This window comes from Bufo gargarizans, chromosome 8 (assembly GCF_014858855.1).
Source record: "Bufo gargarizans isolate SCDJY-AF-19 chromosome 8, ASM1485885v1, whole genome shotgun sequence".
Taxonomy (NCBI): Eukaryota; Metazoa; Chordata; class Amphibia; order Anura; family Bufonidae; genus Bufo; species Bufo gargarizans.
This window is the reverse complement of record NC_058087.1, coordinates 34,987,680-35,219,825: the sequence shown is the minus strand read 5'-3', so window position 1 is coordinate 35,219,825 and position 232,146 is coordinate 34,987,680. Positions and strand designations below refer to the sequence as shown.

Sequence of the window (232,146 nt, the reverse complement as noted above, 5' to 3'; positions counted from 1 at the left end):
TCTTTTCGCCATGTCCCGCCTACACAAACCACTGTAACCCCAAACATAATGTACTCTAGTTTGCTCTATATAAGTACTAGTTAGCATTTTATCAGAGTTAGCACTCAAACAGGAAGAATTGGCAGTTCAAAGGGACGCACTCTTTAATGAATTAAATAAATACATAGGGAAATCTATTGGTATTTCCATAATATACTTTATGCAGCAAATTCTAAGTCTGGGGGACCGATTGTTTTGCGCAAGCACATTGGAGTATTTGACACTTTGTGCACGCCTCTAAAAAGCCGCCCTGGATGCCTGGTTAAAGTTTTCATTATACTCGGCATTAGTATGGCACTTCCTGTCTGCGCTGGCTGGAACGCAGGACTTCACTTCATGCGGTCCACAGCGGACCTTCCTGGCCTATGCGCAAATTAAATATTTCCGCCTCCGGATGCACCATTTGGAATGCGCCGGGTGGAACGCATGATTTCACTCCATGCGTTCCACAGCGGACCTCCCTGGCCCCTGCGCATGCGCTTTCGAAGTACTTCCGCTTCCGGACGCACCAGTTGGAACGCACGCCACAACATGCGGTAAGCTACTCACCGCTATATAATTAAGCTTAATGTCTAGGGTATTTAAGGGGACAGTCCTAGACACCTGTCCTGGACTGCATCTATCCAGTGGGTCTATCAAAAAAAAGCGATTGAGCCTAACTGTTATTAAGTCGTTACTTTATCAGATTATACACCCCCTGATGAAACGCGTCGGGATTTAAAAGAGAAAACGACATCTGGCTGCTGGTATTTGGAGGACTTTTTTCATAGGGTGAGAAAAATAGGGATAGCCACCGATAAGTGGGGTCGCTCCTTCTGGGGTGATTCTCCCGCAATTAGGCGGGAGACCTCTCCGCTTTCAGGCAGGGTCACACTAGCTGTGTAAGGATACTCCTCCTGTCTCAGTGTCCCAGGACCCAGAGAACAAGGTATTAAATAACCATTGACATTACCTTCCAGCACACCAAGCCACCTCTGGGGACCGCACAGAGCCATCCACATGCCTGGATATCCGGGAAAAAAGGACCGCCTATTTCTTATGCAACAAACCGTGAGTGGCAAATATAAGAAGTAATCCAACTGTATCCTCATCCAATATATAGTACCTCACATGCGTATCTGTTTATTATAGCCAGATGTATCATACGCAGTCTATTATTATTGCATATGTGGGACTTATTTTTAAATAAATATTATAAAAGCTAAGTTTTAGTAGGACAATCAATCAGTGTAACCCTTTAGGTGTTCCACAAGAATTAAAAGAAAATGTAGATTTAAGAAATTAACTTTTTGGGCAGATTTTCCATTTTAATCCATTTTTTCCACTAACAAAACAAGGGTTAACCGCCAAACAAAACTCAATATTTATTACCTTGATTCTGTAGTTTACAGAAACACCCCCATCTGTAGTCGTAAACTGCTGTACAGGCACACGGCAGGGCTCAAAAGGAAAGGAGCGCCATGTGGTTTTTGGAGGGCAGATTTCACTAAGATCATTTTAAGTTGACAAGTCACATTTGAAGACCCCCCTGTCACGGATGGTGTAACAGAAAACAAGAAGTTACAAATAAGGATCCGACTGGCTTGATCCGAAACTAAGGAACAAAAGGGTGACCCCTATTTAAGCCCTGAAACTCTTCTCAGCTTATGCAAAGATCTCTATGATAGAGACACCTGAACACCCTATAATAGTGAGGGGACACGACCACCACGACCACCCTACACTTAATACGGAGGGAGTCAGGGTCACCTAGGATCAAGCAAACAGGAAAACACAAATCAATGAACAGACTTATCTGTAGAAGGATCAGTTGTAGCATCCAGCATGTACACACTCCAGGAAGTTGTATAAACCGCAAAGTGATGCAGTATGGGAAGGGATTTAAAGGGATGCAATCAGTGCAACTACATGACAGCTGAGAGAGGCTAACGAGATGACAAAACGAAAGCAAAAACAAAAGAACCTCAAGCAGGAGGTTCTGAAGAACGTCTGTCAGAGCTTCTCAGATGTCTGGTGGTGACACCCCCTGATGCACCCCTAGAATAGAAACTCCAGAAAAGTTACCCCATTTTGGAAACTACAGAATAAGGTGGCAGTTTTGTTGGTACTATTTTAGTGTACATATGATTTTTGGTTGCTCTATATTACACTTTTTGTGAGGCAAGATAACAAAAAATAGCTGTTTTGGCACTGTTTTTATTTACAACGTTCATCTGACAGGTTAGATCATGTACTATTTTTATAGAGCAGGTTGTTACGGACGCAACACTACCAAATATGAAAATTTTTTTGGTTGTCCGTTTCAGTTTTAGTTTTAAATAATAAAGCATTTTTGAATATTTTTTTAGTGTCTCCATATTCTGAAAGCCATAGTTTTTTTTGGGGGGGGCAACTGTCTTATGTAGGGGCTCATTTTTTTCGGTATGAGATGACGGTTTAGGGTGCATAAGACTTTTTGATCACTTTTTGTGATGTAAGGTGACAAAAAAATGGCTTTTTTGACACTTTTTATATTTTTTTACGGTGTTCACCTAAAGGGTTAGGTCATGTGATATTTTTATAGAGCAGGTCGTTCCGGACGTGGCAATACCTAATATGTATACTTTTTTAAATTTATTTAAGTTTTACACAATAATTTAATTTTTGAAACAAAAAAAAAATTGATGTTTTAGTGTCTCCATAGTCTGAGAGCCATAGTTTTTTTTATTTTTTGGGCGATTGTCTTAGGTAGGGTATCATTTTTGCAGGATGAGATGACGGTTTGATTGGCACTTCATTTTGGGGTACACATGACTTTGATCGTTTGCTATTACACTTTTATGTTTTCACTGTGTTCACCTGAGGGGTTAGGTTATGTGGTATTTTTATAAAGCAGGTTGTTACGGACGCGGCGATACATAATATGTCTATTTTTTATTTATTTTTACATTTAACACAATAAAAGCATTTTTGAAACAAAAAAAATAAATCATGTTTTAGTGTCTCTATAGTCTGAGAGCCATATTTTTTTTATTTTTTGGGCAATTGTCTTAGGTAGGATATCATTTTTTGCGGAATGAGGTGAGGGTTAGATTGGTACTTATTGGGAGGGCATACTCCTTTTTGATCGCTTGGTGTTGCACTTTTAGTGATGCAAGGTGACAAAAAAACTTTCGCACAGTTTTTTTTTTTTTGGACTATGTTCACCTGAGGCGTTAGGTCATGTGATATTTTTATAGAGCCGGTTGATACAGACACGGCAATACCAAATTTGTCTACTTTTTTTTTTTACTTTATTTTAGAAAAAGGATGCTTTTTTACTTTTTTCACTTCATTTTTTGTCCCACTCTGGGACTTCAATTTTTGGGGGTATGATCCCCTTTACTAAGCATTACAATACTTCAGCCACGATGCCTAAGGAAAGCATTGGGCTGCCTTCCCTGCCATCGGGTTCCCGTCACAGCAACGCGCGGAGAGCTGCGCCCGCCCGATCAAAGTGCCGTACAAGTACAGAGCTGGGTTTTCGGACCCACTTTCCAGTGCCATACATGTACGGCGCTGGTATCCTACGGGTTAAAGGATAAGCAAACCAATCACAACAGCAACCCCTCATCAATATACAGCTGAGGTGATTCCTGCATGTAATTGCAGCTCTCACATTCTCTGATGAGCTGGGATAACCCATTTAAATCCTGGAAAACTAACCTTGATATCAGACTTCAAATATCCATTTAAATTGGACTCATTTTAGTAAATACTTGTGTTATTCATGAAATAAACCTGGCGTATCTTAGACCTCGCTCTACTTCATTCCTCTCCTCTGTTATTCCTCCTAATAAATGTATTAATATATCAACAATCGGACACTAAGGGCTGTTTCACACGAGCGAGTCCATTGCAGGAATCACGCTCAGTGTGAGTGTGATCCTCCGCTCTGGACTTGCAGGAGGGCACGGCATTATCATGATTTATAATGCTATGTGCCTCTGCTTGACCTTATCTCTACAGAATCATACTGACAGCTTTATGCCACTATGAATCTGTGGAAAAAAGGCCATGCAGAGGCACATAGCATTATAAATCATGATAATGCCGTGCGCTCCTGCAAGTCCAGAGCGGAGGATCACACTCACACATGGAGCGTGATTGCCGCAATGGATTCGCTCGTGTGAAACAGCCCTAAGGCCTCATGCCGTTCCATTTTTTGCTGTCCGCAAACCGCGGATCTGCAAAAAACAGATGTAGAAATGCCTATCCTTGTCCGCAAAATGGACAAGAATAAGGCATGCTATTTTTTTTTTTGCGGGGCCACAGAACGGAGCAACGGATGCAGACAGCACACGGAGTGCTGTCCGCATCTTTTGCAGCCCCATTGAAGTGAATGGGTCCGCACCCGAGCCGCAAAAAATGCGGCTCGGATGCGGACCACAACAACGGTGTGTGCATGAGGCCTAACACTCCCTTTGTTAACCAAGTGTTTCCCTACACCAGGAATCAGCAACCTCCGGCACTCCAGCTGTTCTTAAACTACAGCTCCCAGAATCCTCTATTCATTTCTATGGGAATTACAATAACAACCAATTAACTGTGCATGCTGGGAGCTGTAGTTTCATAACCAGGTTGCGGGTCCCTAATTTCATAGAAGAGACCGCGCAGCTCCTAGCCATACATAGGAAAGATGGTGATGAAAAAGGTATGCAGAGAAAGTTCCTTCAATATGGTCACGAATATGGTCATGAATTTGCTCTGGATGCGTCGCGTGTGCATTGCGGGAAAACCGCGCGAGTAGGCACGCAATTGCAGTCAGTTTTGACTGCAATTGCGTTCAGATGTTCAGTTTTTTCTGCGCGAGTGCAATGCGTTTAAAAAAAAAACCTGAATGTGGGTTCGGGTTTGGGTTAGGTGTTCTATTCATTTTATTATTTTCCATTATAACATGGTTATAAAGGAAAATAATAGCATTCTTAATACAGAATGCCTAGTAAAATGTGGCTTGAGGGGTTAAAAAAAAAAATTAAATTTGCTCACCTCATCCAATTGATCGTGCAGCCGGCATCGTCTTCTTGCTTCTTCTTTCAGGACCTGCAAAAGGACCTTTGATGATGTAATATTTGGTGACGTCAGCGCAGGTCCTGCTGAATGAAGACAGATTTTGACCCTCAAGAAATCTTCATTCAGCAGGACCTGCGCTGACGTCACCAAATATTACATCATCAAAGGTCCTTTTGCAGGTCCTGAAAGAAGAAGCAAGAAGACGATGCCGGCTGCGTGATCAATTGGATAAGGCGAGTTGTTATTTTTTTTAACCCCTCAATCCACATTTTACTAAGCATTCTGTATTAAGAATGCCATTTTCCTTTATAACCATGTTATAAGGGAAAATAAAGTGAATAGACTTTAATGGGGTCTGGGGTTGCTTTCATCCCTATCATCTCCTAGCAACAATGCGTGAAAATTGCACCGCACTAGCTTGCAGATGCTTGCGATTTTCACGCAGACCCATTCATTTCTATGGGGCCTGTGTTGCGTGAAAAACGCACAATATAGAGCATGCTGCGATTTTCACGCAACGCACAAGTGATGCGTGAAAGTCACCGCTCATCTGCACAGCCCCATTGAACTGAATGGGTCCGGATTCAGTGCGGGTGCAATGCGTTCACCTCACACATTGCACCCGCACAGAATTCTCGCCCGTGTGAAAGGGGGCTAACTGTAGGGACACCGCCTATTGATAATGGTAATGCTCAGTAATCAATCTCCACATATTTCTAGAAGGAATAACAGAGTAGTACAATGCAGAGTTCTAAGAAAACATTGTGGGTTGTGCCATCTCAGACATTGGTGGCATATCCTAGCAATATGCCTCCAATGTCAGATAGGTGTGGGACCTCTCCAATTTCCAAAAAGGGTCCCTCGAAGCAAAGGAGGGCAAAATGTGCATGAGCGGTGCACTATCCATTTACTTCTATGCGAGCTCCAATTATAGACGAGTGAGCGCACTTGACTATTTTCGGAAGTTCCATAGAAGTGAATGGAGAGCAGATTGCGTACGCATAGCCACTTCTCCATTCACCTTTACGGGACTACCGGAAATAACCAACCCAGCACTTGGCTATTATCGGAACTACCATAAAAGTGAATGGAGGGTGACCGCGCTTGCGTGCTCTGCTCTCCTTCACTTTTTGGGGGGGGGTCCATCCTGAAGACAGGCGTAGGACTCACCTCTTGGATCCGCTCCTATCTGGAGGCAAATCCTAGCAATCTGCCACCAATGTCTGAGAGGAGACAACCCTTTTAATAAAACAGACATGTCCTGTTTAATTCAGTACATTGTGTTCCATAGAGAAACAGAGAGAATCTGGGGAAAGCATCTGCAGCGCCACAAATAAGTTTTCTTGTACTTGCTGCACTTTAAGGAATAGTTTGCTAAATGTTGAAGCCCTCATGAATGCATCATATTTTTCATAAACTTTTCTGTTGAGCATTTTGTAAAGGCGATAATGAAATACAAATTTAGTGCCAGTGTGTGCAACTTAATAACACTTTCTTGTGTGCTGTTGTATGGATCCACAATTACATCAAATTGTGCACAAATAAACAGCTGGCGGTTTGTATTTAGAAGAAACATCTTGCGTATTATCCCTGCTGCATGAGGTTGTCTAATAAGGAGAGCCTAGCTATTTCTTCATTAAAGCAGAATACAATCTGATCACAATTTTATTGTCTCTAAATATAAACCTAAGAAGGTTCTCTGGGATTACTTACACATGCGGGGGGATATTAAGTATTCTTCCATTGTGTGACAGTAACCAGTAAATGACAAAATGGTGCCCTCTCTGCAGATATTCATTTCTTATTATATTTCTGCTGTGTTCTTACAACAAAAATAGCTGCACAGTTGTCACCTGTTATGAACCCTCCCAAAAAATTATCTAAAGTGTTTGCCACTAAAAAAAGGGGTTGTCTGGCGGTATAACATGTTCTAGATAAAAAGCTTTACTTGCGATACCGATCCACTCCGCTGCCATTCTGACACTTAACGGGTTTTCGCTAGTCTCTGCATCCTGGTCCCGGCTTGAGACACAGGAAATGGGCTAATTTAGACGGCCGTGTGCTGTCCGTAAAAATGCGGATGTTTTTTTGCGTACAGTTCAGCATGTTCGCAAAAAAAAACTGATTGCATTCCGTATTTTTTCAGACCCATAGACTTCAATGGGGCCACGTCCTGATTTTCACTGACAAGTATATGACATGTTTCATTTGTTTTGCGGAGCTGTGGAATGGAATAAAATGGCCCCATAGAAGTGAATGGGTCAGCATCTAATCCACAAAAAAACGGATCTGCATTTTTGCAGACAGCATACAGCCATCTGAATGAGCCATTGCCTGCTTAAGAGATGCCAGTGATAAGCTGAGCGGTAGAGATGAGTGAATTGTTCAAAATTAGCCTTCTGGAGCACCGAGGGTCTGGGCCCGCCAATCAAGAGGATACCCCCACCCATCCCCTTGACTGACAAGGCCAGACATTTTGCTAGCGCTACGAGTATTAGCCCACGCTAAGGGGATCTGCTGCTGCTACCTAAGCAGAGCAGATACCAAATGCACATGCCCGGTTGACATCTAGGTAATGGGCCTATGAGTCGTCCAAACACCGTCCAACAGTTACCTCTCCCAGTCCTCGCATATACAAGCATGCATGGGTAGTGAGTAGGAAAGGGAAGAAAGGTTCTGCCCGTTGGTTTATCTCCTCGACCCTCCTCTTCCCCAAAATCTGCTGATGGGCAAGACTCAGGAGGCCCTAATACACATTCAATAATCTCTCGAACGTGCCATGTGTCAGTAAGTCGCAGAAAAGTTGGTGCGACCAAAAAATATGTGCGACTTGTCTGCAACTAGCTATCACGTGACTTTTTCAGGGCTCGTTCACACGACTGTATAGCTTTTTCAGTGTTTCCCGGATCCGTTTTTCAGGTTATTTTTTTCAGTAATGTTTCCAGTCCGGTTCCGTTTTTCCATTCCGTTTTTCCGTATGGCATATACAGTAATTACATATAAAAAATTGGGCTGGGCATAAAATTTTCGATAGATGGTTCCGCAAAAACGGAACGGATACGGAAGACATTCCGTATGTGTTCAGTTTTTTTGCGGACCCATTGACTTGAATGGAGCCACGGAACGTGATTTGCAGGCAATAATAGGACATGTTCTATCTTCCAACGGAATGGAAAAACGGAAACAGAATGCATACGGAGTACATTCTGTTTTTTTTTTGCGCAACCATTGAAATAAATGGTTCTGTATATTCACATGTCCGTAGTGTATTGCAGATCCCCCATAGAAATGTCTATTCTTGTCCGCAATTGCGGACAAGAATAGGACATTTTCTATTTTTTTCCAGAGCTGCAGACCGGAAGATGTGCTGTCTGCATCCATTCCGTTCCCATAGAGAATGAATGGGTCCACACCCGTTCCGCACAATTGTGGACGTGTGAATGGAGCCTTAGAACTGTGATTTCACTGTAAAAAAAATAAAAAATAAAACATAATAGAAAGAAGTGCATCATATGTAGGACGTTATAGACATTAAAGGGGTTATCCAAGACTGAATACCCCCAGTGGCGTCTCTAGCTTTCAAATTTTGGGGGGGGGGCACACTGGGGGCCAGGACAAAAGTTGGGGGGGCAGCTATAACAACGATACATTTACACAATTATGCTTAGAAATGCGATACTTTACCCAATACCTAAAACCGCAATAGGGAAGAAAAACCCCAATCACTCAGATTTCAACATCTCCTAGCTGCCTGGGGATCTGTGGATGACACTTATGGAGGGGGATCTGTGAATGACACATACCGTTTATAGCATCTTATGCTATGTGTCATCCACAGATCCACCCCATATCAGTGTCATATCGGGATCCCTCTCCCTATAAGGCCCCATTCACACATCCGAAATTTGCGTAACGGAATTGCGGACCCATTCATTTCTATAGGGCAGCACGACGTGCTGCCGGATACGGAAATGCAGACCCGCACTTCCGAGTCCGCAATTCCGTTCCCGAAAAAAAATGCGGACCCGCACATTGCCGCTGTTACGGACGTCTGAATGGAGCCTAACAGTATCATCCACAGAGTGGCACAGATCCCCCCCCATAACCGTGTCATCTACAGATCCCCCTCCCTATAACAGTGTCATCTACAGATCCCCCCCCCCCCCCCCCCCCGGTAACAGTGTCATGACATCCAAAGACCCCCGATCCCCCTCCCTATAACACTATGAGTATCATCCACAGATCCCTCCCCCCCTATAACAGTGTAATGACTCATGACATCCACAGACCACAGATCACCCTCCCACCGCTCACATTTGAACATGATTTCTCTAAACGGTAAAGTAAACACTGTAATCATCCAGGCTGCACTGACAGTAACTTTAAAGGGGTTCTGCACTTTCATTTAACTGATGATCTATCCTCTGGATAGATCATGAGCTTCTGATCGGTGGGGGTCAGACACCCAGTTCCCCCGCCGATCAGCTGTTTGAAAAGGCACCGGCGCTCGAGCAGCACCGTGGCCTTCTCACTGTTTACCGCCGGCTAAGCTCTGTTCATTTGAATGGAGCTTAGCCACGCTCGCGCTAGTTGATACTAGTCGTGACGTAGGTGGGCTGGCGGTAAACAGTGAGAAGGCTGCGGCGCTACTGGAGCGCTGGTGCCTTCTCAAGCAGCTGATCGGCGGGGGTCCCGGGTGTCTGACCCCCGCCGATCAGAAGCTGATGATCTATCCAGAGTTTAGATCATCAATTAAATTAAAGTGCAGAACCCCTTTAACTTTTAAATCAGGAAGATTCTGGGGCAGCCGCCAGCCAGCTCTCCTCTCAGACTCAGTCAGAGTCAGATCTAATCTCTCTAGTTAGAATAGAAAGAGACTTAGTCAGTCCACTCAGTCACTACTTGTAAGTTGTACCTTATTATTATTAAGTTAACCTGCTACACACCGTCACCACTATGTCATGCTCAGTCCAGTCTGTTCGGTATCGGTAGGTTAGGGTAGGGCCACGCCACGCCACGCCCTGTCTGTTCTCTAGTCTGGGCCTGGCTGGCTTAAAGGGCTTCTGTCACCCCACTAAAGTCATATTTTTTTTTGCCAACTTAAATTCCTTATAATGCGATATATCAATAAATAATGCTCTTACTCATTTTGGTTGGGCAGTTTCTTAAAAAAACGGACTTTTATAATATGTAAATTACCTCTCTACCAGCAAGTAGGGCGTCTACTTGCTGGTAGCAGCCGCATCCTCCTTTCATAAAGACGCCCCCTCCTCATGTTGATTGACAGGGCCAGCGAACGCGCTCGTCCTCTGGCTGGCCCTGTCTGCGTTCAAAATCTGGCGCCTGCGCCGTACCGGTCTTCAGTCGGTGCAGGCGCACTGAGGAGGACGCTCGCTCGGCCGCTCCTTCCTCAGTGCACCTGCGCCGGGTGTAGATGTGATGTCATCGGCGCAGGCGCATTGAGGAAGGAGCGGCCGAGTGAGCGTCCTCCTCTCAGTGCACTTACAACACTGGTTTCCTCACAGATTGCTCCACAGAAGTCTTTGCATATTCCCTTCGCGATCCGGGAGGAAACAAGCGTCGCAGACCAGTTAAGTGTGCTCAGTGTCGCGAGGCCGGGCATTTTGGGGGAAGGGGGGGTTATTCAGTCTTGAATAACCCCTCTAAGATTGTGATGAACAGTAGCTGCTCACTGCTACACAACACCTGTCTGGGCTTTCAGTATACAGCCATAGGGGTTCACTGCTGCACCCCCTCTGGTCAGGTCTGGTTAACAGCCCGAGTTCAACAAGCTAAGTATGGATACAAAAGATGTGTTTCAGGAAGGAAACATCCCTTTCATCAGGTCAACTAACAAACGCTTTGTTCGTAGCTGCAACCAATAAAACCTCCTTTAAATATCTATTCCTGTTGGGCGATTTGCAGCACTGCATCTTGTTTTGGGTGCATACTAAAGCCGTCCGTGCTCAAATACGTGAGCAGGTGGTCAGTGATGCATCCGTGAAGCTGTCTGTGAAGGATCCGTGTTGGGTGCGGGGCATCAAAGTTTTTCGTGTAATTCAGATCTAAGCCAATTTGTTGGATTTCTATTCGCACACCACTAATTATATGCAATGTCGTGTGACTTTCTTGTCACATGACACTTGTAACCCTACCCTCAGATGGTGTTCCAGGGAGATAAGACCTGGGTGAATAAGGTCCAGCTTCAATCTGGTGGTGCCGTGACTTTGTGTGGAGTATATATACATACATCTAGTTTTTTTGGGTCTACAAATTGTTATATAAATCTGTGGACCTTTAAAAGCATCAATCTGTTAAATACATTTCACACCCCACCGAAGAATAATCCCACCATGTGTCCCATACATACAAATTGGGTCTTGTTGCTGGTAATGCTACCGGTGGGGCGCCTACTAATCTCCATGCGAGGAAGCAATCTGCATACCAATTCTGCTTGCAAATTGTCAGGCTGGGATAGAATAGGATTAGGACTGTACAGGTTACACATTGTCATTTAGCCGACATATCTACATAAGAAAGCAAAACGGTAAACAGGACATTTATTTCACATGAAATAATGGACACACTGCAACACAAAGCAACACTACAGGGGGGTGGACAAAGTATTGGTAGCACAAAGTATCACATATTTAAATAATATTTTAACAATTTAAGTAAGCAAGCCTGTGTAATGGAAAAAAAAAAAAAAAGCATTCCCTTTCTGTTAGAACAAATAAATGAATTATTTTTGTGCACACGCACTGCTTGTTACTAAAGCCTGGACTCCACACAATGCTGGACCACTTCACTGCCAGACACGGTCAGATTTTTATTTTATTATTTGCAATAATCTGGATCTACAGACTTCTCACTCACATCACATGACGGTAATCCACTGCTGTAGGGCTCATGCACACGAACGCGTGTGGCCTGTGCACATATTGTGACCTAGAAACAGCAAGACCCCAATATATGGGCACCGTCCGTGTGCTCTCCGTATCACGGATGAAGACCCATTCACTTGAATGGGTCTGCAATCCGCAAGATACAGAGCGGAAGCACTACGGAGTGTGCTTCTGTGGAATTTCGGTCTGTGCTTCTGAACAGCAAAAAAGTAGAATATGTTCTATTTTTTTGGCAGTGCAGACTGAATCTTGCAGATTAACTTGAATGGGCCTGCATCCGAAAAATGGCAGTCAAACGGCCGGTGACCGTGCATTGCTGACCGCTATTTGCAGTCCACAGCACGGTCAGCGCACATTCGTGTACATGTGCCCTTATTGCAACATACGTGTAACTAAATCTTGCTGTATTGCCCAGGCATAAATGTCTCTAGAGTCTTTTAACATGGGCAGGTAGTGTGGCTATAACTTTTTTTTGGGGGGTATAGGCCATGGAATTTATAATTTCCTTTATGGCGTAGAAAGGTCACAAATCCACCATATTTGTGACGTTTCAATGCATTTGCGACTTTCCTAGTCGCAATCTGCATTTCACACCATCCTCGCCAAGCCTACGAAAAGGGGGCATGGAGATCCTAAAGATCCTTTCCAAACTAATGGCTAACAGATTGGCTTGAGTTCTTCTGAGCATGATCAGCCCTATGCAAGTGGATTTTGTAAAAGAGAGATCGGCAGTCATAAATATACACAGAGTCCTGGCGGCTCTTGATATAGTGGGTCGGAGGGGAAAGGGGACTACGGTGCCCTCCCTGGTCACTTTGGACGCTTTAGAATAAGTATGGCAAAACTCATGGCTCTTAAAATAAAAGGAGGCATGAACATGCCTAATATAAGGATATATAATTTAGCATGTTTGTTAAGACATATTATAGAATGGGTGCGCCACACTAGTTTTTACTCAGATTATGTGCTGGAGGGGAACCTCTGCGCCCCTTGGGATCTTTGCACCCTGCTAAACACAAGTTTGAAAAACCTGCCCACACATCTAAGAAATTCAATATTGTTTCGGCACACATGGGCAGCTTGGAAAGCACTTAGAAAAAGTTTTTGCCTGTGACATATAGTGTCGAAGCACCTACCTTTATGGGGACACCCAGATTTTGAACAAGGCAGAAGTAGTGTTTTGTTCAAGGAATGAAGACGAAAGGGGATATTAACAGCCCAGCAGCTGATGCATGACACAGAGAATAGATGGCTAACATATCAGGAAGTTAGGGACAAATACTAGTTAAGCCCCTTCCAGAGAATACAATTTGCCAAAATCAAGAAATTTCTAACCGACAGGCTATCTGACATTACTAGGGAAGTAAATAAAAACAATTTTGATAAGATATTATTGAGGGGGACAGGCTCTCAGTCCATCTCTTTCCTATATTTTCTAATAAGAGAGGTGTTGTTGGGAGATGGGTTGCCCCAGCAGACCTTTAGGCCATGGCCTCAGATACTGGAGGATGGAGAGGCGGGGGATAAGATTTTGAAAGGATGGTGGGCCATGAGGACATCCATATTAAACGAAACATGGAGAGACACTCATATTAGGCTAATGCATAATGCCATTTACCCTTTTAATTTGCCACCGGCCCCCAGTAGACCCAATAGATTGACCAGCTCCCCAAAATGTCTCACACCGCGTACAGACCTTTATCACGGCTTCTGGACTTGCCCACAGATTTACTCCTTGTGGCAGCAAGTAGTGCTGACAGTTAAGGATGTCTGGAGCCTTAGGCACCTATCACACGGGCGAGTATTCCACGCGGATGCGATGCGCGAGTTGAACGCATTGCACCCGCACTGAATCCCGACCCATTCATTTCTATGGGGCTGTTCACATGAGCGGTGATTTTCATGCATTACTTATGCGTTGCGAGAAAATCGCAGCATGCTCTACATGCTGCGTTTTTCACGTAACGCAGGCCCCATAGAAATGAATGGGGTTGCGTAAAAATCACAAGCATCCGCAAGCAAGTGCGGATGCAGTGCGATTTTCACGCACGGTTGCTAGGAGACGATCGGGATGGAGACCCGATCATTATTATTTTCCCTTATAACATGGTTATAAGGGAAAATAATAGCATTCTGAATACAGAATGCATAGTACAATAGCGCTGGAGGGGTTAAAAATAAATAAATAAAAATATTTAACTCACCCTAATCCACTTGATCGCGCAGCCCGGCATCTCTTCTGTCTGTCTTCTGTGCTGTGTGAAGGAACAGGACCTGTGGTGACGTCACCACAGGTCCTGTTCCTCCACACAGCTAAGATGAAGACAGAAGGAGATGTCGGCTTCGCGATCAAGTGGACTAAGGTAAGTTAAATTATTATTTTAAAAAAATGTAACCCCTCCAGCGCAATTTTACTATGCATTCTGTATTCAGAATGCTATTATTTCCCCTTATAACCATGTTATAAGTGAAAATAATACAATCTACAGAACACCGATCCCACGAAACATGCGCGATTTCTCTCACGCGAGTGCAAAACGCATTACAATGTTTTGCACTCACGCGGAAAAATCGCGCGTGTTACCGCAACGCACCCGCACATTTTCCCGCATCGACCGTTCCACTAAACTATATTTATTTCAATATTGGGAAGAGACGGGAGTTGGGGGTCTTACAGAATGAAGACCGCCGGCCCTTTTTCATGCTATCTGCATGGTGACCAAAAGATGCTTACTACAACATTGGTTGCAACCCTCAATCTCCTCTAGAGAAAATATTCTACAAAATCTGAAAGTTTTACTGGCATTGGAATGTAAAGAGGCGGAGAGGTCTAAAGAAGGAAAAGTAGGAAAGTTTTTTTAAAAGATGGTGCTGTTTTCTGGTTCCATTTTATCTCACTCAGAAATAGAAAATATAGTAAGACCTTTCACACTTACACAATGGTACCTGAAAGAACAACTGAAAGGGACGTTAGGCCATTTGGCACAACAGTAGTAATATCACACCATTATTAGGTGGACAAATATATTATAAGAGCAACTCTCACTGAATCTGGATAGATCATGGAGGATGCTTATGGTTTTGGTTCTGGCAGGATGTCTTTTATGTTTTGGGTGTTAATATTTGTTTGGAGGGGGGGGTTAACAAAGTGGGAAACAGAAGGCAAAAGATCACTTGCACAAATTCAAGTACTAAGGAAGCTGTAACTACATTCTGAGATATGTGGAAAAGTGACAATAGTGTAATTTTCAACTATGTTGGTTAATGTGATCTTATTGTCAACATGTATGCCTGTACTTCCCCAAAATAAAATTAATAATAAAAAAACAAAGTAGACATATTTGAAATCATTGCATCCGTAACAACCTGCTCTATAAAAATAGCTCATGATCTAACCTGTCTGATGAATGTTGTAAAAAACAGCCAATATAGAGCAATTAAAAATCATATGTACCCCAAAATAGTACCAATAAAACTGGCATCTTATCCCCGAGTTTCCAAAATGGGGTAACTTTTTGGGAGTTTCTACTGTAAGGGTGCATCTGGGGGGCTTCGAATGGGACATGGTGTCTAAAAACCAGTCAAGCAAAATCTGCCTTTCAAAAACCATATGGCGGTCCTTTTCTTCTGCGCCCTGCCGTGTGCCCTTACATCAGTTTACGGTCACATGTGGGGCGTTTCTGTAAGGGTACTTTCACACTAGCGTTGTTAGAATCCGGGAGGCAGTTCCGTATGCAAACGGATATCTTTTTTTCCAGATCCGTTGAAATACCGTATCCATCTCATTCGTTATTTCAATTTTTCAAAGATCAAATTTCAGATGCAAATTGTACAGTGGCTATAAAAGACAACCGAAGGTCACATACCCCTCTGATGCTGCCTCAGAAGATAGCAAAGATGATGCCGGACCACATTCAGTTTGGATTTCAGGCTCTAATACTTGTTTCCCGCTGGAGAAGACGTCTTCGAGCCAGACGGCGCCGTCGCTATTGGGTGCATCTGATCACTTCTGCCAGAATAAGAAGGGGAGCATTCGAAGTTCTGTTCCCCGAACTGCGGAATTATCCGGACAAGTTTCTTGACTACCTACGGATGAGCGTCTCCAGTTTCGACGATCTGCTACAAAGGGTGTCTCATAGCATCGAAAGACAGGACACCATTTTCCGTCAAAGTATTTCACCTGCAGAACGGTTAATGCTTACCATAAGGAAATTATAAATTTTTTAAAATTTTTATATTTTGCTAGTAACTGTTATTTTTGTATAATTTTTTTTAATGTAGTTTTTCTGAGTTCAAAGCTGAACCCAGACATATTTCCTTATCCCATGGTATGAACATTTTCTGTATTTTATAGTTTACTCTACCTAGCGCAGCGCTTGATTGCACAGGCCAAGGGCTTAGGAGGCTCTGCATTAGCATTATTCACTGTGACTTCACCGGCTCTTATAATAGAGACATTGGGCCAGATTTATCACTACTCTGACAGCTCACTCCACTTTCACATATGGCTAAAGTCAGTTTTAGCCAAGTCAGATTTATGATCGGCCCTTTAAGACTGTAATAAACGTGGTTTGACGGTAGCAGTTTATCCGTCAGTAAGCAGCTTTACAAAAGTCGCACGTCTTTACGAAAAAGTCGCATGTTCTATTAAAAAGTCTCATAAGATAAGCATGGTCCTCACTGGAGTGAAATTGCACAATTTTTTGCGACTTTTTTGCGACTTTTTAAAGTCTCAATAGTAAATCTGTCTAGAGATTAATTTACATAAGAAAACACGCCCACTTTCAGAAAACTGGCGAGCATAGTGCAGAGCAGAAAAAAGTCGCAAATTTTTGTGCAGTTTTAGTGATTGCGCAAAAATTCGCGACTTTTTCACTCCATTATTCTGACTTGAGTTAATGATAAATCTGGCCCATTGACTTCACTGAGCAATGCTAGCATTTGAGCATTTAACAGTGGTATGGCCAGTTATGTCCCAAACACGGCCAACCAAATTATTTAGCTTGTATTCTTTTTTTTTAGGGGACTTTTTATTTTATTTTTTAACATTTGCTCATTTTGATTTACACTTTTTTTTATTTTCTTCTGATAAATTTCTGGCAACAGGAGAAAGTTTGACGTCCCTTCATTATCAGTTTCGTCTAGGAATATCCACAGTTTCCTTGATTGTGAAGGATATGGGCCATGCTTTGCAGGAGCAGTTGCATGCAGAATTTATACCACATCCAAGTAGGCAACAGTGGATCGAAATGTCAGAAAAATTTTGGGAGGTGTGCCAATTTCCTAACTGTCTTGGGGCAGTGGAAGGGGAAACATATACGTATTATATTTTTCAATTATATTAACGGCCATCGCTGATGCCCAGTAGCGTTTTGTGGCAATCAATGTTGGGGCTTATGGCTGAACCAATGATTCCATGGTCTTTAAAAATTCTGACGTGGGTCGAAGGCTATACAATAGACCAGGGATAGCCAACCCGAGGCTCTCCAGCTGTTGTAAAACTACAACTCCCACCATGCCCTGCTGTAGGCAGTGTGAGCATGAAGGGAGTTGTAGTTTTGCAACAGCTTGAGAGCCTCAGTTTGGCCATCTCTGCAATAGACAATTGATTTTCCACCACTTCAACCTCTACCAGGTACTGATGTTCCCCCCTATGCTCATTGCTGATGAAGCGTTTCAGATGTGTGGCAATCTAATTAACCTTATTGCAGCCACAGAATAAACCTGAGTAAACGCATATTAAACTACCGCCTGACTAGGGCCAGAAGAATGGTGGAATGCACATTCGGCATTCTGGTGGCTAAGTGGCAGATTTTCACCAAACCTATTCAACTAAAAATAGAAACTGTTGATGAGGTATTAAAGGCATTTGTGGTGTTGCACAACTACCTCCTCATAAAAGAACCGCTACATGTCGAGCTGATCCCTGAAGACAGCGATTTGGCCAGTATTGAAAGTTTTTGACCAAGGACCACTGTAGCAGATTCCAGGATGAGAGACTCTTTGCTCAATATTTCTGCTCCGCTACAGGAAGAGTGGACTGGCAGAACCAAAGCATTTCAATTATTTGTGGGTTTTTTCATGAAAAATTAATGTATGGCTGGTTTCACACTAGCGCCAAGGAACTCTGGCAGGCTGTTCCGGCGGGTGAACAGCCTGTCTGATCCGTGCTGTCGCTAGTGCACGCGTGCCCCCGGACTACCGCTCCGGCCCTATTGATTATAATGGGGGCAGACCGGAGTTCCGGTGGCAGCATGGCAAACATGCCGAGAGGCGGCCGGAATAAAACTAAGTCGTAGTTTTATTCCGGCCGCCTCTCGGCATGTTTGCCATGCTGCCACCGGAACTCCGGCCCACCCCCATTATAGTAAATGGGGCCGGAGCGGGAATCCAGGGGTACGCATATACTAGCGACAGCACGGATCCGACAGGCTGTTCACCCGCTGGAGTTGCTTGCCTCTAGTGTGAAAATACCCTAAAATTAAAATATTCTAGATGCAGTTTGGTTGCGTAGTTATGTGGGTGGGTGGATACAGTAGTTATTGATTTTCAAAACCTGTTTTGTAAAATTAGTTTCAATTTATTAAACTTTTTTTTTATACCATATACTGATTCTTTATATATGCATATAATCAACTCCCCACTCTGGAGGAGCGACAAATAATTGTGTCGCTTTGCCAGCATTGGCAGATTTTGTCCGGCCTCACTTCTCCACACTAGTCTTCTTGTCAACATACTCTCCCCACACTGGAGGAGCAACAAATAGTTGCGTCGCTCCGCCAGTGTTGGCAGATTATGTCAGATCCCTCATCTCTACACTAGTCCTCTTGTCAACATAATCTCCCCATGCTGACGGAGCCACAAATACTTGTGTCGCTCCACCAGTGTAAGCAGAATATGTGAGCACTAGAGCCCTCCATCTCCCTACGCTGGTGGAGCGACAAATATTTGTGTCGCCTGCCAGTGCAGGGAAAGTTTAAAGGGGTTATCCGAGTAAATTTAGAAAAAATAAAACCTCTTAAAATCCATCAGGATATACATATAATTTGGTGAAGCTAGATTTCATCAAGTTAAAACCCATATTTACACCTTTTCATGGTTCTGTTATTGCTGTGTTTACCTGCTGAAGTACAAAGCTGAGGGGGCGTGTAACAACAAAGCCTGATTTCTGCCTCATGAATATTTCTGGGCGTGAACAACCTGACCTTTCCCTCACCCTGCTCTGCACTTTGCAAAAAAAAAAAAAATGCATTGCAAGAACGGATCCGTCTATCTGCTTGTCATGCGGATTGACGGATCCCTCTGGCAGTCTTTTTCACAGTTTTCATGGTCTGTGCATGCGCAGACCGGAAGGACGGATCCGTCCTTCAGTTGTTTTGCAACGCCAGATCCGCAAAGCAGCTCCGTCGTCGGAGCTGCGTGCCTGCTGGATCCGCCGATCAGTGTTACAACTGAGGCTACTTTCACATTTGCGTTCGGGGCTCCGCTTGTGAGTTCCATTTGAAGGCTCTCACAAGCGGCCCGGAACGCATCTGTCTAGCCCTAATGCATTCTGAGTGGATGCGGATCCGCTCAGAATGCATCAGTCTGGCACCGTTTGGGATCCGCTCCGCTCAGCAGGCGGACACCTGAACGCTGCTTGCAGCGTTCGGGTGTCCGCCTGGCCGTGCGGAGGCAAACGGATCCGTCCAGACTTACAATGGAAGTCAATGGGGGCGGATCCGTTTGAAGGTGACACACTATGGCTCAATTTTCAAACGGATCCGTCCCCCATTGACTTTCAATGTAAAGTCTGGACGGATACGTCTGCGGCTACTTTCACACTTAGAATTTATTTTACAATATAATGCAGACGGATCCGTTCTGAACGGATCCATCGTCTGCATTATATGAGCGGATCTGTCTCAGACGGATCCGCTCTGAACGCAAGTGTGAAAGTAGCCTAGCAGCATTTGTAGACGGATCCATTGCATTGCAATAACGGATCCGTCCAGCGGCGCGGCCAAATAGCGGCAGGGCGGATCCGACAGGGTGAACAGCCTGTCGGATACGTCCTGCCGCTAGTGTGAAAATATCATTAGCATTATCTGTATCTAAGCAATATCTATATTATTCAAATATATATTCAATATGGATATTGCTTAGATAAATACATATATTGGTAGCAGATCGGGATTTTATATAGCTGAATAATGATGATGGTGGCCAATTATTTATTTATATTTCCCAGGGGGTGTTCAATGTGTACTAGTGAGGGAGGGGGGGACAGGGCTGTAATAACGATCCCCAGATGCAGAGGGGAACGTTTACAAACTGCCACCTCTAGCCCCAGTGAGTGCAGGAGGGAATAACATACCCTGCTGCCGGATAAGAGATCACCTCGGCTCTGGTATGTACTGAGTATGAGCGATCGCATACCAGAGCCGAGGCAGTGTGAGGAGAGCTGGAGGGGGGAGGGCACCAGAGGCTCTGACGTCTCGTTTACAGAGCCTGGCCCCTGCCTCAAGCAGGGAGAAGGCTGTAAACGAGACGTCATCAGCAGAGCAGGCTTACTGACGTCGGGGGTCACATGACCCAGAACTGGACTGGCCAAATAGTGATAGATAGGTTATGAAAGTAATTTTAATAAACTTTCACTGGACTACAATAAAAGCAATTAGAATAGATTTATTTAAGTCGGATAACCCCTTTAATGGCTCAAAAAGAACCCAATTTTTATCCCCAACTTAAAAAACCTATAAAAAAATAAAGACAAATAAATAGATTTTCAAAAACATAACATTTATTAATATATACAAATTATCAGAAAATATAAAAAAAAATACAAAACAAAATACAAAAAACATTTTTATAATTGCCTAAAAACAGGCCTGGGGGGACTAGAAGAGTGGGGGGTGGAGGGCAGTGCACGGGTTAGGACCCCTCTGTCCTGTTGCTGTTCTGCAACTGTGGACAAATAAGTGCACGTTGGGGCAAGTGCAACAGTGGGAGTATTTAAAGTGGAGGATGGGGCAGGAGATGGAGTTTGCTGAGCTAGGTTAGAGGGAGTGGTGAACGAGGTTGGAGGATAGTAATGAGGAGTAGAAGAAGGAGAAAAGTGGTGAGAAAATAGCTCATGGGTTTGGGACTGGGATGGGGGATAGGTGTGGGGTGGGAGATAGGATGTGGGGCGGTGTTGCACTTGCCACAAGGCGCAGTCCATTAGTTTTTTGGCCTCAAACAATTGGTCAGGCGTAAACTGTTCCATCACGGGGACTAACGAATTCAAATAAAGTTGCACCGGACTCATTTGCAACGTCAACACCGCCCCCTCCTGAAAACGACGCAAATTATCCTCCAATCTGGCAACTCTATTTGTGAATCCCATCAAGCACTCGTAAACGAGCCTTGTGAGATCCTCGTAGTCCGCCTGACGGCTCCTACCTGTCCCCTGGCGACGGATGATGGCCTCAAATAATGGGGCTAATTGGGCCATCGTTGCGTCGCCAGGGGGCGGAGGTAGGGGAACATCGGAGTCCTGACCAGTTGCTTGAGCAGGAAGAGAGGGACCCGCGGTGACCGGCTCATCAGGGACCGCCTCCTGAGGAACTTCGGGTGCCCGAGTACTGCTTGATGATCTGTAAAGCAAAGAAAAAAAAAAAAAAACACAATCTGAAGCACGCTTCGCTCATCTCTACTCCATAAAATACTATGTGGATGTCCAAGACAGAGTGCCAAATGACAGTCTGCCTGGCCATACACAGATTGGATAACATAATTCAGAATCTCTATAAACATAATCTCTTACTTTTGCAGCTCTATGGTTCTTCGTAGGAACCCCAAGGCGGAATGATAGCGATATTCTTGCCTTGAGTTTCCTCCCGAACCACTCGGGGTCCGAAGTTCCTTGTTATAATCCTTCTCGTAGCAGTCCCTGATGGACTGCCACTGAACCATGATTGTTGCCCCTGGAAAACAAAAAAATAAAAGGTTAGTCTTTAAAATACATGATTTTGTGACATCAAAAATGGTTTACTATTTAATTGATCTAGCCACAACGACAATGAAAATACATTTGTTGTTAAACTATCGGTGGCATTGACCCACATCGACTAGACGGTAAACCACTTCTGAGCAATAAAACATACGTGTACGCAATCTACAAATGAAATAATGTATACTTACGGCACTGCTCCTGCTGTCTGTCTCCGAGGTCCTCCCAATTCGGCACAATTGCCTCACCGATTTCGTGCCAGAGGAGCAGAGTAGCGTGATTGTCTGCGTGGCGGCGGTCAGTGTGGTCCCACAACGCTGGACGCACCTCCACCAGCTGAATAAGGAGCTCGTTATCTATAAAAAATCCGACCTCCTCCTCCTCCATTCTGGTGGAGACTCTGGAACCCTAAAAAACAAAGAAAAAATAAATACATTTAAAATACAGTTTGAAAGTTTTTAAATTTGAAATACTTTGATTGCAAATACTCACACGACCCCGACCGCCACACGCTCCCCGGCTTCCTCTGGCATAGGCTCGAGGACCTCTCTGAGAGGCAACGGGATGAGATGGCTGTAAAATAGAAAAAAATATATATAATTGTATAACATACAATAACATGTATTTTTTGGGGGAAAAAATATAAAAGTAAACACCTACCATTTGCTGTCCTCCACCCCCAATTATCCCCTCTGCAATTTCTTCTTGGCCAGGATGCAACTCCTCCTCAGACGATGACTGCGAGAACAAATAAAAAACATAATTAGAATAATGGCAAAATATTATTATAATCCAACTTGACATACCGTATCATGTCTGCGACGTCGGCGTGGAGGAGTCCTCCCGGCCTCACTTGAAGAAGATATGTCTATTAAAAAAAATAAAAAATAATATATATATATATATATATATATATATATAAAACTATATTTGAACTTTACACACGACAAGCAGACCCATAGAAATATTACTTACTCTCCATTTATGGAAATTTAGAATGGCCGGCAGGCAGGCGGGCGTAAAGGATGGCAGGCGGTAAGGCCGTCAAGCTGGCAGGCGGGATTTATTTATTTATTTTTTGTATCTAAAAAAATCAATACAAGGAATGTAAATTATATTCTTGTACCTATCCTTTTTCCAGTTGGCCCACGCTGCTCCAGAAGGCAGGAAAAACACCACTTTAGACTCTTTCCAATAATCCGTGGATATAGGGAAGCAAAAGGCCACAGAAAGCAGCAGAGTCTCCACTCATTCGCCTCTGTCAGACACCAAAGGATAGCCACAGTAGTGAAATACCATCACATAAACAGAATAACAGTATTTATTAGGGATCGACCGATATAGATTTTTTAGGGCCGATACTGATACCGATAATTTGTGAACTTTCAGGCCGATAGTTTATCCTACACAAATCTGCTGAAAATGAATATATTTATTGTTAATGTGTAGTTTTGTCTTTTTTTTAAAAAATCTTTCTTTTTCATTTATACTTAATATTTTGGTGTTTTTTTTTTAAACTAACTTTTAGCCCCCTTAGGGACTAGAACCCTTGTCCTATTCACCCTGATAGATCTCTATCAGGGTGAATAGGAGCTCACACTGTCCCTGTGCTTTGTGCACACAGCAGCATGGAGCTTACCATGGCATCAATAGCGTCCTGGCTGCCATGGCAACCGATCGGAGCCCCAGGCTTACATTGCTGGGGCTCCGATCGGAGAAGGAGGGGAGAGAGGACCCTGTGGCCACTGCCACCAATGATTAAAACTGGGGGGGGGGGACGCGCACTGCGCCACCAATGTTTCTAATACTGGGGTGGGGGGCGCAAGTTTTCTGCGTGGGTGCAACGCGTGACGTGAACACATAGCACCCGCACTGAATCCTGACCCATTCATTTACATGAGCGTTTTTTTCACGGATCAGTTCTGCATTGCATGAAAATCGCAGCATGTTCTATAGGCTACATGAACACGAACGTTGTTTGTTTCCGTGTCCGTTCTGTTTGCAGATAGGATGCAGACCCATTCATTTCAATGGGTCCGCAAAAAATGTCTGCATCAGTATGTCCGTTCCGTAGCCCTGCAAAAAAAAAAAAATAGAACATGTCCTATTCTAGCCCGTTTTAGGCATTGTTACAATGGATCCACAAATAAAAAACGGATGGCATACGGATGTCATCCGTTTTTATTTTATTTGTAGACCGCAAAACACAGTCGTGTGCATGTAGCCATATTCTGCGTTTTTCACGCAGCCCTGGCCCCATAAAAGTGAATGGGGCTTCAGTGAATAAGCAAGTGCGGATGCAAACCTGTGTTCTAAAGTTATTACCACATAACGTGACATGTCAGATTTTTTTTAAAAATGGCCTGGGCAGGAGGGTGAAAACTGGCCCGGGGTGGAAGGGGTTAAGGGCATCCAGCTAGTGACTGGCGCAGATTTCAGTCACTGGAGTAACTAATATCTGCTGGGGCATCCGATTCCTCGCACCATGGCCATTCACCAGAAAGTGTGATTGTGCTGTAAAAATCCATTTACATACAAAAAAGAAACGTTGTTTACAAGGACAAAAACCTATAGAGGAGATTTATCAAAACCATTGAAAATGCAAACTGGCTTAGTTGCCCATAGCAACCGATCAGGTCCCACTCTTCATTTTGTAAAGGCACTCTAAAAAAAAATTGAAGGTGTAATCTGATTGGTTGCTTGGTTGCTATGGGCAACTAAACCAATTTTCCTTTCCACCAGTCTTGATAAATCTCTCCCACATTTGCCAACTCTTCTGGGGGGTTGATAACCGACACCAATGGCGCACATAATTCGTATTCCTCGCAAGGAAACCCGATGACACATACATTATTACTTCTCTCCATAGAGATAAGACCCCTCAGGAAGGCTGCAGCGCTGCCTGTCCGGACACGGCGCCTCATGGAGTCTGCCCCTTCACACAATTGGCGCCAGCTCAGCCCTGACTTCTCGGTGACCTCCGGACATTCCCGCCCTTATCTCAGACACGCCCCCTTCTCGTCCACCTCAGTACGGCAGCAGACAGCCACGCCCCTTCTCGCGCCGCTCTTGATGTGAGAGAAAACCACGCCCCCACCACCCCTGACTACAAACTTTTTCGCGGGGAAACTTTCGCGGGAAATCAGACTAGTCCAGCGGTAGACACAGCTGTGCGCACTCCAGCTCTGCTTTCGGTCATCATGGATCCCTTTAAGCTGCAGGTGAGTGCGGGGCAGACGCGTCCAGTACCTGACGTTACGATGATGATACTGTAGTCGCCTCCACGTGTTTGCATCCTAGTTCCGTCAGACCCCTGTAGTGCAGCTTGGAGTCACCACACCATGCATTGAAGTCTGTGCAGTCACTACTAAACTCTCTGGTAGGGGGGGGACTATAATTCTGAGCTCGCAGGCTATATTGGGAGTTGTAGTTCTCCGCGCAGTCAGGGTGCTGCTCCTGCTTGTAACTCGTCGTGCTTTTTAACTTTTTGCAAAACAAGAGATTTATCTTCTGAAAATCGCGCGCTGTGACTGCATTTCTGGCTGATGAGGGAGAGCAGAACACGTGGATCTCCGGGCCGGAGGGGAAAGGGTGCATGGCACGTGATTCAGCTGAAAGCGCGCGAAATGCAGTGTGCGGGGCAGAGAGGGATATACCCTGCTGTATGCAATACATCCTAGGACCTAGGTGGATAAGTGCTACTACAACTCCCAGCATGCTGGAAAGCTACATGTCGGGGTCCAGCGCTGTGGAGCCACTGAAATGTGTTAAATGCAAACTATGGAGAAAATAAAAACTACATTTGTTGTGCGATGCCTGTTCTAAGGAGTGGGGGGAAAAAGTTGCAAACCATTTTTTCACTGAAGTGGCGAGGGCACCAGAAATAGGTAAAAAGTTGCAAGACATGCGACTTGCATTAAAAGGGTTGTCGGAGATGCACTGCGATCCCATGATGTAGTCACTTCTGAAATCTCCTTCCTGGGGTTAGAACTGCTGCAGGTTACGTTAAAACGCTGTATACACGTGCCACAGACCTCTATGGAACCAGCCTATGGATTAATTAGCCACTTCACGTACATTATACGGTTTTACTGTTAAAGCAGCAGTCTGACTGGTTGCCGCGGGCGACTACCCCACTTTTTGCTGTTTTGAGTAATCTTCACGCTTTTCTAAATGGACCAAAATGAGTCATGATTGTGGCATGGCCCTTTTCAGGACATTACACAGTGCCTCACAGGAATCACAGAGCACCTCCATGTCCAAGCCCTTAGACAAGGGCCAATATGTGCCGCTGGAGCATCAGTCCTGGTGGGCCATGCTTTATTAATAAATGGTACTGTCAGCCCTGGTTTATACGGAGCTCATGCAATATCATCCGGGCACGATGCCAGCTAATCCGTGTTGCGTCTCCTGTGCTGCTACAGCCTGGGGGCGTGCATTCTGTGCACCCAACTCATCCTTCAGTAAGCAAAGAGATATTCCAGCTGCTCCAGTGTCAGTCCGATGGATATTAGTCTACATTCACACTCGCGTTTGGTGCGGATCCGTCATGGATCTGTACAGACGGAGCCATTCAGCTAATAAACCCGTGTGCATCCCTCAGAACTGATCCGTTTGTATTATCTATAACATAGCCAAGACAGATCCGTCTTGAACACCATTGAAAGTAAATGGAGGACGGATCCGTTTTCTATTGTGCCATATTGTCATAGAGAACAGATCCGTCCTCCATTGACTTACATTGTATCCATTTGGCCATTTGGCTCAGTTTCGTCAGACAGACACCAAAACTCTGTAAGCGAAATGGAGGCAAACAGATGCATTCTGAGCGGATCCTTTTCCATTCAGAATGCATTAGGGCAAGCCGCAAAACTGATCCGTTTTGGACCGCTTATGAGAGCCCTGCACGGATCTCAAAAAACAAAGCCAAAACGCCAGTGTGACAGTAGCCTAAACTATGTAATGTCACCAGATGAGAGTTCTCAATTAAATTCCTTCCATCTGTACAGCTGAAAGTTCACGCTGGATATAATCAAAGCAGCGACATGGTGAGATACGCCATACGTTGTCTTAGCAAGGATTTATATGCGTACAGGAGCAGAAAATCAGATTGTGGGAAGTGAAGAATTGCGGTTTCTCTGCGTTAAACACGGTTATTGCAGCAGTAAGTGATCTGCTTCCTGTACTGGAGATTGCTGTTATCGGGAGAGGGCCAAGTGCTATAGTCGTCAGGATTATATTAAATGGCGTTGGCCGGGATCGGACAAAAACTGGCAGATCCCACTCACCTGTCAGAGCATCCCGAGACCAACGTCCTCCCTGGATCAGTCTGACATGCACGTGACCACTGGTGGTCAGTCGGTTATGTGGTGACCAGTATGTATGGCATGCTCCAGGCATGTAACAGAGATTAGGTGAGGGGGTCAGTGTCACTGTGAGGAGTAAGTCTACTTTCGCACTGGCGTTTTGGTTTCCGTGCTAGCACACAATGCAAGTCAATGGGGACGGATCCGTTTTCTCTGACACAATTGAAAATGGATCCGTCCTCCATTGACTTTCAATGGTGTTCAAGACGGATCCGTCTTGGCTAGAAACAGATCTGTTCTGTACGGATGCAGATGGTTTGTATTATCTGAACAGATCCGTCCATGACTGATCTGCACAAAAAGTGAGTGTGAAAGTAGCTTAAGGCGCTGTTCACACTACCATTGAGCCTTCTACACTGTCCAGTCCATTGTATAATGTATACCACCAAAACATGACAACCCTCATTCAGTTGTACTGGAATCTGTCATAGTTTTTTCTTTTTTTCTTTTTTTTTTTTTGGTGAGGATAGGCAAATTTGCTAATGCTGTCGATAGAGGCTGACTGTCATGTGAACAGTGTAGTGTGTCTAGTTACAGTAAGGGCTTTTTCACACAAGCAAATTTCCCGTCCGTTTTTCATGCATCGTCTCTGCGTTCAGGAAAGATTGCATATGTTCTATATTGTGCGTTTTCACACAGCTCTGGCTCCATAGAAGTGAATGGGAAAAAACTCACTGAAAAAAGTGGCCTAAACAGGTGAAAATGCTCCAAACCCAGACGGCGTGTCTATAACCGGGGTAGCAATTCCCCCGCATGTGGTCTGCAAACAACAGCAAAAAATGGGTACAATGGAGGATGCCAGTGCCGACCGCATGCACCACAAGAACATTTTACACAAAATGATACATTGTACAGATCAAAATACTAGCTAATTCCTCAGGTCGATGTTAAAAGCTGAAAACCTTGCCAATATCTTCCAGTCAGGAACATATCGGAGCCCCTCCTGCACCACGTCAGTGTCTCAGCACGCATGGGGTCCTACTCACAGCTTTATTTTACGTCTCACAGCTTTACTTTACGTCACAATGCATTTGTGATACCACTATGGAGGCATGTGAGAGCCTGGCTATGGGTTAATTGCACTGTTCAGACCCTGTTCACACACCACGGGCAGTTTAGTGGTAGGACCCCCATGCGTGCTGAGACACCGTGACGTGGTGCACGAGGGGCTCTGATATGTTCCTGACTGGAAGATATTGGCAAAGTTTTCAGCTTTTAACATCGACCTGAAGAATAAGCTAGTATTGTCAGTTGTGTATCATTTTGGTGCATTTTTTTGCAGTGAGAAGTGAATGGGTCTTGCATGAGAAGGGAGGCATCCGCCTGCAATTCATGCGTTTTTCACTGGTTGCTAGGGGGTTTAGATTTTTCTTCATGTTTAAAACGCATCAAAACGGATTGCATCAGTGCTGAAAAAATGCACACACTGAACGCAGTCGCAAAAAACGGAACCATCAGGTTTTCCCTGACACACTCCGTATTGCTCATGTGAAAGAGGCCTTACTAAATAATGATCTGTTCCTAATGTACTTTGTATCAATTCTGCGTAAAAGATATAGATTATTCTATATCACTATCACACTGCAAGGAGCTGCTCTGGATCTGTCCAGTAGGAGGCGCAGTCTTTAGAATTTTTGCACTATTGGACATGTAACTTATTATTTTTTTTCCTTCTGTTTATGATGCTTATGTCTATGGTTAAAAAAAATATTGTCCCTGCTTTATCCTTTGCAGCGTGCTGAACTTTCAAAGCCGAAGAATTTCCAGAAATTTCGGAATGTGAAATTAATTTCCATGGAGACCTCGTCCTCCTCAGATGACAGTTGTGACAGTTTTGGCTCTGATAATTTTGCAAACACAGTAAGTGTGGTTAGAAGCGTGCTCTGGAACTGCGCTTTCCATGTTGGAAATGCAAGTAATGTGTTGTGCTTGATTAGAACCTGCATGCTTCTGCTAACATTTCTATAGAGCGCCTATGAATATACACCATCTCCTGTAATTTCATTTTACCTTTTGCTAGCAGGTCTAGGTAGTAATTGTTGAGAGTAGATTATCTACTTATTCTCCCCTTTGAAATGTCACCTGACCTAAGATGCTTGATGATTGCCATAACCGCTCGGAAATGGTTATTAAACCTCTGCCATTTTCCTGGTAACAAAAGCTATTCTTTTATAGTGCACTTGTAAATGTGATTTTTCACTCTGAGCATTTTATGGAAAATTACTAAGCTAAAAGTGTATACTCTTAATTTTTTATTTTTTTTTACCCTCTCTCTCTCGATCAGAAAAACACGTTTAGAAAAGGGACAAGCAAAGAACTGGCCAGAATATTCTCTCAGGATTCGGATGCAGAATCATTTTGCGGGTTTTCAGAAAATGATATGGTGAGTAGTTAGGGGCAAGGTGGCAATATTTTTTATTTATTTTTTTCCTCCGGTGGCCCGCTGTCCGTCCGTTCCCCCCCCTTCACTATTCCCGCATGGTATGCTAATGCATAGCATCGGTACAGGGAGGAGGAGACTGCCCTGTTTCTCAATAGGCGTCTCCGTCTCCCTGGCTGTATCTCAGACAGTCCAATCACAGCTGAGTGTCACAGCCAGGAGAAAAAAAACTCACATTCTCTGCTGTGATTGGACCATGATACAGCCGGGGAGAAGGAGACGCCCATTGAAACAGGACAGTCTCATCCTCCCTGTTCCCGCCTGATATGCTAATGAATTGCACCGGAATAGTGAACGTGCGCACAGTGGACCCCAGACAAACTAGTAAGCATTATTACATCCGTGCACTATGCCCTTCATATCCTGCTAGTTATTTTATAATGTCTGGACCCATGAAAGTTCCTCTAAGTTACTGCCTGATGGTTGTGTCTACGCTTGAGTGATTCGATCTTCAGATCATAGATCTGAAGTTAGTTAACTTCACTTTTAATGCTGTATTGGCTCTGTGTAGGCAAAGTTCTTTTTGCCCCAAAGTCACGTGAGCCTTCGGGGCAATACGAACTTTGCCTACACGGAGCCTATACATTTTAATGCTGTATTGAAAGATCTATGATCCGAAGCTCGATTCGCTCAAGCCTAGTGGTCGGGATCCATTTGGGTCAATAGATTTTTAATATATATATTTTTTTTTCTTCTTCCTTTTGAATAAAGAAAATCGAATCTGATTCTGAGGGTGAGAGGCCTAAAATGCTTAGAAGGTCCACAAGAGGTCAAGCCAAAAAGAATATATCGCTGAAAGTAGCCCTGAAGTTTCCAGCGAAAAAGAGTCCAAGAATAAGTGCACCAAAGAAGGGAAATCAGAAGGTGGCAAAGAAACAAGAAAAGGAAGAGTCTGATGTGTCAGACAATGAGAGCGGTCCCAATTTTTTAGAGAAACGTGCCTTGAACATAAAGCAGAACAAAGAGATGGTATGTGAAGTGTTTGGCTATGTGTCCGTGCACAGTGTATGAGAAATGCCAAAACTGTGGAGACTTGGTTAGATATCTGTATTGGCTACAGATTTTCTATAAAATAAACCATTATTTAAAGGGTGTTTCCAGGATAAATATTGATGACCCACCCACAATTTGAGTTTGCGTGTCCAGCACCCCACTGGTCAGCTTTCAGATTACAGAAGTAAACAGCCTAATGGAGCTCCATACACTATGTAGAGGCAGTTCTCCGTTACTGCGACTGATCTTCCTGTTCAAGTGAATGGGAGCTAAAAGCACCCTAAAGGGGTTTTTCTCGTCTTATACGTCTTATAAAATGACGGCATGTTCTAGCATAGTTTAGCACTGCACCTCCTAGTCAGTTTTTCCCTGCACAGTGGTGCTTTGGGGGCCCCAGTCAAAATTTTGAAGGTTATTCAAGCACACCTGTCCAGTTAATCTGCCCCCTGGAGGCTGGTTTTAAAGTCAGTATAAAACTGAGTCTGCTTATACAGCACCTACCAGTAACCATTAGGTTCCAGGAGAAGTATAAAGTGGGCTCAGCATGCATGTGAGTACTTGCATCCCTGGATCCGATTAAAGCTGTAATGGCACCGGACGGGGTTAAAAGCAGAGTGTGCTTGGCATGCATGCTGTATCTGCGCTCCCTGGACTTTGTGGCTGTCATGGCCCATAAAAGGTAGGAACTAGTGTTAGGGACCACTCATGAAGGCAACCTTGACGCGGTGAGTGGCTTATTACGCTTTGGCCAAAATGTACACCAATGCCTTATTCAACATCCAGCATAAAGGCAAGGCAGAGTGCTGGTTGCAGTGTGCGATTGCATTTTGTGTTTTTACAGTTATGCAGCACTAAACTACTCAGTTGGAGAAAAAGACTCTCTCAATTTTCTTTCATGTCATTATTGCAAAATAACAGACTATATGGTTTTTAGTTGTGTTTTTTTCTTTTTTTTTTCTTTATTGATAAGACAATAAAATCCTATTTTTCAGCTTGCAAAGTTGATGGCAGAACTCAAAAACATACCTGAATTCCTGTCCACCCCGAGTCCATTCTCTCCTATCATGGTAAGTAGCAGCAATCTGGGTATTGATGGGTACTAGCCTTGTACCAATGGTCTTACCACAAGAGCTTTGTATATGCAGGCGTTGTGCTGAGGGTGGACAGAAAGAGATAAGAACTGCAAAAAGAAGGGAATGGATGGGAAATACTTGTGATATTCTGATTTCAGTATTTGAACAATTTATTTCAGAAAATAAAACGTACTCCCAGAACTCCACGTACTCCTGGACAAACAAGAAGGAATCCTGAAAGAACCTCGCGACCTCATACCAGATCCAGATCTCTCATTGATGGTCCTCCCAGCCCCACCCCGGATGATGATGATGAAGATGACCGCTACTATTTGATTAGAAAAAGAAAGATGGATGAGGAGTCTGATGTAAGTTCACCCACCCCCTGCCAAGTATAAGTGGTCAAAATGCGCAGTAGGTAGATGTAATGACTTCAGTCTGTTGTGTGTTACAATCTTGTATGTTTCATATTTCTTTTATCATGCTAAGCCCACAATGTAGGTAGCAGCTCATTTCCTTTTGTAGCATAGCCATTTCCATTGGCAGTACACTCGCTTTTTCACTTTATCAACTGCCTGAATTCTAATCTTCATATGTTGTAGTTTTTAGAGAGTGTGAAAGTATTTTATATAGAGTAAAAAATGAAACCTGAAACTAGGAGTCACTTGTAGAAAAGGATTTGGGTGTACTTGTAGATCATAGGCTAAATAACAGCACAACGTCAATAGTCTGCCTCTAAGGCCAGCTGAATATTGTCATTTATTAAAGAAAGCATTGACTCGCGGAGCAAGGGTGTAATGTTACCACTTTACAAAGCGTTCATGTGGCCTTATATGAAATATGCAGTACAGTTCTGGGCACCAGTCCATAGAAAGGATGCCCCGGAGCTGGAAAAGTACAAAGAAGAGCAACTAAATGGATAAGGGAGCTGGAGGGTCTTAGTTTGAAGGAAATGCCAGGGGAAGAAAAACAGAACTGGATCGCACATCCACAATACTATGCTTTGATCTAATTAAACTCTCTTCTCAGCACCATATTGAAGTGTACAGCCCCCCCATACTGCATGCTGTACAAGAGGCATTAGTGTACATTTTGATCAAAAGACATAAGCCCACTCGCCACGCCAAGGTCGCCTCTTTGAGTGGGACCTACTCTGACAAAAAGGCGCAGCACAATGCGGTGACAAAGCTGTTCTGCCCTAGTAGGCAGCAGGACCAAAGATATAAGGAAAGATTAAGAGTAAAATTTATTTTGTCTTGAAGAGGGTTCTAAGGGGCGACGTAATTCATTTAAACAAATCTATAGAAGCTGTGACTCTGGAATAGTCACCTCAGGAGGTGGTCACAGATGGAACAGTTGATGGCTTGAAAAAAGGCTTAGATTATTTTTTACTACATAATAACTTGAATGCTTATGTACCGGTAAACGTGTAGAATTCCGATTTCTTACTCCCCTTCCCTTAATTAAAATCCTCTCCCATCCCTGGATTATTATATTGTTTTTTAACTATAACATCTTATCATCCAGCTTATGTTCTATTCCAGGAAGAAAATTATGTGCCGAGGTACCGCCGCCAGAGTTCCATGACCCTTCCTCATATTATCCGACCAGTTGAGGACATAACAGAAGAGGAACTGGATGGCATCTGTTTCAACGCACGAGAAAAAGTCTACAACAGAGTAACAGTAAGTGTATTCTTTGTAATGAGTTGCATTATGATTAGCAGATTTTTCACTCTATAGAAGACAAACCTAGGTTTTAGAGGAGGAAATTTGGAAAACAATACATTTCATCATACACCCATCTTAATCAAACATAAAAGAACCTGCCACGCCTGCTCCGGTCAGTGCTGCCACCTTAGAGATTCAGCGCACTCTTCCTATAGCGCTCTCCTGTTACCTGACGTTGCACAGCATTAGGTCATAGTGCATGTAAGTGTGCACCATGTCCTGACACTGTCTGCAGTCGGGACACAGAACAGCGCCAGCAAAAGACCAGTGAGCGGTGAGTACAGCCCAGCCAGCACCAGGAGTATTATATTTACCACTCCCTGGTTCTACTGAGTATTAATGAGCATTTCCGTAACACAAGCGCTAGTATTCACTTCATAAGACGCACTGCCATTTTCCCCTACTTTGGGATGAAAAAGTGAGCCTTATGGAGCAATAAACATGGTACATAAATGTCTACATTTGTTTTTGTTTTTTTTTGTCGCTTCACTGATCTTCTGTTTATTCTGCCATTCATAAATAGTCTACCTGATAATGTTTTGTCTAGCCAGAATATAATACACTTTTTATCTAGTTTGACAGATCTTGCTCATCTTCACTTTGCACATGGTGCAGTTCAGTATTTTAATGTCTCACTAGTGCACATACCTATGGATCTAACTTTGTTTTAACGTAGGGTTCAACCTGTCATCAGTGTCGCCAAAAGACTGTAGACACAAAGACGAACTGCCGACATCCTGATTGCAACGGTGTGAGGGGCCAATTCTGTGGCCCTTGTCTAAAGAATAGATATGGAGAGGATGTGAAGACTGCGTTATTAGACCCAGTAAGTGTGCATTTAAATATATATAAAAAAAGTGTTTTATACTTGCTATTTCTTATCACTGGCTGTTTTGTTTTTCTGTACACTTTAGATTTTTCTCTTTTCAGGAATGGAAATGCCCACCATGCAGAGGGATCTGTAACTGCAGTTTCTGCCGACAGCGCAATGGCAGGTGTGCCACCGGTGTTTTGGTCTACCTAGCCAAATACCATGGATATGATAACGTACATGCATATCTAAACAGGTATTGTTTGACTCTAGCATTCCAATTTTTATTTTTTATTTTTCAGTTCCAAATGATTATTTTATTTTTTAAATAAAAATTAAAATATTCTGTTTGCTCCTCTGCAGCTTGAAGCGTGAATTGGAAATGGAAGACTGAAAATATTTTAAAAAGCATCACGACTATGGATGGACGCTTCTTTAGGAAACAGATTCTGAAGTGGTGGCTAATTTAAAATAGGCTGTTATCACACTGACCCAGTATTTTGGGGAAAATGCTACTTTTTGACTAACGTATGTTATCAAAATTACTTGCAACAGGAGAAAAGAGTCATGTATAGTAAAATGTAAATGTGAAATGCTCTGCACACAACAATCCATAACTTTTTATGTCTGAAGCTGAAAAATTGGACAGTATTCTGGTGTGAAACTTAAAAAAAAAATATAAAAAAAAAATGGGTCAGTTTAACTGTTAAGATACCTTTTGATAAAGAGGGCCCATAGAATATTGTAAAAAGTGTTTTATAAATGTATATAGACTAAATGAAAGTTTGCTTTTGATAAAAAGCAGACAAAAGCCGCTGTTTTTTTAGTGTTTTTGGTGTCATTGCATTTTATATGCCCTATAAACAGTAGAGTTATAATATTACAGGTCTTTCCACTGGACAGGTCAGCGGGTGAATAATGGATGTGGTAGCATGAAAATGTGTTAACACTGGTCTAATGCTATCCAACTACCGTATTTTTCAGACTGTAAGATACACCTTGGATATAGAGGAGGAAAATAAGGGGGGAAATTCTCATCAGCCCCCAATCTCCATCAAACAAAAATATGAAATAACCAAACTAACCTCCTTGCTTCAGACTGTGCCAATGTTCACCGCTCCCTGGTCTTCTGCTGGCCTAGTGTTGCACTGTGACCCGATGTCACAGCGTCAGGTCATAGAGCATACCTACGTGCACTATGTCCTGACACTGTACGCAGTCAGTGCACTGCAGTGCAGAAGATTTATTTCGAAGGCGACCTGCCAGCTCTCCTGACATGTCTATCTTGGGCTCTGTGCACACAGCCTTTAAGCCTTACACTTAACATACATTTCTGGTAAACATGTAAAGATTCCATAGCAACATTCACCTAATGGAGCCCAAAACAATGTCATTATGGGCTCTCCTGGGATGGTATCCACTGGCATACCCTTTGAGGAATGGGCAACATATGCCTAGACAAAAGCATGTGTTGTATACGTTGCATGGAAGTGTATTTATTGGGCAGTGTTCCTAACTTTATGAATGGCTTTGATACATTCTTCATTTAATGCTTCGTAAATACTTGCATTTCACCCTGAGAGCAAATCGGGGGCGCCAAAACTCTGCTTCGTGTCATCCTTTTATTATTCCTCCTGGAAATGTATGAAGACTGGGTTATGTTAACACCATGTTGTCAATTTATACATGCTCCATGCTTCCATGAAAAATACCAGTATTGTCACTATACATATTCCTAAGGGTTTTTATTTTTTTTATATATATTTTTTTCTTTTAATATAATTAATATTTTCCTCCCAAACAGAAAATTGTATTTTTATGTTGGGACCGAACTAAGTAAAGCAAATATTAGATAAATTGATACTAACTTTTTACCTGATTTTGTATTTGCTCGGTTATAACAGTTTATCCAGTGATCGTTTCCCACCAGTTCATGTTTAAATAAATTAGTTTTTCCATATGTGTATCGTTAATGTTTTTTTTTTTTTTTTTTATTGTATTGTGCATCAATCCAGACTCACAAAAATGGGATTTTTTTATTTATTTAGTTTTTTTCCATTTTATCCACCACGACAGCTACACATGAGGTTGACCCCTTGACCTCTATAGGGGCAAGAACACAGTGTTTAAAAGGATAGAGGGACAACTGGCACTCGCTATGCGGATCACATCAACAGCATTTAATAGCCACTAGCTCAGCAATGGAGTATAAGCGGCAGAAATAATTCAACATATAATAAAACGATCCAATAAAATACAATCTCCGGAAATAACAATCACATAAAAATATAAAACATAGACGGCAATCCACTGGTGGTAGAACCCTATATGTAAAGAGTCCTTTGAATATTGTAAGGCTTATTATATAGGATAGCCTAAATGGAATTCCAATATTGCACCTGTGTGGTCTTTGTGAACAGATTCTGGGGTAGCGATATCCACAATGTCCCTTTTAGATGTAAAAAATGGACATCCACTTGATGTTTGGGGCAATGTCCCTTTCCATGCAGGTAATGTTATCACAGAGTTCGTCTGTATGTTACCCTTTTTACCACAAAGAATATCATTCAGACCTTGTGGAGTATTGAGGGCCTTGATAACTTCAGGTGCACAATGCTGTAGGGAAATTTGCTAACCGGTATATGGCCAAAATTTCCGGCAGTCCCGTTATTCCGCTCAGTGCACCACTCGGCTGGATTTGCTTCCAGCGTCCTCATTCCCAGATTATGTCCAGTTCTATTAATGCTAATTTGTGATTGAGTAGCTTCTATTTCTTAAGAAGACGATATAATTAGATGACCTTGGGAGCCTTTTATACAGTCTTCACAGGAAAATCCTAACAGGAAGGAATCTGGGGGGGGGGGGAAATCTGGTCCCTGCGTCACCAGGTGGTATCTGCCGGACAGTGCGCGACAGCAGGCGCGCACTGTCCTGCAGATACCACCTGGTGACGCAGGGACCCGATTTCCCCCCCCCCCGATTCCTTCAGAATGCTATTATTTTCCCTTATAACCATGTTATAAGGGAAAATAATACAGTGAATAGACTGTCACCTAGAACCCATGCGTGAAAATCGCACCGCATCTGCACTTGCTTGCGATTTTCACGCAACCCCATTCATTTCTATAGGGCCTGCGTTACGTGAAAAACGCAGAATATAGAACAAGTGATGCGTGAAAATCACCGCTCATGTGAACAGCCCCATAGAAATGAATGGGTCCGGATTCAGTGCGGGTGCAATGCGTTCAACTCGCGCATCGCACCAGCGCAGAATACTCGCCCGTGTGAAAGGGGCCTTAGGCCTCTTTCACACAGGCGGCATGTTTTTGGCGGAGCCTTTAGGAGCAGGTGCAACGCCCCCCGCTCCTAGAGGCTCATTTGCATATAATACAAGTTAAATTGAAAAAAATGCAGAGTTAAATACAGGTGACATTTTCACACCTGTCATCCTGTTTAATAGTGAAAACTGGGGTGACAGAAACCCTTTTACTGAGCTTGTAAAGGAAGAGCAACCATCTATCCTCATGGAAGTTAAATCTATGATTTCAAAGTGAAATAAAATCCTCCTTGGATTCCTTCAAGTCTGTCCCTCCTGCCAAAAAATCCAGAATGTTTGTTCTATCCTCCTTTTGATGCAGAGGACGTGGATGAGGAGGCTTCCACCTCTAGACAAAATAAGTATTGTCTGAGGGGGGGAAATCGTGGAAGACTAAAATAAATTTTACTTTTCTTCTGAGGATATTGAGGAGTTACTGGGGGGCTGTGAGAGCTACTATGGGCATTGAAGATGTTTAAAAGCCCCCTCTAAAGAGTTTAAAAACAGGTTGAAAGAATGAAAAAATCTTTAATGTGACCCCAAAGATTGACGTTCAGGTGGCAAAAGTTGTCAAAAAGTTAGTCACAACTAAAGGATCCAATGGAGAAGGCAGATGCACTACTGAGGAAATGCTGGGAAGCCTCCATGTTTGGCGTTGAGACCAACATAGCGGCAGCTTCTGTGGCCAAGGCCATGTATGGCTTAACGAATTAGAGAACCACAAAAAACAAAACTAGAGAAGAAATCCCAAACTCCAACCCCCTTCTTAAAGGGGTTGTCCGGGTTCAGAGCTGAACCCGGACATACCCTTATTTTCACCCTGGCAGCCCTCCTGAGCCTGGCATCAGAGCATCTCATGCTCCGATGCGCTCCCGTGCCCTGCGCTAGATCGCGCAGGGCACAGGCTCTTGTGTTTTCAATAACACACTGCCGGGCGGTAACTTCCGCCCAGCAGTGTGTTCGGTGACGTCACCGGCTCTGAGGGGCGGGCTTTAGCTCTGCCCTAGCCGTTTTACTGGCTAGGGCAGAGCCAAATCCTGCCCATCAGTGCCGGTGACGTCACCGGGCTGCCTGTCAGCCCCATAGAGAGCCCGGTATGTCACCGGAACTCAGAAAAATGCCTTTGCCCTGCGCGATTTAGCGCAGGGCAAAGGAGAGCATCGGAGCATGAACTGCTCTGATGCTCATGTCAGGGGGGCTGCCGGGGTGAAAATGGAGGGATGTCCAGGTTCAGCTCTGAACCTGGACAACCCCTTTAAGTCTGCCACAGCTTTTCTGGCTGATGCCTCCGCAGAATCGGTCAGATTTGCTGCTAAAGATGCAGCACTATTAAATTTGGTGAGAAAGGCACTTTGGGTGAAGTCTTGGGGAGTGACAGGACCTCCAAAGCAAAACTGTGCTCTATTGCGTTTTCTGGCGAATATTTTTGGGCCAGTTCTAGATGCAATCCTAGAGAAGGCTGCTGACAGACAAAAATGGTTCTTCTGGTATATCTTCCGCCCCAAGGGTGTTCACAAAGCTGATAATAAAAATGATCTCCCCTCTCAGACTAGAGGGCTTAAAAAATTCCTATTTAGTCTACTTCCTCATAGTAGGAAATTCAGAGCTTGAACTGTCCAGACAGACCAATCTCAGAATTGGGCCGGTTGATAAACATTAAAAAAATCTTGCCTAGTACCAGCGACAAAAAGGAAGATCTTAGGGGTAATGCTAGATTCAATTACCCAGACTTCATCTCTCCCACTAGAAAAGTTGGAATCTTTCAGGGAGAAAATAAGGAATTTTCAGTCTCGGAAACGGTGCTCTATCAGAGGGGCCATGAGCATCCTGGGAATGATGACATCATGCATTACAGCCGTAGCATGGTGTCAGGCTCACACCAGGTTAAAGCAAACCTGGATTCTAGGGAAATGGGACAGAAAACAGTCCTCCCTAGACAAAAAGATAAATGTCCCTTACCACGTAAAGTCAGATTTTAGCTGGTGGAAGGAAACGGAAAATCTGTCAAAAGGCGTAGCCTGGCTAACCGTTCCAGAAATTACAATTATGACAGACGCAAGTGGCATCGGATGGGGCGGCAAAAGTGGACTCCTCAAGCTGGCAGGGCAAGTTAAAGGGGTTGTCCCACTTTGCTTTTTTAATCTTATCAGCAGTAGATGTCCTGATAACTTCCTGGTTCTCAGGCAGTTGAGTGAAGGCCACGCCTCCTCATGACTCACCCTGCGTGCTCGTTCATGTGTATGAGGTCATCCACATGGAGCCGTATGTGAGGTCCCGCCCCCCCCCCAGTATAATAAACATTGAGTGCGGCCCCCCCCCCCCCAGTATAATATACATTTAGTGCGCCCCCCCCCCCCAGTATAATATACATTCAGTGCGGCCGCCCCCCCCCCAGTATAATATACATTCAGTGCGGCCACCCCCCCCCCCCCCAGTATAATATACATTCAGTGCGGCCACCCCCCCCCCAGTATAATATACATTCAGTGCGGCCACCCCCCCCCCCAGTATAATATACATTCAGTGCGGCCACCCCCCCCAGTATAATATACATTCAGTGCGGCCACCCCCCCCCCCCAGTATAATATACATTCAGTGCGGACCCCCCCAGTATAATATACATTGGTGGCGCAGTGGGAAGTGCCAATGAGGGTTAAAAAAATAAATAAAAAATTAACTCACCTCCTCCAATTGTTCGCGCAGCTGCCGGTCTCCTGTTCTATCTTTAGGACCTGTGAAAGGACCTTTGGTGACATCACTGTGGTCATCACATGGTACATCATATGATCCATCACCATGGTAATGGACCATGTGATTAGCTCAGTGACGTCACCAAAGGTCCTTTCACAGGTCCTAAAGATAGAACAGGAGACCGGCAGCTGCGCGAACAATTGGAGGAGGTGAGTTAATTTTTTATTTATTTTTTTAACCCTCATTGGCACTTCCCACTGCGCCACCAATGTATATTATACTGGGGGGGTCCGCACTGAATGTATATTATACTGGGGGGGGGGTGGCCGCACTGAATGTATATTATACTGGGGGGGGTGGCCGCACTGAATGTATATTATACTGGGGGGGGGGGGGGTGGCCGCACTGAATGTATATTATACTGGGGGGGGGGGGGTGGCCGCACTGAATGTATATTATACTGGGGGGGGGGGGCGCACTGCGCCACCAATGTTAATACAAATGCAGGAGGTGGGTGCCGGAGTGAAATAGCCGGCACCCGACCTCTATGATAGGGGGCTGCGATCAGCGGCAGTTAACCCCTAAGGTCCCGCTCCCTGTCATAGAGGTCGGGTGCCGGCTATTTGATTCCGGCACCCGCCTGCTGTATTTGCGCGGGCGTGCGCGTACTTGTAGGAATGGAGAGGCGGCCCGAGTACTTGTTCAGCCGTTGTGCGCAGGCGCGGCACAGCGATGCGGCCGGACGAAAGAGGCCGTATCCATGGGATACAGAAAACAACAAAGGAATCGCTTTACATGATTTTTTGAATGAAAGGTAGCTTTTGGATAATAACATGGATAGGAAGATAGGAAGATTGTGTGGGGGTAAATAGATTAGATAAAACCTATTTTATGAAGTGGGACAACCCCTTTAAGCTCAGATCATCAAACTACAGAGAACTGCGAGCGGTCTGGGAAACCCTGAAAGTATCTGAAAATATTTTCCAACAATACAACAACTGTGGCCTCTCTAAAACACCAGGGAGGCACAAGATCTCCAAGCTTGAAGGGACTGGCAATTCTCCTGGGCAGAAAATAATGTCCTTTTAATTACAGCAATCCATCTCAAAGGTTCAGAAAACATAGAAGCTGATTATTTCGGCAAAAAAACAGACCCAGGGAGTGGTCTCTAAGTCAAGAAATTTTTCAGATTTCCAAAAGATTAGGAGTATTTCAAATAGACCTATTTGCTTCAAAAACATGCGAAAGTAAGGCTTTTTTTAAGGTTTTGTTCCTTAAATCCCAGAGAAGAACCATGGGCTGTCAACGCTTTCTCAGTCAGGTGGACTTGGAACCTCACGTACGCCTTTCCTCCCTGGGCCCTAATCCCTCGGGTCTTGCAGAAGATATTAACGGACCCAGTAACGGTGATACTAGTGGTCCCCTGCTGGCCCAAGAGAAGCTGGTTCTCCATCCTAAATGAGATGGCTGTGGAAGAACCATGGAAAATAACATTTCAGAAAGACATTCTACTGCAGGGCCCAATCCTTCACCAGGACCCCAGCTTGCTCAAGCTATCAGTCTGGATCCTGAAAGTGAAATCAGTAAAGGGCTTTCGGAAGAAGTAATTAATGCTTTGAAATCTAGCAGGAAGAAAGTCACCTCGGCTATATATCTCAAAATCTGGAAAAGATACTCTAGGTGGCTAGGGGTAGTCTCCCCGAATAGGTCACCCCCATGTATCCAGAAAATTGTAGATTTTCTCCAGAGGGGGTTGGACATCGGCCTTAGACCTAGTATGCTAAAGGTCCAGATCTCCGCCTTGGGGGCTTTCTATGACATGGACTTAGCCAACCATAGATGGATAAAAAAGATTTATAAGCGCTGCCTTCAGACTAAGACTATCTCTAACCCCAAGGGTTCCCCAGTGGGATTTAAACTTGGTGTTGAGAGGACTAATGAAGTCTCCGTTTACTCCTTTATTGCTAGACGCCTGGGAGAAATTCAGGCCCTCTCCTGCTGAGAGACCTTTTAAATTTTTCTGTACAGAATAGTACTGAGATTAGATCCGGGTTTTCTTCCAAAAGTGGTCTCAAATTTCCATAGATATCAGGAAATCATCCTACCTTCCTTTTCTACAGACCCACAAAATTCAACTAAAGTACAGTTCCAGCTCCTGGACGTAAGAGATACAATTATGCAGTACCTGACAGCTACTAAAGAATTTAGGAAGGACGACAACCTCCTTATATGTTTGCTGGTCAAAATAAGAGGAAAAAAGCTTCCAGGGCCTCCATTGGTCGTTGGATTAAAACCACGATATTCTGCTGTTATTTAATGGCTGGTCTTACTAGTCCTGCTAACGTTAGAGCCCATTTCCTAGGGCAATAGTGTCTTCTTGCGTGGAAAAAACTGGCGTTTCCTTTGACAGGATTTGTAGAGCTGCTACCTGGTCAAGTTATATACATTCATAAAGTAATCACAGGGTACAACCTGTTATAAAACGTAGCCTTTAATCTAATTTACACATAAAATAACAAACTCCCACAGACAAACATAGAAAAAGAACAAAAAAAGGATATAACCATGACGACATAAGGGATAATACTGTAACGCTCGATGGCATAGGTCTTTGATAGACGGGGTGGACAGTCATGGATTCTGATCTGTCCCTGTATCTAGCCCTAGACTCGGCACCCCTGCCTATGAACGGAATAGCCGCCCTGATAAGGACGATCCCGTGTTCTGGAACCTCCTAGTGGGTCCTAAGTTGACCCTATGATGTTGGTGAGTCCCTGAATTGGGGCATACTCTAGGTACACAGAACAAAAAAGAAAATTATAAATTACAGTATAAAGAGCAATGGGCCACCCACACTCGTGGATGCTGCGTCTGTGGGTGGACAAATGCTCGAAATGTTACGTCAAGGGTGGTACCAAGACAACCACATGTGTGATTATCTATGAATATATATATCATCAGGTAAAAGATGTTAATGTGTAACATTCACACACCAAGATTATTAATATGTGATGTTCATACACCAAAAATTGCCGTACACATTTGTACATGCGGATGTATTGTCAGGATATATATACACGCTAGGCACCAGAGCATTGCCTCCTAGGTTGGTGGCATACAGTCAAGTGCCAAAGTCCCAACGCGTTTCACCCTAATTGATTGCCGGGTTCCCCAAGGGACATATTTTAGCACAATGCTATTTTTGGCATCAGTAATTATTAAGAAGTGGCGAAGCAGTCAGCAGGGCCCTCAGTTATGATGACACAGTTTGACTAGATATTTTACTAGTCTACTAAGTTCAATCATTAAATAGCTTTAAAGGGTAAGATATAAAGACGGTATTCAAGGACCTTAGAGAGGCACGTAGTGCGTAAATCACTAGCCGTTGTGGGTACAGTGCATGAAGGTATCACCCTATGGGGTGCAGACTCCCAAAAGGATAAACAGGGTCATGCAAACATGTAGTCCCAACGTGGATAATCAGTGACGACCGCTAGAGACAACCACATATGTATAATAACATGTGTAAATACAAACAAGTAACCAGATACTACTTGCGTCTCCGGACACAGCCAGGACGGCCCCAAACTGTCCGTGGGGTTAGCAGTGTACCCACTATCACTCCAGCCGTAGCCCGTATACACACTGTTGGGAGCAGAAAAAAAATAAACATTGTAAACCAGATCAAGCCATCATGACCAACCTGTTATAGATGAGAAAAGAACCCCCAAGTCTCTGAAGGACTCACAGATAATGGTGCCTCACTGGTCCTGTGTGTGAGGTCGCCATGCAGAAAAAACTATCCAGCTTAAATAGCCCGCACTCCCTTCTTGGTGGGAGGGGCCAGCTACCTTCAGCCTATCTCTGTCCAGGCCTTGGTTGGGCGTGGACCTATGATGTAAGGTGCCAATGGGCGTGGTTGCATCTCAGAGTCATTAAATAGCTCCCATAATGGATCTATTCCTGTGCCGCCCCACTTATCTAGGCGGACTTAATACTGATCATGTGACAACCACAGCCGGTGTCAGGGCTGTCCCTGATGACGTCACCGGCAGCACCCGATCACATGGCTTTACAGGTATCACGTTGCGTCATCAGCCGGTGTCAAGCCCGTGCCTGATGACGTTGCCGGTATCCTCCAATCACGTAGCTAGGCAAGCTCAGTGTGAAGTGATTGGATACTTGCGGCGCACCTCTTATTGACGTGACAGCCGTCCGGTCCGGTGAGATGAAAAAAGCATTGTCATAATACATGTAAAAGGACCCAGTATGGATGTATAAGCCATAAACTACAGATGAAAACAAATTGCAGATAATCAGTGCGCCGATATAGCTACCAATCGGATCCACTTCCAGATTTAGTGTAAATAAATGAATGAACCAGGGTATACAGTTATGGGAGGAGATAGGGCTAATAAGATAGATATCCTGCAGGCTTAATAAAGCTATTATTATGAATTGTATGTCATATCTTTGTGAATAGAGTTGATAATCTATACATATAAATTGTTTCATATATGGGGTAGATCAAAGCAAACAATCCTCCCCTCTCAAATTGACACTGTGCTTGAATATATATGTTACCCCCATATTAGATAGTATCTGGCTGGCTACAGGAAGCAGGAGTAGTCTATATTTTCGTTCAATCCTGCTGGTGACATGGTGTTTAACATGTGTATCCATTTTGACTTTTTGTCTCAGGATGGTGTCAATGTCTCCTCCCCTAATGGAATGTTTTATTGTTTCTATCATGGAGAAGCTTATTGTTTTTAAGTCTCCTCCGTGTTTAAGAACCACATGCCTAGACAGAGGCTTATCACGCTTGTGGCGAATGTCCCCGACATGTTCCAGGATCCTCTTCTTAAATGCTCTACATGTTTTACCAATGTATCTGAGGCCACATTTACACTGGGCCATGTAGACCAAGCCAGGTTATATACATTCATAAAGCATTATCGAATATATCTCTCTGCTTCTACAGACCTGACCTTTGGCCAGAAAGTTCTGCAAGCTGTTGCCCCGCCTACCAAGTAATCTGGTAGTTCTCATGTGTAGCCGTCATGGTGAATGAAATGGAAAATTAGACTTACCGGTAATTCTGTTTCCTTGAATCCACCATGACGGCTTGGATATTCCCTCCCTTAGTTGATCAGATATTGAGTATGAACAAATACAAAAAAAAAATATATATATATATTATAGGTTTGCACCCACTTTGGTAATTTGTAAACACTGAGGGTGAGAGTGGGTGGTGGCCTTTTAAACTCTGTGTTCCTGCCCCTATAGAGGTCAAGGGGACAATTTCATGTGTAGCCGTCATGGTGGATTCAAGGAAACAGAATTACCGGTAAGTCTAATTACGGTTTTTGTTTTTGTTTTACCACAATGAAAAAGAATGACTGTTCAGAGAGAAGTCCTCCCTCCCTGGAGCGCTCTTGGTAGGAAGCTACACACATACTGTTTTGTGAGGGTTTTGTTCATAATCTATTTTCAGAATACATAATTAAAATGGAGACAGCTGGCTATGATTTTGATGCAGGATGATATATAAAAGGCATATAATATTCAAGTTGTTTAGATAATCACTGTTCCTGCAGCGACGGAATCGTAGCAGTGGTTGTTTATGTCTGTGATTAAATTTTTATAGTCCTTTAAACAGCTGCATAGTGAGCGTATAATACGCAGACTGACAATTGTATAGCTCAACGCTGAACTTTCTCAGTTTTTATAATTTAATAATTGGCATTGAACATGCTGTGGTCAAACAGGTACACTTAGCTCATCATCCCAGAGCCGTTCCCTAATTCAAGCAAAAAGATGTACGTGCTCCACTTTTATATGCTTTTATAAGGTTATTTTTACATTACACTTAACAATAAAGCCACACCAGCAAGAATCCATTTTGAAGGTCTTTCTTTGGTCTTCAAGTGAAATGCCCAAACGTAGGTTGATCCTCTTATTTTCGTCTTGTAAATGGGGCACTCGTACATGTTCCTTGTGTCTTGTCTGTCATTAGGAATAGCTCTCACAAAAATCACCGGCATCATGGGATTGGGAGTCTTTAAACGGGCTTCAATAATGTGTCCTCCCTGCACATCCCACTGTGCCCCTGCATAGAACACAACACAATTAAAAAACTATTTCTGCTATCGGCAATAGTTTAATGCAAGTAGCAAGACTACTTTTACAGTCGATATTTTACATCGGTATTTGTAAGGCCTGCCAGTATCTGTCAAGTAGATCCAGCTGTCGGATGGATAAAAAAACAGTGCATGCAATGGTTGTTGTCCAAACAAAACCTGGCATTTACGCTGGAACGCGGCCGGATCACTGCCTGACCCAGTCCCAGTCAAGGAGGTTCCAGTGGTAAACTAGAGAAATTATACATAACTGGGGGGAAATTATACATAACTCTTTAGTGTCCCTACTACTCTTAGTCCCTACACTAGGTATAAAAGCATCTAGCTAGAGAGTAGAAAAATGTTTCTAGACTACTATGGTAAGGGTTGTCAAAGCAGGACAACCCCTTTAATGTGGTTTGCATATGATTTTTTTTATATATAGATATATATTATAGATATATATTTTATATCTATCCCATGCTAAAAGGAACGCAGATGTGTTGTTGCAAAAACTGCATGTTTTTTAGTCTTATCCAAAATGCACTACTAGGTTAGGTAGGTCATGTCAGGATAGTCAGTGCAAGTGATTGCAATTACTCCAAGACTGAGCAATCACAAATACCATATGATAAGTGACATGTTATGTTAAGCAAGGCTATATACACACATTGAAAGTCAATGGAGGACGGATCTGTTTTCTATTGTGCCATATTGTCAGCGAAAACAGATCAGTTTGGCTCAGTTTCGTCAGACTGACAGCAAAACGCTGCTTGTCCGCCTCCAAAGCGGAATGGAGCCAATCTGATGCATTCTGATCTGTTTTGGACTACTTGTGAGATCCCTGAACGGATCTCACAAACTGAAACTAAAACGCCAGTGTGAAAGTAGCCTTACATGTGGATATTCAGTACAGTACCAGCTAGGTAGATAAGATACTCAAATAGTATGTACACAGTGCTGAAACTTTCTGCGCTAGAAATGGACCAGCGTTGCAGATTTTGGAATATGCAGATTGTCAATGCACATTTACCCTTTGCAATGTAAAGGATGGGATCTGGGGAAATTCTGCAAGTAAGGCCCCTTGCATGCGAGCGTTTGTCATGCTGTGAGTGCGCAGCGCAGCTCCCGGCCTGAACTCCCAGCACTGACGGGGGTCACATAGCATTATATTGATTTATGATGCTGTAACCCTTACAGTTCTGGAATTTATTGGATAACACTGACATAATGCTGCCAGTGTTAGCCAATACATTCCAGAATTGTAAGGGTTACAGCATCATAAATCAATATAATGCTATGTGACCCCCGTCAGTGCTGGGAGTTCAGGCTGGGAGCTGCGCTGCGGACTCACAGCATGACAACGCTCGTCTGCAAGGGGTCTAAAGCCTCATTTACAAGTCAGTGATTTTGAGCCAAAACCAGGATTGGAGCTTTCACAGCGATAAGGGAAATATCTGCACTTGTTCTGTGTTTAGATCCACACCTGGTTTTGGCTCACAATCACTGATGAAAATCACTGACATGTGAATGAGGCATAACACATGCAGAAATGCAGCGAAAACTGCATAAAGTATACTGCCGTATACATGTACCCTGTGTGCACCTTGAGTATGTAGCCCCGAAACCTTATTCACAGATCTGTGACAAGAGGGTCAATGGTTCATCCATGTTCGGAATGTCCATTTTTTCCCCCCCTCTGTGTGTCATCCGTATTCCACGGACACTGCTCAGCTGAAAATTAATTTCCAGAGCATCTCCTACCAATGATCCGTGAAAGCCACTACCAGAACACGGGTGGCATTTGTGTTCTGTCAGTGGTTTTTATGGCATAGTCTTCAATGGGCGTGGTTGGTTCATATCATGGACCAAAATAGTGCATGTCAGTGGAAAAATACTGATATGGGAATAAACACATTAAAATCAATGTGTACGTGTGCTGTCAGTGGAGAACATGGACAATACATATGCATGATTCATTGACGTGTGAATAAGGCCTTAAATGGCCCTCTATAGTATGTTTGCTTTCCCTTATGTTCTAACCAGCAGCAAAATAATGGGGTATTTTTTTTGTCCTGTGTGGACTTGGACAGATGGTTTTATTAGCTTGTCGATTTATTGCCATGATTCTTTTTTTTACTTCTTTATTCTGAGGGTTTTAGGCATCATGTAAGCAGTTGCAGAGGCAGCTCATTGAGCCTTACGGCAAATATACCCTGCAAATAGAGAAGAGTTTCTGAGCCTGTGGAAACGACCCAGTGGGGTTTGAGCAGTAAGTGCACCCTGTAATTTCAAGATTGTTAATACTCAGATGGTAGAAACATCTCAGAGCCGAGTGTTCTACCCAATCAGGATTCCGTTGACTACTAAGGCCCCTTTTACACAAGAGAGTATTCTGCGCCTGGTGCAATGCGTGATGCGAACGCATTGCGCCCGCACAGAATCCGGACCGCTTCATTTCAATGGGTTTGTGTACATGATCGTTGGTTTTCACACATCACTTGTGCATTGCGTGAAAATCGCAGCATGTTCTATATTCTGAGATTTTCATGCAACGCTGGCCCCATAGAGGTGAATAAGGCTGCATGAAAATCGCATCCGCAAGAAAGTGTGGATGCGAGGCATTTTTCATGGATGGTTGCCAAGAGATGTTGTTTGTTTACCTTTTTATCACGCGCGTGCAAAACGCATTAAATCGCATTGTACCCGTGCGATAAAACTGAACGCGATCGCAGGTAAAACGGAATAAACTTGCTTGCGAAATCGCGCATTATTCACTGAACGCATCTGGACCTATTCCGCTCACGCTTGTCTGCAAGGGACCTTAATGACTGAACTAGGTTAAGAATTGCACCTGGAGGGGCATAGAGCTAGTGTATTCCTATGGAAGTGGGAAACATCATGACGTGGACATAATTGTACCTGGCCCATCTGTCTGCTGTACTTGTTTGAGGCTTCCTCAAAATTGTTGCTGGCCAACAGAGTCAAGGTGTGGCAGTTCCAGGAGAATGGTCTCTGAAATGAGAGATCTCAGGCAGATTGCCAAGTTGTGGGGAGTACCAGAGATTTATTTTAGCGCAATCAGGTTCAGTGCTAAGATGTAAACATTCCTTTCCCTTTATCATGAGGACAATCCCTTGGCAGCGGATACCCTGTCCATTCCTTGGAGGTTCTGGCTGGTCTACGTTTTCTCTCTGGTTTCCTAGGGTATTGAAGAAAATCAGGCTAGACCAGGCCACGGTACAGCCATCATACCATTCGGGATGAAGAGGTAATGGTTCCCAAATCAGGCAGATAAGTTGAGGTTGTTACTGAGACTCCCCCCAGTGCAGACCCTGGGTGTCTAGGGCACTCAGCTCTGCCAAGATCTGGAAATATTGAGCCTGAAGGTTGACCATCCTCTGTTTCTATCTTGAGGCCTCTCTGATGTAGTCAGGATGACTCTGCCACACTTTGGGTCTCAATCTATCAAAAGGTCATGTTTCCCAACTCATTAAAATGAGTCAAGGGTATAACTGGAGACTTCCCCCACTGCAGATCATGTGTGTTGAGGGCACTGAACTCTGCCAAGACCTAAAGAGGTTCAGTCTGACAGCCTCAAGATTGACCAGCCTCTATTACTATCCAGAGGCCCTCTAAATCAATCATGAAGACCTTGCCACACTTTGGGTCTCAATCTACCAAAACCTCATATTTCTGAAATCATATTAAATTAGTCAAGGGTGTAACTGGAGACTTTGCCTCCAGTAGATTATATGTCTAAAGGCCCTATTACACTGGCAGATAATCACCAAGATCATCGCTAACAAGTGTTCCTATAAACGTTCATTAGCAATGATCTGGCAGTGTAATACTGCCACCAATTGCGTGATGAAAGTGCAAATGCTTGTTCATCAGGTAATCTGAGTCTTTCACCATATTTAAAAATGATCGTTTGCCGGCTGGAGATCGTGCTGTGTAATCAGCACTCTGCTTCCAGCAAACAATGAGTCAGTATGGTGACGAGCGATGGCATTTGCGATCGCTCGTACTTAAACTGAGGAGAGGAGATTGCTGCATGTAATAGCAGCGGTCTCCTCTACTAGCGAGCAGGCGATTGCCTTGAAGGAACGCTTCCTTCCTGACAATTGTCTGCTACATCTGCAGGTGTAATAGGACCTTTAGGCACTAAGCTCTGCCAAGACCTGAAGAAGTTCAGTATCATAGCATGAAGGTTGATCAGCCTCTGTTACTATCTAGAGGCCTCTCTGATTCAGTCATGAAGACCTTGCCAAACTCTGGTTTTAAATCCATGGAAAAGTCAGATGGGCCAGATGAGTCAAATATCTAAAGACTTCCCCAAAGCAAATTGTGTGTGTCTAGGGCACTCAGCTCTGCCAGGACCTGGGGATACTCAACCAGACAGCCACTATAGTAAACTAGTAGCCTCTTAGATATAGTCATGAAGTTTATCCTTGTCACAAGAGTCCATGATGAAAAGGTTCCTGGACCATACTCAGAATCTGTGTCAAAATAGGACTTGGCCTTAGTCCTAAAAGTTTTGCAAGCACCTCCCATTGAACCGCTGGATGAGGTCCGACATACAGACCTAGCCTAAAGAGGTTATTCACTGTACATCTAGCTATGACATCTGCCATGAGAAGAGATAGATCCTAGTCTTATCAGTGGATCTGTACTTCAGATTCCTTCCTGACAAGGTATTATCAGATTTTATTCCAAAGGATTGTTCTTTGGTCACTATAATCATGGCTTCTCCTTCCAGTGTCTGTTATGAGCTTTCCTCCACTGAAGAATATAATCTCCATTCCCTAAATCTTTTGGGATCTCCTGTGATCTGTTTACTAATGAGACAAGGAAGGTTGAGAATTTATTATTTAAATTCATAAAAGAACAATGAGCTTAATAGCCACCATATATACCCTGGATATATATTTTATGGCTGCCATTAGACTGGTACACTTTGTTCAGAATTCAGATCTTCCTAATTCTGTTAGAGCCCCTTTTAGAGCAGTGTCCACCTATTGGGATGATGGAAGTCTGACCCTGCTGGATCAGATGTTTTGTGAGTAGCATGGAGCTCGCACTGTATGTTGAATTAACAGTTCACAGAAGAGACGGCTTTCTGGCCATCTATTTGGGTTCCACCACACAAGAGGGCCCTCTCTATGGGGGTACTTGTTAATTCCCCATTTTTTGTACTGCTGGTTAGAGCGTAAGGGAAGCATTGATTTCTAACGTTAGTCTGTTTTCCTTTAGTCCTACTCCCAACAGCAGCATAAGCTTTCCTCCCTATGTTACATAGGATAGGAGGGGCTAGGTATTCTTATATAGGCTCAGAGGTCTATAATTAGTGATTAATTTGATTAAATTAAAAATTCCATCTGTTCTACTAGTACACAGGGGCAGAAATACCCCATTATTGTGCTGCTATTAGGAATAAGTGAAAACAGATTAATGTTAGAAATCAACGCTTTCTTGTTTCTTTAGTCAGGTGATCCCAGCAGGCAGAAGTAGCAAACCTTCTATATACCCTGCTTGCGGACTTGAACAGTATGCAGTGAAAAGTGCTGCAGCAGCTCAGAACAGTATATGCAGTCCTACCTTCCAGGTGCAGCCCATATATGTATGCACCTTCCCTGGCTGGTTGAGAGAATTCCTCCTTGCACTTCTTCATTACATCGACAGTGAGATGCATCTTATCCAGGGGCCATTCATTTTTTCTTGCTAAACTTTGCATGACAGCTGCAAGAATTGTTTTAGTTGAATAATATCATTTTCAAATTGGTTCTTTTTATAATCACTCAGCATCTGTAACCACAGAGCTAAACACTAGTTTGTAAGATGTGATATTCACATAAGTGTATGTTTCATAGTTAGATAAATGGCATGAGGGAAATAAGCAGCATAGTGGCAAAAGAGCTTATTTTCCAGCAGGCGTACACATTCCACATATTATTATACAACCGTGATGTATTGATGCATTGCAGAACTGTATTAACCTGTGGTAATTCTATTAAAATATATGTCATTTATGTGTTTGTTAATTCCTGAATAATATAGTTTTTCTGACTTTAGATTGTGGTTATATAAAGCCGCTTCTGTTCTTCCGCCTTGCCTCAGTGGGTGCAGTCTTTGGCATCATGCACATACCTGCAATGTATTCAGCAGTCCACCAATCCACAAAATACAGATATCGCACTTGTTGCATCCACATCTTTTGCGGACCCACTGAATTCAATGGGTTTGTGATCTATCTTTGTGCAGAACGGACATACAGATGCGGAAACCACACGGATCATCCATGTGCTTTCTGCATCTGTTCCACAAAAAGATAGAATATCTCTGCAAAATGCAGACGCATTGAAGCCAATGGGTCTGCAAAACAACAACAAAAAAAATGCGGATGGCACATGGACTTCATCCATATTTTGCGGACCACAAAACAGACATGGTTGTGTTCATGAGACCTTGTGGAAGGTTCACCCAGAGGATTTTGTCCGTGTCAAAATCCGCTGCATATTCCTCAGCAGAAGCAGCTGCCCTGTGCTGCGATTTCTGCTGTGGGTTTTCATGCAGACCTGCTCTAGGTTTAGCCTCACTGAATGGCGCTAAACCGTGAGCAGGTTAAAGTTTTGCGAGGGGTCCGTGCGGTGACCATGCCAACAATAGACCTGTACGGTTTCAGTACAGATTCGGATCAGTTTTCATCACCAAATCCGTGCTTAAATGTGCCCCAAAAACGACTGATTTTGAAGTACAGTTGTGTTCAAAATAATAGCAGTCTGTTTAAAAAAGTGAATAAAGCTCAAAATCCTTCTAATAGCTTTTATTTCCATACACAGAAATTCATTGGGGACACTACACATTCTATTCCAAATCAAAGCATGAAGAAAAATATATCAAACTTGTGTTGTTCCTCTAAAAAAATTAAAGAAAAGTGAATGTGACTGTTCAAAAAAAATAGCAGTGTTTGTATTCTTCTTTACAAACTCAAACATTCACTATATAAACTGAAAAATGTTTGAAGATTTTGCTTTCCTTTGAATCACTTCACTAGAATTTAGTTGTGTAACCGCTGTCTCCATAACGTTAATCTTGTTGGTCTGGAACCAAGATGTTGCCCGTTTACTGGTGTGTTTGGGGTCGTTGTCTTGTTGGAACACCCATTTCAAGGGCATTTCCTCTTCAGCATAAGGCAGCATGACCTCTTCAAGTATTCTGAAGTATTCAAACTGATCCATGATCCCTGGTATGTGATAAATAGGGCCAACACTGTAGTATGAGAAACATCCCCATATCATGATGATGCTTGCGCCACAATGCTTCACAGTGTATTGTGGCTTAAATTTAGTGTTTCGGGGTCGTCTGACAAACTGTCTCCGGCCACTAGGCCCAAAAAGAACAATCTTACTTTCATCAGTCCACAAAATGTCTCTTTAGGCCAGTCAATGTGCTCTTCGGCAAATTGTAACCTCTTCAGCACATGTCTTTTTTTCAGCAGTGGGACTTTGCGGGGGCTTCTTGCAGATAGCTCGGCTTCACATAGGCGTCTTCTAATTATAACAGTACTCACAGGTAACTTTAGTTACTCACAGGTAACTTTAGAATAGCCATTTTGGCTATTCTTCTATCCATTTGAATAATAGTTTTTTGCTTTCTTCTACGTCTTTCAGGTTTTGGTTGCCATTTTAAAGCATTTGCGATCATTTTAGCTGAGCAGCCTATCATTTTCTGCACTTCTTTATATGTATTCCCCTCTCCAACCAACTTTTTAATCAAGGTACGCTGTTCTGCTGTTCTTCTGAACAATGTCTGGAACAACCCATTTTCCTCAGAATTTCAGAGAGAAATGCACTGTAACCAGCATGTACAACATTTGCTGCCTTCCTTCCTTAAATAAGGGCAATACTTGCCACCTGTTTTTCAAAGAATGAATGACCTCACTCATTGAACTCCACACTGCTATTATTTTGAACATGCCCCTTTCAATAACTGATTGAATTACACAGAATCAGCAGCATGCATGTCATGACTGTTGGGTATGTTGGGTTTCTATTACTCTACTACACCTGCTAGTAAATTATTTGCCATGTAGAAATATCATTTCTACCAAAAACAGTGATTGATCAGGTTAGTGATGTCTGACTGCTATTATTTTGAACATAACTGTACATGCTTAAAAAATCAGCACATAATACACATGCATTTTTTCAGCATGAAAAATGCATTAATTTCAAATCAGCGCGGAATACACGTGTCTTTTTTTCAGCATGAAAAAAAAGTGTTCACTTCAATACAAAGCTGAATTTTTCAGCTTGAGGCAGTTTTGAAGCAGATCTGTGGCAAAAAAAAAACGCATAGAGTTTCATGGAGCTGTTTTTTTCTGCTTCCTATTCATTTCAATGGTAACTTCAGTGCTGATTCTGCCCCAAGATAGGACATGCACATGTAAAAAAGAAGCAAGTGCTGCTTTCCATTGAAATTAATAGGAGTCTGTTTTGAGGCATTTTTGAAGCAGAAACACTGCACCAAAAACTGCGATGTGAACTGGCCCTTAGGGCTGTTTCACACGAGCGGATGCCGTGCGTGACATCCGCTCCGTGAATGAGAGCCAAGACCCGATGCAGACTGCAGAAGCACGGAGCATTAACATGACTGATAATGCTCCGTGCCTCTCTGTGATCTCTTTACTACGAAATCACAGTGACAACTTTATCTCACTGTGATTGCGTAGTAAAGAGGTCACAGAGAGGCACGGAGCATTATCAGTCATGTTAATGCTCCGTGCCTCTGCAGTCTGCATCGGGTCTTGGCTGTCATTCACGGAGCGGATGTGAAACAGGCCTTAGGGTGACTTAGCATATGACAGATCTTGCTGCAGAAATTATCCGTGGCTGCAAATCAGTTCTATTCATCTGAATGGGGTTGTGTTGGCGGCAAGCACATGGATTTCTGCAAGCCCCATTCGAGTGAATTGAACTGATTTTCAGAAAATGTCTGCAACAAAATCTGCCACGTGTGAAGTTACCCTTATGGTTTTCATATGTCATGAATGAGCTATCTCATCTATCATTTTATTTTACAGTATTATCCTATATTATAATCTGCTTTGGTTCTGCTATTATTATTGCACTCGTTAAGCCTTACTAAAATACATAATATAATGTGGAATAGGAAAGGTGTGGAGGTTGTGAAGGAATTTAGTTTAAAGATACAAGTTTATAAAGAACACAAGGGGTATAGACTAACATTCAGCATGCTGTACATTTCTATAATTGCTGTGCTGGACCTGATAAGTTCCATCATTTTAGTCGCCATATCGAATACGACAATAAAATGTGTATACGGTACTTCATTTGAGAAAAATATACTAAGACAGCAAACATGCATTCAGCTAGGATAAAGTGTGGAGGTAAATGATTCTTTATGGCACACAGTTTTAGCTGTTCTGGTAATCATGTCGAAAAATACAATATTTATTCATTAGATCAAATTTAATGAGGCCTCCTGGCAGTAATTATAAAAATTACTGTAGCAGTAAATTACTAATGAGTTGTGATGTGCTCCCTACCTGTGAGGAAGGACTGGGGGTTGAAAAAGCCTGATATCCAGACGACACTTGGGAGACAAAGATCTTGAGTCCAGGCATCTAATTCACGGCAGCGAAGGAGCAGATCACTGTACCTGGAGAGCAAGCACAATAGACCTGAACTCGGCTACAGTTTAACAACCAGAAATCTGTGGCTTGTGGAATAGATCTCTGCGCTGTAAATCATAATGAATTCCAAATAAAATAGGTTATAATGCTCCCTACTCGGGTATATAGCTGATTAGTGATGAGCGAAGTAAAGCATTCGAAGCGGAATTTGATCTGAAGTTTAGGGAAACTTTGAATTGAAACAAATCTGAATTTTCTCGTGCTTCGTAGTAACAAATCAGGTTTTCCTAAAATGGCGGCTCCATGTGTTATAAAGTGAAAGTAAGTGTAGACGAGACAAGCCCGGGACCGCAAGATCACCCATAATGCCGAGCAGCCAGACAATTAGCAGATAGCCCTCCCCTGTGATGTCACAGCCCTATAAAACCCTCATCCCGTGCGGTCTCCGCCATTGTCCTCTGAGCTGAGCAAAAAGAGAGAAATGGCAAGCTCTCATGCACTAGGGACAGTACTGCTGAAAATGATTAATAGAAGAATATTGGCAAAGGAGAGTGATTCTGCATCAGTTTTATTTATTCCTACATTTACGTATTCCTACATAAGCCATAAATGTACTTCAATACAGATAAGGTGGAAGCCTTTATTATTCCAGCACAAGTGTGCAAGTGTGGCAACCAATACCATCTAGTCTGCACCCCTTAGGGGGGGTCATGTCTTAATGATGAACATCCTCATCTTTTGCTGGCTTTACTTCTTCCAAATCATCCTTCAAAGTCTCCATGTCCTAGAAAAGTCAGCAAAATGCAAAGAGAGGAGAAGCTGGATGTTCCTGATGACATATTCTCATCACTATTACATGATGTGGAAAAGTAGGAAAAGCAGATGGCAGAAGAAGGGCTCCCACCTGTAGGACAGGAGAGCGCTGGGGTTGGAGAAGTGGGTATGCCAGAGCTGATTAATATTCTGTGTTTACTGTCAAATAACCTGCAGGAGATTGCAGGTCAGAACAGCAATAATATGTATATTGTCCTCCCACCTAACCAGCCAAACCCAATACCAGCAACAGCATCTGTTTAAAGATGCTGCACGTCCATTAACAATGAAGAAGTTACAGTTACAGTGCGGTCTTTATTATTTACTAGCTGCAGGCTAATTGGCTGCTCGGTTCTTCACTGCAGCATAACTGCAACCCGCTCGCAACACAGCCGCTCCTTGTGGCCGTACCCTAAGGCAGAGTGGCCTGGGTATACCTGATTTATAGCGTTTTGTGGCAAATTACTTCAGGACGAATTGAATTTTTTGGCGAACGAGGCAAAGTTGCTGAATTTAATTTTTTCAAAATGTCGCTCATCTCTACAGCTGATATTACAGAAGAGCTTCCTGTCTAGTACTCTGATATTTCAGCCTTGCCATGGGCATACTGTGTGGATCCAAATCCCCATTCTCACTACACTTGTGATGTGAACCCGGCCTAAACTGTTGCAACACAAAATTTCCTGTACAGGCTTTCGTTTATACGGCAGATTGCATGTGCTACTTATTTCAGACTGAGGCCAAGAGAGTTAATCCCATGGAATGACAATGAAGCTAATCCTCATGTGGAACTGTGGCAGAAATCCAAGGGTCAGCCACGGATTTCTGCCACGGAAATACACATCGGCTTGCGATAACTATTCGACTGGGGAGCCTTTGTGACTCATGTCTTGTGTTAACTCATGTATGATCAGAAAGTACATCGAAAATCCTTTTTAGAGGGGTGATCCTCTCAAACAAGATGACCCATATACATAATATGTGATGTCTTGGAAAATCTGTTACAGGAAATCTGGTCAGGTTAACCACCTCCGGACCGCCTAACGCAGATGTGCGGTCCGGAGGTGGCAGCGCTGCGCAGAGTCACGCATATACGCGTCATCTCGCGAGACGCGAGATGACGCGAGTATGCGCCCGCGCGTGCGCAGTTCGCGCCGGCATTTCGTTCAGGATCATTTCGTCAGCAACCTGCCAGCCAATGATCGTGGCTGGCAGGTTGCTGATTTTTAAAAAATCCAATCAAAGGGCCAGATAGCAGATCATATTTGTAAATATGATCTGTTATATGGCTGCCTGCTCCTCTGCTGGTTCTTTTCGTCGGTTGGATCCAGCAGAGGAGCAGGCTTCACAGTGAGTACACCAAACATCACACTTAGCCCCAGATCACCCCCCTGAACCCCAATTAACCCTTTGATCACCCCTTTGATCACCCCTGTCAATCACAAGTGAAAAGAAAAAAGTGATCAGTGCAAACTGTCACTTTTTTTTTTCACTGTTATTGACCGTTAGGTTTTAGGTATAGTTTAGGTCCCTTGGTTAGGTAGTTAGCGATCAGTTAGCGCCCAGCCCACCGCACCGCAGTCCGTTATTCGCTAATTAGCGTATCGCTAATCAGCATTTGTACTTTTATAGTATCTGGAAGTGATCAAAACTGATCACGGTCAGATCTATAATAGTACTAGTGTCACTTTAGTTCGCCCTCCACCCAAAACGCAGTGTTTGCCCGATCAGGCCTGATCGCTCGCCCACACGTGCGTTCGCCCACACCCGCCCCACCGCAGTGACAAAAAAAAAATTTTTTTTTGATCGCTGCACATTCAATTTACACGCACTGCGGCGATAAAAAAATCAGTTTTGATATTTTTTATCAACCGCAGCGGCCTCCGGTACTTCGCTAGGCTCCCCTTTGTAAGACAGGCTTGCTTTTTTTTTCTTGGGTAGTCTCAGGGAATACCCCTAAATTTAGTTGCCCACATGTCTAACAGGGGGTATTCCTCTGAAGAGGCCTACAGGCTTCTGACCCAGTCGGATGAGGAGTGGGAACCCTCATCTGATGAATCCAGCGGGTCAGAATACGAACCTGTAGAAAGCAGTGGCTCTCTGACCCAAAGTTCGGACGAGGAGGCTGAGGTCCCTGATAGAACCAGGCGTACCCGGCCCCGTGTCGCTAGACCGCAGGTTGCGCAGGATCCGCTTCAAGAGCAGCAGAGTGGGGCTGGTGCTGTTGGATTACGTGGTGAGGCATACACCAGCAGCCCAGCCCTTCCTGGACCTAGTACCAGCACTGCCGTACAACCTGGTGAAGTAGCGAGCACCAGAAGGGCAGTTGAAGCTGGTACGGTGGCACGTGCAGTAGTGACCCCGTCGCAGCCACCGCAAAGACGTGCCCGTAGAGCCCCTAGAATCCCAGAGGTGCTGGCAAACCCTGATTGGCAGTCCCCAACTTCAGCCGCACCTGTAGTTTTCCCTTTCACCGCCCAGTCTGGAGTTCGGGTTGAGACAGCTCAGATCGGTTCGGCCCTGGGATTTTTTGAGCTGTTCTTGACTGCGGAGCTTTTAGACTTAGTTGTGGCAGAAACAAATCGGTATGCCACACAATTTATAACCGCTAACCCGGGAAGCTATTATGCCCAGCCTTTCCGGTGGAAACCAGTCCAAGTTTCCGAAATTAAAACTTTTCTGGGCCTCCTCCTCAACATGGGCCTGACAAAAAAGCATGAATTGCGGTCATATTGGTCCACGAACCCGATTCATCACATGCCCATGTTCTCTGCTGCTATGTCCAGGACACGATTTGAGGTCATCCTGCGTTTCCTGCACTTTAGTGACAACACCGCCTCCCGTCCCAGGGGCCACCCTGCTTTTGACCGGCTCCACAAAATTCGGCCCCTCATAGACCATTTCAACCTGAAATTTGCAGATATTTATACCCCAGAGCAAAACATCTGCGTAGACGAGTCCCTAATACATTTTACCGGGCGCCTTGGCTTCAAACAATACATCCCAAGCAAGCGCGCCCGGTATGGGGTCAAATTGTATAAGCCCTGTGAAAGGGCCACAGGCTATACCCACAAATTTCGGATCTATGAGGGAAAAGATCAGACACTGGAGCCGGTCGGTTGCCCTGACTACCTGGGGAGCAGTGGGAAGACAGTTTGGGACTTGGTGTCACCCTTATTCGGCAAGGGGTACCATCTTTATGTGGACAATTTTTACACAAGTGTGGCCCTCTTTAGGCATTTGTTTCTAGAACGGATTGGCGCCTGTGGTACCGCGCGAACTAGTCGCGCGGGCTTCCCCCAACGGCTCGTTAGCACCCGTCTTGCAAGGGGGCAGAGGGCCGCACTGTGTAACGAAGAACTGCTCGCGGTGAAATGGAGAGACAAGCGTGACGTTTACATGCTCTCCTCCATTCACGCAGACACGACAATACAAATTGAGCGAGCAACCCGTGTCATTGAAAAGCCCCTCTCAGTCCACGACTATAACCTCCACATGGGAGGGGTGGACTTCAATGACCAGATGTTGTCTCCGTATTTAGTTTCCCGCAGAACCAGACGCTGGTATAAGAAGGTGTCTGTATATTTAATTCAATTGGCTCTGTACAATAGTTTTGTTCTCTACAGTAAGGCTGGGAGAACTGGATCCTTCCTCAAATTTCAGGAAGAGATCATCGAGAACCTCCTGTACCCAGGAGGTTCCGTGGCCCCATCCACCAGTGTAGTTAGCCGTCTACACGAGCGACATTTCCCCAATGTCGTTCCTGGTACCTCAACCCAACCGTCACCCCGAAAAAGATGTCGTGTCTGTAGCAGGAGTGGAATAAGGCGTGACACCCGCTATTTCTGTCCCGACTGTCCTGACCACCCTGCCCTATGCTTTGGAGAGTGTTTCCGGAAGTACCACTCACAGGTACACTATTAGCATAGGGATCATCTCACCAGGATAGGCACACAGGGCTATTAGGGCCCATTCACTCACTGCTGCTGCAAACGTCTCCTTTCACATGGGACAAAGTGCATAACGCACTTCGCCACATCTTTGGGCGATTTGCGCTTTGCACATTGACCCATGGGGAAGGAGAGGTTTGTTCTATAAAGGTAAAAAAAAAAAAAAAAAACACACCAGTAAGCAAACACGTTAATGTTCAGTTCAAAAAGTTAAAGTTACATGTTCTGTTGCAAAGTTAATAAAATTATTGCGTTGCGGCCTGGTTTTTTCTTTTTTTTTTTTTTGTCTTTTTACCTTCCAGGTGGACCAACCGATCGACCAGCTGCAGCACCGATGTGCATTCTGACAGAAGCATTGCGCTGCTGTCAGATTACACGCAAGTCGGTGTATGCGGCGCTGCAAGACGGGATTTTCTCCTCTGCAGTGACAGATACGTTTGCCGAGGCATACGAGCTGAGGAGGAGGCGGCGTTCCTATGCTTTGGCAAACACTTTGTATATATATATAAAAAAATAAAATAAAAAAAAATCCCGGCAATGATTTATTCATCCACATCGATTGATGCGAATGGAGAAATCTGGTTTGCCAGGGCATACGAGCTAAGTGGGTATGGATGTAGGGCGGAGCTCCTATGTCCTGGCAGACGCCTTTCCCCTCCATTTTTTTTTTTTGGCAGAGATTTTTTCATCCACATTGATCAATGCGAATGAAGAAATCTGTGCCGTTCATTTTTTTCTTTCAGCCCAGAGGCTGAACGGAAAAAAAAATCTCATTACCTGTATGCTCAATATAAGGAGAATAGCAGAAACTCCTAATGCTGGCCATACATGTAATGATTGCGGAGACCCTCAAATGCCAGGGCAGTACAAACACCCCACAACTGACCCCATTTTGGAAAGAAGACACCCCAAGGTATTTGCTGAGGGGCATATTGAGTCCATGAAAGATTGAAATTTTTGTCCTAAGTTAGCGGAAAGTGAGACTTTGTGAGAAAAAAAAAAAAAATCAATTTCCGCTAACTTTTGCGAAAAAAAAAAAATTTCTATGAACTTGCCAGGCCCCTCATTGGATACCTTGGGGTGTCTTCTTTCCAAAGTGGGGTCACATGTGGGGTATTTATACTGCCCTGGCTTTTTAGGGGCCCTAAAGCGTGAGAAGAAGTCTGGGATCCAAATGTCTAAAAATGCCCTCCTAAAAGGAATTTGGGCACCTTTGCGCATCTAGGCTGCAAAAAAGTGTGACACATCTGGTATCGCCGTACTCAGGAGAAGTTGGAGAATGTGTTTTGGGGTGTCATTTTACATATACCCATGCTGGGTGAGATAAATATCTTGGTCAAATGCCAACTTTGTATAAAAAAATGGGAAAAGTTGTCTTTTGCCAAGATATTTCTCTCACCCAGCATGGGTATATGTAAAATGGCACCCCAAAACACATTCCCCAACTTCTCCTGAGTACGGCGATACCAGATGTGTGACACTTTTTTGCTGCCAAGGTGGGCAAAGGGGCACATATTCCAAAGTGCACCTTTCGGATTTTGCAGGCCATTTTTTTACACATTTTGATTGCAAAGTACTTCTCACACATATGGGCCCCTAAATTGCCAGGGCAGTATAACTACCCCACAAATGACCCCATTTTGGAAAGAAGACACCCCAAGGTATTCCGTGAGGGGCATGGCGAGTTCCTAGAATTTTTTATTTTTTGTCGCAAGTTAGTGGAATATGAGACTTTGTAAGGAAAAAAGAGAAAAAAAAGAAAATCATCATTTTCCGCTAACTTGTGACAAAAAAAAAAAATTCTAGGAACTCGCAGTGCCCCTCACGGAATACCTTGGGGTGTCTTCTTTCCAAAATGGGGTCACTTGTGGCGTAGTTATACTGCCCTGGCAATTTAGGGGCCCAAATGTGTGAGAAGTACCTTGCAATCAAAATGTGTAAAAAATGGCCTGCGAAACCCGAAAGGTGCACTTTGGAATATGTGCCCCTTTGCCCACCTTGGCAGCAAAAAAGTGTGACACATCTGGTATCGCCGTACTCAGGAGAAGTTGGGGAATGTGTTTTGGGGTGTCATTTTACATATACCTATGCTGGGTGAGAAAAATATCTTGGTCAAATGCCAACTTTGTATAAAAAAATGGGAAAAGTTGTCTTTTGCCAAGATATTTCTCTCACCCAGCATAGGTATATGTAAAATGACACCCCAAAACACATTCCCCAACTTCTCCTGAGTACGGCGATACCAGATGTGTGACACTTTTTTGCTGCCAAGGTGGGCAAAGGGGCACATATTCCAAAGTGCACCTTTCGGATTTCACCGGTCATTTTTTACACATTTTGATTGCAAAGTTCTTCTCACACATTTGGACCCCTAAATTGCCAGGGCAGTATAACTACCCCACAATTGACCCCATTTTGGAAAGAAGACACCCCAAGGTATTCTGTGAGGGGCATGGTGAGTTCCTAGAATTTTTTATTTTTTGTCGCAAGTTAGTGGAATATGAACTCACTATGCCCATCAGCGAATACCTTAGGGTGTCTACTTTCCGAAATGGGGTCATTTGTGGGGTTTTTCTACTGTCTGGGCATTGTAGAACCTCAGGAAACATGACAGGTGCTCAGAAAATCAGAGCTGTTTCAAAAAGCGGAAATTCACATTTTTGTACCATAGTTTGTAAACGCTATAACTTTTACCCAAACCATTTTTTTTTTTGGCCAAACATTTTTTTTTTTATCAAAGACATGTAGAACAATAAATTTGGCGAAAAATTTATATATGGATGTCGTTTTTTTTGCTAAATTTTACAGCTGAAAGTGAAAAATGTAATTTTTTTGCAAAAAAATCGTTACATTTTGATTAATAACAAAAAAAGTAAAAATGTCAGCAGCAATAAAATACCACCAAATGAAAGCTCCATTAGTGAGAAGAAAAGGAGGTAAAATTCATTTGGGTGGTAAGTTGCATGACCGAGCGATAAACGGTGAAAGGAGTGTAGTGCCGAAGTGTAAAAAGTGCTCTGGTCATGAAGGGGGTTTCACCTAGCGGGGCTGAAGTGGTTAAGGAGATAGAGACATTTTACTGTATACAGCAATGAGCATGAACTATACAGGCTTTAGGGAGTATGGTTTTCCATGTTTATTTCAGTTTTTATCATTTCAGATATCTCATAGTAAATAAATACCAAAACAGGGAATTCAGAAGAATAAATGCAGAGGCTTTGCTGAAGATTAATGTATCCAGAACAGACACCTAATATACGGAAGGAATAAATAGGCAGTCAAAATACTGAAGATTTATGTTATGAGACGTGGACTTTTCTTCCTACAAAGGGAAATAGCATCTAATCAATGACTCATTATACACCGCCTTATGATGACCTCTGAAGCAGCGGCAGAGAGGGAGAGCCCTTGTTAATGGAATAGAAATGTCACAATGCTGTGTATGGTCAGAAAAACTTCAAATAGTTCCAAGAAATAGAGATGATGCCAGGAGAAATGGTGTCAGTCAGTGTGTTGTCAAGAACGTTGCTTGAGATTATATTGGTTTTTATCATGTCTGGAAAGCTTGCTGTTCAAAATTTCTAATTTAAAGAGACATTAAACCTAAACTTTATCTTGTCTACAGCTGTCCGGTCTCATAATACAATAAGTCATCAATATCAGATCGGTGGTGGTTCCGAATCCCTGCACCCCCAGTAACCAGCTACGTGAAGGAGCTGTGGTACTCGTGTGAGCGCTGCGGTGGTGCAGTGTAATTACAACTTCCTCTCCCATTCACTTGAAATAGTTTAGTTATATTATTTTATGGAGAATACAACAATTAACTAAAAGTCAATGAGACTATAATGTGATACTTACCTGAATACTCTTCATTTGGAAGATCGGTAAAGTTGCTCTTGACTCCCCAACTTAAAAAAGGACCTGTCGCCTCTCCCGACTGTCTTTTTTAGGGCTCTTTCACATGAGCGTGTCCCTTGCGGGAATGATTGATAATGCTCTGTGCCTCTGCCTGACTTTTCTGTACCGGAATCATACTGACAGCTTTATGTAAATATGATACAGAGGCACACAGCATTATAAATCATGATAATGCCCTGCGCTTCTGTAGTCAAGAACGCACAATCCCTCTCTCACACGGAGCGTGATTCCAGCAAGGGACACGCTTGTGTGAAAGAGCCCTTAGTAACTACTTGCATCCCACTTGTAATAACTATTCTGGAGGATCTTTTCATGAGAACAAATGCTCCAGAATTGTCATTTCATGTGGAATACAATTATCTCCTAAAACAGACATGTCAAAACTATTTTCATGGCTATTGCAGCATTGGGATCTGTCACTAAATGTTCACACCCAGCCTTTGTTGACTTTCACATGAATGTCATATCAATAACTAAAATACTGGTCAATCACGTAAAAAAAGCAAATAACCTCTCATAAAGCAGATCTGGCCGAGGCATTTACAAGCCTTGTTGATTCTGTAGGCTAATGTTTCTCTCCTCTTAATTCTCCCCATAAACTTCAAAGCTTTAGAAATAAAAGTCTTATTGTTCTGGTTGCTGCTAAGAGTAGTTAATGAGTACAAAGTCTTCCCTGTTCACGATAAGATCCTGTGCCTGCGCTTTGATTTCTTAAATCTGTTGACTATGTAACTAGGTGAAACACTGCTGCAGTTCTTCAGGTTCCTGTTCAGATTACCTTATTTTCTACATACAGTCAAATATGTAAAAACATACAGCAAAATCATAGAACAAATCCAGAAAGAAGATAATGGGGGAGATTTATCAGGAGCGGAAGTTTTGCAAGAAGTCAGTTTTGCAGCAGTCTGCATTGTCGTAATTTGTGCCAAATGTATCAAATGTCACATCATCTTTGATAAATCTAAGGCTAGTTTCACACCTGCGGCGGCTGTCATCTCCGGCAGGTTGTTCCGGCATAGAATGCCGGGAATCGGCTGGATAAAAGCCATTGCTTGCAGCATTTTTTGCCCAGCCAATTTCACCATATTTGCTGGGTAGCAGCCAGATCCCATTACAGTCAATGGGGTCCGGCGGGCAGGCGGCAGTTTCCGGCAATGCTCAATCCGGAGAACCCACGCAGGCTGTTCTCTGCCGGGATAACCTGCCGGAGAACTCTGCCGAAGATGTGAAACTAGCATAACACTTCTGTCTTGAGATGTTAGTCCACTTTCTACACCATCCCTTTACTGGAGGAACATTGCAAACATTTTTGCAACTTTTTAAAATGTCTCAGTTGATACATCTATCTGGAATAAGCTTGACAGGCTAACCATGGCCATATTCCCACTTACTGGGTGATGTAAAAATAACAAAATGTTGTCAATTTGCTTCTTATAATATTTTAAAAAATATTTTGCAAGAAATTGTGCAATATTTTAGCAAGCACAATCTTTTGAATGACTGCGAAGGTTCTCATTCATCCAGGTCATGGTATATCAATAGTAATATGTCAGAGCAACTGGACTTCTTGTCCAGTTGTTCTGACTTATTACTACTGATACACAAGCTTCAAAGCCCTGTAGGTTGGTACTAGGTACATTCAGAGGTGACCTTACAGTGAATATCCACCCTTAAAAAACTTTGTCCACCCTTCTTTTCTAAATAGGTCCAAAAGTATGTGCTAAAAATCTAAATCATTTCAGTTGAGGTCAGAGGTACATGGCTATGTCAACACTGCAGCCATGTAAACACAGACTGAAGGCGATGACTGCAGTTGCAGCACTGGATGCAGAAGGGGATTAAACTGGAGAGTAAAGGATCTTTTATTATTTGGGCAAGTTTTTCATAATCTCAGACAACTCTTAATTTATGCTTATAATAGACAAAGCTCCATTTTTCTGAGCCACAAGTCCCCAGCGTAGACATAAGAGTTAGAAAATTCTGTCTGTCACTAGCAACCACTAGAGGGAGCTTAGGAACTTACTGCCTACATATAAGGTGAACTCAATATCAAAACAGTACCCAGTAAGCTCCCATGCTGCCTCTAGTGGTGGATACAGACAGACATAATTTTTTTAAATGTCTATCTATCTGTGTGGGCATGATCACTATCTATATACACCTAGGTAATATATTTCTATGGAAGCATTTCAAATAACTTTGTACCGACAGAGAAATTTCACAACGGTTAAAGGAGTTGTCCCACAAAAAAAACATTCTACAGTTTTCTACACCTGGATCTGAATACGATTGTAATTGCATTTAATTAAAAATGTATTACAGCCACTGAGTTATTCAATAAAATGTATCTGTATAGCGCCACCTACTGTTTGTTCTTTTTCTTATTTTCTTGTCCGACTCACTGAGATGGCCGCACATGCTCAGTTTTATCCTTCAACTGCCTACTGAGCTGTGATAGGGAGAGAGCTGCAGCAGAATGGACACGCCTCCTGAGCTATAATAGGGAGGGAGCAGGACACACCCTCTGAGCTGCAGCAGAATGGACACACCCCTGAGCTGCCAGCTTGCTATACATTTTGGAGAATAATTGGAGCAATGAATGGGAAGATCTCTGTATCCATGTGAGGTACAGGGCTGGTTCTAGCTTTGTTAGAGATTTTCATGTACTACATATGGTGTGATTTTAATTTTTTACATTAAAGAGGTTTTAATACTGATGACCTATCCTCTTGATATCTGATCAGTGTTGGTCCAAATTTGACGCAGCCTTTTACTAGCTTTTCCTAGGACAGCGACAGCTTGTTCATCGCGAAAAATATGGGTGGACACACACTCCTTGGTAATGATGTATCGGGTGCTCGTCTCCAGGAGGGGTGGTAAAAGGCCCCTAGTAGAACAACTTGTAGATATCCAGAAAAATAAAAAACGGAGACAGCACGTCCAAAAAGGTGCAAAAAGTGGAATTTATTCCGGATAAATTCCACTTTTTGCACCTTTTTGGACGTGCTGTCTCTGTTTTTTATTTTTCTGGATATCTACAGCTTGTTCATCGGTCACATGGCCTAGGGACAAGTGAATGGGGCTGAGATGCGATATAAAAATACAGCTGCTATACAATGTATGGCACTGTGTTCAGTAAACTGTGATAAGGCCGCGGCGCTCACATGAGCGCCGGTGCCTTCTTAAACAGCTTGTCAGCGGGGGTCCCAGGTGTCAGACCACCACCAATCAGAAACTGATGACCTGTAAATGGAGCCTTGGAAGTCATGGAAGGCGCACCGCACATGCCCGGCGTCCCTTCATTTATTTCTATGGGGTAGCCAACTCGGCTCGGCTATCTTTGGCAGCCCCATAGAAATGAATGGAGGGCGGTCAAACATGCGCGGTGTGCCCTCTGTAACTTTCATGGCTCCGTTTACAAGATATCACACAATGGGGACATATCCTAGCAATATACCCCCATTGTCTGAAATGTCACAACCAATCATGGGATAACTCTTTTAATTGAAAATGTCAATTATGTATCGGATATTTTAGCTGTTACTCCTATCTAAAAAATCTGTATCAGTTTTCATAAAATGGAGTAACCGTTCATAAATAGAAAATGCAAATAAATCACTATATAAATTGATTATGAATATGAGTTAGTTTTTCTGCCTCCACTGGTGTGATTCCCCCCCCCCCCCCTTCCATTTGAAGGACGATTTGACAGGTGCCTGTTCATGTTAGTTAACCCGCTATGTAAATGGATTTATGTTGATTTCATTATGGAGGAGAACCATACCGAACAAGTATACAGTATATAAAAACATGTAATTTGTGAGCGCATACCGCTTTCCCCGTGAGTTAGAACAACAAATTGGCACTTTTAAATTTTTGGGTCTGTACTTACATTTTCATTTCCAAGAGAATTTGTTTTAAATCAGTATAATTTTCCACACAATTACAGTACGGGTAATCTTTAGTGCATTTTAGATGGATCCATTTTAAGATATGGAATTCAATGAATCGCTTTAGAAAATATTGTCTAAAACCCGAGCGCAGACAATGGGAAAGCAAGATAAATTCTAGATTATTTGAAAGTCATTATGTGCAATAAAAATAGTGCTCATTTAAAATCAATTTCAATAAAACATTAGGGACTGAACTCTGAGTGGATGAAAAGAAGGGAAAGCCAGCAAACAAATTGTAGATAATGCTTTTTTTCCTCCTGCAACTTATAAAGGAAAATATACTCATTCAGCCCGGCGACTGTGTCAAAACCATTCGACTAGTGAATAAGAGAAAAATTATCCAGATTTCCATTACACGCACACTCTTAGGTCCATCAGATGCCACTTTTGCTTTAATAACATCACATTGTCACGACTGCACAAAAATGTAACATTTCCTGTAGTTGTCTTCTTCACTTTTGAAAGCAAATCAGTAGATATCGATATTTTTCCAATTAGAGGATATAGTTTATTGTGCTGGAGAGCCCAAACTATTTAACAGCTCTGACGACGGACTGTGAATTGCACGGTTGACAGATTTTGGAAGACATAATGAGAGATTAGAGAAAAAAAAATACACAAAAAAACCCTGTGTATTTCTATGCAGCTTCTGTAGCTGGAGATGATGAAGTCTACATGACAAGCAGTGTTCTCGTTGCTGACACAAAGCTATGCAGGTCTCTTGGGGCCCTGTCACAACACCTTTAATGCCATACATGTAAAGCATACATATTTTTTATATCACTGCTGGTGTCAGATGTTCCACAGTTGTTAAGAGGTGCCTGTCCCTTAAAGGAAATGTGGTCCTGCTTGCACACTATAAGGCCTCTTGCACATGAACGTTTACTTTTTCCGTTTCCATTCCGTTTTTGCGGATTCCGTTTGCGGAACCATTCACTTCAATAGGACCGCAAAAACAACGGAAGGTACTCCATATGCATTCCGTTTCCGTATTTCCGTTCCGTTAAAAGATATAACATGTCCTATTATTGCCCGCAAATCACTTTCCGTGGCTCCATTCAAGTCAGTGGTTCGACAAATAAAACGGAATGCATTCGTATGTCTTCCATATCTGTTACATTTTTGCGGAACCATCTATTGAAAATTTTATGCCCAGCCCAATTTTTTTATGTACTTACTGTTTAAACATTATTATATGCCTCCGTTTCCGATCCCGATTTCCGCCAAAAACGGGTCACAAACGGAAACCAAACGGAAAAACGGAACGGAAACACTACTGAAACGGAAAAACTGATCCCTTTAAAATGGACCGCAAAACCATATGGTCGTGTGCAAGAGGCCTAAGAAAAAGCACCAGCCTATGTGCGCTCCCACGGTCCCAGCCACCAGAAAGGCCAGCACTTTTTCTTTTAGTGTGCAAGCATGACCACTGATGGATTGCAGGGAGGTCGTAACCATGGAAACGAGCAGTGTATAATGTGATGAAAAAATGAATCCAGCCAACAAAGGAGGCAATATGGACAATAATAATACATTAGTAAGTGGCTTGTATTAATTTCCTCTACATAATAAATTCAATTTGTTTAAGTGAGACAACCCCTTTAACCCCTTAAGGACCGAGGACGTACCGGTACGCCCTATTTCCCGAGTCCTTAAGGACCGAGGACGTACCGGTACGTCCTGACTTAAAATCTGAATTCCGGCGCCGCGGGGGTTAATCGAAACGGGATTTCGGCTGAAATCATTCAGCCGGCATCCCGTAACAACGCAGGGGGGGGTCATTGGACCCCCCCGTATCGGCGATCGCAGAAAACCGCAGGTCAATTCAGACCTGCGGTTTTCTGCGTTTCCGGTCCATTCGGGTGTCCTGTGACCCGATGAACCGGAAAAAGACTGCGATCGGTGGCGTAATTTTACACCACCAATCGCAGTCCGAGGATTTGCAGAGGCGGAGCTGGCCCTGGTGCTGAACGCCGCTGTCCAGGGTGCTGATTGGTGCAGGGGAGAGAGGCGCGAGATTCAAACTTCCTGCGCTCCTCTCTCCCCTCCTCTTCCTGTCCAGCACCCTGACCGTGCAGCATCGTCCAGCACCAGCTCCTGTGTCCCCCTAAATCGGCATCCATCACCCTCCTGCACCCATCGCCACCCAGGTAGGTTAGGGTCAGTGAGGGAGAGGCACCTTTAGGCAGGGATAGAAGGGAAAAGTTAGAAAAAAAAAAAAAAAAAAAAGCACATTTATTCCAAACTTTTTTTTTTCAACTTTCAGACCCCAGACCCCCCCTGCCACTTGCCCCCCCCGCATCCCCCCCACCACCAGCCCCCCCCCCCACCAACCCCCTCCCCCCACCACCAGACCCTTCCCCCACCACCACTTTTTTTTTTTTTCTGCGTGCGCTGACTGGCCGGCACTTTTTAGCGTCCGTCCACTGTTAGCGCATCGCCCGCCCCACCACCCCACCGACCGCTGATCAGCGTTGAACCGCAGATCAGCAAGTTTGAACTTTTTTTTTTTTTTTTTTTCCTAACACTTTTTTTTGCCTGGACTTTTTAGTACGTGAACACCCGTGCCCCCACACACACGCACATAGAATAAAGGTTTACACGCACGCACATACACACGCACACACACACACCCATGGCCCGCCGGGTGTTCTCGGCCGAGGAGGCATATGCCCAGATTGCCTCCGACTCTGAGAGCCCCAGTGAGGATGAGGATGACCCCACGTTCCTTTTGTCATCCGCATCCTCCTCATCATCATCGGATGACGATGAGCCACCAAGGCAGCGGAGACGCCGCCAGGCGGAGCCAGGGGCCACACATGCTAGGGATCCTGTGGCCCACCCTAGTACGAGCCGCCCTGGGGTTCGTACTGGTTTCCCGGCCCACCAAATAAGTTCACCGGAGCCCCCTGCCGATGAACTTAGCTGGTGTCCCCCAGTGGACTTTGAGCCTGAGATTCCGGATTTCGCTGGCAATCCTGGAATCCAGATTCCCACAGTGGGGTTTACTGAAATAGACTTTTTTAGTTTTTTTTTCAGTAACCCACTGGTGAATTTGATGGTGGAGCAGACGAATCTGTACGCCCAACAGTTCGTCGCTCAAAACCCAGGCTCAGTTTTGGCTAGACCCGGTGGCTGGACGCCGGTCAGTGCAGCCGAAATGAGGACATTTTGGGGCCTCGTGCTGCATATGGGTCTAGTCCAAAAACCCAGTGTCAGGCAATACTGGAGTGGGGACGTCCTGTACCAGACCCCACTGTACAGTATGGTCATGATACGTCACCGGTTTGAGGCCATCCGGAAATGTCTGCATTATTCCGATAATGCAGCATGTCCACCCCGAGGTGATCCTGCCTATGACCGGCTGTACAAGATACGGCCGGTCATCGATCACTTTGGGGCCACATTTCAGCAGGCCTACGTACCTGGAAGGGAGGTCGCGGTTGATGAGTCTCTCGTTGCGTTCAAGGGGAGACTCAGTTTCCGCCAATACATTCCCACAAAGCGGGCGAGGTATGGCGTGAAGCTATACAAAATTTGTGAGAGTACCTCAGGGTACACTTACAAATTTCGTGTGTACGAGGGGCGAGATTCCCGGATTCAACCACCAGAATGTCCCCCCACTCTGGGTGTTACCGGGAAACTCGTGTGGGACCTTATGTACCCACTGCTGGATAAGGGTTACCACTTGTACGTGGACAACTTTTATACCAGCATTCCCTTGTTCAGGTCCCTTGCCGCCAGATCCACGTTCGCTTGTGGGACCGTGCGGAAAAATCAACGCGGCCTCCCTGCCTACCCCCTCCAGGTACCTATCCCCAGGGGTGAGACCCGTGCACTTACCAGTGGAAACCTGTTGCTGGTCAGGTATAAGGACAAGAGGGATGTCCTTATGCTGTCCACAATCCACGGTAACAGCACCACCCCAGTCCCTGTGCGAGGTACCGCGGCAACGGTCCTCAAGCCCGATTGTATCGTCGACTACAATCGGTATATGGGAGGAGTTGATCTCTCTGATCAAGTCCTCACGCCATATAACGCCATGCGCAAAACCCGGGCATGGTACAAAAAAGTTGCGGTCTACATGGTGCAGGTTGCCATGTACAACTCTTTTGTACTATCCCGAAGCGCTGGCAGCACAGGGACATTCCTCCAATTCTATGAGGCAGTCCTCAAAGACCTGATCTTTTCGGACCGGGAAAGAGCAGGCCGGAGTACCTCGGGAACTGGAGGCGCCCGGATCGTCCCTGGCCAACACTTTCCAGGTGTGGTCCCCCATACTGGAAAGAAGGGACGAACCCAAAAAAAGTGCAGAGTGTGTCACAAGAGGGGGATACGGAAGGACACCACAACTCAATGTGACACGTGCCCCGATCATCCGGGCCTCTGCATTATCGATTGCTTCAGGGAGTATCACACTTCCATGGAGTACTAAATTTTTATAATCCCCAACAGTTCACTAGAGAACATAAAACACTATGGCTCTCAGACTTTGGAGACACGAAAACAATTTTTCTTTCCCCAAAAAATATTAGTTTTAGTGCAGGCATCCTCAAACTGCGGCCCTCCAGATGTTGTAAAACTATAACTCCCAGCATGCCCAGACAACCTACAGCCATCATCAGGGCATGGTGGGAATTGTAGTTTTACAACATCTGGAGGGCCGCAGTTTTAGGATGCCTGCTTAGTGTCTCCAAAGTCTGAGAGCCATACATATTGGGCATCGTCGCGTGCGTAAAAGTCGTCGCTATAAAAATAACTTTTTACCAAACGCCTCGGATGAACGGTGTTAAAAATATAAAATAAAAACGGTGCCAAAACACCTATTTTTGGGCAAAATTTAAATTTAAATCCATTTTGCCGGTAATAAAGCAAGGGTTAACAGCCAAACAAAACTAAACATTTATTGCCCCAATTCTGTAGTTTGCAGAAACACCCCATATGTGGTCGTAAATGGCTATATAGCCGCACGGCAGGGCATAGAACGAAGGGAACTCCATACGGTTTCTGGAAGGCAGATTTTGATGGACAGTTTTTTTTTTTTACACCATGTCCCATTAGAAGCCCCCCCTGATGTAGCCTAGACTAGAAACTCCAAAAAAGTGACCCCATCTAAGAAACTACACCCCTCAAGGTATTCAAAAATTACTTTACAAACTATGTTAACCCTTTAGGTGTTCCACAAAACTAAATAGCGAATGTAGAAACAATTTTAGAATTAAATTTTTTTGTTACATTGCCTCAAAAAAGAGTAATATAGAGCAACCAAAAATCTAATTTACCCCAAAAATTGTCCCAAAACAACAACCACCTTATCCCGTAGTTTCCTAGATGGGGTCACTTTTATGGAGTTTCTACTCTAGGGGTGCATCAGGGGGCTTGAAAGGGTACATGGTGTAAATAAACCAGTCCAGCAAAATCTGCCTTCCAAAAACCGTATGGCGTTCCCCTTCTTCTATGTCCTGCCGTTTAGCCAAACAGTAGTTTACGACCACATTTGGGGTGTTTTTGCAAACTACAGAATCAGGGCAACCCATTTTGAGTTTTGTTTGGCAGTTAACCCTTGTTTTACTCCTGGAAAAAACTGATTATATTGGAAAATTTTCCAAAAAATAGAAATTTCTAAATTGTTTCTCCATCTGCCATTAACTCTTGTGGAACACCTAAAGGGTTAACAAAGTTTGTAAACCCAGTTTTGAATACCTTGAGGGGTGTACTTTCTTAGATGGAGTCACTTTTTTGAAATTTCTATTCTAGGGGTGCAACAGGGGGCTTCAAATGGGACATGGTATAAACAAAACCAGTCCTGCAAAATCTGCCTTCCAAAACCCATATGGTGTTCCCCTCCTTCTATGTGCTACCGTTCGGCCAAACAGTAGTTTACGACCACATATGGGGTGTTTTTGCAAACTACAGAATCAGGGCAACCCATTTTGAGTGTTGTTTGGCAGTTAACCCTTGTTTTACTCCTGGAAAAAATTGATTATATTGGAAAATTTTCCAAAAAATAGAAATTTCAAAATTGTTTCTCCATCTGCCATTAACTCTTGTGGAACACCTAAAGGGTTAACAAAGTTTGTAAACCCAGTTTTGAATACCTTGAGGGGTGTACTTTCTTAGATGGAGTCACTTTTTTGAAATTTCTATTCTAGGGGTGCAACAGGGGGCTTCAAATGGGACATGGTATAAACAAAACCAGTCCTGCAAAATCTGCCTTCCAAAACCCATATGGTGTTCCCCTCCTTCTATGTGCTACCGTTCGGCCAAACAGTAGTTTACGACCACATATGGGGTGTTTTTGCAAACTACAGAATCAGGGCAACCCATTTTGAGTGTTGTTTGGCAGTTAACCCTTGTTTTACTCCTGGAAAAAATTGATTATATTGGAAAATTTTCCAAAAAATAGAAATTTCAAAATTGTTTCTCCATCTGCCATTAACTCTTGTGGAACACCTAAAGGGTTAACAAAGTTTGTAAACCCAGTTTTGAATACCTTGAGGGGTGTACTTTCTTAGATGGAGTCACTTTTTTGAAATTTCTATTCTAGGGGTGCAACAGGGGGCTTCAAATGGGACATGGTATAAACAAAACCAGTCCAGCAAAATCTGCCTTCCAAAACCCATATGGTGTTCCCCTCCTTCTATGTGCTCCCGTTCGGCCAAATAGTAGTTTACGACCACATATGGGGTGTTTCTGTAAACTACAGAATCAGGGCAACCCATTTTGAGTGTTGTTTGGCAGTTAACCCTTGTTTTACTCCTGGAAAAAATTGATTATATTGGAAAATTTTCCAAAAAATAGAAATTTCAAAATTGTTTCTCCATCTGCCATTAACTCTTGTGGAACACCTAAAGGGTTAACAAAGTTTGTAAACCCAGTTTTGAATACCTTGAGGGGTGTACTTTCTTAGATGGAGTCACTTTTTTGAAATTTCTATTCTAGGGGTGCAACAGGGGGCTTCAAATGGGACATGGTATAAACAAAACCAGTCCTGCAAAATCTGCCTTCCAAAACCCATATGGTGTTCCCCTCCTTCTATGTGCTACCGTTCGGCCAAACAGTAGTTTACAACCACATATGGGGTGTTTCTGCAAACTACAGAATCAGGGCAACCCATTTTGAGTGTTGTTTGGCAGTTAACCCTTGTTTTACTCCTGGAAAAAATTGATTATATTGGAAAATTTTCCAAAAAATAGAAATTTCAAAATTGTTTCTCCATCTGCCATCAACTCTTGTGGAAGACCTAAAGGGTTAATAAAGTTTGAAAAAACAGTTTTGAATACCTTGAGGGGTGTAGTTTCTAGAATGGGGTCATTTTTGGGAGGTTTCTATTATCTAAGCCTCACAATATGACTGCAAACCTGAACTGGTCCATAAAAAGTGGGATTTTGAAGATTTCTCAAAAATTTCAAAATTTGCTTCTAAACTTCTAAGCCTTGTAACATCCCCAAAAAATAAAATATCATTCCCAAAATGCTACAAACATGAAGTAGACATATGGGGAATGTAAAGTCATCACAATTTTTGGGGGTATTACTATGTATTACAGAAGTAGAGAAACTGAAACTTTGAAATTTGCTAATTTTTCAAAATTTTTGGTAAAAAATGTATTTTTTTATGCAAAAAAATTTACTTTTTTGACCCAATTTTAGCAGTGTCATGAAGTACAATATGTGACGAAAAAACAATCTCAGAACGGCCTGGGTAAGTCGAAGCGTTTTAAAGTTATGAGCACTTAAAGTGACACTGGTCAGATTTGCAAAAAATGGCCTGGTCCTTAAGGTGAAAATGAGCCTGGTCCTTAAGGGGTTAAGGCTTACGTTAACTTAAAGAGTAACTAAACTTTTGTATGATATTTTTTGTGAATGTGTCCCTAATGCTCTAATAACAGTTTATGTAATGTACTTTATTAATGTATTTTGTATTTTTATTCCACTGTTTCCTCCCTAAAGTGCACCTTTCCCTGTGTCCATAAAATTCACTTCTCTGTACACCACTGACTGCTCAGCGGTGTACGGACTGTACATTTTATGAATGGGACCGCAGTGCAGAGAGTACACCCCGGAGGTTTACTAACTCCTGGCATAATACATGGGTACCCTGTACCCATAGTACAGGGTACCCAATATGCTATACCAGGATTCAGTAAACCTCCGGGGAGCACGGGCAGGAGCAGCAATGTGCGCTCCTGCCTATATTCACTGTGCTGCGGCCCCGCTCATAAAACAGCTCAGCGGTGTACGGAGTACAGACTGTATGCCAGCAGTGTACAGAGAACTGAAGTTTAAGCGCACAGGGAATGGTGTGCTTTAGGGAGGAAACAGTGGAATAAAAATACATTTATAAAGTAAATTACAAAAACTGTTATTAGGGCATTAGGGACACATTCACAAAAAAATCATACAAAAGTTTAGTTACTCTTTAAGTTACACAGCAAGGCCATCTTTTTTTATTTTTTTAAACTTGTTTTATTAAAAGAGATTAAGACAAGTATGGCATACACATGACATCACGGTGACCCGCGCAGGGGCCAAATGGAAGAGTAGATATAGCACATATAGAACGCAAGAATGGCATACAGCTGGGGTCGCATATAAGAGATTTACATGACAGTGGCTCAGATGACGCACACTTAAAACAGTGCAGACATGATGCACACACAAAAGGCTAATCAGTAGAGGGTACAACATAACCCACTGGTGAGTATCCCGTAAGGTAAAGGACCCTAGGGAGCATCAGCTGTCGAGTACAGACACGAAGTATGCAGGGTAAGCGGAGACGCACACCAATCACCCCATACTTCTCCATGGAGACCGCGTCATTCACAAGCGAGAGCCATTGTCCCTTTGGGGGGGGGGGGATCTCCCATCCGCCGCAGGGCAATCGCCTTCCTAGCTAGGAATAAGGTTTCCTCCAGGAAAATTCTGTGGTAATGGGACCACGACTCCTCATCCACGATACCCAAGATACACATTTTGGGACATAACCGCAGTGCCGTAGGGACCATAGTAGTGAGAACCTCCAGCACCTCAGCCCAGTACTGGCGAATGATTGGGCAATCCCAAATAATATGCCAGAAATTGGCACCCTCTGCACCGCACCTATCACACCTGGAGTGATCAATCCTACCCATCTTTTGAAGTCTAGTGGGAGTGAGATAGCTGCAGTGCAGAATAAAGAGCTGAATCATCTTGTTGTTAATAGAGGGGGACACTCTGGTTGGGGCTATTAACGCCTCCTCCCACTCATCAGAAGATAAAGAGAGTATAAGCGACTTCCACCTATCCTCGACAGCCAACGGGGTCCCCAGCATACGACAGTCAAGCAAATGTGTGTATAAGGCTGAGATTATCCCTCTAGGGCCCTGGGATTTCAAGACCCTAATAATAGGGTACTTAGATATGTGCCTAATTCCACCCTGAAATTGGGCCTGCAGTGCAACTGTAGATACCTGTAGAAGAGGGTACGCGGCACCAGGAATCTCTCCTGAATCTGCAAAAATGAGATCAACTGCCCTCCCTCATACAGATCCCCCAACACTAGAACCCCGTACCTCCTCCACTCAGACACCCCCTCTAACCGCAGCAGATGAGGGAACATACAGTTGTCCCAAATGGGGACTTCACTGGTTAGGTCCTTGTAAGCATTCAGTTTGGATGCCTGCCATATCTGATGGGCTAGCTTGTGAAGGCCATCTTTTTTTAAATGCTTTTAAAAATTTCACAGAAAAATCGTATTTATTTATAATGTATCCCATTGTAATAAAACCATCATAATATACCCAACAAATATGAAGAATATTATCCATCACACTATGTATATTACCATAGTCATACTATATATATATATATATATATATAGAGATAGATACACATACTCGCACACGCATTTATATAGTGTGGGAGACTAGATTGCATGTTTATGCTGATAACTAGACAAGTATAAAACATTTAAAGAGTAATGGCACTTTAAAAAGACTTTTGATATGTCATAGTGAGGATTTGACTGGTAGGGGTCTGTGCCCTAAAACCCACATCGACTGCTCAAATGAGGGGCGCTGTCTTTCCTCATTGCTAAAGATGGGCTCATAGACTTTCTATTGAGCTCGTCTTTAGCAGCATGGAGAGAGAGCGCTTCTACCTCTTCACTTTTCCAATCGGTGGGGGTCACATAGCAGCCATTCAGGCCTTGAAATTTAAGCTAAGTGCGCCGTGGCAAGTTTCATTTTAATACTAGACCATACCTCTGACTCCACCCAATGCATATCTACACACACCGAATCCCACCCAGTCCCCTCAGTGCCTCCACACAGAAGGTATATCTACATTGTGCCCCCTCACCGTAGATATGCCCACATTGTTCCCCCACTTTAGTTATACCCCCATTGTGCCCACAGAGTAGATCGTCCCACATTGTGCCCCCACTGTAGATATGTAACCCTTTCAGTGCTCTCTGTTAATAAAAATAAATAAAAAGTTCCCCCAATGATCAGAGCTCATCCTCTGGTCGCCAGCAGGCATACATTGCGCTGCTGAGCTGTGTAGGAGGATTGTGCCAGCCCAAGAATCAGCCTGCACACTCCTACTACGCAGCCCAACTGCATCATGCCTGCTGGGGAGCGCAATCAACTGTCTCTGTGTCCTTAGGACGCAGAGACATATGACATCAGGATATACCTCGGCCCTTCAAGGACGCAGAGACAGCCACTTAAATCCGGTTGGTTGGGAGGTATGCACATACACTTTACATACACAGACTTAAAGGGTAATAAGTCACCAAACTTACATGCTGGCCAACCTAGGGGGCAGGATCCTGGGGATAAATTTGCTGTCACTGCTGCCGGACTGATGCTCTTCCTGGCAGAATGCCCCAGAAACAGACGGTTACAGCATGCAGACCCTTCTTTCCTGTGCCTTAATACTTCAGCTCAGTGAATGTGGCCTGCCTCAGCTCTCCCGCTTCTTATTCATCTGGTAGGCAGTCTGGGTAGCCATGGGCCCCCTAGGAGACTTGGGCCCCGGGCAGCCACCCAAACAGACTATATTATAATCCGCCATTACAATGGGATACTCCAGCTTTATCCAACATTTGCCCTCAGTGGAAAGTGTTTGGATACAGATATCATGAAGAGCGATGTCTGCTTTAGCTTGAGAATATCAGGGATCAACCGAGGAATCAACAATGCGCTTTGTGTTAAAACATTAGAAAACTGTTACATAGTATTAATCAGGTAACGCTACAGACAATGGATGGATTTTCTCGGAAAATGAAGATGCATCCTTACCACTGAGCCAGGTTGTATGTTGATGGATAAGCCAGCTTCATCCAACTGTCAGGCACATTATCAAAAAATAGGGCTGACTGCAGTTGCTCCATTTCAGAAGAAATTGCTAACTCGCCCTAACAAAAGAAAACATTAGTGAGCTATTTGCTTTTCAGATAGCAGCTGTGATAAGATGACATGATAAATGGTAAAGAGCCCCTTTTTCGCCTCTCGCAGAAATACACAAGGTGCTACATGATGACGCCTGAACAATACAGAAGCCTCAGCTTTCTCCAGACACATAACTCATTTACTAAAAGGAATATTAAGTAGTAACAATAACTAAAGGATTTAAGGTTATGTCTCTGGAATGTGCTGCAAAAGTGGAGAAATTAAATATGTTTTTCTGCAAAATGATTTTGCTCTCTGAAGCTTAAAATAACTGCCCTGCTAGCTCCGCAGGTTCTGGGTTTCCTTGCGTCAACATCCAGCTTGGCGCGAGTCACATGACCTCTGTGGCAAGTCATTCTTTGCCACAGTCACATGACCTCTGTCAAACCGAATGCTGACGCGGGGAGACCTGGGACCTGCAGTGATAGAGTTGGAAACCAGCGGTGGGAATCAGGTAAGTATGATTAGTTACCACTGTGGGTCCGGCCAAGCTGGGGAATCTGTAGAAGAGGTCCCTAGGTGTGACCACCCCTTATAGAGTCCATTCTTTATTTTCATTCTACTCATGTATCTGTAGTAAATATTTATCGTATTTAAAATAATTTTTTAATTTCCGTTACTCACTTCTCTTGATTAAAATATTACAGAGACACAGTATTTAGAAAGGTAGTCTAAAGACCTTATTGTTTCTCCTTTCTTTACTATTCTCTCTGTATATTCTTAGAAAACTCCAGTTCTCCATTTGCAAACAGCACAGAAACAGCTTGAAGTGCAAGTCTGAACACTTGTATATAAATATGCCGAAAGAAGACACTGATCTTGCAAGGACCACATCCAGAGCTAAGAAGCTAGTCTAGTCTCTGTGGGACTCATTTAGCTGAGTATTTTTTTTCCACAGAGTTTGGCCAAAATATAATTCACATATAGCTTTACAATGAGACAGAGATAATTGTCTCTTAAGTACTATCTAATATTTTCTTAATCTGCAAAAATCTAGTAAATTACCATATATGATATGACATATTTAAAGGCAATTTTTAATTATTGCTACTCATTTTTTTCTTCTACAGCTTTCAGTTTAAGTGCATTTGCAGACTAGCAGGGTCTCTGTCTCACACCGAATACGCCAGGGAGCTGCTCTAAAGGCTCAAAGTGTATCCCTTACCTCGGAACTCCTGTCAGCTCATAAACACTCATTTAAGGTAAATTCTTATTAAAGGGGTTTTCCGGGAATTAAGAAAATGAAAATACTTAAATATTACTTTATTATAAATATATTCCCAAATACCATTCCTTAGTTATTATGGCTCGTTTGGGGTTTTCTGGGAATTAAGAAAATGAAAATACTTAAATATTACTTTATTATAAATATATTCCCAAATACCATTCCTTAGTTATAATGGCTCGTTTTGTCTATTAGTGCACACAAAACCTGTCCTAATGACACAGGAGGACAAGTTACTTCACAATATTGAAGTACAGAGAGGACAGACAGGACAGACTGTGGTAATGGAGACTGCACACAAGAGCTGCTGTTCACTATCCACACCCCCATCCTCCCCTCTGTACTTCATGTTTCCTCATGAACTCCATTCCTACAGAGATTCAGCTGAAGATCTTATCATCTGTACTCAGGATCATAGAGTAGAGCGGAGGATTAGGCAGCTCTTTAGCTCAGTGTTGTGAAGTAACTTGTTCTCCTGTGTCATTAGGACAGGTTTTCTGTTTACTAATAGGACGGTGGCCATTTTATTTCTCCTGATGACAAAACGAGCCATTATAACTAATAAACGGTATTTGGGAATATACTTATAATAAAGTAATATTTCAGTATTTTCATTTTCTTAATTCCCCGGAGAACCCCTTTAAACTGTGCATGTGCCTCGTCATAAATGAAATGCAACCTCTAATAGCACGGGGGATATCAAGATGATAAGTGTTGATAAATCTTCCCCAAAGTGTATTAGAAGATTGCACATATCTTTTCAGCATGCAATAGTCAAAGTGAAACCAAGAAAAATTGCCTATTAAGGAGTTGTCCCAGTCCCACAATTACAATTTACATTTCTCTGTTAGATTAGGCAAAACATAACCATTTTTCAATTGGAATAATTTTAAAATCTGCTTCTGTGTCCTTATTTCATATTGTTTGGAGGTGCTGGTCTCATTTTGTTTTTTACATTGTACATTTGGGCCTCATTTGGACTGTGCACTCCTGCCCATCTACCCAGGGCTTCTAATCAGAGTATAATATAGCTGGATTCTACAGTACATTAGAGCTATGGTGGCATGCACCTGTACTTTATTTCATAGTGTTTGGAGGTGTTGGTCTAACTTGTAGAAACAAAGTAGTGAGTCCAGCACTTGGGTCTTGAATAAAACCATTAATTTAATTTCAAATCTTAAAAAAATGGCACACAGCAGGACATCACCCCACACTAGTCAACGCGTTTTGGACTGTACTCAGTCCTTATTCATGACTGGTCTAACTTAGTTTTTTACATTGTTTCTGTGTCTAGATATTGTTGGTTATGGCGCCACCTAGTGTTCTTTTCATTCCTTTTCAGAATGTCCACATTAGTCCAGTGCTGGTGAAAAAAGCCACTTGTAGTACATATATTCATACCTTGTGGTCTGCAGAATAGCAGAAATCGACCCCCTGTGTACACTAGGATCCAGACAGTAGGCCTGAGCTATTGAATCTGTGTATCTGCCATCATTCAACTCATCACAACAACGGCTGGGGGCGTTAGAACATGTACTTTACATCAATATCTACACACAGAATTTCAAAATGATGCCAATTGAAAGTTCTTCTGTTTTACATGATCCTGGAAGATATTTAATTGTCGAGCAACCTCTTAAACTTACGTTATTTAACAGATCTGGGGAACGATCCCCAATGTAACATATTATGATGCATACCTAGCCTAATACAGTATATACTATAGCACAGCTCATACCTTAAGACCAAGATCCAACTCCTTTAGAGAACGTCTGATTTCATGAAGGAGAATATTCATCCTTTCGCATTCCTGAAAGCACACAAGGATGTATGGAGTCCGCTCCGCTGTCTTGGAGGTTATATCAGCCATATTATATCCTTCAGGGAGTTTATCTAGGATTTCATCCAGCAATGCTTTAACCTGGGGAAAAAAGCCTCATGATAAGGTCATTTGTAGCAGTTATTCTTCGTACAGTAATTGACTTTGATACATTTGATAACATATTTTTTACCACATGTAATACAATAACAATACAAATCAATACAATTAAAAGGGTTAATATGAATGCGGTATGAAATACACAGAATTGTCTGTATATATCTATAGGTTAAATACCGGTGTATATGTGAGCACTTGGGAGATAGTTAAAAGGGCCCTATAGCAACATCAAAATGTGACCCCCTTCCTAGTGGTGGTTCATAAATCCACACACCCTTGCATTCGCTTCCTTCTTTCATATATCCACTTGGTACTGCTTATAGTTTTAGGAATATATATTACTGTATAGATACATGTCTAATGAGAGTGCTACCAGTTTGGAGGTCATCCAGTAGAACAGGAAAGGTTGACGCTCCAGGGAGTCTATTAGTTTATTCCTACGAACATATGAATTCCCTTGTGCACACCATATTATCAGCCGCACACTGAAAATGGGACTACTGGGTATGTGTACGGCTTATATTTAAAAAAACACCAGTCCAATAATATACTTATCAGGAGTAGGTTATAGGATTTCTATTGATATGTATGGTCAATCATTAACTGGGAAATTTACATAGCAAACAGGCAAAATAAATGGAGTGTTTTCTAAACACGTTAATGAGTTCCTCTGTAGCACAGGCTCCAGCCTGTGGGATCATCCTTAGATCACAATGATGCTCTTCATTAAACTCTCCACTTTTAATGAGTTGTCTTTACTATGGAAAAGGTCTGAGATTTGTATTTATCCTTTGGGATTTTAACTAAAAGGCAATACCTGCACTAGGGTTCTGTGCCGTCGAGTGACTTTAATGAGCCAATATAACAATTACAAAATATCATGTAAAATGAATACATGCTACAAAAGATACAATTTATACCACTCCCTTTAGTCTAAATGATATTGTTTATTGTATTTTGCAGCCAGGGTTGTATTCTGGAGTATTTTAAAGGCATGCTGACCTTATATTTTGCAGAAATATTTAATAAAATTCTAATAAAAATAAATGCATGTATAGCAAATCTGTTTAATACATTCTGTTATGTCATTGGTAGCAAGATCAGGTGAGACAATATTAGCTGCATTTTGGGTTGTACCCAGGGGGAGATTTATTAAAGAGGACCTTTCATCGGTCCAAACATTGTAAGATAACTATCAGGCTATGTAGAGCGACACCCCGGGATCTCACTGCACTTACTATTATTCCAGGGTGCCGCTCCGATGAAAGGTCCTCTTTAAGACTGGCACTGTGTACACAGGTCTTAATTTGTCCTGTGCTGTAGTGAGATAAGCCACAGTTATTAGGAAGCACATGCCTTTTAATAATTGCGGCACATGTCAGGCCACCTATGCACTAGAACTGGTGTAGATTTCTGGTGTAATATGTGCCAGTCCTCTGGTGCCCATTTTGTTAAATGAGTTAGGCCACAGAGGTCCTGTCCTCAGCCCACCTCCTCTCACCCACTTTTTGAAAAGTGCAAAGGGTGTCGGAGAAAATCAAAAAAGTTGCAAATTTTGTTGTAGCCAAAATCTGCAACTTTGCTATTCCAGAAAACTCATGTAGAGGCTTAATAAATCTGCCCTTCAAAACTCAATTCTTCTAAAACTAAAATTTCTTCAGATATATATGGATTCTGTGTTCAAGGCCACACACAGAAGGCACTAATGTTTTCTTATCTTACCCAGACTCCATTGATTAAATCTTTCAACTATTTAGAGGAGTTGTCCAGGATTAGCAATGTATGGCTTTCTTTCTTTCAAAGACAGCACCAGACCTGTCCATGGGTTGTGTCTGATATTGCAGCTCAGCTCCATTGGAATGAATTGGGCTAAGCTGGACTGCTACACACACCCTGTTTTTCTGAAAAAAAGCTGCCATTCTTTTCTAATCCTGGAAAACTGTTCCATAAATACGGGTCCCAATTCTGCCCTATTGAGAGGAAACTTGTTTTACCCTGTAAGGTATTTCTGGCTGTAAAATGGTCTCAAGTTATTTTTTTGTTAGGGGGTCATTTATCATATGCGGGTGCTTTGTGACATTTTTAAGTCTGTCTTTTCTTAGTGTATCTGCGTCAATTTGTGAAATGGGGCAGAATAATTATATATTTGGCGTGATTGCAATATGATTTACGCCCATATGTTTAAAAGTACACCACAGGTTTGCCTGGCGTGGAGATGCGACTTGTAAAAGTCGCATATAGTAAATGTGCCATAATCTAGATCTAATCTCACTTTTAGCTCTTAAACATAGACCACTTAGAAAAATAAAGAGGCTCACCAAATGTCACAAAATTTGACCAAATGTCGCAAAAAGTGCCATAATCGACATGACTTGCAACATTTTAAAGCAAAAAAACTGAAATATCTGATAAATATCTTAAATATCTATTTTTTTTGCAGTTGCTTTCCAGTGCCTTACCCTTCTAAATATTGGCGTTCTAAATGTGCTCTGAATATTTTTTTATGATACGCTCAATATAAAAAACATTAAAAATTACTGTAAACTTGTAATAAAATGTCCATCCTCACTATCATGTGGATAATGCCATATTCCAGATAAATGGCTCATTTTGCTGAAGTTTGTCCACCCTCCCATCTGTTCATTAGACCAACTACCGCCATGGCATAACCTCCCCTTTTATTAAACTGGCCATGCCTTCATCTTTCTACACATCCAGACCCAGCATTTTGGGAATCCTCAGCTGGGTATAAATTCATGTGCATCTATAATACCCTCTCCCCCTCACTCACTTTTCCAGCCCAGTTCTTTGACATGCTTGTATGGGAAGTACATAGAGGTTCCTCCACAGTTACCACCATTGTTAATTTTCTTGGACAGAACAAAGGCACAAATAATTCCCTCTTTTCTTTATGTTACATCAAATCCTACCATTAGTTCATTAAGAAATTTACACCATTTTCCTGTGTCTGTGAATCATGCCTATATATGCCAAACCTTATCCAATGACTTGTATACAGATCCCTCTATGCTGTATACTGATGTAAAACACGTGAAGATTTAGAAGATTCTGTCCTGTGAACTTATCGGAAAAATAAGAATTAAATTACATGGGAAGATCACACCAAGTTTTAGCCTTACCCAGTACATGCTCAGAATAATTACACTAACCTTTTCCTCCTCAGTCTGAGGTGCTCCTTCCCGGTTTATAGAATCTCGTGACTGTAATTCTAACAATGTACGGAAAAGATTGTCTGAAGCCACAGTTAAGAATTCAATTTCCGCGTTAGGGTGGAGGCCATAATGGACAGGGCTCTCAGGTGGCAACATCTCATCAATGTATCTATGGTAGCCTTGATAGTCAAGGTTAGAGGGTATCACAAATCCAGGCGCTAAGGCGAGTTTCCTATCAAACTGCAGAAAAAAGAGAACATTGGATGTAATCATCATAACAAAAAAATACTTCACACTAAATCTCCCGGGGATATTGGTAGAGACTCTGAGAAAATTACCATCAGTGACATTATTTCAAGAAAAGTGTCCAGAAAGGGTTGGCAGATATCATGGGCTGCCATCATCTCTCTATAGTTTTTTTTATTTTCCATGTTTGTTTCTATTCCCCTCCTTGAGAGGGGAGCCTCAGATCTGTGCTAAAACAGAGTTTCATTGAATATGACAGAAAACAGAAATAATCCTTCTTAGCAGGGTGGCTACAGATCCAAGTTTCCTGTGCCTTGACCAGCGGGATCTCTATCCTTAATTCTCTCGTCCCTGCAATTCTTTTCAGTCATTGTTACAAGAGATCAAGAGAACGTCTGGCTTGGTGCATGCTGGTTCTATTGCTCTATGCAGCAAGTTTGACTAACTTACAGCATGAATAATATTAAGGGTCAAGTATTTTAAGGCTTAAAATATGAGGCTGGAAACATATCTTGGAACATAAGGCTACAGTGTATGCGGTGCTGTAAATCTCATCAAAGGAGAAAATAGTTCTTTAGGATGATCTTCAGTCTCCAGCATGATGGCTTGGAATTGGCAGGGGGAGGGAGTGTCTGATTGCTTACATGTTCTTATTTCTTGATCCTTAATATAATTTTCATTTGAAAAGATACAAGTGTCGAAGAACCAAACATGAGACCGTGCTACATGAAATCTACAAGATTTAGCTTCTTAAAGATACTACAAGATGCTCTCAAACCAATGTGAAACCTTTACAACGTAAAGAGAAGACACTTAGTAACTATTGTTAAATTAGCCTGTATAATGTATTTATGTGTCACTTATATGAATATAACCAGATCATGCAGCACAAGTAATGGATAGACTATTAAAATTGATAATAAGTGCACGTGGCAAGAGTCAGCATGCGTACAGTAACAATATAATTGTTTTCTACCGATGGATCAGATCTATGTTCCTATGGTTTGTGAGTTAAAATTTAGTAGGTGTTCTATCCTAAGTTTGTTAAATTTTGAAGGACCCCTTAGTAGGAAGATCAGAGGTGGAATCACATTATGATGTCAAGGGATTGGTGGCAAGGTGCTTTAAAGGGGTCGTCTCACTTCAGTAAGTTGCATTTATCATGTAGAGAAAGTTAATACAAGACACTTACTAATGTATTTGCTGGCTGGATTCATTTTTCCATCACATTATACAGGTAAAACTTGAAAAATTAGAATATCTTGCAAAAGTTAATTTATTTCAGTAATGCAACTTAAAAGGAGTTGCATTAATGCAACTTAAAATTAGAATATTGTGAAAAGGTTCAATATTCTAGGCTCAAAGTGACACTCTAGTCAGCTAATTAATCCATACCCCCTGAGCAAAGGGTACCTGAGATTGTGACTTTGGGGTTTGATAAGCTGTAAGCCATAATCATCCAAATTATAACAAATAAAGGCTTGAAATATCTCGCTTTGCATGTAATGAGTCTCATATATCAGTTTCACCTTTTAGGTTGCATTACTGAAATAAAAGAACTTTGCACGATATTAAAATTTTTCGAGTTTCACCTATATACTGCTCCCTTCCCTGGTTGCAAACCACCCTGCAATCTATCAGTGGTGGTCATGCTTGCACACTATAGGAAAAAGCATCAGCCTCTCTGGTGGCCAGGACCACGGGAGCGCACATAGGCTAGTGCTTTTTCCTATATTAAGCAAGCAGGACCACCACTGACGGATCGCAGGGTGGTCTGTAACCATGGAAATGAGCAGTGTATAATGTGATAGAAAAATTAATCCAGCCAGCAAAGGAAGGAATATGGACAATAACAATATATTAGTTAGTGTCTTGTATTAACCCCTTTAAGTGCCTACTTTGTGGAAATCCATTTGGACACTGGTTTTATTTCCATCGTGTTGGTATGAGAGATACACCTTTTTTATTCTTACATATAGCGCTCTTACATATAGCATCTGTCACCAGCAACTTCCCCATCAAACTGTGCATAGACACATAGCTGTGATTCACCTGAATAAAATGTAATTTTAGTCTTTGGTGCAATGAGGGTCAGTCACCGTTGCTCTTGTTGCACCCGAGTTCTGCTCCTTTCCGTGGCCAACCACTCCCTGGATGCCTTGACAGACTGGGCCACAAAGTGCTGCAGCTTAGGTGCAAACAAGAGCAATGGGGACACCCTCTTTGCACCAAAGGCCTAATTTGCACAATCAAGGGATCGTCTCATCATAGACAATGGGGGCATATCGCTAGGATATGACCCCATTGTCTTAAAGGTTCGGGCCCTGCAAGGTGGTGGCTGGGGGACTACGGTCTGGCCACCACCAAGACGGCTTCCCATAGAAGTGAATAGGAGCGTACCGCGCATGCGCGGCCCCCGCTCCCATTAATTTCTATGGGGCCGATGGAAATAGCCGAGCCAGAGCTATTTTTGCCGACCCCATAGAAAATGAATGTAGGGCGGCTGCGCATGTGCAGTGCGCCCTCCTTCACTTGCAGGGCTCCGTTCTCGATATCGGTGCGAGTCCCAGCGGTGGGACCCGAACCTATAAGACAATGGGGGCATATCCTAGCGATATGCCCCCATTGTCCATGATGAGACAACCCCTTTAAGAAAAAGTATCATAACTTGGGAACGGAGCCTCAGATCAATAAAAGAAAAACTGCGCTTTTATCAGGGAAACTACAGCTATGTGTCTACAGCTGGATAGGGAGGTGGCTGGTGACAGATTCCCTTTAAAGAAGATTTTAAAAAACAACCCCTGAGGTTTTCTTCTTCATGCAATATTAAAATAACCATAGAAACTCTATATAACACTCTGCAAATTTCTTGTACTGAACGTAATCACAGTTCATTTGACTGAATAAAAATATCTCAAATTACATGCATAGTGAAGAGTCAAATCCATTACGTGATATGGTCTGTGTTCCTATCTTTTGTAGAAGGCAATTTATCTACATTTTATGTACAGGAAAATGATTGTCAATGTAGTAAAGTTTAACACACAAGATGTTAGATTTCTGAGTATAATACATGTATGTACGTATAATAAATAACAAAATTAAAGGCAAACATTATATGTGGTGTTGATACATTTACTTTCCTAACACTGATATGTTTACAATATGAACTAATTTGTGTCGAACCATGTCTTGGTTCAGTCATGTGAGGGGTCCTAAACTTTCTAAAGGGTTCTGCCACACTACATTTTTTTAGCCTTTTTTGGCATGCAATAAACACTATAAAATTTAGGTGTTTTTCACAAGCTTTTTTGGGGGGTGAGCTCTTTTAGTCACACGTCTACTTGTGTTTTTGTTTTCCTATAATAAAGCCTATAGGAAAATGCTGTACCCCAAAAAACTGTTTGTAGGGTGGTTCATAATTTCTTATTGGCCATCATGTAACATCAGCCGTGGTAGTTTTTGCTTGAATATAAAAAAAGTCTATAAAAAAATAAAGCATTTTTGAAAAACAAACTTGTTTTGAAACCCCTCTTACACATGGCACTTATAGCACCTTCCTGAATATGAGATTGTCGTGGACATTTTAAAGACATTCTGTCTCAGGTGGTGAACTGCATGTAACGGCAGAATGTCCATGATTTCAGCAACTAAAGATTAGTATTAGTATTTCAATATACTATTTGTATAAATTGCCCTGTTAAGGTGCTGCAATCACCCTCCAAATGAGCAATACGCTTGTTTGTCGGGTGATTGCATCCTTCATTCGGCAACTAAAATTGGCAGGAGATGGTCCTGTGCAGGCTTGGACTGGCCCACAGGGGAACAGGTGGGCCCCTGAGAAAGGTGGGCCCCTGAGAAAGGTGGGCCCCCAGTCCACCAGCACAGCAACTCATATAACCTATATCAATATAAAAAACTGGGTAGACTATATCCAATTTATTATTATAGATGCATCGGAAGGTTAAAATGGCCTCTAGGAATAGAGGCAGGCCAGCCAGGATCCTCTCTTACCTGGGACCCACTTTTTGAAGTTGCTGCAGAGACCCCCATAATCAATCATCTTGTAGTATCGTGTTGCTGTCTGCCTCTGTGTAGGCAGGTAATATTTGCAGGTTGCTGTACAGGGGACCCCCAAAATGAATTTTACTGGTGGGCCCTAGGCATTCCAGTCCTGTGTAAACAGGATGTGCTGCTGACAATATGCAAAGTAAATGGGGGATGAATGATCGTAATAACAATTGTGTGTCCCCCTTTCATTTTGCATTGGGTTGTGTGAAAGGCCCTTTAAATGAGCGCTGATTAATTTGAATATTGTCCATTGGCGCTCTTTCTTAGCTCTGCATTTGACATCTGTAACTGGAGTCTTAGATACAGAATCTGCACGCAATAATAGATAGAACTGGGGTAAAACAGATACGAAACGGTGGCTCAGGTTAGTTATTTATGTTTGGATTAGGTACTTTCCGTGTGTTATTCCGTGTGACATTTTGTCTAAGAGAGGGGACTGCATGTATAGGAAGAAGGAGTCTTTACTTATTTCCATGATTTCAGCAACTAAAGGTTAGGCCTCATGCACACGACCGTTGTTCCGTTTTCAGTTTTTTTCCGTGGTAAAAAATCGGAAAATGCACCATTTGGCATCCGCATCCGTGATCAGTGTTTGCAGTCCGTGAAAAAAATATGACCTGTCCTATTTTTTTCATGAACAACGGTTCACGGACCCATTTAAGTCAATGGGTCCGTGAAAAATCACGGCTGCACACAAGATTGTCATCCGCGTCCGTGATCCGTGTCCGTGATCCGTGTCCGTTTTTTCCTATCATTTCACAGGCAAATTTGACTTAGATTTCTTTTTCATTTTTCATGTCCGTGGATCGTCCAAAAATCACACGGATCACGGAACAACGGAAACCGTTTTTGCGGACCGCAAAAAAAAACGTCCGTGTGCATGAGGCCTTAGTGTGTGTATAATTTTGGAAACATTTCTCAAACATTTTTCACAATCTCTGCTTGCTAGGACTTTATTTTCCGTCCTGCATAATGGAAACTAGACGGATCCGTTATACTTGTCCATAGACTTCTATTATGACGGATCAAAAGGGAAAGCCTCGTAAAGGCTTCCGTTTTGCATTCTGTGTTATGAATTCCATTATATAAACCTATAACAGAATACCCTAATGCAAGTGTGAACCCGGCCTAATAGGTGCCTTAAACAGTCTAAAGATGTGACAGATTTATCATCCAGCTTTAGCCACTGTGATAAATCTGACTCAGTTTAAGACTAAGGGAGTCATTTATTATACTGAAATATGCCTATATTAGGCGTATTTCAGGCGCAGATGGTTAGTTGCGTCGATATCTGCGACTGCTCATGCCAGGTCTAAAATTGCGGGTACGGCGTGTGTGGGGAAGAACTGGCAGGCCTGTCTCATTTATCATTTTATATGCCTGTTTTGGTGTAGAAAGTGGTCTAAATGTAAGACAGCAAGGAAGCTGGCTTACATTTACAACTAGTGCTGGATGCGCCGAAGTTATGGAGAGGCCGGCGCCTCTTTTCATAACTTCGGTGGATCCTCTGCCAGCTATAGGGCTTTAGATGCCGGTCTTAATAAATATGCCTCTAACTTTACACTGATTTAATTGCCATCATCTATTCTGGATTTGCGTAATTTTTTGTTATGTGATAGGAATACACTTGTACGTCTTGTCAAGGTTACAGGTCAGTAACAGCACATTTAATATATGATGTCTGAAAACGGTCTTATCAAAGCTGTGTCTAATAATCCATCTATCACTTGGGCAGGACATATTTTTATCCACAGAAAGTACATGGTAAAACCTCCCACTGAACGACTGCAAGCAGAGATTTTGAAAACCATAAGGAATTAATACAGAAAAAAAAAAAAAAACATTTTCTGAAACAGTAATAGCAGCCTATATGAGGCTGTATATTATGTATCACAGTCATAGTACTCCCTAAGATTTTTAACATAGTGGCCCAGTTTTAATAATCTGTCTGCACCAAAAACCTGTCTAAAAAGTGTCTCAAATTGACGCAATTTGGTACATCTAGGATTTCTAGACTTTTTTTTCCCCCTACATGTTTGACAAGGATCATGGTCTAGCAGAAAGGTGTGGGGCTTTGTTGTAAAGGGGCAAGAACTAAGATGGGTAATTTTGTGGCAAAATTGCACCACAATTCTTGGGTAAAATTCTGTCTCAAAGTAAGCCAACCAATAGCTTGTATAGAGTCACAGAAAAGTCTCTGTCCTTGCACCAGATTTATCATCCAGCCTGAGCCCTTGTCAGGGGTGGATTGGCCATAGACCTTACAGGAAAGTTTCCCAGTGGGCCGATGCCCAGGGGGCCGCCTGAGCCCTCCTCACCGCCAGTGGAAGTTTTTGGGGATGTATTTTGTGCTGTTGGCAGTATTTTGTGATGGACTGTGATATTTGGCTCTGTTGGGGTGGTATAAATGTTTCACAATATGGTATTGCTGGCCCTGCCTTCCAACAATTTGGATCAAACTACAAAACGGGGCCACTTTTAGTATTTTTTTGAGGGCCACTTCAAGTTCCCAGTCCGTCCCTAGCCCCTGTGATACATCTGGTGCAGGTCTAAACAGCCTAAGCTTACGCCATCTACAGGATGAGTAAATCTGGGCCAGTGCATTATGCACATTTGCAACACACAAAAAAAATGCAGTGTTCCCTTTCATGGAATATGAAATTGTTGGAAGTGCTAACAAGGATGAAATCTTTTCTAGTCCATAAAAATCTGTGAGTGTTTTATGTTCACGTGTACTTTTGCTTTTTGTCTTAAATTGAGTAAGATAAATGTGGATCAGCTATATTGTGCTCCACATTTCTACATCTACTAGCACTATGCCTCTAAATTCAACACTAAAGACATGTCTAGCATCGTGCTTGTTTCATAAATGAAGAAAATGAACCTGAGTGATTCAGATCCCAGAAGAGGGAGCTCTGACTCTGTATTTTAATGGGACTCGCAGTTACCTGATTGGGCTGCATGTACTCCTCCAAGTATGTTCGGCACAGTCGTCTGTCCCAGTCATCAGTGATGTGACCACCGTACATAATCTCCCCAAACAGGTATCGAAGATCCTCCCATGGCACCTGATATTAAGACATTATATTTATTAAAGGTCTACACTTGTTTGTTTCTTACTGACATTCACTAACATTCTCTCTCAACACATTGTCAAAGGAGATTCCTCTATTAAGTCTGCTCCTTCACTATCAATGTACACAATACAATACAATACATTTTGCAAATCAGGCTGATGTGATGGCCAAAACACATTTCAGAATAATATTATAGCATGTAAAACAGCAAAAGTGTAAGTTTTGTATTATTCTTTTTATCTTAACTGTATGATATATTTATTATCTGAAATACACAGATGTAGCAGAGCTGGATATGTCATTTAACTTTTTGGGATGGTACCTTCTGTGCATTATGATAACTAAAAGTTCATATGTATCAGCTCTACCTATGGACCTACAAAACTGTACAATATCACACTGATTTGTACCAAATAACAAATACAGTTCAGCTACATCACTTTGAAAAAAATCTAAGGAAATAAATACACAGTATGTGCAAGGAAGAAATCAAATGTCTGATTTTCTTTTATCCATCTGTAATCTATCTATTGTATATCTATCATCTGTCTTTCTAAGTATCTATCTATGTATTGTCTATCTATCTATCTTTTTATCTATTATCTAATATATTTTAATTATTAAATATAGTGTTATATATATTGTATTTAGTAAATATAGATCTATCTATCTATCTATCTTTTATCTATTTATCTATACATTATATATATTGCAGATGCACAACAGATTTTAAAGCAGCTTTATACTACAGCATAAAATAACTACACAATAGATTGTATCTCTATGAGGCACCATACCTGTGAGTTTGCTTCCAGATAGTTGTATAGAACATTCACTGATATTGTGAGGTCTCCAATGTTAAACGGATATTTTCTGTTCCACCCTTGGGGGCCAAATTTACGCCGCTCAGCAACACAAGCATGAAAATAGCACAATGAAAAGAAAATGCTCTTAAACTCTTGTTCACGGGTGCACTGGTCAAGGATGTTCTGCAAGAGAGCAAGCAGAGTACCTTTCTTTACTAACCTGTCAATAACAAGTCGATTTCCCCCCTGAATTATAATATTGTGGGCATTTTAGATAACATTGCATCTATTGTATGGTTAAAAGCTATATAATATTTGTAAGTGGTTATATTATATTGTCACAACTCACAAAGGCAAATCAATATTCCTGTGTACTTCTGTCTTGTTATCAAGGGAAAATCAATTGTCAACAACAGTTAGATATTAATTATAATGTTATCAAGTTACCTCGTTAGGGGGTAAGACGTGAATATTACATTTTAAGACCATTTATCTTGCAGCTTTAAAATATCTTACTATGTACATATCTCATATCTATCTATCTATCTTTATTATTTATTGATATGTCTATCTATCTAATAGCTATCTACCTCAATTATCTATATTATTTATTGATCTATCTATTGATTGATCTATCTATGCCTAGCTGTGCACATATATATCTCTCATCAGTATCAGATTTATATAATTAACTCAGTATCTTATCCATGTACCTACAATATCTAAAATAATATAAATCTTTCTTATACTCTATCTATCTAGCTACCTATCTATCTATGTATCTACTTGGCTATATATATATATATATATATATATATATCAAATATATAGATCATTAATTCTATTTATCTGTCTTTCTATATACTGTATAACTAATATATAAATTAAAAAAAGGAAAATTATTCCATCCCAGAAAGCAAATACTGTACTAGCAGTCACTAAGCTTCTAACATGAATTACACTTAAAGGGGTTGTGTAGTGACATAATATTGATAAACTATCCTCAGGACAGATCATCAATATAAGATTGGTGGGGGTCCAAGTGAATGGGACGTACAGCTGTAAATTCACAGCATTGCACAATGGAGGCAGAGAGCAGGTAAACATAGAAGAGAATGCAGTGCATGAGCATTGCGACCTCTTCAAACAGCTGAACAGCGGCAGTGCCGGGAGTCGGACCCCACCAATCTGATGACCTATTCTGAGGATAGTTTATCGATGTCATGCCACTGCACAACCCCTTTAAATTATTCTAGAAAAGTTATAATCAGGACTAAGCTGCAAATACGTTTTATTTACTTATTTAAAAAAGCATTTGCCTCCTTAAACTGTTTTTTTTGTTAAATCTCTTAAAGGGGTTTTGCCATCTCAGACAATGGGGGCATATCGCTAGGATATGCCCCCATTGTCTGATAGGTGCGGTTCCCACCTCTGGGACTCGCACCTACAATGAGAACAGAGCAGGTAAATGAACGGAGGGTGCACTGCGCATGCGCAGCTGCTCTCTATTAATTTCTATGGGGCCGCCGAAAATAGCTGAGCACTGGCTCGGCTATTTTCGTCTGCCCCATAGAAATGAATGAGAGCAGGGGCCACGCGTGCGCGGTGCGCTCCCATTCACTTCTATGGGCACAAAGCTTGGTGGTGGACGGACCCCGGGAAATCCGGGGTCCTCCAGTCACCGCTTTCCCCGCTCCGTACTCATTGTAGGTGCAGGTCCCAGAGGTGGGACCCGCACCTATCAGACAATGGGGGCATATTCTAGCGATATGCCCGCATTGTATGTGATGGGAATACCCCTTTAACTATTTTAACAAATGTAGATCACATTGAAAGCAGACATGGACATTTCCATTTTTTGCATTCTTTTTTGCAATAAGAACCAGTAGAGAAGGCATATTGTATGTCCAGCTATATATTCTAGATGATAATAAGGTCTGGACTCTTATTGAACACTTAAGGGGGTTATCTCAAGACTAATGTGAAACATTAAAATCAGACATCATATAGTACATGGCAACCTCTTTCTAACAAGGCTAGAACCAGCCCTGTACCTCGCATGGATCCAGAGATCTCCCCATTCATTGCTCTGCTAGATTTATATCAAGCTGGCAGCTCAGGGGCGTCTTTTCTGCTGCAGCTAAGGGGGCGTGTCCATGCTCTTCCTATCATAACTCAGGAGGCATTTGAAGGATGAACTGGGCATGTGCAGCCATCTCAGTGAGCCGGATAATGAAATAAGAAAAACAAACAGCAGGTGGCGCCATACAGATATATTTTTTTTAATAACTCAGTGGCTATAATACATTTTTAATTACATGCAATTACAACTGGGTGACTTTGGAATCATTCTCTTGCTGAAAAATACAATATGTTTGAATTTTCCTCTTACATAAACCTGTATTTTGCTGCATCCACTGGCGTAACTATAGGGGTCGCAGCGGTCGCAGTTGCAACTGGGCCTTGCCAGTGGTGATGTATATTTCCCTTAATAAGTTGCAGTGCATCTTATAAAGGGAATACTAGTGAGCGCTTCCATTATGGAAGCTCTCACTAGCCTGCAGGAGGAGGGGGAGAAAGCGCTGTGAGCCCTGCACAGTACTTACCCCTCCTCCTGCTCGCTCTTCCCGGGGCCCGCGCTGCTGTGCCCTGGCCGCCTGCAGTGTCAGGACGTACACAGCCTACTCTGACCTGAGAACTGCAGGAGGTCAGGTGACAGCAGTGCGGGCCCTGGGAAGAGATGAGAGCTGGGAAGACAGCCTGACCAGGAGAGGAGCGGCAGAGCAGGAGAGGTAAGTTTGTTTATTTATTTTACAGTCTGATCTGAGGTCTGATTGGGGGTCTGATTAGGGGCCTGATTGGGGGTTTGATTAGGAATCTGAAGGGTCTGATTGAGGGCCTGAAGGGTCTGATTGGGGGCGTGAAGGGTCTGATTGGGGGCGTGAAGGGTCTGATTGAGGGTCTAAAGTGTCTGACTGGCGGTCTAGAGAGGTCTAATGGGGGTATGATTGGGGGTGTGGAGGTCTAATGGGGGTCTGATTGAGGGTCTAGAGGTCTAATGGGGGTCTGATTGGGTGTCTGGAGATCTAATGGGTGTCAGATATGGGGGTTTGGAGGTCTAATGGGTGTCTGGAGGTCTGGTCTGAGGTCTAATGGGGGTCTGATCTAAGATCTAATGGGGGTCTGGAGGGTCTGATTAAGGGTCTAATTGAGGGTCTAAAGGGTCTAAATGGGGGTCTAGAGAGGTCTCATGGGGTCTGGAGGTCTAATGGGGGTCCGATTGGGGTCTAGAGGTCTAATAGGGGTCTGATTGGGGTTCTGGAAGTCTAATGTGGGTCTTATATGGAGGTCTGCAGGTTTAACAGGGGTCTTATCTGAGGTCTTGAATTGGAGCGGGGTCTGACATGGAGGTCTGATATAGGGTCTGACAGAGGTCTAAAGTGGGTCTGGTTTGAGATGTGGGGGGTCTCATCTGGGGTTTGATATGGGGGTCTGATCTGAAAGGTAAGGGGGTATTTTTTGTACTGGCACACTATCTGTGTAGTACCAGTATTTTCAGGGGGACTGTTTCTGCAGTATAGTATTGGGGGTGGCAGGATGGGGTGTTAAGAAGGTTAGGATGATGGAAAAGTAGGAAAGTAAGATGTCTGTTTTTTAACCCTTTCATGACCAAGGGTCATTGATGCCCCAGTGTCCAGGTCAAAATTAGCAAATCTGACATGCGTCACTTTATGTGGTAATAGCTTTGGAACACTTTTACTTATCCACGCCATTCTGAGATTGTTTTCTCGTGACACATTGTACTTCATGATAGTCATATATTTGAGTCAATATATTTCACCTTTATTTATGAAAAAATCCCAAATTTACCAAAAATTTGGAAAAATTCACAATTTTCCAAATTTCAATTTCTCTTCTTCTAAAACAGAAAGTCATACCTAATAAAGTATTTATAACTTAACATTCCCCATATGTCTACTTTATGTTGGCATCATTTTGGAAATGTCATTTTATTTTTTTAGGATGTTAGAAGGCTTAGAAGTTTAGAAGCAATTCTTACAATTTTTAAGAAAATTTCCAAAACGCACTTTTTAAGGACCAGTTCAGGTCTGAAGTCACTTTGTGGGGCTTACATAGTGGAAACCCCCATAAATGACCCTATTGTACAAACCGGATTCCAAAAAAGTTGGGACACTAAACTAATTGTGAATAAAAACTGAATACAATGATGTGGAGATGGCAAATGTCAATATTTTATTTGTAATAGAACGTAGATGACAGATCAAACGTTTAATCCGAGTAAATGTATCCTTTTAAAGGAAAAATATGTTGATTCAAATTTTCACGGTGTCAACAAATCCCAAAAAAGTTGGGACAAGTAGCAATAAGAGGCTGTAAAAAGTTAATTTGAGCATAACGAAGAGCTGGAAGACCAATTAACACTAATTAGGTCAATTGGCAACATGATTGGGTATAAAAAGAGCTTCTCAGAGTGGCAGTGTCTCTCAGAAGCCAATGTTGCGCAGAAAGATAGTGGAGCAATATCAGAAAGGTGTTACCCAGCGAAAAGTTGCAAAGACTTTGCATCTATCATCATCAACTGTGCATAACATCATCCGAAGATTCAGAGAATTTGGAACAATCTCTGTGCGTAAGGGTCAAGGCCGTAAAACCATACTGGATGCTCGGGCCCTTAAACGACACTGCACCACAAACAGGAATGCTACTGTAAAGGAAATCACAGAATGGGCTCAGGAATACTTCCAGAAACCATTGTCAGTGAACACAATCCACCGTGCCATCTGCCGTTGCCAGCTGAAACTCTACAGTGCAAAGAAGAAGCCATTTCTAAGCAAGATCCACAAGCTCAGGCCAGGGATCATTTAAAATGAAGTGTGGCAAAATGGAAGACTGTTCTGTGATTCGAAGTTATTTTTGGAAATCTGGGACGCCATGTCATCCGGACCAAAGAGGACAAGGACAACCCAAGTTGTTATCAACGCTCAGTTCAGAAGCCTGCATCTCTGATGGTATGGTATGGGGTTGCATGAGTGCGTGTGGCATGGGCAGCTTGCATGTCTGGAAAGGCTCCATCAATGCAGAAAAATATATTCAGGTTCTAGAACAACATATGCTCCCATCCAGACGTCATCTCTTTCAGGGAAGACCCTGCATTTTTCAACAAGATAATGCCAGACCACATTCTGCATCAATCACAACATCATGGCTGCGTAGGAGAAGGATCCAGGTACTGAAATGGCCAGTCTGCAGTCCAGATCTTTCACCTATAGAGAACATTTGGCGCATCATAAAGAGGAAGGTGCAACAAAGAAGGCCCAAGACGATTGAACAGTTAGAGGCCTGTATTAGACAAGAATGGGAGAGCATTCCTATTTCTAAACTTGAGAAACTGGTCTCCTCGGTCCCCAGACGTCTGTTGAGTGTTGTAAGAAGAAGGGGAGATGCCACACAGTGGTGAAAATGGCTTGTCCCAACATTTTTGGGATTTGTTGACACCATGAAATTCTGATTCAACATATTTTTCCCTTAAAATGGTACGTTTTCTCAGTTTAAACTTTTGTTCCGTGATTTATGTTATATTCTGAATAAAATATTAGAAGTTGGCACCTCCACATCATTGCATTCAGTTTTTATTCACGATTTGTATAGTGTCCCAACTTTTTTGGAATCCGGTTTGTAGAAACTACACCCCTCAAGTTACTCAAAACTGATTTTACAAACCTTGTTAACCCTTTAGGCGTTCCGCAAGAATTAAAGGAAAATGGAGATTAAATTTCACTTTTTTGGCAGATTTTCCATTTTATAAAAAAAAATTCTTTAACACATTGACAGTTAACAGCCAAACAAAACTCAATATTTATTACCCTGATTCCGCAGTTTACATAAACACCCCACATGTGGTCGTAAACTGCTGTACGAGCACACGGCAGGGCGCAGAAGGAAAATAACTCCACATGGTTTTTGGAAGGCAGATTTTGCTGGATTGGTTTTCTGAACGCCATATGTTTTTTTATTTTTCTGCTGATCGTCTTGTGCAGGGGCTCGTTTTTTGCAGAAAGACTTGAGGTTTTTATTGGTACCATTTTTGGGTACATAGGATTTTTTGACCCAAAAATTGGCTGTTTTGGAACAGTTTTCATTTATTTATTTTTACAGCGTTCATCTGAGGAGTTAGGTCATGTGATAGTTTTATAGAGAAGATCGTTACGGACGTGGCAATACCCAATATGTATACTTTTTCTTATTTATTTAAGTTTTGCACAATAATAGCATTTCTAAAACCCCAAAAACAGTGTTTTAGTGTCTCTATAGTCTGAGAGCCATAGCTTTTTTATTTTTTGGGCGATTGTCTTAAATAGGGTATCATTTTTTGTGGGACGAGGTGACGGTTTGATTGGTACTATTTTGGGGGTCATAAGCCTTTTTGATCGCTTGCTGTTGCACTTTTTGTGATGTAAGGTGGCAAAAATAGCTTTTTTGGCACAGTTTTTTTTATTTTATTTTTATGGTGTTTATCGGACGGGGTCTATCATGTGATATATTTATAGAGACGGTCGTTACGGACGTGGTGACACCTAATATGTGTATTTAATTTTTTCATTTTTTTTATAGGAAAAGGCAATTTCTTTTTTTAATTTACATTTTTATTTATTTTTACTTTTATTATTTTCACTTTTTTTTTTATCAGTTCCCTCCTAAATCTTGAAGATCCAGTGGGGCTGATAGTTGTACTATACTTTGCAATGCTTTTGCATTCCAAAGTATAATACTTCCAGATGTCCTGTAGGTGGCAGCACTGGACACCTTTGCCATGGCAACCATCGGGTGCTGCAATCACAGCGCTGCAGCCCCGATGGTTGAGAGAGGGAGCTCCCTCCCTCTGTTAACCCAATGGATGCCGCAACCGTGCCATCTATGGGGTTACAGGAGAGTGTCAGCATAGAGCTGACACTCTCTGCTGATGGTGGCGGCTCAGTAATGGAGCCGCCGCCATCACACACAGCAGGGGGATCGGGGGCAGCGCTGGAAAGGGGGGGGATCGGGGGGTATGGCCAATATTGAGGAAGGCTGGGGCAGGAGGGGTGGCTACAAAATGACTGCATGGGGCGGGGAGGGGGAGGACCGCATCAGGGCAGCTAGGAGATGAGCTGCAGGCGGCACAAGGGGGGGCACAGCCACAGATCGGGGGCACAGATCGGGGGGGGGGGTGTATTATGAGGACACATTACCTGATTTCATGCTCTGATCTGCAGAGCGCAGATCAGAGCATGAAACCGGCATTTTTTCACTGCCGCGATCCGGTTGGTTAGTCTGCACAGACTAACCAATCGGATCGATTGCCGGCAAGGGGCCACTCTGATTGGTCCCTTGCCGGCATTACTGCACTGTATGCTGTCCGTGACAGCATACAGGGCAGGGGCAGAAGCTTTAATCCAAGCGCTTTGCAGCGCTTTGCAGCGCTTGGATTAAAGAGCTGCCAGAACGTTTATATACGTGGTAGCTGCACGGGGTATGTGCAGCTATCACGTATATATACAGATTGCGGTCGGGATAGGGGTTAAACTCTGCAGAGACAAGACGTGGCTAAAAGAAATCATCATGGCGGTCTAGTATGAAAGGAGAAGATGAGGAAAGAGAATATCTACATCAGAGGCGACATCACTGGATGTAAGAGGTATATGGTGCTGTATTACCCTGTATGTTCTGTAGCGCTGTATATAATGTTTTCCAAGTATGTCTTTAAAGGGGTTGTCTTATTTTTTTTTGTATGAGCGCTGCCTTCTCTGCTCTGTTTACTTGCTCACCACTGCAATTGTAGCAGCGAGCAGTTGAACAGAGGCTCTCATATGAGCACTGACCTCTCTTAAAACAGCTGATTGGAGGGGGTGCCGGGAGATGCCCACCGGTCTGATATTGATGACCTATCTTGAGGATAGGTCATCAGTAGTAAAAAGAGGACAACCCCTTTAACAGTAGGACTGGAGGGAATGTCTTAGGTTGAGAATTTGGCATGGGGGGGGCGTTAAAATTTTTGCCTGAACTCTTGCACCAGGGCCCATGAGCCTTTAGCTACGCCCCTGGCTGCATCTCTATAACCCTTCCTATAAGCCCAACAACAAGGGGGATAACAACTCATTATGGGGCACTGTTGTAAAACTTTGGAACTTCATTTAATCACTAACACTTTTATTGGTAAGTGCGGAACTGTCCCCATCTCTTTGCTCATTTCCTTGGCCCATCACTCATTTGCATAAAAATATCTACTACCCCTTACACATTCCCATCAATCGTCTACAATGAACAGTAAGTGAACATCACTGCTGCTATGTCTACCACCCTGCTAGTTACAACCATATTCAAAAGCTTTACAGCAAAATGAAAGAAGAGTTTTGGCAACGTGCATAAATGGAATGGGTTGACTACATTACCCAGAAAGATTATGAAAATTAGAGATTTCTTTAGAAAAAAAGGGCTGTAACTATAACAAGGGGACATCGTCCACATCTAGAGAAAAGGAGGTTTCTATACCAGCACAGAAGAGGATTATTTACTGTAAGAGCAGTGAGACTGTAGAACTCTATGCCATAATTGCTGGTGATGGTGAACTCATTAAAAGAGTTCAAGAGGGGTCTGGATGCATTTCTTCAGCGTAATAATATTACAGGATACTAGATTTTTGGAGACTGGTTGTTAAGGCAAGGATTTATTCAGTTTGCCAGATTTTGAGTTGAAATTTGGCTTTGGTTGGTGTCCTTCACTACTGCACTCAGCTTCTGACGATGGCATGCTCAAGGAATATTCTTAGGCAAATAACATTTTTTTTTTTCCCTTATGAAAGAGGAAATCTGGAGAAGAAACCGTAATATTTTTATGGTCCATATTTGGAAAATCTTTTCATTTATATCTGATACTTCTTGCCAAACAAACCTGTGATATTCGGAATTTGGGAAGAGGGTATGCAAATGAGCTCTTGCCACCAGATGTAAGGCAGCTATCCTATAAGTCAACGTTCAAACTGTTAAACAGGCCTTGAGGCTTAACTTGGATAATAATTATATAGCTGTTCATGTCTGAAGGTCTGAGTTATAGGATTGCTACCTTACATCTGGTGGCATTAGAGGCAGAGGATGCTAAGAGCTAATTTACATACCCTCTTCCCAGAATTCCAGAGGAGCATTGCCTGGCCTATAAGACTCCTCACATCATTTAGACACACTCCATAAGGAGATATAGTATCCCCCAAATTCTAAATTTGGGGACATGAAAGTAGTATCATCTTTATTTCATACATATAAGCCAAAGCCATTGATGAAAATAGGACTTTTCAATACATGCACTTCCACCTTTACTTGTTCATTCATCTTGGGTGTGTATTTCGCAACGACCATTTTTTTACATTGTGCTTACACGCTCATTGATGAACTTTCTCTAACATTGACTATAACACCTAAGTGACGCTGGTTCCAAATTCATCCCTTTGCTCAAACACTTGTTTTTTCTTTGCTTAGCCTCATGCTTTTAGGGACCGGGCTCATTTTCACCTTAAGGACCAGGCAATTGTTTGCAAATCTGACCAGGGTCACTTTATGTGTGAATAACTTTAAAACGCTTTTACTTATCCAGGCCACTCTAAGACAGTTTTTTCGTCACATATTGTACTTTATGACACTGGTAAATTGGAGTAAAAAAAATTCATTTTTATTTATAAAAAAATACCAAATTTACCAAAAATTTAGAAAAATTTGCAAATTTCCAAATTTCTCTACTTTTATAATAGATAGTAATACCTCCAAAAATAGTTAGTATTTTACATTTACCATATTTCTACTTCATGTTAGGATCATTTTGGCATTGACATTTTATTTTTTGGGGACGTTACAAGGCTTAGAAATTTAGAAGCAAATCTTGAAATTTTTCAGAAATTTTCAAAAACCCACTTATTAAGGACCAGTTCAGGTCTGAAGTCACTTTGTAAGGCTTATATAATAGAAACCACCTTTAGATTTTCCACAGGAGTTAATGGCAAATGGAGATAACATTTTCAGAATTTCAATTTTTTGGGGAAATTTACCATTTTAATCCATTTTTTCTAGTAACAAAGCTAGGGTTAACAGCCAAACAAAACTCTATATTTATTGCCCCAATTCTGTAGTTTGCAGAAACACCCCATATGTGGCCGTAAACTACTGTACGGGCACACAGTAGGGCGTAGAGGGAAAGTTGCGCCGTGTGGTTTTTGGAAGGCAGATTTTGCTGGACTGGTTCATTTACACCATGTCCCATTTAAAGCCCCCCTGATGCACCCCAAGAGTAGAAACTCCATAAAAGTGACCCGATTTTGGAAACTACGGGATAAGGTGGCAGTTATGTTGGGACTATTTTTAGGGTACATATGATTTTTGGTTGCTCTATTTTACATTTTTGTGAGGCAAGGTTACCAAAAATAGAAATTCTGAAATTTCATATCCATTTGCTATAAACTGTTGAGGAACACCTAAGCGGTTAATAAAGTTTTTAAAATTAGTTTTGAATACCTTGAGGGGTGTAGTTTTTTAGATGGGGTCACTTTTATGGAGTTTCTCCTCTAGGGGTGCATCAGGGGGGCTTCAAATGGGACATGGTGCCAAAAAAAAGGCCATCAAAATCTACCTTCCAGAAACATTTACATTTACAAGTTTCTGACCACTTATAAAATGTGTTCAATGTGCTGCCCATTGTGTTGGATTGTCAATGCAACCCTCTTCTCCCACTCTTCACACACTGATAGCAACACCGCAGGAGAAATGCTAGCACAGGCTTCCAGTATCCGTAGTTTCAGGTGCTGCACATCTCGTATCTTCACAGCATATGCTGTGAAGATACGATATCAGTGTGTGAAGAGTGGGAGAAGAGGGTTGCATTGACAATCCAACACAATGGGCAGCACATTGAACACATTTTAAAAGTGGTCAGAAACTTGTAAATAACTCATGAAAGAATAAAGTTACGTTAAAACCAAGCACACCATTGTTTTTCTTGTGAAATTCCCAATAAGTTTGATGTGTCACATGACCCTCTTCCTATTGAAAAAACAAAAGTTGGATTCAAAATGGCCAACTTCAAAATGGCCGCCATGGTCACCACCCATCTTGAAAAACGTTTCCCCCCCTCACATATACTAATGTGCCACAAACAGGAAGTTAATATCACCAACCATTCCCATTTTATTAAGGTGTATCCATATAAATGGCCCACCCTGTATATGTTTTTTTTTTTAGTTTTAAAAAAATATATTTTTGAAAAATTTTTTTTTTTGTTTTAGTGTCTCAAGTCTGAGAACCATATATATATATATATTTTTTTTCCGATTGTCAGTGGCTAAATGGAATTAAAATTGGGGAAGGGGATTATAAATTTAGCACTCCATGGAAGTGTGGTACTCCCTGAAGCAACCAATAATGCAGAGGTCCGGATGATCGGGGCACGTGTCACACTAAGTGGTGGCGTCCTTCCGTATCCCCCTCCTGTGACACACTGGGGGAGCAGTATGGGGGACCACACCTGGAAAGTGTTGGCTAGGAACGATCCGGGTGCCTCCAGTTGTCGAGGAACTCTGGCCTGCTCTTTCCCGGTCAGAAAAGATCAGGGCCTTGAGGACTGCCTCATAGAACTGGAGGAATTTCCCTGTGTTGCCAGCGCTCCGGGACCGCACAAAAGAGTTGTACAAGGCAACCTGTACCAAGTAGACCGCAACTTTTTTGTACCATGCCCGGGTTTTGCGCATGGCATTATATGGCTTGAGGACTTGATCAGAGAGATCAACTCCTCCCATATACCGATTGTAGTCGACGATACAATCGGGCTTGAGGACCGTTGCCGCGGTACCTCGCACAGGGACAAAGGTGATGCCATTACCGTGAATTGTGGACAGTACAAGGACATCCCTTTGTCGTTATATCTGACCAGCAACAGGTTTCCACTGGTAGGGGCACAGGTCTCACCCCTGGGGATAGGTACCTGGAGGGGGTGGGTAGGGAGGCTGCGTTGATTTTTCCGCACGGTCCCCCAAGCAGACGTGGATCTGGCGGCGAGGGACTGGAACAAGGGGATACTAGTATAAAAGTTATCCACGTACAGGTGATAACCTTTATCTAGCAGTGGGTGCATAAGGTCTCACACAAGTTTCCCGCTAACACCCAGAGTGGGGGGACATTCTGGCGGTTCAATACGGGAATCTTGCCCCTCGTACACACAAAACTTGTAAGTGTACCCTGAGGTACTCTCACAAAGTTTGCACAGCTTCACGACATACCTCGCCCCCGCTTAGAGGGAACATACTGGCGGAAAATGAGTCTCCCCTTGAAAGCAATGAGAGATTCATCAACCACGACCTCCCTTCCAGGTACATAGGCCTCCAAAAAATTTGGCCCCAAAGTGATCGATGACCATGGGGGGGACATGCTGTATTATCTGCATAATGCAGGCATTTCCGGATGGCCTCAAACCGGGTACGTGTCATTGCTCTGGGGTACACCATGCAAGTTCACTGGTAGGGGGCTACGGTGGACTTAACTGGTAGGCCAGAAAACTAGTACGAGCCCCAGAGCTTCACGTACTAGTGTGGGCCACAGGGTCCCTAGCATGGCGATCCCCTTGCTCCGCCTGGCAGCATCTCCGCCGCCTTGGGGGCTCATCATCATCGCTAGATGAGGAGGACGCGGATGACAAAAGGAAAGTGGGGTCATCCTCGTAGGGGAGTGTGTGTGAGTGTGTGGAAATCTTTATTTAGTGTGCGTGTGTGTGGGGGCACGGGTGTTCGCAGACTTTTTTTTTCAAACTCGCTGATCAGCCGTCCAAAGCTGATCAGCGGTGGGGTGTGCGATGTGCTAACAGTGGCTGGACGCTAAGAGTGCCTACACAGAATTTTTTTTTTAATAAGGGGGGCAAGCTGCAGCACCCCTGGGGGGTCTAGGATCACACAGCTGTGCTGTGGACCCCAGACACCCGATTAGGGTGATGCAACAGTTAAAACTCTTTTTATTTTATTTTTTCACTAACCTTTCCCTAAATACCTTTTAGTGCCAGATGGCACTGTGGAGGGTCAGAAGGGGGTGCTGGGCACAGATGGGGTGCTGGCACTGGAGAGCCAATTGCAGGCTCCTCTCTCTTCGCTCCCGGACACAGAAAGGAGGAGGATAGGAGCGCTGCAATAATTTAAACCTCCCGCCCGCCCTGCAGCCAATCAGAATCGATCCTGAGAGGTGATGTCACCATCACCTCTCAGGATTGCAGGATGGTGATTGGTGGTGTTTTATCACACCACCGATCACCATCCTGTTCCGGGTTATCGGGTCCCCAGAGACCCGAATAACCCGGAAATGCATCAAACCGCAGGTCTGAATTGACCTGCGGTTTGCCGCGATCGCCAATACATGGGGGTCACAGGACCCCCCCGCGCATTGTCCCAGGGTGCCTGCTGATTGATTTCAGCAGGCACACAGTTCTGATCACCGCCCGCCACGTTGCGGTGATCGGAAATACACATGACGTACCGGTACGTCATGTGTCCCCAACAGGTTAATGTATGTTTTTTTAAATCCCATGTATAAAATAAAAGTGCAATATAACCTTTATTTTTGGTTCAGCCATGCATGCTTGTTCTGTATGGGCCCAATTTGCTGTGCATTGAACCTGATTATTTTTGGTGGATACATATTGGCGTGAGTTATATAAAACACTGTATACATTATTATGCAGTGAAACTACGATCTACATTAAGTGACGTTTTACTAACCTGATCAAAGTTATCCAGGGCAGCATGCAGATTTGCCAGCATTCCAGTTGGAGGTTCATTGGTAATTTTGATAGCATTTTCCAGGATCCCTTGTGGGATGATGTGTTCCTTGAGTGTTGGGGCTGGTTCAGCACTCATGAACACACGGTAATCAGGGTGACTTTCATTGCTGTACTTTTCTAATAGCTTTTCTAAAGTACTTAGCCATTTGGCCACTAGGTGAATATTCTGTGAACAGAGATTTTATTTAATATCACAGGAAATATTGTAATATTACATTTACATTCTAGTTTAACAAGGCCCGAAATAGTAAACAACAAATTATGTGTTAATGCAGATTTCTAGAACATTACCTACAGTTAAACTGCAATTTACCATCAAAATGCTAAACATTTATAAAACACTTGATAATTCCAAATTGCACACATTTCCTAGTGTTTATACTGTATATGCAATACAAGCACCTTAAAGGAACCCCTACCGATCAGCTGTTTGAGAAGGCAGCGGCGCTGGCAGCAGTGCCGCGGCCTTCTTGCTGTTTTCCACAGGCCAGTGACGTCATGCCTACTATCGCTGGCATGGGAGCGGCTCAGCCCCATTCACTTTAAGGCCCCTTTCACACGGGCGAGTTTTCCGTGCGGGTGCGATCCGTGCGGCGAACGTATGGCACCCGCACTAAATCCTGACCCATTCATTTCTATGGGGCTGTGCACATGAGCGATGTTTTTAACGCATCACTTGTGCGTTCAGTTGAAATCGCAGCATGCTCTATATTGTCCGATTTTGACGTGACGCAGGCCCCATAGAAGTGAATGGGGTGTGTGAAAATCGGATGGCATCCGCAAGCAAGTACGGATGCCGTGCGATTTGCACGCACGGTTGCTAGGAGACGATCGGGATGGAGACCCGATCATTATTATTTTCCCTTATAACATGGTTATAAGGGAAAATAATAGCATTCTGAATACAGAATGCATAGTAAACCAGCGCTAGAGGGGTTAAAAAAAATAAAAAATTATTTAACTCACCTTAGTCCACTTGATCACGAAGGCCGGCATCTCCTTGTGTCTCCTCTGCGCTGAAGTTGAACAGGATCTGGGGTGAGCTTCTCCATTAAATATCGGTTAAGGACCTTCGATGACGTCACTCCGGTCATCACATGGTACGTCACATGATCTTTTACCATGGTGATTCACCATGGTAAAAGACCATGTGATGACCGGAGTGACGTCATCGAAGGTCCTTAACCGATATTTAATGGAGAAGCTCACCCCAGGTCCTGTTCAACTTCAGCGCAGAGGAGACACAAGGAGATGCCGGCCTTCGTGATCAAGTGGACTAAGGTGAGTTAAATTATTATTATTATTTTTTTAACCCCTCTAGCGCTGGTTTACTATGCATTCTGTATTCAGAATGCTATTATTTTCCCTTATAACCATGTTATAAGGGAAAATAATACAATCTTTAGAACATCAATCCCAAGCCCGAACTTCTATGAGGAAGTTCTGGTTTGGGTACCAAACATGCTCGATTTTTCTCACGCGAGTGCAACGCATGACAATGTTTTGCACTCGCGCAGAAAAAATCGCGCATTTTCCCGCAACGCACCCGGCTCTTATCCGGGCAAAAAAACTGACGCCCGTGTGAAAGAGGCCTAAGGGTGTAAGACCCCCCACCGATCAGATGCTGATGATCTATCAAAAGGATAGATCATCAGTAATAAAAAGCTACAGAAACTCTATGACATTTCTGATGTTTAGGTAACCTCCTATACATAGCTACAAATATCGCTGTGCAGTAAAACATGTATGAATTTAAGCTTATAAGAAGAGTAAGGAATTTCTGCTGAGAGTTGTGTACAATAAGATGAAGAAGGTATATTTGACATGGTGATGAGACGATATGAATCATGAGACAAAAATTAGGCAAATTTTGGAAGACAATAAAGGGCTGAGAGGGAGATGTCAATGAAGAAGCAAGTAAAATGGCCACACATGAAAACATTTTCTTTTCCAAGATTTAGGAACCTGTAGCAGGCAGAGTATTTTAAAAGAAACAAAATATAAAAATATATTATAAAATTCACAAAGTTATAAGCAGCTGTTAGTCAAAGAATAATAGTCCAGCGCAGGTCAGAAGAAGACCAGGTTGCAGGGAGTGGCAGCACCGTCGGGAGTAAGGCTGGGTTCACACCTGAGCGTTTTACAGTGCGCTCCTACGCGCTGTAAAACGCTCAACAGGCAAGAACCAATGATTCCCTATGGGAATGGTTCTCACCTGAGCGTTTTACAGCGCGTACGATCACGCTGTAAAACGCCCGACGCCCCAAGAATAACATGAGCTTCTTTGGGGCGTCTTGTCGCGCGTTCCCATACATAGACTTTAGCGGAAACGCGCGATAATGGGCGTTCGCTTGTCTCTGTATGCGCGATTGCAAACGCCCGCACAATCGCGCATACAGAGCGCTCTATCACGAACGCTCAGGTCTGAACCCAGCGTCAGCAAGGTAAGTGAATTATTTTTTTTTACATCTGATCTGAGGTCTGATGGGGGTCCGTTCTGAGAGTGAAAGGGTCTGTTCTGAGGCTGATGGCGTCTGGGGGGTCTGAACTTAAGCTGATTGAGCTTGGGATCTAAGGGTCTGATCTGAGGCTGATTGAGCTTGTGGGTCTGATTTTAGGGTTTGATCTGAGGTCTGATGAAGAATGGGGAGTCTGATTTGGGGTCTAATCAGAAGTCTGATAAAAAAAAAATATATATTTTCCTCCTCCAAATCCTAGGTGTGTCTTATAGTCCGAAAATTATAGTGTGTGTATGTGTGTGTGTTCCTACCCGACAATCAGCTTTAAGCTCGGACTGTGTAAACCCACCTTTATTATATAAAAAGGGATCTGAATTGTGAGTTTTTTACTGACCCACAGAAAGTTAAAAAATACTGGTACATGTATTGCAGGATAAAACTTACCAGGAAAGATTAAAGGACCTTAACATGTATAGCTTGGAAGAAAGACGAGACAGAGGGGATATGATAGAAACTTTTAAATACATCAAGGGAATCAACAAGGTACAAGAGGAGAGAATATTTAAAAGAAGAAAAACTGCTACAAGAGGACATAGTTTTAAATTAGAGGGGCAAAGGTTTAAAAGTAATATCAGGAAGTATTACTTTACTGAGAGAGTAGTGGATGCATGGAATAGCCTTCCTGCAGAAGTGGTAGCTGCAAATACAGTGAAGGAGTTTAAGCATGCATGGGATAGGCATAAGGCCATCCTTCATATAAGATAGGGCCAGGGGCTATTCATAGTATTCAGTATATTGGGCAGACTAGATGGGCCAAATGGTTCTTATCTGCCGACACATTCTATGTTTCTATGTTACTGATATGTGAACAGACGCATTTAAAGGCTATGTACACCTTCAGAGGCAATTTTGCATGTTACTCATTTTTGGCAAAAAAAAAAAACTCTTTAAGCTTGGCCCTTGTAAACCCACCTTTACTATATAAAAAGAGATTTGAATTGTTGCAATTTTCCCACTGGGCACTGAGACGCCACTATGGGTTTAAATTTCTTGTTTTGTAGAGCAATCTCAGCAGTAATCTTATTATCATCACAAACAAAGCAAACATCTCTATAATAAAGCTGGAGGCAAAAAACACAGGATCACATTATTCACAACAGATGATGGTGACATATCAGATCCTCTTTCATCTCCCTGCAAAGTGATTACAGCACACATCACAGAGCATGCTCACAACACTCTCCCATGGAAGTGAATAGGTCAGTTTGTAATGTATTTTTTTATGTCTAGGAAAAGCAAATCTCTGAAAATGTATAATATAGATAAGCAGGCTGTGAAGGCATTTATGTATTTTACTTACAATACAATAAAACAATATACATAATAACAATACATAAAATATATGGCAATAAAACCACATATAACCAAAATCTAAAAAATTCTAATAATGTAATAGATCTATATGTTTGAATTAATCAATACATTTGCTCTTAAAGGGCCAGTGTGCATGCACCCTAATCTTTACCAGCCAATATATGGCAACCCTTGTGTACTTAAAGGGGTTCTTCACTTTCATTTAACTGATGATCTATCCTCTGGATAGATCATCAGCTTCTGATCGGCGGGGGTCCGACACCCGGGACCCCCACCGATCAGCTGTTTGAGAAGGCAGCGGCGCTACAGCAGCGCCGCGGCCTTCTCACTGTTTACCGCCAGGCCGCCCGCCCACTGACGTCACGACTTGTATCAACTAGAGTGGGCGTGGCTAAGCTCCATTCAAGTGAACAGAGCTTAGCCGCGCCCACTCTAGTTGATACAAGTCGTGACGTCAGAGGGCGGGCGGCCCAGCGGCAAACAGTGAGAAGGCTGTGGCGCTGCTGGAGCGCCGCTGCCTTCTCAAACAGCTGATCGGTGGGGGTCCCGGGTGTCGGACCCCCGCCGATCAGAAGCTGATGATCTATCCAGAGGATAGATCATCAGTTAAATGAAAGTGCAGAACCCCTTTAAAGGGGTTTTCCAATACTTTTTTACTGATTGTGTGGGTCCAACACCCGGTACTCCTGCTGCTCAGCTGTTTGAGAGAGCACCAGCAGTCGCGGTAGTGCTGCAACCTTCTTACTGTACATTTGGTAGCAGCTGTGCTTGGTATCACAGCCCAGCCACATTCATGGAGGCTGAGCTGCACCTAAGTCAAGCAAACACGACATCACATGGCCTAGGCAAAGCTGCAAGAAGGTTGTGGTGCTACTGTGAGCACACTGCCTTCTCAAACACCAGATCGGTGGGGGCCCCAAGTGTCAAACCCCCACCGATTAGTTAAAAAATCTTGGAAAAGCCCTGTAAGGCAACTTTCCTTGTGGGAAGGTGCCTAAGCAATAGGTTCCATAGCTTGCTAGTTCCATCAAAGGTGTGCTGCATTTGTTTGTCTGCACGCGTATCAACTTCTTCCTGTTTACTGGACTCTGACACTCTGCTGCCTGACCTCCATACTGATCTTTCGCTGCTTGACCTAACTTCGGACCGTTTACCATTAATCTCATACTTTGCTTGCCCTGACCTTGGCTTGTTCCTGACTATGTTTTTGCCTGACCACTCGGTGCCCTGGAGAAATGTCGCCAACCCCTTTGGGTCAGCTGTTAACCAAAGACTATTCCAGGAGGTAGTGGCTTGGTGATTCCCCTGCAGCGAAGTCCAGATCCCTTTACAGGGGATAAAGGGTGAACACCATGGGACTGCTAGGATAACACCCTTAGGATTAGCCCAAAGTATTCCAGTTATTTAATGTTATGTCTTTTCCACAGGTCCTACCGCTGGGACCCCCACCAATCACGAGAACAGGGATCATTTTGGAAGGCCTCCCAAAATGAACGGAGCAGCCAGTCAGGCATGCGCTCAGCTGCTCCATTTATTTCTATGGGAGTTTTAGAGATAGTCAAGTACAATTTCTTGCCATCTCTGAAGCTCTCATAGAAATAAATGGAGCAGTTGTGCGCATGTTTGGCTGCTCTGTTCATTTTGTGGGGCCTCCATGGGGTATTAAGTCCCTGTTCTGGTGATCGGTGGGGGTCCCAGTGGTAGGATAAAATAGCTAGCAAATAGATTTTATACAAACTGAATCTGACACAAATTTTCCCCAAAATGGTGTCAAATCTAAATTCTTGCCGAATCTCATAAAACGATGTCAAACATTTTTCATATCAGAATGTAGGAAAGATGAAGAAGAAGGATTACATGATCCCAGATGCTGTCTGTGTATACACACCAGCAGTCATTTAATGCCCAAAACTATTAAAACATTTAAAAAAAAAAACATTCCAAATCCTGCAGTGCAGTTTGTTTTTAGAGAGGCTGCTTGTTACCACACAGCAGCAATGAGTTTACCCGTAGCTATGTATGCTGCTGTCACTATAAGACCACTAAGGCTCGTTCACATTTCCATGTCAGTATCACGTACATTAAAAAAGTGTCCTTATTTAATCCGTGAAGACGTTTGTAAAGGCTCCGTGGATGGTCCGTGTGTCATTCGTAATCCACGCACATTGCTCATCTAGAAAACTAATTTCAAGAGCATTTCCTATCTGTCTTCCATGAAAATCTGTTGTGTCTGATTTTCACTGACCTATAGACTTCAATGGATGTGTCTGGTCCGCATCACGGACCAAAGTAGTGCACGTCTCCGTGATTTTTTTTACTGACCCATGGTAAGTAAAAAAATATGATGTCTGAACAGACACATTTAAAGGCTATATACACCTTCGGAGGCAATTTTTTTTAATGATTGCATGTTGCTCATTTTTGGCTAAAAATTATTTTTTCAATTGGCCTTTATTAAAAATATTGAGCTGTTTAGTCACAAAGTGCTAACTGTTTTTCTAACTGTGTGACTGGTACTTTCACTTTGTGCCGGTCATCTAATAACCCTTATCTCTAAACTACTTAGAGGTAATAAACACTTATTTAAGCCACATTCTTATCAGTAAGATAAGAACTGTGCTATAATGAGTGTTTAGGAGGTAAAAGAGCAGAGATAAGGAGCCCCCAGATGACTGAAAAGACAATAAATCCAAAGGGTGCTTCTGGAGCATATCAGCTCTGTACAGAAAAAAGGAAGAAATATTTTTAATAAAGACCAATTAAAAAATTTGATTACACTTACCGGTAATCAATTTTCTAATTTTCTTTGAGCCTATGACAGCACGCCTGGAGAGATCGCCTCCTCCTCAGGACAGGAAACAGGAACCAGAACCACTTTAAAAAAGGGTCCACCACCTCTATCCCCAGTCCCTTTTCAACAACTAAGGAACATTGTCACGGATGATCCGCGAGAATATTGAACCGTCCTCCCAATATTATCAATATTACTCTCCTTGATCAGTAGGTCTATTAAACAGTAATTATTTCCCTAGGCCCCAGAACCTACAATTTGATTACTCAGAACGTCTTCTTCCGTGTACCCAGAGAACAAAATAGCCCTTTTGTTCAAGTCAGTCAATAGATGCCCAGCAGATAACACAATTACAGCTGGCTTCCTCAGGTTGACAAAAGAACTTCCCTTTCTGCAGAGATATCACAGCTAGGTGTGAAGACTGCACCTGGGGGGAGCCATTTGGTGTTGCTGCCATAAGGGGTCTGTAAGCTAGCTTGCTGCAGACAGGCCGGCACCAAGGTTTCCCAGATTGCAACATGAATCTGAGATATGATTTTTACCTTTTTAAGAGAGCCCATGCATCTTACGGACGTAAAAATTAGATCATCGTGTCACTCAGAATTCACTGGACGTTTACATAGGACAAACATAACTCTAAGATGTGCCCAGGTAAAGTTATGGTGTTACCCCATCATAGAACCAGTTATAATAGTAATATTTGGTATCCCTGAACTCCATATTTTGTGGGGAATGTGAATATGTGCTTGTTACTTGTGTACATGCCATATTTCAGAACTGACATTCACCTCAGGAATACAGCCTGCCCAGCAGGCGGACTCAATTCCCCGCCTTGATTCTGGGACCCTTTATAACAAAGACCTAGAATCTGCTAAAGGAGTTCTCCACTTTAACAACACCTGAAGAGGGCCTCAGCCAGAGAACCCGTGGGCTGTAGGCATATTACACTGGACAAAGGCTTCTTGGACTTTATCCCTGCAACGGACTATTTCACCAACGGACATCTTTTCTGTGGAAACGAAGTATTTTCTTTCTTTTCTCCCTTTTGTTTATTGGACTATACTTTCCTTGATTATTGTGTTATAATTACTGTGCATCGTGATAATTTGTATTGTATATAGATATATAATAAATGACCTCCAAGTCATTTCTCTAGCCATATGCCTGTTTTCAAACACTGCAAAAACTTACCCTAGCCTCTCCGAAGAGAAAGCTACTCGGTTCTGTTATCTAGATAGTGGGTTCCTTGCTCCCATAAATTGCAAGGTGGTGGCAGTTAAACTACCCTGTGTGTGGTTCCGGTCCGGTCGCTCACACGCTTACTGGCGGTCAATCGGCGGTCCAATCCCTGCGCTTTCAGCCTATCGACTGTACGGACTCAAGTTAGACTGTCGGTGTGCTAAAAAGTGGCCGGGAGGCCTGTTTGCGGATTGACCACTAGGGGCGCTGTGACGGTTTCGTGACGTATTGTGGCCGCGGCGGTCGCAGTTCGTCACAAACATAACATCTCAATAAATCTAATCATTTCTACATTCCTTTCTTTCTCTTTTCCTCTTTTTTTTATATCTATTACATCATAGACAAAACCTTCATTTGTTTGCTTTTTTTTCGCATTATTAATATTAGGGGAATGGAATTAACCTGGTCCTGTCATAGGCTCAAAGAAAACCGATTACCGGTAAGTGTAATCTAATTTTTCCCCTTCGCCTATGACAGCACCCCTGGAGATTAGGTAAGAATAATCTAGGGTGTGACACCAGCTTGGAGCACCTTACGGCCAAAAGCAAGCCCTCATTAGAAGGCAGCTGAAGTCTATAGTGTTTGAAAAATTTATGTGGAGAACTCCAGGTGGCAGCCCTACAAATCTGCTCTATAGAAGCGGAGGTCCTCTTTGCCCATGAAGTGGAGACTGATCTAGTAGAGTGAGCTCTGAACCCCGAGGGCAGAACAACCCATTTGGAAGAATATGCTAAGTAAATAGCTTGTCTAATCCACCTAGCAATCATCTGGGAAGAAGCAGCAGAGCCCTTCTTCGCACCTTGGAATAAAAGCAACAGATGGGAGGAAGACCTCCAAGGCTGAGTGACCTGTGGATATTAAATTATACACCTTCTTACATCTAAACAATTAAATTTTGATTCCCTCTTATTTTTTGGAGAAGCACAGAAAGAGGAAACTGGAAGGTTGACCCAGCAGGGCTGGTTTTAGACAAAATGTGGCCCTGGGCAAAATCAAAAGTGGGGCCCTAAATCTTGTAATAATGTGCTAAAAACACAGTCCGACACCTGACACACCCACCGATCAGCTGTTTGAGAAGACGGCGCGTGCTGTTCACTGCTGCTGTCCCATAGACATACAGCGGTGAGCAGGAAGAGAGAAGGGAGACGGCACGTGCACACCGTCTCCTCAAACAGCTGATCAGCATAGGGTGCCAGGTGCCCCTACAGTACCCTAGTAGTAATAATATAACCATAATGTCCCCCTGTAGTGCCCCCCACTAGTTCCAATATATAATGCTCCCCCCAGAGTGCCAGTATATATTAGAGTTGTAGCAGGTATCGAATTATCGATACCCAATCGATGCTTTTGTACCGGTATCGATTCGATACCAGGATTTGACATTTAAGATACTAGGGTGCGCTACTGCACAGACTAGTATCTGAGAACATGGCGCACACTGCTCTTAGCATGCGCCATGTTCTCCTCAGCAGCACAGTGGAGAAGGAGTCTCTCCCTACACCCACGCCCTCCCCGTGTGCTGCTGCTGCCACCAATAAGAAGCGAGAGGGGTGGAGGAGGAAAGGGGCTGTGGCAACTGCGCCACCAATGATGATAACTCAGTCTCACCCATTAATACAAATACAGGAGGCGGGTGCCGGTGGCAAAATCACATAGCCGGAACCTGGCCTCTATGATAGGGCGCTGCGATCCGCGGCAGTTAACCCCTCAGGTGCCGCACCTTTGGGGTTAACTGCCACGGATTGCAGTGCCCTGTCATAGAGGTCGGGTTCCAGCTATATGATTCTGCCACCGTCACCTGCCTCCTGTATTTTTATTAATGGGTAAGTTATCATTGGTGGCACAGTGCGCCCCCCCTTCCCCCAGTACTAAAAACATTGGTGGCGCAGTGATACCCCCAGTATTAAAGTCATTGGTGGCAGTGGCCACAGGGTCCCCTCCCCTCCTCCTTATTGGTGGTGCAGTGGGAGCTTCTGATTGGAGCCCCAGCTGTGTAATCCTGGGGCTCCGATCGGTTACCATGGCAGCCAGGATGCTACTGAAGCCCTGGCTGCCATGGTAATCTCCCTGCTGCACAAATCACAGGGCAGCAGGGAGAGTGTAAAGTACTATTCACCCTAATTTTTAGTCACCTTGTCGCCCCAAAAAATAGGATCGGACTGTTCGATTATGGGCCAGACGTTCCATAAAATGCGGAATGCATGCAGATTTTTGGGTGTTTTATTTTTTTCGCATGGTATTGAATGGTGTTGAGTATCTCAATACTTTTTTATGGTATCGAAATCTAATCAAAATTTTGGCATTGCAACATCCCTATGTCACGGCTGAGGATGGGAAAAATCCTCAGCCGTGCGATGCCAGAAGATGTAAACCACTGCTCGGCCAGGACGAGAGAATTAGGGAGCAGGTCACCTCCTAACGCATCCCTAATCCGTCCCTAACTCCTAGCTGCATGGGCCGACCTTGAAGGTAGGAGGGCCCATGCTCAGGAACCTCGGATCCCTACTCACCCTCCGACCGGTCCCTGAACTAGGAGTGAAGGGTAAGACGACCTGTTCCTTCTGGACACGGAGGAACAGGAGTCTCACTGGCCAAGCTGCAAGGAATGGGGGAACAAATACAACATACAGATATGACAGGCGAACTAAGGTAGTTCCAAATGAACCTGTCACAGCCACGCTGACTGGAACCCATGCATGGCTACTAATGTCCACAGAACACTAAGGGACACAGCACACATATCACACAGGTAACCAGGACATCCATAGTTGCAATAAAGAGAAAACAAAGGAAAACATCAACTGAACATCATGACATAAAACTTAAACTTATGACCACAAGGGTGGCCCCCACTGGCAGGTGAAATCACACAGGAGGCTACTCCAGATAGTCATGGCTGAAGTACCCCTCAGACTACAGATAAACACAGAGGCATTATAGGCCCAAGTAGCCACACCCAACAAACACACCCAGTGTTCACACACACAGAAGGGAATTAACCCTTCAAACACAAGGCAAGGGAAGACGGCCACTTAAAGGGGAATACATACATAAACCACACACTTCACCTGTTGCCGTGGGCAATGGCATGTGTGACAATCATGTCCTGGGGATCAGCCATAGGGCTGGGACACTGCCACCACACGCACTCAACACCACACGTTGCCACGGACAACCAAGTGAAGGAAAGTGTCACACAACATACCATAGGCCGTGGCACCCTAGTATATATATATATATATAATGTTCCCCAGTAATGCCAGTATATAATGCTCCTCCGTTTCTCCCCAGTAGTGTATATATAATGATCTCCTTCCCCCCTTTTCTGGTTCCCTCCAGCAGTGCGGACATTTAGCATAAACAAAAATAAATAAACACCTCACTCCCGTTTTCCCCGCCGCTGTCTGCGATGCAGACCACAGTTTTATCTGTGGCTTGTGTTACTGCGTCCTGATGCATGCCGTCCAAATTACATCACCACTCCTGCTTCGGGTCTTACTTGATGACATCATGCGAGACCCAGAGCAGGAGGTTGCGTTGATGTCATTGCGGCTTCTTGCGCTGTTCTAATGCCTCACAGGCTTGAGGCCTAGCAGCCTGAGGCTTGTTAAGTTGGATGTCCATGGGTGCGCCCCCCTTCATGGGTAGCGAAGTGGTGCCCTAGGCGGATGACTACGCTCGCCTATCCATTGTCCCAGCCCTAATGCAGAGCACATTACCGCAGGAGGTATAACAGGAGAGGACTACAACTCCCAGCATGTCTAAGCCATTATTATTTAATATCAGAGCACATTACAGGGGGACGTATAAGAGGATGGGACTACAACTCCCAGCATATCCAAGCCGTTATTATGTAATATCAGAGTACGTTATAAGAGGAGAGGACTACAACTCCCAGCATATCCAGGGTGTTGTAATGTACCATGATATTACATAATAATGGCCTGGACATGCTGAGAGTTGTAGTCCTCTGTATGTATGTATGTACTCTGATATTACATAACAGAAGGTATAAGAGGAGAGGACTACAGCTCCCAGCACTTCCCTGGCACTTACATTGAATCCTTCACTTCTTCCCATGCATAACTGGTCGTCTTCTTCATTACTTTACTGCATAGCTCCACCTCCTGTTCTGGTCACATGATGGTGAGGTCATCCCAGGTCCTTCATCCCCCTCTTCTCTGCTGAGCTCTGCTGTCAGATTACAGAGCAGCACTGTGGTAATGACTTGTGTTATGTATACAGGGAGGGGGCCTTACACTGCATTGGAAAGTGCAGCTTTTCAGCTGTCCGCCCATTTGCTTCCACGGACGTTCAGCTGAACAGCAGCACTGAAGCAGGGTGCCCCTTAGACCATGGGGGCCCTGGGGAATTGCCCAGTTTGCCCCCCCCCCCCCCAACGCCGGCCCTGCTGGGAAGAGACCTTTGGTAAAAAATAAGGATCAGGAGAAAGCACCTCCTGATCCTCCAAGATCACGAGTAAGGCTGATCAATGGAAAGTGCAGCGATCTCACTAACTCTCCTAGCGGACGTAATGGCTAAGAGAAACGCAAGTTTAAGGGAGAGCATCTTTGGGGGAATCGTACTGATAGGCTCCAAGGGATCTGAAGTGAGAGCTGAAAGCACTAAGTTTAAATCCTAGGGAGGAACCCTATTTTTACAGACTGGGGATAACTTAGATACTGCAGTCAGAAACCTCTTAACCCAAGGATGATCAGCTAACTTAAACTCAAACAAGGCACTTAATGCTGAAATCTGCACTTTTAAAGTGCTAGGTCTAAGCTTTTTTTCTCCATCCCTCTTGTAAAAAAAATCCAATACAACTGGAGTGTCTGGGATATCCAATGGTCTATTGGCAAATCTGTAAAAAGCCCTCCAAACTCAAATAGATATCTGAAGTGAACTTCTTATGACTCGCCAACAGAGTGGTGTTAACATTCTCAGAGAGCCCTCTTTTCCTCAAAATTTCCCTTTCAACAGCCAGGCAGTCAGGTGAAGATTTTTTACTTCTGGGTGAAAGATTGGGCCCTGAGTCAGAAGTCCCTGGAATTCGGAAAGAACTCAAGGGGTGGCTATCGACATCCTGCAGAGCCAAGAAAACCAAACCCTCCTTGGCAAAAAGGGAGCTATCACTATGACCATGGCGCTTTCTTCTCTGATCTTTCTGAGGACCTTTGGTAACAGCTTTAGAGGGGGAAAGGCATAGAGAAGGCCCTGCTCCCAGAATTGAGCAAATGCGTCCATTGGCTTTTTGGATGCTACTTCGGGGGAAAGGGAAAAAAAAAACCTTTACCTTTCTGTTCGACCTGGTGGCAAAAAGATCTATCTCCGGGACACCCCATAAGGCAGAAATCTGATTGAATACCCCCGGTCAAGGGGAGGACTGCTTCCCTATGCCACGGAACCCCTCTCTGTAGATTCTGCAGATCCATTCACCACCCCAAAGAACGCAGAGTCTGGGGTGATAGAGAGATCTCCGCATCCAGAGAGAGGACACATCTGTCCCAAACTTCCAGAAGCTGGAGGGGCCTTGAATTATACTGGGCCCACTCTACCCCTGGAATAGCGGCCGTCATGAGACCCAGCACAAACATGGCCTCCCTCAAAGAAACTGACTGACGAGAGAGAAGGATCTGAACCCTCAACCTGATCAGAAGAGCCTTATGAAGGGGTAACAGGCACCTCTAAGATCTGGAATCTAGGATCATCCATAAGAAGCTGTACTTCTGACTTGGACACAAACTGGACTTCTCCAGGTTTATATCTCATCCTCGTCTAAATAAAATCATCTAAATAGGGTATGATAACTATGTCCTTCTCCCTCACCTGGGCCATCATCTCTGCAATGATCTTTGTGAAAAGCCTCGGAGCCCGAAGGGCCTGAAACTGAACATGCAGGATCTCCTCTTCTAGCTGAACTGCTACTCTCAAATATCTCTGGTGGCTGGGATGGATAGGGACATGATAATACGCATCCCTCAGATCTACCGTGGCCATATAACAGTCTGGAAAGAGATTGTTCAACACCGACCTGATGGATTCCATCCAAAATTTCTCGTACACCAGATAACGGTTCAGACATTTAAAATTTATTATTATTTTTCGAAATGAACCATTCTGGTTTCTGTCATGAAAAAGGGACGAGTAAAAACCTCTTGTCACCTCCTGCCTTGGAACTTCCACCAACACCTTTTTCTCTAATAGGGAAAAAACTTGAGGGATCTGACCGATAATCTGTTATCACAAATCTTTCTATTGGCAACCTTTGAAACCTTAACCTTAAGCCCTCTTCTGTAACCAAATTTATACACGGGCTGTTGGAGATCCTCTGATGTGAAAAGAGAGACAAACAACCCCCCTGGAGGCCTGACGTCATTGGGGTTGCTTCTTTGAGGCATCTGACCCAGAAAAAAGAAACCCCCTTAGACTTCTTAGCTGCTCCCGCACAAGCACGCCATTGTTTTTCTTGTGAAATTCCCAATAAGTTTGATGTGTCACATTACCCTCTTCCTATTAAAAAAACAAAAGTTGGATTCAAAATGTCTGACTTCAAAATGGCCGCCATGGTCACCACCCATCTTGAAAAGTTTCCCCCTTCACATATACTAATGTGCCACAAACAGGAAGTTAATATCACCAACCATTCCCATTTTATTAAGGTGTATCCATATAAATGGCCCACTCTGTTTTAAACCTGGGATGGAAGGATCTCCTAGGGGGCTGGTGACTGCTGGAGGGAAAACCAGCAGAGGCCTTTTCCAGTAAATCGTCAAGTATCGGCCCAAATAAGTATTCAACTTGATTCACCTTGACACGGAATGACGCAAAGCTTAGCCTTAGTACTAGCATCCCCATTCCAACTTTTTAACCAAATAGTTCTACGAGCAGAGTTAGATAATGCGGAAGCTCTGGCAGATAAACTTAATGAGTCTGCGGAAGCATCGGCCAAGAAATCCAGAGCATTATATATAGAAGGGAAAGAGGATATTAACTGCTCCCTAGGGGTACCCCCTTTTATGTGAGCCTCCAGCTTCCCATCTACACTTTTAGGGATCTAGCAACAGAAGTGGCGGCAATAGCAGGATTAAAGGCCGCCGCCGAGGCTTCCCAACTCTTTTTAAAATAAATTTCTGCTCTTTTGTCCATCGGGTCTTTAAGAGAACCCATATCTTCAAAGGGAAGCGCAGCTTTTTTAGACATCTTAGCTACCGGGGCATCAAGTTTTGGGGCCCTATCCCAAGAGGCAGACACTTCTTCATCAAAAAGGATATTTACGTTTTACAGAGGAAGGACAAAAAAAAAAAAAAAGTTCCCATCAGTTTTTTTCAACTCTTTAGCAATGACTGCCTGAACATTTTTATGCACGTCAATTCCTTCTCTTGGGGCCCAGACCCTCAGAGTCCTGAACTGACTGCAGTCGCTTCTGGTCATTTAAGCCCATGGTAGCTCTTACTGCTTTGACTAGGGAGTTAATGTTCTCAGCATGAAAGAGTGGCTTCCCTGCGGATTCGTCATCAGAGGACTCATTAGATGATAGCCATTCTCCCTCTTCCTCCAATCCTGAAAGTACATCACTGTCACTGGAGGGAGGATTAGATGCGGCTGCAGAGGTACTAGAGCGTTTTTTAAGCAGACCGCTAACAGATTTTTTAACCTCCTCACAGATCATCTGCTTGATGCTGCCCATCAGAGACAGACCTTTCTCATCCATTAACTTGCTCACACATGCTTGACAAAGGAGTTTAGCCCAAGCAGAGGGTAGCTTCTTTTTACACACAGCACAACCCTTCTCTTTAGATCTGGAGACCTTTCTAGAACATTCATTAGATACCTAAATATAAAAGGTGACCACCATGAGTAACATGCAGCAGAAATATCAGGGTACAACCCCTCTTACCCCATGGTGGTACCGCCATATTATTGGTGGTTTCAGCACACTGAGTCTGCTCCATGCTCAAACAGCAGTATCAGCCAGAATGGAGGAAGTGCCAGCTTCTTCCACACCAACATGACAGTGAGCTGGCTGGGCTCTTCTATCCAGGCATGCATGCCGGATCCCCATTTCCGGTCTTTACAGCGTTAGCTTCCTCCTACTGCCGCAACCTGGAAGTGCTTCTCCCCGCGCGTGTGCAGGCAGCCGGACATGCAATCACGGCCGCAGATGTCTGCAGACGCCCCCGGAAGGCAGAAAGCCCTCCTGGACCGAAAGGGAGACGTAGTGGGGTAGGAGAGAGAGGGAGGCCCAGTTTCTTGCAGCGGCTCCTAGAGGAGGCTTAAGCCGCACGGGATAACCCTCCCAATACTGTAAACTAGTCGGGGCTCCCGCAGCTCCTCTTCAATTTTTAGCAGTTCCGATCCCACCTGTCCCTTAGGACAGGAAACAGAACTGGGGATAGAGGGGGTGGACCCTCTTTTAAAGCAGTTCTGGTTTCTGTTTCCCGTCCTAAGGAGGAGGCGGTCTCTCCAGGGGTGCTGTCATAGGCGAAGAGGAAAAAATATTTTTAGCTCAAAATGAGTATAATGCAATAAAAAAAAACATAGCCTTTATATCAATGGGTACGTGTGCTGTCTGTGGAAAAAGCGGACAGCACACATCACTGAAAAACTGAAGTGTGGATGAGGCCTAATGCTGTCTTGGATTAAGGAGCTTGAAAAGCGTTGCATACAGTCCTAGAATATCCCAGAATGTCATCCACAACTTTTCAGGGCAATTGGAGAACTTTTGATTCAGGGCGAATTTATTTGTACCTAAATAAAATCACCCGACTGATGCAGCCAAATCTGATCCAAATAGAATTTCAAGAAATTCGCCCATCACTAGGTATCGTGTGTACACTTATTGCTGCCTATAAATGCCTTGAGAGCCTACCTATCTATATTATACAGTTTATCTTATTCTTTCTTAACGTGCCAATCTGAAACAGGGCACTTCTGATAGGGGTAAGCTTCTTATTCACAATTATTTAAATCTCTGAAACTGTTATTTACAACTCAGGGCAGCAGCTCCGGCAAGATGGCTGCACTGGTAATATGAAAATAAAGAATTATTTAAAAAAAATAGAAAAACAGAGTATGTTTCTAGATGGACAGACAGATATACGCCCTATAAGGGTGCATTCACATGACTGTATGTATTTTGCAGTCCGCAAAACACAGAGCTGCAAAAAAATACGGATGGACATACGTGTGATCTCCGTGTTGCATCCATTTTTTGGGTGATCCATTGTAACAATGCCTATTTTTGTCTAATAACAGATATAAATAGGACATTTATCTTTTTTGCAGGGCTGAAGAACACAGATATGGATGTCCGTATTTTTTGCAGTCCAATTTAAATGAATGGAACCACATGCGGAAAATGCAGAGTGGATGCAGAGCAAAAATACGGTTGTGTGAATGGGGCTAATGCTGTTATAATATGTCTTATGAGAAGCATTTTTTTGCATTTGTTACAATGTATTCACAATGGTAATTGCAATTGTCTGTACTGCCTACATTTCTTAGTTTTGAAAGAAACACCAGAGCACAATCTGGGAGCCATCTTACCATCAAGAAAATCCTCCTTTCAATAAGAACAAAATAACCAGAGAATGACACTGAAGAAAACATATTTGGACATACACCCAATTTCAGTTCACAAAAGCATCTCATAGAGGCACTGATTATTTTTGTAAAAGTGCAGTTTCATAGCTCGGCAATGAAGCACTTCTATAACATACTGAATCGGCTTACTTGAAGTATAACCCAATGGCCTTCTTTTGATGCCTTTTCCATTGCTATTTCTGCTATAACTTCCTGCCCTTGACCCAGAGAGATATTGTGAAGTTTTCCTGCGTCAATGGTAAATCCAAGTCTGTCCCCTATACAGAGTAGGCAGTAATGTCCACCAAGATTGGGAAAGAGACGGGGGAAATGTGTTTATTAGAATTAATGATGATTAAAAAAAAATATCTGTAATATGCAAACATATAACTCAGCCAAGTCAGTACTTCATCTCTTTAGACCACAATGCAACGTAATACCAGTGAATAGCTATATTTATATGCATGTCTTTTTAGGTGAAAAGACTGTACATTTTTTTAAATTTACCTTCAGACACTCACACCTTGCTTTTAGTAATACAAATAATATATACAGTAGAGGAGGATGTGTTTCGGCCCATCCAAAACCTCTGTCAACTGCATTTAACCAAGGTTTTGCACAAGCTAAAACATGGCCTGCTCTGCTGTATGTACAAGGGGGTTTCGAAAGTTTGGGAACCTTGTTAATCGTCATGATTTTCCTGTATAAATCGTTGGTTGTTACGATAAAAAATGTCAGCTAAATATATCATATAGGAGACGTACACAGTGATATTTGAGAAGTGAAATTAAGTTTATTGGAATATACAGAAAGTGTGCTATAATTGTTTAAACAAAATTAGGCAGGTGCATAAATTTGGGCACTGTTGTCATTTTATTTAGTTCTAAAGGTTTTGGAATCATTATTGGAATTCAAATTGGCTTGGTAAGCTCAGTGACCCCTGACCTACATACACAGGTGAATCCAATTATGAGAGAGTATTTAAGGGGGTCAATTGTAAGTTTCCCTCCTCTTTTAATTTTCTCTGAAGAGTAGCAACATGGGGGTCTCAAAACAACTCTCAAATGACCCGAAGACAAAGATTGTTCACCATCATGGTTTAGGGGAAGGATACAGAACGCTGTCTCAGAGATTTCAGCTGTCTGTTTCCACAGTTAGGAACATATTGCGGAAATGGAAGACCACAGGCTCAGTTCAAGTTAAGGCTCGAAGTAGCAGACCGAGAGAAATAGACAGAAGCGACGAATGGTGAGAACAGTCAGAGTCAACCCACAGACCAGCACCAAAGACCTACAACATCATCTTGCTGCAGATGGAGTCACTGTGCATCGTTCAACCATTCAGCGCACTTTACACAAGGAGATGCTGTATACGAGAGCGATGCAGAGGAAGCCTTTTCTCCGCCCACAGCACAAAAAGTGCCGCTTGAGGTGGGCTGAAGCACATTTGGACAAGCCAGCTTCATTTTGGAATAAGGTGCTGTGGACTGATGAAACTAAAATTGAGTTATTTGGCCATAACAAGGAGCGTTATGCATGGAGGAAAAAGAACACAGCATTCCAAGAAAAACACCTGCTACCTACAGTAAAATATGGTGGTGGTTCCATCATGCTGTGGGGCTGTGTGGCCGGTGCAGGGACTGGGAATCTTGTCAAAGTTGAGGGACGCATGAATTCCACTCAGTATCAGCAGATTCTGGAGACCAATGTCCAGGAATCAGTGACAAAGCTGAAGCTGCGCCTGGGCTGGATCTTTCAACAAGACAACGACCCTAAACACTGCTCAAAATCCACTAAGGCATTTATGCAGAGGGAACAAGTACAACGTTCTGGAATGGCCATCTCAGTCCCCAGACCTGAATATAATTGAAAATCTGTGGTGTGACTTAAAGAGAGCTGTCCATGCTTGGAAGCCATCAAACCTGAATGAACTAAAGATGTTTTGTAAAGAGGAATGGTCCAAAATACCTTCAACCAGAATCCAGACTCTCATTGGAACCTACAGGAAACGTTTAGAGGCTGTAATTTCTGCAAAAGGAGGATCTACTAAATATTGATTTTATTTCTTTTTTGTGGTGCCCAAATTTATGCACCTGCCTAATTTTGTTTAAACAGTTATAGCACACTTTCTGTAAATCCAATAAACTTCATTTCACTTCTCAAATATCACTGTGTGTGTCTCCTATATGATATATTTAACTGACATTTTTTATCGTAACAACCAACGATTTATACAGGAAAATCATTATGATTAACAAGGTTGCCCAAACTTTCGCATCCCACTGTACTATATGCATGCTCAGGGCCGGCCTTTGGGGTGTGCGGGCTGTGCGGCCGCACAGGGCGCCATAGCAACAGGGGCGCCGGGCGGCCGACAGCTCGCAGTGTAATATGCGGCAGGGAGATGAGCGCTTCCATTGTGGAAACGCTCATCTCCAGTCATCTGTATCGCCGTCCTCAGGACAGCGATACAGATGCCTGCCTATGCTGCGGTAGGGGAGGGAGAGGCGTGTCCCTTTCCCTTCCTCTGATCAGAGGCCGGCACAGGCGCTGGACGTGATGTACGGAGCGGGGAGCGGGGGCCGGGGGAGGGACTGGGAGGAGGAGCGGGGGGCCGGCAATAGCGGTGGGGCGGTGCGGTCACTGTACTATAGCCCCGCCCCACCGCTCCCTCCGGTATACTAATATAAAATGTATTATTGAATTAAAAGTTATCTGTGGATGGCACAGTTAAGGGGTGGGGGTCTGTGGATGGCACTGTTATGGGCTGGGGGGGCACTGCCAGCCACAGATCCCCCTGTAACAGTACCAGCCACAGATCCCCCCATAAGTGTCCGTCATCCACAGATCCCCCCATAAGTGTCCGTCATCCACAGATCCCCCCCATAAGTGTCCGTCATCCACAGATCCCCCCATAAGTGTCCGTCATCCACAGATCCCCCCATAAGTGTCCGTCATCCACAGATCCCCCCCATAACTGTCATGGTCTTACCTTCTCACTGTTCTCCTTCGTTTGACATGTGCTGGCGGCCATCTTGGTTTCTGGGTTTCTTGTAGCCTCCCACCCTGCGGCTTCTCCTTCCCACTGGGAGGAGCTGGATGCCTAGCTCACATATATAGGAGGTCTGTGGCTTCAGTTCCTTGCTTGGTCCTCCTGTGTTCACATGCTTCTAAGACTGCTGCTGCTTCTGGTTCCTGATCCTGGCCTCGTCTGACTACCCCGTTGGTTCCTGATCCTGGCTTCGTCTGACTACCCCGTTGGTTCCTGATCCTGGCTTCGTCTGACTACCCCGTTGGTTCCTGATCCTGGCTTCGTCTGACTACCCTGCTGGTTCCTGATCCAGGCTTCGTCTGACTACCCTTCTGGTTCCTGACCTCTGTCTACGCAAGACCCTGCTTCGGTTTAGCCATCCGTTTGGACTTTTGCTTACAGCTTGCTTTTCAATGTCTTCTTATTTCCACTTATCTCTTGTTGTACGTCTGGTTCATGGTTCCATGACATTAGGACCAAGCCATGAATTTTGACGGTACAGGGCCATCCTCGCTACCTACGCTGGTTGCCAGACTTGATCAGCAGGATCACCTGTTGGGTCGGTTCGCTGTGGCGTTGAAAACCCTGCTTGAACGCACGGCTCACTTCGCTTCCGTTGCCGATGGGTCGGTTGTCGCTCCTGGGCCCGCTCCTACTGCCGCTCCGGTTGTTGCGCCAGAGTCTACCCCGACACCTGTTGCTGCGCCTGCGGTGTCTCGGGGTATGACCGGTTCTGCCCCCCTTCCACAGCGCTTTGGGGGAGAGCCAACTCAGTGCCGAGGTTTCCTTAACCAGGTGGGCATTTATTTCGAGTTGCTGCCACATGCCTTTCCTACTGAGAGATCAAAGGTGGGCTTCTTGATCTCGCTGCTCTCGGACAAGGCCTTGGCCTGGGCCAGCCCTTTATGGGAGAACAACAATCTGGTGGTTGCCGAGTTTTCCGGTTTTGTTGCTTCTCTTCGGAAGGTATTCGATGTGCCGGCTCGTGCTGCCTCTGCTGCGAAGCTACTTATGTCCATCAGACAGGGTTCACGATCCGTAGCTGAATACGCCATTGAGTTTCGTACCCTGGCAGCAGAGGTGGGCTGGAATAATGAGGCTCTGGTCGCTGCTTTCTCTCATGGTCTCTCGGATGCCTTGAAGGATGAGGTTGCAGCTAAGGACCTACCAGTGGAGCTCGAGTCTCTTATTTCTTTCCTGATTTTGATTGACACCAGACTCAGGGAGAGACCTTCCTTTAAGGAGAGCCTGCGGAGGCCTTCTAACAGATTGGCGCCTACGTTTGCTGTCCCACCCGTGCCTCCCTCTCCTCCCACGCCTCCTGGGGATGACTTGTCTGGGGGTGAACCCATGCAGCTGGGGTTTGCTCGCCTGTCCGAGGGGGAGAGGGTACTCCGGAGACGCGAGGGCCGATGCATGTACTGTGGTCTCGGTGGGCATTTTCGGTTGGCATGTCCGAACCGTCCGGGAAACGCTCACACCTGAGATCCTGTCGGGGGCAGATCTTGGGTGGAGTCTCCTCGTCCCCGGTTTCCCATGTTGACAAACCACTGATCACTGTTGTCCTCTCCTGGGTCGGGGGCTCGGTGACGACCCAGGCGTTGGTGGACTCTGGTGCTGGTGGTTTGTTCATTGATAGAGTGTTCGCTGCCGCCAATTCCATTCCTCTGCAGCCTCGAGGTTCCCCACTGGCTCTTGAGGCGATAGACGGCAGACCCCTTCTGCTGCCACACGTGACTCATGAGACCCTTCCAGTGGGGATAGCCATTGGTGCCGTTCACAGAGAGTCGGTCTGCCTCCAGGTGATTTCGTCTCCACACTACTCGGTGGTCTTGGGGTACCCCTGGCTCCAGAAGCATAATCCGACTTTCGATTGGAGATCGGCCTAGATCCTCTCGTGGTCACCGCAGTGTGGGGCTAGTTGCATCCATGGGCCTGTCAAGTTGCTGTGTACTTCCTCGGACTCTCTGTTGCCTCCTGAATACGAAGAGTACCGGGATGTATTCGATAAGGTGCGCGCGGTTGCCCTACCTCCGCACCGCCCATACGATTGTGCCATAGAGTTACAATCTGGTGCCGTTCCTCCTCGTGGCAAAGTCTATCCACTGTCGGTAGCGGAGAATGAGGCCATGGAGGAGTACGTGAGGGAGGCGCTTTCACGCGGACACATTCGCAAATCCTCGTCCCCGGCAGGGGCTGGATTTTTCTTTGTGAAAAAGAAGGGCGGTGAGTTGAGGCCTTGTATCGATTACAGGGGTCTCAATCGCATCACGATCAAGAACGCTTACCCGATACCCTTGATTTCCGAGCTGTTCGATCGCCTCAAAGGGGCCACGGTCTTTACCAAACTCGACCTGAGGGCGGCATATAACCTGGTAAGGATCAAGGCGGGCGATGAGTGGAAGACCGCGTTTAACACCAGGACCGGTCATTATGAATCCTTGGTTATGCGCTTTGGGTTGTGCAATGCGCCCGCAGTCTTCCAGGAATTCATCAACGATGTTTTCCGTGACCTGTTGCAGCAGTGTGTGGTGGTCTATTTGGATGACATCTTGGTATATTCTGAATCCATGGAGGCCCACATTATGGATGTCAGATGAGTGTTGCAACGGTTACGAGAGAACAGGCTGTTCGGTAAGCTTGAGAAATGCGAATTTCACCGATCCCAGGTAACCTTCTTAGGTTACATCATTTCCGCTGAGGGGTTCTCCATGGATCCTGAGAAGGTTTCGGCTGTCTTACAGTGGCCCCAGCCCAGTGGTCTCCGTGCCCTGCAGCGCTTTTTGGGCTTCGCCAATTATTATCGGAAGTTCATCAGGGACTTTTCTATGCTAGCCAAACCTCTCACGGATCTGACCAGGAAGGGCAGTAATTTCCAGGTCTGGCCGCCCGAGGCCATCCGAGCTTTTGAGGCTCTAAAGTCCGCCTTTGTGTCGGCTCCGATTCTGTCGCATCCCAACCCTGGGTTGCCCTTTGTCCTCGAGGTGGACGCGTCTGAGACGGGAGTAGGCGCCCTTCTGTCTCAGCGTAGAACACCCGAGGGTCCTCTGCTTCCTTGTGGGTTTTACTCCCGGAAACTGTCTTCCGCGGAGTGCAACTATCAGATTGGTGACAGGGAGTTATTGGCCATCGTGCAGGCCCTTAAAGAATGGAGGCACTTGCTCGAGGGTTCGGTGGTTCCGGTTCTCATCCTGACGGACCACAAGAATCTGACCTACCTTTCTGAGGCCAAGAGATTGACACCACGTCAGGCCAGATGGGCTCTGTTCTTGTCACGTTTTAATTACGTGGTCTCCTACCTACCCGGTTCCAAGAACATCAGAGCGGATGCCTTATCACGGCAGTACTCCGAGCTGTCCGGGGAGGAGTCGATTCCGACTTCGGTCATACCTCCGAATCAGATCCTGGCCGCCATTCGCACCAGCCTGACCTCTCCCCTGGGTGAGCAGATTTTGGCGGCTCAATCTGGTGCTCCTTCTGGGAGACCCAACGGCAGGTGTTTTGTGCCTGAGGAGTTGCGCACTCGGTTGTTGCGAACCTACCATAACTCCAAGGCCGCGGGGCATCCTGGAAAGAATCAGCTGTCCTGGGCTGTTTCACGTCTGTTCTGGTGGCCTTCTCTACGTTCCGACATCGCCGCATATGTAGCGGCATGCTCCGTTTGTGCCCAGAGTAAGTCCCCTCGGCACCTTCCGTTGGGCCTTTTGCAACCCATAGCCACCGGGGAGCGCCCATGGTCACACCTGGGGATGGATTTCATTGTGGACCTCCCTGCATCCCGAGGCCATACGGTCATTCTCATGATTGTGGATCAGTTTTCCAAAATGTGCCACTGTGTTCCTCTCAAGAAGTTACCCTCTGCACAAGAGTTGGCCACGATTTTCGCCAGGGAGGTCTTCCGGTTGCACGGTTTGCCCAAGGAGATTGTGTCGGATCGGGGGAGTCAGTTTGTGTCCAGGTTCTGGCGCGCCTTTTGCTCCCAGTTGGGGATTCATCTCTCTTTCTCCTCGGCCTACCACCCTCAGTCCAATGGGGCCGCAGAACGATCCAATCAGGCCTTGGAGCAATTCCTTCGTTGCTATGTCTCCGATCACCAAGACAATTGGGTTGACCTCCTGCCTTGGGCTGAGTTTGCCAGGAACACGGCAGTGAACTCTTCCTCTGGGACGTCTCCCTTCATGGCCAATTATGGGTTCCAACCTGCCGTGTTACCGGAGGTATTCTCTCCCCAGGATATTACGGCTGTGGAGAATCACCTTTCCGTCCTACGTGCTTCTTGGGTACAGATCCAGAGGTCCCTTGAGGTCTCTGCACAGCGCCAGAGACTCCAGGCTGATCGCAGACGAGCGCCCGCTCCTTCCTACCAGGTCGGAGACCGTGTATGGTTGTCCACCCGCAACCTCAACCTTCGAGTGCCCACTCCCAAGCTGGCGCCTCGCTTTGTTGGTCCCTTCCGAGTGCTTCGCAGGGTAAACCCGGTAGCCTATGCCCTTGCGCTTCCTCCTGGCATGCGGATCTCCAACGTGTTTCATGTCTCCCTGTTGAAGCCATTGGTGTGTAATCGTTTCATTTCCTCGGTTCCTCGGCCCCGTCCGGTCCAAGTGGGCAATCGTGAGGAATATGAGGTGAGCAATATCCTGGACTCATGCCTGGTCCGCGGTCGGTTGCAGTTTTTGGTCCATTGGCGTGGTTATGGTCCAGAGGAGCGTTCCTGGGTTCCCTCCGCAGATGTCCATGCTCCTGCTTTGCTCCGAGCCTTCCACGCACGCTTCCCTCAGAAACCGTTCCTCACTCCGCGGAGGAGGGGCCCTTGAGGGGGAGGTACTGTCATGGTCTTACCTTCTCACTGTTCTCCTTCGTTTGACATGTGCTGGCGGCCATCTTGGTTTCTGGGTTTCTTGTAGCCTCCCACCCTGCGGCTTCTCCTTCCCACTGGGAGGAGCTGGATGCCTAGCTCACATATATAGGAGGTCTGTGGCTTCAGTTCCTTGCTTGGTCCTCCTGTGTTCACATGCTTCTAAGACTGCTGCTGCTTCTGGTTCCTGATCCTGGCCTCGTCTGACTACCCCGTTGGTTCCTGATCCTGGCTTCGTCTGACTACCCCGTTGGTTCCTGATCCTGGCTTCGTCTGACTACCCCGTTGGTTCCTGATCCTGGCTTCGTCTGACTACCCTGCTGGTTCCTGATCCAGGCTTCGTCTGACTACCCTTCTGGTTCCTGACCTCTGTCTACGCAAGACCCTGCTTCGGTTTAGCCATCCGTTTGGACTTTTGCTTACAGCTTGCTTTTCAATAAGTCTTCTTATTTCCACTTATCTCTTGTTGTACGTCTGGTTCATGGTTCCATGACAATAACAGTGTCAGTCATCCACAGATCCCCCCATAACAGTGTCCGTCATCCACAGATCCCCCCATAACAGTGTCAGTCATCCACAGATCCCCTCATAACATTACTGGCAAAGGGGGGGCTGTTATTACTGGCAAAGGGGGGGGGGCTGTTATTACTGGCACAGAGGGGCTGTTATTACTGACACAGAGGGGCTCTTATTACTGGGGGCTGTTATTACTGGCACAGAGGGTCTGTTATTACTAGGGGCTGTTATTACTGACACAGAGGGGCTCTTATTACTGGGGGCTGTTATTACTGGCACAGAGGGGCTGTTATTACTGGGGGCTGCTATTACTGGCACAGGGGGGCTGCTATTACTGGCATAGGGGGCTATTATTACTGGCACAGGGGGGGCTGTTAATACTGGCACATGATTGGGAGCACTATAGGGGCATCTACTGAGGCCACAAAGAAGGGGTATTTTATATGGGCTCTCTGTACAGTACAATTTTATACTGGGACACATGGTGGGTACTATGGGGAAGGGGGAGAGGAGTACTATGGGGTCATCTACGGGGGGCACTAAGAAGGGGTATTTTATACTTGCAAATTATGGGGGACACTGAGGGCATCTACTGGAGCATTTTATACTGGTACATTATGGGGGGCACTAGGAGGAAGGAGGGTGTGGAGCAATATGGGGTCATTTACTAGGGGCACTATATAGGGGTATTTTATACTGGCACATTATGGGGGCACTATGAGGACATTAGCTCAAATGGGGGCATTACAAGGGGGTATATTTTGCACTGTCACATTATAAGGAGAATTATTACTACTGAGGGGGGCATTATGGTGGGCTTTATTACTCCCCCATGGTATGACCCCCTAGTAGCAGCACCGGCCTCTCCCTGCTCTGCTATCCCTCTGCCCCTTCTCCAAATACTTATTATGAAATCTTTCTCATTAGGATAAAACACCTCATCAGCTCCACCGAGCCCCCGGCCAAAGTGTGGATGTGGCGTCCGAGATCCCCAAGGGCCAAGCCAAGTAACTGTAAGTTACAAGGTTAGCTCGCACAGGGCGCCTGAACACCTAAGGCCGGCCCTGTGCATGCTATATTAATAAAAGACACAATGAGATTCAAGATGTGAGTCCTGGGAATTTTGTATTCAAACAACACACTGCACAGACTGGTGAGGGAGGGGGATCATGTACAGACTGAGCACTCCTGTAATGTTTGTAGTTTGGAGATTCAGAACAGCTAAAAGGCCACAGGCTAAGGACCATTGGCCACTGACTACTGTTCCAATGGATCAGAATATTTGCTCTTTTTGAAACAGCAATTTAACAATGACTGAAAATAATGTAACAATATGTGATAAAAAAAAAACACTACTCAAGCCAAAAAATAAAAGCAACCATAACCAGAACAATGACTAGGATCAGAACGCTGAATTAAAAATGGCTATTATCTGGAAAATACACATCAACATGATGTATTGCAGACACAAGCTACTCACTTATAAAACAGTGCTAACAGACATACTGCTAAAAATAATGATTTGTAGTTTACATGGGTGATATAGTGAATAGTAGGTCATTCTTTGTTTCTTTTTGCCAAAAGCGATCAAATACAATATGATGTTTATCACAACCGCCTTATAATAATTAACAAACAGATGTATAATCTGTGTCACATATCTGTGCATTATATAAAAAACTGACATATTATAAGGCATTGTTTGCTCCTACCCAACGTCTCTACATCTTTCAGCGGATCAACTCCTGGAGACAAGATGAAGACAATAGCAGTAGATGGGCAACTCTCCTGGAAGCATTTTGCAAAGTCTGTTTTACGTCGTTCCACATATATGGATCCAAGCTTCTCTTCAACAAAGTTTCTGAAATATTAACAATGTTATGATGAAATGTATTATACATTGTATTATGGCAGAACTCAGTTGTCCCCATTACCAGAACATAACACCTTAAATACATTAGCAAGCATTAGTTTTAAATCCTAAGAGCGCATATGACATGGAGATGGTTGCAAGCAGGGGCGTAGCTATAGGGGGTGCAGAGGTAGCAGTCGATACCAGGCCCAGGAGCCTGAGGGGGCATAAGAAGACACCCGTATTATAGAAAGTGCATGCTGGGAGAGCTCTGTTAGAGACTTTGCACTGGGGTCCAGAATCTTCAAGTTACACCTCTGGATGGAAGGAAGGGGTTGGGTCAAGAATTTGCCATGAGGTGGCGGTGCCGTTTTAATTTTTGCCTCAGGCAGTAGGAAGGCTATGTGCTACCCTACCACAAGGCACTGAGGGAAGGGGGCACAAGCTGAACTCTTGCACCAGGACCCATGAGCCCCTGGTTGCAAGTTCAGTTGCAGTGGAGCAAGTTCCCATAATTCACTCACTGTTGGTCTGGATATTGTTCAGTTGGATTTCTTGGGCCCATTAGAAGAAACAGGAAAGATTTATCAAGACTGGCATTCCCATACGTCAGTCTTGATCCCCCTGTACTGGAGTAAGATGCACCTAATTTATTAAGAGACAGATGCGTATTAATAAATGAGGCACATCTCTGGAACTCTGTGTGATAGAAACTCAAGTCTACTCCATCTAGGGGCTGGCGTAGACTTGAGCTTTAACTGACGCCAGTATTATGGAATATCAAGAATAGATACACATAGGAAAAGATCTATGACCAGAAACACTATGAGGGTCAAAGAAGGCCAAGGTTATTCCATGATGATTTTTGGAGGGAGGTTGCTCATCATAGCTTTCACCGATTTATATCCACTAACTTATCTATGTACTCCCAAAATAATTTTTATCTCTTGAAATATCTTGAGATATCTAAAGTTAGAATAGGACAGTGGTTCTAGTTAAAAAAAAATCTTGATTGGAAAAAGATTTACAATAATTCTTATAATGTACAACAAAAATGTATGGATGTTTTTTGTGAATATACCTGATAGCGTAGGTCATCCGGTCAGGTCTCAGTGCACGCATAATTATCATTTTCTGGAGGGAACTCTTGTTTTTCCATTCTTGAGGTAGACGTTCTCTTTCTGGGCATTCAGATTCAATCACTCTTTTCCACCGTTTTGGAGATCCCTCAATGTCTCTGTCCAGCCCTCGAAATTCATCCATGAAGCTCATTGTCTGTACACAATGTAAAGATAAACATGGATTGGATTTTTGTGCATCTCACTTACACAAATTCCAGTTAAAATATCTGACGGAAACTCATGTTATATATCTAATCTAGAAATCATATACACTAATACACTAAGCTCACAAGTTCCCTCTCTACTGGTAGCTGCAGATAGCCAGAAGTTTATCTTGAAGATACAGTATATTATAACATTGATCAGCACAAGAAGTTAAACGTAGAATGTTCTGGTATATGGTTAATGAGAATGAGAAAATCTCTTAAATGCTATTTTATATCCATAATAAAGTCCTACAGATTAAATAAGCTCATGTAGCTACTGAATACATTGTATGGCTCAGTCTTTAAGGGAATGTATCCCCTATATATTTTTTTAACTAATGAAAACCAGTTACAGATATGCTATACAACAGCCACATGGCCCATAAGCACAAGAGACTGAAGAAGTTCATTGACATTTATAGAACAGTTTTCTAGACCTATTCTATGAAATGTGGAAAGGTCTGTGGGTAGGGAGGGTAATGAGGGACGACATCCCTCATTATCAATGGTGAATCATGTGTTATGTACACAAAGGTGTTATCTTTAATTGTAGTCCTGCCTGTTATGATAATAAAGGGTGATAGCTACAGAACAGGATTAGGCTTAAAGTGGAATTACATATCCCGATAGTCGATCAGATTATCAGGGACGAATGTTCCTTTGAATGCTTGCTCCCGACAATCTGCCAGACTAAAGATGCAGCCGATCACCCAGTCATCGGGTGAAACGGTCATTCGTGCAGGCAAGCAGATCATGCTGTTTAAATAGCACTCTACTGCCCAGAAACAATGCAGCTGTACGAGGACGAGTGATCACAATAACGATTGCTTGTTCTCATACTGTGGAAGTAATGCATGTAAATGCAGCAGTTCACCTGCATTAAACGAGAAGCTGTTTGTCATGAAGGAATGCTTCCTTCCCAATAATCGGCATATGGCCTGCCCATGTAAATCCACCTCTAGTGGCCAGAGTGAAAACTGACAAATAGGCTTCTTTCACATGAGCGTATTTGCAATCCGTATATCACCCGGATTTTATGCACCGGAATCTGGTGCTAATGTATTTAATATAGCTATTCACATGGACGTATTATTTCTGTCAGTATTTGAAATCCGCAGCATGTCAAAGTTTCAAAATACGCACATTACAGTCTATAGGAATGCATCAAAAATGCAGGAAGGAAAGAATACGCATTTAACCCTAATGAAATCTTGATTTGCTGAAAAACAATAGCTGCTTTTTTCTTGCCATAATACAAATTCTAACAGTCTATTCAGTAGGACTATCAGCTGTGTATCCACCTGACTTCTCCACAACGCAACTGATGGTCCCAACCCCATTTATAAGGCAAGAAATCCCACTTATTAAACCTGACAGGGCACACCTGTGAAGTGAAAACCATTTCAGGTGACTACCTCTTGAAGCTCATCAAGAGAATGCCAAGAATGTGCAAAGCAGTAATCAAAGCAAAAGGTGGCTACTTTGAAGAACCTAGAATATGACATATTTTCAGTTGTTTCACACTTTTTTGTTATGTATATAATTCCACATGTGTTAATTCATAGTTTTGATGCCTTCAGTGTGAATCTACAATTTTCATAGTCATGAAAATAAAGAAAACTCTTTGAATGAGAAGGTGTGTCCAAACGTTTGGTCTGTACTGTATATACAGCTAATTATGCTCAGTGTCCCTTAAGGTTGCATCCAAAAAATTCACGCTGAACTTCATTGGTCCTCATAAGATTATTGAAATTAATAATGTGTCGTTCCGTCTGAAATTACGCGTCATTCAAAATTCATAATGTGTTCCAAAAGTCTTTATTAAAAAATACATTTTCACTCTGGTTTCACAGGAACCTCCTGGTCCGGTGGAGGCAGAAGGTGAGATGGAGTATGAGGTTGGGAGAATTCTGGATTCTATTGTCCACTGGAAAGGTAATGATCCTGAGGAGAGGTCATGGGTGTCAGCTGATTAGGTCCATGCTGATCGGTTGATTAAAGGTTCTACGAGTTACACCTTGAAGTGGGGTTGGAGTACTATCATGGTTTCCCTGGCCACTGCTGCCTCTGTATGGTAGTAGCATCCTGTTGCCAAGGGAACCAGGAGTGCAGACCGGCCCTCGTTGACATAGTTGGTATCGTATTTGGTCTCCTGGTTCTGACTCTTTGGCATGATTTGGGTTTCTCGTTTGCCTTTAGTGTACTTGTACTGTGTTGTACTTATACTGGCATTTGACCCTTTTCCCATACGACTACTCTGTTTGTCCCTGTTTGTGTGTCGCCCTTCACATATTTCAGCAAAGGGACTGTCGTCCAGTTGTGGGTCACTGCTTAGGATGCTCATGCAAGTCGGTAGGGAAAGTAGGTCTGGGCAGTTTAGGGCTACTCTATCCCTGTTTGCATGTGATGGTAGTCATTATCCTAACACTACCCATCTAAATCGCTACACCCTTGCACACGCTGGATAATAAAGGTATCCGGTTCTCACTGGTAGCAACTTTTAAATTTAATTATAAGTCTTGACCCTTGGTAAAAGCCCCCCAGACACGTGTAACATGTGCTGTGCATATATTCCGGCCCTGTGTTTATCATAGGGTGTGATCGGGCATGATCAGGAGGTACTTATAAAAATATGGCAGCATATAACTCACTGTAATATTGCCATAACTTTTTGTCCTCTAAAATGGGCTTGAGGGGTAGCTTAGATTCTCTAAACTGCACCCAATTTAAAGAACCTTACCTTAATTGCGCTCCATGCTGAATTTGAAAGAAAGTCCAGTGGGCTATTATAGATATGGTCAATGTTGAAACGAAGTAAGAAATCAAGTTCTTGATTAGAAATTTCTTTATTCATTATCAAAAGCTGAAAAAGGTAAAAATACAAGTTTAAAATAAATTCAGTTCAGAAACTAGAATGCAAAGTGTAAAGACTGTCATAAGTTCATGTCAGAAATGACGCGCTTGTGTACATTAAAGCCAACCTCTTTTCTACTTTATTGGATCAGCTAATGATTCTGCTGAAGGGCAAGCGTAGAGTTCACGATGTCTGAGCTGTGCAGCTGTCAGCACTGATGAAATGTAAGGGTGTAATGTCTTCTCTTTGGAAAAAGCGCTGATTCTCACTGTCACAACTACTAGACATTAGATAATAGAGTTAACACAGGAGCAGATTTAGATCAGTAATATTTAAGAAAGAATGTGTGTACAATGACATTCATCATATTGAACATAAGTAGACCATTTACCAAGTGTTATATGCTTTACATTAACCTAAACTATAATAATGCCCTCCTAATGCAAGGGGAAAATGTGCAGCTTGCCTGTAATGTGGGGGTCAGTATAGGCATAATGGCATTGTCTTACCAATAATACTGCATTTATTATTCTTGTGTTGTGCTATTACTGCCTTTGTTATGCCCATTCTTCACATTAGCTCTGTTTTGTGATATCACGGTGTGCATTGCTCCTGCATAATGACATCATTAAGTGAAATAACCATTATCTTCTCTGGTTTAGTATTCATATACTGTGATATCACAATGTGCACCATCCCTGTACTGTGACATCTGCCATTACTCCTAGAGGCTCTGCTCCCTTTGCAACTGTCGCGTCCTCTGCTCTTTAATGGTCCATTCACACGTCCGCAAAATGGGTCTGCATTCGTTCCGCAATTTTGCGGAACGGGTGCAGACCCATTCATTTTCATTTCAATAGGGCCGGAATGTGCTGTCTGCATCCGCATTTGCGGATTCGCACTTCCGCATCCGTGCTTCCGTTTCCGCAAAAAAATAGAACATGTCCTATTCTTGTCCGCAATTGCGGACAAGATTAGGCATTTTCTATTATAGTGCCTGCGATGTTGCGGTCCGCAAATTGCGGAATGCACATTGCCAGTGTCCGTGTTTTGCGGATCTGAGAACACTTACGGACGCGTGAATGGACCCTAATTGACAGTGACAGGTGTGATGGCGTTTACACTGCCTGGACCTCTTAATTAAAGTGCAGAGGGTGCAGAAGTAGAAAGAGCTGAGTCTCTAGGTGTAATGGCAACGCCCCCATTGCTCCTAGAGGCTCATTTGCATATATTAAAACATCATTTTTCTCAGCAATGAGGGCACATATGAACATGGGACCAACAAAGGTGCCTTCAGCTGCAGAGCGCACATGTAACAGGTCAGCCAGTGTCCTAGGTGCCCTTTAATTCATTTTGGCAAATGGTTTGGACAACCCCCATAACTGTCACTATTGTTCCTGTTCAGTTACTTCACTTTGGTAATTTCCCCTGTGCTGTGACATTACTCTGTGGACTGTTTCCTCCCTTGGCTTACAGTTCACTGTTCACAGTGTTCTGTGTGCATTTTCAGGGACATACATATATATGAAGTTGTGGTTGCAGTCAGGTTAGGAAACTGGTACCTAGGGGGCCTAACAGCCCTCTGCCACATATGTGGACACGAATACTGTAAATTGGATGGCAAGTTAGGAGGCAGTGTTACACATTATGCATCCCCGTATGCCTCTGGTAGCGAGTTATATTAAAAGGAGTCTGTCACCGCAAATGCACACATTAAACTGTTCCTGACACTCTGCAATTTACATGTACAGTATCCCAAACATACATTTCTTATGCATTTTCTTTTTATTCTGACGCCCTGTAAATCGTCTTTTATTTTATATGCAAATTACTTGAAAAGAGCACAAAGGACAGTCCCATCACTAGCAGTGCCCATGTACTCCAAACTGAATGAAGCCCTGCTCCTCCACTCAGTTCCGAATCGACTCCAGCTTCTCCCTCTGGTCTCATGGTTATCAAGCCACTAGTTGAATTCCTGCGCAGGCGTACAGCTCAGCTCAGCTCACTGCGCTGTCTGCACGGGATTTCAACCAGTTGATTAAAATCTTGAGAAGGCTGTGACATGAGCTGGGCTGTGTTGAGCTGTACGCCTGCACGGGAATTCAACTAGTGGCACCAGAGGGAGGGGAGGAGCAGGACTCCATTCAGTGCTGACAGAAAACATGCTGGTGGGGGGGGAGGATCCGGGCTCCATTCAATTGGGAGTGCCAGGGCACTGCTAGCAATAGGACCACCCCTTGGACTCTTTTCAAGTAATTTGCATAAGAGTTAAAAATGTTTTACAGGGGCTCAGAATATCAAAGAAGGATAATAAAGGTATGTTTGGGATGCTGTACATGTCGACTGCAGGGCACCAGGAACAGTTAAATTTGTGAATTTGCATTAAATGACTCCCTTTAAAAACATTTTTGCAGATTTTGTTGCATAGTTTCTCAACTTAAGCCAAGTCCCATTTCTACACGAGCGATACAGATTGTGTCAGAATTTGTTCAGGGAAAAACGGATGGTTTTGCAAATAAGTTCAATCAGTCTTTTCTGCGATTGCATTCAGTGTGCGCATTTTTTTTCTGTCTGGATTGCACATGAGTGAAGAAAAACTGAAGAATAAGACCCAACATCTCCTAGCAACCGTCAATAAAAAATGCATAGCACCTGGATGCCTTTGGTTTTTCATGCAAGCCCCATTCACTTCTATGGAGCCAGAGCTGCGTGAAAAACATACAATATAGAACGTGCTGTGATCTTTCCTGAATACAAAGATGATGCGTGAAAAACAACGCGCATGTACAGAGACTCGTTGAAATGAATGGGCTAGGATTCAGCCTGGATGGCTATGCCTTTACTACACTTATTGCAACTGGAGGGTAAACTTGCTAGTGTGTAAGAGGCCTAAGACACTTAATAAATGTGGCTCAATATGATCCAGAATTCTGGAGAATTTAAATGAGTAAATCTGTTCTATTATATGCAGATAAATTGAACAAGTTTTGGATACATTCAGGCGTTTCTTGGTATTTAAAGAGGTCTTGTCAGCTCTCCACACAGCTATTATGGTAAATACTTGTGTTTCTCATTAAATAAGAGCTGATTGAATGAAAACTGGCTCCAGAAAGTGTTTATTAAGAGTCACTATGAGCCAAAATACATGTTCACTAAGTAAATAACATATGACTTTGCATCAAAGGTTAATGGGGCAACAATGGCTCCTGTCCATGTTGTTGCTATATAAATTTTAATACAAAGAAGAATGTAGGCGTTTAATTTCACACCAGTTGGAGGACATGGTTTTTGTTCTCTGTCTTGTTTGGTGCTTGACATCTGTATTTGACTTAGAAAATGATTGTAATTGGCGTTACTCTCATGTTACATTCTGATAGAACAAACCCAATGACACCAATTTTATTCAGCAGATTCAGATGTCTATTTAATATGTTCCCTAAGGTTTTATTCTGATAAAACAAATAAAGAGCCTTTGCTGGCATAAATACCAGTACATTGAAAAATCATGCCATTTAATTACGGGGAAACATATAAAAGTCATTGTTAGCTTTTCATGGACAGATCTTGTTTTACCTTACACCTCAATAGGTAGAGATATAGAACTGAGCGATTTCTGTTCTGTTTCAATGTTAAATAGTCGTTGTTGTTTCAACAGTACAGGACAATATAAGAAACTTTGTAATATATCTTATTATAATATATGTGTAGAAAAATTGATGAGCAGCACACAATCAAAGGGTGCTGCAATTCCTTGAGAGGGATCACGGATTTGATCCAACTTGATATATATAAGAAAAATCCAAGGCAGCACACAGATATCCGTGGAAAAAAAAAGGGTATTTTATGCACCCATGTGTAGACAGCAACGTTTCAGCTCACTCCATGGAGCCTTTGTCAAGCCATAAAGTCAGTCATCTGCTGCCACTCTTTCTAAAATAACATTGTCTCTGAAATTTGTGATAAATTCATCTTCCTAAAACTAAGATGCGGTGCCTGCTCACTGAAAGACCAGATTACACCACTCCACAGGGTTCTGAGTTGGAATAGAGGCTTCCCCTTGTAGCTAGGGATAATAGGTCAGCAACAAGTTGTGGAAAAAAGCTATAAAAAACTAATGGGGAACCCGTGGTATCTTAGTACCATTTAGTGCTATAAAAATAGAAAAGGTAAAAAACTTTTTTTGTATTATTTATTTACAGTTTTCTCTAATGACACCCAGAAAATAAATAATTAAAAAATAAAGCACCATTTATTACAGAAAAAAAAGCTGAAAAATGTCTAAAGTGTTCAAGCATACATGAACCAAAAAAGCAAACTATGACTGGTTAAAAAGGGTTTTTCCAGAAAAAGTATTGATGACTTATCCTTAGGATAGGTCATAAATATCAGATCAGCAAGGGCCCGACTCCTGGCACCGCCACCGATTGGCTGTTTTTACGAGCTGCAGTGCTGGAACTACACAACTCCGTACACTGGGCAGTGGCTGTGCCTGGTAACTTCAGTACTGCTCACATTAACTTGAGCAGCTGTGTAGTTCTGGGCCCTGATTCCTGCACAGCAGCTTCTGGTAACAGCTGATTGGTGGGGTTTCCGCCAATCTGATATTTCTAACCTATTGTAAGGATGGGTCCTGGAAAACCCCTAGCAGGGGAAAACAGCTTGGTTATAGCCTGATCGTTGACTGATCAATATGGAATATTAATAATAAAATAATAATACAATTGTATAAACAACTGCTAGCAATATTGACAGTACTGGCAGTTCCTTATTTATTTCAAATTTCACCCATATTCTTACCCCAATCAATGTACTAAAATTAGCCCCTTGTTGGAAGTCACCTCAAGTACAATTAAAACTACTGTGCACCATACCTGGAAAGCTAACTGGGCCGTGAAGGTTATTTTATCTCTTTCAAACAGTCCTCTGCTGATGTATATAAATGTGGAGTATGTCACACAGTCAATGAGGTTATTCACTCTGAATCGGACATCATCAGATGGTTCTGCTTGCTGCACAGCCTTGTGAAACACGATATTAAAAGCCTGCACATGAGAAATTAATTCAGATTATGTCAATTAACAGTGAGGACCAGAGCAAGACAACTCTTAATGGCTCTATAATTAACTCTCCAGTGTCAACACGAGGCGCTTCTGATGAACAATGAAACAAAAAAAGGACTGAATTTCGACACATGAGATTATCAAACCTTAAATAATATCCAAACATAATATTTTACCAAATATCTTCCATTTCTGAAGAACTATTAGTAGTCCTTACATATAATAATAATAAGATAAAGCATTTCAGTATTGTCATATTCAACAAAGCATATAAATGTGCTGTCTTATGACGATGAGGAAAGTTAAAATTTGTATTACCTGTAATTTTTCTTTCCTCGAGTCCGTAGGCAGCAGCACACTTATATGCTCTGTGCTACCTTAGTACGATGAGGAAAGAAGAATCTCTGTCACAATGACCATAAGGCAGGTCCAGATTGGCAATCTGTCCTACTGGATAGATTCCCAGTGGGCAGCTACTCTTGGTCATAGAGTGGGCCACCCAGCTCTCCACTGTAAAATTTTAATTTAGTTTTTGCTTGTGTTTGGTGCACATAATGTTCTATGCAGAGAACAGTTTGTGTGCTTGGGGTATGCTAGACCAGCTGTTCAGGGACAGGACTAATCCAGGTGCATGGACTCTGCTCCAGCAAGTGTAGCACAAACTTGCGACGTTTCAGCTCACATGAGCCTTCCTCGAGCCGAAACATCGCAAGTTTGCCACAATATGGGTGAATAAAGTTTTTATTGTTTTCACTACAATTCAGGAGTGCAGTCCAACTTTTTTCTTTTATATATATATATATATATATATATATAGTTGAAGAAAAATAGGACTGCACTCCGGATAAAAGTGAAGATATGTGAAGCTTTATTCACCCATAGTATGGCAACTCAGCGACGTTTCGGCTCACAAGAGCCTTCCTCCAGCAGTCCTATTTTTCTTCAACTATATTATTGGGGCTTTGCCGCTGCCCTTGTGGATTTTGCACCCACATTGCTCCCTCAGGATTTTTTCTTCTATATATATATATATATATATATACACACAGTGGATATAAAAAGCCTACACACACCTGTTAAAATGTTTCTGTGCTGTACAAAAATGAGACAAAGATAAATCATTTCAGAACTTTTTCCACCTTTAATGTGACCTATAAACTGTACCACTCAATTGAAAAACAAACTGAAATCGTTTAGGTGGAGGGAAGAAAACAAAAAAAAAACCTTAAATAATGTGGTTGCATACGTGTGCACACCTCTTATAACTGGGGATGTAACTGTGTTCAGAATTAAGCAATCACATTCAAAGTGATGCTAAATAGGAGTCAGCATACACCTGCCATCATTTAAAGTGCCTCTGATTAACTCCAAATAAAGTTCTGCTGCTCTAGTTGGTCTTTCTTGAAATTTTCTTAGTCGTTTCCCACAGCAAAAGCCATGGTCCACAGAGAGCTTCCAAAGCATCAGAGGGATCTCATTGTTAAAAGGTATCAGTCAGGAGACGGGTATAAAAGAATTTCCAAGGCATTAGATATACCATGGAACACAGTGAAGACAGTCATCATCAAGTGGATAAAATATGGCACAACAGTGACATTACAAAGAACTGGACGTCCCTCCAAAATTGATGAAAAGACGAGAAGAAAACTGGTCTGGGAGGCTACCAAGAGGCCTACAGCAAAATTAAAGGAGCTGCAAGAATATCTGGCAAGTACTGGCTGTGTGGTACATGTGAGAACAATTTTCATATGTCTGGGCTATGGGGTAGAGTGGCAAGACGAAAGCCAGGTTACATTTTGCAAAAACACATCTGAAGTCTCCCAAAGGCATGTGGGAAAAGGTGTGATGGTCTGATGAAACCAAGGTTGAACTTTTTGACCATAATTTTAAAAGATACAGTACAGACCAAAAGTTTGGACACACCTTCTCATTCAAAGAGTTTTCTTTATTTTCATGACTATGAAAATTGTAGATTCACACTGAAGGCATCAAAACTATGAATTAACACATGTGGAATTATATACATAACAAAAAAGTGTGAAACAACTGAAAATATGTCATATTCTAGGTTCTTCAAAGTAGCCACCTTTTGCTTTGATTACTGCTTTGCACACTCTTGGCATTCTCTTGATAAGCTTCAAGAGGTAGTCACCTGAAATGGTCTTCCAACAGTCTTGAAGGAGTTCCCAAAGATGATTAGCACTTGTTGGCCCTTTTGCCTTCACTCTGCAGTCCAGCTCACCCCAAACCATCTCGATTGGGTTCAGGTCCGGTGACTGTGGAGGCCAGGTCATCTGGCGCAGCACCCCATCACTCTCCTTCATGGTCAAATAGCCCTACACAGCCTGGAGGTGTGTTTGGCGTCATTGTCCTGTTGAAAAATAAATGATGGTCCAACTAAACGCAAACCGGATGGAATAGCATGCCGCTGCAAGATGCTGTGGTAGCCATGCTGGTTTAGTATGCCTTCAATTTTGAATAAATCCCCAACAGTGTCACCAGCAAAGCACCCCCACACCATCACACCTCCTCCTTCATGCTTCACGGTGGGATCCAGGCATGTAGAGTCCATCCATTCACCTTTTCTGCGTCGCACAAAGACACGGTGGTTGGAACCAAAGATCTCAAATTTGGACTCATCAGACCAAAGCACAGATTTCCACTGGTCTAATGTCCATTCCTTGTGTTCTTTAGCCCAAACAAGTCTCTTCTGCTTGTTGCCTGTCTTTAGCAGTGGTTTCCTAGCAGATATTCTACCATGAAGGCCTGATTCACACAGTCTCCTCTTAACAGTTGTTCTAGAGATGTGTCTGCTGCTAGAACTCTGTGTGACATTGACCTGGTCTCTAATCTGAGCTGCTGTTAACCTGCGATTTCTGAGGCTGGTGACTCGGATGAACTTATCCTCCGCAGCAGAGGTGACTCTTGGTCTTCCTTTCCTGGGGCGGTCCGCATGTGAGCCAGTTTCTTTGTAGCGCTTGATGGTTTTTGTGACTGCACTTGGGGACACTTTTAAAGTTTTACCAATTTTTCAGACTGACTGACCTTCATTTCTTAAAGTAATGATGGCCACTCGTTTTTCTTTACTTAGAATTTGTATTATGGCAAGAAAAAAGCAGCTAACAGTCTATTCAGTAGGACTATCAGCTGTGTATCCACCTGGCTTCTCCACAACGCAACTGATGGTCCCAACCCCATTTATAAGGCAAGAAATCACACTTATTAAACCTGACAGGGCCCACCTGTGAAGTGAAAACCATTTCAGGTGACTACCTCTTGAAGTTCATCAAGAGAATGCCAAGAGTGTGCAAAGCAGTAATCAAAGCAAAAGGTGGCTACTTTGAAGAACCTAGAATATGACATATTTTCAGTTGTTTCACACTTTTTTGTTATGTACATAATTCCACATGTGTTAATTCATAGTTTTGATGCCTTCAGTGTGAATCTACAATTTTCATAGTCATGAAAATAAAGAAAACTCCTTGATTGAGAAGGTGTGTCCAAACTTTTGGTCTGTACTGTATGTTTGCCGCAAAAACAACACTGCACATCACTAAAAGAACACCATACCCAAAGTGAAGCATGGTGGTGGCAGCATTAGTTAAGCTAAAGGGAATTATGAACAGTTCCAAATACCAGTCAATATTGGCACAAAGCCTTCAGGCTTCTGCTAGAAAGCTGAACATATAGAGGAACTTTATCTTTCAGCATGACATAGATCCAAAGCATACATCCAAATCAACAAAGGAATGGCTTCACCAGAAGAAGATTAAAGTTTTGGAATGGCCCAGCCAGAGCCCAGACCTGAATCCGAATGAAAATCTGTGGGGTGATCTGAAGAGGGCTGTGCCCAGGAGATGCCCTCGCAATCTGACAGATTTGGAGTGTTTTGGCAAAGAAGAGTGGGCAAATCTTGCCAAGTCAAAAGGTGCGATGCTGATAGACTCATACCCAAAAAGACTGAGTGCTGTAATAAAATCAAAAGGTGCTTCAACAAAGTATTAGTTTAAGGGTGTGCACACTTATGCAACCATATTATTTTGTGTTTATATTTTTTATTCCCTTTACCTAAAATATTTCAGTTTGTTTTTAAATTGTGTTGTACAGTTTATAGGTCACATTAAAGGTTGAAAAAGTTCTGGAATTATTTATCTTTGTCTCATTTTTTTACAGCACAGAAACCTGACATTTTAACAGGGTTGTGTAGACTTTTTATATCCACTGTATATATATTTATATACGGTATATACCGCTACTAGCAGAAGGACCCCGCCTTGCACGAGTATATTTAATCTATTTCATTTATTGTTTGTGCATGTCATTAAAAGACAGTATCCCCCCATAACATGACCCCTACAGCACCCCACCCCCTTAACAGTGACCTCCACAGCACTCCACTACTTAACAGTTACTTGCCCACACTGCCCCACCTGCTTAAAATGGGACCTCCATAGCAGAACATCCCCTTAACTTTGACCTTCACAGCAGCTTGCCCCTTTAACAGTGAGTTTCACAGCACCCCAACCCCTTGACAGTGACCTCCATAGGGGTCTGCCCCATTAACAGTGACCTCTACAGCACCCCGCTCCTTAACAGTGACCTCCATAGGGGACAGTCCCCTTAACTGTGACCTCCACCATTTCCTGCCCCCTTAACAGATACCTCCACAGTGCCTGCCCCTTTAACAGTGACTGCCACAGTTCCCCGCTCCCTTAACAGTGACTTCACAGTACCCTGCTGTCTTAACAGTGACCTCCACAGCAGCTGCCCCCTTAATAGTGGCCTCCACAGTCCCCTGCCCCTAACAGTGACCTCCACAGTGCCCACCCTTTAAATGTGACCTCCACAGCGACATGAAAATCAAATTTATTTTCTTACGGGGCATTATTGTCTTTATTTGAGAGAATTAGTGTACACTGTGAGTTACATCAGCCTCTATAAAAACGTTGGCTAAACGTCGCAATCAAAATCATATTAACTCACATATAAGCTATCTTAAACTAAGAATGCCCTTCATTGCCTATAGCAACCAATCAGAGCTCATATTAATGACCTGTAGCAAAATAGATCTGTGATTGGTTGCTATATGCAAACTGATGAATATCCAGGCTAACTGCCAGAACAGCCAACAGACAATGGCTCCTGTTGTTTGGAGGTTAGGTTACTAACCGTAATTGTTGGCAAATAATTGGAAAGCGGGGGGTGAAATTTTCCACTCAAAACATAGTCTGCCTACAAGCTGGTTACCAGGTGGTATAACACACCGGCCAAACTTCATGCCATGGACTCCTCCCAGTCGGATAGGTGTTGGAGGTGCAAGGAGGGCAGGGGAACTCTATTGCACATATGGTGGGACTGCCCCTTGATTTCCCCGTTCTGGGATATGATTTCTAGACACATCCAAGAGATCAGCCCTTCCTCCTCTCTACTTACCCCCATAGGGGTTCTGCTCAATTTGCCTGCGATCAATTTCGTATTAACGAAACACTCACTGCTGGCTTCATTAGTCGCAGCGGCGAAACTTTTAATCCCAATATACTGGCTTACCAGCAAATCGCCGGCTCTGTCTGATTGGATTGATAAAGTACAAGAGATACACCAAATGGAGGAACTATCTAGCTGGAGTTCCCTGGCCCACGACAAATATTTGAGGGTTTGGACTCCATGGCTGAAGTGGCATGAAAGTCATTGCACCACTACCAGCGGAATGGGGTCTGCCCCTGCTTAGCTAAGGGACTTGGGGCAAACCGCATTGTGTCTACGCCTTTTTATTTACCTGGCTCGTGGGTGTGGGACTAGATACCTTATTCCTTGCTTATGTATGCCCATACGACTAGGGAACCTTGAGTATGTTGTTTTAAAAAATAATTAAAAAGTGTATGCTTATCTGCTTAGAAGTGATTAGTTGGGGTGAAAAGCAACTGTCAATATTGCCGGATTTCCTTAGATGTCTTAGCCATCTCGTTAACCCAGTAGTATCACTCATTGGAAACCGCTGTCACTGCTGTTGGTGCTCTTATGCATGTCTATATGCTATCTCTGTACCAGATCATGGATGTACTGTTATGTTGTTTAATTTTTTCTGTTCTCAAAGTACACCTGTTTGTACGCTACTGTCATTATGATGAAAGAAAATCTAAATAAAGATTTGATAAAAAAAAAAACATAGTCTGACGTTCACCGAGTCACAGGTCCCCGAGTCACAGGAGGTGGCTGTGCAAAATTTTGTGATTGTAAATGCGACAGTGTGGATTCCTTTAGCGGACATACATACATACACTCAGCTTTATATATTAGATATTTCACCTTCAATATACTGGTTAGTACCTTAAGTGAGAACTGATACATCGGGTTGATTTTCTTTAAATCATTCATGATGAAGTACAGGAGGGAGGCTCTTGATGCCACAGGACGATAGTGCTCCCGAGCTTCATTGATCTTCACTTCATTGACTTTGGCTTCTAATACCTGAAAAAAACACTTATTAAAAAAGCTCCATTGTCTTAGCCCAAAAGGAATGTTATCATTTATCCCTTATCTGCTCTGGCGCACCATGGATTTTATAATTTATCCTTTTTACTGCTCTAGCCCACCAGGGATGTTTTCATTCATCCCTTTACTGCTCTAGCCCACTAGTAATGTTAGCATTCATTCTTTCACTCCCTAAATTTGCACTCTAACACTTTCACTCTAACAACTTATCATTGTGACGAACCAGAAACCTTCTAGTTGACATGATATTTTCAAAAGGAAGCTATGGTTGGATGGATAGATAATGGGGCATAGATAACTGCTTCCTCCGTACCCCTATCAACCAAATCCAGCCACACCCCCGGTGAATGTGAACGCATCATTAGAAATAGGGCTCAATGTTCTTGTCTGTCCCTACTTACAGTCATTAGAATGTATTTTTCTGTTATTGAACATTTTAATTCATTTGGAAAATGGGAAAAATATAAAATTGTGTAAGAAATATATTCTTTTCTTGGCAATTTAATGTTTGAGTGCTTAGAATATATGAGGGTTTGATTTTATCCTATGGCTCCCAGCACCCCCAACAAACAGATAATATTGCTCAGGTGAAGTCATGGGCGGCCAATTATTCCAAATGAATGTTCATCCATGTCCTTCCTATGGCTTCCCCAGGAAAAATTAGCTGCCTAAATCCACCAAAGCATGAGCCGCTCTTAGAGAACTGCTCTGACTATTAGCCAGGAGTGCCAAGCAGGGAATGCCCTGCTATTACATCCATTTTCTATAATTTGGCATGGGGGTAGGACATTGGTTGTCTTCATATAACAACTCTTTTATGATTTATTTAAAAAAAAAAGTAATTGGTTCCTAAGCTGGTAGAATATGCACTATTTTAGTAAAGCAAATATCAAACTTTTAAAACTAACCAGTTCACAAGGATTATACAGAGTTAAAAATGTAAAAATAAATTTTTTCAATCGCTCCTCATCCCTACTGGAAATGGGTGTGTTTGTGGCAAGCCATAATAATTTTCTTTGATGAGCACGTACTTGAATTTAGTTCCATGCTGTACAAAACACTAACTTGTGCTCAGAAAGCCAGATAAAAATATTCATTGCAATGTTATGAATATTAGGAACCATATTTCACGCTCATAAGTCTATAGGAATGTGCATAATTGACTCCAAAAATATTCTGAAACAGTATAAATGGTGTTAATTTACCTCCTTCCTCGCTCGGCAACCTCTGCAAATAAATGTGCTGCAACTATTAACAGTCTATGGAAGTGAAGGTCAAGCAGAAAACAATGGCTCTCTGAATAATAAGCAGCAGGTAACTTCTTGTGCATGCTACTAAATGGTAAAATGAAAACTAAATAAAGGCCATAGGCACCAACATTTCCACACTGTTAATAGGGGGTCACATCAGACAGTGCTTGCCAAATTGATCTTTTCCTGCATTTCTAAGATAGTAATGCTTAGTACAATGCATTTTTTAAATTTTCATACAGCACAACTTTCTAAGCTGTAATGTGGCAATATTGGATGTCACCATGCGGTGCAGATGTTATTTGAATGTATCACTATTCAATATAGATAGTAATCAGCAACAGTCCAGCTACCCTGTGGTTCCATAATAAATATACAAGATCAAAGTCGATGTATTCACTTATTGATATGAAAGGCTATATTTATGATATATACAGTGCTGCCCATAATTATTCATACCCCTGGCAAATTTTGACTTAAAGTTACTTTTATTCAACCAGCAAGTAATAAGGCACACAAAAGCTTGCTTGGCCTTTGCAAACGCTCATCTGGACAAAGAAGACTTCTGGTCTTCTGTCTTATGGTCAGATGAAACAAAAATGTAATTGTTTGGTCACAATGATGTTTACTTCATTTGGCGTAAAAGAGGAGAAGCCTTCAACCCAAAGAACACCATCCCCCACTATCAAACATGGTGGTGGGAACCTAATGCTTTGGGGGTGTTTTTCAGCCAATTGACCAGGGAACCTAATCATTGTAAACTGCACCATGAAAAAAGAGCAATACATGAGGATGCTCAACGACAACATCAGGCAGTCTGCAGAGAAACTTGGCCTTGGGCACCAGTGGACATTTCAGCATGACAATGACCCAAAACACACAGCAACAGTGGTGAAGAAATGGTTAGCAGACAACAACATTAACATTTTGGAGTGGCCCAGCCACAGTCCAGACTTGAATCCAATTGAGAATCTGTGGAGGGAGCTAAAGATCAGGGTGATGGCAAGAAGACCCTCCAACCTGAAAGATTTGGAGCTCATTGCTAAAGATGAATGGGCAAAAATACCTGTGGAGACATGCAAAAAGCTGGTCTGCAATTATAGGAAGCGTTTGATTGCTGTAATAGCCAATAAAGGCTTTTCTATAGATTTTTGAGAAAGGGTATGAATAATTTTGGACTGGACACTTTTTACTCAAATGTAAATAAATGCTGAGAAATGTTTTTTTTTTCCACAATGATGCCTCTTGTAAATCATCTTATTAGTTTTTGGGAGACACCTATGTCATTTCCCGTTAAAAAAATACTTGCTGGTTGAATAAAAGTAACTTTAAGTCAAAATTTGCCAGGGGTATGAATAATTATGGGCAGCACTGTAGGTGTATTGTAAGGGTATTTTTAAGTACTGATTGTTTCTGTCCCCTTTAATTTTGTTATCTTTTATATTACTTTTAGTATTCTGCGTAAGGATATTCCTTGTACTGTAGTACCCATCCCCCATTGTGTTGATAAGGCTACATTCCTGAGTGATCTCAGAGACATGCATGATGCACACTGGAGGAGGGGCTGATGGGAATAACAGTGGTCTGCACCGACAATTAGGGGGACTCCAAATGGAATTTCATCCTAGGTAGGATGTAAGTATTGGAGAATTGATATAGTGGCTCACCCGTCTCAATTTCTGGTTATAGGTGCACAGTTATAGGCCTACCCCGCAGCATTTTAGTAATAAATGTCTATATTGTAAAATACTAACAGGCACTCAATCACCTGGGACTGCATTAAGAATTGGTCCTTTAAATTTACACAATACATCAAACCACATACTTGAAGCAATATAGATAAAAAAAATATATAAAAAATGATGAAAAATAAAAAAGTTCTTCAGTGGTTTTATATAAAACCACTGAAGGAGCAAGTAGCTCTGAAACGCTTTTGCTAAAATTGATGTAATCTAAAAGGACCCTCTGAGATACTACAGTCGAGATATACAAGTGTAAACCAGAATCAGAAGAAATAGCGCTCGGCATAGCTTGACAAACAGCGCGCCATACCAGAGAACAAGTAAGTTGACTAGCATGTGGGACGTCAAGCTAAGAGGAGTTACACAACTCGATACACGGGGAACCAGGGGATCATCACTTACACAGGTGGCCATTCCTGTAAATACGTTGATGCGGTAAAGTTGAGCTGCTAGCAGCAAAAGAACGTTTTGCATACATATATATGTTTATACATATTACGCTGATTGGAAATTTCCCCAGGGTAAATCTTTTCATAATGATATACGGATCATCTAAACAGATGATGTATATATAAACTTTAACAGGGGATCAACAAATATTGAATATCATGATAATTATGAACACGCAAGAAGTAACATCATTATTCGTTCATTATTATTTAAAACTAACAATCATGAATATTGATCATTGGATGAATTATGACCAGTAATTAATTAATTATTTGTATTAAGTAACAATACTAATTATTTCTTCTGGACTGAATAACATCACTAACAATCTAACATCGGGACTAAATAACATTATTGATCCTTTCAGGGTGTAAGTATTGACTTTCCCTATCTATTGTACACCCTTGGGTGTCGGTCATGTGTTATAACATGGTAGACAGCCATGTGTTATAGCTTGGCCAACCAGAGCCCTACCCCATATTGCATATTTAGGCTTGTGATGTTTATTAACTTTTTATCATTCTTGATTTGTCTGTGTTATCTTATATTTAATCACACTTGTATTTATTCACTAGCCTGCGTAAGCTTATTCATTCTCAAATCTTTTGAATTCACGTTATAATAAGGCAGAGCAAGTCTACACAACTGTAACATAATGTCAAATTAAAAAGATTTGAGAATGAATAAGCTTACGCAGGCTATGTGATTAAATATATTTACTAAGTGTGATTAAATATACGATAACACAAACAAATCACATACTGAATATTAAAAAGTAAATACATCAGTAGCCTAAATGGGGTAGAGACTCAGTCGATCATGCTATAACACATGACCGACACACCAGGGTGTACAAGAGATAGGACTAATCAATACTTACATCCTACCTAGGAAGAAGTTCTTGGTAGAGTCTAACAAATGAATGTGTGCCAAAGAGTTTAAACCTGTTGGCTCCTCCTCCTATGTGCAGCACGTATGTCTCTGAGATCACTCAGGAATGTGGTCTTATCAGCACAATGGGGGATGGGTATTAGATTTACAAGGCATATCCTTACACAGAATAGTAATGATAAAAGGGAACAGAATTAAAGGGATAGAACCAATTAGTACTTAAAAAATACCTTTCCAATACAACACACACAGAATATGTTTGCACCAAGAAGAGTAAGGCCCCTTGCAGACGAGCGTGTCCGGATAAGGTCCGGATGTGTTGCAGCAAACCCGCGCGAGTAGGTACCCAATTGCAGTCAGTTTTGACTGCGATTGCGTTCCGTTGTTTAGTTGTGTTTTGCACGCGCGTGATAAAAAACTGAATGTGGTACCCAGGTTTGGGTTCAAGGTTGTGTAGAATGTATTATTTTCCCTTATAACATTGTTATAAGGGAAAATAATAGCATTCTGAATACAGAATGCATAGTACAATAGGGCTGGAGGGGTTAAAAAAAATACATAATTTTTTTTAACTCACCTTAATCCACTTGTTCGCGCAGCCGGCATCTCTTCTGTCTTCTTCTTTGAGGAATAGGACCTTTGATGACATCACTGCGTTCATCACATGGTCCATCACATGATCTTTTACCATGGTGATGGATCATGTGACGGACCTTGTGATGAGCGCAGTGACGTCATCAAAGGTCCTTTTCCTGTGCATGGCAAAGAAGAAGACAGAAGAGAAGCCGGGCTGCGCGATCAAGTGGATTAAGGTGAGTTAAATTATTTTTAATTTTTTTTAACCCCTCCAGCCCTATTGTACTAAGCATTCTGTATTAAGAATGCTATTATTTTCCCTTATAACCATGTTATAAGGGAAAATAATAATGATTGGGTCCTCATTCTGATCGTCTCCTAACAACCGTGCGTGAAAATCGCACCGCATCCGCACTTGCTTGCGGATGCTTGCGATTTTCACGCAGCCCCATTCACTTCTATGGGGCCTGCGTTGCGTGAAAAATATAGAACATGCTGCGATTTTCACACAACCTACAAGTGATGCGTGAAAATCACCGCTCGTGTGCACAGCCCCATAGAAATGAATGGGTCCGGATTCAGTGCGGGTGCAATGACCACGGCATCTGAGTGCGTGAAACACCGGAAGCGCGCACTTCCGGGGATGCTCAGGCTCCCCCGTGTGGCGATCCGAGGAGCTGAAGTGTGGGTGCAGCAGCCCCTGTCTTTGTGAATGACAGGAGGCTGCTGCATAGTATTTCCTATGGAGCCCTTGCCTGTAATAGGGCTCCATAGGAAAGTGGTAAAATGATCATAGATTCCAATGCTAGTGCATTGGGGTCTATGATAATAGCAATCAGATGATTGCATGGTACAGTTCCCTATGGCAAACAGCAAAACTGAAAAAAATCGTCCAAAAGATTTTTTTTTTATAAAAAGTGATCAAAAAGTCATACACACCCCAGAATGGTATCAATAAAAAGTTCAGATCGCCCCATAAAAAAACGAACCCCCATACAGCTCCGTACACATAACTGCAAAAATGTTATAGGGGTCAAAATATGGCGACAAAAAAAAACAGATTTTTTTCCCACTTAATTTTTTTATCACTATCAAAACGCAAGAAAAACTATACATATAAGGTATCGCCAGATTCGTACTGACCTGTAGAATAAAAGTAACTGGTCATTTTTATCGCACATCGAACGTCGTAAATAAAAAAAACGTAAAACTGTGGTGGAATTGATTTTTTACCCCATTTGGAAATTTTCACCCGCTACCTACTACATAATATGCAATATTAAATGGTGGCGTTGGAAAGTACAACTTGTTCCGCAAAAAACAAGCCCCTATATGGCTATGTGAACGGACAAAAAAGTTATGGCTCTGGGAAGGCAGGGAGCTGAAAACGAAAACACCCAAAAAAAAACAACTCAGGGGGTGAAAGAGTTAAAGATAACTTCCCTGGTGGTCTAGAGCAGTGAAGGGATAAATTATAAAATTCTTGGTAGACTAGAACAATGAAAGGAAAATGATAACATTACAGGTGGACTAGAGCAATGAAAAGATAAATTATAACATTATGGGTTGGCTAGAAAAGTAAAGGGGTTAATGAAAATATCCCTGGTGGGCTAGAGCAGTGAAGGAATAAATAACATTTCTGTTGGGCTATAACTAGAGATGAGCGTATTTTTTAAAAATTTGATTTGGCTGGTTCGCCAAATTTTCTGAAAAAAATTGGTTCGATCCGAATTTATTTGCGGCGAATCGCATTAAAAAACAGCTATTTCCTGGCTGTAGAGAGCCTTTATAGTGGTGTAGAACACTGTGCCTTGCAGTAACACGCATAGGGAATCTGCTGTGGTAGTGAAATTATACTGTGAGTCAGTATGACATGCAGATGACAGGAGTCACTCTTAGAATCACTGCACACTTCACTTATTTGGGCAGTCACGGGGCCAAAACTGACCAAATAACTCAAGTATGAACTCAGCCTTACAGGTCGATGTTAGCGTCAAGAAGAAGCGCACTCCTTTTACACCGTCATCAGCTGATTCCACATAGATGTCTACAAAGCCTGTTCTGTTAAATGCTTATACAAGTAGAGCCCCCCAACCGAGTTGAGAGGGTGTCAGCAGTAAGTTTGTGTTGACGTCACTGATTATTTTGCCCTTCCTCTGATCCGCCAGAATAATAACCCCCAAAAATGGATCCTATCTGCCTTTTCTCAGTCAGCATTTGGTCAGTAATCCATCAGTATTGCCAATGCCCAAAAAAACAGGAGTGGATCCAAAACAGAGATGACCGAGTCAACCATTCAAGAACCGCTGGGTTGCTGGTCAAGACGACCATTATGGGTGATCCCGCCTTCCCAGAATTCCTTGCTCCATGTCCTCACACGTGCAGCAGCTATTTTAGGGAAAAAATGCGCTTCACTGGGAGCTCAGGCCTCTTGAAGTGACCCCTTCTGCCCCGGCCCCTTACTCTGCTGCGACCTCTGCCTGCACCAGAAACATTTAGGCCTCTGCCACTCCCCTGTGCAGGGCCTGGCACTTCTCTGTCTGACATACTGTTAGATCAAATAAATAAATAAATACATAAATAAAAAGGAAATTAAAACACCCCAAAAAAGTCTGTAATTTTCTCACTCCACCACACAACGACTAATAAGCCCTTTTTTTCCACACTAATACATCCAAAAAAGGGCTTTAGAACATATAACTGCACCGCTGAATGGCAAATATATTTTTATTTTGCCACTATTACACGACAAAAAGGGCTTTAGAACATATAACTGCACCGCGGAACGGCAAAAATATTTTTATTTTGGCACTATTACACGATAAAAAGGGCTTTAGCATTCCTGTAACCTTCTTCTTTTATGACATAATGGAATCAATACCCAGTTTTGTACTATTTCAACTTTTACTAGTAACCTATTTAAAAATTGAATAAAAATCTATTGTTAAATAAAAAGGGCTTTAGAACATATAACTGCACCGCTGAACAGCAAATATATTTTACCTTTTCCACTAATACAAGCCACAAAAGGCTTTAGAACATATAACTGCACCACTGAACGGCAAATATATTTTTATTTCGCCACTATTACACGACAAAAAGGGCTTTAGAACATAACTGCACCGCTGAATGGCAAATATATTTTTCTTTTGCCACTAATACACGCCACAAAAGGCTTTAGAACATATAACTGCACCGCTGAACGGCAAACATATATTTCTTTTGTCACTAATACACGCCACAAAAGGCTTTAGAACATATAACTGCACCACTAAACGGCAAATATATTTTTATTTTGGCACTATTACACGATAAAAAGGGCTTTAGAACATATAACTGCACCGCTAAACGGCAAATATATATATTTTTTGCCACTAATACACGCCACAAAAGGCTTTAGAACATATAAATGCACCACTGAACAGCAAATATATTTTTATTTCGCCACTATTATACGACAAAAAGGGCTTTAGAACATAACTGCACCGCTGAACGGCAAATATATTTTTCTTTTGCCACAAATACACGCCACAAAAGGCTTTAGAACATATAAATGCACCGCTGAACAGCAAATATATTTTTATTTCGCCACTATTACACGACAAAAAGGGCTTTAGAACATAACTGCCCTGCTGAACAGCAAACATATTTTTATTTTGCCACTAATACACAACAAAAAGTGCTGCAATTTTAGCACTTCACCACACAACGGCTAATAAGTCCTTTTTTCCCCACTAATACAAGCCAAAAAATGCTTTAGAACATATAACTGCACTGCACAAGTGCAAATAAGACGTAAAAATATTTCCTAGCAATAAACCCTGTTAATGGCTGTAACACCCCAATAACAAGAATAGTTTGCAGGAATTACAGAGCTGTATAATGGCAATTTGGGTGCCCATCAGTGCAGCAAGGTGTAATAGGATTGTTCCTATTACTCAGGCTGTAACCTCCCATACTGAACCCTGTTCAACATAAATGCTGTGGAATGATACTTCCCTATCCTTTCCCTACACCTTGAATAATTTTTCCCTGCACTTGTAAATCTTTTTTTTAACACAATGAAGTCTTTCCTAGCACTGTCCCAAGCGCCTGCAGACTTCTCTCCCTGCACTAAGTACACTGGAAAATGGCAAAATCCAAGATGGTTGAGGCTATTTATAGGGCTGTGACATCACAGGGCTGGCTGCTGTTTGGCTGCATGCATGGCATTATAGGTAATCCCGCCTTCCCAGAGTTCCTTGCTCCATGTCCTCACCTGTGCAGCAGCCATTTTAGGGGAAAAAATGCGCTTCATTACCACGAAGCGTGAGGAAATTCGTATTCGGTGTGAATCAAATTTTTCTTCAATTCGCTCATCTCTAGCTATCACAGTGATGGGGTTATTGATAATATGCCCAGTAGCCTAGGGTAGTCGACAGTCTTTATTAATTATTTTTTTTATTATTTTAAACTATTTATTTTATCAGTTTTTGTAATAATTTAGGCATGCAATAACAATTGTGGGATAAAACAAAGCTGTCACCTTAATATTCGCTTAAAATGCATTTTTCTCTGCTATGCTGTTATTTTACGCTTGATTTATCCATATAAACCTTTTACATTTGTTCATCATATTGTAACTTGAGCACAAAATATGTTCAACATGCTGTAATAACCCTACTATATCAGTGTGGAGAAAAGGTACAACAATGCCAAAGTTTCTAAAATGTTGGAAAATCACTGATGATCCATTCTTTCTGGGGCAGAGATCTTCTATAGATCTATCTATGGAAAGGAATAGTCTGTTTTTCAAGAGCAGTTTCTTATGGCAGCTAAATGGGACAGACACTTCTTCACGGTTGTAGATGTAGAAAACATATTTGTAGGTTAAATCAACATAATTATTGTAACTTAAAATTGTCAACAAGGTTTGTGGTGATTTAACATCATAACTAGGGGGACCCCGATGTGTGATTTCAATCAGTGATGATTGTGTATGTTTCTATGCCTCTTAATTTTTGATAATACATTTCTTTCAAGTTACATGTTACTTTTTCCTCATAGTGAAGATTATTCTAATTAACCTGAGAATATAATTAGGCTCATGCATTAAAATTAGTCCTATTCGAGGTCCAAAAATAACGCTAATTTGACTGTACGATTCTGGGTAAGCATCATCATGAAAAAAATATACCTACAGTGTGGAAAATTTTAAAGTAAATGCAATGACTCCTGGCACGTGCTAAAGCTGATTTGTAAATCTGTTTTCCAGCAGTTTAAAAAAAATTCTTGTAAAAAAAAAAGAACTAAAAAAGTACTATATGACAAAACATACATTTCTATTACATGTATACATGGACGTGTAAGCATATAAAACATGGACATTTAGGCTTAATATTATAAATGCAACAGAATTTATAGATTGCTGTCATGTGTAAGGCAGGCAGTAAATATGGAGAAGGTCTATACGCTGTTCTTTCTCCGTAAGATGAGTCAATACGAGACTGAGGATTAAAAAACCATGGCTAATATTTGGGGAGTAGATTGAAACCCCCAAACTTTTTTTAATTCTTTGTTGGAATTTCTAGCTTTTTACCAAGTATTCAGAACTTGATTTTAAAGCACTTGCCTGACACCATAAAGACAACTCCTGTCCATATACCTTATTAGAGTAAATGGATATCATAAAGGGGGCTCGTAGCCTGTCAGATATGGACCATAAATGGTCACCTTGTAGTACTTCAGAGGCTGCATGTTTCCCTGAAAAATCTGCTGTTTGTCTATTTTGGGAGACTGTCTCCTAAAAAAATTACATACTACTGGCTGCATTTAACAGTTGTTTGCATTTGGCTGAAACAGACTTTAGTAAATAAGGCCAATTTCACTTGAGCGTTCCATTACCCAAAATGTGGAACGCACTGGGCCGGTACCCATGTTTTGTGGATCCGCAATTTGTAGACATCAAAACACTTACAGTCAATGTGAATGTATCTTTAAGTTGTGAACCAAAGCATTCCTATGGAACAGGACTGTTATGTAATGGACACTTGATGAAAAAGTAAAAGAAAAACACCTCCTTAGGGCTCATGCACACGACCGTTGTTGTTTTGCGGTCCGTTTTTCACAGATCCGTTTGTCTGTATCTAAGGGTTTTTTTTTCTCTGATTTAAGTCCTCTTCTGTTCTGTTATTAAAAAGAACATATCCATATGGTTTCCGTATTTGATCCGTTTTTTGCTGATCGGAAACTGAAACAGTAACTTATTAATCACCAAACACGTTAGCAATATGGGCTTGGCATAGCATTTCTACAATATGGATCCGCAAAATATGGATGAAATACGGATGACATACGGATGTGTTCCGTGTGCGTTTTGTATTTTTTGCGGACCCATTGACTTAAATTCGGTCTCAGACCGTGATTTGCGGACAATAATAAGACATGCACTACTTTTTCGCGGAACGGCCATGCAGACATACGGTCTGCAAAAAAACTGAACGGAAGCGGAAACTAGAAAATAAGTTTCTGTGCATGACCCCTTAGTGTGATATCTCTGATAAAAGTGGTAAACTCTTAGATCCTCTTGGATGGAGGGAACCCAAGCTGCTGCGCCTCTCCCTCTGGACACATCCGCCACAGGTCAGAAGCAAACCTGAGACAATGCTGTCTGCATCTGTACTTCCATTCCGCGGGCCCGCAAAAAAGATTTGCGGACAACAATAAGCATTTCTATCATAGGGCTGGACGTTCCGTTACGCAAATTGCAGAATGCAGATGACCGGTATCTGTGTTTTGCCAATCCGCAGACCATAAAACGGATACGGTGGTATGAATGAGCCCTTAGTTGGTGACATCTTACAGTATATTTCTAAGCCTCAAGCCCGTGATAAAGCTTCAGTTACCTTCATTTCAATCTCGGCTGCCGTGTGTTTTGTTGTTTCCAGTTTTTCCACCAGCAGTGTGTCCCCCAGGAAATTACTTTCTGCTGCTGATAGGCGTGTCAGTAATTCATCCTCAAGCATTTTCAACTCAATTTTAAAATAATTCTGTTGCTTTGTGAGCTCCGACTGAAAAGAAAATGGTAAGTTTTAGACCTGTAATTCTAACGATGCTAACAATGGGAATACACTTGGCTACGTTTTAATTTTCCTGATTATTCAACATTTTACAATAGTTCGAAAGCATTTAAGGTCAGCACTAATATCCAGAAAGGAAAAGAAGTATAATTTGGGGCTTTATCTGGTACATTCAAATGACCATTTTATTCCTTATTCCTTCCATTTACTCACAAAAAAACTTAAATGGCCTTTATGTTATGCCTAGTTTTGTTTTTAAGAACACCACACACCAAAAAAAACTTTTCGTCTGCTACTGGGCTAAAACCATTTGTCCTATACTAAATCGAGTGTGCGGATTACAAATCCGAAGTCAGAATTGTTGTAACACATCACAAAATTTTGCTACGCGTAAGTATGCCTAAATGAATTAAGCACTTGGAAAGCATTGACTAATTTTGAACAGAACGAGTTTTACTCTAACAATTACCTGATCTACATCAAAGTTTGCGTAGTGTATGAAAATGTACAGAATAACTAAATTTCAAAAAGTCTTGTTTTTCAGTTTAAAAGTCTTACTTGAGCAAGGCCCAGTACTGTTATAAGTGCTTCAGGCATCTGCTTTTGCGTTTGTGAACGGTCATATTTTCCCGTTGCAAAAACCAGCAGTAGTCCGCCATCATGTTGGGATTCCAGCGGCCTTGATACCTATTCTCTATTGTAGAAATGTCTTTATGGAACCGCTCTCTATGTTCATCACTTGCATGTCCCATATTGGGTGGGAAAAAGTCAAGATGGGAATGTAAGAAATGCACTTTCAATGACATTCAGCAGCCAAGTTGTTCATATGCTGTAAGCATGTTGTCTACTAATTCAACATAGTTTGCAGCTCGTCTGTTCCCAAGGAAGTTCTGCACTACTAGCACAAATGCATCCCAAGCTGCAAGACGCACTCGCTTTGTCAGATTCTTGCGCTGATCATAAGTAGTGTATTTGCCATATATGTAGCAGAAATTGTCTGGATTGTTAACACATTTGCGTTTATCCATCTTAAGTTTCAAAACTGAAAGCACTATAAGGCCTCTGTCACACGGGCGTCATGTTTTTTGCCTGGATAAGAGGCGGGTGCGTTGCGGGAAAATGCGCGATTTTTCTGCGCGAGTGCAAAACATTGTCATGCGTTTTGCACTCGCGTGAGAAAAATCGCGCATGTTTGGTACCCAAACCCGAACTTCTTCACAGAAGTTTCGGGCTTGGGATTGATGTTCTGAAGATTGTATTATTTTCCCTTATAACATGGTTATAAGGGAAAATAATAGCATTCTATATACAGAATGCTTAGTATAATAGTGCTGGAAGGGTTAAAAATTATAAAAAAGTTAACTCACCTTCTCCTCTTGTTCGGGTAGATGCCGGTCTGTTCTTTAGCTGTGGGCTGAATGACCTGAGGTGACGTCAGATCACATGCTCCAATCACATGGTCCATCACCATGGTGATGGAGCATGTGATCTGACATCACCACAGGTCCTTCAGCCCACAGCTAAAGAACAGACCGGCATCTACCTGAACAAGAGGAGAAGGTGAGTTAACTTTTTTATTATTTTTAACCCTTCCAGCACTATTATACTAAGCATTCTGTATTCAGAATGCTATTATTTTCCCTTATAACCATGTTATAAGGGAAAATAATACAGTGAATAGACTGTCACCTAGAACCCATGCGTGAAAATCGCACCGCATCCGCACTTGCTTGCGGATGCAAACGATTTTCACGCAACCCCATTCATTTCTATAGGGCCTGCGTTACGTGAAAAACGCACAAAGAGGAGCATGCTGCGATTTTCACGCAATGCACAAGTGATGCGTGAAAATCACCGCTCGTGTGCACAGTCCCATAGAAATGAATGGGTCAGGATTCAGTGCGGGTGCAGTGCGTTCACCGCACGCATCGCACCCGCACGGAAAACTCGCCCGTGTGAAAGGGGCCTAACAGATCACTTTATCAATATCTGTCCAGCTTGCCTTATATACTTACTGCTGACATCAGCCTGAGTGCGTCCGAACAGGTCTGGACATGTCCATTGGAATATCTCCAATATAATGCATTAATATTATAACTGAATAGGCTTTGCATGTACGCTATATAAAACATAGCGCCCGCTTGCACGTGCAGCGGGCGCCATAGCCGTCAGGTTACTGCTTTTTTAAATAGGCTGATCGCATACATTTTCCCTTTCAGATGCCGTGGCCAAATGCGACCACGGCATCTGCGCAGTCCGGAAGCGGAAGTCGCGCACTTCCGCTCCTGTAACAGCGTTCACTGGCTGAGATCGGGGAACCTGTTACATTTATCTAATAGGCTGAAGCCTCAAGCAGGCTTCGGTGCCTACTAGATGGCTATACCAATACAGGCCACTAGGTGGCAGCATTGTATTGGTACAGTGCAAATTAAGTGTTCAATGGTGTCTATATAGACATCAATGAACACAATAGGCAAGCTAATGATTGCCAGTTATTGTCACCCAAGCTGACTTAAAAAAAGTAAAAAAAAAATAATGTTTTGCAAATCACCCCTCTTTCCTTAAAATAAAAAGTAAAAATACTTAAACAATAATAAAATAAACATCATGGGCATCGTCGCTTGCGAAAATGCCCATACTATTAAAATATAACAATATTAATGGCATACGGCAAGTGGCGTAACGGGAAAAAAAGCCAATTTGCCATTTTTATGGCACTTCAACTATCCAATAATTTTTTTATAAAAAGTGATCACAAAGTCGCACACACTTCAAATTGGTATCACTGAAAAGAACAGATCCTCCCACAAAAAATTAGCCCTCACACAGTCCCGTACACATAACCACAAAAAAGTTATAGGGTTAGAATATGGTTATGAAAAAAAAAAATCCTCAAAGGTAAAAAAAAAAAAATTTCAGTATTAAAACACAAGAAAAATTATAGAAGTGTGGTATCGTCGTAATGGTACCATGAGAATGAAGATAACAGGTCAATTTTACAGCATAGTGTACAGTGTGTTGTGCCTTTTCATAGGTAAATGCATTGATATCCGATTTATTTTAGTCAAGATGAATGTTCATTACCTTTAAGAGCCATGCTCGACTATAGTTACAATTTTGTATGTCTTAAGTAAGGTCACACAAAAGGTTTCTACTCTTCAGTGTTATTCTTCTCATGAATGTACCAGTCTGAGAAGAATACTCCTTGTCTACTTTTAAATTTATGACAAGAGATAAAGATAAGCTCTATGCAGCTGGTGATAATTACCTATACAATTAGGCATTTATTAATGAAGCAAAATATATAATATGTATGTATTCATTTAATGAGCCTTAGTCCTTAGCATAAGACAATCAGTAGAACATATAATATATATTATACTGTTATATGTGATGAAGACAACATGTATCCAGTATATTATATATATTTCTCATTAGGAGAATATTTGTCTCTAAAAGAGTGTCTGTGAAGATGTGTGTTTTGTAACAATTATTCACCTCTTTGGTGTGACAAGAGGAGGTACTGATATCTCTGAGAAAACAAAGCCATTGAAGTTATTTATGATTCACAAATAAACAGTGTGAGAAACATTCACAGAGACGCCTAGAGGTCTGTCTCTAATTGCTACAAGTGTCAGAATTAATCCCTATAGCTTTGAATTAAAGCTTTTAAGGTCAAAATGTATAGAATACATTTTATTCAGACTTCCAGAAGTTAACCCTTTATACTATGATGTAAATAGCTTACACAGCAGTGCCACCTAGGTATCAGTAGGTGACATTACAACAGTAGCAAAAGTGCATTCTGGGTAAGGTTACGATGTCACATTTTTTATCAATGATCACGCCCATCCGATTATGATTGGAAATTTCCAAACTAGGAAGGTGTGTCTAACTGATAAGTTTGTGATCATAAACCATACACAGGGGGAGACAAGGACACACACACAAGAAAGAGAGGAAAGAGAAGTTAAGCTCTTTAGAGGGGTCTATCAAGATGAAAGCCATAATGAGATGCGCTATGATGGACCACCCAGCTTTCCTAGGAGTAGAAGTGAGATTTCTACTAGGACTTGGTAAGAGACACAGAAAATGATATTTCATTTTATTAAGACTAATTTGATAGTGTGGGTAAAATTATACCATCTAGATTGGCGAATAAATACATTAATTAATTGATCATCTCCATATTGAGATGTAGTCTTAGGATATTGTGAGGCTTCATTCTACCTGCAGAAGAATCTAGACTCATAATCTAGCAAAGAATTAAATGATTGCTTATATATATATATATATATATATATATATATATTGATAGAACATTCTTCGCCAAGCTAATTGATGGATTCCCACAGGAAAGACATATTTCAAAGTCCTTCCCATTTAAGATATGATCTAGCAATGATCCTAGATCCCTGTTATTTGTCCAAATAGTCTTACCAAAGTCATATGTGTGAAAATAGTCCAGGATGGGGCGGAAGGATACAGTTATCTCTTCTAAGCTATATCCTTGAATGAATTTGCCCATGCCTGAAGTCATGTGATGTGTAGTTGGTTAGAGGGGGGAAGAATGTATTTAGCATTCTATATTGATGTCTAGGATTAGACATGCCCGTCCTGATATCATGAGGTTTTCTCTGAACAGAGGTAATATATATAACTTATGTTCCTACTTTGATATCCTAACCTAATAATAGCTTTGTTATAATTGTGACAAGCTATTTCCACTCACATGTATTGTTAAGCTTGTAATGCTTTATATTAACGCTATATATATTCATTTGCATGTATCATTGTGTTTATTTACTTATATGTTTATAACCTTGTAACCAATAAATCTGCATATTTTTATAAAACCTGTGTATTATTGTATAATGCAGAACTACATGTTTTATCATTAACGTCATCTCACGTCAAAAAGAACTTATTTATATGAGGAAATAGTCGGACTCAGATGTGAATTGTATCAATTAGGTTGTCTACATTTCACCAGGTCATGATTTTAAGAATTTATGACAAATTTTATAAATTTTATTTTTTATGGTTAATTATTTTTATGACCATAATTAATAATTCTTAATTGAATTATTACAACCCGACAAGTGTAAAAAAATAAAAACTTTTATTAGAATTGCATTTGTTTCCCAATTCTACCCGATTTGGATTTTTTTTCCCGCTTCCTACTACATGGCATGAAACTGTAAATGGTGCCATTAGATAGTACAACTTGTCCTGCAAAAAATAAGCCCTCATAAGGCTTTGTGAATGGAAAAATAAAAAGTTAGGACTATGGGAAGGCGGGGGAGTGAAACACGAACTGGCAAAAATGGAAAATCCCAGGGTCCTTAAGGAGTTAAAATCTAGACGTGTTAGGCAAATTCCGAGTTCATATTTGGAATCAGCGCACTCATTTTAGTTTAAATCACATGTTTTTCTCTCAGTAGCAAAATCATTGTTGCGCGGTGGAATATTCTTTACTATGCAGACATTTCATGTATAAAAAATTTTAATTAAAATATTCTGTCAAATATGTACAATCTATATACCATTTACAAACCTAAAGCCCAGCGCTATATCAAAACTATGCCAACATACAATTCTTTGAACAGTGTGTTGCCCTTAATAAAAGAGACTTTAATTTTTAAATTATTGTAATGTTTTGGCTTTTCTGTATTCCTGTCATCTGCTCGAAAACAGAGTTAGTGTCACAGATTCAAAACAGGTCTGCTTTTTATTTCTAGAAACAGTCTCTCACCAATGGGTAGTGTCTGGTATTTCAACATTGCTCCAATTACCTGAATGGAGCTGAACTGCATTATCAGACACAGCCCATGGGACAAGAGTGGCACTGTCTAAGGAAAAAAAACAACAGTTTTTTTTCTAATCTCACACATACTTAATAATATGTATCTTAATCGGACACACATAATGCTTAACCAGTTCAAGACTGGACCTTTAATCCCCCTCCCCCCGACCCAACTTCCTGACAGGACACATTTTTTGTTTTAGTTAATGCGGTTTCAAAAGCCATAACTTTTTTCTTTACATTATTTAAATCATTTTGTTCAGCTTTTCAGTGACATATGGGGCTTTATTTTAGACCACTTAAATTTTTTATGTTTTATACCCAAGAATATGTAAAAAAAAAAAAAAAAAAGGGGGGGGTTTTAAATTTTTTTTTGCCACACACTGCAATTAAAATGTATTATTTCAATTGTGTCACCCTTAACATTATGGTTATAGTGGACATATAATTTACTGCCAATGGGGGAGGCGTGCTATTGCTGGCATTCTTTTTTTATTTTATTTTACACATTATGCTACCCAGTAAGCCATCAATACCTTTGTTAGCCATTTTAACCTTACATATTTTTTCACATCACACTTTGTTACAGTCAGGTAAATGAATGTGGATTCTCGAATATGCAGTTCATTTCATGAGGGCTAGAATGGGTTGCAGAGGGCAAACAATCCCCTTGATTTTCACCCTAAACCTCTGCAAGGGAGTGTAGACTTTGCTGCAGGAGGATTCCCAGGTTACAGTCCCCAGAAAAGTCATGGACTGCCGTTGGTGGTTCTGTCGGAGCAAGGCCCAGTCAGGAACAGAGCCAAGTGCCATCACCAGTAGCCAAGTGTAACATATAGACAATAATTTAATAAGCTTTGTAGTACTAAAGTGATGCTTAGTAGATGACTTGAGGACTACATTTAAAATGACTGATCCAGACTGATAAACTAGTATTAAGATGATATTAGCAAATAAAATATATTGATGTCAATTCGAGTAAACTGTTACCTTGAAATGTTCCAAGTCTGGTCTCTCAAGATTCATCACATCAGCCAGGAGCTGGTCTTCCAAGCCATCTCTGGTTACTGTGAAGTTGATCAATGTTGTTTGGGCCTGTATTTCTGGTTTGTAATGGGGATTTGCAAGCTTTGTGTGAAGAATAAGTCTAAATTTTGGATGGAATTTACATTCTTTATCCCCAATTCGGATGTATCTGCAATTATAAATATAAAATTATGATAAAACTCTAATCAAAAGAGTTATCAATTAACAGAATGAGGTACGTTACTGCACTCTGATCTGTTGGTAATAAAGAAAAAAGGCTATATTCGCCTTCACAACAAATTTTTATTGTCCCAGTGCACCTAAAATAAGAAACAAAGCAGCTTTGAAAATAGTTTTAACTGAAAATTTCATACAGTTTAGTGCTTATATCTCCTATGTGTCCCCATGGTAACAGACTACAAATAAACTCCGATGTCTGGATCTAGTAATGATATTGTCCTCCATCTGTTCCCCAGAAGTTCAGAAGAGCAAGGTGCCCATATTCTGTTCTATCACTGGAGCACACTGTTGTCCATCTCTGTAGAAATGGTGGTGGTGGTTGCAGATAGCCAGTATTTTATCACCTAACTCTATAGCAATGTTAAGCTAAGAGGATTTGGAGCTTTTTCACAAAAAACTATAAATAAAAAAACTAATTACCACAGAATTTATAGCCCTACTTAGGTAATCCTACCACCACCTCAAAAAAAAATAGGTATACCTCAAATTTAAAGGTTATGTAAACCTTCGGGGGAAATGTTTTTATGATTGCATTTTACAAATTTTTTATTAAACATTTTCACCCATCCTGTCACAAAGGGTTAACTGTCTAGCTGTGTGAATCCTACTTTCACTTTGTGCCGGTCATCTAATAACCCATATCTCTAAATGACTACATGATCATAAACATTTATTTTAGCGACATTCTTATCAGTAAGATAAGAATAGAGCTATAATGAGTGTTTAGGAGGTCAGAGATAAGGAGCCGTCAGTTGAGTTGCCTGACGGAACAGAAAACAGATAGCATGCTACTAGAGAATCTCAAGTCTGTACAGAGAAAAGGGCCCAACATTTTAAATAAAGACCAAATGAAAAATGATTTTAGCTTAAAATGCGTACAACGCAATAATAAAAAATATTGCCCAAAAGGTGTACATAGCCTTTAAGCAAAAAATTCACATCACAGTATTTACATCTTTGTGATTAATATATGAAATATATGTTTGCCATTTAATTTGCCATGATCCCATATTAAAATCAATCATTTTCTTCCTTTGGAGACAATAGGGAATTATGTCTCATAGTACAGCACTGAATGCTCACAACATACAAATAAATATAAATCACAGCAGAGTTTTTCTTGATCAATTTGGCTTCTTTTATTATTCAGAAACATAAGTCACGCGGCAGTGTGTGAACGTTTTCGGCTAACAAGCCTTCATCAGACACTGAGGTACAAAGAAATAAGAAAATAAACATAATTTGTAAAAAATAAAATATTATATGAATGTAATGACTGATGCGGTAACAGAAGGTTCAATCACACATATTAAAATGAAACACCAACAATAGGAATATCTCTCCTGATTTGTTGCAGGTAATGAGTCCAAGTTCCAGAATTCATTATCGCAATTTGTGTCTGAGTTGTAACCTCATCATAAAGCTGCATCACAACCCGATGCAAATTCCAATATGTAAAAGTATCAATTATACATCATGTTAGGATGTCAAGGTGTATATACAGAGAGAATGGTAACTGTACATAGTTAGTTGTATATAGTTAGAATGATGATAATCAATAATAATCAATAGTGCTGGTAAAATGGACCCATGATAACTGGATGCACACTCTCCCCGATCAACCAAGTCCGCTGCTTTGGAGTGACCTTGGATTCTGCCCTCTCCTTCCGACCACACATCCAAGCCCTTTCCACCACCTGCTGCCTCTAACTCAAAAACATCTCCCGTATCCGCGCTTTCCTTAACTTTGAATCTGCGAAAAATGCATGTACATGCCCTCATCATCTCCCGTCTAGACTACTGCAACATTCTCGTCTGTGGCCTTCCATCTAGCACTCTCGCACCCCTCCAATCTATCCTCAACTCTGCCGCCCGACTAATACACATCTCATCCTGTTATTCCTCTGCCAATCCCTTCACTGGCTCCCCATTGCCCAGCAAATTCAGTTCAAAATACCAACAAATACATACAAGGCCATCCACAACCTGTCCCCTCCCTACATCTCTGAGCTACTTTTCCGATACATCCCCACACGCAATCTCCGATCCTCACAAGACCTCCTTCTCTCCTCTCCTCTTATCACCTCTTCCCACAATTGCCTCCAACATTTCTCCCGTGCATCCCTTATTCTCCGGAACTTGCCACCCCAACAAATCAGACTCTCACCTACAGTGGAATCCTTCAAAAGAAACCTGAAAACCCACCTCTTCAGACAAGCCTACAACCAGTGACCCTGCTGCCTCTATACCGCCATGACCAACTTCACCCTAACTCCTGTGTCCTTCTCCCATACCATGTAGATTGTAAGCCTCACGGGCCCTCTTTCCTTCTGTAACAGTTTGTATCTCGTCTTGTTTATGCTTAGTGCAATTGTCTGTACTATGTATGTGCACCGCTTATCATATGTACAGCGCTATGGAATGAATGGCGCTTTAATAATAAATAATAATAAATGATAATCATAGTATGTAACAAAACATAATGGACCCATTAAACTAAATGGGGTTACAACGGAGGCTGTATTTATACTAAAAAGGACTTAACTGTGCCCCTGTTAGGAAGTTATAGAAATGATGTAGTAGTACACCAAGGGTGAATGGCACTGTCTCGTACCTGGAGAAAAGTGGTGTGAAAGGTAGGGGCTTGTGGTCCTCTTAAATAAGAAAAAAAGTGTATTCCCATAAGAGGCGTGCTGTCGGATGTCCATCGGGAGCGCTGAATGGCGTGCGCTTCAAAGACCGGATGTTGGTTGAAATTTGGAGCGCATAGTGGCCGGAAGTGCGTTCCAGTGACAGGAAGTTGGCTTTGGTATGGGATGTAGCTGCAGTAGATAGCAATTTGGAGAGCATGGAGGCCAGAGATATGTTCCATAGACAGGAAGTAACTATAGAGTAGGGCAGTGTTTCCCAACCAGTGTGCCTCCAGCTGTTGTAAAACTACAACTCCCAGCATGCCCGGACAGCCTTTGGCTGTGCGGGCATGCTGGGAGTTGTAGTTTTGCAACAGCTGGAGGCACACTGGTTGGGAAACACTGGAGTAGGGAACAAAGAGGAGGGGCATAGCGAAACAGGGGCAGACAATGAGAAAACATGGAAAAAAATAGCATGGGAAGGAATAGGTACAGATAAATGAGATAATTACAGTGGGGAGAGAAAATTATAAAGGATACCCAAATCCGGCACCGGGTCCCAGTCGTGTTCAAGGGGCCTGTAATTGAATTAGAAATAAACAGTTTATGTCCATAAGAGTAAAATATCTAAATTGACAATATGACAGATGAATTGAGATGTCTTGAAGTTAAATGAAGGTTGCACAGATAATCACTCATCCTGCCATTGACTGTATTGTTCTTTATTTTGTGTATAACTGAAGTCAGACAAGATGGTAATCAAAAAAAGGGGGTCAGAGGAAATTCTGTATTTCATATTCCCTTTTCATACCTTTGGGAGTAAGGCTTTGTAAAGTGTGGATCCAAAAGGCCTGTCTCCGTTTAAGGGTTTTGGATCTATTACCCCCTCTGCGTGGTGGTGGAATTTGCTCAATTACTTGGAATTTAAGTTGCGCTATGGTATTTTTAGCTTCATGGAAATGTGAAGGAATTGGTAGAAGTAAGTTCTGCTGTCTTATGGTTGGTTTTTGTTGGCAAATTCTTTCTCTGACTTTTTGCAAGGTCTCCCCCACATACACTAGGCCACAAGGGCATTTGATTAGGTAAACTACGTAGTCGGAGTCACATGTGAAAAAGCCTCGAATCTCTATCGGTTTACCAATGTGTGGATGGAAGATAGTAGGGCCTTTCTGTATATTTGAACACTGGAAACAATGAAGACACGGAAAAGTGCCTTCTTTTGTGTTTTTAGGAATACCTGTTTAGGTAGACGGTTGGCGGAACCTATATCCGCTCTCACCAATAAGTCACGTAGGTTTTTTGGCCTGCGATTACAGGGTAGTATAGGGTTGCAGAATCCTCAACTTGTGGATACGCCTATTTCAAGAGAGGCCAGTGGCTCCGGATGATATTCAAGACCTTGTGTGCACTTGGATGGAACGTGTTGACAAAGGGAATACGTTTATTTGTAGATACGGGTTTGCGTGTTTTGTGGAGGTGGTTTGAGTATATGTGCTGGATAACTACGTTCTCTAAACCGTTGTTGCATTTCTTCAATGCGTTGTGCTCTGATTCACGGATCCTCAACTATAGTTTGTACTCTTTTTAATTGGGAAGCTGGGAGTGCTTTTTTCGTAGTAGGAGGATGAAAACTGGAAAAATTAAGTAAATTGTTCCTGTCGGTGGGTTTGCGATACAAGTCTGTAGTTAGTTTGCCTTGAGGATTTTTGATGACCAAAGTGTCCAAAAAGTTGAGTTCATCTTTTCATACCATTCTGAATTCTATATATCCAGAGGTACAATTCACTATAAACCATGATTAACTCTCTGTCAACACATTCCATCCAAGTGCACACAAGGTCTTTAATATCGTTCGGAGCCACTGGCCTCTCTTGAAAAAGGCGTATCCACAAGTTGAGGAATTATGCAACCGCAGGCCAAAAAACCTAAGTGACTTATTGGTGAGAGCGGATATAGGTTCAACCAATCGTCTACCTAAACAGGTATTTCTAAAAACACAAAAGAAGGGCACTTTTCCGTGTCTTCATTGTTTTCGATGTCTAAATATACGGAAAGGCCCTACTATCTTCCATCCACACACTGGTAAACCGATAGAGATTCAAGGCTTTTTCACATGTGACTCTGACTACGTAGTTTACCTAATCAAATGCCCTTGTGGCCTAGTGTATGTGGGGGAGACCTTGCAAAAAGTCAGAGAAAGAATTTGCCAACACAAATCAACCATAAGACGGCAGAACTTACTTCTGCCAATTCCTTCACATTTCCATGAAGCCAAACATACCATAGCGCAACTTAAATTCCAAGTAATTGAGCAAATTCCACCACCACGCAGAGGGGGTAATAGATCCAAAACCCTAAACGGAGAGAGGCCTTTTGGATCCACACTTTACAAAGCCTTACTCTCAAGTGTATGAACAGGGAATATGAAATACAGATTTTCCTCTGACCCCCTTTTTTTGATTACCATCTTGTCTGACTTCAGTTATACACAAAATAAAGAACAATACAGTCAATGGCAGGATGAGTGATTATCTGTGCAACCTTCATTTAACTTCAAGACATCTCAAGTGATCTGTCATATTGTCAATTTAGATATTTTACTCTTATGGACATTAAGAGTTTATTTCAAATTCTATTACAGGCCCCTTGAACACTACTGGGACCCGGTGCCGCATTTGGGTATCCTTTATAATTTTCTCTCCCCACTGTAATTATCTCATTTATTTGTACCTATTCCTTCCCTTGCTATTTTTTTTCCATGTTTTCTCATTGTCTGCCCCTGTTTTGCTATGCCCCTCCTCTTTGTTCCCTATTCTATAGTTACTTCCTGTCTATGGAACACATCTCTGGCCTCCATGCGCTGTCACACCACTTTTCTCCAGGCACGAGATAGTGCCGTTCACCCTTGGTGTACTACTACATCGTTTCTATAACTTCCTAACTGGGGCACAGGTAAGTCCTTGTCAGTATAAATACGGCCTCCATTAAGGGGTCCATTATGTTTTGTTACATACTATGATTATCATGGGTCCATTTTACCAGCACTATTGATTAATATTGATTATTATTGATTATCATCACTCAAAATATATACAACTAACTATGTACAGTTACAATTCTCTCTGTATATACACCTTGACATCCTAACATAGATGGATACTTTTACATATTGGAATTTGCATCGGGTTGTGATGCAGCTTTATGATGAGGTTACAACTCAGACACAAATTGCGATAATTAATTCTGGAACTTGGACTCATTACCTGCAACAAATCGGGAGAAATATTCCTATCGTTGATGTTTCAGTTTAATATGTGTGATTGAACCTTCTGTACCGCATTAGTCATTACATTCATATTATATTTTATTTTTATTTTTTACAAATGATGTTAATTTTCTTATTTCTTGGTACCTTGGTGTCTGATGAAGGCCTGTGAGCTGAAAACGTTCACACACTGCCGCATTACTTATGTTTCTGAATAATAAAAGAAGCCAAATTGATCAAGAAAAACTCTGCTGTAATTTATATTTACTAGTGCAGGCATGGCCAACCTGCGGCTCTCCAGCTGTTGTAAAACTACAACTCCCACCATGCCCTGCTGTAGGCTGATAGCTGTAGACTGTCCGGGCATGATGGGAATTGTAGTTTTGCAACAGCTGGAGAGCCTCAGGTTGGCCATCCCTGTACTAGTGATTGGGGTGGGAACCCCATACACAGCACAAAAGACAGGGAGCGACAAAGATTGTCATTGAACATACAAATAAAATAAGAAATTATGAATTTGTGAGCTGTGAGGAGTTCAGAGATAAGGGCTTCACACACAGCCATCACAGCAGCTCCCTGGTGGATTCTCTATAAAACACAAAGCAAGATAGTCTACAGATGCACTACAGACACTGAAGGTTGTAGAACAAAAACTGTTGGAAACTTGTAATAAAGACCAATTGAAAAAAAAAATATGAGTAAAATTAAGTGATTAAAAACGGTGTCACTCCACCTTCATCTTTCAATATCATCTTATATTTTGGAATTGCATCAGATAATTCATGATCAGAACTGATATACTTAGGAGCCAGCATTGTATCAATAGTCTTCAGACTACAGGTTTTTACAAGAAGACATGTAGAGTATCTATAGATGGGTCGGCAGGGCAAAGCAGGAAACAAAAACATTCATATAATTATCAAAGTGCAGAAAAGAGCAATTTGTATAATATTAAGTAATAGCAAAGTAAATCTATAATATATTATTTACAATTGATCCATAGAGGACCTTTTCTTCATCCTAATAAATCCATTTTTTTTGTTCCTACGAACTATGTATACAGCGCAGCTCCTGTAAGTTTTCCTGTCACCTCTGTTTGTTTTGAAGTCAACAGTCATTGAAATTCAGAATGACAACCAAAGTGTTATAAGTAGTAGTCATTTTCTGAGTCACAACGCTCCATGAAATCACTCCTTGAATCAAATACCCCCAAGAGAGTGAGAAATTAAACATACCTTTCAGAGTAGTGTTGAACTGTGCAAGCGCATTCAGCTGGATCAATACTCAGCATGTGGAGGACTCTGCTACAGTTATGAACTGGGGGTGTCTGATAGGGCATTTGTGCAAGGAAGCCAAATATTTTGAAAATTCAGAAAAAAAATAATAATATACGATGCTCACGAGGTCACTGTCACACAGATACATGTATCTTCCCTTAGCAGTTAATTAAAGAGATGTCTGCCTGGGTTACCTGCAATGTGCTATCAAAATAAATTGTTATAATAGATAAGCATAATTAGACATTGGGAATAATGAAGTGACCCCAATCAGAGAAGAAGTACTGATTATTTGAAATAGAAACACCATGTATAGGCTGCAAACATCATTTGATGGAATCTTACATGATATAATTAGAATAAAAATACATTGACGGTGATTAGAGGTTGCAGATGCTGGTGGATGAGAAGACTCACAGCTTATAGGTAGCACATTATTAGTCCATGTGTATGTTAAGATTCTTGAGATAATATTTGTGGAAGGTCTGAGCTCAGGAGGTTTATTTGGCAGTGAATTTACAGAACTGTGTGCTGTACTTTTATAGAAAGGTAGATAATTTAGGTTGGAGCTATTGATTTTAACTATTGGGTGACACCTGTAGTCCAAAACAATAAACTGACTTGCATGCAATCTTGTGCACTGCGGTTGTCACTCAAAATCAATTAAAAGTGCCCCAAAACGTCTAGGTGCAGCCCCAGTCTGGGTCCATTCACACATCTGCAAAATGGGTCTGCATCCGTTCCGCAATTTTGCGGAACAGGTGCGGATCCATTCATTTTCAATGGGGCCGCAAAAGATGTGCCCATTGAAACACCGTGTGCTGTCCGCATCCGCACTTCCGTTCCGCGGCTCCGCAAAACAATAGAACATGTCCTATTCTTGCCCGCAGCCAAGGACAAGAAAAGGCATTTCTATCATAGTGCTGGCCATGTGCGGACCACAAAATGTCCAAAAAAGATCAGCGATAATAATATTGTTTTTTGTTGCTTTTGATAGTTCAGGACGCTAAAAAAAAATGGAAGAAACCTTATTTATATAAACATATTGTAATTAGAGATGAGTGAATCGATTTGCACAAAGCAATTTGTCTCATCAACAAGAGTTACTGACCTGCGAGGGGCTGTTCCCACTGAAGCTCCACTGATCTCACCCAGCCTTCACAATCTCACGCCTGCGCTACTGCTCAGAGTAGTGGCCGAAGGCCAAAGGCTCTGCTTCCGAAACAGTGACTGTTCATGCTCCACTACACTTCTGGCATGCACAGTTCCCGCTCCGGAAGCAGAGCACAGGCTTAAAGTGGTTGTCCCACGAAAAATACTCTACAGTTTTTAAACCAGCACCTGCATCTGAATAGTTTTGTAATTGCATGTAATTACAAATTTTGTATAGCCACTGAGCTATTCAATAAAATGTATCTGTATAGCGCCACTTAATTTATTATTTCTTTGACCGGCTCATTAAAAAGGCCCCACATGCTCAGCAGAATGGACACGCCCCCTGAGCTATAATAGGGAGGGAGCAGGACACGCCCCCTGAGCTGCAGCAGAAAAGACACTCCTCTTGAACTGTCAGCTTGATATAAATCTAACAGAGCAATAAATGGGGATATTTCTGAACCCATGTGCAGTACAGGGCGGGTTCTAGCTTTGTTAGAAAGAGATTGCCATGGACTATATGATGTCTGATTTTCATATTTTACATTAGTTATGGGATAACCCCTTTAAGATTTTCAGGGCTGGGGGAGATGTCTGGCTCTGTCAATCAGCTTTTAATCACTGGGGACAGCGGATTGCAGGTGAAGAACTCTTGTTGATGAGACAAATAGAATTGTACAAAGTGATTCGCTCATCACTATTTGTAATCACTGGCATACATACATGGGTCACAGGGGTCACAGTTGCGACCGGGCCCGGCACTCCAGGGGACCCGGCCCCCTGTGGACCCCCCTCCCCAGGCAGGGGCCCCACTGTACTCACATGTAATGGAGCGCTCTGATGGGGCTCGGCATGAAGTACAGTGGCAATTTCGGGCCTCATCAGAGCGCTCCATGCCTCCATTACATGTATAATATGGGGGGTGAAGGAAGAGGGGGAGAACGCGCACTCACTCACACACCCCCGGCCAGGCAGTTCCGTTTCCATAGTGAAGCAAGGAAACCTCTCTGCTCCCTGCTTCACTGATCTTCAGAGCTCAGGAGCTCCCCCTGCTGGCCCCACATCACGCTGCTGGCTGTGGGAAGAGAGCTGAAAGCCCAGGAATCTGCCTTCAGCACAGCCAGCAGCGCGATGAGTGTGGGAGCCTGTCATCAGGGAAGAAGGTAAATATGTTTTTTTTTTTCTAACGCTGCAGACTGGGGGCAAGGGGGGGGGGTGTTTGATGGGCAAAACTAGAGTGAGGGGGCACAAAAGTGCGCATCTCTACTGCCATAACTAATTTGAAGGGGCACCTAATCTGGCATAACTACTGTGAGGGGGGCACATATGAAGGAATAACTACTGTGAGGGGGCACGTAATCTGGCATAACCACTGTAAGGGGCACATATGTGGACATATCTAATGTGAGGGGCACATAATCTGGCATAACCACTCTGAGGGGGCAAATATCTGGGCATATCTACTTTGAGGGGGCACATAACCGGGCATAAATACTGTGCAGGGGCACATAATCTGGCTTTACTACTGTGAGGGGACACATATTCTGGCATAACCACTCTGAGGGGGAACATATCTAGGCATATCTACTTTGAGGGGGCACATAACTGGGCATAAATACTGTGAGGGGCACATAATCTGGCATTACTACTGTGAGGGGACACATAATCTGGCATTACTCCTATGAGGGGACACATAATCTGGCATTACTCCTATGAGGAGACACATAATCTGGCATAACCACTCTGAGGGGGCACATATCTGGGCATATCTACTTTGAGGGGGCACATAACTGGGCATAAATACTGTGAGGGGCACATAATCTGGCATTACTACTGTGAGGGGCACATAATCTGGGCATTACTACTGTGAGGGGGCACATATTTGACATTACTACTGTGAGGGGGCACATACCTGGGAATTACTACTGTGAGGGGACACATAATCTGGCATTACTACTGTGAGGGAGGCAAATATCTGGGCATAACTACTGTAAGGGGACACATATTAGGCATAACTACTGTGAGGTGGCACATATCTGGGCATAACTACTGTGACAGGAACACAAGTGGGCATAACTACTGTGAGGGGCCACAAGGTGGGCATTAGTACTATGTGGTTGCATTTAGGGGAAATGTCCTAGATTACCCTGCTATACATTGGCATGGCTCAGTCTTACAGGCCAGCACAGTGCCCCCTGATGGTGATTTCACAGGGGCAGTCACTATCCCCTCCTTATGTGATTATTCTTTCTTTCTCACCACAGGGACCTTGTTCTGGATCCAGTGGACATCACGTCGACGCCAGTGACACCCTGGATGAGGTAGGACCAGATTTTATTAGGACTGGGTGAGTGTAGCCATGCATTGGGCTTAGGGCTCTTTAACATGAGCGGATCCCGTGTGGGTAATTCGCTGCATGAAAGAGAGCCAAGCCCCGCTCCGGACAGCAGAGACACGGAGCATTAACATGACTGATAATGCTCTGTGCCTCTCTGTGATCTTTTTACTACAAAATCACAGTGAGATGAGGTTGTCACCGCGATTTTGTAGTAAAAAGATCACAGTCAATCATGTTACTGCCCCGTGTCTCTGCTGTCCAGAATAGTGCTTGGCACTCAGTCACGCAGCGGATTAGCTGCACGGAAAAAGCCCTTAGTAAGAAAATCTGCCGCTTCTTTATAAAAATGGGGGGGGGGGGCCCAATCCAAAGTTTGCACTGTGGCCCATAACACTATAGTTACACCACTGGTAGTGGAGGTAGTGGGGAGGCTGGCGATGGGGAGGGGGCCCCATGGATCAGTTTAACACCGGGGCCCCATGGATTGTGTGTACGCCACTGTTTGTAATATACCATTGATTATAACTAAAAATAATGGTGATGGCCATGGCCCATTTGTTTTTAGAATCAATGGGGAAAAGTTATCAAAACTGGTTTAAACTAAAACTGTCTTAGTTGCCCATCACAAAGCAATCAGATTCCACCTTTCATTTTTTTCAGAGCTGCTTCGGAAAATAAAAGGCGGAATCTGATTGGTTGCTATAGGCAACTAAGACAGTTTTTCTTTACACCACTTTTGATAAATCCCCCCCTTCCTCCTCTTTGTGTTTTCAACATCATGGATTCTTCAAGGCCATCTTCTCATATGTCTCTACTGGTTGTGAATTTCCCAAGCAAGACAAGGAAAGTGTACTGTTCTGTGTTTTTACAATGAGTATGATTTACTGTATCTCTGTTGATGTATCCTGTTGGGTAGATGTGTAAGTTCATCTTCAAAAACAACATAAAGAATACAGACAATGTTCTGTAGGAAGGACTAGGCAATGCTCACTGTGTCCTTGGCAATGTAATTTTCAAATCTCTTGAGAATACTGTGACCTCCTGAAGGTCAGAAGAAACTGATATATTAATCAAATAGGACTTGCCTGCTTCAGCATGTTAAACAACATGCATCATTCTCTCTCTAAGATGTATTACTTATATTAATCCCACTAAAAATTTAATTGCACTTGCCATCTAGGAATAATAGAATTGATCCAGCATGAAGTAAAATCCAATTTATGGAAGAAATGTTAAAACATTTTCTGTAAGACTCCTGAACCAACGAGTGGTCACCATAAGTAAGACGACCATGTGGTGGAAACACGTTGGTCTAGGATTCTTACAGTAGATTTTACTTTACGCTGGATTAATTGTATTATTGCCCATTCATGCAGACAAAGAATTCAGTGCGTGGCACCTTTAACAGACATTGGTGAGTTGTCTCTTTCCTCTTATTCTTGCATTCGCTTGCTATCCATCCTGACACTGTTAAAGGAATTTGTCACAAAGCTACATTTTACATTTTTCAAACCAGCATCTGGATCTGAATACTTTTGCAATTGCATCCAATTAAAAATTCAGAATAGACAGTGAGCTATTCCATAAAATATATCTGGATAGCGCCACCTGTTTTTTTTTTCTTTCTTATTTTTTGTCTGTCTCACTGAGCTGGTCGAACGTGCTCAGTTTAAATCTTCAACTGCCACCAGCCATTTGTTCTGTTAGAAGCTGTGGCAGTCACAGAGAGAGAGAGAGAGAGCGCTGCAATAGAAAGGGCACACCCCCTGTGCTGCTAGGCTGAAGAGAATCTAGCAGAGCCCTTGAAACAGTAAGGGTCCATTCACACGTCCGTTTTTTCTTTCCTGATCTGTTCCGTTTTTTCAGGAACAGATCAGGACCAGATCTGGACCCATTCATTTTCAATGGGTCCTGGAAAAAATCGGACAGCACAATGTGTGCTGTCCGTTTCCGTTGTTCCGTTCCGCATGTCCGTTTAAATATAAAACATGTCCTATTCTTGTCCTGAAAAATCGGATCCTGGTACAATACAAAGTCAATGGATCCGCAAAAAACGGATGACATTCGGATGTCATTCCGTATGTCATCCGTTTTTTGCGGATTCCGTTCCTGGAAACACATAACAAATTTTTATTTATTTTTTTTATTTATTTTTTTTCAATTTTTTTTCAAAGAAATCCAAACAACTTTATTTGATTATTGAAATGTATACATGCTCCCGTTTTTTGCGGATCCGCAAAAAACGGATGACATACGGAAACATTTTCAGGAACAACGGATCCGCAAAAAACGGACCGTTTTTCAGGATGAAAAAAAACAGGACGTGTGAATGGACCCTTAATGTGGAGATCTTTGGATTCATGTGAGGTACAGGGCTGGTTCTAGCTTTGTTAGGAAGGTATTGTCATGTAATATATGATGTCTGATTTAAAGTTTTCCCTTATATGGCATAACCCATATAAGGGATGTCCAAAAGAATGAAGCAGATGCCGTTTAGCTATGGTCCATTTGCTGTGGTTAAACTGCCTCATATGTATCTGAAAATTTCTCATTTCATAGGTATCACTGTAAGACAACTGCCGCTGAAAAATGCTAATTTACGGAAACACGCTGTCACAACCAGACAGCTGAGAAGCTCTGACAGAGGCCTTTCAGAACCTCCCCCTTGAGTTCTGTGTTGTGGTATTCAGCTCCTCCTCTCATTAGCGTCTCTCAGCTGTTATGTGTTGGACTAATTGTTTCCCTTTAAATTCTTCCCCAGAATGCTTTTCTGGGCGGCTTATATTTCTTCCTGGAGTATGTGTGCTTGCCCATCTGGTTCTCCTCTCCTCCACAAAGCTAAGTGTTACACTGTTATCTGTTATTTTCTGTTTGCTGGATCCCAGGTGACCCTGACTCCCTCCGTGTCTGGTGTAGGGAGCCGGTGGTCGTGTCCCCTCACTATTGTAGGGTGCTCAGGGCTTTATAGTCAAGGTTCGTGGATATGCATACCTCCACCATTCGGATCTATGCATAGGCTGAGCAGCCAGGGAAAGTGCCAGGTCTTCTACAGGGGTCTCCCTTTCGTTCCTTAGCTTTTGGATCCAGCGAGACATTTATGCATGTTGTTTTGCCTTGTTACCTGTACACATTCCGTGACATTATAAGCCGCCAAAACCGTCTCAAGCATGGATCCGGTTTCACTTTTGGCTGAACGCCTTCAAGGTCTTTCATTGGAGGTAGCTGACCTCCGTAAGACTTTTTCTCAGCTTCAAGTGACCGGTTCAGCTTGCGTTCATGGAGCTTGTTCTGAGCCTAAGATCTCGCTCCCGGATACGTTCTCCGGGGGTAGTGAGAATTTTGTGCGTTTTAGAGAGGCTTGCAAACTCCATTTTCGCCTTCTTCCCCATTCTTCTGGTGATGAGGAACGGAGGGTGGGGATCATTATATCGCTGCTCAGGGGTAACGCTCAGTCCTGGGCCTTTTCGCTGCCGGAGGGGGCACGGCCCCTCCGTTCAGTGGATGAATTATTTTTAGCCCTGGGTCAGATATATGATGATCCGGATCGTATTGCTCTGGCGGAGTCTAGATTACGTCTCCTATGCCAGGGTAAACAATCCGCAGAAATATACTGCTCAGAATTTCGGAGTTGGGCAGCTGATACTGGTTGGAATGATGCTGCACTCCGAAGTCAATTTTGCCATGGTCTTTCAGAGGGATTGAAAGATGCATTTGCCTTTCATGAAAGGCCTATTTCTTTGGACTCTGCTATGTCTCAGGCCGTTCGTATTGACAGGCGTCTTAGAGAGAGAGGAGAGATCTCTCCTTCCTGTCATACTCGGTCCCAGGACTGTGCAGCGGTCCCATTCTCTGCGCAGGGGTCTCAGTCGCTGTCAGCCCCTTCTGAGCAGGAGCCCATGCAGCTGGGGTTGATTGCTTCTGACAATAGAAGATTCAGCCCGCATGGGAGGGTTTGTTTTTGTTGTGGAGGTATTAATCATTTGGCAAATATTTGTCCCTCTAGGAGATTCAGGCAGTTCTCTGGGTATAATAAAGAAACAAAGAGGAAAAAATCTTTGAAAAATGTTCCGTCTGTTACTATTGGCAGGATTGAGGCGGAGATTGAAGGTTTTCCGTTTGCTTGCAGTTCCCGTTTTGTCCTGCCGGCTAGGGTGGCGCTAGAGAGCAAGAACATTTTTTGTGAGATTTTTGTGGATAGTGGAGCAGCGGTCAATCTCATTGATAATCACTTTGCGATAACTCATGGTTTCCAGGTGTGCGCTTTGAGAAAGGATATTCCTGTATTTGCTATCGATTCCGCTCCACTTTCTCAGAAATCATTAAAGGGCATAGTTCACAATATCCGTTTAATTGTGAGTGATGCTCATGTTGAGGATGTGTCATGTTTCGTCCTTAGCGGTTTGCCCACCCCGCTGGTGTTGGGGCTGCCCTGGCTCACTAAGCATAACCCCACCATTGATTGGCAAGCGAAGCAAATAAATGGTTGGAGTGACTTTTGCAGAGAGAATTGCCTCATGACATCTGTTTCTGAGGTTGCTACTAAGACTATACCATCTTTTCTCTCTGAATTTTCGGATGTCTTCTCTGAGAGTGGAGTTCAGGATTTGCCCCCGCACAGGGAGTACGATTGCCCTATTAATCTCATCCCAGACGCCAAGCTGCCTAAATCTCGGTTATACAATCTTTCCCAACCTGAGAGGATCGCTATGCGTGCTTATATCTCTGAGAGTCTGAGAAAGGGACACATACGACCCTCGAAGTCACCTGTTGCCGCTGGTTTTTTCTTTGTTAAGAAAAAAGATGGTTCTTTAAGACCTTGTCTGGATTTCAGGGAGCTGAACAATATCACAATTCGTGACCCTTATCCGCTTCCTCTGATCCCGGACCTATTTAACCAGGTTGTTGGGGCTAAAGTCTTTTCCAAATTAGATTTAAGAGGGGCATACAACCTGGTCAGGGTCAGAGAAGGGGACGAATGGAAGACGGCCTTCAATACCCCTGAGGGCCATTTTGAAAACTTGGTTATGCCTTTTGGTTTGATGAATGCCCCAGCCGTTTTCCAGCATTTCGTGAACAGCATTTTTTATCATTTGATGGGAAAATTTGTATTGGTGTATTTGGATGACATTTTGATTTTTTCTCCCGATTTCAAAACTCATAAGGAACATTTACGTCAGGTCTTGCTCATCCTGCGGGAGAATAAATTATATGCGAAACTGGAAAAATGTGTGTTTGCGGTTCCAGAAATTCAATTTCTGGGGTTTCTTCTCTCCGCTTCTGGTTTTCGCATGGACCCAGAGAAGGTCCGCGCTGTGCTTGAGTGGGAGCTTCCTGAGAATCAGAAGGCGCTGATGCGTTTTTTGGGCTTAGCCAATTATTACAGGAAGTTCATCTTGAATTATTCTTCTATTGTTAAACCACTCACTGATATGACCAGAAAGGGGGTAGATTTTTCTTCTTGGTCAGTAGAGGCGCGTAAGGCTTTTTCTGATATCAAGGAGAGTTTTGCTTCCGCTCCCATCTTGGTGCAACCTGATGTTTCGTTACCCTTCATAGTTGAGGTTGATGCTTCTGAGGTGGGTGTGGGGGCGGTCTTGTCTCAGGGTTCCTCTCCTGCCAATTGGCGACCGTGTGCCTTTTTCTCAAGAAAACTCTCCTCCGCAGAGAGAAATTACGATGTGGGAGATAGGGAATTGTTGGCCATCAAGTTGGCTTTTGAGGAATGGCGCCATTGGCTAGAGGGAGCCAGACACCCTATTACCGTATTTACTGACCATAAAAATCTGGCCTACTTGGAGTCAGCCAAGCGTCTGAACCCGAGACAGGCCAGATGGTCGTTGTTCTTTTCTAGGTTTAATTTTGTTGTCACGTTCCGCCCTGGAGTTAAGAATGTGAAGGCAGATGCCCTGTCACGTTGTTTTCCGGGAGGCGGGAATTTTGAAGACCCGGGTCCCATTTTGGCTGAAGGTGTGGTGGTCTCTGCTCTTTTTCCTGAATTGGAGGCAGAGGTGCAGGCAGCCCAGTCAGAGGCTCCTGATCTTTGTCCTCCTGGGAGGTTGTTTGTGCCTCTCGCTTTAAGACACAAGATTTTTAAAGAACACCACGATACGGTCCTTGCTGGGCACCCGGGGGTATGAGCCACACTGGATCTCATCGCTCGGAGATTCTGGTGGCCTGCGCTTCGTAAGTCGGTTGAGGGTTTTGTGGCAGCCTGCGAGACTTGCGCTCGTGCCAAAGTCCCTCATTCACGGCCATCAGGTCCTCTCCTTCCCTTACCCATTCCTTCCCGTCCTTGGACACATCTGTCCATGGACTTTATCACGGACCTGCCTCGTTCCTCGGGGAAGACTGTGATTCTGGTGGTGGTGGACCGTTTTAGCAAAATGGTGCATTTCATCCCTTTTCATGGTTTGCCCAATGCTAAGACGCTGGCGCAGGCATTTGTTGATCACATTGTCAAATTGCACGGTATTCCTTCAGACATAGTCTCTGATAGGGGCACGCAGTTTGTTTCCAGATTCTGGAAGGCTTTCTGTTCTCGCTTGGGGGTTCGGTTGTCATTCTCTTCTGCTTTCCACCCGCAGTCGAATGGCCAGACAGAGCGCGTCAATCAGAATCTGGAGACATATCTGCGCTGTTTTGTGGCGGAGAATCAAGAGGATTGGTGTTCTTTTTTGTCCCTTGCTGAGTTTGCTTTAAATAACCGTCGTCAGGAGTCCTCTGATAAGTCACCATTTTTTGGTGCATATGGGTTTCATCCACAGTTTGGGACTTTCTCGGGAGAGGGGTCTTCTGGTTTACCCGATGAGGACAGATTCTCCTCGTCTTTGTCATCTATTTGGCAAAAGATTCAAGATAATTTAAAGAGCATGAGTGAGAGATATAAGCGTGTGGCTGATAAGAGACGTGTGCTTGGTCCGGACCTGAATGTTGGTGATCTGGTGTGGTTGTCTACCAAGAATATCAAATTGAAGGTTCCCTCCTGGAAGTTGGGTCCTAGGTTTATTGGGCCTTACAAAATCCTGTCTGTCATCAATCCTGTTGCATACCGTCTTGATCTTCCTCAGACTTGGAAGATCCATAATGTTTTTCATAAGTCCTTATTGAAACCTTATGTTCAACCCATTGTACCCTCGCCTTTGCCTCCTCCTCCGATTATGGTTGATGGGAATCTTGAATTTCAGGTCTCTAGGATTGTGGATTCTCGTCTTGTCCGCGGTTCTCTTCAGTACCTTGTTCACTGGGAGGGGTATGGTCCTGAGGAGAGGATGTGGGTCTCAGTGACGGACATTAAAGCCTCTCGTCTCATCAAGGCTTTCCATAGGTCCCATCCTGAGAAGGTGGGTTCTGAGTGTCCGGAGTCCACTCGTAGAGGGAGGGGTACTGTCACAACCAGACAGCTGAGAAGCTCTGACAGAGGCCTTTCAGAACCTCCCCCTTGAGTTCTGTGTTGTGGTATTCAGCTCCTCCTCTCATTAGCGTCTCTCAGCTGTTATGTGTTGGACTAATTGTTTCCCTTTAAATTCTTCCCCAGAATGCTTTTCTGGGCGGCTTATATTTCTCCCTGGAGTATGTGTGCTTGCCCATCTGGTTCTCCTCTCCTCCACAAAGCTAAGTGTTACACTGTTATCTGTTATTTTCTGTTTGCTGGATCCCAGGTGACCCTGACTCCCTCCGTGTCTGGTGTAGGGAGCCGGTGGTCGTGTCCCCTCACTATTGTAGGGTGCTCAGGGCTTTATAGTCAAGGTTCGTGGATATGCATACCTCCACCATTCGGATCTATGCATAGGCTGAGCAGCCAGGGAAAGTGCCAGGTCTTCTACAGGGGTCTCCCTTTCGTTCCTTAGCTTTTGGATCCAGCGAGACATTTATGCATGTTGTTTTGCCTTGTTACCTGTACACATTCCGTGACACACGCACATCAAATCACACATTGTGGTTGTAGGGAAATAATTATTACCTTCCTCTTTTAAGTGTATGTCTCCCAAGTAATGGGTCGAGCACTGGGTCCATAGATTCTTCCAAATTTTCGATCAGAACTGGGTCACCACTCACAACTGCTTGTTCTATGACATCCACATATCTGTAGAGGAAATAAAAAAAAAAAAAAAAAAATTGTAAAGTATAAACCATAAAATCACTATAGATTTTCCATTGGGTTACAGAGGACCATTCAATCTATAGGTTAAAGGGGTGTTCCACTTCTAAGATAAAAACTGAAAAGGGTCAGTGATGCAGTGCTATGACCCGACCAGGTTGCAATGTGAATTATTAATTTTCATTAGTAACTGTTATATAGGACATTATTACCCCTTCTGGCCTAGATGAATGACTTTCAACCTAGACCCATATCTGCTTTTAATCCACTTGATGCCTTGAAGTTGAGGGTCAATCATAAGTGGCCATCGTTCACAGTTTGACAATATGGTACCATTCTGAATAGATATTTTATCACTGGGCAATCCCTCATTGTTCCATTTTGCAATCGTTGCATCATCGGCCAACATACATATGGGATCGAGTCCTTCTGTCATTGGAATAGGAACCTAAAACACATAACAGACTTAGTGAGCATAACTGGTCAATGACTACCAATTAAACCTACATAAACCCCTATCAAACTTCATAAAGTCAGCAGAAAAAAACACCTGTCACTGAAAGGGTCATCTAGTTTGTACTGATAAAGCTATTTCAAATTCTTATCTCCTATAGGATAGCATGCACTCCTTTCTAAATGGGCTTGCCTTGAGTTTCCAGTGCTGTATCAAAGTACAAAACTTGCAATATATCTTGCTTTTAATCTTGGAAAATGTTAAAGAGTTAACTGTGGCATGAGTAAAAGCAATACAACTTGGTTTGGATGATGAGAGTTAAAGGGAACCTGTCACCGGGATTTTGTGTGTAGAGCTGAGGACATGGGTTGCTTGATGGCCGCTAGCACATCCGCAATACCCAGTACCCATAGCTCTCTATGCTTTTATTGTGTAAGAAAAATTATCTAGCGCATGTGCAGTGTCATCATAGTGTTCTTTCTCTGTACTGGCATCAGCCTCAGGGAACGAACTGCGCATGCGCTAGCTCGCACATCACAAGATTACTGCGCTCTAGCTTTCTGATGTTGGGGAGCATGGAGGAGATTCTGAGGATGCGGGACGGTGCTGGGCTCCTTCACGCTGGACTCATCTCAGGTTAAGTTTTATTAGGGCATTAGGGACATCTTATTACAATTTTTGTTACTCTCTAACATTTTTCATAAAATTCATATTCTTAGAAGACAACTTTAAAGCAACCCGCTAGTTCAAGATAAAATAAAATCACATTAACTGGGAAACAAACACGTACATGATAACCTCCTTTTCATCTTTTTAGGGGCAAAACTGCTGATTCTGGGGCTCTGCTTCGGTCATCCAGAATGGCCGCACCGCATCCAGCCCTGCTCTTGGATTGGCCAGCATTGTTCATGTGAGCAGTACCAGCCAAACCAAGGGCAGCAGGAAGTATATTTGATTACCAAATGTACAGTGTGAAAAAAAGTATCTGAGAAGCAGTGCGGCCATCTTGGGTTGACTACGGATGAGTTAGTGGATCTGCTACTGAAAAGATGAAAAGGAAGGGGTTCACTTTAAGAAATTTTGAAAATGGTTTACAACAAAGTCTCACTTTTTGAGTTAGAAGGTATGGCATCCACAAATGCTCTACAAGTTCATGACGATACTTCTTGGCGAATGAGCCGGCGTAAGAGATGAAGGCTGCTGTGAGCAGGACATCTCCGCATAGTGTTTGCTCTTGTTTACGGTATAAAGCAACAGACTGAGCCCATCGGACGTTTTCTGACTATAAAAAAAAATCTCATTGTTAATACATTGACTTAAAATATGTCTGCTTTCTTACAGAATCAATACCTCACTTGTCAACAGGTTGTGTGTGGCATTGCTGTGTTGTCCCACTCACTCATGGAGCTGCATTACCAGCCACAATCTGAGGACAGGTGTGACTTTGTTGGTGAGAATAAAATAAGTCATTTTTTTTCTCACCCTGTACAACCCCTTTTATTTCTCAAGGACTTATCTCTGGATGAAATTCAAAAAGTTAGTTTGGCAAAGTGTTTAATTGTAAGGCTTTCGCAAACAAGCAAAATTCACCCCATAAACATAGTAATGGGGGAGTCTGGTGGCACAATGATTACCATTGTTGCCTTGGTTGACTGGACCCCTTACAGAAAGCAATATCATTTTTGTGTTTCATCTGGTGAGCAGATATTTCCTCCAGAATACATAGTTTCCATAAAGATGCACAAGCTGACACCCAAGAGACTGATCCCCGATACATAAATACATGACACATTTAGCAGTGCCAAGATATGTGGCCTGCGCCACCCTTTACGGAGCAGCTACATGAAATACACTGTAGGAGGAATCTTAATGTACTCCCTGAGCTGGGACCACCTATCTCCTGCTTCCAGACTTTAATCCAAGTCAAGCCATCTGCCATGGTTGTCTGTCCCCCAAGCAGCTGCAAGGAGTCTGTCTGTCATTTGTGACAGCCCAGACCCAACACGTCCTGGGGACCTGTCGCTCACCTAGTGTCCCCCCCATATGCAAGTTAACCCTGTAGTTCAAGCTAATGAATAATTGCCCGGTCCAGCACCAAATTGCTCTCAGCAGGAGTGTGGAGTGGCAATCCAGGCTTATACAACATGAAATGTTACAATAAACAGGGATGGGTCTTTGCCCTCTCTCAGAAAAGGAATTCCCTACTACTACCTGGGCCTCCTTAAAAAATCTATTCCCTACCCCCTTCTTACTGTTACTAGGATTCATTGCATTCACCCTCTTTTCACCATTGTGGCCATTTTTAAACATTCTCCAGGTGAGATAAAAGTTCTCTCCCCCGAGACTTTCTGGAGCCAGCTCCATTGTACTTGTATCCAAATTACTACTACCTCTACTCCATACTCTGTTCTATGGATGCTCTGGCGCCCCCATTTCTCAACTTTAATCCTGGATTGGAAAGCCCAACCCATAGGTATCATAACCTCCTTTTCAACCGGGCCATTTTGGTGTTTTTCTATGCTTGTAATAAGGAACATGGAAGAAAAGCTCAGCTGAGACTGATATTGATCCATCTGAACAGAATTATTTACTGATTGTTGGTTTTCACTAAATGGTCTTGTCATTCACTTTGTATTCACTGCTGGGAGCAGTATATCTAGCAGCAGCCATCGATATTGCACTTACACCCTGGAATTTCTTTCCTGGTTTATTAAAAACGAAAAAGCACAAACATAATAAAAATTAAGAGAAGAAAATAATAGGGAAGAACACTTCAAAAAGGGGAAGCCAACTGCACCAAATTAATTATGGTGGCGGATGCTACATGATACATCTGGCATAATTCGCTGTAAACTAGACCCCACATCTCTTTTGCTTACTAGACCCCATAGATGTTGTACATGTCTTCCAGTTGTTATATTCATGTAAAACCCTGTGGGAAGGCCTCTCTAGTATAGAGAGTTGAGTAGGTTTGTAACATTTGTGGTGATTGTTGCTAAATCACATACCTGCTGTAGAGTTCTCAAACATATGGCGCTATGATCCTGGAGAAATCCGGTTTAATACTAAAAAGACAGCAAACTACACTGCACGCTGTCAACGATTAGGGGTCTATTAGCATAGTCACATGCATTTTTGCTGTGGCTTTACAGTTTTATTGCAGTTTTGGCTATGACATAATTAAATGCTTAATTGAATTACATATCTCTGTAAAGGGTTGGGTTTTCCGGTTAACAACACTCATACCCTATCCATAGGGGATGAGTGTCTGATCTCTGGGAGTTTAAACGCTGGGACTTCCAGACATCATGAGAAGGGAACGTCCTGGATTTCTCTATGTAACTGGAGCAGTGGTACATATGTGACCACCTCGATTCACTTCTAAGCCACTGTTGAGTGATAGTCCATCCAGATAGAACTCCGTTCTTGTGATCATAGAGACTACAAGCACTCAGATCCCTAGGGATTAGACACATAGTAGGAAAACCTCGTTATGGTGCTGTCATTAATTAAAGTTTCCCCAAATAGAGACATGATACCTGTAAGAGTTTATTTACTCTAGCCTTGGTATTGTGGGGAAAAACCTGAAATTTTAACTCAGCTATAGCTATTCAGGTTTTAATAGGAATTTTATCATAAATAAAGAAGGTTATTTTTCAATGACTTAAAGGGGTTGTGCTACTAATAATACTCTAATTTTTTACACAATAAGGTGCACTTTTCTCCCGGCCAAAATTGGGGGGTAAAGGGGGGAAATGGTAGTGCGTCTTATGGAGCGAATATTATTGACAATATGAAAGAGGAGTGGGGAGTTGGGAATGTAGAGCTACGCTGGCTGTACTCACCTCTACCTGGTCTTCTTCCGGGCACCACACTGCATGTGTCCTGACTGCGTACAACGTCAGGACATAGCGCACATAGGCGCGCACTAGGTCACAACATAGCGCTAGGTCGACAGAAGACCAGGAAGCTGTGAGTGTTAGCGAAGTCCAGAGCAGGAGAAGTAAGTTAAATTATTTTTTATTTTGTCTAATTAGGGGACTGATCTAAGGACAAATGGCGGTTTGATCTGAGGAGGAATATGGTGTGATACAGAGGTCTGAGGAGGAATGGGGGTATAATGGGGGCCTGATCTGAGGTCTGAGGAAGAATGGGGGTCTGATGAGATCTGATGAAAATTTTTTTTTTCTTATTTTCCACCTTTAAATCCTAGGTGCATTTTATGGTTTAATCTAATCTACTAATGTCCCCAGGACCAACTTAGTTGGTCCTAGGGACATTAGTAGATTAGATTTATATAGTTAAAACACCGCATCCTGACACCATAAGGGAAAACCTAGGTAGTTGTAATTTTATGGTTTATTGCGTCTTATGGAGCGAACAGATATTGCTATTATATCACTTTCCCCAAATACCATCTATCTGACTGCTTTATTCTAACATTATTATTCTACCATTGCAGCCTATGGCAAATCTGTTTTGATATTCAGTTGCTGTACATTACGCTGCATTGGAGCCTTGTTATGTAGGACGCACAAGCGTCATTGGTAAGAACTAATGGGATATGGTTAGTGTTGACACAAGACAAACCAGGAAATAGGATTCAAGCATGGAGGATAAGAGGAATGAGAGGTAGAGTGATGAAACAAAAATTTAAAATGAAAAGTAGTATATAGCTCAACCCCTTTAAGGTACTATATTCAGATTTTTCTAGTTTCGATGATGATGGTAGTATAAAGAAAAAATATTTATATTAAAAAGTAGGCACGGCGTGGGCGGGGCCATCTCATTCATCGTTGAATGAGTGGTCTAAATTTAAGTCAGCAAGGGAGTTGGCTTAAATTTAGACTGGTGGTGGACAGGCCGAAGTTCTCTACATAACTTTGGCAAATCGACCGCCAGATAAAGGGCTTAAACGTCGGTCTTAATAAATGACCCCCATAATCTTTACTAATTACCTGAATGCAGAGTTTCTATGTTGTTTATTATGCTCTGTAGAAAATGTATCTGTATAGCGTTACAGCTTCACATAACAAGGGAGCAATGAGCCAACAAATAACTAGTAGAATGTAACAATGTTTCCTACCTGACACATCAATTACCAGATTACTATGATCTATAGCCTGACAGCGAGCACCTTGAAAGAGCAGCTAGAACAGAAAGAACAGTGCAGCATAGTCGGAAAGATGGAGTTGAAAGATTCAGACAATCAGTTATCAACTGTTTATGGTAAAATCTATTGTCCAAGTGTTACTAATTATACTGGGCAGCATGTACTGGTTTTATTAATTCTTATAGATGTTTGAAATAAGTATAGATAGAAATCAGGATGATGGTTAAAAGCAGGATTATTACAGATTTTTGCCAGTAACAGTAAATTCAATATAGTCTCTACTTAGGCATCCTCCTTGCCTCTAATCTAATATTTAATTAAAGCCAGTAAATATTCACTTTCTTTCTCCCCTGGGTTATGTTGGATATAGACTATCGGGCAGAAAGGGAGAGAGAAAAAAATTACTTCTAACTTCATCTTCAAAGAAATCCCCCAAGTGCATGAGATATCCTTACTTCATCCCATATACAAATAATTTTTATGAAACGCAAAGGGAACCACGGATTGCAAACCACTGTGTCATGTTGTATTAAAGAGTTTTCTGGACACTTACCCTGATGTCCCTTTCTTATGATGGCCATCAATTTGTTTAGTTTGATTTCTCTTTACTGGAATTAATCTGCAGTATCAGACACAGCACATATGAATATGGACGGAGCTATGCTGGATATTGCAGTTAAGCCTTACTACTGTTGATCAAGTAAATACTGTGATTAGGTTGATCATATCATGGTTTGCTTCAATTGAACATGCAAAAAGAAGCCAGACATTCAGACCTTGTAGTTGATCTCAAATCCATTAAAAAAAGACCAGCTGAACTCAGTGCAGAAACCAACTTAACACGCATTTCGGATGCAACAGAACCCTTGCTCATAACATGCTATCAGTAGGGGTGCTGCTGCATATTAAACAGGTAAGTTATAGGATACACGCGTATGGGTGATATGAGAGACCGGCGCTGGGTGACGAACTAGAAAGTTGCTCCCAATTCGTCACCCAGCGCCGGTCTCTCATATCACCCATACGGGTGGTATACACGTGTATCCTATAATTTTCCAATTAAGGGGGACAAGAGCACCTTAATAGATCATCGAGCAGCGGACCTCCCTTTTAGGTAGGTCAACAATCCTAGACTATGGTAGCGCAGGGGGATCTCCTATAATTTATTTGAAACAGGTAAGTGTTAAAGGAAATGTGTCATCAGAAAATGACCTATTGTTTAAATCATATTTTTACATTAAACACATTTTTTAAGAATTTCTGATGATATTTTTTATTTTTCATGTCACTATCTATAAAATCCTGCAGTTTTCGCACTGGCCACTAAGCTGAATAAAAAACGCCACTTCTTGGTCTGTACAGATCACTTTACTGTAGTTACCTGCTTATCTGTCATTCTAATCCTGCCTGTAATGATTTCACCTCTGTGTATAGATAAGTCAGGATCCACCATTTACAATAGGTGATTGTCAAAGCTTATCTCTTCTTTCCTTGTACAATGACCTCTGCACAGAGCACAGAGCATTCCTAGAAAACTCTCCCATAGTAGTCAATGGGGTCAATCAGTAATGCCATCACTCGGCACTATACAGAATCATTATTTGCTGGCAGCAGAGCGTGATTAAACGGCATTATCTGCTGCCGGCAAATTATGATTTTTGTGACTGCATAAAAGATGAGAATACCAGATGAATGAGCGTTCATCAGGTAATCGGTGGCACCTTTACATAGGCAGATCATCGCTAACGAGCTTTTTATTGATGATCTGGCTGACCTTTGGCCAGTGTAATACAGCCCTTAGTGTGTTTAGTTCAGCTTCCTTTAGAAATAACTATTTCATTCATCTAAACCTATGCATTTCATAAACAGTAACTGGCAAGGTCTAGTCCTGCATACAATAAAAAGAATGTTTCATCAACCTAGTAATAAAGGCATAAATCAACTACATACATACAGCAAGTACATAGTAGTTAACATAATAATAATAACAACAATAATGTCATTGATACCAGCATTTTATTATTAACAATATCCTTTAATCTCAGCTATATCTAAAAGGATATATTGGTATGATTAGATTCTATAATGAAGTCTGTGAAACTATGAAAAGGTACAATAAATGCCACTTTCAATAGATTCTAAAGAAACTATACGAGCAGAATGTGGCATTAAAAGAATGATTTCAGTATTCTCATTTAGTGTTAAAACACTTGTATGAAGGGTAAGCATTCATGAATGAGTCTCAAGCACAGAAGATTTTCAGAAGAGAAAGCTTACACCATATATTACATTATTATGATGTGTTATTAAATTAATATCACATTTGTATAACAGAATGTATTATATCCAAGGCAAGATCAATTAATATATAGAAAGGCTTTTGAAGGAGTCATATGGTAAAAATATCTGGTAATTGTATAGTAATAGTCTATTTAAACCGTATAAAACACACGTTTTACTAAATGGACTGACTTAGGCGTAACTGGTGTAAGCTTTAGTTCAAGTCTACACCAGCCCCCAGCTGGTGTAGATTAGAATTTCTGGTGCAAAGAGGGCCAGAGCTGCTGCTAAATTAGTAAGAGGCATGTGCCTATTAATAAATTAGGAGAATCTCAGTCCAGCGCGCAGGAGATCAAGACTGGTGTAGGAAACACCAGTCTTGATACATCTCCCCCCATTGTGTGACTCCTCAATGAATCAATGGTTCAAATGTCAATGTTCAATTTAAAGAAACCTTGTACCATTTTTATAAACTCCAGCCCCCACCAAATACACAGATAATAATTGAGATGAAAAACGTTAGAAATGTAGCAGTGTTCACCTTAAAGGGGTTTTCCAGTTTGTATCAACATTCTTTAAAATAATCATTTATGGAGGTCGCTGTAATTTTGAAATGTATTTCTTTTACTTTTATTGCCCCTATCTTCCGTTCTGGGCAGTGGTCACATGACCATGTGTATTCTTATTCCTGTGATTCTTACTTCCTGTGATGTCATGTCCATGGGCGTGTCAAAGAAGCAACAGGGGCAGTGATAGGGGAGAGTCTATGTAAGTAGTTGGGTGGAAGGAGATATAAACTAGCTGGGTGTTGTTAGGGGTAGTGCTAGAGCTGTGGCAGAGAAAGAAGTGCATCATGTCCATCATACTTTATTTAGTCTTGAAACATTTAGGAAAATTAAAAATGAATTTCACTTATGAGTTTCTGGTTGACAACCCTCAGGTTGTTTACATTTTTCTATATGTTTCAAGACTAAAGAAATTATGATGGATTTTATCTGAGTCCAGAGCAAACTTCTATTTTATCAACTAGGAGCCAGCCCTGTGCTCGTGCACCAACAGTGGATGGAGATGAGCTGATTCAATTTTTATCATCTGTGTTTTAAAAGAAATACATCACAAAATTACAGCTGCCTTCATAAATTATTATTTTAAAGGATGTTGATGCAAACATAAAAGCCCTTCAATGCATGACAATCTACCCAAGAGTTACGGGCGACAAGAGCAACAACCTCCCATACGGGTAAAAGAATCCGGAATCCAATAACGGAAAGATATTGTCCCTTTCTGCCATCTGTTATAGCAGTGGTTAAGCTAAGAGGGGGTAATGGGGCATATGACGCAGGTACTGGAGTCTAGGGCACAAACAAACCACTCTGCCTTGGGTAGGAGAAGGGTCTGAGCAGCAAACAGAAATGACTAACATAGACATCATTATTATCCACCATAGAAATCACTTTAATGAGGCCCATTGGATTATTCTTATCATCCTTTATTAATATTCTCAGAATCTTCTATTGCAAATCTTTTATGAACCAATTTGAAATAAGCAAATAAGTTGCTTAAAAATAATTAAGTAATAACCTGCTTCTGCATGATTAATGAGTTACCAAATATCAACCTTGACAAACTGAATTTCCCAATATCGTACCTTACAATAGCTCTGCTGAGATTTTTCTCTAACCAAACCTGAAGCAATATATAAAATGTAGATAAATTGTTTGGCACTGGATTTCGCCTTCCCGTTTATTTGGTTATGAAACTGAAATTCCATCACATCCTGTTACAATGGAATAACGCACTGAACAGCCGTCAAGCAAATTAAACTTTACATGGACACTCTAAGAACCTGAGTGATTTACCGACTGGATTAGGATAGATGTCTAGAAAGAGACTGTCTGATAATCCCTCCCACATAGATCTATCCTACCAAAAAAATAAGTAAAATTGCCCTAAATTTCTTCCATAATTTGATTACTGCCATTCATGCAAAAAGTGGCTGACAACAAATTTCATGGAGATGTGTTAGGGAGCCAGTTGGCATACAAATGGTTACACAACTGGCCAAGTGACGACATCTTTACAGGCAAACCAGTCCTTAAAAGCACCATTAACATTGTTTTATTGTTATTAGCGCTCCTTGCATTTTAATTAATCACATTTATGGCAGATACATAATACTTAATATTCCAAAATTTATGGCTTCTGGTTTAGGTTCGCTGTTTCATGTTCCTGCTGAAGCTCAACAAAGAAGTGCTGAAAATGTAGAAAGGTCAGAAATACGTTTCTCCCATGAAAATAAATGCATGATAATGATATAATTCCTTTCAGCTCATCAGTTTCCCAGCTAAGTGCCTCTGTTATTGCCAGATCAGTAGTGTATAACAAAGAAGTACTTTCTGTAGGTTGCTTCATTAGCCTGCCCTGTAGGACCTCACCTCCAGACCTTTCACTAATCTGTTGGCCAGCTCAATGGTCTTGTTAGTTCTATTCACTTCTTCTTGACAGCGGATTTTCTCTGCAGTGGCTTTTTCGAAGGCAGCTGTTAAGGCAGCCAGGTTGGTGTCTAGCTCCTTTAAATGATAAAGAAAGAAAAATTGTCTCAATTTCAAAAAACTTCCTAAAACAATGAAAAGAAAAAAACTGGTTACTGAATATTACAAAAAAGTCATCACAATGCTATGCTATTCAACAGATCTGAATAGAGGGTGAAAAATACTTGCTATACATGAAAGGTGCTGTCAAAAACACTGAGTTATTGTGATTTTTGTATGATATTCATAAATATACTTATTCTACCTTTTTCTGTAAAACTGACCGTATACAATGGATAATTGTGAAATAAGCAACTATAGTCCTTGAATTAACATGAACATGCTTTGTAGAAAGTGTACAGTACTGAATATGGGTCTCTATTATATATATTTTTTCCTGTACAACAGTGTTCCCAGTCACCTGCTATGTAGAGAATAGCACAGATCCATTCAAAGGAATAATAGTGATAAGGACACTGCACTAAATCACTGCTGCAGCCCCTTCATTCGCAGAAGCTGAACCCCCACTGAACATACAGTGATGGCATATCCTAGTGATGCGCTAGCACTTAAGTATAAAGTACTCCCTTAAGTACAACAAACTGTCTGATATATCACAAATACCAGTCTCCAGTAAAAAGGCTCTGACTGGTTGTTTTTACATTAGAATACACTATCAAAAAAAAAAAGTCGCCACCAAAAAACTCATATTTTGTTGGACCGCCTTTAGCTTTGATTACGGTACGCATTCGCTGTGGCATTGTTTTGATAAGCTTCTGCAATGTCATAAGATTTATTTCCATCCAGTGTTGCATTCATTTTTCACCAAGATCTTGCATTGATGATGGTCTGACTGCTGCGCAAAGCCTTCTCCAGCTCATCCCAAAGATTCTCAATGGGGTTAAGGTCTGGACTCTGTGGTGGCCAATCCATGTGTGAAAATGATGTCTCGTGCTCCCTGAACCACTCTTTCACAATTTTTATTTTTTTTTAACATTAAATGTTTATTGCAATTTTTCAAGTAAGTGACAAAGGTACATTACAGAAAGTACAAGATTTCAAAAGCGTTCACATCAAGAACCATAGTAAGTACAAAATACAAGGAATCAGTTCTCGAGATCTCCAATGACCGGTGCATAGCCATAGTCTATACATTCAATTTGACTCTAGGTGTGGCAACGGAAAGAGATCTAACCAGGGGCTCCAGGACTTTAGAAAAGAGCCCAAATTATTTTTGCGATACGCAATTAACTTTTCATAAATGCAATGGGTTGAAACCATATCAGTAACATTATCTATAGATGGAATTAGAGTAGATTTCCAATTTCTAGCTATCAGAAGCTTAGCAGTCAATAGTATATGACATATCAATTTTCGGTGGGAGTATGAAACCCGGTCTATCCCTAAAGATAGTAATGCTAAGCCTGGCGATAGTTTGACTTTATTAGCTATCACGGTTTGAAGGAGCTTTTCTACTTCCAACCAGTAAGAGTTAAGTGTAGCACAGCTCCAGAATATGCGAAGTAAATTACCAGGGGATCTATGACATCTCCAGCATCTGTTTTCTACATTCGGGAAAAATTGATTTAACCTGGTGGGGGTAAAGTACCATATAGTCAACAGCTTATGATAACCCTCCAAGAGATTTGAGCAAGCCGTGGACTTGAGGGTATTTTTTATGCTTATTTTATTGCTGCCTGCCATTCCGTGTTTGGATATGTCTGCTGGAGATCTCGTTCCCAATTCAGCATGTGTGTTCTTTTAGTGAAAGAGAGATCCCCCAAAATGCTTCTATATATTGTTCTAGTGGGAGTGTGCGTGTTGCCATTAAGCAGATAAAGGAAGGTATGTATACAGGGCAAGTGGGAGAGAAACCTTTCTTGTAGAAAGGCTTTTCAATGCCTGGGAAATACGGAGGTAGTCAAATTGTTTATTTTCAGGGATAACATAAAGGGCTTGCATAGAGGAAAAGGATCTCACCTCATCCCCATCATAGAAGTCCTCAAGGAGGCGTATACCCCTATTTTTCCATAGTGCCGTAGATAGGTCTGGTATAAGGTATTCTAATATTTCTAAAGGTAGGGGAATCTCTTTTTTAGCATCTGTTTGTTGTGTCTTCTTAAGTACAGATAACCATATTTGGATCGAGGCCTTTAATGGGAGGGCTGAAGGCAGAGGGCATTTCGGATCAATAGCGTGAGTTAAGAGGAGGGCTTCAAGGGGTTTATCTGCATTAAGGTCCCTTTCTATTCCAATCCATCATATGCTATTTTTTCGTCTGCACCAATATCTCAGTTGTTTAAAGAGGATCGTTTCGTAATACGCTTGAAGATTTTCGTACCCCTAGTCCACCATTTCCTCTATGTGCAAATAAGATAGAGGCAGCTCCCCTATGATTGCCATTACCCCAAATGTAAGATAGCATTTGTTTATTAAATTTCTGCAGTAATGTATATGGTACAGGGAGTGCTAAGTTACGGAAATAGTATAATAATTTTGGTAGCACCATCATTTTGTAAATCATTATACGACCTAACCAAGATAGCTCTATTTTGGAGTATTTATCAAGTTCCGACTGCAGGGATTTGAGCAAGATGTGATAATTGCAGGAGAGGAGCCCAGAGAGAGGGAAACATAATTGGATCCCCAGGTAGGTTACAGAAGATGTGGCCCATTGAAAAGGGAACTCTCCTCTGAGCACCCCCCGCAACGATGACGGGACTTGAATGGCTAGAATATGGGACTTATTCTCATTTATCTTATAATAAGAGACTTCTCCAAATGATCGGATAATATCCATGGCTGTTCTCAGGGATGTTAGTGGATCCAAAAGAGTCAAAATCACATCATCCGCAAAAAGACCTAATTTATGTTGTCTATGACCAATCGGGATGCCTCTAATGTCACTTGACATTCTGATATTTTCTCCAAAAGGCTCCATCCCATTGGTGATGGGAAACGGCACGGATAGAGTACGACTAACTAGAACCCGGGCCTGAATAGCATACAGGATAGGGCCTCAAAATCCAAATTTACTCAAGACTGCGAATGCGAAGTCCCAATGAATTTGGTCAAACGCCTTCTCCGCATCCAGGGTAAGGAGCAGAGAAGGCATCCGTAAGCCACCCGCCTTCTGCATGATCCCTAAAATACGCCTCGTACCATCCGAGGCTTGTCGCCCTTTTGTAAAGCCCACCTGGTCACTATGGATTATTAGTGGAAGAACCTGAAAGAGTTTATGGGAAATGATCTTGGCATACAATTTGACATCACTATTTAGTAACGATATAGGGCGGAAATTAGCAGGGGAGTCTGTCGATTTACAGGGTTTCGGGATGGTGACTATTGTAGTTTGGAGCATATCTGCCGGAAATTGTTGACCATTTAGGACAGCATTGAACATATGTACTAGATGGGGAAGCAGCGCTGAAGCATACATTTGATAATATTCATTTAAGAAGCCATCAGGCCCTGGGGCTTTATTCAGTTTAAGAGTTTTTATAGCTGTCTGGACTTCCGTTTGTGTGATAGGGGTGTTAAGGGCAGTAAGTTGGCGATCAGTTGAGGGGGGGAAGATGAATAGCATCCAAGAAGGATGCTATTTTCTCAGTCGTGGGTTGCGGTGTCAAAGGGTCCGATTAAAAATTATATAATCTTGTGTAATATGTGCTAAAAGCATCTGCTACATCTTTGGGGTGATAAAGTTTGGTGACGCTATCGACATCTAAGATGTATCGTACTTTTTTTTGCACCATTGGTTTCACTTTTCTCGCCATTAACCTGCTAGATTTATTGTAAGATTGATAATAGAACATGCGTAGGGAGGTAATCTGACGCTCGTAATCCATTTGTATAATAGAGTGAATTTCATGTCGGAGAGACCTTAATGACCTGTGTAAGTCTAGTGAGGGATTGTCCCGTAGCATGCCTTCTATTTTGGTGACTTCTAGCAATAGTGACATTAGTTTACCTTCCTTACGTTTTTTTAAATGCGAACCTTGTTTTAGGAGAATTCCCCTTATAGTAGCCTTGTGAGCTTGCCAAAGAAGGAAAGGGCTAATAGTTTCTACATTGTTAAAGCAAAAATAGTCAGTTAAACAGGACTCCGTTTGGCCTTTGTAGTTGTGATGTCTGAGCAGGTATATGTTATTTCTCCAAGACCTCTGAGGGGAGGAGGCCGGAGATATGGAAACAGTACAGAAGATCGGAGCATGGTCAGACCAAGAAGTTATTCCTATCTTGGCCGAACATACTCTAGAGAGCAGAGGTCTATCCACAACAGCTAAGTCAATATGAGAAAAAGATCTGTGGCGTGGGGAATAGTAAGTAAACTCCCGTGAGCAAGCATTCAGACAGCGGAAGGTATCATATAAACCGGAATCTCCCAACCATTTACCAATGGTAGGGGAAGGAGTCCTGCCGCTTCCTGTGGAATCAATCATTCTGTCGGGGATGATATTAAAGTCTCCACATAAAAGTAAATAACCTTTTTGGACACTCCTGATCTTCTCCAGTATTTTACTCAAGAAACGTATCTGAGATTTATTTGGAGCGTAAATATTTGCCAATGTCAGAGTAGCTGTTCCGATCCTGGTTATTAGTATGAGATATCTGCCTCCCTCATCCACTATTACCTCATCTATCTGAATGCTTAGTGAGTCCCTCACCCCAATGGCCACGCCAGCTTTCTTTTTGTCTGAATTAGCCAGAAATACTTACCTTTATGTGAAAATGTTAGATGCTTTAGTTTGAGTTTCTTGCACACACACACTATGTCAGCCTGGTTAAGACGGGCCTCCTTCCACAATGAAGCCCTCTTGTAAGGGGAGTTTAGACATTTAGCATTGATTGACATAATTTTAACCGCCATACCGAACCCATTTTAAGAATGCTCTGACCAGTATAAAAGCACCTGATACTGTGAACTGCCAATAGGAAAAATAGATACTTGGAGACCCAAAGTAATAAAGAAGACAAAACAAAACGACGTGAAACAGACACATAATATAGAACATTATTCTCTAACAGGGACCCAGATGAATTAGTTCACTGTGAAGCTTTCCCCCTTAAGACAATTTTTTTTTTTAAATCAAATCATTTTTTATTATGATTTTTCAAGGAAGTAGTACAGAATTAAAGAATCAGACATGTACAGGAGGTTTTACATGTATCCAAGCATTGCAGGTACATTAAAGACATTAAAGGGAACCTGTCATGTGGATATTTGATTATAATCTAACTAATTATATACAATCATTAACTACTAGAAAGTGCCTTAGATGTATTCACTTACAGATGGTTACCTCATAATATACACACAAAGATGCCGCATGCTAATGAGCTGATTTGAGTCCAGCGTGATGTCATTGAGTCCAGCGTATATTTAATTAAGAGCTATGGCCACCTGCTGCTGATTCATATGGAAAATAACTGTCATTCAGCAGCTGGTAGGCGGGAAGAGTCAGGAGCTCATGAATATTCATGACTCATCATTATCAGCTGGAGCTTTTCAATTCAAGATGTTGGCAGATTGACTGGGTCAATTAAAGAAAGTGACCCAGCATTTTGCTAAGACAATCAGTCACTTATTTATGTTGCCCTTAGTTAGGACACCATAAAACTGGTGACAGGTTCCCTTTAAGCATTAATGACAATATCTGTTCCATATTGTATGGAAAAAGACAATCGCAACAGTACAATAACATTAAGAACTTTACCCCCCCCCCCTCCCTCCCTTCCCCTGAAACCGCACCATTTTTGGACTGTGACATATGATCTCGTTCATACGGGCAACAAATTCCGTCCTAGTAGTGACTTCCGGACTAATCCAATATCTAGCAATAATTTTCCTGGCATTATACAATATCCCACTTTGTGAAGGAATAAGGGAGTTCTGTAAACTCTATGTACTAAGTATAATTGCGACAGTCTGTGCGACTCGCATAGCGACAACAGCGCTCCAGACTCTAGCAATTCAGACCATTGATTTTTGTCAATCTGACCTAGATCCTTTTCCCACTTGTCTATGACTGTCAGCGGGAATTTTTCCTGGTAAAAAGACAACAGGAGTCTATAAAAAGGTCTAAAATCTCAAAATTGGTGGCTCACCTCAGGCAGGGTTCTGGATGGTGCTGCTAGCCCAATTTAGAGGATCACCCCTCCTCTAATAATAAATATAGCAGAGTTTGAAAGTGAGGGCGAGCACTCAACACCTGGAACCAGTTAGTAGTACATAAAATTATTTATTAAATTATTAAATCACCATATAACAGTATGACATACAAATGGACCATATAAACTAAAATGCAATAAAATACAATAAAGATACCACTTAAAAAAGGTTACTACTTCAAAAAGGTTAAATAATGACAGTCTCTTCTGTTCAAATGCTGAAAATGTAGCAAGTGAGTTATTCCGCTAAGTAATAGTATCCCATGCGCATATAGCAACAGTCAATGGAATTAGCTGGCTCTTAAATGCTGCTCCAATAACGGCCCAACAGTGGTGCAAATGGATTCAATAGTGTCCGCCACCACATATAGACGGGGCTTGCTATCCTTAGATGCCAATGATCTTAACAGCCTGCGCCTTCCGTTGCTAAGCCTCACCGTATGAGGTTTGGACTGATAATGTTCCTACCTTCCTCTAGTTTCGAGGACGTCCCGTCGGACGTGTACGGTGGATGGGCTGCAAGCGGCTGTTCCGGCGTCTCGCTCGTGGTGTCTGTGATCAGCTGTTCCCAAGTCTCGCGGGATTTCGGAAGTGGTATGTCCCTGGACTGCACAGCGATGATTAGAAGTTCTGTACTTAGCGTCTCAGGGATCTTGCTTCTTCCGCTCGTTGAATTGTTTGCATGGCCATGCGTCTATTTGCGGAGATGCTTCTGATACAGGTGTACGGCCCAGAAGCGTTTCGGGAACTCCTTCCCTTCGTCAGTGGTCTAAAAATAACTGTCATTCAGCAGCTGGTAGGCGGGAAGAGTCAGGAGCTCATGAATATTCATGACTCATCATTATCAGCTGGAGCTTTTCAATTCAAGATGTTGGCAGATTGACTGGGTCAATTAAAGAAAGTGACCCAGCATTTTGCTAAGACAATCAGTCACTTATTTATGTTGCCCTTAGTTAGGACACCATAAAACTGGTGACAGGTTCCCTTTAAGCATTAATGACAATATCTGTTCCATATTGTATGGAAAAAGACAATCGCAACAGTGCAATAACATTAAGAACTTTACCCCCCCCCCCTCCTTCCCTTCCCCTGAAACCGCACCATTTTTGGACTGTGACATATGATCTCGTTCATACGGGCAACAAATTCCGTTCTAGTAGTGACTTCCGGACTAATCCAATATCTAGCAATAATTTTCCTGGCATTATACAATATCCCACTTTGTGAAGGAATAAGGGAGTTCTGTAAACTCTATGTACTAAGTATAATTGCGACAGTCTGTGCGACTCGCATAGCGACAACAGCGCTCCAGACTCTAGCAATTCAGACCATTGATTTTTGTCAATCTGACCTAGATCCTTTTCCCACTTGTCTATGACTGTCAGCGGGAATTTTTCCTGGTAAAAAGACAACAGGAGTCTATAAAAAGCAGAAATAACACCTTTGGTGTCTCCCCCTTTTCTTATTTGGTCGGCAATACAGGAGGCCCCAATGGCAAGATCCATTTCTTTCTCCTGTTTCGTTAAAGCATGGCGCAGCTGCAGGTACTGAAAAAAGCTAGAATTAGCTAGGCCAAACTCCTCCTTCAGCTGATCATAGATTTTAAAAATTCCTGAGGTATACAACTGTGACAGCCAATATATTCCCCTATCCCTCCCCAGTCCAAAGCCCTCCAGAGTTTTCAGTTCAGACAGACCATTATGGTCCCATAGAGGGGTTAGAGCAATGCAGCCTGTAAGCTAGGTAATCTCCCTCAGCTTTTGCCAAACTTTTCGAAATAAAAAAAACACTAGGAAGACTGTCCGGCGGACGTGTATCTGAACTAAGGACGTGTATCTGAACTAAGCTCTAAAATATAACTCGGCGGCCTGCCCTCCAGTAAGTGTGAGACCAATAAACCAGTCGAGGTATTACTTCCTCCTTCCCCCCATGATTAAAAAAAATGTTGAGCTTTTGAAGCCAAAAAATAAAGCCATGGATTAGGGATTGCCAACCCCCCATTGTCCTTCTCCTGCTGAAGAGTCTCTAACCTAATCCTAGGAGATTTTCTGTTCCATAACAAGGAACGAAATGCCCCCTGTATTTTGTAGAAGTATCTCATCGAGATCCATATTGGGCTATTATAGAAGATATTAAAAAATTGCGGCATAAGCACCATTTTAATCAGATTGGCTCTCCCCACAACCGAAAGCGGTAATTTGCACCAGACAGATATCTTTTGTAAATATCGGTCAATTAATGGGTTTAGATTTAGGGCAGCATAGTCTCTTACTTTCGGGGAAACTACCACACCCAAATATTTAAAGGAGGAGTCCACCCTCAGAGGTGCAATCCTTTCCCGGATGGCCCATGATATGGGGTCCAGAGGTAAAACTGCATATTACTACAATTGATAGTGAGTCAAGAATAAGAACCAAAGCGTTCAATCAATCAGTTGCATGACATATGGTATGGAGAGGGAGACATTATTTTAAAATAACAGCATATCGTCGGCGTATAACGCTATCTTCTCCTCTACCGCACCATACCAGTCATCTGCGTGTCTCTTCTGATCATATGAGCCAGGGGCTCTATGGCCAATGGAAGAACATTGGTGACAAGGGGCAGCCCTGCCGAGTGCCCCTCCCCAGTGCAAAAGGTTCTGACAGTAGCCCATTTGCACGGACTCTAGCACTAGGCTGCGCATATAGAAGCCTGACCCATGATATATAAGTGGGCCCAAAGCCTCCATCACCCCCCACAAGCCACAAGAACTGCCACTCGGCGCTGTCAAAAGCTTTTGCAGTGTCTAGTGACAGAACCACCCGGCCATCCCCCGCCGTGCCAGACATCTGCAAGTTTTCCTGGCATAAAGCCAGTCTGATCCCCATGGATCAGGCTAAGAATAACCTTTGTCAATCTATTTAGTAACATAGTAACATAGTACATAAGGCCGAAAAAAGACATCTGTCTATCCAGTTCGGCCTGTTATCCTGTAAGTTGATCCAGAGGAGGGCAAAAAACAACAACTGTGAGGTAGAAGCCAATTTCCCCCACTTTAGGGGAATAAAAAATTCCTTCCCGACTCCAATCAGGCAATCAGAATAACTCCCTGGATCAACGACCCCTCTCTAGAAGCTATAGCCTGTAATATTATTATGCTCCAGAAATACATCCAGGACCCTCTTGAATTCCTTTATTGTATTCACCATCACCACCTCCTCAGGCAGAGAGCTCCATAGTCTCACTGCTCTTACCGTAAATAATCCTCTTCTATGTTTGTGTACAAACCTTCTTTCCTCCAGACGCAGAGGATGTCCCCTCATCACAGTCACAGTCCTGGGGGTAAATAGATGATGGGAGAGATCTCTGTACTGACCCCTGATATATTTATACATATTAATTAGATCTCCCCTCAGTCGTCTTTTTTCTAAAGTGAATAACCCTAATTTTGATAATCTTTCAGGGTACTGTAGTTGCCCCATTCCAGTTATTACTTTAGTTGCCCTCCTCTGGACCCTCTCCAGCTCTGCTATGTCTGCCTTGTTCATAGGAGCCCAGAACTGTACACAGTACTCCATGTGTGGTCTGACTAATGATTTGTAAAGTGGTAGGACTATGTTCTCATCACAGGCATCTATGCCCCTTCTGATGCAACCAATTATCTTATTGGCCTTGGCAGCAGCTGCCTGGCACTGGTTTTTACAGCTTAGTTTGCTAAGATTTGCACTTTTCCGTTTGCCACCACGCTCAGTTTCAACGGATACAACATGGAGTAAGCAATCTGCTGTTCCCGCAGGCGACGTTTCACATCCATATATTTGGCTCTTCTCTTTTGTATTTCGGCCGAAAAATCTGAAAATATGAGAACCTTGCTGCCATTGATCTGAAGATCATCATGGGTTCTTGCTTTCCGCAGGATAGTGTCTCTATCTTTGAAGTGCAGCAATTTAATCAGGAGGGGTCTTTGGAGGAGCCCTGAACGGCACCCTGTGTGCAAGTTCTATAGCAAACATAGATGATAGGGAATCAGTTCCAAATTTAGCCGAGAGCCATTGCTCCAGAAAAGACACAGCATCCGGGCCCTCTGACTTTTCAGGGACTCCTATAAGCCGCAGATTATTCCTCCGAAGTCGATTTTCCAAGTCATCAGCTTTGCGAAGTAGGTAAGCCACATCTCTCTCCACTCTTCCCAGGTCTTTCTTTAGGGGGGAAACAGTATCCTCCACTTGGCTCACACGGTCCTCCACTGTTTTTTTATTCGGTTGGACATCTTCCTCAGGTCATGTCTGAGAAATGTGACATTTTCACTAAGGCTCCCCACCTGAGTGGACAAAGAGGCCAAAGCGGTGTTGCAGTGAGTCACTCCTCAAGTGTCCCTGGAGACTCACCCTCCATGGCGGTTTCCGCCTGCGTTGTAGGCACTGAGGGATGTTCTGTGGGGTCCCTCCCTACACCATCCATGCGCTCAGGAGGGCCTGTAGCTATAGGGAAATACACCCAGGATGGCTCTGTACCTTGCTGTGCAGGTTCGATTGCTGCTGCAACTGGTGCCTTTGCAATTGCGGTGCTGGCCGGGTCCACACAAGAAAATTGTTCTAGCCGTGCAGCCACTGCTGCGGCTTTCACTCCCGCTCCTCCGCCATCTTGTCTCCCTCGTGCCGCAGGGCGGCTGTCCTTCCTCTCTCTCTCATTCTTGTTATTCTGTGACATGTCGGCGCAGCAAGGTCTAACTTACTCCAGGGCAGATAAGCACCACTTTGTAAGGGCAAATTGGGCTAGGATCCAGGATTTCAGGATCAAAATCAGGAGATTGTGCCCGGGAGAGCGCTCTGCTGCCTCCTCTCACATGCCGCGCTAGGCCATGCCCCCCTTAATACGAATTAAAGTCTGTAGGACCAGCCCAATTCACCTAGACACGGAGAAATCAATCTCCCACAGTAGACCAATCCGGCGGCAGACGAGAAGGATTCTTCGCATTACAGTGATCCCCAATGAGGGAACCGGGATGTTCCACTCCTTCAAAAAGCTTACCCCTTCGTCCGCATTTTTAATAACATGGATTTTGCTATCTCTGTAAATCAATAGCTTGAGCGGGAAACCCCATCTGTAAACAATTTTCTACTCTCTCAGGACACTGGTTACAGGAGAGAGGTTTGTCCTTGCTTGTAGTGTAGCAGGAGAAAGATCAGAATAAATTTGTATTTTCTGATAAGGATGTGGCAGACCATTATTTCTTCTCACTGCTGAGACTAAGTCCTCCTTAACATGATAAAAGTGAATTCTAGCAATCACATATTTAGGGAGAGCTTCCGCTACATGCCTCGGTTTGGGGAGACGATGTGCGCGATCAATGAGAAAAAACTGAGGATCTACATCTGGTAAGGCAGCAGGTATCTATTGAGGTCTGGAGAAGGCACCGAATCCGGAATACCTCTGAATTTCAGGTTATTACGCCTATTCCTGTCCTCCAGGTCAGTCATTTTAGTTTTCAAGAGGGTCACTTCTTCCAAAGAATAGTGAGCATCAGTTAGCTCATTATGGGAGTTAGTAAGTTCGCTCATCTTATTTTCTATATGGTCCACTCTTGTGCCAATGTCGTCTATGGATGAAGTAATGGCTGAGGCTACCCAGTGGAGCTGGGATGTAAGGGAGTGGTGCAGGGCAGACATCATGGCTTTTAAGACTCCCTCTGACGCAGCTTCATCTGAAGCAGAGAAGTCATGCATGGGATCATCTGCTAAAGCAAGTTCGGTGAGGAGAGGGTTGGCTGAGTTTGCAGGCACTGGAGGCCTCTGACGAGGTAGACCACATGGCGAATTGACCTCTGAGACACTCACCGCAGAATAAGGCGCCATTTTATCTACTGCATCAGCATATGCCGCTTCCCGCTGTTTCTCTTGTTGCTCCGGTGTGTCGGGCGGGTGTCTTCGCTTCTCTCTCCGTCTGAGCCTGAAGAGGAAGGGGGCCTCTGTGTCATCTGGCATGGAGGTGAATGAACCTCTACCACCGGAGCAGGTCTTTGTTCATCAAATTGCAGACCCTGGAGAGAAGGCTGCGCCGGGAGCGCGCCACTACTGGGCTCCTGTGAGGAGTAAAATTCTGTCAAACGGCGAATCCCCAGGCGGTTGGACCTCTTACGGGTCATCATAGTGGTCGCTGCTACTGCCGGCTTGGTGTTTGGAGAGGGTGCCCCTCTAGGCAAGCTTTGGAGTCGCTTTAGGGGGAAAAGTCAGCGAAGCTCCTTTACAGTGCGGCCATTCACCTTGTGCTGCAGGCCACGCCCCCACTCTTTCACAATTTGAGTCCGATGAATCCTGGGATTGTCATCTTGGAATATGCCTGTGCCATCAGGGAAGAACAAATCCATTGATGGAATAACCTGGTCATTCAGTATGTTCAGGTAGTCAGCTGACCTCATTCTTGGAGCACATACTGTTGCTGAACCTAGACCTGACCAACTGCAGCAACCCCAGATCATAGCACTGCCCCCACAGGCTTGTACAGTAGGCACTAGGCATAATAGGTGCATCACTTCATCTGCCTCTCTTCTTACCCTGATCACTCTGGAACAGGGTAAATCTGGACTCATCAGACCACATGACCTTGCTCCATTGCTCCAGAGTCCAATCTTTTTGCTCCCTAGCAAATTGAAGCCTTTTTTTCTGGTTTGCCTCACTGATTAGTGGTTTTCTTATGGCTACACAGCTGTTCAGTCCCAATCCCTTGAGTTCCCTTCGCATTGTGCGTGTGGAAATGCTCTTATCGCCGATCATGATCATTCAGGATTTTTTTCCCGCCACATTTCTTCCTCGAATACGATGGGTACCCACTATCCTTCCAGTTTTTAATAATGCGTTGGACAGTTCTTAACCCAATTATAGTCGTTTCTGTAATCTCCTTAGAGGTTTTCTCTGCTTGATGCATGCCAATGATTTGACCCTTCTCAAACAAACTAACATATTTTCCATGACCACGAGATGTGTCTTTCGACATGGTTGTTTAAGAAATGGGAAGCAACTCATTGCACCAGTTGGGGTTAAATAACTTGTTTTCCCTTACACTTTTGGCATATCAATGAGACTATATTAGAACAAACAATAAAGGAACTAAGCAGAAATGTCCCTAATTTTCTCAGTTTTCTTCTTAATTTTAAACTTTGCCCTTTTCTGAACAAGGGGTAAGACGAATCGCATTTTTTTTTTAGCCACTATGATCAAACAATGTCACATCACTGTGGCAATTGCTGTCCATATCTGGAATACAGAACAACGTTAATTGTGCGACGTAGCATTGCTGGTGCATGTCAATCAGACGCTATGAATTGAGAAAAATTTGCTCTGTTCATTCTGTTAAATGATGTACCCAATTAAACCTGTTAGAATTCATGATCTTCAGTCAAGGTTAAATGAAAGTAGTTACTCCTGTCAGCTAGGTGATTAAATGCTGCCTACATCAGGCACATTTATGTGCAAAATTAAAATTTTGGTATAAAGCATGAATCTTTATGCATGCCCGTTAATTATCTTGCCGTTGTTCTAGTTATTAAATGCCCGCTGCATTTCTTCTTCATCATCAGCTTCCTTTCAAAACTTATTTTGTACTTTATGTAAAACTGAAATGTAATGTTTAAATAAGTGATAAATTGGGAAACTGTGTGCTAATACGTTTCCAGATTTGAAAGTTATTACAAGGTAAATGTGCAACAAGGTCTTGTCTAAAATTTTACATTTATAAATCACATTTCTAGATTTGTACACATTCTATTTAGGATCTGAACCCTAAGGTAAAGATACATTAGTCTGAGATTTTTTACATTTTGCGAGGTTCTATCATTCTAATAAGTTACACATGATATATACAGTAGTCTGTGCTTTTCTCCAGAATTCTCCAACCGCCTTATTTTAAAGGGGTTTTCCAGGCTCCTGATATTGATGACCTATTCTCATGTTAGGTCATTCATATCCAATCAGTGAGGGTCCAACAACCTGCTCCATCATCGATTAACTTCTCCCTGGTGCTGAAAGAACTTTTAAATGTAAAAGCAAGCACACCTCTGTTCAAAGAGTAGTGACAAGGATGGGTTACTGGAGCTAAACGTCAGACCCTCCCCGATCGGATATTAATGACCTATCCTGAGAATAGGTCATCAATATCAGGAGCCTTGAAAACTTCTTTAAGTTGCCCAGTCTCTTATAATGAGGAATTCTCTGAAGTTCTCCCACTTCTTTTGATGCATGACCATCAAATGTTACTGGCATACCACAGCATCCAGTGAACATAGTATTTGTCATGCAAACTCAAGATGGTACTGATACCTGGCATATCACATTGGTTTTGGCAATGAATGATCTATAGTTAACACTGCAGTCTGGCCCTCAGATTGGTGTGTATGGATCACACATTACCAAACAGTATGTGATAAAGTTGAGCTGGACATACACTAGAAACGCTCTGGTGGTGTTTGTCATTTTAACTTATGGCATTGTCATATTGAACAAGAACCTACACAAACCATGAACAAGAAGATACCCAGAAAATAGCTGTCTTTAGTAATGGCTAGCTTTAGACTTTTAGAGGGAAATTAATGACAATGAGATACTGGGTTTCATACCTCAAACTTTTTCTGAATGAGGTCAAGCTTTTCTGCTGCGTAGACCAAGTCTGTGTTGGCTTGAGATAGAGAATGACGCTTGAAATCCACTTCGCAATAAATCTAAAGGAATGTTATATTTGAAATGTCAAAATGATTACAGTTCACAAAAACAGCAAACAGCACAATATATAACTAACCAGGTACCTTTATACATTTGGCTAGTTCTGTGCTTAAATGGGTTGCCCAACATTTTATGAGTGATAGCCTATCCTCAGGATAGGCCATTACTAGCTTAAGGTGGGGGTTCGACACCAACCCTGATGATCAGCTGTCGGGCTGTAGCTCCATCAACTGTGTAATAGACAATAACTTAGGACAGCCTGAGGGCATTAGCTATAAACTAATTAGAAAACCCCTTTAAAAGACCAATGAGTCAAAAGTATACTTTGTACTTGTTTTACCATATAGCCCCTAAAGGGATTCTCCAGGAATAACTAGATTTTTGTACTTACCGTAAAATATGTTTCTCTACTGTTCATTGGGGAACACAGGCTTGACCATGGGTATAGCTATTGCCACTAGGAGGCGGACACTAAGCACAAAAGTGTGAGCTCCTCCCTTCAGCTATACCCTTCCTACAGGGACTAAGCTAAGTCAGTTAGTGCAAAACAGTAGGAGGAGCAAGACAAAAACAGGAAAACTATGTACAAACCCAGAACCACGCAGGCCAGAAAAGGCCCGTAAAAGAGAGAACGGGTGGAAGCTGTGTCCCTCAATGAACGGAAGAAAAACAGATTTTACGGTAAGTACAAAAATCTAGTTATTCCTGGAGAATCCATTTAGGGGTTTTCTCATTTGTATCATTGGAGGACACAGGCTTGACCATGGGACGTTACAGAGCAGTCCCAAGGGTAGGCATAAACAAATACCCTCTGGCCAATCAGAGAACCGCAGTCTGCAAAACTGTACGCCCCAAATAAGCGTCAGAAGACGCAAAGGTCAAAGCCCCATGATGCACTGCCCGAGCAGAATGAGCATTAACCCGGAAGGGTGGGGCCCGGTCACTGATGTGGTATGCTTCCACAATGGCCAAACAAATCCATCGGGAAATGGTAGTTTTAGACGCAGCCAGCCCTTGTCTTGGCCCCTCTGGAATGACGAACAGGGAATCTGTCCGGCGGAAAGATTACATCTAGGAAAGATAGATGCGAACGGCTCGTACCAAATCCAGAGTGTGGAGCGACTGCTCATGAGGATGAGACGAGTCAGGACAAAATGAAGGGAGAATAATCTCTTCATTGAGATGGGATGCCGACATAACCTTCGGAAGAAAGGACTGAACAGGTCGAAGGACTACTTTGTCCTGATGGAGGATCAGGAAAGGCGACCGACAGTAAAGAGCTGCGAGTTCCGACACCCTACGGATGGAAGTGATTGCCACCAAAAAGGCCACATTGTAGGACAGGAAGCGAAGTAACACCTGCTGCAAAGACTCAAATGGTGAAGACTGGAGAGCGCTGAGCACTAGATTAACATTCCAAGGATTCAACGGAGGACGGAAAGGGGGCACAGCGTGCGCAACCCCCCTGCAGAAAGGTCGGAACCACAGAAAGCAAAGCAAAGTTCCATTAAAAAGAATGGAAAGAGCCGAAACTTGCCCTTTGGAGGGAGCCGAGAGCCAGCCCCAAGTCCATGCCCGAATGGGAGACAGCTGGTGACGCTCGCACCAACTAAAGTAGGACTTCCAGTTCCGGTGGTAGATACCGGAAGATTACGACTTTCTGGCATGAATCATGGTCTGGACAACAGCATCCGAGAAACCCTGCGCCCTTAGTACAGCGGCTTCAACAGCCAAGCTGTTAAATGTAGAGACCCTAAATTCGGGTGGAAGATCGGTCTCTGCGACAAGAGGTCCTCCCTAGGAAGACGGAGGGTTCATCAGCGAGGAGGGTGACTAGAGATGCGTGTCACACTTGTCGTGGCCAATCGGGGGCCACGTGAATGACAGGCAGACCTTCGGACCTGATCTTTCGGAGTAGACGTGCAATAAGAGGAGGGAACACGTAGGGAAACGTGAACTAATTCCATGGAATCACTAGGGCGTCGCACGCCAGGGTCATGGGATCCCTGGACCGCGCGATGAAGTTCACAACCTTGTGGTTGAAGCGGGAGGCCATAAGATCTAAGTTTGGCCGACCCCATCGCTCGCAGATGGCTAGAAAAACTTGCAGATGAAGAGCCCATTCGCCGGGATCGAGACGCTCCCGGCTGAGGAAGTCGGCGATTCAGTTGTCGACGCCGGGATATGAACTGCCGACAGCGCCGGAACATGGCTCTCCGCCCAGCTGAGAATCAGCTGTTTACGCCATGGCTGCCGGGCTTTGGGTGCCGCCCTGGTGATTGAGGTACGCCACAGCCGTGAAGTTGTTGGACTGAACTTAAACCGGACATCCCCGGAGATGGTCAGTCCAATACAGCAGAGAGAGACGAATCGCTCTCAATTCCAGAATCTTGATTGGAAGGGAGCGCTCCTCGCATGACCACACGCCTTGAACAGATAGATTTCCCAACATTTCCCCCCCAGCCCTGGAGGCTCGCATCCATTGTCAGCACCATCCAACGGAGAGGAAGGAAAGAGCGGCCCAACGTCAGCATCGGGGAAACCAACCACCACCTGAGGGCCAGCGGGTCGGGGCAGAGAGACGTATGGGCCAATCCAGGGTGGCTGGGGAACGGTCCCAATTGGTTAGAATGGCTCGCTGAAGAGTCCTGGCATGGAACTGAGCATAGGGAACTGCTTCGAAGGCAGAGACCATGTGACCCAGAGCCCGCATGCAGTGACGACGGGGAAGAGGACAGGGCCGCAACAAGAGGAGAATCTGAAGACGGAGAGTGGATAGCTTCTCCGGGGGCAAGAGTACCTTGGCCTGAAAGGTGTCGAGTAACATGCCCAGAAAGGTTAGACACTGAGATGAATAAAGACATGACTTCTGCCGTTTCAGGATCCATCCGAAGCGTTCTAGGGTGTCCAGGACTATGCGCAGGCTTTCCGCCATTGCCCGGAATGATGGACCCTTTATCAGGATAGCGTCTAAGTAAGGGATTGCCACTATACCCCTGGCATAGAGAAGGGCCATGACCGCCGCCAGAACCTTCGTAAAGACTCTGGGAGCTGTGACCAGGCTGACACAAACTGGTAGTGAAAGGGACCCACTGCGAACCGGACAAGTTTTTGGTCCCTGACGCAGATGGGAACATGATGTCTATTTAGGACAGGTACTCCCCGGTTCCATGGACGCAATGACTGATCTCAGGGACTCCATCCAGAAGCTGCAGAGTCGAAGGAAGCGGTTAAGTGCCTTAAGGTCCAGAACGGGAGAGAACGTCCCCTCCTTTTTGGGGACCACAAAGAGATTGGAGTAGAACCCGCAGGAACCAGGACGATCACTCCCTGCCACAGAAGTGTGTGAATAGCCTGAAAAAAGGGATTTGCGGCAGAGGGAGCGGTAGGAGGAGACAAGCGATAAAATCGGGATAAAAGGGAAGGACCTGCATTCCAGCTTGTAACCCTCTGCGATGACCTCGCTCACCCAGGCATCCTAGACGTGAGCCAGCCAAACCTGAAGAAACAGATGAAGGCGGCTGCCCACCCGATCGGAGGGCGCTGGAAGCTGCACGTCATGCAGAGGAGGTCTTGGGCTTATAGGACTTGGCGCCCTATTGACAGGGACGCCAGGAAGGGCGAGGTTTGAAGGAAGGCTTGCGCTTCTGATCCGGGGCAGACTTGTTAGTTGGCTGCTTGGGGCTGGAAAAACTCTGAAAGGGGCAAAAAAGAGGGTTATGCTTTTTTGACTTGTTGAAATGAACCCTGTTCTGTTTAAATGAGTGCTCTTTCCACCTGTAGCATCAGAAATGATCTCATCCAGGCGTTTGCCAAAATGTCTTCTGCCAGTTAAGGGGAGGGCCGTCAGGGTCCACTTTGAAGCATTATCTGCCGCCCAGCAGAAGAGCCATAGGGTACGGCGAATAGCTACCAAAAGGGTTGACGAGCGGGCCATAAGCCTGGCTGCGTCCAGAGAGGCTTCACAAATATATGCACTGGCAAGGGAGAGCTGCAGGGCAATATCGGAAAGTTTCCCTGAGGGGACCCCCGTGGAGAGACCCTGACGTAGATTATTTGCCCACTCACCCATAACTTTGCTCACCCATGTAGAGGCAAAAACCGGTCACAGTGCTGTGCCGACTGCTTCAAAGGAAAATTTAGCAAAAAATTCTGGAAAATTCCACTTCTTGGAAAGAGAGGAATCAAAATCCTGGTGGTTGGGGAAACATTTGGGTGAGCAACGGGACCTCCTAAAGAAAAAACTCGAGCCGGCCGATGAGGGTGCAGGGTCTTCAACCTGTAAGGTCTCTATAACCGCTGTAATGAGATTGTCCACCATGAAGGACAGCTTTGAAGACTGACCCTCAGGAGAGACAAAATCCTCATCTGAAAACCTCTCCTAGGAACATGCCGCTTCCAAGGAGGATATGTCAGAGTAAGACTCTCTGGGAGGTGGCGGAGAGGCAGAGGAAACGGGAGACGCAGACACCCTTTTGGGGAAGGATAGTCTGGCCTGTTTAGCGGGATGGCCGCGATGGTAATGAGCCCCAGGATCCCCAGAGTCAGACTGGTCAGAGGACGGCCTTGCGGACAAACGCCCCAGTATTTCCACAAAGGCTTTGTTGGTATGGGAGACATCCTGTACCATCTTTGACAGGGAGTGCGCCCACTCCGGCTCTACCATAGGCTGGGCAGTAGGGGGGACTGGGTCAGGGGCAGAGCCACTTGGCGGTGGAGCAGAGCACATACAGCAGAGGGAATATAACTGACCAGATTAAAATTTTGAGTGACAAGAAGCACAAGCAAAATGGCGCACAAAAGTGACTGCCTGCTTTGGGGCCTGGGGTCTGGGCTCGGACATAACGAGTACCCTGTAGTGACGAATGGGAGGATGAGAGGGTAGGTTAAACCCTATAGGAAGGGGAGACACAGCTTACCCGGCCTGTGTCCCTCAATGCAGCTTGTCCGGAAGTGCCTTGAGTCAGAGTCCCGCCGAGGTGCATTTGAAACAGGATGTGGGTTGAGTCAGAAAAGGTGCCAAGAATCGCCCCACGATACAGCCAAAGGAGGGGAAGCAGGGAGAACTTCATGCCCCGCCCTCAAAATGCAGTCAGTCCCCGGCGAAACTGCAGGGAAGCGCAGGCCCGACCCTTCTGCCGTCCCTGCTAAAGAGGCCTCCGCCCCTAAGCTGTCGCTAAAGCCCCGGCCGAACAGAGATGCTGGCCGGGAGAGAAGAACACGCGGGAAGCCAATGTGGGGGTAGGCCACAGAGAAGCCGGAGCCTCAATTAGCAGCGGCCCCAGTGGAGCACAGGACCGGAAATGGCAAGAAGGAGGAAGGGCCCTGAGGAGAGGGGGCATTGCGCAACGGAGGGTTCTCTAGCCCCACCCTCCACTCCCGAAAGGAAAAAGACGCATGGAGGGGACAAGGCCTCCGAGGGGGAATCGCTCAAGGTAACCCGAGAAAGGGAGGGAGGAGGAAGGAGGGGAGCACTCTGGGGGCCAGAAATACTCATGCGTCTGGCGTCTTCTTCCCCCTGGCTCCAGCTGGATCACCACCTTCGGTGTGCGGCCCCTTGGGGAGGGCTGCTACACCGAAACAGAAGGGACTTGCACTGGGCGGCCGTGGTTGCAGGGATGCAGAGGCTTTAGGGACCTCTGGTCCTCCTTGACTTCTGGAGACCGGGAAGGAGTAGCAGGCTTGGGGACCCCCTGGTCTCCCGTCTCCTGGGTGGGAGTGCAGGGAGCTAGGACTGCCTGAAATCCTGCTAAAAGGGAAGAAAAAATAAAAATATAAATAAATTGAAGAAAATTAGCAGACCAGCAAAGCAGGGAGGTCTGCCTCCTACAGACACTAAGCTAAAACTGATTTAGCTTAGTCCCTGTAGAAAGGTTATAGCTGATGGGCGGAGTTCACACTTTTGTGCTTAGTGTCCGCCTCCTAGTGGCAACAGCTATACCCATGGTCAAGCCTGTGTCCCCCAATGATATGGATGAGAAAATGAGTTTTTATCTAATGCCAACAGCCTGCCTCTCTAAACAGAAGATTCATACTTACCAGCTCCGCACCAGTTCAGTTCTATGCGATTCCTTTGCTGTGTCCATGATCCAGTCCTTAGAGTGTTTACATCCGGCGTTGTACAGGCATGGTCACATGCTCTGCTGCAGCAAAGACTGGCTTCAGCGGTGACATGGCCAGAAGCAGCATGCCACCGCTGAAGCCATTCATTGGCTACATCAGAGCATGTGACTATGCCCTTGTAGCACCAGATCAAACCACTCTAGGGACAAGAACAGTGAAGAGGAGAAGACCTGGGGGAAGAAGCTGTGGTGAGATCTGCTACATGAGGAGAGGTAAGTGAAGGTGTGATGTTATTTACATGGGCCTATATGGTGGACAGAGAAATACAATTACAGGGGGCACTCCAGGGGGCATTCTAAATACTGGGGGCACTTCAGGGTGACCATTATAACAGTAGGGGGCAGTATAAATACTGGGGGCACTGTAGGGGTATTATAAATCCAGTGGACATTAGGCGTTCTTATTACTACTGGGGACTCTATAGGAGGGACTTTTAGATCCGCCTTATTTCTACTAAGAGCACTATGGGGGCTTTATTACTACTGAGGGATCTGTAGAGAGCTTTATTACCACTGGGGGGAAAATAGGTGGCCTTTATTTCTACTGGGGGCTCTGTGAGAGTATTATTACTGGAGGGCTCTTCTACTAATGGGGAGCATTATCACTGTTGGGGGCAGTATTACTAATGGGGGCATTATAGAAGGGAATTACTATTGGTGGGACTATGAGGAGCACTATTACTATGGGGGCACTCCGATTTCTTCAGGATAGTATTTGGGGGTATTGGGGAGCACAGCGAGCAGCAGAATAACACTGTGGGGACTCCAGGTTGGGGGATGATGATAGAAATGTGTGGAAGCTAAAGTGTCTGTGTGTCACACTCTGCAGAGATGAGGCGGCTGAGAGAAGTTATATGAACCTAATGGTGAAGATGATGACAGAGAAGATCTACATCAGAGGAGACGTCACCTGGAGGCCCTGGATGTGACAGGTATGTGCTGCTGTATAGCAAGTACAGCAAAATGCGGTATGGGGGGGAGGGAAGACTTAGAGAACTGGGCCATATTCATTGGGGCTTGGGTCCCGGATCTTTTGAGACTTTAGCAACGCCCTGGTTAGTGCGCTGGTGATTACTGAGTAGAGGGGCGTGACTGGACTGTATATCAGGCAGCCAATCCGTAAACATCAACACTCATGAACGAGTACAACACTCACAGCAGGAAAGCTAGGGATTGTGGGGATTGTGGGGATTGTAGTCTTTGAAGTTTTGTGAGGGAAGATCAGGCACCATGATACTGTCAGTGTGCTGCAGGCTCACACAGGAGCTAGACAAATGGATTGCAAGGTAAAATAAAGCTCTGGTTATATGTATAGGTATGGGTTCTGGTTGGGTCCCAGCTTGCAGCCTTAATGCAGTTTAAAAAAAAATTAAGTTACTTTACCGGAATACCCCTTTAAGGGTCTCTAGGGTAAAGCAAGAACACAGCATACTGTTGAGTCATTGGTCCTAAAAATATCAGATCTTTATAAATATTACACAACTATGAGCATGCTATCACAGAGACTGTTGCAAAACTTTCTGTTACCAAAAAATCAGTTCCATTAATCTGAGTGTTGGTTTTTTGCAGGGCAGGAAGCACATGGATTTCTCCAAGCCCCATTCAGGTGAATTGAACTCATTTTTATTTGTATACATTTCTGCAACATTGCTGTGTGTAAAGGCTCCCTGTGGAGGAAGCAAACCGCAAACATTTATTTACCTCTCACATATTCCTTTAGGCCTGTCATATTACATAACAACATTTCAGGATAATAAGTATACGAGGCATCAACGTGACAAGTCACAACTTGAATGAAAGCAACTAACTAAATAGACTGCCCAACCAGCTAATCCAATAATCAGTTTCTAGTACAAAAAAAAAACATCTATCACGTCACAATTTAAAGTCTGAATGGGAAGAAAAAAAACTATTAATTGTAATTAAAGAAATATGTATCATAAGACAAATAAAATCTCACACCTCATGCAGTTGTATCCAGCACACAATCGAGTACTTACATACATCTTTTTGAAGCATCCAGGAGGTATGAAAGCAGATTGATAAATAACACGGGCAAAACGAAATATTCATCATGACAAATAGTGAAAAATTAAGGATTGCAAGCAGCATTAATTACGCTGTAGTAAGATGAATAGGGCCTCTCACAATTAATGGGAACATACACTTTTGTCTAAGTTTTACATCTACCTGTGATGAATGCCTTGGCTCTGATAAAATGCATCATACTTACATTTGTACTAACAGTACATTAATAGATTGACATATGAGAGCGGAGGGCAGCCTTTAATCATGCACCCTGCATTACTCCCACTTTTGCTTTCCCACATACATCAAATGAAAAGAGAAAGTCAAAGGAAAACAGTACAATCAGTATAAAGCTGAGCTGGTAAGAATGGCTGGTGACAGATGAAGGGAATAGAATTGCTGCATTTCTTTTAGGCCTGTGACAGAAGGGTCAATATCACTGGTCTTCTGCCAGCAATCACTGATCATCATAAGGATGACTGGACATCTAGGGGGTCATTTATTAAACAGAAATACGCCTAAATTAGGCTATTTCTGGAGCATTTCTGGAGCCAGGTCTTCAAAAGTGGGCGTGGTGTGGGCAGGGAACTGGAGGGGCCCGCAGGTCCGTCCCATTAACCAATTTCCTACACCTGTTTTAGGCATAGAAAATGGTCTAAATGTAAGATAGCAAGGAAGCTGTCTTACATTTAGAAGCGGCGGTGGATTCTCAAAAGTTCTGTAGAGGCCGGCGCCTCTTCATAACTCCGATGGATCCACCATAAGGTATAGGGCTTATTAAGACCAGTGTCTAAAATGCCAGTCTTAATAAATGTGCCCCTTAGGTTTGTGCACCCATGCTTTATATGAAATGCATCATATACAGGACAAGGTTAGAAGTAGAATAGGCGCCTGTAGCACAGACTTGAGCCATGGAAGCTGCACTGCAACATCATGAATTGCTCTGAACCTCCTGTTCATTTGGGTTACGCTGAATGTTACATTGCTACAGCCCTTTAGAGCTCTACAAGACCATGGAGCCATTCCATCATGTTGATTTATAGGAAAAATCCAGTGCTGATATAGTGATGATCAGGCTGGACAATTGTAGAATGCATAAGTATAAATATATTATTTTTGTAGTATAGTTTACATCCCATGATGCACTACTGCCATTTTTAATTCTGGGTGAAGCCTTGCCTTAGCAGGATGTTGTGCTTCTATGAGCTGTCAGTAGCTGCACAGTGAATAATGGAAGCATAAAGCTTTTAAAAGGTATAATAAGAGAACATATACAAACACCAGTTATGTAACTATAAGGAGTTAATTTGCTCATAGGGTTCAATAGCAACACCACTAAGTTAATGTTTATGCCTGTATCAAGACACGACTCTTTATAACCCTTATAGTGTTACATCACTATATCCTTTATTGTTACTTTGCTGTGTTTAATATTAAAGCACTGTGACATCACTGTATTTATTATCACTGTGTTATGACATCATTGTGTTTATTATTCCTGTATTATGACATCACGTTGTTAATTATCCTGTTTTATGACATCACTTTGTTAATTATCCTGTTTTATGACATCACTGAGTTTATTATCCATATACTTTCACATCACTATGTTTACTATCCCTGCATTGTGACATAATTGTATTTATTATCCCTGTCATGCAATAAAAAAAAGAGAGAGAGGCGCCGCTCCCTGGTGTGATATCTTTTTTTTTTTTTTTTTTTTAACCCCTCAATTCTTAGTGACCCAACCAAATGTAGATAAATATAAATATAGTCAGTTCATCTTTTGGTTGCATTTAGAAAAAACCCTCCCCTCCCTCCCCCCTAGTCTGTGGTGCGTCAAAGTAGGACCCCCATAAACAAACCAACATGACCTCAATTAGTCAATCTTCCAGCCACCCCATATCCTATTCCACTGGTCCTCAACTTCCCTCCATTTATATATAATTTTCTCGTAGTTTTTTACCTTATCGGTTAAATTTATCCATATAGGGGGGGCGTGTCCTGACTATGGCGGAGTGAACACGCATCGCTGTGAGCTCCTGCCCTGAGAGAGCTGTAGCAAGCTTTTCCAGCTCACCAGCAACTGCATTTTTGGCTCCGATGGTTCGGACGAGAAGGGGATCCTCTGCCGGTTCCGTCAATACCCCCACGGATGTGAGGCATAAGAACATTCAGCAGTTTTTCGCCTCGGAAGGCCAGAAGGTAACAGGCCGTGACTTGGGCGCCACGGGGCTCCCGCAAGCTGTTAGTGACCTGAACGTCGCTGCACCCCCATATCAACCCCTGCAGACCCCGAAACAGGTGGAGAATTCAGGGACGATACGCCGCAACATGAGCCAGCCCCACTCGCCCGCTGTACACCAGAAAAAGGACTCGCCTCCTCCGGCCGGCGCCATGTTTGGCGGGGACGGCGGGTCAGCGCCATCTTGTCAGGCCCCACGAAACCCGTCTGTACGAGCCACGCAGTCTCCACAAAAACAGGCCTCACCCCAGGCTACCCCTACGGTGGACTCGGAAGAGCCACCATGGGATTGGAGAGCTCATGTCCGGCAATTGCCGACTAAGCAAGAGATGGAACAATTTATTGCACGCCTGGAAGCCTCTTACAAGCAGGAACTACATACCCTGTCCACGAATCTGCAAGTAGTGGAGGAGAGGGTGGACGATGTGTCTTCCCATCAGGTTGAACTGTCCTCTCGCCTAGACACGCTGGAGGATAGAGGGGTGCAGAGAGATCTGCACATCGGCCAGCTCTATCGCCTACACGAAGATGTGGAAAACCGCAGTAGGCGCAACAATATAAGGCTGCGGGGTCTCCCTGAGGCTATCCCCTCTGCTGATCTTATTCGTACTCTACAGGAACTGTTTAAGATGATCTTGAATAGGTCGATTTCGGATGACCTAGAGATTGACAGAGCGCACAGGACACTCGGTCCCCCGAATCCAGATCCTGCCAGACCTAGGGATGTGATCTGCCGTCTCCATTATTATTCCATTAAAGAGGAGATTATGCGGAAGGCGCGTAACACCGCTACGATCGAGTTTAGAGGAGCTCATGTCTCTCTTTTGCAGGACTTGGCCCGCTCCACACTACAGCAGAGAAGAGCTCTCCGTCCCTTGTTGGAATGCCTCCGGGAAAGGGACATCCCCTACATGTGGGGTTATCCGTTCCAGCTGGTGGTCAGGAGGGGGGGCAAGCGCTATGAACTGCGAGATCCATCTGAATTAGCCGATTTTTAGCAGCGCTGGGCCTTCCTGATATTGAACTACCTGACTGGTCCATTACCCCTCCGATTCCGTCGAGATTTTCGGTTTGGAAGGCTGCCTCTCCAGGACGGGGCAGAGAGGCGGATGGACAGGAGACGGCCTTTCTGATTGTGACTCTTGTTTATGTTTAGGGGTGGGAGATGTGCCCTCTTCATGGTTGCCCTACGTAGCCTTTATTGGCTTAAACTCAGCCTTTAAATACCGGTCTCTTCCAATGTCTAGAGTTGAGGTTCTCTACCTTTAGATAGAAGCATCCCATTTCACCAAGTATTCCTTCCCCGCAGTCCTATTTTGGTTACCTCAGGTTTCATGAGTTTGTGTCGGGGTTATGTGCTCTCTTAAGGGAATGCTTTCCCCCTTCCCTGTCCGCCATCTATCTGAGGAGTGCTGGAGGGCACAGTTAGCCACTTATATTCTCAGGCAGGTCTCAACACCTGCTGTTGGAAGACAGTCCCCAATTTAACGTTTATTCGTTTCTATTCCTCAGTCCCGAGGTTTTTTGGCACTCTAGGGTGTCTCCCCTGTCTGGATTTGTCTCTGTCTGTAGTTTTTGTCTTGTGTTCTTTCTGTGGTCTTGTCTTGTCTGATTTCCCTTTCCGTTCCCCTCTGTTGTGTTCCGTTGTGTCTTTGTGGGACTCTCTGTTGTGTGGTTTTACCGGCGTGTATTTTCCCACCCCCGTTCCTCTCCCTCATCCTGTTAGGGCCTCCCTGTAATTTGGACATGGCGCCTCCGACTAACCAGAGAGTAGATGTCAAATTGGTTTCCCTGAATGTTAGGGGCTTTAATGTTCCGGACAAAAGGGCAATGATCCTGGCTGGGTTACAAAAAGAAAAGGCTCAGATTCTGCTTCTTCAGGAGACACATTTTAGGACGCACCATGTTCCAAATTTCAGATCCAAGACATATACAACTTGGTTCCATAGTACAAACCCAGTTGCTAAGGCAAAAGGTGTCTCGATAGCGTTGAACAAGAATTTACCATGTTCTGTTTGGATTCTAGATCTTGCAGTATCGGACGGTACGTCTTTGTCAAGCTGGTCATACATGGGAGAGTGTACACAGTAGGTAATATTTACCTTCCGAATTCGGGTCAAGGTAAGGCATTTGCGCTATTATGTCAAAGATGGAACCTTTTTTGGATGGTATTGTACTGCTGGGGAGGGGACTTTAACTTACCTCTTGATCCGTTGTTGGACACCTCTGTAGGTAGATCACTGATTCCGCATTCGACCCTTACTAGGGTCCGCTCCGTATTGCGAGCCAATAGGTTGGTGGATGTATGGAGGGTGCTAAACCCGTCAAGCCGCGACTACACATACTACTCTCCAGCTCATGACTCCTACAGTAGGATTGATCTGTTTTGTCATCTCCCACCACGCTCTGTCCTATCAGCCGAAGGTGGATATGGGATCGATATTGTGGTCAGATCATGCCCCAGTTTTTCTTACCCTGGCCCTACCTGATTTAGTAGCTAAAGAGTGGACTTGGCGGCTGAATGCGCACTTATTGAAGGATATGCTTTGTAGACAAGCCATAGAGAAATCCATTTCAGACTTCATGGTCACTCATGCCAATGACTCCACAGCTCCTCCTCTGCAGTGGGAAGCACTTAAGTGTGTGTTAAGGGGGGTTTTCATCCAGCACGGTTCGAGACTAAAAAAAGAAAGGGAGACACGCATCAGGAGCTTATCGGACGAGCTACTTCGCCTTGAGTCCCGTCATAAGGGTTCTCGCACTCCAGATCTGTTGGCAGAACTGTCCTCAGTGAGGGAAAAATTGAGGGAGGAGATCAGCCAGGAGACATGCGCACGCTAAGGAACGATATCAGGGTTTCTTGTTTGAGAATGCCGATAAATGTGGTTCGGCCCTGGCCAAACTTCTCCATCCTAAATCATTGCAATCCTATATCCCTGAGATTAAGGATTCGCATGGTAAGATATTGCATCATCCTCTTCATATTGCTGAAGCTTTCAGAGAATACTATGCATCCTTTATAATATCAGAGGCCAGTTCGCGGACATGCGGCCCTCGGACCCTAGATGGTCGTATATCTTCCTATTTAGCTGAGACGGCCCTGCCCGTGATCACGCCTGAACAGCAAGCTGATCTAGATCTACCCTTCTCTGAGGCTGAGGTAAAGCTGGTGATTAAGTCTCTTAAAGGTCATAAGAGCCCGGGGCGGATGGATTTACTGGGGCTTTCTATAAAAGATTCCTTGATCTACTTAGCCCTCTAATGGCAAAGGCGTTTAATTGTGTCTCTCCTGCTTGTCCCTTCCCTAAACAATCCTTAGAGGCTCATGTGTTTGTCAATTCCCAAGCCCAATAAGGATCATACGGTCTGTGGTAAACTATAGGCCGATATCTTTGATAAATTTGCGGACATAGGTCTATTCCAAGATTTTGGCTAATAGGTTGCGGGGGTCTATTCTACCGCAATGTATTAGCTTAGAATCAGGTGGGCTTTGTCCCGGGCAGAAGAAGCCCAGGGACATAACCATACGCACTATTACTTTGATCCACCATGTCCCAAGAGCACCAGGATCCCTGTTGGTTTGATGTCTGTAGATTGCAGAAAAGTGTAGATTCCGCCAGGGCCTGCCCCATTGGCGATTTATGCTAGCCTCCTTGCGACATCTTGGATTGGGGACAGATTCGTGGAGTATGTGTCAGCCCTATACACTAATCCCACAGCTAGAGTTAGGGTTAACGGGGTTCTAGCACCTCCTTTCGAGATCACAACGGTACTCGTCAGGGCTGTCCACTCTCCCCTCTCCTATATGTACTGCAAATGGAACACCTTGCTCAAGCTATCCGCCTCAATCCGGACATCCCAGGTGTTACTGTTGGGAACAGGCATCAGAAATTGGCGTTGTATGCGGACGATTTGCTCCTATATGTGTCATCCCCTCATATCTCAATCCCATCTTTGCTTAGGGAGTTTGATAGATTTGGCCACCTGAGCAACTTTAAGGTGAATCTCTCCAAAACTGAGCTACTTAACATTTCTCTGTCTGATGCGGATGTAAGCGCCCTTAGAACTAACTTTTCCTTCAAATGGAAAGAGCAGAGTTTGGTGTATCTGGGTGTCCAGATCCCTGCGCAGTTACATTTGCTTTTTACTCTCAATTACTTTGCCTCTGCAGAGGAGAACGCTGGAGGGAACATGCAGAAATACCTCCCTCAAAAAGCTATCATGGTTTGGCCGCATGTCTGCCTTCAAGATGGATATCCTACCGAGGTTTCTTTACCTCTTTCAAACTGTCCCGATTTATGTGCCACGGTCGTATTTCCAAGAGTTGCAGAAGGGTTTGAATAAGTTCATCTGGCAAGCTAGCAAGCCTAGGTTGGGGAAGCAAGTCCTGACTAAACAGAAAACCCTTGGCGGGTTTGGCCTTCCAGACATACTCATTTATCATAGCGCCTCTGTGCTAACCAGACTTAAGGACTGGCTACATAAGGGTTCTCAGAAGTTGTGGATAGGTTTGGAGCAGTCCTTGTCTCCTCTCCCTCTTCAAGCGCTGCCTTGGCTTGCTCTAGATAAACGTCCGCCCCCTGAGGAATGGCCATACCTGGTGAGACACGCTCTTTCCATCTGGGATAAATGGGTCTCCATGGCACAGGTGTCAGCTAGACCAGGCCCCATGACCCCACTGCATGGCAATCCTGCATTCTTACCGGGTCTTCGACCATCGGCTTTTCTCATTAAGACTGTGGGGGATGGGATTTGAGAGTTAAGGACTTAGTCACCTCGGGGCTCTTATCCTCCATTGATTGCCTTAGACAGAATGCGGTGTTTGCACAAGTTTCATGGTTAGGGTATGCTCAGGTTAGATCTTATATGGCTCAGACGTTCCAGGGCAGAGCAGTAAGTCAGCTGTCTGATTTCGATAAACTTTACCTGGCCTCCATTGACGTTCGCGGTACAATATCATCCATGTATCAGGTTTTGCTGCAATCCCAAAATGGTGACAGAGCCCCCTGCTTCGCAAAATGGGAAAGCGATTTGCAGGTTACTTTCTCGGCGGAAGAGGTGGAGAAGATGTGTACACTCTCCCATGGGTTGTCCATGGCGTCTCAAATTAAGGAGAAGAATTACAAAATTGTATCTAGGTGGTACTATTGCCCAACTACTCTGCACCAGATGTTTCCGTCGGTTCCCGAACACTGCTGGCGGTGTGAAAGGGAGAGAGGGTCCATGTTGCACATCTGGTGGGACTGTCAGTTGATAAAACCGTTCTGGGAGAAAGTTTTGAGTATCTATACCAGCTTTTCGAATCAGTCTGTAGCTAATACACCCCAGATAACATTGCTGTCCTTACTTCCTGGCTCTATCTCGCAGGTTAAGAAAGGCGCTCTACGCCTATTCTTGGCAGCGGCGCGCATGGTGATCCCAAGGCACTGGAAATCCACTGCCCCGCCCACGCTGTCTGAATGGGCCAAGGAACTAAAGCACATTCTTAGGATGGAGGAGTTGATTGCAGATAGGCAGGAGAGAGGTGGGATCTACCAGAAAAGATACAATCCTCTGATTCTCTTTTTAGACTCTCAGAGATTTGATGACTTGGTGCGTCCCTGAGTCGTTCTCAAGTAGGATTTTTGTCTAACGTGCCCTTCCCTTTCCCTTTCCTCTTCCCTTCTGTGTCCTTTTTGTCTAATGTGTGGTTGGGTCCCCCATTCAAGTTTACTTTCTTTGGGCGTCACTTGCCCTTTTCGGAGTTAGAATGCGGGTAATTCATTTGCATACTGTAAGCTCTCCCTGAATGGGGTTCTGTATTTGGTGGGGACGTTTGAGTCCCGCTAATGATTGATACCATTATGATGTTGTAACAGCTTTTGTTAGGGTCCTGCGTGTCCCTGTGTTGGACTTTGTCCACATTACTTGTTTCACCGCTTATGATGTAAAGTGTCATTTGCTTATGGAAAACTAAAATGAATAAAATAAGATTACACATAAATTTATCCATATATTTATGTCTGGAGTGGATCGGGCAAACCAGGTCCGACTGATCAGAACTCTAGCCAACATCAATATTCTGCTCAGAAAGATCTTTTGATACTTGTGATTTTTTAATTTGGAAAAGTCGTTAAGCACGAATACATGTGGTTCAAAAGGAATTCGAATTTTTAGTTTATGGATAATACAATTATTAATACTATTCCAGTATTTTACAAGTTCTGGACAGTCCAAATCTGTGGAGGAAGTCTGCTCCTACAATATCACATTTGGGGCAGTTGGACGTGGCTCTCAGCCCGCATTTATTCATCCATAGGGGGGTAATGTATAGTCTATGGGAAATGTAAAATTGTATTAGAACATGGTTAAAGTTCTGGGATACTGAAGTCAGATTCCCAAAAATATTCTGGTGTGATATCTTTGAAGGAGAAGGAAACAACCTTTCCGAATTGTGTTGTGCAGGGCTAGGCACAACACTAGAGCATAGTGAAGTTTCCCCCACATCGGGGGAAAGGACCAGGCTGCCGCGCTGAAGGCTGGACACTGTGTGAGGCCGGAGAATACTGGATAAAGAAGCACCACTAGAGGCAGAAAAAAGACTGCACTGGGGACTTCAAGATAAGTATGGATTTATTGAAAACAAATGAACACAGTGATGTCATAATACCGGGATAATAACACAGT

General features: G+C 43.0%; 3 protein-coding genes across 4 annotated transcripts; 1 reads left to right on the top strand and 2 right to left on the bottom strand.

Annotated features, from left to right (window-relative positions):
* Positions 1-20,823: 20,823 nt before the first annotated feature.
* On the bottom strand, positions 20,824-24,915 carry LOC122945366. Its single transcript, XM_044304439.1, has 8 exons — positions 24,798-24,915; positions 22,924-23,032; positions 22,755-22,816; positions 22,609-22,686; positions 22,441-22,521; positions 22,140-22,356; positions 21,763-21,922; positions 20,824-21,592 (listed from the first exon to the last, which is right to left on the bottom strand). Exons 2-8 carry the CDS (start codon positions 22,928-22,930, stop codon positions 20,824-20,826), a joined length of 1,374 nt encoding a protein of 457 aa, XP_044160374.1. The 5' UTR covers positions 22,931-23,032; positions 24,798-24,915.
* A 138-nt stretch (positions 24,916-25,053) lies between these two features.
* CDCA7 (cell division cycle associated 7) lies at positions 25,054-36,057 on the top strand. Of its 2 annotated transcripts, XM_044303546.1 has the most exons (10): positions 25,054-25,169; positions 29,049-29,174; positions 29,599-29,697; positions 30,466-30,723; positions 31,740-31,814; positions 32,000-32,188; positions 33,365-33,505; positions 34,227-34,376; positions 34,481-34,617; positions 34,725-36,057. In XM_044303546.1, the coding sequence occupies exons 1-10, from the start codon at positions 25,149-25,151 to the stop codon at positions 34,753-34,755; spliced, it is 1,227 nt and encodes a 408-aa protein (XP_044159481.1). In that variant the 5' UTR covers positions 25,054-25,148; the 3' UTR covers positions 34,756-36,057. The 2 variants fall into 2 exon arrangements, with proteins under 2 accessions (XP_044159481.1, XP_044159482.1); XM_044303547.1 differs by lacking the exon at positions 25,054-25,169 and having other exon boundaries at positions 29,054-29,178.
* Positions 36,058-46,005: 9,948 nt separating this feature from the next.
* LOC122945365 (dynein axonemal heavy chain 11-like) lies at positions 46,006-211,081 on the bottom strand. Its single transcript, XM_044304438.1, has 22 exons — positions 210,886-211,081; positions 200,123-200,304; positions 191,403-191,576; positions 190,053-190,288; positions 189,703-189,825; positions 170,802-171,006; positions 163,832-163,996; positions 151,874-152,014; positions 145,358-145,528; positions 140,373-140,495; positions 137,387-137,580; positions 136,166-136,314; positions 126,203-126,330; positions 108,546-108,773; positions 94,742-94,933; positions 93,816-93,935; positions 86,548-86,790; positions 83,177-83,359; positions 80,064-80,179; positions 56,059-56,171; positions 52,089-52,229; positions 46,006-46,477 (listed from the first exon to the last, which is right to left on the bottom strand). Exons 1-22 carry the CDS (start codon positions 211,079-211,081, stop codon positions 46,227-46,229), a joined length of 3,774 nt encoding a protein of 1,257 aa, XP_044160373.1. The 3' UTR covers positions 46,006-46,226.
* Between the last annotated feature and the right edge of the window lie 21,065 nt (positions 211,082-232,146).

Bases quoted from the DNA above. Each gene is read 5' to 3' on its own strand.
- LOC122945366 (XM_044304439.1), bottom strand. The intron at 22,522-22,608 runs GTAGGTGTTTAC...TCTATTTTACAG, and splicing joins GGGGTGGAGGACAGCAAATG to CCATCTCATCCCGTTGCCTC. The intron at 21,923-22,139 runs GTAAGTATACAT...TTTGTTTTCCAG, and splicing joins CAGACAGCAGGAGCAGTGCC to GGGCAACAATCATGGTTCAG.
- CDCA7 (XM_044303546.1), top strand. From the start codon at position 25,149: ATGGATCCCTTTAAGCTGCAG. The intron at 31,815-31,999 runs GTAAGTAGCAGC...AATTTATTTCAG, and splicing joins GTCCATTCTCTCCTATCATG to AAAATAAAACGTACTCCCAG. The intron at 34,618-34,724 runs GTATTGTTTGAC...GCTCCTCTGCAG, and splicing joins GTACATGCATATCTAAACAG to CTTGAAGCGTGAATTGGAAA.
- LOC122945365 (XM_044304438.1), bottom strand. From the start codon at position 211,081: ATGTCACAGAATAACAAGAATGAGAGAGAGAGGAAGGACAGCCGCCCT. The intron at 86,791-93,815 runs GTAACTGCGAGT...TTTTTTCTGCAG, and splicing joins AGTACATGCAGCCCAATCAG to TTTGATAGGAAACTCGCCTT. The intron at 80,180-83,176 runs GTATGAGCTGTG...TTCTTTTGTTAG, and splicing joins AGTTGGATCTTGGTCTTAAG to GGCGAGTTAGCAATTTCTTC.